Below are 275,993 nucleotides of genomic sequence, written 5' to 3'. Positions count from 1 at the left end.
GACTTTGTTTTATGGGACTTTTTTCAGTATTCCTGGTTTTAATTGGTTTCCTGTGTTTGGAGAATAAAGTTTGTAACCCCCTGAATCTGCGTCCTGGAGGTACTTGATACAGGATACTGAGCAGTGCCCAGCTGAAGTCTGATTTGTTCAAGGCATGTAGTTTGAGCCAGCTAGTTAAGTGGCTCTCTATATGAGAGTGGGACCAACACATATTTTATTATTTCTGTTTTAACTTTATTACCCTAGGTCAGGGGTAGGCAACCTACGGCACTAGTGCCATGCACGGCACTCGAGGTGTCTTTACACGGCACTCAAGGCTGCTACAGCCAAACAGGCTCTGGCCTATCAGGAGTCCCAGTGAAACTGCAGATATCTGCTAATACGAAAAGGTGGTGAAGGACAATCCTCAAGTTATGCATTGCAGCACATAGAGGAAGTGAATGGGAATCCACACTGTAGTAGAGCAACCTGCAGCTGCTGTCCTTGACCTGTACCTGGCCAGCCTGGTTCCCACTGGAACCTAGGGAAGCCACCCACACTGCTAGATTTACTCATACAAATAATACGAACAGCCCACAAACAAACATACATACAATCCGCACAAACGTAACCCGCTAACAATCCACATACATGCACACAACCCCAAACAGCCCCAACACATACACACACTACCAAACACACAATGTGGCATTTCCATCCACACACACAATTCCACAAGCAGCCCCCATACACAGCCCACATTCATATGTATCTTACACGATACCACAAACTACTCCTGAACATATACAATATAATAGCTCATATACGCACAAATACAACGATACAAAGCATTTACAGTATAAATAACACAAGCAGAATACGGCAACATACACACCTCAATTTAAAAAAATAGGACCGGCACGCCACGGGACATCACAATCCTATATCGGCACAGTGCTGCTAAAAAGGTTGCCTACCCCTGCCCTAGGTCTTTCTTCTTTGATTTATTTCAGAGAAAAATGTGACTGCAATTGTGGTGATATTAATTCTACTTTCTGGAGTGCTCTCACCATCTTTTGTTTTATTGTCTGTTGCTATTTTCTTGGTGGTTATTGTGGCCCACCTAGGTGATTGTAGCACCACTATCTTTCTATTGTGGGAATTTTTCACTATTGTATTTCTATTAAGACTCTTTGCAGGATGACCACCCCGTGATGCCTAGACAGCTCGAGTGTGCCTTGCATCTGCAGATAAACAATGCATTAATTTATACAGACTCATATCCATCAGCACCATTATAGGCACCCAGACCACTTCAGCTCAATGAAGTGGTCTGGGTGCCAGGTCCATCTAGAATTAACCCTGCAGTTGAATGCCATGTTTCACTGAAGGTTAATCCCGCCTCTAGTGGCTGACTCATCGACCGCCGCTAGAGGCGATTCTCACTGAGAAAAATCACAGTGAGAAGATGCTGACGTCCATAGGAAAGCATGGAGTAATGCTTTCCTATGGGCGGTTTGCATGTGCGCGCGGCTCTTGTCACACATGTGGATCTGACGTCAGCAGGGGGTGGAGAGTTCCCCAGCACAGAGGGAGCCCAGCGCTGGAGAAAGGTAAGTGGCTTCAGCCCTGCGGGAGGGGGGGGGGGGGCATAATCACCCTATAGTGCCAGGAAAACAAGTTTGTTTTCCTGGCACTATAGTGCTCATTTAAAGTAATTTTAAAGTCACTCAATTAAAAAAAAAAAAAATATATATATATATATATATATATATATATATATATATAAATAAATAAGTATTTAGCACAACCCATTAATCTCAAGTTATCTATGGAGTTGCAAAAAAAGCAGACCTAAACAGTTTAGCGTTCCGTTCCACTTTAAGGGTGTGTTGCCATTTGGACAAAACATGCAACTTGTATATATTTCACTCCAGTACATGTCTCACTGCAGAGTTAATGCTTAAACTCGTATGGCAGTTTTGGTAGGAAAATAAAATTACAAATCTAAAAGAAAAGACAAGTTACTTTAAAAGTGTGTGCCGGGGTGGGGGTCAGACTACGCAGAGGACCATAATGCCTCGTTTCCACTGAGCGGATCGGTTCGGTTCAGTTCGGTACGGTTCGCTATTTTGGGTGTTTCCATTATGAAAGTGGTCCATACAAGCGAACCGTACCGATCCATTCAGGGCCCTGCTTCAGATGTAGGGCCATAGAAAATGGAACGGTTCGGTTAGGGCGGATCTACTATACAATTCATTGATTGGTGGACAGGAAGAGCATTTTTTCTAAACCCTGCATGGCCCTGAAGGTCTGACTTGCAGTGGAAACGCTCACCAGAATGGGCTGGTCCATTCTAAACCTTCCAAACTGTACCAACCCGAACCGATCCGCTCAGTGGAAACGAGGCATTAGGCGAAAGCTAGATCTACTCAGGTCTGGGGTTGGAGATATGGGAAAAGTGCAGTTGAATAGACGAGAAGGTAGGAAATTTATTTTACTGCCAGAGAATGTTGTACTGATGCAACAGAACAGATTGACATGGATGTACTGTGCACAACAATGTAATTCTGCCCCCACCCCCAAACACAACATACTTGTTATACTATGTGATCAATGTACTATTTTCTACATGTATTAAAATAAAAACCAAATAAAATAAAAAAAAAAATAAAAAAAATTTAAAGTTTGTTTTAACATGCTTCATATTCTCCATAATTCAGGCAAGAATTAAAATTATTAAATTCCATTTAATTGCTCCACAAATAGCATGCTAATTAAAATACAGCTTTTGAGAATAAGTGCAGGGTTGAGTGTAAATAGGCCCCTGGCTAAAGCTTTGCAGCTAGCCATGACTGTCCATCATTGCCATGTGCGCCTCGTTACATCACAGCACCCGTTTGCATCCAGTTTCCATGACGTGCCCCCTTATTTGTCATCCAACCCCCCCTTACACTACGGCTGCAAACAATCTTCCATGATGCTTTGCAGCCTGGACAGGATTGAGAGCAAGAGTTGAGTAAATCCCCCTTGTTCTGGAGTTATATCCGGTCTGTGAATGTCTGCCAGAAAAACAGAGCGAGAGGGGGCCCCGAGATCCGGAGCACGGGCTACAGAATATTAAACAGATCCCCTCCCTGCTTACAGCAACTGGCTATTTCTATGGAATGAATATTGTTTAACACTTTCCCTGCAACAAGGAAGCCAAGCTGCATTCCAAAACTAGAGGACAGATGCTGACCATGGGGGCCATAAAATGGACCAGGTGTTAAAGTGCAACACCCACAGGGTGAGACAGCCATGCTGGCTCGCAGCTTTTCAAGCGAGCGCCACAGAGAAACCAAAATACTCATTAAATAACTATTGTAATCAGCCAAATAACAGGTCTACATCTAGGAAACCACCACAAGATATGTCCCATGGTGTGAGAAGTTCTGGACTCAAATAAGCCACGGAGCACCGCTATAGTCAGTTACATTTAGCTGGAAATCCGTGACCTCGAGGACCCATGCAGGGCAAAGAGGCAGTTTCCTATACCTCCATCCAGAAGTTATGCCTACCTAGACTGAGAGCCACCAAGAGGTCATACCCTTTGCTCTTCCCACATGAAAGGAAGGTAAAAAAATATACATAACAGATTAAAGCACCCAACGTTACTCTCCAGAAGGGGATGAATGACATTGTCAATGGCGATTATGTGTCAGGTCTGTCATGATTGCTGGGAACCAACCAGAGATGCTAGTGAGATTGCCTATGCCTTATCCAATCTGGATTTTTCTTTTTAGGATTTGTATATCTACACTGGTTTCCATGTCATCGCATACTAGATACATACCACATGTTAAAACCATAAAGTACAAAAAAAATATCCATTTAGCCCAATGAACCCTGCAGTAGCCATCACCTTGACTTTCAACAGGAAGCCAATAGCTAAAGGTAAAGTGTTGTATTTGTCGGTGCCGATATGTACAGTAGGCCAGAGCACACCTCATCTGTGTGCGTTCTCACATGTGATACATTAAAGTGTAAGAACAAGAATGGTCTCAAATATGCTTGCGACTTCCTGATTGCCAAATCGGTAGGATTGCCTACATACTGGAATTTATACAAACATTTTTCTATAAGCATGTGACTTTCCCCATTTTAAAAATGCTAAGAGTACAGTATCTTTATTTTCCCCTCGGTGTCACTGTCACATAAATTTTAAAAAAATGTTTTGGCTCTAACCGTTGACTGTTCAGAGGAATTTTTAACATTCCAACATGTAAATTTTATTTAAGTTTGTGACCGTGATCTGCTGTGCAGGATAATCCAGAAATTTGGTCCAAATCCTTGCATTTTGAGACTTGCATGTCTGAGGAGTTGCCCCCCAGACATTAGTAACAGCAGCAAACATGTGCTATCCAACTACTAGGTGTTACAGTGAATCCCACCACCAAAAACCACCCACTTAGATGGAGGAGAGTGTCATTACTCTCAAATTATCAATGCTAGAGCTGAAAATGTCTTGTAAGAATGCAAATAAGGGAGGTGGTTTCTGGTTTTGTTGGAGAAAAAACAAAAACAAAAAAAACCAATAATTTCATACAGCTCTTAAATTATGCATTTTGATACAAATTATTGGTTTAATGGAAGACCTATGACTTTAAAACTTCACTATAAGGATACTATACTCACCGGAACATCTACAGTTTATTGTATAGGTTATGTTGAGTAGAATTATTCCCTTCAGACTCAGTCTTTTCAGAGAAAATGCAGTGTTTACATTACATCCTAGTGATAACGTCTCCAGCCACTCCTTAGATGGCTGTTCGAGGTGCTTCCTGGGGCAGTGCTGCACAGTGTGACCGACATTCAGTCTCTCCACCCACTGCATGCAGACACTGAACTTTCCTCAGAGATGCATTGATACAATATATCTGAGGAGATGCTGATTGGCCAGGGCTGTGTTTGGCTTGCGCTGTCCTTGATTTCCATTGTGAAATCATTGAGATTGGCTCAGAACACCACTTCTGATGAGGTCAGCCAAGGAGGCAGATCAAGGGCAGAGTCAGCACCAGGAGACTGGAATAAAAAGTTAAGATTTTACTGTATTCAGGGGGGCTAGATTTTGGTTTTAACACTATAGAGTCAGGAATACTTGCGTGTCCTTGACCCTATAGTGTTCAAGTCTACTTAGTCTTTTTAAATAAAAAATAAAAAAAAACTACACAGACACCAAAACACAAGAGGACAGTAATTTAGTAATGTATTAAAAACCCTCAACTTCCACTTATGAGTGACGAATCCATAAGACTCAAGTAGACCGTGGCATTCCTTTATTTAGGTTTTAAAGAGTCAGATCACATGACTTAGTGGGTGAGACAAAAATAACCTTTATTATTAATTTTACATTTGTCAGCTGTCTTATACAGACTCTTCAAAGATGGCTTACATAAAATTATGTTACATACCCTCTGAAAACTTTACAAAGACAGTCAGAAATCATGTAAAACCTGGTTTCTGGCTAGCTTTATGCCGATTAAGAAGTTAAGGAAACACTGGTTTCATAGCAAGTGCTGTACATACCACACTTTGCCCTCTTCACCAATACATCATTATTATTATTTTTTTAATTCTATTAAAAATAATTAGTCTAAATGTGGGTATGCAAAAAAATAAATAAATACACCTCTGCCCTGTAATTTAATTAAAATACAGTTACCAGAAACACCGATTAGTGAAGCCAAGAGTGCGGGTGTCAGTCTGTATCCTCCATCAATTGGGGAGGGGGTCAAATAATTCAAACTTCTAGTGTTAGCGTCTCAGAAAAGGGACACTACAAGCAACTGACGTGGTTCTGGACCATATTGTCTGTCCCTGCAAGCTGACCAGTGTAAACCGCTTTTTCTGAGAAAGGGAAGGGACTGTGCTTCCTGGGTCGAGTCCTGAAAAGAATCAGATTGGTGCAGCACAGATATTTACATGCACTAGCCTCCCTTATACTTCCATATGGGGAAGCATTGGATTGACGGATCATAAAAGATTAATAAACAGACGTACAAAGTAAAATTATTAATTTTTTTTTTTTTTTTTTTGAAGCTCACGGAGCACAACATCAAAATATTTATTAGGATTACATATTATGTATTCCGAATGCTGTAGTGTTCCTTTAAATAAGGCTCCCTATTCTGGAGACCAGAACACTCATACCTGGATGTAAAGAATGAAAGACAAGTTTCTACACAGGAGGGATAGCAGAGTATTTCCGTAAATACTAGATTAATAAGTGAATCTTGTGAAAACAGCAATGTCTTTGCAACAAAGCACAAACAGCAGTCCCTGACCTTGTTCAGGATTTACAGGGCAATAAACCCTGCAAACAAAATGTAACAAGTAACATATTGAATTCAAAAGCTGTAAACCGAGTGCAGCTCCATCAATACACTGTATAAACAGACTGTTTACAAACTCATTAGGATTTTAGGAGAGAGTGTGCACAGGATGCTCACAGAGCACCTTTCATGCCAATACAATATGGGGGTTACTGCCTAAACAGTGACTTGATCAGACTTGAAAAATTCGGGCTAAAATAGTCAATCTCTGACTACAGCTGAGATTTCTATCAGATCGGCAATGTCTGTAACAAGATCTAACCAGGAATGTAGAGGGGCCCAACACTCACTCAGCACTGCAACATATAATGTATGTCAGATAACAGTTTGTGTAAAAAAAAATAATAAAAAAAAATAATAGAATTTGTAACAATATATGGCACAACAAACTAGGGGAGCCCACAATCAGCCAGACGAGCTACCCACTTCATCATAGTGGTTTTAGGCTCCCCTAAACAATATATTTTGTGTTTCAAATTTCTTTACAATAAATAAAAATATATAAAAAAAAATAAATAAAAGATAGAATATATATATATATATATATATATATATATATATATATATATATATACACATACACACACACACACACACACACACTGCAATTTGCTTTGTAGGGAATACCATTTAATAAAAATTAAATTCCAGGCACACCTTTGGTTTCTTCTAAAAGGCAATCTTTATTTGAAACAAGAAACTGGAGACAACGATTTAGCTCCTAAATGGCAGAGAATTGTGCAGGGAGACTGCAGGGTATGATCTATACACCAAAACTGCTTCATTAAGCCAAAGTTGGTTTAATTTTTTTATGCTTTTAACATGTTGTATGAAATGCATGGCAGTTGGCATTTGAAGATCGGTTTGCTTTCACAGTGCTAACTGCAGCATGCGGCAATGTAAAGTGTGTCACATGTATAGCAAACTTTGCAGATACTACGCTCCGCAATGTACATTTTATAGGCTGTATTGCCCAAGCAAATATTACTGGCACGACTAGTGCAGCAGAGTCCACTATACCAGACTTCAATCCGCAGCTCTTTCATGTTGGGGCAACGGTAGTGTCATGGTGCCCCCAGGCTCGCGCTTGCTCAGATATCTGCAGAAAAACAGACTTTCTCTATAGAGAGACATGCACCGTGGGGTTTAAGTTAAGTAACATGTGATACTCTGGCACCCATACAACTTGCACAGTAGCCATTTTGTAACAGTCATCTTGCACCATTATTTTACTGAATGATTATACAATGGAATGCGGTGATACCTTAGGGGAGGACAGACATTCCATCATAAGATGACAAAGCGAAATCCATGAAAGGAACAGTTATGAATCAAGTTTGATTCAAAGTAACGTATCCAGCAGACACAACTGGAAACATGGAGTGGCTTTATACACATGACAGTTTTCTGCACAGATGGGTTAACATGTGATTTATCAGGTACTGTGTCCACCAAAACAAAACGGACGTGGGTAGGGCGTCAGTGGGGAGGAGGAGAACACAGGAAAAGTTTCCTTGAGACATTGCAACATAATATAAAATTAACGCAAACCATTTTTAAGTCCCAACTACCTGATGATACGATAGATCTACGCAGAATCTGCCATTAAGGAATGTGAATACTTCTTCTGACAAAGTAAAACGCCAAGCACCGCAACAACTGCAGCTCATGGTGGTTATGGTGTCAGGAGGGCTCTGGCGTTGTACCAGAGTAAGCAGCCAAACAGTTTTAGTGCAGTTAGACTACTTACCCGTGTCCTGCAGCCCACGCTTCTTAGAACTTTAGCTTCATTATTGGTTTGCAATATCAGAGCACTAAAGCGGTATGATTAGCCACAACGCACCATTATGAGTGAAGGGAAGATTCGAATGGATAAACAGACTTGCAACTAAACATTTCCTGCAAAGAGCATTGAATTTGATGCATATTATGGCATTTAAATTGCAACAATTGCATATTCCACAGCACTACAGGTAAACAAGACAGACTAAATTCTAACAAAACAGGTCATACTGGGACAGTAGTTTAAGAGAACCCTGCCCAAATTATTTATATTTCCCATGATTCCTTGCCCACTTCCATTCTGAACAAGAAATTAGGAAAAACACAATGAGCCATACACAATATCATTAGAAGGTGATGTCAATTGTGTCCAAGGGCACAGCAGTTTCGGAACAATTTAAGCGACTTTGTGACATTCTTGGCACAATAAGCAGCATTTTAATGACATTAGCACACCATAACCACTTCAATAACATTCAGCTACTACTATGCATTCCAGCTACTTTACATGTGTTCTTTATCTTAAAAGATTTGAAATAGAAAGTATATCAACATTACCTTTAATTAAACCAAAAGTGTGTCGGATTGATACAGTTTATGTATTCAGACAATCTGGGTCATCTACTATAGTACCCAGAAAGTGGCAATACGTGATTGTTTTTATAGAGAATAATCTAGAAAACATTGAACGTTAATGGAAAACAAAAGCCACGAACCAGAACAGATTTAGCCTTGCTCTGCTGGACTTGTGCATTCAGTAATTCTAGAATCTATTAACACAAACCGTTCTATGGAATGATGGGCTCAATTTATTGGCTAAATCACAACTGGTTTGATCAAAAACGACAGTTCTAGCGAAAGACATCAGAAGGGAAAAAAGAAAAAAAATTCTCATTAAACTCCCATTTGCTGATGTAGACATCCGTATCGCATTGTATGCTTTGTAATGTTATTGATGTAATAACCATGGGTTTACTTACTGTATAGAAACTGAGGTAAGCAGAGGAAAATATATTTAAAAAAAATAATTAGATAGAGCAAATACAGTTAAGCTACATCTCCCATGACGCTCAGCTTGACGGTCCCTGACAAGTTATTGGAAGAGGATTAAGGGTGATGAGTCAACAGTTTAAGACCTATCCACAGGTTAGATTAAAAATATATACCGTATATACTCGAGTATAAGCCGACCCGAATATAAGCCGAGGCCCCTAATTTTACCCCAAAAAACTGGGAAAACTTATTGACTCGAGTATCAGACTAGGGTGGGAAATGCAGCAGCTACTGGTAAATTTCTAAATAAAATTAGATCCTAAAAAAATTATGTTAATTGAATATTTATTTACAGTGTATGTATATAATGAATGCAGTGTGTGTGTGCAGTGTGTGTGTGTTGGAGTGCAGTGTGTGTGAGTGCGTGTATATGGGTGCAGTGTGTGTGATTCAGAGTGTGATGCAGAGCCTTGGTGGGGGGTGGGCATTTTTATTATTTTTTTTTAATTATTATAATATTTTTTTGTTATATTAATTTTTTTATTATTATTATTAATATTATTATATTATTTTCAATATTTTATTTTATTTTTTTTCGTCCCCCCTCCCTGCTTGATACATGGCAGGGAGGGGGCTCTCACTCCCTGGTGGTCCAGTGGCATTGGCAGTTCAGTGGGGCAGGGGGGCTGTCGGAGAGCACTTACCGCTCCTGTCAGCTCCCTTCTCCTCCGCGCCGGTCCGTTCAGCACCTCTGCCAGCTCACACTGTAAGTCTCGCGAGAGCCGCACTATGACCCCACTGGGAGCTGACCGAGGTGCTGAACGGTCCGGCGTGGAGGAGAAGGGAGCTGCAGGAGAGGTAAGTAAACGCTCTGCAGCCCCCAGTCTGTATTATGGCAATGTAAATTAATACAGACAATTAGACCATAATACAGACAATTGCCTCGAGTATAAGCCGAGTTGGGGTTTTTCAGCACAAAAAGTGTGCTGAAAAACTCGGCTTATACTCGAGTATATACGGTATATCATCCCTGAGCCTTTCAACCCAAGTTGGAAATCACATCCAAACATGGAACACACTTGACAAAGTTCAATTGCTTCCAAACACTGTCCATTCCAGTTCTACAGAGCTTCCGGTTGATTGTCACATACAATGTTGCAGGTTCATATTCTGAATGATGAGAGACTGCCCAGAAGCAGGAATTATGCAATTTGTGATATCAAGGTAATTTAGCCGTGGTTCTACACTGACCAGGCTTTAAAAAGTTACTTGGCACTGCGAGTGAGGGGTCCATATCACACTGACACTGAGTGCTACTACTTGCCAGAGATTCATGGTTACTTGCTATGACTAACGGCAAGTGGGAGACTTAACCGACGATTTATCTTACACTTTGACGTCGACAAGTTATTAGAATACATCATTGTGGTATTAGTTTCCAGACTGATTAACCATTTTACAGGCACTGAGTATTGCCGGTGTAATGCCAGCTATTCTAATGTCATACACCCAAAGCCTAGCAGTGGTAACGGCTGAGGGCATGACAATATTCAACTCATTAATATTCCAGTGCTTGACAAAAGGTTAAGACAAAGAAGTCCCTTAAAGTTGCGTTGGTATATCTTTTGACAAAGTTGGAATTTCAGTGAAATTAAGGACCATTTAATCCCCAAAACAACTTTAGCTTAATGAAGCAGTTTTGGTGTATAGATCATAGAAAATCCAAATTGAAGAGCGGAGGCCAAAAAAATACACAAGCAATCTCCATATACTGCTTTGCTATCCTTAACATAAAACTGGCACAAACAGTATGGAAGTAGTCTTCACGACCATTGTAACTGCTGTATTAAGATGTTCTGAAGTCAGGATTTAATTTCCTGAACATCCTTCGGTTCACTTAATGATAACAGTAGCAGATACAGAATTCTAACACAGACCTGGAAATATTGACTTAAAGGACCACTCTAGGCACCCAGACCACTTCAGCTTAATGAAGTGGTCTGGGTGCCAGGTCCAGCTAGGGTTAACCCATTTTTTTAAAAACATAGCAGTTTCAGAGAAACTGCTATGTTTATAAATGGGTTAATCCAGCCTCCAAATCCTCTAGTGGCTGTCTCACTGACAGCCGCTAGAGGCGCTTGCGTGATTCTCACAGACCGGCTGAATGCGCGCGCAGCTCTTGCACCCTCAGGGCACTATAGGCCAGGAAAAGGAGTATGTTTTCCTGGCACTATAGTGGTCCTTTAAATAAAAATAGATCTATATGAAAAAAAGAAAAAAAAAAAAACACACACACACACACACAACTCATGACGCGGTTGGACTTTCAGTCATTAGATACTTTCTAATTAGGAATATTTCCCGACACGTCTAAAAGTGTCAATCCCTCCCTCCCCCAAGACATCAGTGACAGCGGCAGGGAATTGGCTCTATGGATGATCCTGTGGTCTTGCGGGATCCTCCATATACCTTAATGCTGTACTCTAACCTACCGCTCCAGCAACTGAAGAAAATCCACCGGAAGATGATGGCACCATGAAGGACAAGTTCAGGCATGTAGAACTCACCTTTGCCTGCCCCACCAGGCCACTGGACCCCCAGCGGCAATGTTACAGCCGAGGGTCTTTGCAAGTTTTGGTTCCGACAGTGCCACTTTACATTTGAGATTCCCTTTGAATTCTCACTTTAGTGAATAAGTCCATGAAACAACTTTAACTTAACACGTTAAATGCTAGAGTGATGACCAAGTTACTACAAAAGTCCAGATACACAGACAGAACGTAGGCAACCACAGATGTTTATTTTAAAAGCAATAGGAGACAGTTCCTACAGACCAATTAATGGACATCCTGCAATAACCAAAATAGAGAGCCACCCCAACCCCTGCAGATGGTTGTGAACTACAGGATCTCTGAGCAGACCTCGAAATGAAAAGGAACACTCCAAACCCCATAACTATGAAATCCTCATAAATTAGAGATAACCGTCTGGAAACCAAGACTGCTGGCTTGACACTGCTCCAAGGAGCGTCAATCTCACCGAGGCCACCATAGGCAGGTTAGACGTTAGTTACACCAACCTGACCAATAACTTTTAAAGCTATACACATTTTAGGGTAGCACATTCTCTACAATGTCTTATCCCCTTAAGGACACAACTTTTGAAAAAAATGGAATCATGACGGAATATTTCCTTCATGTGTCCTTAAGGGGTTAAAAAGGTTTAACAGCCAGGAGTTTTAAAAGGAGAAAATAACAAATGCCATAACCCACACTAGCACTGATCTTATAAAGTGTGGCGTTACCCTAAAGCCAAGACACTTGATATCACCGCTTCCAACCATTTAACCATGCCACAGACTGCAATCAGCCTCCATGAGTTATGAGTTGGGGAGCTCTGGCACCCCCGTTCCAGCCCCATCACCCTTTTACTCCATGATCGTCACAGGATACATCGTAAGGGGGTGTGTGAGCTGGATAGAAATACTAAAGGGGGTATTTGTAACAGGTTTCCCCAAGTTGCCCCACCCCTTTCTGGGGAAACGAATAGAATCCTGTCAATTTTCTAATTACTTCACCCCAGCACCAAAATGTAACCCTTCTAAAGGCCAGCGGCACCTGGCATGGAGCCACATGTATTTTAGAGTAGATTATAAATCCAGAGCCCATATCATACCAGGGTAATATACTACCCAAACTGAGGGGCGCACAGTAACAAAATATTAAATGGCTAACTTACTACAATTACCCAGGATTCCCTGAGCAGAGCTACACACATTAATAAATCATGCACAGTGTGGGGAGGGCATGAGTTAAGCACGCAGTGTGTGCACAAGCGATCAGTAAGGCATACAGTGGGGAAAGGGGCATTAGACATGCACTGTACAAGGGATTTAAAAAATAAATACATGCAGTGTAGGGGCAGAGGAGTAGTAAGACATGCAGTGTAGGGGCAGAGAAGTAGTAAGACATGCAGTGTGGGGGCAGAGAAGTAGTAAGACATGCAGTGTGGGGAGGAGTGGGGGGTAGTAAGACATGCAAAGTGGGGGGAGTGGGGGGTTGTAAGACATGCAGAGATGGGGGGGTAGTAAGACATGCAGAGTAGGGGGGGTAGTAAGACATGCAGAGTAGGGGGGAGTGGTGGGGTAGTAAGACATGCAGAGTAGGGGGGGGGGCGGGAGTGGTGGGGTAGTAGGACAAGCAGTGAAGGAGGGGCACTAATAAGCATTGGGGAGGGAGAACATAAACATGTCACTGTGTCCATGTGCAGGTTGGGTCCCCAGGATGGGGGCAGAGGAGAGACACCCCTACCCCCCCATCCCCTGTTACTCCCCCTCCACCCCTTGTTGTCCCCTCACCTTTCTCTTGCACATCCTCTCGGCTGACCTGGGTGAATATGGACGGATTGTCCATCACACTCCTCCTCCTGCCAGCACTCACCCTCACTCCTTCCTGCCTCGGCTTGGGGGTGAGATGGAGAGAAAGAGGAATAAAAGGGGGGGAAGGGAGAAGATGGGGGGCATGGGAGGCTGAGGGGGGGAGGAGAGGAAATCGGGAGGGAAAAGGGGGAAAACAAAAAAATTAAATAAAAAAAAAGGGGAGAAACTGGAAACTTTGTTACAACATGGAGTTTCCTCTCAATCTGATCCAAACATGGAGCCCAGGGGCGGTTTCAAGGGGCCCCGTTAAAGCGGCAATACCTCCAGCTACCTCTGGGGGCCGCTCACTGCCCGGCACACTCACACTCCGCTCACTGCCCGGCACACAGTGCACTCACACTCCGCTCACTGACCGGCACACAGTGCACTCACACTCCGCTCACTGACCGGCACACAGTGCATTCACACTCCGCTCACTGACCGGCGCAGGCTGCACTCACACTCCGCTCACTGTACTCCGAGTCCAGCACTGACTGCACTCACACTCTGCTCACAGACGGCACAAGCTGCACTCACAGACGGCACTCACACTCCGCTCACTGACCGGCACACAGTGCACTCACACTCCGCTCACTGTACTCCGAGTCCAGCACTGACAGCACTCACACTCCGGCACTCGGAGTCACTCAGATTTATGTTTCATTGTGACCTATCCTGGCATTGTCTGTCCTGAGTGACTGACCTCCCTCCTATAGGGGAGATATTGGGGTCTCTAATTCAGATTATAGGGGGTTTAATATAAACTAAACAGGGAATTGAAAGCCAGGTAGCCAAATTCAGTCCAAGATAACCTTAATATTGTGTGACATGTTATTAGTACAGCGCTGAGCACATTGCTAGCCTCCCCCCCCCACCCCCCCCAGGGTTGGGGACAGGGTGACACATCTGCCCAAATACGTGACTTTAACAAACTTCTCGATATTGTCAGGATGGATAGATTAGGCATATACTGATCCACAGATTATCGGTTAGATAGATAGACGCATTATTGCAATAATTTTTTTTTTATATATATATATATATATATATATAAAAAATCAAAAAATTACCGGCACTCATGGGCTTCTTTCATCCAATTTATTAATAGGTGAAGATAGTCAGGTCAACGTTTCAGCTCCCGATCGGAGCTTTCATCAGGACACCAAAGGCACATTACATGGTATAAAACAAACATATATAGGACAAATAAATCACATTTAACCAATAGACACTGACCTTATCAGCTGTGCTCCATTAGCTCAGATGCTCGGCGTTCACTCAATCCCACTGCGCATGTCTAGCGTTGGTGTGGACTTCCGCATCACGTGATCGGGAGATCGGAACTCTGATCCGATAGCGTCATAGTAACCAAGCAACCGCTGGTTTAACCAGCAAGGATGCTACTATGTTTACAGCCATCGTTAGGAGTATTCTCCCTACGAGTACAGAGCCAGTCTCTCAGTGATTACGGACTATTTGGATCCAGCCTTGGTGCTCGCCGAGCATTCCAATGGATTCACACTGTTATTATTGCTATTCATCTTTAGATGTACATTATTCATATTCAAGAAGTAAATTATATTACTCACATTCTGTTAGCAAGTTGTTTAAAACTAAAGAAAAAAGAAAAAATATATGCTTGCTCAAAAAATCTATACAAGTGAAAAACATGTGTCAATTTATCTATAAACACAAGTGAATATATATCATCAGTAAGGTATAAGTACACTATCATAAATGTGTCATATGAACAAAATTTGTTCTAGTGATTTGCTTATTAAGTATGAAATCCTTAGTGAATATACTATATTATATTACAAATGTTTGAGACAGTGTGTGTGCCTCGATATACTTATATGTGCGTATCATACGTGCTAAAATATTAATAATCTGTCTCTGACTAGTGGTGAAGTAAGGAAAGAAAAACAAAAAAATATAAGGCGCATTTTCTATATTATAAGTTTCTTCAGGCTAGAATATTTATGTAAGTAATTTTTGGTCAGTGTCTTTGGTTACAATCTAAACATTAATAAGTACATTTTAAAATTCCAGTTAGACCAGAGTAATTCTCCCTCTAGGGGATGTCTTCAATAAAAATAATATATATCATATATAATTAACACATGGAACTTATCCTGTAGCTTACTCCCCAGGGTAGCTTTCAGAATTGTTCCAAATCCATACATTTCAGTGGAGAGGGCATGGGCACATATTTCAACCGTAAGTCTTGTTAAACAAACACCTAAGGACCGGTTAAAGAAAAGGAAAGAATGAACATTTTTCATTGAGACCTCTAGGGGAGATCGTATCGAATTCTATTATCCAGTAAGTTTCTCTTTGTAGGAGAAGTCTCCCTCTATCCCCACCTCTAGCCGCTACTGGCACATGGTCAAATGCCACGCAGCGCAAGGCAGAGAGTGGGTGTTGTTTTTCCAGGAAATGTCGGGCCACAGGTTTGTCCGACTTGCCATCACGATAGGCAAGGCGGATACTTGATCTGTGGCCCCTAATTCTCTCGCACAGTGCTGTTTCTGTCTTTCCTATATAACTCAGCCCACAAGGGCATGTGAGTTTATATATGACAAATTCCGTGCGACAGTGTATCCTGTGGGCTATTTTGTAGACTTTACCACTATGGGGGTGGGTAACTACCCTGGAAGGAATTATATGCCCACAGGTCACACACCCTAAGCATCTGACACAACCATTATTCATAGTTCCTTTTTTTGTGATGTTATAACAATGAATGGGATCTGTTTTAACTAACAGGTCTCTCAAGTTTTTATTCTTCTTATAGCAGAACATGGGCTTATTCGTCAGTTCCTTCGGCAGTGTTGTATCTTGTCGCAAGATGTTCCAGTTGCGAGTGACAATTTCAGAGATTTCCTGGCTTGCAGTGTGTAACATTACTGGAAAGATTATTCGATTGTTAGGTTCCTTTTTTACATTATTTCCTTTCTGATATTGGTCTCCTGCTTGTGTCAATGCTTTTTCAAGAATCGGTCGTTTGTATCCCCTCTTTTTAAATTTAGAATACATCATCTTCAATTGTTCTTTGCGTTGTTCCTCCTGAGAATTGTTTCTATAGACCCTCAGGAACTGAGACAGTGGCAGGGCTTTCTTCAGATGTTGGGGGTGAAAACTATCATAGTGTAGAATGGTGTTCCTGTCAGTGGGTTTTGTATATAACTTATACTCCAACTGATGATTGATGACTGATATTTCCAGGTCAAGGAATTGGACATTGTTGTGATCAATGTGTGAGGTCACTCTTATTGGCGTAGGCAGGTCATTGATATGTTGTACGAATCTCCTCGCTTCCTCATCTGTGCCCCTCCAGAGAATTAAAATATCGTCAATGAAGCGATAGTATCTGACTATTTGCTCTCGATATTGTGTCAATATATGTTTTTGTTCAAAGTCGAACATAAATGTATTAGCATACATTGGGGCCATCGCGGCCCCCATGGAAGTACCAGAGACTTGTAAGAACCATTGCTTTTCAAACCTAAAATAATTATTATACAACGCCAAGGATAATAATTCCAAAGTAAATTCAATTGGTGGACCATAGTATTGTGTAGACGTAGATAGTAGTTGTCTCATCGCCTCAATACCCTCCTGGTGCGGTATCACTGTATATAAATTGTTGACATCCATTGTTATTAATACCCCATCAAATTCTTTGATTCCTTTGAGGTCCGCTATCAAAGTATTAGTATCTTTGATACATGTAGGTATGGCGGTAACCGGTAATTTGAATAGATGGTCAAGATATTTAGCTATAGGCTCTATAACACCATCTATGGCAGACACGATGGGTCTTCCTGGGGGGGTATTTGGGTTTTTGTGGATTTTAGGCAACGTGTATAATATAGGTGTACGTGGCGCTTTCTTTTGTAGGTATCCAAAAAGGTCTAATTCAATAAAGCCCGCTCTCAGTCCAAATGATAGAACCTCTTCAATCTTTTGAGTTATAATACTCGTTGGGTCTTTATCTAAGAGTTGGTAAGTTGTTTGTACAGACAGTTGTTGTTTGATTTCTTTTGCATAATCAGAATAGTTTAAGACCACTATCCCTCCTCCCTTATCCGCTGGGCGAATAACTATCGATGGATCTGATGCTAGACGACGTACTAATTTATGTTGTTCTTTTGTGAAATTCCAATACTGTGGCTTATGTTCTTTTAAGACACTCTTTGTTTCATTCGCAACAGTAGACAAAAACGTCTTAATCGTAGGTTGAGTTGGTAAGGGATCGAATTGACTCGGTTTTCGAAAAGATTGTATTCTTGGTTCCAAAGTTTGGTCACTTGGGGTTTTCTGTTGTTTATTAAAATGGTCTTTAAGTCTCAATGTACGGCCAAATTTGTATAATTCGACATTCCACTGGAAGTGGTTAGGAGCCTGAGTTGGTATAAAAGATAGTCCTTTACTTAGGATGTCCAGTTCTTTGTTATCAAGGGGTCTGTCCGATAGATTGAAGACTGGGATTACCTCCGCATCGGCGGTTTCCCTTTGGGTCCAGTGTATCCCACCCTTTTGTCCTCGTCTTGTGGCTGATCTCTTTCGCTTTTGCTTCTTGTCGCAATCCTCTGTGGGGGTTGTTCCTCCTGGAGTTCCTCTCGATCTAAAAAATTGGCCGGTTCGTTTGGGCGTATTCCTTCATTGTCAGATGCTGATTCCCCTGATGTGACATCAATCGTCCTGATGTTGGGTTTGACGATCCTCTTACGAAATCGTCTGGGGCGATTCTTATGTTCGCCTGAAAGCCATCTGTACACTGAATGTTCAGTATAATCTTGCTGCACCCTCTCCATTTTCTGTCTTTTAAACTTTATCAACTGATTTTTATATTTTATCAGTTCCTCATTGAGTTTAAGCTGCATTTTCATTCCATCCTGTGAATTCAATAAGACTGCATATTCATTTTCAAGTTGTTGGATTTTTTTACGGATTTCCATAAGGTCTTCTTTTACATCCTGGATTGTAATTAACATTAAATCCAATGCACATTTATTCAGGACTGAGGTCCAATCTTTACATACCTTGGATTTCGTTCTTCCGATTGTCGGTATGTTGTGGACTCTAAAGCCCCTTGGTATCTGCTTGGCCCTATGATAGTCAGATAAAAACAGGCCATGTAGGTCCAGATCCGTTTCTTTTTTCTTCAATCTCAACAATTTAAAGTATATATCCCTTATAGTAGTTGTAGTTGGTAAAGATAGACTCGTAGAGTCCCACAGGATTTGTTCAGCCTGTTCCTCTGAAAATTGGAGGGTGTCAGCTTGTGTTGCATAAGCCCCTGATTCTTGGAAAAAAGTATCCATATTGCCCAACTGTCTCTTTAAGACAGGGTTTATCAGGTTTTATTACAAAGGTTCTGTCCCAGTCCTCTCTAAGTAGTATGGAGTATGAAATTATAAAAATAGTTATCCTCTTATAGAATAAAACTCAATCTTTTACTGGTATGCATTAAAAATGAAAAAAGAAGTGATAACTATGGATTCAAAACAATACAGCGAACTGTACAAAAAAATGTCCCAATGTTTGAAAATCCTTACATTCCAGAGGATAAATATTATGAAATCAGTGGGTGCATAGGGAAGGGTCCCTGGAAGGATCCAATATACAAACAAATGAAAAAACCCCTGCACTCCAACTTTTCCTAGTGTTACTGCCAGGTGCCAAGTCCCAAATTTATAAAAAATCAAAAAATTACCGGCACTCATGGGCTTCTTTCATCCAATTTATTAATAGGTGAAGATAGTCAGGTCAACGTTTCAGCTCCCGATCGGAGCTTTCATCAGGACACCAAAGGCACATTACATGGTATAAAACAAACATATATAGGACAAATAAATCACATTTAACCAATAGACACTGACCTTATCAGCTGTGCTCCATTAGCTCAGATGCTCGGCGTTCACTCAATCCCACTGCGCATGTCTAGCGTTGGTGTGGACTTCCGCATCACGTGATCGGGAGATCGGAACTCTGATCCGATAGCGTCATAGTAACCAAGCAACCGCTTTTAAACAACTTGCTAACAGAATGTGAGTAATATAATTTACTTCTTGAATATGAATAATGTACATCTAAAGATGAATAGCAATAATAACAGTGTGAATCCATTGGAATGCTCGGCGAGCACCAAGGCTGGATCCAAATAGTCCGTAATCACTGAGAGACTGGCTCTGTACTCGTAGGGAGAATACTCCTAACGATGGCTGTAAACATAGTAGCATCCTTGCTGGTTAAACCAGCGGTTGCTTGGTTACTATGACGCTATCGGATCAGAGTTCCGATCTCCCGATCACGTGATGCGGAAGTCCACACCAACGCTAGACATGCGCAGTGGGATTGAGTGAACGCCGAGCATCTGAGCTAATGGAGCACAGCTGATAAGGTCAGTGTCTATTGGTTAAATGTGATTTATTTGTCCTATATATGTTTGTTTTATACCATGTAATGTGCCTTTGGTGTCCTGATGAAAGCTCCGATCGGGAGCTGAAACGTTGACCTGACTATCTTCACCTATTAATAAATTGGATGAAAGAAGCCCATGAGTGCCGGTAATTTTTTGATTTTTTATAAATTTGGGACTTGGCACCTGGCAGTAACACTAGGAAAAGTTGGAGTGCAGGGGTTTTTTCATTTGTTTATATATATATATATATATATATATATATATATATATATATATATATATAATTTTTTTTTTTTTTTTAAATCGGTATCGGTTTACAGTGTTGCTTTTATTAATAGGACAGGGCCCAGCAGACGCCATCTTTAGTTTCCGGCAGCCCCGCTCTCCAACTCTTGCCAGCTCCATACAGTCATAGCATTCCCGCAGGTTACCACGGCAACATTCCAAGTGCCATACCATGACGAGCTGCCGGAAACTTAAGATGGCATGAAAAAAAAATGTTGGCCCACCAGTGAGTGTAATGTCCCCCTCCGTAGCCACAGGTAAGAGGCAGAGAGGAAATCGTGAAGCATTTTTGGTTTTAAAATTAAAAAATAATTTTAAATTGCCCACAGAATGCAGCCCCTATCCCACCCCACATTTACACAAAATATCCAAAATTCTGATACCAATTTTATATGTACACACAGTAGTTAAAGGAAAACTATAGGCTAGGAATACACACGCAGCACAAAGTGTGGAGAAAAACATTTGTCACTTACCTGAATCCAGCCATTTTGTCACTTACCTGAATCGGCACTGGGTCAGGCTCCGCCTCTCGTCCCCGACATCAGGGACCTAATGCGCATGCACAGAGAGTGCCACACTCGCATTAGAACTACCCCATAGGAAAGCATTTAATATCACAGAGTGTGATGACGTCCAGCGTCGTCAGCTGACCAGAAGTCACCCAACGACACAGATGTGCCATGAGTGGTGCTAATCCTGTAATGTAATTAATCAATAAACTAATTACATTGCAGGGTTAAACTGAGAGGGACAGTGCACCCAGACCACTTCAATGAGCTGAAGTGATCTGGGTGCCTGTATAGTGTCCCTTTACTAAATGGGGTAAATCAGATTTTTCAAGGAGAAATTGGATTCCTATTTTGAAGTCAAGAAGGAATGGTGTCCCCGTTCTGTGGCAAATGTATCGACATTCTTTTGGATCAATGGCAGAAACAATTGTGTGGAAGACTGAGATGGATAGTCTTAAAGGGACACTCCAGGCACCCAGACCACTTCTGCCCATTGGAGTGGTCTTGGTGCCAACTCCCACTACTCCTAACCCTGCAAGTGTAATTATTGCAGTTTTCTATAAACTGCAATAATTACCTTGCAGGGTTAACGCCACCTCTAGTGGCTGTCTACTAGACAGCCACTAGAGGGCACTTCCTGGTTCCTAGCACAGGAAACCTGTGCTAGAGCGTCGCTGGACGTCCTCACGCTGTGTGAGGACCTCCAGCGTCGCTCATTTCCCCATACGAAAGCATTTAAATTATTTTTCAATGCTCTCCTATGGGAAAACGTAATGCGCATGCGCAGCATTGCCGCGCATGCGCATTAGGTCTCCTCAGCCGGTGGGTGGGATCAGTCTCGCCCACCGGCCGACGCAATACAGAGGAGGAGCGGCAAGGGACATCACCGCTGCCTCAGGTAAGTGACTGAAGGGGTTTTCACCCTTCAGCAACTGGGGATTGGGAGGGAGAGGGACCCTCCAGTGCCAGGAAAACAGATCATTTTCCTGGCACTGGAGTTTCCCTTTAAGCCTATTCTGCAAGTGGGGCAAAACAAAGTCTCACTGCCCAATTCTCTGCCATTTAAGAGTTAAATTACTTTTGTTTCTGTCCCTCCCCTAGCTGTGACTGACACAGCCTGCATGAAAACAAAATGGTTTTGCTAACTTGCCTTAGAAGTTTTAATCTCCTGCTCTGTAAATTGAACTTTGATCAGAGCAGGAGATTACAAATTCTATGTTCGACCATGCAATAAAGGAAGTATAAACATTAGATCACTCTTTACAGGAAGTGTATATGAAGGCTATGCAAGTCACATGCAGGGAGGAGTGACTAGGGCTATATAAACAAAGTGATTTAACTCCTAAATTACAAAGAATTGAGATACACCAGAACTGCTTCTTTAACCCCTTAACGACACATGACATGTGAGACATGGCATGATTCCCTTTTATTCCAGAAGTTTGGTCCTTAAGGGATTAAGTTATTTTGGTGACTATGGTGTCCCTTTAAGCAATTGTCTAGCACTATCCAGTTTAATCCAGGCAAAGCGAGGGTGCACATTGCATTGGAGGATGGAAGACTGAAATAGTGAGGGAGAGTCATCATTCCCAGACAGGTGTGCTTTTTTTTTAAGCACAATTAAACATGCAGTGTTGTATCCGCTGTTCCTCTCGTGCTCTAGCATTTTTGAAATTATGGCATTTTTTCAGTAACAATAGATTATCAATCTCTGTCACTTTTACTGCCAGAAAAGTGTTTTAATCTAAATTTGGTGTCATTTCCTGGAATTGACTTTTCTGCAAAATAAATTGCAGAATTCAGGCAGAGAGCAGACAATGTTTAATACAACACATTTTATTTTGAATAGATCTCTAGATAAGAGACTGACACTTTAGGTTATTTTGCTCCTCCACCTCCCTGTGTGTTTTGTATGCTGATTGCCAGGTGCAAAGTGCAGAGTTTTTAACAATGATTGACAGGAGGCCAAGATTGAATCTCAGAACCGACACATCTGTGAATAATCACACTACTGAATAAAAATCTTTCTAGACCCCCCTTGCAATAAAACCTTCCCTATATCTTAATAGTGAGAAAGGGGAGAAGTAACTTAATCAATTAAAAAAATAAGCTTCATAGTTACCTGGTGAAAGTCTTTCTTCTAACATCTTTATTAAAAATAAAAAAAGACCCAAATCACAAAACAAAACGACATGAAAAGGAAAAACCCCGCAAAGAAAAATAAAAGAAGAAAAATAGGAGCCATCTTCACCCAAGTTGGGCTCTTCTAAAACAGGAACGTTCTTTATAAAGGCCTTCCTAGACGAAATTGAAGTCAGAGCACTCTGATTGGTTGATGTGGAAGCCAGTGACAAGTAAGTCTTGTCTCTTTTTTTTAAAACTTTTTAATGTTGTGGCTGGCTAGCCAGTGCATCGCCAATGCCCAGATATTAAAGGGTCACTGTATGCACCCATACCACTTCAGCTCATTGAATTGATCTGGGTACAAACACCCATCACCCTTTACCCTGAGCACTGGAAATATTCTCCCATTTAGCTGTGCTTTCAGTTCGGTGACTTTGGCCTTGAATTTTAAACTCACTTTGAATTCCGTGCAATTCTCACCTTAGTAAATAACCCTGTTATATTTCTGGCGCGTGACAGTTCCCATTTCGTAAATTCCCTGACTCTTGGAATATCTCAGGGTGTTGTGCTTACACCCTACCACCATTCTCTAAGCGGATGACGGAGTGTCAGAATATCAACTAACTCTTACAAAGCAGGGGACAGTTATACAAATCTATCTAAAGGTTTCCTGTTATTAGCGATGGAAGACGACCTGCCGAAGACTAGGCAAGATTTAGAATACCAAAAAAAAAATCTCCACTTCATTTGCTTATTGACTGGTCAGCAAACACATATTATTGAAAGTTTTTGCATAGATCACAAATCAATTATTCTGCGGGAAAGAATTGGGAACTAGCCCTGAAGCAAGAATGAAATTACAGGGATGTTCACCAAAGTGTAAATTCAAAGTAGAGTTCAGTTTTAAGGCCAAAGTAGACGAACTGGAATCTGGAGTTACAGATTTTTCTTTAAATTCTCTCTACAGCGAATAACCCTGTACGTGTTGGGGAGTTGTGATTTCTGTCGTAGTTAGCACACTTCCCAACATTTCAAATGGATGTGGCCAGGGGCGGGGCTATTCGGAGAAATTATAGGAAACTTACTAATAAAAAATAATTTTACTAAGATGTAATTTATAACAAGAACAATGTATCTTATTTACACAGACTGATTTCTAAACACATTTATTGTAGTTTAAGACACATTACTGGGAGTATTATTGCTGTGGAGCTCTGTTATACACTCGGACACATTACTGGGAGTATTATTGCTGTGGAGGTTTGTTATACACTCAGACACAGTACTGGGAGTATTATTGGTGCAGAGCTCTGTTATACACTCAGACACATTACTGGGAGTATTATTGCTGTGGAGCTCTGTTATACACTCAGACACATTACTGGGAGTATTATTGCTGTGGAGGTTTGTTATACACTCAGACACAGTACTGGGAGTATTATTGGTGCAGAGCTCTGTTATACACTCAGACACATTACTGGGAGTATTATTGCTGTGGAGGTTTGTTATACACTCAGACACAGTACTGGGAGTATTATTGGTGCAGAGCTCTGTTATACACTCAGACACATTACTGGGAGTATTATTGCTGTGGAGCTCTGTTATACACTCGGACACATTACTGGGAGTATTATTGCTGTGGAGGTTTGTTATACACTCAGACACAGTACTGGGAGTATTATTGGTGCAGAGCTCTGTTATACACTCAGACACATTACTGGGAGTATTATTGCTGTGGAGCTCTGTTATACACTCAGACACATTACTGGGAGTATTATTACCGTGGAGCTCTGTTCTACACTCAGATTCATTACTGGGAGTATTATTGCTGTGGAGCTCTGTTATACACTCAGACACATTACTGGGAGTATTATTGCTGTGGAGCTCCGTTATACACTCAGACACATTACTGGGAGTATTATTGCTGTGGAGCTCCGTTATACACGCAGACACATTACTGAGAGTATTATTGCTTTGGGGCTCCGTTATACACTCAGACACATTACTGGGAGCATTATTGCTGTGGGGCTCTGTTATACACTCAGACACATTACTGGGAGTATTATTGCTGTGGAGCTCTGTTATACACTCAGACACATTACTGGGAGTATTATTGCTGTGGAGATCTGTTATACACTCAGACACATTACTGGGAGTATTATTGCTGTGGAACTCTGTTATACACTCAGACACATTACTGGGAGTATTATTGCTGTGGACAGTGGCGTACATACCGGGGTCGCAGGGGTCGCGGCTGCGACCGGGCCCGGCCACCAGGGGGCCCGGCCGCCCTGCGACCCAGGTATGTACACACAGGGCCGGCCTCTTCTGCTGGGGGGCCCAAGAGCCAGCCACCTCCGGGCCCCCCGAGGCTGGCCCTGCTGTCACCCGGCAGGCGGGCGCACGAGGGAGCACTGTCCCCTGAGTGCTCCCTCTTCAGCTCCCTCGCGCACCGCACTGAAACCGGAGCCGGAAGATGACGTCATCTTCCGGCTCCGGCATCAGTACGCGGCGCGCGAAGGAGCTGAAGAGGGAGCACCCAGGAGACAGTGCTCCCTCGCGCGCCCGCCAGCCGGGTGACAGCAGGGCCAGCAACACCACTGGACCCCAGGAAATCCCCCCAGCTCTCCCACAGGTAAGTGGGTGAGTGTGTTAGTGTGAGTGAGTGAGTTAGTGTGAGTGAGTGAGTTAGTGTGAGTGAGTGTGTTAGTGTGAGTGAGTGTGTTAGTGTGAGTGAGTGTGTTAGTGAGTGTGTTAGTGAGTGAGTGTTTTAGTGAGTGTGTTAGTGTGAGTGATTGTGTTAGTGATTGTGTCAATGAGACAGCCACTAGAGGCTGGATTAACCCTCTGAAACTGCTATGTTTTCAGCTGCAGGGTTAAAACTAGAGAGACCTGTCACCCAGACCACTTCATTAAGCTGATTTGATCTGGGTGTCTGTAGTGGTCCTTTAAGTGTATGTGTTTATGCATGCACTGGCGTACATACCGCGGTCGCACGGTTCGCAGCCCTGCGACCAGGTGCCCGCCGCCATGTGTTGCGGCCCCAGCCCGCGCAGAGTAAGCGCGGGGGGGGCCCACGGATCAGTTTTCGCACCGGGGCCCCATGGGTTGTGTGTACGCCACTGGCTGTGGAGCTCTGTTATACACTCAGACACACAATGTGGAGCCTAGAAAATGAGGGACAGAGGTGTAAGGACTGTCTCTCCTAAATAGGGAAACGTGGGAGGTATGGTTAGTGTTACTACTGTATTGACCAATGTAGCATCATGGCACATGTGGGATTTACTGTTTTGTAACTGTGCTTTAAAATATGCAGAAATATGTTGAGTTTAACTATTGCATACACATTTATAGACATTTCTTCTCAGATGTGTTTTCTTGTGGGTTTGTTTGATTGTTTGATTGTTTGTTTTAATTTGCCAGGATATTCATCAAAGAAAGAATTGTTGAAAATTCAAAGTGAATTTACTGAAATTAAAATTTAAGGCCAAGTTAGTTGAGCTGGAAAAAAATCTCCAAATCGGCTTCTTTTGGATTTAATTAGGAAATTCCCAACAATTCTCCCTCCCTATGAATCTGGTGCTGCTGAAAACGTTCTGATCTGGAAAACGTGTTCAAGAATTCTGGGATTCGTCTCTCTGGTGGTTTGTTTTTCTGAGATATGGGGGAAAAAAGTCACACAAAAATTGGGAAGTGAGCAATCCAACCATGCACAGCTATTTACAAACATGAGAATTCAAAGTGAATTTCACATTTAAGGACAAAGTAGCCGATTTGGAAGCAAACCTAAATTAGAGAATTTTTCCAGTTTGGCTATTTTGGCCTTAAATTTGAAATTCACTTTAAATTCTCACTTGAGAGAATGACCCGGATAGAAAACGTATACCTGGTAAATTATCAAAATTGTCAAAACATTTACTGTGCAAATTCTAAAAGGCATAATGGATCACAAATCTAACGGGTTTATTCAGTAAGCTCCAAATTGTAGCGATTTCAAATCTGGCAAAATATAGACTAAAAATTCTCACATTTTCCCATAGCAACAGGTTGGCTATTTTTACCTCACTTTGGCCATTTGTATTCAATTCAGATCAGGGGTGTTCAGCTAGGCCTGAATGCGCGCCAGGATAGCTGCCAATCACTGAAGTCCAGTAAGGGTCGACCATGCAGGGATCGCTGCCAAAGCGCTCTCTACATGGTGATGGTTCTTGTGCTCTAAGTAGCGTCTGATGATAAGCTTGTGCTACGCTTTGTGGGGAAAAAGCTTTGAAAAAGCGATGGGGGCGGCGGGATGGGGCGGCAGGACAGGACTCTAAAATAGGGACCGTTCCTCCCCAAGGAGGCATGCAATCTTTGAATGAATATTTAGAAACACCACACATACTGTATTAACCCTCTCCACCCATTGTGTATTTATGTTTAATTTACTATATTCCCCCCCTGTCCAAAGTTGCTAATTGAGGGCTAATTATAAAGATTTATCAGAAACAGCCGACTTATATATAATCAGATCAGCGTCACTAATTAGTACAGAATAATTAGTTGGACGATCCTGGACTAAGATCGTATTGCACACTGCTAGCAGTTAAATGGCTAATTATGATGGAGATTGGATAATTGACGTTTTAAAATTGTGAGATGCTCCATAGAGATTTACACTAGTACATGTGAATTGCCTCACTGGGATTTGGACTGAGTCTCAGCGCGGCAACTTTATCCAATAGGCAAAGCGGGCAATTGCACAAAAGCATGTGCATTGTACAGCTCCGCAGAATAGGTTGGCGATTTAAAAGTAAAAGTAAGAATGCCCTCAAGACAGACAAGGAAGACACGCTGAAATTTGGCAATGAAATGAAGTGACTGAAAACAGAATGGTAGATTTTATGCTAAAAAGAAACAAGATGTAACTTTTACTAAATTTGAGAATTCTCTCAGATCGGCTATTGTTGCCTAATTTTGCTTTGTTTTTGTTTTTTTTAAATTCACTACAAACCAGTATTAGTGACTAAGCCCCGATGTCTTTGCACACCAGCAAGATGAAGGTGCTGTGTACTGTAAGATTGTTTGTTTGTTTTTTCACTAAAATTCTACAATACCATAAAACAGATTAGGGACTACATTTTGTTATGTGTGATACAATTTGTAGCTCAATGCGGGTAAAGGAAAAAATTCAGAAAGCTTGCACCCGCCACGTTTTGCCATTTCCTTCGAGTGTCAGTAGATGGGATCAGGTATATTCTAGAATAATGCACAACAGATGTCTATGGGTTCTCCATGGAGGTTCCTGCTTTCATGTTGGATCTCTTAGAGGTTCACATTTTGTACGGTAGGGCATGCGTGACAGCAGACCAGTAACACTAAAATAATTACATGAAATCACTTGGGTCGTTAGTCACTAATTTTTCAATTAATTATGAGGTCCCTGTTGTACAGAGGAGATTTAAAAAAAATCTCCTGCGGCTGCTCCCACCTGCAGCAAGGTATCGGGTAGTCTCAAGGTGTCTCAAGGTAGTCTCAGTTGTTAAGGCATCTTTCCCAGCTTCTCTGGCACTCCTGCATGGCATCGCGACTGACGGAAAGGATGTAACGAAAGCTGTCTCTGATGCATCACGCAGAGACAGCACACTCACCTACTGACAGTAGTGCTGCAGGGATAGAATAAGGAAAATAATTACATTTGGTGTGTGTCTATGAATGAAAGTGTATGTAATCATGTATGGAACATACATCCTGTTTTTGGTTGGACAGTTCTGAATGTGACCTCTGGTGCTGTTCTGCTTTTAGTACCTGTTTTCCTGCTTGGGGGACATCAGAGACCGCGTCCTCAGAAAGCTGGAGCACATCATTAGACATGCTTGACCTAGCAAATTGTGCTCAGATCATTCAAACCATAGGTAGTGCAATTCCACAGCACTCTGCGCATGGACTGTGTTGAGTGGGCCTGACATTTCATGCTGAGTGGACCTGGCATTTTGTGTTGAGTGGGCCTGACATTTCGTGTTGAGGGCCTGGCATTTCGTGTTGAGTGGGCCTGGCATGTCGTGTTGCGTGGGCCTGGCATTTTGCGTTGAGTGGGCCTGACATTTCGTGCTGAGTGGGCCTGGCATTTCATGTTGAGGGCTTGACAGTTCGTGTTGAGTGGGCCTGGCATTTAATGTTGAGGGCCTGACAGTTCGTGTTGAGTGGGCCTGGCATTTCGTGTTGAGTGGGCCTGGCATTCCGTGTTGAGTGGGCCTGGCATTTCGTGATGGGGCGTCGCTTTCCCCTTGTCCTTGCAGGCTCGCCCATATGGCTTCATCATTGGTGCTCACACTCCTACCCCCCTCCTAGACCACCCACACTGTTCCAATTTCATTCCTTCAAATGTTGGGAAGTATTTGAATATGTGTGTTGGTGTGCCTAATTGGTTAGTTAGGTATGCGTTTGTATGTCTGTATGAAGGTATGTACGTGTGCTAGTTGTGTATGTGGGTGAGTGACTGGCTAACGGTGCATGTCTGCGTATGAACACGAAGGTTGCAATCCACAGGTGCTAACATGCCGCTGGGGGTCTTTTTAAAAAAAATATTTACTAAAGACGCACATCTCTAACCAGTGTAGCCAATGCACACGGACTCATACTATAAACCTTGAGGAAACCCTACGTCAATGCTCGTAAAATATCGGCTAGAGTACGTTTCAGCTCCAGGGAATTGATAGCTCCACGTTCATTCACTCCCGTAAACACTCAGGAGTGCGTGCTCGGACATCTAATGGAGAAATTTCACGAGATGTGCCCTCGTAATATTCTCAACTCATTTACATAATTTACCAGCAAAGTATGTAAGTAAAATATAAATATATAGAAATAAAAACTGCAAATCCAATTGCTAACATTTTTATTTAGCTTCAGGTTGTGCTTGAATCAGCACGGTGACGACAGTCGCTCTATAAATTAATGGGGGGGTAGGGGAGAGGGGGTGTCACTGTTTCCAATATGAAAGACACATCTGTAGCCACATTGTATCAGCCATTAATGCTGGCATGTGGCTGGCTAAGCGTGGTTGGCGTTGTAGTGGTAACGTGCCAGTAGTTGCCATTTTTGTGTGGTTGTTATTAAAGGCACATCCCACATTAAGCAGTGCAGCCCATACACTGTGTGGGAGCTCACACATTGCCCTTTTAAGAATTCTGACATTCTCACACAAACAAGCTGTGTGAGGGAGGGGGCTCCTGCACTCCTCAGGGCTTCCTTGCAGTGCCCATGGGTGGCCAGACCCCCCCTCCTGGCTCCTTCTCAGGGGTCCTATAACAGGGGGTCTGGAGGGGGCCCCAGGAACTCAGGGCTCCCCCAAGGGAAAGGCTTTAGCTTTCTTCTAAGAGGTTGGCAGTGGGGAGCCTGGAAACCGCCGAGGGAGCGTCTGCAAAGTGCTGCTGTCGGTCCCAGGCGCAGAGGCGGGAGTAGAGCAGCAGCACTGGGACAGGCAATGTGATGTGTCCCAGGGAGAGGCTGGGCCTCTGAATACCAAACAGCACAGCTCACAAAGCAGGGAGCGTCTACAAAGTGCAAGCTCTGCTAACCCTGCAGCTCAGCCCAGAGACTGCAAACACTCAGTCTGGGGGGAATTACTGGGATTGCTGCCCTGGGGCTCCCTAGTTATAGTATGGGGGTACTGCCACTGGGGCTCCCCAGTAATAATATAGGGGTACTGCCACTGGAGCTCCCCAGTAATAATATGGGGGTACTGCCACAGGGGCTCCCCAGTCATAGTATGGGGATACTGCCTCTGCGGCTCCCCAGTAATAATATAGGGGTACTGCCACTGGGGCCCCACAGTCATTGTATGGGGGTACTGCCACTGGGGCTCCCCAGTCATAGTATGGGGGTACTGCCACTGGGGCTCCCCAGTCATAGTATGGGGGTACTGCCACTGGGGCTCCCCAGTCATAGTATGGGGGTACTGCCTCTGGGGCTCCCCAGTAATAATATAGGGGTACTGCCACTGGAGCCCCACAGTCATTGTATGGGGGTACTGCCACTGGGGCTCCCCAGTCATAGTATGGGGGTACTGCCACTGGGGCTCCCCAGTCATATTATGGGGGTACTGCCTCTGGGGCTCCCCAGTAATAATATAGGGGTACTGCCACTGGAGCCCCACAGTCATTGTATGGGGGTACTGCCTCTGGGGCTCCCTAGTAATAATATAGGGGTACTGCGGCTCCACAGTCATTGTATGGGGATACTGCCACTGGGGCTCCCCAGTCATAGTATGGGGGTACTGCCACTAGGGCTCCCCAGTCATAGTATGGGGGTACTGCCACTGGGGCTCCCCAGTCATAGTATGGGGGTACTGCCTCTGGTGCTCCCTAGTAATAATATAGGGGTACTGCCTCTGGGACTCCCTAGTAATAATATGGGGGTACTGCCACTGGGGCTCCACAGTCATTGTATGGGGTTACTGCCACTGGGGCTCCCCAGTCATAGTATGGGGGTACTGCCACTGGGGCTCCCCTGTCATAGTATGGGGGCACTGCCTCTGGTGCTCCCTAGTAATAATATAGGGGTACTGCCTCTGGGACTCCCTAGTAATAATATGGGGGTACTGCCTCTGGGGCTCCCTAGTAATAATATGGGGGTACTTCCACTGGGACTCCCTAGTAATAATATGGGGGTACTGCCACTGGGGCTCCCCAATAATAGTATAGAGTGCTTCCACTAGGGCTTCCCAATAATAGTATGGGGTGCTGCCAGTAGGGCTTCCCAATAATAGTATGGGGTGCTGCCAGTAGGGCTCCCCAATAATAGTATGGAGTGCTGCCAGTAGGGCTCCCCAATGATAGTATGGGGTGCTGCCAGTAGGGCTCCCCAATAATAGTATGGAGTGCTGCCAGTAGGGCTCCCCAATAATAGTATGGGGTGCTGCCAGTAGGGCTCCCCAATAATAGTATGGAGTGCTGCCAGTAGGGCTCCCCAATGATAGTATGGGGTGCTGCCAGTAGGGCTCCCCAATAATAGTATGGGGTGCTGCCAGTAGGGCTCCCCAGTAATAGTATGGGGTGCTGCCAGTAGGGCTCCCCAATAATAGTATGGGGTGCTGCCAGTAGGGCTCCCCAATAATAGTATGGGGTGCTGCCAGTAGGGCTCCCCAGTAATAGTATGGGGTGCTGCCAGTAGGGCTCCCCAATAATAGTATGGGGTGCTGCCAGTAGGGCTCCCCAATAATAGTATGGGGTACTGCCACAAAGGCTCCCTAGTATTAATATGGGGGTACTTCCACTGGGGCTCCCGAGTCATTTTATGGGGGTACTGCCTCTGGGGCTCCATAGTAATAATATGGGGGTACTGCCACTGGGGCTCCCGAGTCATAGTATGGGGGTACTGCCTCTGGGGCTCACCAGTCATTGTATGGGGGTACTGCCACTGGTGCTCCCTAGTAATAATATAGGGGTACTGCCTCTGGGACTCCCTAGTAATAATATGGGGGTACTGCCACTGGGGCTCCCCAGTCATAGTATGGGGGTACTGCCTCTGGTGCTCCCTAGTAATAATATAGGGGTACTGCCTCTGGGACTCCCTAGTAATAATATGGGGGTACTGCCACTGGGGCTCCACAGTCATTGTATGGGGTTACTGCCACTGGGGCTCCCCAGTCATAGTATGGGGGTACTGCCACTGGGGCTCCCCAGTCATAGTATGGGGGTACTGCCTCTGGTGCTCCCTAGTAATAATATAGGGGTACTGCCTCTGGGGCTCCCTAGTAATAATATGGGGGTACTTCCACTGGGACTCCCTAGTAATAATATGGGGGTACTGCCACTGGGGCTCCCTAGTTATATTATGGAGGTACTGCCTCTGGGGCTCCCCAATAATAGTATAGAGTGCTTCCACTAGGGCTTCCCAATAATAGTATGGGGTGCTGCCAGTAGGGCTCCCCAATAATAGTATGGAGTGCTGCCAGTAGGGCTCCCCAATAATAGTATAGAGTGCTTCCACTAGGGCTTCCCAATAATAGTATAGAGTGCTTCCACTAGGGCTTCCCAATAATAGTATAGAGTGCTTCCACTAGGGCTTCCCAATAATAGTATGGGGTGCTGCCAGTAGGGCTCTCCTATAATAGTATAGAGTGCTTCCACTAGGACTTCCCAATAATAGTATGGGGTGCTGCCAGTAGGGCTCTCCAATAATAGTATAGAGTGCTGCCAGTAGGGCTTCCCAATAATAGTATGGGGTGCTGCCAGTAGGGCTTCCCAATAATAGTATGGGGTGCTGCCAGTAGGGCTTCCCAATAATAGTATGGGGTGCTGCCAGTAGGGCTTCCCAATAATAGTATGGAGTGCTGCCAGTAGGGCTCCCCAATAATAGTATGGGGTGCTGCCAGTAGGGCTCCCCAATAACAGTATGGGGTGCTGCCAGTAGGGCTCCCCAGTAATAGTATGTGCAAGAATGGGGGTGCTCCCCTCCCCAACACAGAGTAGTATTAAGCGTATCCAGGGTTTAGTCAGGGGCATTTTGCGTAAATTTTCTAGTTCACTACAAGCCTATTTATAAATGTTATTGATAAATGTCCCGGAATCCTGCAATATTTGGTCCTAGAATAAAAGGTACAAATAAAATAATTTTAAAAGGATAAATTAAGTAAAATTATATTTTGATACGTTTTAATATAGATATTTTCCACACTTCCAGCCAGGCAGTATATGAGATTTAACGTTCCCCTGTGATGATCGGGTAACACAATGTCAATACAATATCTCAGCCTTTTCGCATAGCTTGGTTATTTATCCTCAGTTTTACTAATGGATTATTCCAGCTGGGGACACGTGAAAATTAACAGAAAAACACAGCGTTTCGAAGGTTGGCCGGTAGTCTTTGTAGTCTTAAAAAAAAAATACAAACCTGACTTTTGTAAGTTCACTGACTTCCTTTTGCATATTTTGGCTGGATAGGGAAAAGATCTCCAGTTGAATTATAACATTTATTTAAGGGCCACTAAATTATTCACAACATTTAAACGCGAGCAGCAGCCACGTACACTTACATACCAGCCTCACTTTATCACATATTTCTAAAAGAGATCCCCTGCTGTATCCCCTGCTGTATGCCTCCGTGGTTTGGAATGCCGCCCCCCTTGTGCACAATTCTGTAAACTGACAGGGGCCCACTTGAAAGTTTGGGTAATACTTATATTGCAAGAAGTAATATTGTGCTTCTGTCGCAAAATGAAATCTGTACAGATAAACAGATGTAATATACAGTGCGTTAGCCCATTCAATATACAATATATAACCATGAAAATCATCATAATGTGATAGATAACAAGTTTGTTTAAAGGTTACGTGAAGCACCATAACCACTACAGTGATTTGAAGTGGTCATGGTGCCTGGAGTTTTTATTCGCAGTATTTCACTATGAAACGCTGCACATGCGGAGTGTAACCCTCTGTTGCCATGGGTTTTATTCCACCTCGAGCAGCGTCATTGGGGCGCCTTTGGCCAGCCTAGAACAAGGCAAGATAATATCAATTCTGTGCATTTTAGATGTCTGACGTCAGCATGCTGGCGACACAGAGGTCCAATGGCAGCACGGCTGTCTTCCCCTCAGGCTGTCTTCCCCCTAAATACCTCCTCCGGTTAGATGGGGTAACCCCAGCAGAGGAGCATCAGGCTAAGGAGAGAACTTGGCCTTGGCGCTGGAACAGGAGTCTATGTTTTAGTCTTTATTCAATCTTTTTATTTTGCATTAAACGCAAGGACAAAAATCAACAACCAATACAGAAAGTGTTAGTGACAATCAATTTGGTTTGAAGAATTGCACATCATAAGTTTTTGCCCATTGGACAGACACACTCAGAGTAATAAAAAACAAAAGGCACTTGTAAGGTTGGGTATAATTGTGATGTTGTGATAGATGAACTAGCTGGAAAGGGGGCGGGGGGAGTGGGGGCATTGGAAGGATTACTCTAACCATAAGCCAATGTTTTCTTAAAACACTGTTTTGTTTTTTTGGTTGGAGAAACCCTTTAACATGCAACCTTTAGCACATACATCCTGATTGTGTTATGTATACAGCTTACATGTTAACAATTGTGCTGAGTATTCCCAGCTGTGTGTTAACCTGTAAGAACTCTACAGTATATTTTTACCAAATGACATGATTAAAATCATTATGTTATTTTACAGCCATTTTACTGTTTTACAGAATTTTAAACACACCACAGGTCCTGCTATCCGAGTTCATTGTTCGATTCTCCACAAATCTATCCAACGTCCAGTTATCATCAATAAGTACAGATTGGTGGATATTGTTTTTTTTTTTTTTTTTTTTTTTAATTCTTTATTTTTTGTTGTGCAAGATATAACAATAGGCTTACTTAGCCATGGTAGCAGTCGTAAGCGGCAATATACAATAATCACAAACATGGCATATGTATAGACGGCACAATTTTTTGGGTTTTGTTGAGAAAAAAAAAAAACGTAGACAGTAGATTTACATAGCAATTCACAGGTGAGTTTTCCCGTCTGACATGCACAACATTAAGGGATTATTATAACAAGAGTTAACCGTTGCTAGGGTTACGTTAAAATTATCCTTGCAAGCTAGGTACACGCTATAGCTACCGCTAGCATAGTGAATTGCCTAAGTAAGTAGTGACAGTCGCTTAAAGTTAATATACATTGTTATGTTAGATATCATCGCTTACTCATCTATATCTTTCCGCTTTATTTAAACGTTGCTGTGTAATACTAAGGCTTATGTATTGTTGCTTTTACGGCACCAAACCTCTCACCTAGGCGTTCACACAGATGGTATAATACTACCTAAGAATGTTATCGCGTTACAAAAGTCAAATTTAGCTTTAAATATAGTTTTATCACAAGACGGTCGCAGCAGAGGCCACGGCAGGACCTGTTCATTTAACTATAGTGCTGGTGTAGTATCCCTTCACTCTTTCTTTGCAGACATAGTAGGTAGTGGTAGTGGATAGTGATGCATTGAACAGAATATGCTTAACTGTCTATGCAACTCTTTGGGCGTAGTCCGCTGGGTAAACTGGGCAGACGTTTATCGTGAGGTCCAGGAGCATGCTTGGTATGGATAAGTGAGTCCATTGATGCTGTTTGACGGTTATTGTGGGGTCAAGCTAGAGCTGGCTTAGGTCCAGGCTGGCAGGGTAGGTTATTGCTGGATGGGTACAGGGTGGGTGGCTTGATGTTCCGGTCCCCGTGGGGCAGGTTATGCCAAGGTCTGCTCACACCTGTGGGATTGCTTGTCATAGTGTCCTCCATAGGATCTCTTCATCCTATTGCCTCCCTGCGTGGTGCCCCTGGCCTGTACCTTCATTTGCTCAGTGTAGTCTGCCAGCATAGCCCTGGGGCAGTCTGTCATGGTTGTTGCGCCGGCTGTTCGTGCACATGGCTGTCGTGCGGCGGCCATCTTGAGAAGCGCCATGCGGTGGTCACCTCGCGCCCGGGTGGATTCTTGAGCCTGGTTTGGCGAGCTGTTCAGCACCCTTATGGACCGGGATGACCCCCCCGGTCCAGGGGGGGGGGGGGGCGCCGGACACCGGCCGGAGACCCGGGAGAGCGGCCGTCTCGTCCCGGCTCAAGCTCCTCACGCCTCGGGCCAGCTTCGGGTAACGGATCGCTTCGTGAAGGGTATCCCCTCGTACCTCAGGATCTGGGGATCCGGGTGAGTGTCGTTGCGGGCTATTGTGACGATTTTTTCCTCCATTTTGTGCCGTTTTCCCGGTCCCAAGGCGGGAGCTCAGACAAAGCGTGTCTGATCCCGTCGGCGGTCCGGCCCCGCCCCCCTGGTGGATATTGTTAACTCTTATTATATCTCCCTACATTTTGATAATGTACTGTATGGTTATACCTGATACATTATTTCTCAGTTATTCTAGTTAAACCTACACTTTGATTTTAGAATAGAGGAGATTTTTTTATTTATTTATTGATGAGTTAATCTAAGATGCCAATAGAGAGCAATTCATTTAGGATTTAGCACAATAAAAACAATAGATAATGTTTGAAAGTCTACTGGGATCTATGCGCCCCTATGTACATATTCTCCTGGTGCAATAGACATCATGGCCTGCAATTATTAAAATGGACACAAGGTGGAGCTATTTTTGTGCTCCAGGTGATTGGCTGAATAGTAGATCTATACATATATTGTTTTCTATGTTTGAGTATTTACGTATTGTAAATACTATGCATTATCTCCATATCCCAAGGCAGCTTGTAGAAAAGAATATTAAATTAAGCACAGAAACCATTCTGCATTGTCCCATTAGAAAGGAACTGTACAGTGCGTGTCTGGTTTTTGATGTCTTTAAATCCTAACTTTAGAAAAGTAACGTAAAAGCTAAAACATAAGTCATTTCTAAGAGAACTGACGGAATTTGTTACATTGAAAAAGTAAGTCATGTCAGTGTTTATTTGCAAATTGCTGTCGTCTTATTTTGGATCACGAATCCGGAAACTACGAAAATATATGAAAGGCTAAACGTGATGGTTTATTTTCAATCTATTTTACTACATAATGAAAATTTCATTTTAAGTTAAAAAGTTTAATACAAAGTATCAGCAGCCCTAAAAGTGCTCTGTTATGGTGCGTAGAAAAAGCACTGATGTCTAATTAATGTTACTCACTCTGGGTTATTAACCGAAGTGAGAATTCAAAGTGATATTTCACATTTACGGCCTAAAATTTTAAATCTACTTTGAATTCAAACTTTAGTCAATAAATCCAACAGTCTTTATTTGTGTTACAGTATTAAATCTATATTGTCTTATTGCTCACATGCCCTGTAATTACATTATTCCTAGAACAAGTGAAATAAATAATATACCGTATATACTCGAGTATAAGCCGACCCGAAAATAAGCCGAGGCCCCTAATTTTACCCCCAAAAACTGTGAAAACGTATTGACTCGAGTATCAGACTAGGGTGGGAAATGCAGCAGCTACTGGTAAATTTCTAAATAAAATTAGATCCTAAAAAAATTGTGTTAATTTAATATTTATTTACAGTGTGTGTATATAATGAATGCAGTGTGTGTGTATGAGTGCAGTGTGTGTGTGCAGTGTGTTGGAGTGCAGTGTGTGTGTGTGTGTGTGTGTGTGTTGGAGTGCAGTGTGTGTGTGTGTGTTGGAGTGCAGTGTGTGTGATGCAGAGCCTTGGTGAGGGGGTGGGCATTTTTATTATTATTTTTAATAATGACCCTTGCGAGACTTACACTGGGAGCTGACAGAGGTGCTGAACGGACCGGCGCGGAGGAGGAGGGAGCTGACAGGAGCTGCAAGAGAGGTAAGCGCTCGCTGCCAGCCCCCACAGCCCCCAGTCTGTATTATGGCAATGTAAATGTAAATTGCCATAATACAGACAATTGACTCGAGTATAAGCCGAGTTGGGGTTTTTCAGCTCAAAAAATGTGCTGAAAAACTCGGCTTATACTCAAGTATATACGGTAAATGTTTTTAAAACAGAATCTCCAAATGATCAGTTGACAATAAAGAAGTTGATATGGTGGTTTATCTTCCGCGGAGACATTTCTGTTTGCCTGTCTGTCTCTGGGTTATTGTAATTAGTGTTTATTGATGGCTTGTATGTTGATTGAAGAAGTAAATGTTGGCTTTGATTAATAAAATGAAAACTGTACAGGATTGTATGCACTGACACGGTAACAAATGGCAGGTTCCTGTGCTTTTTTATGGTTACAATAATTGGGAGATTTAGTGAGAAATAGGGTGGAAAAATCTCCCCGGCCTAGGGCTGACAATACACAAGTGCTAGCCCAAAGAGGGTACTGTACTGCTCTACGGCTGGTGGGCAGAGGAGAGATCTCTCTCACTGGCGATGCATGCTAATGCAGGGGGTCCAACAGGGGCAGACACGTTGTATTGCTCATTTGATAGTATTAGAGCATTGCTCTAATCCTTTCATTAACAACAGAAAATGTGTTTGTGAAAATACTAAACAATTGCAGGGGATTTCTCCATGTGAGAGCTTTTCAGTTGGGTCCGCATCTGGACTTCTCTGAACGCACACTGTCCTGACATGCTCTTTTTGGCATGCTTTTTGATAACACAATATGCCCCCTTTATGACCCGGCGCCCCCATATTTGATATCTCTGTCTTTAAATGCCCAGCCCTGGCAGGAAGCAGCTTATTTGACTTTTTTTTTATATATACATTGTTTCACATTTCATAGGAAGCTCTTAGAGATTTCGGGAGATGAGTCTGCCGTGGATACCACAAGCCTGTGGCAGCAGAGCTGACTCTCCATGAAAGTGCTTAATGTAGCTATGTTAGCCACACCCACTTCCACGCACATTGTATTTCCATCATGTGGGAGATTCACTGCACTCGTCCCTCCCCGCTGTAGGTCTCGTCTTCCTCGGGGAGTCCGTATGAGAATTGAGTGTGCCTCCCGCCGGACAGGAAGCCGAGTCCATGTGCTAGACAGCACGTCCAAAGCTACAATAAATGAAACGATGTATTAATGTATCCGCACAGATCATCTCATTAGAATCTCAGTGTCGAAATTTACATTCCTGGAACAGGGACTGACTAGAGTGAATTATTACCATAATACGAATAAAGAGCCCGACCTAGACAGAACCATAAAGGGAATCTCAGTCATATATTTAGCTCAGTTGGAGAATTTTTTATATCGGTCATTTTGGAATAAAAGTTACAGTTATCTTGTCAATTCTCCACAATTCCATATTTCTTAATTAAAAGATAATCCCTTCCTGTGTTATTGTTTTATTGCATTGACCTATTTATATATTGGGGCCCTGTCTTGGGGGGTCAGCACAGATACAAACTGATAACTGATTCTGACTTTTATCGGGTTACTCACTAAAGTGAGAACTGTGAAGAGTTCAAAGAGAATGGCAAACCTTAGACCAAAATAGCCAAAGTGGAATTTTTCCAGTCCAATTAATTTGGCCTTAAGTTTGAAATTGACTTAATTCCTCACAAACCTCCTTTAGTGAATAAAATGGACAGTCTCCTAATTCTTACAGTTCTGTCATCATTTGAAATCCCTGCTTGAACACAGGTGAAAACTAGGGATATGTTCTGTGGGGAATACGGTCATGGAAACATTATTGCTAAGCAAGTTTTTTGTTTTTCTTTTAATTGTATTTTAAAAGCTCAGGAGCAGGATTTGAAATGATTGAAGCCACATGGATGTCCATGGGGTAGTTGCTCCGCTGTTTTGGAAGCCTTGAATCTAATAAAGCACAATGGGCGTCATAATTGTCCCACAGCTGGAGGTCTGTTTTGACCCTGCCAGGTATTCAAGACCGAAAGGATGGGCCTGGGTTAGTCCAACCCTGAGGACAACTTAAAGGGACACTATAGGCACCCAGACCATTTTTCTTGTGTCCCTGTCAGTTGAACCCTGCAAAGAAACTGCAATAATTACCTTGCAGGGTTAACTCTATCTCTACCAGACAGCTACTAGAGGCGCCTCTGGGTCGTTAGGCGACTTTTGGTTGCATAATTGACGCTGGACGTCCTCACTCTCTGCACGAGGACATCCTGCATCAGCTAAAACCACATAGGAAAGCATTGATACAATGCTCTACTACGGGGTAGTCCTAATGCGAACGTGGCAAGCGCCGCGGATTGAGTTGGAAAGACGGAGCCTGCTCAGCACCAAGGGACATCGTCACTGGATTCAGGCAAGTGACAAAAACTTTTCTAGCCTAAATTTTCCCTTTGAAGCAACATCAAATAGAGCACTCCCCACCCGTGGCGTGTACACACAGACAGCAATAAAAGGTTCTTGCTAACTGAGCATTTAATAATATATAAAATGGCAATAGACGGAGCACATACAGTTGCAAGAAAAAGTATGTGAACCCTTTGGAATGATATGGATTTCTGCACAAATTGGTCATAAAATGTGATCTGATCATCATCTAATTACGCAAAGTAGATGGTGGGAACCGCACTCAATCCCAGCGGCCAAGGGTGCTCCGGATCAGGACCAGCAATCCCAGAATTATACACGAAAGAAGAAAGGACCACAGGCACTCCAAATTGAAACCGTATGCAGATTTATTAGGAAAAAATGCAACGCCAAGCAACGTTTCGACCAACAAAAAAGACCTTTGTTGGTCGAAACGTTGCTTGGCGTTGCATTTTTTCCTAATAAATCTGCATACGGTTTCAATTTGGAGTGCCTGTGGTCCTTTCTTCTTTCCTGATCATCATCTAAGTCACAACAATAGACAACCACAGTCTGCTTAAACTAATAACACACAAATAATGAAATGTTGCCATGTTTTTATTGAACACACCATGTAAACATTCACAGTGCAGGTGGAAAAAAGTATGTGAACCCCCAGACTAATGACATCTCCAAGAGCTAATTGGAGTGAGATGTCAGCCAACTGGAGTCCAATCAATGAGATGAGATTGGAGGTGTTCGTTACAGCTGCCCTATAAAAAACACACCAGTTCTGGGTTTGCTTTTCACAAGAAGCATTGCCTGATGTGAATGATGCCTCGCACAAAAGAGCTCTCAGAAGACCTAGATTAAGAATTGTTGACTTGCATAAAGCTGGAAAGGGTTATAAAAGTATCTCCAAAAGCCTTGCTGTTTATCAGTCCACGGTAAGACAAATTGTCTATAAATGGAGAAAGTTCAGCACTGCTGCTACTCTCCCTAGGAGTGGCCGTCCTGTAAAGATGACTGCAAGAGCACAGCGCAGACTGCTCAATGAGGTGAAGAAGAATCCTAGACTGTCAGCTAAAGACTTACAAAAGTCACTGGCAAATGCTAACATCCCTGTTAGCGAATCTACAATACGTAAAACACTAAACAAGAATGGATTTCATGGGAGGATACCATAGAGGAAGCCACTGCCGTCCAAACAAAACATTGCTGCACGTTTACAGTTTGCACAAGAGCACTTGGATGTTCCACAGCAGTACTGGCAAAATATTCTGTGGACAGATGAAACCAAAGTTGAGTTGTGTGGAAGAAACACACAACACTATGTGTGGCGAAAAAGAGGCACAGCACACCAACATCAAAACCTCATCCCAACTGTGAAGTATGGCTGTGGGGGCATCATGGTTTGGGGCTGCTTTGCTGCGTCAGGGCCTGGACGGATTGCTATCATCGAAGGAAAAATTAATTCCCAAGTTTATCAAGACATTTTGCAGGAGAACTTAAGGCCATCTGTCTACCAGCTGAAGCTCAACAGAAGATGGGTGTTGCAACAGGAATATGACCCAAAGCATAGAAGTAAATCAACAGAATGGCTTAAACAGCAGAAAATACGCCTTCTGAAGTGGCCCAGTCAGAGTCCTGACCTCAACCCGATTGAGATGCTGTGGCATGACCTCAAGAAAGCGATTCACACCAGACATCCCAAGAATATTGCTGAACTGAAACAGTTCTGTAAATGGTCAAGAATTACTCCTGACCATTGTGCAAGTCTGATCTGCAACTACAGGAAACGTTTGGTTGAAGTTATTGCTGCCAAAGGAGGTTCAACCAGTTATTAAATCCAAGGGTTCACATACTTTTTCCACCTGCACTGTGAATGTTTACATGGTGTGTTCAATAAAAACATGGCAACATTTCATTCTTTGTGTGTTATTAGTTTAAGCAGACTGTGATTGTCTATTGTTGTGACTTAGATGATGATCAGATCACATTTTATGACCAATTTGTGCAGAAATCCATATCATTCCAAAGGGTTCACATACTTTTTCTTGCAGCTGTACATGAGCTGGACATTGAAATAACATAATTGTACTCTCACTCCCCCTGCTGGTCACTTATAGAACTGCACGTTCCACATACAAATTATGGCTAGTGGCTAAGGCTGTTTCGCTAACCTCTATGCCAGCATGGCCTTGCCTGCCCAAGTGAAGGGTGTACATGTAATTTACTTACCAGGTAGAGCGTGAACACTGCATACAGTAAAAGAATGATCCCTATAACAACGTAAAGGGCAATGTTGTCCAGGGATGGGATGTACACAACCACAAAATACAGATTAATGGCAAGGATTAGTACTATCAGTACGATGGCGACCACCTTCCCAATACTGTGGGGGGGAAAGAAATATGGTGGTTACTGCACACAGGCTCACAGCTATCTATCATATTACACAGCTATCTATCACTGCATACAGCTATCTTTCATATCACACAGCTATCTATCACTACACACAGCTATCTATCTTATCACACAGCTATCTCTCACTACGCACAGCTATCTATCATATCACATAGCTATCTGTCACTGTGCACAGATATCTGATACTATAGTGCATGTGGTTATCTGTCACTGCACACATCTATCTGATTCTGTAATGCATGTGGCTATCTGTCACTGAGCACAGCTATCTGATACTGTAATGCCTGTGGCTATCTGTCACTGCACACAGCTATCTGATACTGTAATGCATGTGGCTATCTGTCACTGAGCACAGCTATCTGATACTGTAATGCCTGTGGCTATCTGTCACTGCACACAGCTATCTGATACTGTAATGCCTGTGGCTATCTGTCACTGCACACAGCTATCTGATACTGTAATGCATGTGGCTATCTGTCACTGAGCACAGCTATCTGATACTGTAATGCCTGTGGCTATCTGTCACTGCACACAGCTATCTGATACTGTAATGCATGTGGCTATCTGTCACTGAGCACAGCTATCTGATACTGTAATGCCTGTGGCTATCTGTCACTGCACACAGCTATCTGATACTGTAATGCATGTGGCTATCTGTCACTGAGCACAGCTATCTGATACTGTAATGCCTGTGGCTATCTGTCACTGCACACAGCTATCTGATACTGTAATGCCTGTGGCTATCTGTCACTGCACACAGCTATCTGATACTGTAATGCATGTGGCTATCTGTCACTGAGCACAGCTATCTGATACTGTAATGCCTGTGGCTATCTGTCACAGCACACAGCTATCTGATACTGTAATGCATGTGGCTATCTGTCACTGAGCACAGCTATCTGATACTATAATGCCTGTGCATATCTGTCACTGCACACAGCTATCTGATACTATAATGCATGTGGCTATCTGTCACTAAGCACAGCTATCTGATACTATAATGCCTGTGGCTATCTGTCACTGAGCACAGCTATCTGATACTGTAATGCCTGTGGCTATCTGTCACTGCACACAGCTATCTGATACTGTAATGCATGTGGCTATCTGTCACTGAGCACAGCTATCTGATACTATAATGCCTGTGGCTATCTGTCACTGCACACAACTATCTGATACTGTAATGCATGTGGCTATCTGTCACTGAGCACAGCTATCTGATACTATAATGCCTGTGCATATCTGTCACTGCACACAGCTATCTGATACTATAATGCATGTGGCTATCTGTCTCTAAGCACAGCTATCTGATACTATAATGCATGTGGCTATCTGTCACTGCACACAGCTATCTGATACTATAATGCATGTGGCTATCTGTCACTAAGCACAGCTATCTGATACTGTAATGCATGTGGCTGTCACTGAGCACATATTGTTGCCATGTTTACTGTGCTGTCCTATAAAGCATGTTCTGTTAACACTTATCACATTATAAAGGGCTATTCCCCAGACAATGAATTAAGCAATATCTGCCCTCTCCCTATACATTCCTTCACAGGACATAGATTGAGTTACTACGTTGCTGGATGGACTTACACGCCATTGACGAAATCCTGCATCAGTGGGCGCATGCTGGTAAATGTCAGCACTGGCAACAAAGCAAAGGGCAGCTGGAAGGCAAACAGTGACAATCAGAGCCCAGAAAGGTGAGACGCACACCATGCTTTTATATAAAAGAAAAATATATAACTGCTCAGCCTGGCCCTTCTACTCATACGGAGCACTCCCGGTATAGTGGGTGTATATATCTGCTGTTCTGGTAGTTTCCTTCATGAAAATAGATGAATGAAGCAACTGCAAAAACTAATACAGGCTACTGTTCCAGACAAACGGCTTCATTCATGTTATTTCATGAATATAGCTGGTTGTTGTTGAAGAACAAAGTGTCAGGGAATGCCTTACACCAAAACCTCTGCTTTAAACGTGGTGAATATTTTATTGTAAGTATCTCTTTGTTTAAAAAAATGATATGATCTAACAGTACAGTAGGCTTATATCAAACCTTTATCAAACCGCACATTGATGTATTACTCCTTGGTTGTGAGAAAAGATTAAAGGGGAATCAGACCTTCCAAGATGTTTAATGTTATGTTTACTAACATCCTATATTTAACAGATGTGTTTTTGTGAGGAATGAAAAGCAAAAGTAAATTTAAAAATTCCCACAGTTCTATTTACTTGTATCTTCAAATGGAACGCCTACATCTCCCAGTCAACTGTTTGCCATTTCCTGTCATTGCACATAGTATGTAAATCGGGAGAACCCGAAAAAATGCACTGTGTGCCCTAGCTGGGCTGGGACTGACTGCATTATATCAATTGCAAAAGCTTTCATTTACATTTAAAAGTAAAAAAACGAGCATCACATGATAAAAAAAAAACACGTGGCAATTGTCAATGCTGTATTCAATTTTGTAATTTATCTTCAGGCACCTCCTAAAAATATGAGTATCCCTTTAAAAGTGGTTATGGTTCTATCTTACATTTGTGAAACCCCTTTTGGGATATTGGAGATGAATAGAGAACACGTCCCAAAGGAGAGATAAATACCGGTAAGTAGGATTAACTAAATCTATAATACTAGAAACGCAATGGGCTGCTATCACATATTGATGAATTTTGGTTTTGTAGTAAATTGACATTTAGGTATAGTTTTATTTAGGAAGGCTGGAGTGATAACATGTTAGCTCTACCAAAGAAGGACGTGTAAATCTATCAGCAGGCTATGTGATTATTTTACAGATTAACTACCAGTATGCTTTGTAGAACATTCAGAAAATCGTTCATTCCCGACAGATGCTCTACGTCTTTAAAAGCGGCCACAAATACGGTGGGAATAATGGCGAAGGATCTGGTGAAGAGCACACGGTAGAACCTGGACCATTTTAGGTTTAAGAAGCCCTGAAAGAAAGACTGAGGTTAGGGTCGAGAAGACCATGAGTCTGTTAGGCTGCAGGGGATCTGAGAATAATACATTTCTGTAGCAGAGACTACATCTCCCAGAATGCTTGGAAGTTTAAAAGCTTAGCTCAGTTGGTTAATAAACCAAATGTGGAACATGTTCCTAGTGAAGCGCAAATACCCATTGATATTTCTGAGGTTGATTAAACGAACCGCATTGAGTTGAGTAATAACAAGCGCTGGACAAGCATGAATACTAAAGAATTTCTTAAACGTTATTCCTTTCATAAAACACTTGTATTGGTTAGAGTAACCTTTGGTGTCCTAATACACTCCCCAAAATAAAAAAAAATAAAGTTAAAATTCACCTCCATCCTGCACCAGCGTTTCATAGTAAATTGTCGCACATACAGACTCTGCGCACCATGACCATTTTGAATCATTGAAGTGATCGTAGTGCTCGGACTAACCCTTTGATTATTTTTGTTACATGTAGAGAATTAACAATTAATTAGGGTGTAATGTAGTTTACATCCAATTTGTGGTGGTGCTACCTGCTAGTAAACCGCAATATAAAGAGAACAAACGCTTTGTTATTTATTATTACTTAAATATCCTTGAGGTTCTGTTATTTATTTATTTATTTTGCTGGGGAAAAAACTCAACATACATACACATAAATAGTTATACATTAAAGGCAATTCCAAAACATATTTTATACAATCCTATACAAAAATCCTAATCACCGTATTTACATATAAATTTTGTATTTTAGAAACATTGCATCTTTCGCATAGCATTAGACAGTCAGACACAGTTAACAAAATGTTAAAGCGGCTCTGTCACCCCCTCTTCCAAAACGAGTATTTCATAGAGATAGAATATTTATGAAATACTCACATTACTGTTAAAATTTCACCGAAATTCCAACCCACTCAAAATATATACTGAGACAAAGTAGGAACATCGTGTTTTTCCTTTGCTTAACATGCTTGCCATTTCCCCCACTTGTCACCAGTGGAAAAAAAAGCTCTTTATTTTGAGGATCTCGCGGGATCTTCCATAGACCTCAATGCTGTAATCTCGCACATACCTGAGAGTACAGCGCTGACGTTGGCTCCATGCAGCTGAACAGGACAGTGTGAAAGAGTATGGCAATTCCCCCCCGAGGGGCAGGCTCAGTAAGTAAAACCTACCTGCTCCTGCCACCTATGGCCACCGGACCCCTATATGTCACCATTGGGAGTCTTAGCAAATTATATAAAGACCCCAGACTGTGATACAGCAGCTTTAATTGGTAAAACTAACTTGGAGACGATCAGTCAATCAGCCACTAGAGGGAGCATTCACACCATAAACCAGATTTGTTCAATTAGTGTTTTTCCAGCTACACACAGACTGCAAAAAACACAATTATTCCCTTTAATCAGCCTCCCAGTGTAATAAATGCGGCATACACAGAGTTAAACCCCTTTGCTGCCGGGGTGTAATGTCACGTCATTGGGGCGTCTGTATCCAGCCCGGAACAAGAGTCATCTAGACTGACTAATGTGAATTCTGTGCAAGTATATCTAACAGCAGCTCAGACAGCCAGTGGCGGCATGGTCCCCTCTCCGTGCCACCCATGTTCTCCCCTCGTCAGTCTCCTGGTAACTAGTGATGTTAGTGTATAAGGATCGGGCTGATGGGAGAACTTGGAATCGGCACTGGACTGAAGGTTTGTTTACGTTCCTTTTTATTTTAAAGCTTTGATTGGGGAAGACCAGCACAGCGAGGGTTACTCTATCCAAAACCAGAGATGGGTTAAACATTGTATTTTGGTTGGGGTTGCCCACTGTGCCCTATCGGCAGTGTGAGCCTAGTTCTCAGTGTGTCAGAGCCCTAATTCTCTGTTTTATCAGTTTGTGTAGTTGTTACTAAATGGGATTATGGGAACTGAACAGCTAGTTTTACCGGATATAACGCTATCTGCTCTCCATGTTTACAGAAAGTAAAACGTGCTCAGTAGGTAATGAGAAAGTGGAATGGTGACTATAATGAGGAGGTGAGATAATAATATGATAAGACCTGGGCTGGCTGTGAATTGCCATCTGTGGAACACAAGCTTTAACACCCTTAGCCTTAGGCCTGGACTTCACATAAGCAGAACTAGCAGCTTAGTAACGCTCCATATTTCTCAGGAGGAGTGAGACACATACCTTCCAAGTGTCCCTATTTAGGAGAGACAGTCCCTACAGATACATTGTTCTTGTTCTAAATTACATTTTACTTCTATAAATTGTTATTAGTCAGAAAAGCCCTGGCCACTCCCCCACTCACTCAGAAAAGCCTTGGCTATTCCCCCACTCACACCCCTAAAATTAAACTGTCCCCCTCTGTCCATGTGAAATGTTTGAAGGCATGAGAGGCCGGCTAAAGGTTATCCATTAAAACCCCTTGCCCATTACAGTATCTCCACCTGGTGGAGGCTTAAAATAAAAACCAAATTTGGGGATGATTAGTAGTGATGAGAGTTATGTGTTATACCAATCCTAATAAAATAGGGTTACACCTGTGTTCACTTACCTCCATCACAAACTGCCCTGCGTAGGTCCCTGTCATTGTAGAGCTCTGACCGGCTGCCAGAATTCCCACCGCCCAGATGTAGAGAGCCGCAGGTCCGAAGAAGCAGCCCAGGATGACCCCCTGTGTGGACAGACACGGTGTAATAATGGCACAATTTAAATCCCGCCCACAGTGCATGTCACTGCTAGGAACCCAAAGATAACGCCTGTCTGGCTAAGGCTCGCAGGTATTATTGTCAGGAATTCAAATTAGCCGAACTGGACAAACTCTCCAGGTCAACAATGTCTCCAGTTCACCTATTGCAGCTTATAATTTGAAAAATCACTTGCAGGACTATTCATTAAAGTGAGAACTGCCAGAAGTTCAAACAGAGTTATCTAGTTAACCACTAGATCAGTGATGCCCTAAAGGTAGACCCCCAGATGTTGTAGAACTACAACTCCCATGATGCATTAAAACATCTGGGGATCTACCTTTAGGAGATCCATGCATTAGATCATCGTAATCTCTGTTCCACCACCATAATGGCTGGCTGTGCATCATGGGTTATGTAGTACACAAGCATGCCAAGGTTATCCATCACTAACCAATATCAAGGAAAAAATAGGAAACTGAAAAAGCACTGTAGCTTTAAGTAGAACACAGAAATTAGCAGATATAAATGTTTTCTAAACAGATAGACAGACAAAACTATTCAAGTTTTAACCCACTGCAAACACAGATACTGATACATTATAACGAAAAGAATGCAAACCGGAACTGAAACGCAATATTTTATTTGAAAACACTGAGATAGCAGTAATACGAGGGCTTACATGCTTTCTGTCTCAATGTGGGAAAATCCCAGGAGGTCCTGCACGAGGAACCCATTTCTGTACATTGTGAGTATGTGCAATTTCAAACAATAAAAGTACATACTGCTTTTCTGGACGTGGAGAACAAATAACATTGGGTTTGTTCACTAAAAAGGTCATTAAAAATAAATAAATTGCAAAATGAATATTTTTTTTTTGATTCACCATATTCTTGTTTAGTAACCAAAACATTGTTTTCTTTTTTTTGGCTGTCAATCAGAAAATGCATCCTGTTACTTCCTGGTTTGGTTAACTCAGTGGAGATAAACTCAAGTGGCAGCAATTGCCCAGAGCACCTTCCTTGCAAAGACTTCCCATTGAGCTGCATTGGGAAGTCTGTGATTGGACAGATACAGAAAGTGTGGGCTGGGTTAGAAGGGGAGGGTTTGCAAAGGCTGCAGAAAAAAATTCTGCAGGTTTTGCAATTTGATTTTAGATATAACCCCCAAAAAATGCATACTGAAATGCATGCATTTAGGGTATATCTGCTAAACAGGCATTTTAAAAAACTATTTTGGTAGTGGAGTGTTTCTTTAAGTCATACAAACCCCGTTGTAGATGTCGACAGATAAAGTTTCGTTGTTATCAGGAAATACTCCAGTGTGCGGGCTGCTGCTGTTTAGGCAAACTTCGTGCTGAAACACAAAAAAAGGAGATGTTACACTGTGAGGAGGTGAGAGTGTGAGCCAGTGAGGGACGGGCTTGTGAGATACTGAGTGTCAGACAGTGAGTGTGTCAGACAGTGAGTGTGTGAGTCGGTGAGTGTGTGAGTTGGTGATTATGTGATGGGTAAATGTGTCCTCAGTGAGCATGCGGGCAACTCAGTAGAATGGAGTTTGTCATTAAATTTCCATTAAGGTGAAACGAGCAAGACGTTTTTTTTACGCTTATTTATTAAATTAAACGTTTGAAAGCTATGAAAATATAGAATATTGCCTACATTTTGTGATATGGTGATATTTCTTAGATGCACTCTATTGGTGATATTTCTTAGATGCAAAACCCAACACCCAGAATATCCAGTAATGGCATTGGCGGTTGGTCATTTAACATCACTGAATTCGTGACACTGGTTTGAAGTTTGGAACAAGGATAAGACATCTGTTTTTTATATCTGATTGCATTATATTTTCATGCGACATACTGAAGAATTCTATATATATGACCCAAGGCAAGCCATTTTTTATCTACATAGGTAGAATTTATTTTACAGAAAAGAATTAAATAGAATTTCTGATGAATTTTTAGAATGACTGTAAAATTGTGTAGCTGTGCAATACAGCAGGATGCAATACAGCAGGATGACGACATAGAACAAATAAACAACATACACACACAAAATATACAAAACACAGCCTTAAAGGAACACTATAGGGTTATAAACACAAACAGGTATTCCTGACCCTATAGTTTTAAAACCACCATTTAGCCCACCCTGGCCCCCACCCTTGCCCCCTTCCTCCCTAAATATTGTAAAATCTTACTAGTATTTTAGTCTGCAGCTGCTGCTGCCCCTGATCTGCCTGATTGTCTGACATCATCAGAAGTGATTCTCTGAGCCAATCACAATGCTCCCCCATAGGATTGGTTGAGATTGTAAACGAGGCAGAGCCAGCATAAGTCAAACAGCGTCTCCACTGAATTAATGTATATCTGAGGAAAGTTCAGTGTCCGCATGCAGAGGGTGGAGACACTGAATGGCAGTCACACTGTGCAGCACTGCCACAGGAAGCACCTCTAACAGCCATCTAAGGAGTGGCCAGTGAAGTTATCACTAGGCTATAATGTAAACACTGCATTTTCTCTGAAAAGACAGTGTTTACTGCAAAAAGCCTGAAGTGAATGATTCTACTCACCAGAAACAAATACAATAAGCTGTAGTTGTTCTGGTGACTAAAGTGTCCCTCTAATGTTAAAATTTCAAATCTACCTTGAAATTAATTCCTGACAGTTCACAGTTTAGTAAATAACTCTATTTTGTAATAAACTAAACTAGGAATTTGTGGTTAAAGGCATTTTTAGAGTGGAACAGCAGAGCTTTAACATTGGCTGAGTTGAAGAATTTGTTTTGATTTTTTTTGTTCCCAGCTGGCCCGTTTCCCAGTTCAGTGAATAGCCACAACCGTTTAGTGTATAAATATAAAATTATGACACAGTGAACTCAAGATGTTATATTAATGTTTTTTTTATAAATATAAAATTATATAAATTATTAAAAATAATTCACAATGTGTTTATGATTGGTGCTATTAGTAATAGCAACACAAATGTTCCTGTAATAATTACTTTAGAATAAATATGTTCATTTTCGGAATTTGAAGACCTTTCTAAATCATGTTACACAACTCATATTCCAAACCGGTGTCATCTCACTGAGCTTTAGAGTGTCTACGAGAAATCTCCTGAATTATTGTAAGAGAAAAACTGATTGATCCTCAGCACAGGAGCTGAAAGTATATACATATATATATATATAGATCCACCCATTTATGATATTTACAAAAAACTCACAACTAGTAAATCACTACTCTTGTAAAATGCTTTATATATTTATATATTACATTTATATTTGCTTTATTTATATAAACTACAACACACCAAATGTTAATTTTCAAGATAGATCCTCTTTAATATACACAGTGATAATTCCTTGGCCAATGAGCTGACACTCTCCATGGCATGTTTATGTATAAAGTACTATTTATATGGTGCATCTAGGTAGGAATAAGAATTATTACAATGGGTGCAATGTCCCAGAAAGTCACGGTTACTTACTGCGTCGTGATTGGTCTTGTTGTAAAATGCCTCTGCAAACACAGCCATAACGAAGAGATTAATAAGGAAGGAGACAAAGAGTGCTATCGTTGCTTCGATAATGAAATACATGTTGGCTTCGCTCACCTCCTGCTTCTTTGAGCGATCCACGACTCTAGACTGAGGATATAAGAAGACATTATCTCAACATTCCAAACCTGTCCTCCAATTCAAAATGGCTGCCATCAAACAGTCACTTGGTTAAATAGTTACTGCATTGTAAGATGAGCAGGAAGAAGAATTTCCATAAATCTTATGGTGATCTTCAGCTGGTCAATCCACTCCCCCCCCCCCCCCCCCCCAAAAGAGAGGTTATTAATTAATCTAATTATGAATCAAAGAGGGCATCACGTGATTTTCATGCATTTGATTGCATAAAACAAGTTAAAACCAGCTCTTCAAATTAACATAGAAATCTTACAAACAAATACATGGGTTCTGACTATAGTAAAACCTTTTGGTTAAAACAAACAACAACAACAAAAACATTTTACGAAACTGTGAGTTTTTACAGAAAACTGGGTGTTGATGAAGGAATTCCAGATTTGTAACCCAAAACAGCTCATAATTGCTATTTACTGAGCACATTTACATTCCTTTTTTTGGCTTCCTTTTTTGACGGTCAGAGCACAAATAATGAAAACTGGATGGCATGTTTGTTATTGGGATGTTTTGTGCACAATATTCATATTTGCCAATGATTCAGCATTTATATCTGAAGTAGCACATTTCCCCTTTTATTTCCTATTACTGAATTTGACATCATCACACATAGCGTACATAACTGTATCTTCAGAGCAGGGCCAGACTGGCCCACTGGGATACCGGGAGTTTTCCCGGTGGGCCGCAGCACCTGGGGCTGGCAGGAAGCCCTAATGTTTTATTTAAATAATTTTTCCCTCAGACCGTGAGAGCATCTGTCCGTCCGAGGGAATTCAGGAGGCAGGGGCTGGGGCCTGGTGCTGCCGCATTAAGGCTGCTGACGCCAGGAGGGAGCACTGAGTCTCCCTTCCTAATTACTAGCACCTTCCTCAGCACGTGTGCCCTGGCCCAGCATGTAAGCTCTGCCCCACATGTAAGCTCCACCCCTGTACGGAAGCACCGCCCCCCACATAAGCCCGGCCTCTCGCACTCAAGCAGCGGACCTTGCTGCAGGAAGAGGCCTAAAAATGGCCTCCTAGAGAAAACGTCATCTCCCACATCCTCCAGTGCCGGGTAGGGTTTAAATACTGTGTCTGTAGTGAGTGTGTGTTTGTGTCAGTAAATGTGTGTGTGTATGTGTGTGTGTGTGCCAGTGAGCTTGTGTATAGTGAGCATGTGTGTTTTAATGATCTTATATGTTAGTGAGCTTGTGAGTGTTGTGTCACTGAGCTTGTTTGTAGTGAGCATGTATGTGTGTGTGTCAGTGGACTTGTCTGTAGTATGTATGTGTGTGCGTGTGTGTGTGTGTGTGCCAGGGAGCTTGGGTGTACTGAATGTGTGTGTCAGTGAGACTGTCTGTGCCTGCATTTGAGTATACTTACTGTATAATATTTTTTTCCCTGAAAGGACCAATTTATTGAATTAAAAAAGAAACATACCGGTGCCTGACTGGATAGCGGAGCAGGAGGGCTGTCTGTAGTGCTGATCGGGCAGCTCCGTGCGGCTCCTGATAGAGGAAATTACATCATGTGTCAAAAGGTCAGGGGGCCGTGGGGAGCTGCCTGGTCTGTGTTGGAGGCAGCACTTCAGTGAGAGACAGCATGCTCCAGGGAGAAACAGCATGCTCCAGTGCTGCTGGGAGAAGGATTAACCCCTCTGGCCAAAGGAGACAATCGTCCATGAGATCTCCATCTACACCATTGCCAAATGGAGAAACTGCATGTTTTCGACAAGAGAAGAAAGAGCCAATCTCAACTTCAGAAAATGGCTTATCCAGTACAAAGCAAGCACATTGTAACTCACAGGCTACTTTATTTTGGGGGGAAAGCCACGAGAAATTAAATGAAACGATAATCTCAGAACCAATTCCTGGATGGGAAGGTCAGAATATCCAAACATACGGCAGTATTGCCATTCTTCCTTGGCAGTCATGCAGATGAACCAAACTCAGGAGTTTGAATGCTTTTTGGTTCTGTTTCCTTTTCACTTGCTGATCTTGACGATGGATCATCAAGAAAGGAGATTTGTTTACCAGGGACTTCTGCCTCTTTCTGGAATGAGAGTGATTTGCGCTAACACAAGTGCAGGCCACACCTTGCAAATCAGTGGGCCGATGATAGAACCTCGTCAAGTTTCTTGTCTCACTGCCAATGAGAGGAATAGCTGGATATCTTCACTACGGCACCACATCCATGAAGCCAATTTCTATTATCCTGCTATTTTTTCCCTCCATCAGCATATTGCCTTATGTGGTGCCATGTGACAATGTGTGGAAGAAGAGAAAACTGATTAAATATTTGACATGTTGCCCTATTCAGAAATGGGAAGGCAAAGCAATTCAGCACTTGGGCAATACCATTTTTCTCTTCATGGTTCGAGTGGCTCACACTATAGATTCGGACTTTAAAGATCGCCTTTTAGTATTGTTCCCAGATTACTTGGTATTCCTTTCTGTAGACACAGAGAAAACAACTGTAACGCACCAGGGTACTCTTCCACTTAATGCAATTCATGTCAAGGAAGGTCTAACCTGGAACGGAAGATTGGAGTTCCAAATCGCAGGTGATCTTATGGAGCCAATCTTAGTGTTTTGTTTTACTTCCCATGATTACAATAAATGGATTTTCCATCTACAAAAGCCAGAACAAGAAAGCGGTGGTATTAGTCTGCATCCACCACCATCCGTTCCTTTTAAATACAGAAAACGATAAGAACAAACAGATTTTTCTGGACGGATTTACAGTTTTTTACTGAAAACATTCAGAAACCGACAGTCTCCTGTGCAAAACTATAAGGTGGGATATTGAAACTCAATCTGAAAAACGTCCAAATGTCTTGTCAATCCTTCAGTGTTTGGATAAGCGTAAACTTTCATGAACTGAGTGAGCGTGTCATGGGTTATCTTTTACTACTCAAAAGGAAGCGGAGGGCCGTCATATTTTTAATGTCAGACCGAAAGAGAAGTGAGTCTTTTAATATGTGAAATCTTGAAGAGGACCTGCAGTGCATTAATCGACCCCTTTTGCTCTTCAAACTTTAAAACATGTTAAAGGGCTGATCATCCAGTTTTATTCAACGCAATCCTTTTTCAAAATGAACTACACTGTTTGCTTGAGAATGGTTTTACGTGTTTTATCAATGGTCAGACATAAGCTATTAAAACAAAAAATGTCTATGTGTATGCTGTAAAAACTACCTTCAGAAACAGTTTGCTGTGTATGAGTTATTAGCTGTAGACTATGGTATGTGTGGAAGGTTCTGCTTTGTGCTTTCTTGTGTCCTGCCCTACAGAATCTACTTAAATTGTGCAATTATTTATGTACCTGTTCTAAAGATACTGATCGGCTCGGATTGCATATACTCTGTAGGGTGGGAATAGAGAGAAATGTCCAGATACATTGTATCTATTTACACATTTCAGAAATGTATTTTCATTGAGACATTGTAAGCTCAAACAGTGTTTACCAGAATAAAGTTATAAACCATGTAAAAGTGTGTTCTAATAAACGAAGTAAAAAAAAAAAAACACATACCAATAATAGATTTTATTTATATATAATTTATTATTTTTATGTTTCTTTTTTAATTCAGTGATAATGTTACTGATTGATTCAGTTATAGTAATTGAATTTAGTACTTTATAAACATAGTGTGTGTGTGTATATATACAAACAAATCCAAAAGGTAGTCTGAACTCGAGGATTTCATTTAAAACTGAGCATTTATTTCTACACATAATAAAATAACATTTACATAAAGTGTTAGACGTGCATAAATGGCCAACGTTTCAGTCCCAGTCTGGGAGTTTTGTTGTACTGAGGAAACTCCCAGACTGGGACTGAAACGTCGGCCATTTATGCACATCTAACACTTTATGTAAATGTTATTTTTTTATGTGTAGAAATAAATGCTCAGTTTTAAAAGAAATCCTCGAGTGCAGACTACCTTTTGGATTTGTTTGTATGGACTTGTGATCACATAGTCTAGCACTCGGTATTAAGTGATTATATTAAAGCAGGAGTGCAAGGCAAGATTGAACTGTATATGTATGTATGTGTGTAGTACACATATATAGACACATATACATTACGTGGCACAAGGACTTATGGGGCTGGCATACATTTTTTTTCCAGGGCTGCTTTGAATTCCCAGTCTTGCCCTGCTTCAGAGACTGTGTGTATTTAACTGCTCTCAATAAAAATGTGCACTACTAATATCACCAGCACAATATAATGTGCTACGTGATAATTAGTGTTAAGAACACATAACCATGTATTTTTAATGACAGATCATTTGTGACTATATTTGCACAGTAATTACATTTACTGAGGCCTTGCTAACTGATTATTGAACTACTAGTGTTAAATGCATCTTAAAGGGACACTATAGTCACCAGAACAACTACAGCTTATTGGATTTGTTCTGATGCGTAGAATCATTATCTTCAAGCTTTTTGCTGTAAACACTGTCTTTTCAGAGAAAATGCAGTGTTTACATTACAGCCTACTGATAACTTCACTGGCCACTCCTCAGATGGCTGTTAGTGATCCTTCCTGGCTCATGGCTGCCTAAAATGCATCCAAACATTCCGTGTCTCCTCCCTCTGCATGCAGACACTGAACTTTCCTCATAGAGATTCATTGATTCAATGCATCTCTATGAGGAGATGCTGATTGGCCAGGGCTGTGTTTGAATCATGCTGGCTCTGCCCTTGATCTGCCTCTTTTTCAGTCTCAGCCAATCCTATGGGGAAGCATTATGATTGGATCAGACTACCACTTTTGACGATGTCAGCAGACTGCTTGTTTTTTGAGGCAAACAGCATGCAGAGTTCCAGCTTCTGGCTTGAATACAGTATGATTTTGCTATATTTATGGAGGCATGAGGGGCCCAGGGGGGCTAGATGGTGGTTTTAACACTATAGGGTCAGGAATACATGTTTGTGTTCCTGACCCTATAGTGATCCTTTAAGTAGCAATTATTTTTTTACATTTTTTTTTTTTTGCGTAATTTTTAGTACATACAGTATCACGCAATCAAACAGTCCATCTCAATTATTGTTGAACTACACGTTCATCTTAGCGGTAGATTTAGTATTAGTGGCGATTTCACTACTAACTTGCATAATTTAGGGCAAAATAGTAGATTTGAAAAATATCTCCAATAGTTAGTAAGTTTTATTTCCAAACTGGATATTTGGCCTAAAATGTACAAGTTTCTCTTTTTAGTGAATAATTACTTTCAGTCGCCGGAAGGGAACCATTTGAAAGTCTGATGCTGGATTTACTAAAAGAATTTAAATATAAACTCTGAGATAGCTTGGTTGATAGAGTTCCAGCTGTGGATGAATTTTTTTAATATCTAGACTAACTGTATGTGTCTTTAATGATTAAATACATTGATAAAATGATATGTCATATGATGAAGTTAATGTATAAGATGATGAACATGTTCCATTGAGTAACAAAGTAGTTATTGTGTTTTTATCACGCCTGTCTCATATCACGTAACTGCACAATACCGGTTGGGTTAGAACGTGATGTGTGTCAATGTTCTATGAGCTGTGGCTGCATCTAAATGTACATCTTTATATATTTAGTCACTACACTGGGATTTAGGGAAAATTTAGAAGATACTTGCACCTTTTAGGCCAAATGAACAGAAGATGCTGAGTTATAGAATGTGTTTACTCTTTTTGCAATTCCATTTCTCATCCCTCCAAAATCCCTGGGTTTTAATAAAACATAAAGTGTATCAAATAAATTGCGTTTTTCAGACCTACCTTAACCAGAGAAGAATGCAGGTATATGTTGTGTGGCATGATGATTGCGCCAATGATGCCCACAGCTTGAAGGAGTTCAGGGGAGCCGCAGCCAGAGCAATAGGGGTAAAACATTCCCTTGATCACCTCTACTTGGTCCGGTGCTACTACTACGTACTGGGAGACAAAAAACACAGAGCACGTGAGATACTTTACATAGTTTACCTCTTGTATTAAAGGCACTTGGCACCACACATTTTAGCTTAATGAAGCAGTTTCAGTGTATAGATCGTGCCCCTGCTCAATTCTCATTAATTAGTTAAATTATTTTTGTTTATGTAGCCCTAGCCACACCTCCCCTGGCTGTGACTTACACAGCCTCCATGGAAAATTGGCTTAATTTCCAATCTTTTCTTACAGTATAGTGTGTTTACTTTAGAGGTTCTAATGTCCTGCTCTGTTAATTACATATTAGTTACACTTGTGACTCCTGCAGGCTCTAGCAAGCTATGAACAGAGCAGGAGATAAGATTTGTTAAAGATAAACACACTCAAAAGGTAAAACATGTTACATCTTTTTCAGGAAGGGTGTAGGAAGGCTGGTGAGTCTCAGCCAGGGGAGGTGTGGCTAGGGTGGCATAAACAAAGGGATTTAACTCTGAAAATGGCACAGAATTGAGCAGTAATACTGCAGGGGCATGTTCTATACACCAAAACAAGTAATGCATAATGTAGGGGTATAATTCTCACTATATATAGTTTTACAGAAATAAATCCTGTCAGAGGGAAAACACTGTCTAACCACAAAACAACAATGTCTTAAGCGGACTATTTGCTATATGTTACTGAAAGGGTTGATAGGATGACTGGACAGCATTCTCTGTGTATTAAGACAAGTTCAGAGGATAAATTATCTAAAAAAATGTTACCTAAATATAAGTAACTAAGAAGCAGAAAATAGAAATAGCCTTAAAAACACGAGCTAACAATTAGTATTAGCATACTAGCATTAGTATTTCTGCTGACAGAGTTAATTCTCTACATACTGAGTGGTTGAGAAACTCCTCGTAGTTCATAGATTTTATCTCCAAATAATTCTCATTGGAAATGTGAATTGAGGCTGAATGAAGGTGAATTGAATCCAACCCTCCTTACAACTTGGATTCATATTTCAGTATATTTTGCATTCTTCCCGGTAGGGCTCTGCTGAGCATCTAAGATTGACCCCAGCGCATTTTACCGAAGGTTTAGTTTGATAATAAAATGTTTGTTTCAACGCTACGCCATGTAAAACCCAGCTCACAACTTAAAATATACAAAGAGCAAAAGGAAAATAAATTTTTTTTCTCAGCCTCTAATTTAACTAAAGCTGCTAGTAACACTCACCCAGTTGCACAATCAGAAAGGAAACAGACGTAAACCGGGGAATATCACTCCTTTAGCTATTTAGTATCATGAATTAGTATTTAGTATTTTATTTAGTACAATGTGTACCGTCCCTTTAACATTTAAGTCTCATGACCTAAAATCATGTGAAGAAACCTAGATATCGAACCTTTACCCTCATCAGTCATCAGAATGTTACACAGCTTTAAAGAGGAAGTCCCACTGCATTTAATTATTGTTACATCTTCAGAAACCACTGTTGGATAATAGTTTATTAGAAATATGGAAATGTGATTTTTATTACTTTCTAGCCCAGCCAATCTTCCCCTTCTTTCCTGTTATCCTTTATAAAGGAACACTCCAAGCACCATAACCACCGCAGTAAGTAGTAAAGCCGTTTGGTATGGTTTGAGCCGGGGTCCACCTCGTGCCGATCCCCACCTCTCTGCAGTGAGAGCTCCTCCTAGGATCTTCTGTTAACTATCCCGAGCTAAGCTCTGCATGCGGGGCCAGCTCATTGGCTGAAAGTGTCAGTTTGGGCGCTTGCTATGTGCGCTCAGATTCACACCTGCTCTCGTTATGGTATACTTGATCTTTATATTATACTACAAAGAGAGTCTTACATTCCCCTCCTTGTAATATTCATCTGCACTTGTAAATTATGCTCCCACCAGTAAGTGCAAATATAGCGCAGGGCCCAATCTAACATAAATCAGGAACGAGTAAACGAATATTCTGTATTTTTGTTACCAAATAATATCTTTAAAACAAATAATGATTTTTTAAAAATGTAATTTGAATGAACTTTACATGTGAATTAAAAAAGTCAACTCAAAAAGTTGCATTCAGCCAACGGCAGCCTTTTTTCTATATTTCAAGGCAATCTGTATCCTTTTAGTGGATAATGCAGTGGACTCAAAATCATGCCATCGAGTTACATAGTTACATAGTTACATAGTTACATAGAGTTGCACAATCTAATCTGCTTTTAGGAACTTGCTGGTCCGCGTGACAGTGTTGCAATATGTGTTTAGTAACTTTTTACATGGGTGATGCAGTTGGTATGATGTATTCAAAATCTAACATTTTATCTCTGTGGTATTTTTTATTTTTTTTATCCTTCCCTAAATTACACTTTCGAGCCTTTTCAATGAGTCATGTAAAGTCAATACCATAAGAACATTGAGATAAAGCCTTTTATATCTCACCTTCCTCTTCCTATTATAAGAGAATACTGAAAGAAAAAACAGCCACTGATCACTTCTTAACATCACAACCTATTTACTCCAGCGGACCAGTGAATAAGAGGATAGGTATATCCCACCTCACATTATATCCCCCAATTAAATGGTGTATAAGTGGAAAGCAAGTTTAAATGTGAAACAAATAAAAATACAGCAAGTGCAAAAATGGTCCTGGACTCCTGGAGGCCACAGAAATTGTTGCCCCTACTAATACTGAGGGCCCTACCATCACGTCGCAACTACCCAGATCCACAATGAGCGATCAGAGTCTTGCAGTTGTTACAGCATCCTGTGAGTGCCTCCCAACATTCCTGTCTAACTGGACAGTTACCTACACATGGGCCTATGATCATTTGACTTCCCACTACTGAGCATGTTCTACCTTTGATGGGATCCATCCATGGCCAAGTCTGAATCTCAGACATCCCACCGCTGGACTCTATCTCCACTGGGACACACACCAGCAGCCATGTCATTCAGATTCGCTTATGGTTTGTGTTGTTTTATTCACTTTGTCTCAATCCCATTCAATGTTAACGTCTGTACTCGTAACTAGTGTACTGACTGCTGAAAGTTCATTACGTGTTACATTCCACTACTTGTGTTTCCTGCCTTTAGCTATCTTACTCATAAAATTAGATATTTTCTATGTGCTAGCTCAGCCTCGACCAATTACGACATATACTTTTTATTGATATGCGGATTCCTGCTGTTGCCATTATTCATTCATTACATAAGTTATTATAATCTCAATAAAATATATGTATATATAAAAAAGAGATGGATAGAATAGAGCACAAAAACGAACAGATAGGAAGAAAAAAATCACAAAGAGAGAGAGAGAGTGTGTGTGTGTTACAATAAATACATAGAATGGAGAACAAATGAGGAAAAGAAAAATGGGGGAGGTGAGCAACTTTGAATAGAAAGTTTTAAAAAGTACAACAAGGAGTTATTAGATAGGGTTAAACTGCGGCTAGCACAGAAGAGGGGCTGAGGTAACTAAAATGGGACCTGCTTACCTCATATCCAAATGTAACGGCCATTATAGTGATTAAAAGGCCAAAAAAGGCTTCCAACTTTCTGAGACCTGCCAAGGACAAACACAGATCAGCCAGGGTGCAGGCTACCAAGGACAAACACAGATCAGCCAGGGTGCGGGCTACCAAGGACAAACACAGATCAGCCAGGGTGCAGGCTACCAAGGGCAAACACAGATCAGCCAGGGTGAGGGCTGCCAAGGACAAACACAGATCAGCCAGGATGCGGCTACCAAGGACAAACACAGATCAGCCAGGGTGCGGGCTACCAAGGACAAACACAGATCAGCCAGGGTGCAGGCTACCAAGGACAAACACAGATCAGCCAGGGTGAGGGCTACCAAGGACAAACACAGATCAGCCAGGGTGCAGGCTACCAAGGACAAACACAGATCAGCCAGGGTGCAGGCTACCAAGGACAAACACAGATCAGCCAGGGTGCAGGCTACCAAGGACAAACACAGATCAGCCAGGGTGAGGGCTACCAAGGACAAACACAGATCAGCCAGGGTGCGGGCTACCAAGGACAAACACAGATCAGCCAGGGTGCAGGCTACCAAGGACAAACACAGATCAGCCAGGGTGAGGGCTACCAAGGGCAAACACAGATCAGCCAGGGTGCGGGCTACCAAGGACAAACACAGATCAGCCAGGGTGCGGGCTACCAAGGACAAACACAGATGAGCCAGGGTGCGGGCTACCAATGACAAACACAGATCAGCCAGGGTGCAGGCTACCAAGGACAAACACAGATCAGCCAGGGTGCAGGCTACCAAGGACAAACACAGATCAGCCAGGGTGCGGGCTACCAAAGACAAACACAGATCAGCCAGGGTGCGGGCTACAAAGGACAAACACAGATCAGCCAGGGTGCAGGCTACCAATGACAAACACAGATCAGCCAGGATGCGGGCTACCAAGGACAAACACAGATCAGCCAGGGTGCGGGCTACCAAAGACAAACACAGATCAGCCAGGGTGCAGGCTACCAAGGACAAACACAGATCAGCCAGGGTGCGGACTACCAAGGACAAACACAGATCAGCCAGGGTGCGGGCTACCAAAGACAAACACAGATCAGCCAGGGTGCAGGCTACCAAGGACAAACACAGATCAGCCAGGGTGCGGACTACCAAGGACAAACACAGATCAGCCAGGGTGCAGGTTACCAAGGACAAACACAGATCAGCCAGGGTGTAGGCTACCAAGGACAAACACCGATCAGCCAGGATGCGGGCTACCAAGGACAAACACAGATAAGCCAGGGTACAGGCTAACAAGGACAAACACCGATCAGCCAGGGTGCGGGCTACCAAGGACAAACACAGATCAGCCAGGGTGTGGGCTCTAGAGAAAATTAATTATCAGTAAATCTAGATTAATAACTGATTAGGTCTGAGATCCCGTTTATAGATGTCGGTTAAGACTGAGAGAGGGTTTGTGGCAGGAATACATAAAATCTTGGTCACCGGTTATATGATAACTGCTCCCTTAGTATTTGTATTTACCACTAATGTACCATTAACGGGATTCTGTAAGCACGATAACAACCTGTCAATAAAGTGGACTTTTGTATTTCCACCTACTGTTACTCATTTATGGGATTCTCCTGAATTATATTACTATATATCTTAGTGATTGTGGCGCCCTGTAGTCTGAAGTAGTGTTCAGACATTGTGTTTATTCCATAACAACCTGTGCTGATTAGTTTGTGATGCAAAGATGGTCCCTGTCGCTGTGTCCCTGCGCACAATGGCTTATAAACCTGTGCTTTCTCTCTTGGATGCTTAGAATAATTTAAAATGTAGGACAGAGTTGACATAGATAATGTTGCTGAGCTGTAGATCCTTCAGGCTAATTATGGGGTAAATACATAGAAAAACATGTTTTGGAAGTTATGCTCGTTATGTGCCCTTTTAATGCACATATTTTTCATTGTGCAGCACATAAATCCTACACAATGTTGGGTAGCACTTTTCATTAATGCTCCATCAGCACATCGAAATAGCATATTTCTGGGGGGAAAGAGGTTAATCTAGCAAAACACTAGATTGGGGGATGCCAGTAGCATTATACTGTTTAGTAATAGCTTTTTATACTTATCTAATTCATAACAGGGAATAATCATTGTAAATTCTCATCGCCAGCCGAGGGAAGAACATATTATGTGATCATAGTGATCAAACTGGTAATTAAAATAATAACTCACCATATTTATCAAGGAATAAAAACACCAGCGTGTCTGCAATGGTAATAAGAACGCCTCCCCAGAGTGGAATCCTGGAAAGCAGTATATTTATACTGATATTAACCCAAAGTGCTTTGCAATCGCAAATAAAATATCAATTCTGAAACACACCACAACATTTAACTTGCGGTGACACAACTAAACAATGTATAAAATATAATAGAATATGGTAACACAACCCACCCCCTCCCCCCAAAAAATATTACTCCTCAACAGGGTGGGGGGAGCACGATTAAATAAAACTTAGCAAACTGAATGCAAATTCCATGATATGCAGATATATGCAAATACATACACATGCAAATTCTAACCTACAGAATAACCTACAGATATTGCACACAACATTCACACAACAATAGAAGCCGAGGTGGGCTTGAAAGACAGTGATATAGATTTTTTTTTTTTTCTAGAATTCAAACTACTTGGCAAAGAGGTTTGTTGCCCAGGGGGTCATTTAAGGGAACCATCAAACTCCTATACTCTCTTCTAATTTCAGCACATTTGTTTTACATCAATTGACATTTTTTGAAAGGAAAAGAAAGCGAGCAGATCAGGAAGAGGATGTTGCAGGAAGGATAATAATAGTCTGTGATGGAGTCCTGCAATGTACTCTGCAGTTTGGAGAATAGAGATGCCTTACCGTCCAGAGGATAGAAGACTGAATGCAATTGCAGTACCAATGACTTCCTGCATATCTGATCCTATAATAGCCAACTCCACCAGAACCCAGAGAATCCATCGGGGCGCCTTGAACAGAGAATGAAGATCTGACACATTCATCATCGTTAGGAACAGAGATTGACAGACTGACAACAAATGATGTGTCAATTAGGAGGAGAAGGGACGGACAATAGACACAGAGGGTCAGGGTCCATTATTCTATAAAAGGTACAGCAATGGGCTCCAGTATGTAATATGGAACAACAGCACCTTGGGGACTGACAATAGACACCAGTTCCATTATTCTATAAAAGGTACTGCCATGGGCTCCAGTTTGTAATATGGAACAACAGCACCTTGGGGACTGACAATAGACACCTGTTCCATTATTCTATAAAAGGTACTGCCATGGGCTCCAGTTTGTAACATGGAACTACAGGAACTCTCTGATTGATTCCCATACTTCAAATTGGATTGACATGTGCAGAGACTTATAGACATCTATTGGGGTAAAACACCAGGAAATATATCTTTTAACAGAGGGAGAGAGTCTAACAGACTGACTTGCAACGTTTATCATGAAGGGGAGAAGCTGATGAACTAACAGACATATCTATGACAAAGAGGGACAAGACTGACAAACACTGACACTAGCAAAGAGAGGTAGATAACATGGCTGGACTATACCTTGGGATAGTACGAATGGCAGATTTGAGCCAAGTCTTTTCCTGTCACCACTCCCAGCCGCACAGCCAGTCTTTGGCACACAAGACCCAATATGGTGGCTCCGAGCAATACCCATAGGAGCTGACAATCAAAGAACCAATTTTAGCATGTGTATAACAGGCAATTATATCATATTCATTCTATCTCCGGGCTTAGATTTTATGAAAGTAGATTAATTCCTAATTGCGTTATGTTGATCTTTATTCATCTGTTGGCTATTCATTTTCCATTTTTTAGAAATAAATAGAGCATTTTAAATTAGGTCAAACCAGTAATTTTGTAAAGAGATTTAATAAATAATCTTACTCAATACAAATGGGCACTTTGTTACTTTCTGCTGCAGTTTTTCTGCTGTCTATGTGCCTTTTGCTCAATGGGAGTTTTCTTACAAAGCTGCAATTTATTACTAAACTAAGACTTGTGGACGATTTACCAGGGAATTGGGAATTTTAGGTGAAAATATTCTAGCAAGAGAATATCTTGATTGGAGAATTTTTCGATTTCAGCTATCTTGTTCTAAAATGTAATTCTCCACAATTTCTGGTAAAGTACATAAACTCAATGGAAAGAATTAAAAAAAAACTTTTCCTTCTGCCTTGATGTATTATTTTTGGATATTTTTTTCAAAATATTAAAATATAAAATATATATATATTCTATCTTAAAGTATATTGATATACCAAAAAATATCGAAATATCAAATTTTTTTAAATATTTTTCATAATGTTAAATCCTTTCAAAAGTTTATCCAAAAATATTGAATCATTTGAAAACCTTATCCAAACATAATAAATCAAGTTCTTGGTCCGAGTTATAAAGCTAATTACTATTTTGTTCGCCCCATGTTCACCTTGAATCCAGCGATCGCCCCACATTGCAGATCAGACTCTATGTTCCCCGGATCCAGGTAGGCAATGCTCATGAGAAATCCAGGTCCAGTGAAAGCCCAGAGCTTTCGGAAACTGAATCCAGGCTGTGAGATGAATGTGACAAAATAATGAGAATGGCAACAAAATTATACCAAAAAGCCATCATGTAGAACTGGCCTCAACATCAAGTAAAAAAACATCAAGATCATTATGGGGAACAAGGTGGTACTCCACTCTATACCAGCATGAGTGAGGGTCTGGTACTTCTCTATACCAGGGTGAGTGAGGTTCTGGTACTCTCCTATACCAGGGTGAGTGAGGTTCTGGTACGCCCCTATACCAGGGTGAGAGGTTCTGGTACTCTCCTATACCAGGGTGAGTGAGGTTCTGGTACTTTCCTATACCAGGGTGAGTGAGGTTCTGGTACTCTCCTATACCAGGGTGAGTGAGGTTCTGGTACTCTCCTATACCAGGGTGAGTGAGGTTCTGGTACTCTCCTATACCAGGGTGAGTGAGGTTCTGGTACGCTCCTATACCAGGGTGAGTGAGGTTCTGGTACTCTCCTATACCAGGGTGAGTGAGGTTCTTGTACTCTCCTATACCAGGGTGAGTGAGGTTCTGGTACTCTCCTATACCAGGGTGAGTGAGGGTCTGGTACGCCCCTATAACAGGGTGAGAGGTTCTGATACTCTCCTATACCAGGGTGAGTGAGGTTCTGGTACTCTCCTATACCAGGGTGAGTGAGGGTCTGGTACGCCCCTATATCAGGGTGAGTGAGGTTCTTGTACTCTCCTATACCAGGGTGAGTGAGGTTCTGGTACTCTCCTATACCAGGGTGAGTGAGGTTCTTGTACTCTCCTATACCAGGGTGAGTGAGGTTCTGGTACACTCCTATACCAGGGTGAGTGAGGGTCTGGTACGCCCCTATAACAGGGTGAGAGGTTCTGATACTCTCCTATACCAGGGTGAGTGAGGTTCTGGTACTCTCCTATACCAGGGTGAGTGAGGGTCTGGTACGCCCCTATATCAGGGTGAGTGAGGTTCTTGTACTCTCCTATACCAGGGTGAGTGAGGTTCTGGTACTCTCCTATACCAGGGTGAGTGAGGTTCTTGTACTCTCCTATACCAGGGTGAGTGAGGTTCTGGTACTCTCCTATACCAGGGTGAGTGAGGTTATTGTACTCTCCTATACTAGGGTGAGTGAGGGTCTGGTACTTCTCTATACCAGGGTGAGTGAGGTTCTGGTACTCTCCTATACCAGGGTGAGTGAGGGTCTGCTACTCTCCTTTACCAGGGTGAGTGAGGTTCTGGTACTCTCCTATACCAGGGTGAGTGAGGGTCTGGTACACCCCTATACCAGGGTGAGTGAGGTTCTTGTACTCTCCTATACCAGGGTGAGTGAGGTTCTGGTACTCTCCTATACCAGGGTGAGTGAGGTTCTGGTACTCTCCTTTACCAGGGTGAGTGAGGTTCTTGTACTCTCCTATATCAGGGTGAGTGAGGTTCTGGTACTCTCCTTTACCAGGGTGAGTGAGGTTCTTGTACTCTCCTATATCAGGGTGAGTGAGGTTCTGGTATGCCCCTATACCAGGGTGAGAGAGTCTGGTACTCTCCTATACCAGGGTGAGTGAGGTTCTGGTACTCTCCTATACCAGGGTGAGTGAGGTTCTGGTACTCTCCTATACCAGGGTGAGTGAGGTTCTGTTACGCCCCTATACCAGGGTGAGTGAGGTTCTGGTACTCTCCTATACCAGGGTGAGTGAGGTTCTGGTACACTCCTATACCAGGGTGAGTGAGGTTCTGGTACTCTCCTATACCAGGGTGAGTGAGGTTCTGGTACTCTCCTATACCAGGGTGAATGAGGTTCTTGTACTCTCCTATACCAGGGTGAGTGAGGTTCTTGTACTCTCCTATACCAGGGTTAGTGAGGTTCTGGTACGCTCCTATACCAGGGTTAGTGAGGTTCTGGTACTCTCATATACCAGGGTGAGTGAGGTTCTGGTGCTCTTCTATACCAGGGTGAGAGGTTCTGATACTCTCCTATACCAGGGTGAGTTCTCACCTATACCAGGTGAGTGAAGTTTTAGTATTCTCTTATACTAGGAGAGTATTTTGCAAAAAGTGCAGATTTCAAAGGAAAATTTACACTTTTATAATTTAACCTAGTTATACCCCCTTGGCTTTCAGTCATACAACTGGTCCTGTTACTTCCTGGTCAATGCAACTAAACTCAGGAGACAGCAATTGCCCAGAGCACCTGTCTTGCAAAGACTTCTCATTGAGATGCATTGGGCAGTCAGTGATTGGACAGCTACAAAATCTGTGTGGGGTTAGAAGGGGAGGGCTTGCAAAGACAGCAGGCAAGAGATTTGCAGCTGTTGCAAGTGGTTTTTAGATTAACCCCCGATGAAAAAAAGGCATAATGAATGCATGCAAGTTTTCATTTGGGGGATATCTACTAAAGATTGATTTTTGTTTATTTTGTATTTGGGCAGTGGAGTGTCCCTTTAAGAATCATGGTTATATTAAGTTCAGGGCATCACATTGCCCTCAGCTTTTTTCCCCCCAAACTTAGTAAAACAATATCTCCAGGACATAAAACCCATTTTTATAACATAACCACGAGGAACAGCATCATATGAGGCAATGTCAGCTCAGCCACATACATGGGTTACACGGGGCCACAGGAACCGCAGCATTCCCAGCAGGGGTTATAAAGCCACCTGGAACGTGTATTAATATATTAACAGGTATGTGGGCATGCCACACCTACTCACACACTCATTATCTGTGTCACATACACACTACCAGCCTTATTCACTAACGTGAAAATTCAAAGTGATGCTTTCAGTTCTGTTACACATACTCACACTTTGTCAGCCACTCACCCTCAGCAGATCCCTTACTTACACCTCCTTGGTGGGACTATCCTGAATTTGGCTCCTTACCACTGTTGCTCTTTTGGTCTCTGGTGAAAGGGGACTCATTAGATTTGCTGACATTGTGCAAAGTGCACTCAGCTCGTAACATATCTCCTCAAAAGTACAATAGCAGCCCTGGCCCCTGAGTGGAGCTAATAGCCAGCCTGACGTACATGCTTCAAAATCCATACCTTCCAACAATGAAAGGTACATTACACATACACACTCTTTATGTCACACACTCCCGCAAAGTGTGAATCACTCCTGCACTATTGTGTTACACACTCCCTCTCCCTCTGTGTCACAAACTCCCTCCCCCTCTGTGTTGCACACTCCCTCCCCTCTGTGTCGCACACTCCCTCCCCCTCTGTGTCGCACACTCCCTCCCCTCTGTGTCACACACTCAGTCCCTCTCTGTGTCACACACTCCCTCCCCCTCTGTGTCACACACTCCCTCCCCCTCTGTGTCGCACACTCCCTCCCCCTCTGTATTGCACACTCCCCCCCTCTGTGTCACACACTCCCTCCCCGTCTGTGTCACACATTCCCTTCCCCCTCTGTGTCGCACACTCCCTCCCCTCTGTGTCACAAACTCCCTCCCCTTCTGTGTCACACATTCCCTCCCCCTCTGTGTTGCACACTCCCTCCCCCTCTGTGTCACAAACTCCCTCCCCCTCTGTGTCACACATTCCCTCCCTCTCTGTGTCGCACACTCCCTCCCCCTCTGTGTCACACACTCCCTCCCCCTCTGTGTCACAAACTCCCTCCCCCTCTGTGTCACACATCCCCTCCCCCTCTGTGTCACACACTCCCTCCCCCTCTGTGTCGCACACTCCCTCCCCCTCTGTGTCGCACACTCCCTCCCCTCTGTGTCACAAACTCCCTCCCCCGCTGTGTCTCACATTCCCTCCCCCTCTGTGTCGCACACTCCTTCCCCCTCTGTGTCGCGCACACCCTCACCCTCTGTGTCGCACACTCCCTCCCCTCTGTGTCACAAACTCCCTCCCCCGCTGTGTCTCACATTCCCTCCCCCTCTGTGTCGCACACTCCTTCCCCCTCTGTGTCGCACACTCCCTCCCCCTCTGTGTCACAAACTCCCTCCCCCTCTGTGTCACACATTCCCTCCCCCTATGTGTTGCACACTCCTTCCCCCTCTGTGTCGCACACTCCCTCACCCTCTGTGTCACACACTCCCTCCCCCTCTGTGGCGCACACTCACCCTGTTTGTGGTAGGTATGGCAATTTTTTCATCCAGGTAAGTTTGATCTTTTTCCTCCTTTGGTTCTGGTGCTGAGACGGCCCCATAGTTTCTCTTTCTGTGTAAATCTTCTAAAATCAAAATACACATTGCTGATAATTAATAACGTCACACAAAGAGACCATAGCGTGTGAAACACACAGTTATGTTTGCTATAACGTAGAACATTTAAAAAATCCCACAGCTCTAAATCTCAGTGTTTCATCTCCCCCAATGTGTGCTTCTTACACCCCACCATAGACTGACAGACATAACTAGCTGTCACTGAGGAAAATCCAGAAATATAAGGCAAAACACGGCGAGCAGCCGGCAAGATGGAGGAACTCGTGGAAGCATGTCTTGTAGGCTCGGATATTATTTGCCTTTTCACCGTATTTAAAACCAGCCAGTCACCTTTAAAAGCCCTGTGTTTTTGCCCCTATTCTAAGCCGCAGTCCTTTCTTGGTGCACAGATTATGCAATAGTGATAATCCGTATATACGGCGATCCTGACACTCTAACCTCGTTACTTTCTAAGAAGAAGTCCGTAAACAGAGAGATGAGGAAGTTGCAGTAAATGTATCCAGATTTTGCTAAAAGTATCTCATGCAGTTCACTATGAGAGATTACCGCGTAATAAAAACAATTTATGCATTTAGGAGAAATCACTTGGATTTAGGCCTCTACCAGTTACTTGTTACCAAAATAAAAATGTATCTAGTCTGCTTCACCACAGCTCCCTGTACCTGAATCTCTCTGTGTTTTATTCCGGAGCGCTTTAATTTTAATAACGTACATAAAAAGAATAACGTACATAAAAAGGAGAGCTGGTAAAGTTGACAAAACTTGACAGTGGGTGGAGCTTAAACCAAGGTTCTGTTTCAATTGCCAATTACATTTACCCACAATCCATCAGTAAACCGTAAAAGGCAAATAGCAGACGTCATGCACAGAGTAGAACAAAATGGCTGCCCCCAGGTCTTGGGATCTCGCACATGGAATCACAGATAATAAATATAAATAAAGGAAAGCAGCAAGGGAGAGTCTAGTCACTAAGACATAGGGGGAAACTTAATGGAAAGAAGCCATAGTTGGGATTTATTTACTTAATTGTTTTCTAAATATTTTGGTTTAAATGATTCATGGTTTAGTGAAAAAAAGAACATTTTGTGTCATCTTGAAGGAGTCCAAACTAAGCATTGGGCAAGTGATGGCTAACTTTGACATTCTAGATGTTTGTAAGGTGCTGTTTCCATGAGTTGTGATGAGAGGATATTTAAATATTTAACCCTAAGCTGCTTTATATACCAACTCATGAGTGTTTTACACTTTGTTATCCTTACCAAGAGCCCCACATTTGTTGGAATAGCCCCCCTAAGAGACCCTTTTCTAGAAAAAAATTATCCTACATTTTATTGGTAAGCATGAGTATATTTTACCGAGCCACACAGCAATACAACTCAATGAATCTTTTAACTACATATTATTAAATACATGAAATACATATTTATACATTAAACTATGTAAAAAAGATACTGAGAGCTTGCTCTAAACTGGATGAGCCACATTTCTCCCAAAATTTCCAATGGACAAAGAGGGGAATACTTTAATTTTAGTGGTGTTGGTAAGGGTGCAGCTGTTCTGATGAATTTTAGGTGACTTACTAATAACAATTTATTTAACTACAATGTAATGTAGAACAAGAACAATGTATCTCATTTACACAGACTGATTTCTAAACATATTTATTGTAGTTTAAAGACCCATTACTGGGAGTAATATTGCTGTGGAGCTCTATTATACACCCAGTGACATTACTGGGAGTATTATTGCTGTGGAGCTCTGTTATACTCTCAGACACATTACTGGGAGTATGATTGCTGTGGAGCTCTGTTATACACTCAGACACATTACTGGGAGTATTATTGCTGTGGAGCTCTGTTATACTCTCAGACACATTACTGGGAGTATTATTGCTGTGGAGTTCTGTTATACACTCAGACACATTACTGGGAGTATTATCGCTGTGGAGCTCTGTTATACACTCAGACACATTACTGGGAGTATTATTGCTGTGGAGTTCTGTTATACAGTCAGACACATTACTGGGAGTATTATTGCTGTGGAGCTCTGTTATACACTCAGACACATTACTGGGATTATTATTGCGGTGGAGCTCTGTTCTACACTCAGATTCATTACTGGGAGTATTATTGCTGTGGAACTCTGTTATACACTCAGACACATTACTGGGAGTATTATTGCTGTGGAGCTCTGTTATACACTCAGACACATTACTGGGATTATTATTGTGGTGGAGCTCTGTTCTACACTCAGACACATTACTGGGAGTATTATTGCCGTGGGGCTCTGTTATACACTCAGACACATTACTGGGAGTATTATTGCTGTGGAACTCTGTTATACACTCAGACACATTACTGGGAGTATTATTGCTGTGGAGCTCCGTTATACACTCAGACACATTACTGGGAGTATTATTGCTGTGGAGCTCTGTTATACACTCAGACACATTACTGGGAGTATTATTGCTGTGGAGCTCTGTTATACACTCAGACACATTACTGGGAGTAATATTGCTGTGGTGTTCTGTTATACACTCAGACACATTACTGGGAGTATTATTGCTGTGGAGCTCTGTTATACACTCAGACACATTACTGGGAGTAATATTGCTGTGGAGTTCTGTTATACACTTAGACACATTACTGGGAGTATTATTGAAGTGGAGCTCGGTTATACACTCAGACACATTACTGGGAGTATTATTATGGAACTCCTAAAAAGGGCCCAAAACAGGAACTTCCCTTCCTAAATAGGGACACTTCGAAGATATAAAACGTAGCTCATGAGGTCCCCTAAACTTTCCTTGATCAGCTCTGCTCCTGGACACATTCCTGGTACATATCCATGACATTTGAATGTATGATATTATTATTACAAGATATGCAGGATTATTTACTAAAATGAGAATTTAGCGTGAATTTCTAATTAAGGCCAAAGTAGCATATAGTGACCCATACAAACATACTGACACACACAGTGACCCATGCAAACACTGGCACACAGTGACTCTGACTCATACAACATACTGACACACACAGTGACCCATAAAAACAGTGACACACACAGTGACCCATACAACCATACTGACACACACTGTGACCCATACAAACATACTGACACACACAGTTATCCATACACACTCACTGACACACACAGTGACCCATACAAACACACTGACTCATACAAACATACTGACACACAGAGTGACCAATACAAACACTGACACACACAGTGACCCATAGAAACATGCTGGCACACACAGTGACCCATGCAAAAACACTCACACACACAGTGACCCATACAAACATACTGACACACACAGTGATCCATACACACTCACTGACGCACACAGTGACCCATACAAACACACTGACTCATACAAACATGCTGACACACAGAGTGACCGATACAAACATACTGACACACACAGTGACCCATACAAACACTGACACACACAGTGACCCATAGAAACATACTGACACACACAGTGACCCATACAAACACTGACACACACAGTGACCCATAGAAACACGCTGACACACAGAGTGACCCATACACAAACACTGACATGCAGTGACTCACACAAACATACTGACACACACAGTGACCCATAAAAACACTGACACACATCACACTCTCATTAAGTTCTTGCTTACCAGATGCTACCTGGAAGCTTCACTTTTTGCCAGGAAACATCTATCTATACATATCCTCCATTCCCCCAGCCTGTCGCAGGGTATTGGCCACCAGAATATGATGTCATTATGTATTCCAATGGCCTTTACCTGCCTAAATTATTGCGGGGAGCAACCTCCCGATCACTCTTCCAGGGTGGGGAGGACAATATTTAAAACTAAAAATCGCTGGCAGCCGTGGTAAGCCCACCGGGAAAGTTCCCTCAATGCAGACCTCCTGATCTCCCTGACACTCATCTAGCCATAGCCAATACTGGTGGGTGTATTAGGGTGTGTCTGGGCGCACCCGGCCCATGCCTGTGGTTAGAAATACATGTTTGTATTCCTAACGAGATTTCAGTGAGTAGACCCAGTGATATAAAGATGTCACATTTAAGGAAGTGAAAGAGCATAGTTTTTTCAGTTTCAGCTGTTTCCATAGGTCGAGTATCAGCAGACGTTTGCAGTAATAATTTAACTTTAGTTTCCTTCCTTTGTAAAACTATTTTAAGACATGAAAAAAATCATCATCATCCTAGGTTATTAATAAACATTATTTTATGAATATCCACAAAGTGTCCAAATGATATCAGGCAGAGAGCTTGTCCATATAATTAGACATAATTATACATATTATATAATTAGACATAATAGATATATTAAAGGACAGTAAAGTCAACCAGACTACTTCATCTCAATGCTTGCAATGGCCATATCATTTTTAGCCTTAAATGTTAAACACTGTTTTCTATAACCTGTAATGTTTAAATTGAAGGGTTAAATACCCCTCTTCCTAACAGCCACTAGAGGCGCTTCATCAAACTCTGTCCTGCAACCAGGTGCTGCACATAGTAGGATTTGATTTGAGGTGTGGAATGTTTGGCCGCGCATGCATATCGTGTCCATTAATGTTTCTCTATTAGAAGCATTGGACTGGATGAGATCCATGCTGCCATCTTCAGAGGTGGAACAGCAGAGGAGTCTCAGAGCTGGAAATTAGACGAGTAAACTAAGTAAGCATTTGTGGACCTCTGTGTGTGTATAAGTGAATGTGTGTCAATGTATCTGTGCATGTATGACGAGCTGTGTGTGTGTATCTCATGGAGTGTATCTGTGTATGTATGTGTCTATGGACACCTGTATTGTATGTGTGTTTCTGTGCGTGACAACACCTGTATGTGCGTGGCAATGTAGGTGTGTTTATGTGCATGGTAGTGAACACCTGTATGTGTGTGCTAATGTATGTGTATTTGTGAATGCATGCCTGCATGCAGTCACCATTACACAAACTACACCCCTGCATGCAAGCCCCAACACTGTACACAAAAACAGTCCTGCATTCAAACAACACTATAAAGAGACACACCCCTACATACAAACGCCAACACTACAGACACACACTTGCATTCAAACACCAACACTACACAAAATCACATCCCTACATACAAACACCAACACTACACACAATCACACCCCTACATTCAAACACCAACACTACACACAATCACACTCCTACATGCAAACACCAAAACTACACACAATTACACCCATACATGCAAACACCAAATCTACACACAATTACACTCCTACATCAAATGCCAACACTACATAAAATCACACTCCTACATACACATACTAACACTACACACAATTGCACCCCTGCATTGAAACACCAACACTACACACAATTACACCCCTACATTCAAACACCAACACTACACACAATCACATCCCTACATTTAAACACCAACACTACACACAATCACATCCCTACATTCAAACACCAACACTACACACAATTATATCCCTGCATTGAAAAATCAACACTACACACAATTACACCCCTGCATTTAACCCTCAGCATTATACACAAATACACAAACATTCACACAAATATACTTGTGTTGCATAACGTGTCCAAGAGATCCCCAGTTCAAATGAACGCTCCAAAAACCATAACTATTACAGCAAAATCTCCTTTAGGAATGGTTTGGCATGAACCAGGGCTCTTCCAGTAATATTGAGACTGCTCCTTCCTTATTTGCATTGATAGTCTGCAGAAGTAACACTGCTGATAGTGGTTTTGACAGTGAGCGGTAGTTGTTGTGGGGCTTATGTTCCTTTAACCCCTCAAGGACACATGAGATGTGTGACATGTCATGATTTCCTTTTATTCCAGAAGTTTGGTCCTTAAGGGGTTAAGAAGAGGAAGCTGAGATGTGCGTGTGGTCCTCAATTCTGAATGACTGAAGACTGGAAACCACTGAGCCTCTGACCAATCTTGATTATATTGCAACATGCAGCAAGCGGGAGCAGAATCCATTGTGCGCTGTGTTAAAGGTACAGGCTGCTGCCGGCAGTGTCAGATTCAAGAAACGCTTTCATGGAACACAGTATTTATTTATCATCGTCTGCCTCCCTTTATTGCCAGGCGAGCAAGCTTCACATTAATAAACCCTGCAGGAGAATCGGCTGCATCACAAACATTATCTCCAGGAACGCCAAATTGTTTATTCCAATGGCTGTATAGATACAAGAACAACTTCCTGCATAATGCCCAGATTATGTATACGCTTTTCTTAAACAGTGCTAACAGGTGTACTCAGCACTTTACATTACAGTGCTGTATGTGTATTTTATTTCTATAGCGCTAACAGGTGTACTCAGCACTTTACAGGTTACATTACAGTAGAAGGAGGTACAGTAAGTGCAGTAGGTATACAGTGTATGTATATTATATTTATATAGCGCTAACAGGTGTACTCAGCACTTTACAGGTTACATTACAGTAGAGGGAGGTACAGTAAGTGCAGTAGGTATACAGTGTATGTATATTTTATTTATATAGCGCTAACAGGTGTACTCAGCACTTTACAGGTTACATTACAGTAGAGGGAGGTACAGTAAGTGCAGTAGGTATACAGTGTATGTATATTATATTTCTATAGCGCTAACAGGTGTACTCAGCACTTTACATTACAGTGGTGTATGTGTATTTTATTTATATAGCGCTAACAGGTGTACTCAGCACTTTACAGGTTACATTACAGTAGAAGGAGGTACAGTAAGTGCAGTAGGTATACAGTGTATGCCTATTTTATTTATATAGCGCTAACAGGTGTACTCAGCACTTTACAGGTTACATTACAGTAGAGGGAGGTACAGTAAGTGCAGTAGGTATACAGTGTATGTATATTTTATTTATATAGCGCTAACAGGTGTACTCAGCACTTTACAGGTTACATTACAGTAGAGGGAGGTACAGTAAGTGCAGTAGATAAACAGTGTATGTATATTATATTTATATAGCGCTAACAGGTGTACTTAGCACTTTACAGGTTACATTACAGTAGAAGGAGGTACAAAAAAGTGCAGTAGGTATACAGTGTATGTATATTTTATTTATATAGCGCTAACAGGTGTACTCAGCACTTTACAGGTTACATTACAGTAGAAGGAGGTACAGTAAGTGCAGTAGGTATACAGTGTATGTATGTTATATTTATATAGCGCTAACAGGTGTACTCAGCACTTTACAGGTTACATTACAGTAGAGGGAGGTACAGTAAGTGCAGTAGGTATACAGTGTATGTATATTTTATTTATATAGCGCTAACAGGTGTACTCAGCACCTTACAGGGTACATTGCAGTAGAGGGGGGTACAGTAAGTGCAGTAGGTATACAGTGTAAGTATATTATAGTTATATAGCACTAACAGGTGTACTTAGCACTTTACAGGTTACATTACAGTAGAAGGAGGTACAGTAAGTGCAGTAGGTATACAGTGCATGTATATTTTATTTATATAGCGCTAACAGGTGTACTCAGCACTTTACAGGTTACATTACAGTAGAAGGAGGTACAGTAAGTGCAGTAGGTATACAGTGTATGTATATTATATTTATATAGCGCTAACAGGTGTACTCAGCACTTTACAGGTTACATTACAGTAGAGGGAGGTACAGTAAGTGCAGTAGGTATACAGTGTATGTATATTTTATTTATATAGCGCTAACAGGTGTACTCAGCACCTTACAGGGTACATTGCAGTAGAGGGGGGTACAGTAAGTGCAGTAGGTATACAGTGTAAGTATATTATAGTTATATAGCACTAACAGGTGTACTTAGCACTTTACAGGTTACATTACAGTAGAAGGAGGTACAGTAAGTGCAGTAGGTATACAGTGTATGTATATTATTTATATAGCGCTAACAGGTGTACTCAGCACTTTACAGGTTACATTACAGTAGAGGGAGGTACAGTAAGTGCAGTAGGTATACAGTGTATGCATATTTTATTTATATAGTGCTAACAGGTGTACTCAGCACTTTACAGGGTACATTGCAGTAGAGGGGGGTACAGTAAGTGCAGTAGGTATACAGTGTATGTCTATTTTATATATATAGTGCTAACAGGTGTACTCAGCACTTTACAGGTTACATTACAGTAGAGGGAGGAACAGTAAGTGCAGTGGGTATACAGTGTATGTATATTTTATTTATATAGTGCTAACAGGTGTACTCAGCACTTTACAGGGTACATTGCAGTAGAGGGGGGTACAGTAAGTGCAGTAGGTATACAGTGTATGTATATTATATTTATATAGCGCTAACAGGTGTACTCAGCACTTTACAGGTTACATTACAGTAGAGGGAGGTACAGTAAGTGCAGTAGGTATACAGTGTATGTATATTGTTTATATAGCGCTAACAGGTGTACTCAGCGCTTTACAGGTTACATTACAGTAGAGGGAGGTACAGTAAGTGCAGTAGGTATACAGTGTATGTATATTATATTTATATAGCGCTAACAGGTGTACTCAGCACTTTACAGGTTACATTACAGTAGAGGGAGGTACAGTAAGTGCAGTAGGTATACAGTGTATGTATATTTTATTTATATAGCGCTGACAGGTGTACTCAGCACTTTTACAGGGTACATTGCAGTAGAGGGGGGTACAGTAAGTGCAGTAGGTATACAGTGTATGTATATTATATTTATATAGCGCTAACAGGTGTACTCAGCACTTTACAGGTTACATTACAGTAGAGGGAGGTACAGTAAGTACAGTAGGTATACAGTGTATGTATATTATATTTATATAGTGCTAACAGGTGTACTCAGCACTTTACAGGTTACATTACAGTAGAGGGAGGTACAGTAAGTGCAGTAGGTATACAGTGTATGTATATTGTATTTATATAGCACTAACAGGTGTACTCAGCACTTTACAGGTTACATTACAGTAGAGGGAGGTACAGTAAGTGCAGTAGGTATACAGTGTATGTATATTATATTTATATAGCGCTAACAGGTGTACTCAGCACTTTACAGGTTACATTACAGTAGAGGGAGGTACAGTAAGTGCAGTAGGTATACAGTGTATGTATATTTTATTTATATAGCACTAACAGGTGTACTCAGCGCTTTACAGGTTACATTACAGTAGAGGGAGGTACAGTAAGTGCAGTAGGTATACAGTGTATGTATATTTTATTTATATAGCGCTGACAGGTGTACTCAGCACTTTACAGGGTACATTGCAGTAGAGGGGGGTACAGTAAGTGCAGTGGGTATACAGTGTATGTATATTATATTTATATAGCGCTAACAGGTGTACTCAGCACTTTACAGGTTACATTACAGTAGATGGAGGTACAGTAAGTGCAGTAGATATACAGTGTATGTATATTATATGTATATAGCACTGACAGGTGTACTCAGCACTTTACAGGGTACATTGCAGTAGAGGGGGGTACAGTAAGTGCAGTAGGTATACAGTGTATGTATATTATATTTATATAGCGCTAACAGGTGTACTCAGCACTTTACAGGTTACATTACAGTAGAGGGAGGTACAGTAAGTGCAGTAGGTATACAGTGTATGTATATTATATCTATATAGCGCTAACAGGTGTACTCAGCACTTTACAGATTAGTAAAATAGAGAATGGGGGTGAGAGCACTCAAAATGAAAGACAGATAAAAAATCAGATAATATGTTTATGATGTTTATCTGTCTTTCATTTTGAGTGCTCTCACCCCCATTCTCTATTTTACTAATCGTGTTCTTTCTAGTGGTTTATTGTGGCCCACTAGGGTGATTGTAGCACCAGAGTGCAGATTATTTTTTCACCGTATACTTTTGTATTTTGTCTACTTTACAGATTACATTACAGTAGAGGGAGGTACAGTAAGTGCAGTAGGTATACAGTGTATGTATATTATATCTATATAGCGCTAACAGGTGTACTCAGCACTTTACAGGTTACATTACAGTAGAGGGAGGTACAGTAAGTGCAGTAGGTATACAGTGTATGTATATTATATTTATATAGCACTAGCTGTTGTACTCAGAACTTTACAGGTTACATTACAGTAGAGGGAGGTACAGTAAGTGCAGTTGGTATACAGTGTATGTTTATTTTATTTATATAGCGCTAACAGGTGTACTCAGCACATTACAGGGTACATTACAGTAGAGGGAGGTACAGTAAGTGCAGTAGGTATACAGTGTATGTATATTATATTTAGCACTTCACAGGTTACATAACATTACAGTAGAGGTAGCACTGACAGGTGTACCTAGCACTGGTTACATTTCAGTAACAAAAGGCACAGTTTGTAGTTTGTACTGTGTCCGTAGATTAGTGTTTTCATATAACAGTAAATAAATGAATCACACTGATTGAGTGACAGGAGATACCACTGAGAGTATAGCACAGACGATGAACTTTATATCTTTCTGTGCGACATACTAACTACACTGGGTTTTATGTGACACTGCTGCTAACATACCTGAACGGGGGTCCTGTCCTGTGTGGTCTATTCTGCTCAGCCTGTGTTATCTTATCACGTGTTACATTAACTCAATGAATGTCAGCAGAGAAGCTGTACTCTATCTACACTCCATACCTGAATCTTGGAATGATCCCATCGATTGGTCACACAGAAACTGAAATGGGGTGAAGCCCAGGGAGGCGGCGGGTCAGATGCCAGACTTTCTAGCACTGAACGAAAACCTTGAGTCTTCAAACTTATATGAGTTTTTCTTCAGTGAGGAAATTCCCAGTCTGTGTTCTGAGTCAGAGCCAAGGGTGCATTTGCTTCCTCTTTCACTGCAGCAGTCAGTAGGGACACAAAACCAGTAATCCTCTGAGAAGTAAAGGGAGGGGCGAGGGTGACTGTGTGCGGGGAAAGGGTTAATGTGTCACACTAGGGGAGGAACGAGTGAGTGCGAACACTGCCTGGAGTCCCTTAAATCCTAAATCTGATCATTTCTCCAAAGATGCAATAAACTGTGACATTTTGTAACGTAACAGAACACGAATTCTCCTAGCAGAACACAAATCTAGTATTATTCAATAAAGTGGGAATTGTTGGGAATTGAAAATTAATTTTATAATTTCAGCCAGAATTTCCGAACTGAAAGCATAGCTGACATTTTGAGCTAAGGCTCGAAATTGACTTTGAATTGCTGACAATTCACACGTTAGTGAATAAGGTCTACTTTGCTTATGGTGGCTTGTGGCATCGATGCTGGAATACAATGAGTACAGCTCACTTTGCATTAGCTGCATGTTTGGATGCATTGCGTGCCTCTGAAGGAAACCATTTAGACTGCACTTTGTTAATCAGAAGTAACTCAGCCTTATCTCCAAACTGTTGTGGGTTTTTTCTCTATTCTCCTGTTTCTCTGGACGTCTAAGTAAAATACTTAAAATAAGAATTTTTTCTTATCTCATGGAATATTTTTTTCTGCCTGTTTTTGATATAATGTACTTCATCTTGTACCTCTGGCTGCAGTAGTTCTCTGTACACGCATCATGTATTATAAATGTTTCTTTTGTATTTCGAACACTGTGTTCTTTCATTTGTAAAAAAAAGAAAAAAATTTAATTATAAAAAAAATACTAATGCAAAATACAACCCCCCATAAAAGTGTAGTATTTTATTAAACAGTGTTGCAGCTGCGCAAGTCCAATGCGAGGTATTTCTGTTCGTGCCTTAAGACAGGAAAACACCATCCGGGCTTTTCACTAAAGTGAGAATTCACAGTGAGTTTCAAATTTAAGGCTATAGTAGCCTGAAATGAAAGCATAGCCGACTTAAAGGGACAGTATAGTCACCAGAAAAACTACAGCTTAATGTATTTGTTCTGGTGAATATAGTCAGTCCCTGCAGGCTTTTTAATGTAAACACTGCCTTTTCAGAGAAAACGCAGTGTTTACATTACAGCCTAGGAACACTTTGGGCCCACTTCTCAGACAGTCACTAGAGGTGTTTCCTGGCGCAGTGCTGCATACCTTCAGCGTCTCCTGAACTTTCCCCATAGGGTTGCATTGATGCAAAGATGCTGATTAGCCACCCCCCTTTTTTCCATAGGAAAGCATTGTGATTGGCTGAGATCATCACTTCTAATGATGTCAGTCAAGGTGGCGGATTGTGCAGCAACCAGATGCCAGTAGCCCTGCGCGTACATATCACCTTTCTAACCCGAGATAAGGAGGAGCCATCAACCTAAATGGGGGTTATAGAACTATAGTGTCAGAAATACATGTTTGTGTACCTGACAGTATAGTGCGCCTTTAAAGATTTTATTGTTTTTCCATTTTGGCTATTTTAAGCTTAGATTTGAAATTCCCTTTTGAATTCTCACTTTGGTGAATAATCCTGCATGGCAGTTGCTGGCCTTAAAAGGGACACTCCGCTGCCAAAATACAAAAGGAAAAATCACTATTTAATAAATAAACCCCCAGTGCCTCCATGTAATTCGGCATTTTTTTTAATCAGAGGTAAATCTAAAAAAAAGTCTGCTGCCTTTGCAAACCCCCCCCCCCCCTTCTAACCCCACCCAGACTTTCTGTATCTGTCCAATCATAGATTTCCCAATGCAGCTCAATGAGAAGTCTTTGCAAGGCAGGTGCTCTGGGCAATTGCTGCCTCTTAAATTTATCTCCACTGAGCTAACCAAACCATAAACAACCCAGGAAGTAACAGGATCTGTTGTCTGCTAGAAAAGCCAGGAGGTTTTAATTTATAAATATTATGAAAGTGTCAATTTCCAAAAAAAAAAAAAAAAAAAAAGTACACACCCTTCACATTTAAAGCTTTTCAGCAAGCTAAAGTGCTTTAGGTGTCTGGAGTGTCCCTTTAACTAATGGAGAAGTTAGCGCTCTCGTTAGCTGTCTGCTTATGGTGCTCACAAAGAATGTGAATTCAATATACAGCCTGGCAGCACTTTTCATTTATTGCCCATCAGAATAAAATGTCCGCATCCTCTTCTCTCTCAAGTTCTTTTTTGTAGTTTCAATTACCTGTCAGTGAAGGGGTTAATTTGGGAACCCCAGCCTGGCTGTTTAATCACTAAAGTGAGAACTGTTGGGTATTTAAATGGAATTTCAAATGTAAGGCTCTAATACCCAAACTGGAAGATTTGTAGAATTTTTCCAGTTCACCTACTTTGGTCTTACATTTTAAATTCACTTCGAATTCACATTTTATCCCTATGTCATACTTGTGTATGCTTCTACAGTTTGACTACTTTGGCCTTGAATTAGAAATTCATTTTGAATTCCCAACAATTCTCACTGTAGTGAATGACTATTTTGGGGATTGGCAGAATAGAGAATGGATTTACACAATGACATGATTTGGGGAAATAGCTGTGTTAGAGAAGGTTGCGTATTTGACTACTCAGGCCTAACATGGGGGTCTATTTACTAAACGTTAAAACAAGCAATGTATCCATGGGTATAAGGTTAACACAGCCAGGTGATCCTACTTGCAATCACTAGGTCTATAAATTACACCTCTCTGGGCTGGAAGGGGTATCTGTGTTGAGAACCTGTTAGAGCGATAGATTAGTACAAGGTCAGTTGTGGTTTGTGCTGTGTGAACGCTTCTTGTTTTACTTTTTAACTTGTTATTATAGAGGCTTTCACGTTCTGTGTTTATTTTGTTATTCAGTTACTGCTCCTGTTTGCTTTCCTTCATGTAATCTGAATGAGAAATATCCCAATATTACAGGAAAAACCTTTAACATGGGCTTACTATACCCATTCAATGTAACTTGTCTAACTAGTGATCATTTTAATCTTGTATTACTTGCTGTCAAGGATTACCCCTTAACCAGTCCAGAGTTTAATATAACTATTTCTCACTGTTTAACCCCTTAAGGACCAAACTTCCGGAATAAAAGGGAATCATGACATGTCACACGTCGTGTCCTTAAGGGGTTAAAGTGCTCTAATGGTGAATATTCCCAAATCTCAGCATACTCAGAACTAGTGTGTTTTTGGTTTTTTTTATTATTTTTTTTATTTTTTTTGGATGGGGGTTTAAGAACCAGTGATGTGGCTACCCTACTCCTGGTAACATTTAAACTTGGATGAATTGCACAAACTTTAATTTTCTGTATTGGGAGCTCACTGGGTATGTGACCTGACCTCATTCTGTCTGTCAGGCTGTGGTGATTGTACCTGCCGGGAGAAATAGTTTGTTAAACTCACTAAGTGGTTGGAATCCTTAAGGTGTTTGTAAGGACATGGCTAATAGTGAGTTCAAAGTGTACTTTTATTTTTTGGGGGGGTCAAAATGGCCAAATGAGAACTACTTTGCGTTGGTTACGTTTCCAGTTTGGTTATTTTTGCCTAAAACTCTGAAATTGACTTTGTTCTCTGCAGTTATCCGCTTAGTGACTACTCTGTAACTGCTGCAATGCAATGGTCCATCCTAAGGACCAATGCTGTAATACGGGCTCAGTTAGTCATTATAGTGACCCTTTTAAGTGAATTTAAAGTTAAAATGGCCAAAAAGGGAAAAACTCCCTGCTAGGTTTACAGGCTTCCTCCTTAACGTTCACTTTGCGTTCTCTCTTTAGTAAATGACTCTCTGAGCCCCTGGAGCTGTATTGATCACAAGCCTAACGCTTTAACACATGGCTGCAATGACTCTATAGAATGGCAGTAATCACAAACAAAATGGTCATTCTGAAATGAATGGCTGGTTTGTTTAAAAACACATTTATATATTTTTTTCCCTCCATGAACAAAGATGTAAACCAATCTGGAACAACCTCTCAAATATCCCTTTTCATGAGGAATGTGACAAAGCTGGCCTTGTGAGGTTATTTAAGGATGAGAAATGGCTTCTAAAGATTAATATTACAGCAATGCATCCAGGTATCTACAGCACGATGACCTGAACTAGTCTGTCAAAATCCATAACAGGAAAAGCCCACCACAAATCGTGTTGCTTTTATATTGTCTCCTTCAGGGGTTCAATGGATTCTTGTGCTAGGCTAGGCACCCCTAATTTTAATAACTCCTGCACTAATGTGATTTCACTCTCAGATTCCACAATGAAATACTCGGCTAAACCAGTGAAGACAAATGAGCCAACAAAGGTTAGAAGACAGAGTCTGATTGAACTAAGAAAAAGTAAAATCCAGGCGTTTCGACTGTTTCTTCACACTCTAAGGATGAGACGGGTAAGTCACACAGGGTTCCATACTGGGTACCCCTAACTAAACCTTCCTGTGCAATCAACGCTTCCTGTCAGATGGAGGCTTTCGCTGCACTATTTGCTCAGATTATAGGTGGAGGTATCTAATGGGACAACTTGGCACAGAGGATGGTGATGGAAAAATGTACCAACTGTATATTGTCTCAACAAAACAAACTAGGATGTCACTCGCAACATCTGATGGTTCAAATTGTAGGCTACTACATTCTAGGCCCAGAATAGTGTGTGCGTGGATAGCCCTTGACTTGATGTCTGGACTGGAACCACACATGATCAGCAAGTTCCTCATGGGTGGGGATAGAGCATACCAATAGGGAGTTGGCTCCTGCCTCTTATAAATGTAGGGGATCCTTGGTAGCTGCATATAGTGAGCAAACACTGTAACATATGGCAATCATTAATACTGTAGTAATGTCCTTTGACAATATCTTTAATTTTCCCCCAATCCCTGGTCCTTGCATCCTCGCCATATTCTAAAAAGTTAAAGAACCGAAACATTGATTCTTTCTGGGAGAATGTGGAAACTGAAGGGTTAATATAACTTCCTCGGCACAGAGCTGAAACACATTTTATTGCTTTAAACCAGGATGTAAGAATGCTGGACTGGGCCGTACCACACAATGAGTGACTCTCAAATATTGGCACAATTTACCATGAATAGCCTACACCTTGTATCTGTGGGACTCTTGGAGGAATTGGCAGAGCCACAAGCGCTTGCTCTTTGCTTAATGACATTAAAGATATTTAATCCAAAGACCTCATTCTTGCAGCAGTTCCCACAGTTCAAAGACCAGGGCCAGGCTTTCACTGCTCAATTATTGGCATTAATTGCTCAGATTCCCTCCCTGAATCTCATGAGGTGACAGATTTAAAGATCTGACTTCTGCCCTTTAATCAGCCAGTTACCAAGCTATCGGCTTGGTTTGAACTCGGTGTGTTATTCAGGTCCCTGGCTAAAAATAGTTTTATTTTGTTTAAAACTGAATTACTGTCTGAACTATGACTGCCAGATTAAATGTTATTTTGCTCACTTCTTTCTCCTCTTTAATATGCTTTATTTTGTTTCCAGTCATCTCAAAGGTCGTTCATCTGAGCAATATGATCCGTTGTGACATCCCTGATGGTAAAATGAGAAGATTCCTGGAAATTCGAGCCCCTTTAGTCTATTAAGACCATGCACTTCAATTAAAACAGATTTTCTTTTTATTTAAATAAATGTTTAGAATTTTATACTTTTGTGGGTTTTATTTCCTGTTTGTCATCAACAGAAAATAAGAAATATTTTGCCCAGTGCCTTCTTTGTAATTTGTTATAATAAAATTTAAACTGTAACCTCACCAATACACCGTAGCAATATTTTATACATTGTGGGAGAAGAGAGATGCTAGACTACGATGTTTCTAATATATGAGATAATACTCGGCCTACTGTAAAAGCTAGACTGTCTCATAGAATCTCCTGGGAGATGTGCCTAGTGAGTCCCAACAACCTAATGTAGTAAAGCGGTTAAAAGGGGGGTGGGTGTGTGTGTGTGTGTGTGTGTTTTTTTTTTTTTTTTTTACCCCAAATAGCTTTGACAAAAAACTAAAATTTTCAGTCTTAGTCTGGTATAGTGACTGAACTTCATAGAAAATAACTTGCACTTAGCAAAGTGTAGAAAGTTCACGCCAATCTAATAGAAAGTTCCATAGTTCTAGAATCTCTTACCGTCTGATGGCCTGAGCTACTCTGCAGTAAAGTAACCTAAAATGAGCAATTGATTCATTGGATCGTAAAAACTTCATCTGGCAAAAAATTGTCTTAAAATGGTGGGGGGAGGAGAGAGAATGACTTGTAGATAAACTCTTATGGCCTTCTAAATTTTTAGAGGTTGGTCTTCTCCTGGGGTTACTAACTGGTCTGCGTCGTCAAGTGGTAGGGGAAGCTGTTAAAACCAGTTTCCATCTTTCACTTTAGGCTGGGCGAGCTGTGATCTTGAGGAAACAGATCCTTACTAGCAAGCTGGGAAAACCTGATTCTGTCTTTCTAAATGTGTGGTTTTTTTTTTGCTTCTTTAGACTTTTTTTTTAAATTTATTTATATATATATATATATATATATATATATATACACACATTTACATTTTTGTTTTAATCTAACAAAACACTGTTAACTAGCTATTTTATTTCTAACAAAGTATGAATTAGCCCAACAGCTACCTGTCAAGGATCATATAGCTCCGTGGAATGTGTTGGCACTCTATAAATATTGTGAGGATATTTTATGGGGTAATAAATATTTCATAAATTAAAAATTATTTTAATTTTATATCAAAATTGATATCTTGGTGGTCCCTGAATAATGATTAATATAAAGCTGAGAATTACCCACAATTTTATTCTTAGGTCCTAGAGGATCATAAATTCATTAGAGGATTTTTACTTCACACAGTAATCACAAATTAATTATAAAACTTATTGTGACAATAATAAAATATGTAACATGCATGACAGTGAAGAATTAGTATAACCTAATTCTACAATATGGCAGTAGTTTCAACACCATACAGACCGCTAAAAGCAACCAGTTGTCAACAATTTTAAGATTTACAACAGGACACTGTTTAGAAATGAACTTCACACAGAAAGCAGAACTTAACAGCGCAGCGTATAGCAAACTTTGGCTGTTGGTCAAATCACACTAAACTAACCCTTCCACTGCTGGCTACAATCATCATAGGCAAGATATCCTATTATATTGCAACTTTACAATTAAAGTTATGTTCATGCCAGATCATTTGACCATTCCTAGGACCATCCAATAAAAAGTTCTACCAGATTTTATGTTTGCTGAATTTTAACTTTCCTAAATAAGATTCATTATCTTATATCAGAACAAGTCTATACATCTGGATACAATTTGGTATGCCAACATCTGGTAATTTAGTTATCTATTCCACCTGCAGGAATGGAATTTTTATAACCATATATTCCTTAGCTAATTATGATTTCTAATTGAAATCTGACCAATATTTATCCAGATATATATTCCTGCTATTAGTAAAAAATTAATTTAAATTCAATTAAATAAAACCAGCATAATTACCAGTCAGGTTGTAGATTCTCTCAGATGTGTAGCTATGTCCCATTAATTTTTAATGCAAGTATGATGTATTTGTATGGAATACTTCTGAAATTTTGTTAGTTGGGAAAGTTAATAGTGAGAATTAGGTGTCCCAGAGTTTTCTTGAGTACAGTCCAAGTCAGAATGTTTCAAAGAGTGTATGAATGTCCCAAGAGCTGAATCTTTGAATCTCCCTCTCTTCCCTTTGTCCTTACTTTTTAAAGGGAAAAACTCTCTGCACGTCACTAGTTGATAGGACCAATAGAGAACTGTAGATGTGTCTTCCCTACAGATTATCATCTAGTTTTTGGTCAGTAGGTTGCGCAATTAAATCATCAAAAATTCTTGTCAGGGGGTCCATTTGTGTTTTTGCATAATGGATTAACTGTAATTGGTGATGCTTTTTACGTCATTTTCAGTTATCTTTATGGCTACTATAAATCTAGATTCCTGCCAATTTCAAAGGCTTTTTCACTTATACCAGACAGTGTCGGCAATCTCGATCGTAATTTTAGAATTGATACCTAACCTTAATTTCACCTCTTGCTTACAATGGAACTAGTAAGATTCAGTTTCTTGTTTTTTAAGTAAAATTACTTGGTGTTATCTGTCATTGATGTCTGGTTTTCTTGTGTGAAACCGTGTTTGAGATTATTTATACTCCACTAACATTAGTAAAGAAATTTCTTCATTGTTATTTATTCATGAATAGTCTATATTATTGATTACTATAATAGTAAATTATAAGTGGATAGTGTGTTTATGTATAAATTTGTCTCTGGGTTGTTGTATTTCATCCCACTTTTGCTGTTAGACATCACGCATTATCACAGGTTTTATCTCTAATGTTTACATTAGTGCATTCCTTAGCTCAGACTTGAATGAATAGAATTATAGAAAGGAATCTTGTGTCTGTCTTAGCCTTGATAAACAAAATCGAGTCACCTCTGTTCTGAGAGTGACTGGCAGTATACACTTTTAATTTCAGTCTTAACACAAAATGTCTGCCGATGTAAATATATTGACAATATTAACTATCAGAGAGGGTTTGCAGTTGCTCTACAATGTTAAAACAGACCTATTTATAATGTCACTAAGCAGTAAAGCACCCATGTGGTGGATATTAAAGGTAGATATCAATCAAATGACCCATCCAGTGTTATGACTTTACAATCCAAAGCTTAGTGTTATAACTGGGGTTCGATTTTAGGGATGGACTTAAAGTTGGAAGATTCAGTTAGGGCTAGAATTGGATAACACTGGTTGATACAATAACTACAATGCAGGTTTCCTTATTAAGGAGTCACTGTAATAGCGAGAGAAGTCAGGTTAAAAATATTTAAATGTAATTTCACCAATAGACATTCATAGCACTCGACCTGCTTGATAACTGTCAGCCAGGCCTGGAGAGGCAATTGGGTAACTGGACAAAAACTGCAGTTCATCTTATTGTCATGGGCTAGTTTGGGAGATCACGGTATTGAAGGACTTGTCCTCCTGGCCTTCTATCAGTGGATTATAGGTACCAATGTGGCTTCCTGCAACAGCCTCTAATCCTTCACACTGTCCCACATATCGCACCCAAAAGCGTGAAGGAGGCCAGCAGGGTAAAACCAGAGGAGCAGGTTGGCCAAGATTAGAGACAATGGCCCAGACTAAAATGTGCCCCAGCTGAATTTTAGTCTAGTTTGGTCATATTCTCGGTTACACTCCATTTCTGTGACAGACAGGGGAGCAATTCACCTTGCTGCCACATATACAAGCCTTCAGTGGGGTTTATTTACTGACGCTAAACTCCAGTGAATTGAAAAACAAATTGCTAAATTCGGTAGCAACGCGCCAATTTTGCTATGGTCGCAGCTTGGATGTGTCTGCGCACAGTTTGCCAATCACTTTTCAGATCACAACTGGATGTTTAGGGAACACGTATTTCCCAAAGTGTAGCTCCCACATCTCACCCTGCAAGTATGTTGCACGCATGTGATTTCACAAAACACCGTTTGACACCACGTTGAGTGACGGCTGAGCATTGCAAAAATATTGCTGTCCTGGCTGGAATAAAATCAATCAACATGGTAATTGAATGTTTGGCAGATTGTTTATTGATGGCACACAGTTAATAAAATCATCTAGCACAAAACAATGGGGTTCTCTATAATGGGTCATTCTTGAGCAATCACCATGGAAACCAATTTTTAGAATATTGCCCCAGAATTATTCTTTAGAACCACATTGTTCTTGAAATCTTAAATCACTTTCCCAAGGTGGTCAGAACAACAAACATTTCAGCCCGTGTACCCTGCAGCCGCTTGACATCTTGGATGGATATATCAGCTTGGAAGAACAGAGAATAGAAGATGGTTTCCTCAGGTGTCTTTTTTTTTATAGAATAATTTTTTTTTCCTTTTTCATTAAAATGTAATGGCACATGGGAGACGAGACGTGACTATTGCTGGCAGATGCATCATGATTCATTATTCAACATAAAATAACCTCTATGTGCTAATATATCCTGAATATTGTGGCCCTGTAGCATTAGAAAGGGTGGGAGTTTAGGTCTGAAGTGGTTAAAGGGCTAGATAAGGGCATGAACCAATAATTTATTAAAGTAGATTTAGAGAGGAATCCCTGACCAAACAAGATGATGAAATATTAATACAATGTCTAAAACTTAACTTTTATGTAAAAAAAAAAAAAGGGGGGGGTGGGGGGGAGATGTATATCAATAATTAGTATAAATCATGGCCACAATTAGGTATGTTCAAAATATTGTCCTAGGGAGACCAGAAAAGAAGAAAGTATAGATCAATCTGTGTATAGGTACAGATAATACAATGAACAATGTGGAAAAAGTGTGAAAAAATAAATGAAGAAATAAAGTGTTCATTAACAATGAAAGGGGATATTTACAAAGAATGAGGTGCAGAGATCGGTTCCTACAAACAGATAAGGGGATTAGCTCTATATTGCTTGATTACACTGATCTTTAAACCACACTTTTTCCAAATTGTTTGTTGTAAATATCTGTACCTATACATAGATTGATCTGCACTTTCTTCTTTTCTTGTCACACTAGGACAATATTTTAAACATACCTAATTGTGTCCATTTATACTAATTATTGAAATACTTTCCCCCTTGTGACGGAACGCTGGCACTGCGACTGAGTTCCTCCGCCAATCGATGCTCCTAGTGCTCGCTGAGGACTCCAAGCACTCCAATCGACACCATCAGCACTGCAGACCCCACTTCCAGCGATACAGCTGCGCCGGGGTCTCGCCGTCTCCACCCACCCTGGATCCACGACCAGGATCCAGCTCTCAGTGGGTGACCCTCTCCTAAATTCAGAGAGCGTAGCAGGAACAAATCAAGCTCTTGCAAGAGCTGACTCTGGGGAGTATGTGATTATAGCAATCCCCAGAGTGTAGTTATCCCATCCCCCAAGCATGAGCCAAGGCTTCAAGAAAGGTTCAAGATGATCTCACTTTAATTTTATGTCAAGACACGGAGGCTCATATTGCTTAACCCTTTCTTTACTGTCCACCAATAGCAGCAAAGTATATTAACAGTAAGAAAGAACAGTAACCATAGAGATAGGACACTCCCATATCCAGTCCCAGTATAATAGGCAGCACCTCCTCCTCCAATTCCTCTTTCTTTGCTGCTACCAGACAGATAAGTACCTCACAAATTATTTTTCTCTGCTGACATTTTGTACTATTCACTGGTTAATGTATGATTGTATTTTGTATTTATTTGACCTTCTGTTGTATACCTTGTTTGAGCCCAGGGTCCCAGACCTTCCCTGTCCGGCTTTATCCTGCTCTACCTTCTCTGATTCCCTTGGTATCGCTCTAAACTTTTCCTCCATTACTCTGCCGGTCTGCCTGTCTTCTCTCCTATTGCTGCATTCAAATTTTCTATGCGAACGCCTGACTGCATTCACCTGTTTGATGTGAACCAGTCTGCCTGCTTATTCTCCTATTGCTGCATTCGAATTTTTCATTCGAATGCTGGATTCACCTGTTTGATGTGAACCAGTCTGCCTGCCTATTCTCCTATTGCTGCATTCGAATTTTTCATTCGAATGCTGGATTCACCTGTTTTATGTGTTCCCCCCGGCGGCCATTTTCTATCAGTCACTTTGGCGCTCTTTTTCCCTCCGTTCTCCTTATCTGCCGGTCTGGACCCTGGTGAGCTCCCTCCTTTTTCCTCTGTTTACACTGCCTAGCCTGGGGTGATTAACTCCTGCTAGTTGCATCCTCCACATATTTAGCAGCTCTATTTTCTATTCACTACTCAGTATATATTTTGGTTGTCTCCCTATATATTATACTGCATATTCCCTGCATATATATATATATATATATATATATATATATATATATATATATTATTTGGACCTGACCTTAGCCTCAGTTAATATTATTATGCCTAAACCTAAAGGGTCTGTATCCCCTCTTTCCCCTGAGGATAGGGATGTACCCCAAGCGCTGGCTGACCCTATCTCTGCCAGCTCTGGCCCCCCTTCTTCTGCGGGCGACCCTATGTCGGTGCCGGATGATGCCCAGGCCTTAGCACTGCAACGTTCAGTCACAGACGCCATTATGGCTGCCATGGGCTCAATGTCCGCAACCCTGTCTCAGACTATTTCTCAGGCTTTGTTGGCACAACCTGTACCCGCAGAAGCGTCTGCCATACCTACACGCTTAGCGCATCCCTCTGTAAACCTCCCAGGGGGCGACTCTAGAAAGGCTAAGGCCAAATCTAAACACCTGATCCCTCCCGCCTCCAGAACCACCAAGACTGGTGTGAAAATAGCCATCCAAGATAGCGTGCCTGTGTCACGCAAAAGAGCCTTTCCGCGCCAGGCAGAATGGGCGCGGCACTGGAAATGTGCCAGAGCACTTACAGAGAGCGACTCCGACTCAGAAATCGGGTCTTGTGAGGAGGCTATTGATGAGTCCGGGGATGACTCTAAGAACGAGTCGGACGGGCAGGACACTGACCCATTTGCCCCTACCCTACCGCGGGTTCGACTCTCATGGACCCGGCTGGAGAACCTATGTTTGACCCAGATGCTCTCCATCACCCGAGGTCGGCAGAATGGCTCCCAGCCGACCATGTAGCAAAATATCTTGAGAACTGGGTTAGGCGCCCTCTTAGCAAGACGGCGCGCAACAAGCTCAGGGCAGAATGCCCTAGACCCCTTATCCCTAATAAAGTCTGCGAGACACCTATTGTAGACCCTAAAATGACGCAGTTTCTTGCAAAGATGGGTTGGAATCCCCGTAAGGGTCTGGAATCTAACACCTGGACATTTTTGGTCCCTTAGCAAAATTATCTGACCTGGCCGAGATGGCCAGAACTGAGAACAGACAGGTTGACCCGGAAGAACTCCGTGGTTGGGTGCAGAGGGCAATCTGCATAGCCGGTAGTGTGAACACTTCCCTGTCTATAGAACGGCGTAAAGCCATCCTCTTTAAAATCGAGCCCAAACTGGCCAACCTCGCCCTCACTGAGGCGGGCAAAGACGCTCAGGGCCAGCTGTTCGGAGACTCCTTTATCAAGGATCTGGGGCGCTTTGTAGGTGCTTTCACAGCCTTAGACAAGGCCCAGTCCTCCATGAGGAGAGTATTTCAGGGACGAGTCTCTTCCAGGGCCGGCAGATTCAGGAGCCGTCTGTCCGGCCGATCTAATTTTAACTCCCGAGGATCGGGACGAGGCTCTTATAACCAGAGGCCACCTTATCAGGACACGAGACACCAGTCTCCCTTCTTCCCATCTCATGGAAGACCATGGCGCTTCAGAGGGAACCCCGGTTCCAGACGCCCTTACGGTAAGACCACACCTAATTTATGCTTTTTCCAATATCTGTGTAGGGGGCAGACTCCGTCATTTTTTACATGCCTGGTTAGAGATCACCTCAGATGCCTGGGTTGTGAACACGGTAAAGGGGTTCCACATAGAATTGGTAGACTCCCCGGGTCGCATTCCTCCCCCTCACCCTATGGTAATGTCAAAGGCAAACCGCGCCTTAATAGACAAGGAACTATTGTCACTCCACATGAAAGGAGCGATAGAACGGGCACCACTGAACCATGCTGGGGTTATCAGCAACATTTTCCTGGTGGAAAAGAAAGGCGGCCAGATGCGCCCAGTTACAAACCTTCGGGCCCTAAACTCCATAGTGCGCTACCGACACTTCAAAATAGAGGGAATCCACCTCCTTCGGGACTTACTCCTACGTGGAGACTGGATGGCAAAGTTAGACCTCAAAGATGCCTACCTAACGGTCCCGGTGACCGAGTCATCCAGGGACCTACTGAGGTTCCTCTGGAAAGGCGGAACATGGCGATTCACATGCCTCCCGTTCGGACTCTCGTCTGCTCCGTGGTGCTTCACCAAATTGATGCGACTGGCCATGGCTTGGCTGCGCAGTCGCGGGGTAAGGCCGATAGTCGCCTAGGTTTCTTGCTCAACGGGGAGAAGTCCTGCCTATCCCTGACCCGACACATGGAGTTCCTGGGGTTCACGGTCGACTCGGAAGCGGAGTCTCTCAGTCTCCCTCCAACCAAAATACGCTTAATCCGCAAGGAACTACGACGTGCCCTCACGAGACACCAGCTGTCGTTGCGACACCTGGCATGACTCATTGGACTACTGACCTCGTCCATCCAGGCGGTGTTCCCGGCTCCGCTCCACTATCGAGCTCTTCAACGCCTGAAGATAGCACACCTTCGCAAAGGGGCCTCGTATGCAGATTTGGTCCCCCTGGACTCGGAATCCCGAGACGAGATGACCTGGTGGATCCACAACCTATCCGCCTGGAATGGCAAGGCCATCTTCGGCTCTCAGCCAGAGTTCACGGTGGACTCAGATGCGAGTCTCCATGGCTGGGGCACACACTGCAACGGGGTGACCACTGGGGGTCGAGGGACAGACGCAGAGTCCCGACTCCACATCAATGCCCTAGAACTATTGGCTGGTTCCTTCGCGATCAAGAGCTTTGCGAACGGCACGGCCAGTGCATGCATCAGATTGCGTATGGACAACATCTCAGCGGTCCGGTATGTCAACCACCTGGGCAGCACACGCTCAGCGATGTTGGCCCACTTAGCGAAAGATTTCTGGACCTATTGTCTAGCCAGGAACCTGACGGTCCAGGCGGAATACCTTCCTGGCCTTCACAATACCCATGCGGATTGGAGCTCACGCTATCTCGCAGACACCAGCGATTGGAAATTGGATACAGAGGTGTTCTCCACTATCTCGTCCCTTTGGGGGCCTTTCTCTATAGACCTCTTCGCTTCCAGACTCAACGCCCAACTACCCAGGTTCTACAGCTGGCGCCCGGACCCGGCCGCGGAGGCAGTGGGCGCGTTCCTACAGGAATGGCCCGACTCACGCCTTTACGCTTTCCCGCCATTTGCCATTCTTCCCCGAGTGCTACTCCAGGTACGGCACCAGATGGCGGATATGGTCCTGCTAACCCCATTCTGGGGTACCCAGTCGTGGTTCCCTCAACTCCTGGAACTGGCAATAGACGTTCCCGCTCTTCTGCCGCCCAACCGGGACCTTCTGCTGAACCCGATGGGCCAACAACACCCCCTCCTACTGGACAGATCATTACGGTTACTGGCATGGAGAATTTCAGGGGACCCTGGGAAGTCCCAGGAGTTTCGGACACAACTCGACGCCTCTTGGCTGACGCATGGGCTCCCGGCACTAGACGCTCATATGGGACAGCTTGGAGAGCTAGGGCTGGTTGGTGCCTGGCTAGGGACCTGGATCCCGTGGCGGCTCCTGTGACGGCGATACTACTCGGACCTCACCTTGCAACAACTCTCTGCCAAATTGGTATGCCTGTTCTGCCTCATTTCATGTAAACGAGTCTCGGAGGTACGTGCCCTGGACCATGCTGCGAGATCCTTCACCCCGGATGGGGTGACATTCAATATCTCCAGAAGGATGAAGACGGCCATACGCTCAGTCTCGTACCCGAGTTTTCCGTCTAACCCACTGTTGTGCCCAGTGACCTGTTTGAAGGAATACGAACTTCGAACGAAGGCCCATAGGTCGGACCCAACGCCTCAACTTTTCCTCGCTACCCGTCGACCATTCACCCCTGTATCCAGCACGACTCTGGCTCGTTGGGTGAAGTGGATTATGTCGCAAGTGGGGGTGGATATATCCGTCTTTAGCGCCCACTCCACACGTGGGGCGTCAGCCACGTCCATGGCCTCTTCGGGGGCACGCCTGAAAGACCTTATGAGGATGGCGGACTGGTCCAGAGAATCCACTTTCAGGGAATTCTACTTCCGACCTCAGCCACACGTTTTCTCGTCGGTCATTGCTCAGCTTTAAACTAGCAATATGAGCCTCCGTGTCTTGACATAAAATTACATGATTTTGCTATTTCATGACGAAAAGTCATGATTTTATAAAAGACACGGAGGCGAGTATTGCCCCTCCCTATTACTTATTTATATAATTTCCCCCCCTGTCATTTCTCGCTTCGGGCGGTAAGTATAACATTGCCTTCCATGAATGTATGACTTATATGTACATCTGACTCATGACACTTCACATACATGGGGACTCTTGACTCAGGTACGAATGGGGGTACACTAACGGGTGGCTTGGTTTCCAATGTATCGTATCTTGACATGGGCAAATAGTGTTAGTACCGATTTAACCTTTGGGCTCCTGTCATTATGTCTTCACAGGTTGATCCACTTCTAAGCGCATCGCATGAAGGACGTCTCTATGCTCAGGACTTCCACAAGTTAGCTGAAGTTCAAGAGTTGACAAAGAGATGGACTCCCTATGGTTAAAGTTTCACCATTCATTCCCGGTTTTGCCTATGTTCGAGGGCATCCGCTGTTCCTGTATCAACAAGGACTCTGGGCCGTGGCCCTTCTAGTGCTTGACTGTTTCCTGACTTCCGGTTACTGTTGGCGGGTAGCATCTCCAAAGAAAGAGGAATTGGAGGAGGAGGTGCTGCCTATTATACTGGGACTGGATATGGGAGTGTCCTATCTCTATGGTTACTGTTCTTTCTTACTGTTAATATACTTTGCTGCTATTGGTGGACAGTAAAGAAAGGGTTAAGCAATACTCGCCTCCGTGTCTTTTATAAAATCATGACTTTTCGTCATGAAATAGCAAAATCATGTAATTAACACACACAGACTTTTATGCAAGTCCCCATGCAAGGGGACATCCCACAGGGAGGGACAACATGTAACCAATCCCGTACAGTAAAACAGAAGGCACACCCAGCACAAACACATAAAATCCTCCCCTCTGCCTGTGATATAATTACTGAACACAATGGGTTAATGTAATTTATCACAGGCAGGAAAAATATACTTTTTACAGCATATTTATAACTTCTAAAAATATACATCACATTCACATAAAAATTATATATTCACAATCAATCCATTCAGGGAAACAACATATCAAAAAATGGCATGAATCAGACCAGGGGTTCAGAAGTTAGTAAAGTATCTTTTGGGGCCTGGCTGGCAGCATGGCTATCTGGCCCAAACCGGTTTTACAGAGCTCTCTATCCTGGAGACAATGGGGAAAATAATCCAATTATATCCAGGGATAGAGGCAGACTCCATTGAGCACATGTTACCAGTAAAACACAAATGGATACAAAAATACATAACTCCTATCATACTGAATTGAACGGGCCAAATCTCCCAGGGTCCATAGTCACAGGGCAAGAGGCGGACAAGCAGTCCTCTCCAGGCCCAAGTGGCGAAGGACACTTCGTCACACCCCTCCCTCCCTTTTTTAACAACATAACAATAAAAGTGAATGTTACGGTTGCCTCCAGGCTGGCTGGAAGTTGGACCGTAGAAAGGATGCTCCTAGCGCTCACCAAAGGATCATCAGCACTGTAGACACCATAACTACTGCGTAGCCACCATAAGTACTGCAGACTCTACGAACCACCGCTGCTGGCCGTCTGCTCTGCGCCCTGGACCTACAACCAGGCTCCAGTAGGTGAACCTCTTCCTTCTGTAGAGCAAAGCAGGATCAGGAACAAGAGCTCTTACAAGAGCTCAGTAGCTAAGGGAGTATGAAGAGCATAGCAATCCCTGTAGTGATTATAGCTGTCCCCTACAAACATGAGTCAAGGCTGCAAGTTAGAGGGTCAGAAGAGGTCTGAGGTGCTGGAACACCCAGCCTGGTTTTTATTACGGTTGTGCACATACAGAACACACCCAGGGGGAGGTATAAAATAAACAATCAAATAACAGTACAACCCACACATCCCCTCCCCTCAGATAACAGAAGCAGTTAACATAATTATTACATACAGTAAAAATACAGTTTTTACACATCCTCTGTAACTTTAAAACCATACATTCAAACCATATATTTAGACTCAGCATACATCAAACATAAACACTTCCAAAAATCACACAAATCCCTCCAGCGGATCAAAAGTTAAGTGGAAGTCCTTTATGACCGACCCCAAGCACAATTTCCTGCCCAAAACAGTTCCATAGATTTGGGCTGTGCGGTCGGTCAATTTCATGCAGAAAAAACGACTAAGTCCCATCTTCGAACGGGACTTAGTCTCTGGAGCTGCAAGTTCCGTATGGGAGAAGGTAAGGGTCAGCGGTGTTCGTGTATTTGCGCATCCGATTCTAGTTCCACAGAATCTTTAGCATACACCGCTGACCGCGTTCGAATGAACAAAGATGGCCGCCGCCACGTGTTCGATTGTCGAATAGCGGCCATCCAGCGGTCGGCAATTAAGCTGCAGTAACCTCACAGCCTCGGAGGTAAATTGCCTGCACACTTTAGCTTCCGGGTGGTCCGCCTGTGTGGTACTTGGTTCAGTAAGCCCTATTTACTGAACCAAGATGGAGAAAGCCAGGGACAAGTTATTTTACAGGTCTGGGGACATAGTCTTAAAGGAGCATTGTTCACCAAAGTCTCAATATGTCCCCAGACGGTTCTTAAAGGGCCATACACACCCAATAAAAGTTAATACGTTTTCAGGGGCACAATCTTCCAGGGGCCTTAGTCATGAGGAAGGAGGCTGTCAAATAGGCTTCTCCACAATCCAGGGAAGCAGGGCAATTTTCAATTTAAAGGGCCAGTTACAAATAGCAGTTTGTAACAGTGAAGTTTTAGACGTATTAATATTTCATCATCATCTTTGGTCAGGGATATTCCTCTCTAAATTTGCAGCCCTGTATGTAGCAGTCATATACTGTAGAAAGAATGGATCACCAGCTCTAATTGGCTTGATTTGTGAGCTGATTTCCTTTCTGAAGCACTTTTCATGCTCTGCCCATCAGCGGGAACATTTTATTTTTTTTGTAACTTTCTTTTTATTATTTAAAATAAAACGATTACTACACGATTGGTATCACAGTGTAATGCGCAGGTTCCATGCATTGCAAACACATGATTCTTGCATCACAGCATAACAAGATTATATAGCATCATAAATATCTCTGGTGGTCTCAATTCTGTGCTGCATGTTTAGTAAAATGAGGTAGGGTATCAAGCTGTCCAAAAGTACAAAATAAACAATTTAACAAACTAAAACTCACGAGTCTCAGGCTCCCCACCAAGCCCAGGGCACCCTCCAGAATCCCAACCTCTAAAAACTCTATGGTGTGGGCGCAGAGCCCCTCCTGACCAGCCGCGGATCCCCGGGCCCCCCTCTTTCCGGGATTCTCTCTGCAACATCCCCCCTCTCCGTGGCACCCCTCCATCCTCCAGGTAACGGTCCCGGAAGTGGTTAAAGGGACACTCCAGGCACCCAGACCACTTCTGCCCATTGGAGTGGTCTTGGTGCCAACTCCCACTATCCTTAACCCTGCAATTGTAATTATTGCAGTTTTCATAAACTGCAATAATTACCTTGCGGGCTTAACTCCTCCTCTAGAGGCTGTCTACTAGACAGCCACTAGAGGGCACTTCCTGTTTCATAGCACAGGTCTGTGCTAGAGCGTCGCTGGACGTCCTCACGCTGACCTAATGCGCATGCAAGGCAATGCTGCGCATGCGCATTAGAGCTTTCCTATGGGGAATTGAGCGACGCTGGAGGTCCTCACGCTGTGTGAGGACCTCCAGCGTCGCTCAATTCCCCATAGGAAAGCTCTAATGCGCATGCGCAGCATTGCCTTGCATGCGCATTAGGTCTCCCCCGCCGGCTGACGTAATGAAGAGAAGGAGCGGCGGCGACCCAAAACCACCGCCGATGGACATCGGCGGGTGTCTCAGGTAAGTAACTGAAGGGGTTTTCACACCTTCAGCAAGCGGGGATGGGAGGTGGGAGGAAGAGGGGACCTGCAGTGCCAGGAAAACTGATTGTTTTCCTAGCACTGGAGAGTCCCTTTAAGTTAGTCCAGGAAATCATGATGAATATGGCAACATTGGTGAATTTTACATTATATAGCTATAAATTTACAGCCCCGCTCCCATGTTTTTCCTGGATCTGTATTATATTGAAGCCTTGCAGTAAGTAGAATTCATACGCGGCAGGAGGGAATCCAGTTAAGTATTTCCAATGGAACACTGGTTCCCTTCGGCGGCATATTAATTCTGCAGCACTTTTCATGTCTTCCCTATTTAATTAAGGAAGGAAGTTACATCTAGGAAAATAGAAGACGTGCGTAGAAATCACTGAATCAATCGGTCTGGGGTTTACGTGACTGATCGATTTGTTCAGTGCGAATAGAGTGTATCTGATGACGTTACACAACGTTCTATTCACTTAACAACGAAATGGGATGGCTTAGAGCAAGCTTCACCAAACTCTGGCCCTTAAGATGTTGCTGAACTACAACTCCCATGATTCTCAGCCTATCTATTTCATTCATAGAATCATGGGAGTTGTAGTTCAGCAACATCTAGAGGGCCGGAGTTTGGAAAGCCTGGCTTAGAGCAACGCCCGGCTGGAATTACATACAAACATTGATAAAATTAGGGGCTTTCATTCCAGTCCTGCTATTTGTGGTCTCAATTTTGCAAATTAGTTGCCAAGACGACATAACTGCCCTTGATGTCTGTTAATTGGGATAATTGAGTCCCAGCTGTGCATAGTGATCCAATGATTAATGGGTGGTCCCAGCTTGGGTGGGTATAAAGTCTGAGCACTGAAGATAGGTAATTTACAGCCTGGTTCTTGTTGTTTTGGTGAGTCAGTGACTGTTGGATGGGTGCTTTCCGTAATTTAGTGGTGTTGTTATCCTTGGGTTTATATTGTTATATAGTCAGCAGATGCTTGGGTTGTTTTTGTTTGTATAATTTTGCTATTCTGCAATAATCAGTGTGCGTTGGAGGAAACTCTAACCTTATCACGTGGCCATGAACTGTCAAGATAACTCATCTTTACATATTGATTTGTGTCCTATAGACCATGGCTTGAGGTGTGCATTATATGGGGATATCTAGACCTCTCTGTAAGGCATCCTGGAATAAGTACTATGTGTCTTATTAAAGCCACTATGTGCTGTCACTGTGTCTAATCCATGCAGTGGATAATGGGCAAGGAGTCACTAGTTCTCTAGAATTAACTCCTGTATTAGCTAAAACACTTTACAATACAATTTTTTTTTGTATTGAGCGCTATCATGGGGAACTCTGTGAGTTACTGGCAAGACTAGAGAAGCTAAGCTTTCTTAAACTGCATATTGGTCACAATTCATGGAATGCACTATGTATTCCACATGCTTTGCCAGCATTCTGGGAGATGTAGTTCACAATATCTGGAATGCTGAAGGTTGTCTACCCCTGGCCCAGTGGGTGTAGTCTCATGCTGAGAATTGGTAGGCCTGGCTTGGCAGTCTGTCTGTCTGTATGTGCTGAGCAAACACTGCCTTGGTGGGATTTTAAATGATGTTCACTTGTCAGGTACCCAGAATCTCCAGGGACAGGCCCTCTTTACCAATCGTACACACTTGGGATGATGGCCTTGCTCCCCCTCTTCCTGTATTGTGATATAGATTTGTGTGATCTGTCTTCTAGATCTTTATAGCTGAGATGAAACCTGTTGTAGCAAAGAAGTCAGCAGCAGCCGCCTGTGGAAGGATGCAAGCCTTACCAGTAATGGTGAAACCCAAAAAGAGCTACTCCAAACATCTCTACAGGATTGTAAAGCAGGTAGGTAGTCCTATTCAACTGTACCCTAAGGTATAAATTCTTTATCCACTGCAGGGCCTTGCAATATGACCCTGGGATGCCATTAATGAGGATTATGGAGTACAATCAGTATTGCAAAGAACTGAAGCTCTATGCCAGAATGGTGAAGTTAGGATTATTAGACTTGGCTGATGAAAGCTGTCAGGTTGTAGTTGGCTCACATTACAGGAGAATATGTGTATACAAATTAAGCCTGTGGAATTCTTGGCCTTTATTACTGCAGATGCATGAAAAGTGGTACCCTATAGGATATAGCCTTCCTACAGTGATGGCTAATCCACTTAAATAACCTGTCCCATTAACTGACTTATCCTTTTATTGTTAGCTTTAATAGCTGTTAAGATAATGCCCCATCTGGGGTAGCTGGTTCTGTTTGGGGGCATTCTCCCAAGCATCGTACTACCTTCAAAGATGCCAACATGCTGATGTCACACACAGAACCTCTCAGAACAGTGATGGATCACACATCCTCTGGCCTTTAATGGCTCTGGAGTCTGACTCCATGTATCATGTTGGCTTAACATGTCTCATTTGATCGTTGTCCTAGGTCCTTCCAGAAGCCACCCAGTCTCAGACGGCGTTGGATTGCCTGAATAAAGACATGTTAGACCGTGACAGACTGCATGATATTGCTGCAGAAGCTGCCAGGCTGTCTCTTTACAACATGAGACATGCTATAACCTGCCAGGAGGTCAACTGTGCCCTGAGACTCGTCTCCAGGACACCCATGGCAGGGGACTCCAAGTAACATCTAAAGTGCCTCCATTGTATTGATGGCATCAGGCCTAATATGCTTGAATAGACGTTTTATTTTAATATAAATCTTCAGGAATGATGTAAACTAAACTGTCATTTGCACTTATAAATGTTTGTTTTCTGTTAATATGAATATGTATTAAAGGGACATTTTAACTTAAAGATCTCTTTATATGGGGAAGAGGGAGAAGCAACAGGATATCTAGCATTAAAACCAAACCTTTTGATATGTTGGAAGCCCTGCCAAAAATGGTGGGTTTGTGATGAGCTTATTTTAATTCCTGTTACGCTAAGCCAGATCATATCAGTTGTCCAGGACTTACACGATGGCTTGATTACATTGTATGTAAAAAAACTTTAATTTGGCAAAGAGGTTTGTGCAGTCAATTTTGACCCATGCCATTTAGGAGACCTCTATAGAGGCTAACTAGCATTCTCTGCTGTAGATCTGTGTAAATGTATTGGTGCTACAGCACTGACCTGGACACACTGAGGGATTTCAGCAACTGCAGAGCTGAACCTGACCCCAACATATGGGTTATGTATAAAGAACATTGCTGGAGGAAGGGGAGCCATTGGAAACAATGGAATGTTCCTTATTGCTCCACCAGTCTATACAGAACCAGCTATGTGTAATGACTCATGTAGCCAGATTTAGTAACAGTATCCCCTAAAATGGAATAGGGCTACAAAGTCACTGGCCCTGGGCTGGCCTTGTGAAAGGTAGAGCATGTTTACTGCAGGAGCGAAACCATCAGAGCCAGTGATGGGCTCCTTTCCTGTATAGCTGGGGTCCATGTGGGATCAGTAACTTGGAATGGAAGATTGGCTTTTATCACATGCTGAGTATTGGTAGCTACCTCCCTGTATTGTGTGGGGCAGAGGCAATGCTGGCTCCCTGGGCTCGGTCCATCCTGCAGGGGGTCCCTTGGGCTCTGCTATATATGAGTAATGGAAGGCTCTTGGGTATTTCCTAAACCCAGCGCTGCTAAGGGGCCAGTTAGGTGGAGATATCCTCACTGAGCTGCTAAATACCAAGCATTGCGTGATGGCAGCCTCTGGGCAACTGCTTCAATTCTCCCTCCTCCCCCCTGAAACCGAACATGGTATAGCCCGCTGTCCCTTTAACTAGCAGTGCTGCCGAGTGTCCAGCAGAGTGCGCTGTGCTGCACGTGGGAATGGCTGCCCGGTGGTCGATCAGCTTCCTCCATACAGGATGGGGGTTCAGGGACCCGGTAGTTGCTGCAGGTACCGATCCGATATACCGAGCTCCAGCCGGGGGCCGGATACACTGCTCCCTCCCTGAATGATCGGAAACAGACTCCATGTGGGCCCTGGAGGCAGCATGCTGTACCTGCTCCATAGGAAGCCATGAATAAGGTAAGCTACACTGAATAACCTCTCCTGTCCCTTTAACTGACTGGCTGTGTCCCTGTTACACTCCTGTCCCTGTTACTATCTGTAAAATAATGGTTAAATGGGCCTAGTACTGCTACCTCCTGCTACACTTCCAAACTTCTCTTGTATTTCTGTCCTCACTAAATCTGGGTTAGTGCTGCTGGGAATGATGACAGAAAAGGCCGAATTGCAGTTCTCTCTGTAGAGCAGGACAATGACAAATCCCCTTGAAGCGAAAACTGAACTGACCTCTGCAGCTTTTCTCTAGTTTAAATAAAAGCTTCTCATTTGATCTATGTTTTAGGTATCTTTGCTGCTGGATTCTATTACTCCTGTGTAAGATGTTACACTACACTTATTTCTCCATACAGGTATACTGTGGATGACTCGCTGGTCCCAATGGCAAAGCCTGCTTTATGGAGTCCATGCAAGATGATTAGTGCGTAGAGCTGACAATTGGTGTGTAAGTACAAATTCTAGTCTGATCTATGACTTGGTTGAATGTATTGATTAAGGCAACACCTTTCATTGCCTGGCATATTAAAGTTCTGCTTCTGGGATTAAAGCCCCTGGTGCAGCAATGTTCCATAGGCTTCTTGATGTCGGGGCATGAGACATGTTTCTGAGGGATGATGACATGAAAGGCCGAATTACAGAGCCTCTCCAAGCAGTTCTCTCTCTGTGGAAGAGGCTCGATGACAAAACTCCTTGAAGCGAACTCAAAACTGACCTCAATCAAACATGTCTTAAACCCTTACGGAGTAACCGATAACTGTGTGAATGCCACTAATATAGAACCCTTAATGCTGGCTTACCACTGGCACTTGGCTCTCCTGGACTATAACGGGTAACATGATGCAGAGCAAGTGCCTGGTGTGACATCACTGCTTTAGGTGTTCTGAGGCCAACCTGCAGGGCTTCCTTCAACATAGCTGAGACTAGCTGTAGCTGTATGTTTTTTTTTTTTTTTTTTTCTTAAAAAAAAAACCTGAGAACATGGAAACTGAAGGGTTAATATAACATACTCGGCACAGACTTGAAACACATTTTATTGCTTTAAACTGGGATGTAAGAATGCTGGCTGGGTCGTACCACACAATGAGTGACTCTCAAATATTGGCACAATTTACCATGAATAGCCTACACCTTGTATCTGTGGGATTCTTGGAGGAATTGGCAGAGCCACAAGCGCTTGCTCTTTGCTTAATGACATTAAAGATATTTAATCCAAAGACCTCATTCTTGCAGAAGTTCCCACAGTTCAAAGACCAGGGCCAGGCTTTCACTGCTCAATTATTGGCATTAATTGCTCAGATTCCCTCCCTGAATCTCATGAGGTGACAGATTTAAAGATCTGACTTCTGCCCTTTAATCAGCCAGTTACCAAGCTATCGGCTTGGTTTGAACTCGGTGTGTTATTCAGGTCCCTGGCTAAAAATAGTTTTATTTTGTTTAAAACTGAATTACTGTCTGAACTATGACTGCCAGATTAAATGTTATTTTGCTCACTTCTTTCTCCTCTTTAATATGCTTTATTTTGTTTCCAGTCATCTCAAAGGTCGTTCATCTGAGCAATATGATCCGTTGTGACATCCCTGATGGTAAAATGAGAAGATTCCTGGAAATTCGAGCCCCTTTAGTCTATTAAGACCATGCACTTCAATTTAAAAAGATTTCTTTTTATTTAAATACATGTTTAGAATTTTATACTTTTGTGGGTTTTATTTCCTGTTTGTCATCAACTGAAAACAACTGCTTTGCCCAGTGCCTTTGTAATTTTTTGTAATAAAATTTAAACTGTAACCTCACAAATACAGCATAGCAATATTTTATATACATTGTGGGAGAAGAGATGCTAGAACGGGATATCATTCTAATGAGACAATATTCGGCCTATTATAAAAGCTGGACTGTCTCATAGAATCTCCTGGGAGATGTGCCTAGTGAGTCCCAACAACCTAATGTAGTAAAGGTTATTTATTTTGGTTCCCCCCACCCACCCCAAATAGCTTTGACAAAATACAATTTCCAGTCTTGGTCTGGTGTAGTGACTTAACTTTATAGAAAATAACTTGCACCTAACAAAGTGTAGGAAGCTCTTACTGTCTGATGTCCTGAGCTACACTCTGCAGTGAAGTAAGCTAAAATAAGCAGTTGATTCATTGGATCGTAAGAAATTAATTGGGCAAAAATTCGTCTTAAAATTGCTAATTGGGGGGGGTAGAATGACTTGTAGTTAACCCATTAAGGACCAAACTTCTGGAATAAAAGGGAATCATGTCATGTGTTCTTTTGGGGTTAAACTCTTACGGCTTCTTAAATTTATAACTTTTAGAGATCTATCTTCTCCTGGGGTTACTAACTGGTCTGAATCGTCAAGTGGTAGGGGAAGCTGGTAAAACCAGTTTCCATCTTTCACTTTAGGATGGGTGAGGTGTGATCTTGGGGAAACAGATCCTTACTAGCAAGCTGGAAAACCTGATTCTGTCTTTCTAAATGTTGTGGGTTTTTTTTTTTATTATTATAAACTGTTTAATTAGAATTATTGGCCATGCTTAGACATGACAGCCCAGACTAAAATATGCCCCGGCTGAATTTTAGTCTAGTTTGGCTGTATTCTCGGTTACACTCCATTTCTGTGCAGATGGACAGGGGAGCAATTCACCTTGCTGCCACGTATACAAGCCTTCCGTAGGGTTTATTTACTGATGCTAAACTCCAGTGAATTGGAAAAACAAATTGCTAAATACAGTAGAATTTTCATCAATTCTGCTACGGTCACAGGATGTTTCTGCGCACAGTTTGCCAATCACTTTTCAGATCACAACTGGATGTTTAGGGAACAAGTATCTTCCAAAGTGTAGCTCTCACATCTCACTCTGCAAGTATGTTGCACACGTGATTTCACAAGACACCGTGTTGAGTTGGTGGTCAGAACAACAAACATTTCATCCAGTGTCCCCCGCAGCCACTTGCCATCCTCGATGGATATATCAGCTGGGAAGAAAAGAGAATAGATGGTTTCCTCAGGTTTTTAAAATATATATTATACACAGAATTTCATTAAAATGTAATGGCACAGGGGAGAAGAGACGCGACTATTGCTGGCAGATGCATCATGATTCATTATTCAACATAAAATAACCTCTATGTGCTAATATATCCTGAATATTGTGGCCCTGTAGCATTAGAAAGGGTGGGAGTTTAGGTCTGAAGTGGTTAAAGGGCTAGATAAGGGCATGAACCCAGAATTTATTAAAGTAGATTTAGAGAGGAATCCCTGACCAAACAAGATGATGAAATATTAATACCATGTCTAAAACTTCACTTTTTTGTGTTGTAAAAAAATATTAAAGGATTACTATAGGGTCAGAAACAAACATATATTCCTGACCCTATAGTGTTAAAACCATCTAGCCCCCTTGAGCCCCTCATGCCTCTATAAACATAGTAAAAATCTTACTGTATTCAAGCCTGAAGCTGTAAATCTGCATGCTGTTAGACTCAGAAAAACAAGCAGTCTGCTGATGTGGTAGCCTGATCCAATCACAGTGCTTCGCAATAGGATTGGCTGAGACTGACAAAGAGGCAGATCAGGGGCAGAGCCAGCATGATTCAAACACAGCCCTGGCCAATCAGCATCTCCTCCTAGAAATGAATCTCTATGAGGAAAGTTAGTTCAGTGTCTGCATGCAGAGGGAGGAGACACAGTGCTGCCCTGTGCTCTGCTGATAGCAGATCTGAGTGGATGGAGGCATATTATGCCTCCAACTCCGAAGTCCCTCTGGTTCACTCTGAGTGACTGCAACTGGAGGTGTTCCTAGCTTTCAATGTAAACACTTTTCTCAGAAAATAGTGTTTACATGAGAAAGACTGCAGGGAGCTATAGTTCTCACCTGAACAACCTCATTAAGCTGAAGTTGTTCAGGTGACTATAGTGTCCTTTTAATTCGTATAAATTAAGGACACAATGAGGTATGTTCAAAATATTGTCCTAGTGAGACCAGAAAAGAAGTATAGATCAATCTATGTATAGGTACAGATAATACAATGAACAATGTGGAAAAAGTGTGAAAAAATAAATGAAGAAATAAAGTGTTCATTAACAATGAAAGGGAATATTTACAAAGAATGAGGTTCAGAGATCGGTTCCTACGAAACAGATAAGGGGATTAGCTCTATATTGCTTGATTACACTGATCTCTAAACCACACTATTTTGGTCAGCGATTTCTCTCTAAATTTGCAGCCCTGTATGTAGCAGTCATATACTGTAGAAAGAATGGATCGCCAGCTCTAATTGGCTTCATTTGTGAACTGATTTCCTTTCTGAAGCACTTTTCATGCTCTGCAGATCCGCAGGAACATTTTATTTTTTTTGTAACTTTCTTTTTATTATTTAAAATAAAACGATTACTACACGATTGGTATCACAGTGTAATGCGCAGGTTCCTTGCATTGCAAACACATGAATCTTGCATCACAGTATAACAAGATTATATAGCATCATAAATATCTCTGGTGGTCTCAATTCTGTGCTGCATGTTTAGTAAAATGAGGTAGGGTATCAAGCTGTCCAAAAGTACAAAATAAACAATTTAACAAACTAAAACTTACGAGTCTCAAGCTCTCCACCAAGCCCAGGGTACCCTCCCCCCTCCAGAATCCTGACCTAAAAAAACTCTATGGTGTGGACGCAGAGCCCCTCCCGACCAGCCGCGGATCCCTGGGCCCACCTCCTCCCGGGATCCTATCTGCAACATCCCCCCTCTCCGTGGCACCCATCCATCCTCCAGGTAACGGTCCCGGAAGAAAGTGGTTAAAGGGACACTCCAGGCACCCAGACCACTTCTGCCCATTGGAGTGGTCTGGGTGCCAACTCCCACTATCCTTAACCCTGCAATGTAATTATTGCAGTTTTCATAAACAGCAAAAATTACCTTGCGGGGTTAACTCCTCCTTTAGTGGCTGTCTACTAGACAGCCACTAGAGGGCACTTCCTGCTTCATAGCACATGTTTTCTGTGCTAGAGCGCCGCTGGACATCCTCACGCTGTGTGAGGACCTCCAGCGTCGCTAAATTCCCCATAGAAAAGCATTTTCAATGCTTTCCTATGGAGAGCTCTAATGCGCATGCGCGGCATTGCCGAGCATGCACATTAGGTCTCCTCAGCCGGTGGGTGGGATCAGTCTTCCCTGCCGACTGACGTAATGAAGAGGAGGAGCGGTGGCGACCCGAAACCACCACTGAGGGACATCGGCGGGGGTCTCAGGTAAGTCACTGAAGGGGTTTTCACCCCTTCAGCAACCGGGGTTGGAAGGTGGGAGGGAGAGGGGACCTGCAGTGCCAGGAAAACTGATTGTTTTCTTAGCAGTGGAGAGTCCCTTTAAGTTAGTCCAGGAAATGATGAATATGGCAACATTGGTGAATTTTACATTATATAGCTATAAATTTACAGCCCCGCTCCCATGTTTTTCCTGGATCCGTGTTATATTGAAGCCTTGCAGTATGTAGAATTCATACGCGGCAGGAGGGAATCCAGTTAAGTATTTCCAATGGAACACTGGTTCCCTTCTGCGGCATATTAATTCTGCAGGCCAGCACTTTTCATGTCTTACCTATTTAATAAAGGAAGGTAATTACATCTAGGAAAATAGTATATGTGCTTAGAAATCACTGAATCAATCGGTCTGGGGTTTACGTGACTGATCGATTTTTTCAGTGCGAATAGAGTGTATCTGATGACGTTACACAACGTTCTATTCACTTAACAACAAAATGGGATGGCTTAGAGCAGGCTTCACCAAACTCTGGCCCTTAAGATGTTGCTGAACTACAACTCCCATGATTCTCAGCCTATCTATTTCATTCATAGAATCATGGGAGTTGTAGTTCAGCAACATCTAGAGGGCCGGAGTTTGGAAAGCCCGGCTGGAATTACTTACAAACATTGATAAAATTAGGCGCTTTCATTCCAGTCCTGCTATTTGTGGCCTCAATTTTGCAAATTAGTTGCCAAGACGACATAACTGCCCTTGATGTCTGTTAATTGGGATAATTGAGTCCCAGCTGTGCATAGTGATCCAATGATTAATGGGTGGTCCCAGCTTGGGTGGGTATAAAGTCTGAGCACTGAAGGTAGGTAAGTTACAGCCTGGTTCTTGTTGTTTTTGGTGAGTCAGTGACTGTTGGATGGGTGCTCTCAGTTTCCAGTAATTTAGTGCTGTTGAAATCCTTTGGTTTATGTTGTGTTATAGTCAGCAGATGCTCAGTTTTTTGGTCGTTGTTTGCATAATTTTGTCATTCTGCAATAATCAGTCGGGAATGAGTACCATGTGTCTTATTAAAACCAACTGTTTTGTCTAATCCATGCAGTAGATAATGGGCAAGGAGTCACTAGTTTTCTAGACCTGCTAACTCCTGTATTGGCTAAAACACTTTTTCTCTTACAATGCAATAGAACTCTCTATCCTATAAAACTTTGTATTGAGCGCTATCATGGGGAACTCAGTGAGTTACTGGCAAGACTAGAGAAGCTAAGCTTTCTTAAACTGCATATTGGTCATAATTGTTTATGGAATGAACTACATGTTCCACATGCTTTGCCAGCATTCTGGGAGATGTAGTCCACAATATCTGGAATGCTGAAGGTTGTCTACCCCTGGCCCAGTGGGTGTAGTCTCAAGCTGGGAATTGGTAGGCCTGGCTTGGCAGTCTGTCTCTGTATGTATGTGCGGAGCAAACCCTGCCTTGGTGGGATTTTAAATGTTCACTTGTCAGGTACCCAGAATCTCCAGGGACATGCCCTCTTTACCAATAGTACACACTTGGGATGATGGCCTTGCTCCCCCCCCTCTCCCTGAATTGTGATCTAGATTGGTGTGATCTGTCTTCTAGATCTTTATAGCCGAGATGAAACCTGTTGTAGCAAAGAAGTCGGCAGCAGCTGCCTGTGGAAGGATGCAAGCCTTACCAGTAATGGTGAAACCCAAAAAGAGCTACTCCAAACATCTCTACAGGATTGTAAAGCAGGTAGGTAGTCCTATTCAACTGTACCATAAGGTATAAATTCTCTATCCACTGCAGGGCCTTGCAATATGACCCTGGGATGCCATTAATGAGGATTATGGAGTACAATCAGTATTGCAAAGAACTGAAGCTCTATGCCAGAATGGTGAAGTTAGGATTATTAGACTTGGCTGATGAAAGCTGTCAGGTTGTAGTTGGCTCACATTACAGGAGAATGTGTATAAAAATTAAGCCTGTGGAATTCTTGGCCTTTATTACTGCAGATGGGCAGAGCATGAAAAGTGGTACCCTATAGCCTTCCTACAGTGATGGCTAATCAATTTAAATAACCTGTCCCTTTCCCATTAACTGACTTATCCTTGTATTGGTAGCTTTAATAGCTGTTAAGATAATGCCCCATCTGGGGTAGCTGGTTCTATTTGGGGGCACTCTCCCAAGCATCGTACTACCTTCAAAGATGCCAACATGCTGATGTCACACACAGAACCTCTCAGAACAATGATGGATCACACATCCTCTGGCCTTTAATGGCTCTGGAGTCTGACTCCATGTATCATGTTGGCTTAACATGTCTCATTTGATCGTTGTCCTAGGTCCTTCCAGAAGCCACCCAGTCTCAGACGGCGTTGGATTGTCTGAATAAAGACATGTTAGACCGTGACAGACTGCATGATATTGCTGCAGAAGCTGCCAGGCTGTCTCTTTACACCATGAGACATGCTATAACCTGCCAGGAGGTCAACTGTGCCCTGAGACTCGTCTCCAGGACACCCATGGCAGGGGACTCCAAGTAACATCTAATGTAACTCCATTGTATTGATGGCATCAGGCCTAATATGCTTGAATAGACGTTTTATTTTAATATAAATCTTCAGGAATGATGTAAACTAAACTGTCATTTGCACTTATAAATGTTTGTTTTCTGTTAATATGAATATGTATTAAAGGGACATTTTAACTTAAAGATCTCTTGATATGGGGAAGAGGGAGAAGCAACGGGATATCTAGCATTAAAAGCAAACCTTTTGATATGTTGGAAGCCCTGCCAAAAATGGTGGGTTTGTGATGAGCTTATTTTAATTCCTGTTACGCTAAGCCAGATCATATCAGTTGTCCAGGACTTACACGATGGCTTGATTACATTGTATGTAAAAAAACTTTAATTTGGCAAAGAGGTTTGTGCAGTCAATTTTGACCCATGCCGTTTAGGAGACCTCTATAGAGGCTAACTAGCATTCTCTGCTGTAGATCTGTGTAAATGTCTTAATGAGGGTGTTCAGTCTTGGTGCTACAGCACTGACCTGGACACACTGAGGGATTTCAACAACTGCAGAGCTGAACCTGACCCCAACATATGGGTTACGTATAAAGAACATTGCTGGAGGAAGGGGAGCCATTGGAAACAATGGAATGTTCCTTATTGCTCCACCAGTCTATACAGAACCAGCTATATGTGTAATGACTCATGTAGCCAGATTTAGTAACAGTATCCCCTAAAATGGAATAGGGCTACAAAGTCGCTGGCCTTGTGAAAGGTAGAGCATGTTTACTGCAGGAGTGAAACCCATCAGAGCCAGTGATGGGCTCCTTTCCTGTATAGCTGGGGTCCATGTGGGATCAGTAACTTTGAATGGAAGATTGGCTTTTATCACATGCTGAGTATTGATAGCTACCTCCCTGTATTGTGTGGGGCAGAGGCAATGCTGGCTCCCTGGGCTCGGTCCATCCTGCAGGGGTCCCTGGGGTTCTCCAATATAGGAGTAATGGAAGGCTCTTGGGTATTTCCTAAACCCAGCGCTGCTAAGGGGCCAGTTAGGTGGAGATATCCTCCCTGAGCTGCTAAATACCAAGCATTGCGTGATGGCAGCCTCTGGGCAACTGCTTCAATTCTCCCTCCTCCCCCCTGAAACCGAACATGGTATAGCCCGCTGTCCCTTTAACCAGCAGTGCTGCCGAGTGTCCAGCAGAGTGCGCTGTGCTGCTTGTGCTATACACGTGGGAATGGCTGCCCGGTGGTCGATCAGCTTCCTCCATACAGGATGGGGGTTCAGGGACCCGGTAGCTGCTGGAGGTACCGATCCGATATACCGAGCTCCAGCCGGGGGCCGGATACACTGCTCCCTCCCTGAATGATCGGAAACAGACTCCATGTGGGCCCTGGAGGCAGCATGCTGTACCGGTTCCATAGGAAGCCATGAATAAGGTAAGCTACACTGAATAACCTCTCCTGTCCCTTTAACTGACTGGCTGTGTCCCTGTTACACTCCTGTCCCTGTTACTATCTGTAAAATAATGGTTAAATGTGCCTAGTACTGCTTTATATAACTAGCTTGCACATACCTCCTGCTACACTTCCAAACTTCTCTTGTATTTCTGTCCTCACTAAATCTGGGTTAGTGCTGCTGGGAATGATGACAGAAAAGGCCGAATTGCAGTTCTCTCTGTAGAGCAGGACAATGACAAATCCCCTTGAAGCGAAAACTGAACTGACCTCTGCAGCTTCTCATTTGATCCATGGTCTAGGTATCTTTGCTGCTGGATTCTATTACTCCTGTGTAAGATGTAACAATACACTTATTTCTCCATACAGGTATACTGTGGATGTTGACTCGCTGGTCTCAATGGCAAAGCTTGCTTTATGAAGTCCATGCAAGATGACTAATGTGTAGAGCTGACAATTGGTGTGTAAGTACAAATTCTAGTCTGATCTATGACTTGGTTTAATGTAATGCCCTTCCTTACCTGGCATATTAAAGTTCTGCTTCTGGGGTTAAAGCCCCTGGTGCAGCCACATTCTATAGGCTTCTTGATGTCTGGGCATGAGACATGTTTCTGAGGGATGATGACATGAAAGGCCGAATTACAGAGCCTCTCCAAGCAGTTCTCTCTCTGTGGAAGAGGCTCGATGACAAAACTCCTTGAAGCGAACTCAAAACTGACCTCAATCAAACATGTCTTAAACCCTTACGGAGTAACCAAAAACTGTGTGAATGCCACTAATATAGAACCCTTAATGCTGGCTTACCACTGGCACTTGGCTCTCCTGGACTATAACGGGTAACATGATGCAGAGCAAGTGCCTGGTGCAACATCACGGCCTCAGGACACCTGAAGCAAACTCGCAAGACTTTCTTCAAAATAGCTGAGACTAGCTGCAGTTGTCTCTTATTTTTGTGGCTTTTAGTTGTATAACTTTTTTTTTTTTTTTTCCCCTATATTTTAGGAAGTCAAAGATCTTCTATGGGGAACCTCCCCCAATATGCTGTGAAACTGCCATAACCAAGTCAACCTCTGCTTCATTTGAACCTGGAAATGCATTTGCCAGAAGAAAGTAAATTTCATGGCTGGACTCTTAATCTACATTGTTCATATTGAGTGTTTCTGGTGATGTGCCACCTCTTTTATATTATTATAATAAAGATTACTTCACAAATTCTTTGAAGGACTTGGTAGTATTGCTCCTTTCTGCACTCACACATCTCCTCCAATCTTCTGAATGCAGAAGGTTCTCATGCCCCTGACTTCCTGTAGAAGGCTGATGCAGATATTTCTAAATGTTGTGAAAGGACACACCATCCTTGCTAAGGTTATTGTACAGGCCTTCTGAATGTCTTAATTCAGATCATTTATGTTAATGGCAATCACTGCAGCTCTAGTATCGGGGCGCTCTGTCCTGACTAGAACTTTGTCGAACTCATCCAAGGGACTGACTTAACAAGTATCCCTTGACGAAAAGGTCCCTGAACTCCAATGCTTTATAGGCAGTTATTGGGACCACTGACATCCCGACCTCTAAGAGGGTCTCTGTCAAGGCTACTTCACATCAAGCAATTCAAACTTTTTTATAGGTGGGGGAGGAGGGAGTGCAATATTACAATTGGTGTGTAAAAGTAGCATTTGGCACTTGCCATATGTCAATACAGCATAATTATTCCTTGGTGCAATTATTAATAAAGTGATCAAGCTCAACTAGGTATGAGCCCAGTATTGCAAAAATAAATGGGGAACAGGATAAACTTTAAAGTGACACTGTAGGCACCCAGACCACTTCAGCTAATTGAAGTGGTCTGGATGCTGTCACTTTTGCACTTAGTACTGCAATGTTTACATTGCAGCTCTAAGTCTGCTCTGTGGGCAGAGCATCAACCCAGTGCTGAGGGACATCAGCACTGACTTTTTTTATATATACATACACTTTACCGGGCAGCAGTAGTGCCAGAAATACAGCTTTTTTTTTTTTTTTATTCCTGGTTCTACAGTATCCCTATAGAAAGCAAAAACTAAAACAGATTCTAGATAATCCACTTTCTGGAATGAAAGAGGACTGCCCTTGCACATGCGATGTATGACATCATGATGCAGTCAAGAGGTGCAGGTACAAGTACTAAGGCCATCTGTCTCCAGATATCAGGTGTGACGAAGTGCCCTTTGCCACTTGGGCCTGGAGAGGACTGCTTGCCAGCCTCTTGGAATGTGATTATGGTCCCTGGGAGGTTTGGCCCTTTAATAACAAGATTTGGGCACAATGGATTTTTGTTGTGCTGCTGCTAGCCCTTTAATTTCCAGAGGAAGGATTTGTACTTTTAAATTGGCACTTCGGATGCAGTCGAAGTCGCCGCCATTTGACAAACGAACACGTGGTGGCGGCCATTTTAACTTATTCGAACGCGGTCAGCGGTGTGTGCAGCCAAATCTATGGAACTGTTTGCGGCTATCCAATTGCATGAACACCGCTGACCCGTACCTACTTCGACACTGCGGCTGGAGACTAAGTCCCATTCGAAGATTTGAACGCTCGTTTGAATGGGACTTAGTCGTTTTCTTGGTGTAAAATAGATCGACCGCACAGCCCAAATCCATGGAACTGTTTTGGGCATGAAAATGTGCCTGCGGTCAAAAGTGACTTATACCTATCTCCTGAACGGATTCGTATGATTTTGGGGTATGTTTGTATTTGGAATGTGCTGATTAATATGTAACTTATTAATATTGGTTGTATGGTTTTAGTTATGAATGTTAGGTAAAAAGTGTGTTTTAAACTGTACATATAATTGGGTTACTTCTCAGGCTAAGGGGAGGGAATCTGTGGGATGTAACCATTGTGTGATTGGGTAATTCATAATTGTCTGTGGGCATCTCTCTTGCATGGGAGAATTGCATAAAAGCAGAGTGTCATGTTCCAGCATTAAGCTTTGGCTCATGTGTGGATTATTTGGCGTTACCAGCGATTTATTACTCTGTGGATTACTTGGTGATTTTATTTTACGGGAAGAAGGGAATGCTTGACGTAGTAAAGGATTGTACTGTCACATCAGGCATACATGAATGGGGCAGAACCCAAAAAAAAAAACAAGGCAATAGATGGGCTGCCATGATACAATAACACTATGAGAACATGCCAACCATAAAATGGAAGCATAAAAAAACTAAAGCCAATTATTCCCGCCTTGTGGGTGTGTTTTTTTTTTTTATATTATATGAAGGGCTTGAATTGTGCTGTATTGACATATGGTGAACATATGAAGTACTTAATTATCTTACTCCCTAATTGTATTACCCTTATTTTCCATTGAAAATAAAATGGCATTTCTTGGTGGGAAGTAGCTTGGCAAAGACCCTCTTTGAATAAGATCCGGGTATGGTAGCTGGTACTACACAAACCAGAGTCTAATGCCGTATCTAGGTATAGGTCAGAGAAGCAGCACCTTCTAGGTGTCTTCAAACTTGTATGGTGGTGAGTCAGTATGGAAAATATAAGGACAAAAAAGCTGTGTAGTGTATTCTATATGTGGTGAGGTAAAATAAGACCATGGGAAAGGGGGGGGGAGAGGCTGTAAGAATTAAATGAAAAAGAAATAGGAGGGATAAGATATACTAAAAGGTAGATTAGTTACATTAACTTGGGTAAGAAATTCAAGAGGGAGATTAAGGGACACACAGGTGAAGATGCATTTTGCAGAGGGGGCGGGCAAAATGCATGTAGCCAACAAATACTTGCACCTGCCTTGGTTCCAATAAATGTGCCTATAAAACATTGGAGTGCATAGACCTTTTTTTTTTAACTGTCCCCTATATTCTGTCTGGCGCTGGCCCATGGTCTAGTTAAGCATCATCTTGGCTGATGTGGATTAAGTGCAGTTCCTATTGTCTCTCTGTAAACGTACCACTGTCACAAACCGTGCTTTGTATCAGAGGGGCTCTGGGAGTACAGATAAGGCTGGCAGTCGTCTAATCTGACTAGAAAAATGTAAAACTGAGTTATTTCAACTTTGGACCCTTCCCTTATACAGGGCCGGCGCTACCATAAGGCGGCCCAGGCGGCCGCCTTAGGGCGCACCGGCCCTGGGGGCGCAAAATCAGGCTGACCGGAAGGAGGGAAGCGCACTGCGCTCCCCTCCAACCGACGACCTGTTGTAGCGTGGCCGAGCGCCCAGTTCTGCGGGCACGCGAGGGAGCACTCTCCCATGTGTGCTTCCTCTTCAGCTCCCTCGCGCGCCGCATACTGATACCGGAGCCGTGATGACGTCATCTTCCGGCGCCGGCATCCCTACGCGGTGCGCGAGGGAGCTGAAGAGGAAGCACACATGGGAGAGTGCTCCCTCGCGCCCGCCCGGGAGCCAGCCAGCCAGCCAGCCAGGGAGGGAGGGAGCCAGCCAGCCAGGGAGGGAGCCAGCCAGCCAAGGAGCCCAGGAGCCCAGCAGCACCACTGGACCCCAGGGAATCCCTTCAGCACTCCAAAAAGGTAAGGAGGCTGAGGGATTAAATGAAAAAAAAAAAAACATGTGTTAGTGTGAGTGTTAGTGTGTGTGTGTGTCTGCTAGTGAGTGTCAGTGTGTGTGTCTGCTAGTGAGTGTCAGTGAGTGACAGTGTGTGTGTCTGCTAGTGAGTGTCAGTGTGTGTGTCTGCTAGTGAGTGTCAGTGTGTGTGTTTGCTAGTGAGTGTCAGTGAGTGTGTCTGCTAGTGTCAGTGAGTGTGTCTGCTAGTGTCAGTGAGTGTGTCTGCTAGTGTCAGTGTGTGTGTCTGCTAGTGTCAGTGAGTGTGTCTGCTAGTGTCAGTGAGTGTGTCTGCTAGTGTCAGTGAGTGTGTCTGCTAGTTTCTGTTAGTGTCAGTGAGTGTGTCTGCTAGTGTCAGTGTGTGTGTCTGCTAGTGTCAGTGAGTGTGTCTGCTAGTGTCAGTGTGTGTGTTTGCTAGTGAGTGTCAGTGAGTGTGTCTGCTAGTGAGTGTCAGTGAGTGTGTCTGCTAGTGAGTGTCAGTAAGTGTGTTACTGTGTGTCTCTTACTGAGTGTGTTTGTGTGTGTATTAGTGAGTCTGTTTGATGTCTGTTAGTGAGTGTGTGTTTGTCAGTGAGAGTGTATGTTTTGTAAGTGAGTGTGTATGTATGTCTGTCGCTGAGTGTGTCTGTCAGTAAATGTGTGTGTCTGTTAGCTGGTGTGTATGCATCTGTTCGTGAGAGTGTGTGTGTGTCTTCAGCACTTACCTTTCTCTAGCGCCGGACTCCCTTGGCGCTGGGGATCCCTCCGCCTCTCAGCTCCGAATGCTCTTGCCGCGCACGCATTCAAACCGCCCATAGGAAAGCATTACTCAATGCTTTCCTATGGACGTTAAGTGTTTTAGAATAGCGGAAGCTCCTCTAGCCGCTGTCAGTGAGACATCCACTAGAGGCTGGATTAACCCTCGGTGAAACATAGCAGTTCTCTGAAACTGCTATGTTTTCAGCTGCAGGGTTAAAACTAGAGGGACCTGACACCCAGACCACTTCATTGAGCTGATGTGATCTGGGTGTCTGTAGTGGTCCTTTAATTGTGTGTGCATCTGCATGCACTGGCGTACATACCGCGGTCGCAGGGGTCACAGCCCTGCAACCCCTGCGACCAGGTGCCCGCCGCTATGTGTTGGAGGGGGCGAGGATATGAATGACATCATATCCCTGCTCCCTGTGTACCACACAGCGCGGCTGGCGCCCTGTGATGGGGCTGGGCTGCAGGACAGGACTCCAAGGAGCCAGACAGCATGCATCCAGGGGACAAGATTGAACTAGTATGTAATTGTGTATGTCTCTGTATGTGTGTATGTCTCTGTATGTATGTATGTATGTATGTAGGTCTCTGTATGCCTGTATGTCTTTGTATGTATGTTTCTGTATGCATGTATGTGTCTGTATGTTTCTGTATGCCTGTATGTCTCTGTATGTACAAATGTATGTGTCCGTATGCCTGTATGTCTCTGTATGTACAAATGTATGTGTCTGTATGCCTGTATGTCTTTGTACGTATGTGTCTGTATGCCTGTATGTCTCTGTATACCTGTATATATGTATGTGTCTGTATGACGGTATGTCTCTGTATGCGTGTATGTCTTTGTATGCCTGTATGTATGTATGTGTCTGTATGCCTGGATGTCTCTGTATGTATGTTTCTGTATGTCTGTCTATGTATGTATGTATGTGTCTGTATGACGGTATGCCTCTGTATGTATGTCTATATGCCTGCATGTATGTCTCTGTCTGTGTCTGTATGTCTCTGTATGATTATTTCTGTGTTTGTATGAACCATATTTTAAACGAGGGTGGGGGGCACCAAAATGCATCTTCGCCTGTGTAACTAAAAATCCTAGCACCGGTCCTGCCCTTATAATAACCTGTGTATAATGTAAACCTCTTACACAAATCCTCATTGGATTCCCTTCTTCCCATCCCAATCCAGACTTGGCTGAACTTTAACTAGATTGGCTCAAGCATGCTACCAGACACTGGACATCCAGAGAATTCATAGTTACATAGCTGAAAAAAGACTTGCGTCCATCAAGTTCAGCCTTCCTCACATATTTTTGCTGTTGATCCAAAAGAAGGCAAAAAAACTAGTCTGAAGCGCTTCCAATTTTGCAACAAACTAGGAAAAAAAATCCTTCTTGACCCCAAAATAGCAGTCAGATGTCTCCTTGGATCAAGCAGCTATTACCCCACTAATTAGAAAGTATATCCCAGTATGTTGTGTTTTTGCAAGTATTTATTCAATTGCAGTTTAAACATCTGTATAGACTCTGATAAAACCACCTCTTCAGGCAGAGAATTCCATATCCTTATTGCTCTACTGTAAAAAAAAACTTTTCTTTGCCTTAGATAAAATCTCCTTTCTTCCAGCCTAAATGTGTGACCTTGTGTCCTATGTATAGCCCTGTTTATGAATAGAGGAATTCAATTCCTAAACTACATCGACGTTTAACATTTTGTCTTAAAAGCTTTTCCAGGCACCTAGAGCCTTTTGCTGAAGATCTTCCACTCTGATGTATCACGTCACTTAAATTTTTCTAAGTAGTGACTTTATTAAAAAACATTCCTTAATATAACTTAGATATGAGATTCCTGGTGTCTTTGTTCAAGCAGAGGAGACAATCCTTTCAATTACAGTACAGAGTAGGGTTTAATTATCTTTAATGACCTGGAAAGGGTTTGGGATTGTAGAAGACCTAAATGTGTCACCACGTTTCTGAGCTGTTGAAAATGGTCCAAAGAATTCTGCAGCAAATGTTATGACATCCTCAGGCTTTCTAAGGAGTAGAAACTGCATGAAATCTGCCAGGAGTATCTTCATTTCCGGATGCCGGCGGAGGTAGGTTTCATGGCCTGCGATAAGTTCTGCCTGAAATGGAAACATGAGCTTTGACTGGTTCAGCTGACCATTACGAGTGAATCTGATTTATGAAAATAGTGTGCGTATTTTTGTAGCCATTTTTCTACTTGTCTGTCAGGAGTGTATTCTGTAACATGGGGGATCAGGAAAATATATTTAATCATTTGAATGCCAGCTGTACTTGTGTACTATAAAACACACCAGGGGTATCTCTCAGGGTTCTATCTATATAATTTTCTCATTATTTAAAACATGGTTTTAGGGTTTCACCATGAGACTCGTAGCTGTGGAGTGGTAAAGGCAGAGCTTATTCGCTAAACAGTTCTAGTTGAAATATGACTATAGCCAAACAATTGGCCTAAAATTGGCTTTTCTGCTTTCAGTTCAGTTAATAGTGAGTGAATACACCGTGATACTAAAGACTTTAACGAGGCAGGATATACACGCACCTTTCTGTCCAGATAATTGGAATATAACTGCACATCCTCTTGCCAAATCAAAGTTTTTTTTCCAAACACAGGTTTGGGGTCTTGTTCATCTAAAACAAATAAAATACATGACATCATAGTTCACATTTTACACATCCAGAGGTCTCGAGTCAGAGACCAATGCAGCCCAACCAGCAAGTCACAATCTGACACCCATGTAGTGTGCGCACTACGAAGCACCACTCTGGGCAAACACTATGTAACTGCTGTATTTTAAGACAGACACCACAAACAATGACTTCATCCTTTTCTGAACAACATTTAATTGAATTTTGAGCTCCAGCTGTTGTGGACTACATCTCCCAACATGCTATGCCATTGTTTCAAATAATGTGCAATTATCATATGTTCTGAAGAGTCGTGGTCCACAGACTTCAATAGAGGAATGCTCTCATTGCTTATAGAAGCTGTCGTCTTTGCCGCTGTTTGCATTAGATTCCTGAAGTTCTAAAAATGTGTCTTACCTGGTTCAGACAATATGGGCATCCGGGAAAGTCTTATGATAACCGGTGATCCAATCTGGACTCTGCAAGCCAAGTGCCTGGGAGGTAAGAGTAGTATTAAAATAGTAAAATAATTTTATAATGAAAACAAAAATTAATTGTGTCAGCTGAGTGCAGTGTATTTATTACACTTTTAAATAACACACTTAATGCCTATGATCTAAGTGTAACATGAATTATCTCCAAAAAGCATTCATTTTACGATGTATGGTGATGGAGGAGGGATTGATATCAACACATACCCATCTGAAAGAAAGTAACAGTGCCACGTAATGGGAACATCGTCTGAATGGATCATTCGCTCTATGCCGTAAACCTCCACAGTGTCCCTTCCAATAACTTGGCTCTGGAATCCCAGCTCAGTCTGATATGAAAAGAGCAAAGATGAGAGAGGATAACTGTACATAGATTACAGTATCTTTCACTCAGTCGCACAGGGTAATTGAATCTATCATAGCTTAATCAGCACTGTCCTTCATATCAAGTTTCCCATCAATGAACTCAAGGTTGTTTTGGTGCAATAGATAACAGTAAGTAAAAGATTTACACTTTAATTTTGTATTAATGCCAGCACAATATGTAGGTTTAATTAATGATTTTAAAAAAAAAAATATTGATGTCTTCTTAAAGTTGTAAATGTTGCTTTATTACAACTGCTAAGGAGTAATCTAACTAGGTACCTCTTAGTTAGATGTTCTGAACCAGATACAGCAATCTTGTATGCCAGGAAGCCATATTTAAATTATACCACAGTAAGAAAATTAACGAGGAAGAATACGTTTTCAAGTTAAATGACTAAATATGTTAAATCACACTGAGTCATATTATAGCTGCTCTATAACCTCAGATAAAGTTGTTTTTGTCCTGTTATCTTGTACTCATCTGCCACAACTTCGACTACAGTGCCTGATAATATCAAGGCTTAAGTTTAGTCATAAATAAATTATAAGAATAAACTGCCAATTAAGTGGTATTTCATAGATGCCATTATCATAGATATATCTAAAGATAAAGCAGAATGTTTGCAGTGCAGTGTGGTACATTTGCAGTGAGAAAATAATAAACATATGAAAGTATGAAGAGTTTGTTTGGTGATCAGCAATTGAAGGGACACTCCAGACCCCTAAAACACTTTAGGTTGCGGAACTGTATGTGTAAAGTGTACGTCTCTTTTTTTCCATTTTGAAAAAGTGCAGATTTTAGCAGAAATTGACTTGGCTTTCAAGCAGACAGCAGTTTCTAATACTTCCTGGTTGTCTAGCTCGAGGTGGCTAAAATTGTCCAGAGTACCTGCCTTACCAACACTTCTCATTAATCTGCATTGGAAAGTCTGTGATTGGACAGCCACAGAAAGTCTGGGCGGGTTAAGAATGGGAGGGCTTTGCAAAGGCTTCAGAACAGAGAACTGCAGCTTTTGCAAACTGATTTGAAATATACCCCCAATAAAGAAATGCATAATTAAATGTGTGCATGTTTTCATTTGGGGTATATCTATTAAAGGACCACTCTAGTGCCAGGAAAGCATACTCGTTTTCCTGGCACTAGAGTGCCCTGAGGGTGCCCCCACCCTCAGGGACCCACTCCCGCCCGGCTCTGGAAAGGGTAAAGGGGTAAAAACTTACCTTTTTCCAGCGCTGGGCGGGGAGCTCTCCTCCTCCTCTCCGCCTCCGTTCCTCCCCGTCGGCTGAATGCGCACGCGCGGCAAGAGCTGCGCGCGCATTCAGCCAGTCACATAGGAAAGCATTCATAATGCTTTCCTATGGACGCTTGCGTGCTCTCACTGTGATTTTCACAGTGAGAATCACGCAAGCGCCTCTAGCGGCTGTCAGTGAGACAGCCGCTAGAGAATTAGGGGGAAGGCTTAACTAATTGATAAACATAGCAGTTTCTCTGAAACTGCTATGTTTATAAAACAATTAGTTAACCCTAGCTGGACCTGGCACCCAGACCACTTCATTAAGCTGAAGTGGTCTGGGTGCCTAGAGTGGTCCTTTAAACATTGATTTTTATTTATTTTGCATTTGGCAGTGGAGTGTCCCTTTAAGGGATTAAGCATTATTCAACATCCATAATTTGGCAAAAATAACATATTGTATAATTCAGAACTTTGGTGGAAGTTGAAAGATAGCCTACTAACCAATGAATTGTTAGTATTATTTTGATTCTGTGCCACTCATAGAGATCTATCGAAACTATACCTTCATAAACACTGTGCTTTTATCAATAAATTGACAAACTGTCAAATTGCACCAGAAACTCTGTTTGTCAATTTGATTATTCTTCTCAACCAGTTGGATCCACGAAGGACTGCCCATAAATTGCTCAATTCTCCAGGTAAAGAGATGGTTTGCCAACCACAAGAGAGCCCTGGTCAGGAAAGAACCCTAACACCCTTGATGGCTGTAATAAAAGTATATTTGCAAATTTAAGAAGGCTTTAATATTTATTTCATAGTTGTCTGAGAGGCGATATCTCGAAGTTCTCTGTTTGTTGTCTGTGCCACTTTTGACAAGATCAGTTTATCATGGAGCTCTAGTGTACCTGTGGGAGAGCTGTTGCTGGCGTCGCAGGTCTAAGATCCCTCTTAGTACATAGTGTTCTTGTGGCCAATGGGACAGGCATTATGTCTGATAGGCAGCAGGGATTAGAATGCTAGGGGGACAGTCACCAGGTTTGTCCGACAGGCAGCAGGGATTAGAATGCTAGGGTAACAGTCACCAGGTTTGCCCGACAGGCAGCAGGGATTAGAATGCTAGGGTGACAGTCACCAGGTTTGCCCGACAGGCAGCAGGGATTAGAATGCTAGGGTGACAGTCACCAGGTTTGCCCGACAGGCAGCAGGGATTAGAATGCTAGGGGGACAGTCACCAGGTTTGCCCGACAGGCAGCAGGGATTAGAATGCTAGGGTGACAGTCACCAGGTTTGCCCGACAGGCAGCATTGATTAGAATGCTAGGGTGACAGTCACCAGGTTTGCCCGACAGGCAGCAGGGATTAGAATGCTAGGGTGACAGTCACCAGGTTTGCCCAACAGGCAGCATTGATTAGAATGCTAGGGTGACAGTCACCAGGTTTGCCCGACAGGCAGCAGGGATTAGAATGCTAGGGTGACAGTCACCAGGTTTGCCCGACAGGCAGCAGGGATTAGAATGCTAGGGTGACAGTCACCAGGTTTGCCCGACAGGCAGCATGGATTAGAATGCTAGGGTGACAGTCACCAGGTTTGCCCGACAGGCAGCATCGATTAGAATGCTAGGGTGACAGTCACCAGGTTTGCCCGACAGGCAGCAGGGATTAGAATGCTAGGGTGACAGTTACCAGGTTTGCCCGACAGGCAGCATCGATTAGAATGCTAGGGTGACAGTCACCATGTTTGCCCGACAGGCAGCAGGAATTAGAATGCTAGGGTGACAGTCACCATGTTTACCCGACAGGCAGCATGGATTAGAATGCTAGGGTGACAGTCACCAGGTTTGCCCGACAGGCAGCATCGATTAGAATGCTAGGGTGACAGTCACCAGGTTTGCCCGACAGGCAGCAGGGATTAGAATGCTAGGGTGACAGTTACCAGGTTTGCCCGACAGGCAGCATCGATTAGAATGCTAGGGTGACAGTCACCATGTTTGCCCGACAGGCAGCAGGAATTAGAATGCTAGGGTGACAGTCACCATGTTTACCCGACAGGCAGCATGGATTAGAATGCTAGGGTGACAGTCACCAGGTTTGCCCGACAGGCAGCATCGATTAGAATGCTAGGGTGACAGTCACCAGGTTTGCCCGACAGGCAGCAGGGATTAGAATGCTAGGGTGACAGTCACCAGGTTTGCCCGACAGGCAGCAGGGATTAGAATGCTAGGGTGACAGTCACCAGGTTTGCCCGACAGGCAGCAGGGATTAGAATGCTAGGGTGACAGTCACCAGGTTTCCCATATCTAATATCCTGATGTCCTCACTCCTGAAGACAAGCAACAGAGAAGAGATGGGTGGGATATCAGCAGTGATGGAGGACCAGGATTTTTTAAGCACACCACATACGCTTTCCAACACACATATTGTGTAACTGGGGAGTGTGATGTTGTGTGTCTGGTTGCGTGCAAACTCACGTAGTTTGAAGTACACAGGTTAGTCTCTGCATCGAAACACAGAAAGACCATGTCTTGTGATAACTTCCTCCGGGCCATAAGGCGCATAATCAGCAGGTTTGATGCTTCTGTAACCAGCCCTGACAGCAGGTTTAATGGGTGAGAAGTCGTTTCCTGGCGCACTTTCTAAACAAAATGAAATGGAAAATTATCCAATGGACACTTTTTCTGCGTCCAATAAAAGTTTTAGACCAGCAAATACATCAAGAATAAATAGTTATTGTACAGAAAGAATTGACAAACCACATAGAACATCAACATATATATCTACTAAGTGTATGCTTAAAAGAGATTACCCTACCTCATCCTCTGTACTAACCGTATTACTTTATCTACACACATTGTATATTATGATCTATTCTTGGGCTAAGCAACCTTCCGCACTCCAGATGTTGTAGACAACAACTCCCTTCATATTTTGCCAGGATTATGGGAGATGTAGTCCACAACATCTGGAGTGCCGATAGTTACCTACCCCTGATATTCAGTGTATGTGTAAGAGATATTGTCTTACCTCGCCCTGGGTAATAATGGTGTTAATAACCAGCTGGTCTCCTTGTCTCCGTATATGGGTCTTCTTATCCACAGAGTTGGCTTTCATCTGTAACATGCAATAACCATGAAAAGAGATTAAGGAAAGGAACAGCCAGCCAAAACGCCAGGTTTGCATACAGGGCACCATTTACCCACTCCACCTCCAATCCACAATAAAGAGCTAGCAGTAGAGATGGAGGATAAGTCGTAACTTTGTGAGAGTAACACATAGCCGTGCCCATTCTCAATACAAGCCAACTATGTCTACTGAAGGTGTTTACTCCCTGAACTGTGAATTGTGGAGAATTGGGAAGGAAACTGAACATTTTAGGTCAAAACAGAGAAACTGGAAAAAAGTTATAGAGTTTAGATTTTGTCCAGATGAGCTACTTTGGCCTAAAATTAAAATAGTCTTGCTTTACTGAATACATGTTGTCCATTCTTCCTTGATATTGCCATATTGCCCAGTACAGATGCCAGTTCCAGTAAAGTTGAAGGTAGCTGACTTTAGTTAAATTGTGAAGTTTATTGAAATGGAATCCAAATAGTGAGATTTACGCTAAAGGAGTATCTGTTCATTAAGGTCAAATTGGCTCAAGATACACACAGAGTGTAAGCTCTCGGATACATATATCACAATTGTGTATTGTATAGCATGTTATTAAGCATCCCAGAAGGTGCATTGTGCAGCTATAATGTGTGGTTACAAAGTATAAACCTCTGTCTAAGCATCCTAAAAGGTGTAGTGTGCAGTTATATTGCACAATTACAGACTATACGCCTATGATTAACCCCTTAAGGACCAAACTTCTAGAATAAAAGGGAATCATGACATGTCACACATGTCATGTGTCCTTAAGGGGTTAAAGGAACACTATAGTCACCTAAATGACTTTAGCTAAATAAAGCAGTTTTAGTGTATAGATCATTCCCCTGCAATTTCACTGCTCAATTCACTGCCATTTAGGAGTTAAATCACTTTGTTTCTGTTTATGCAGCCCTAGCCACACCTCCCCTGGCTATGATTGACAGAGCCTGCATGAAAAAAAAAAAACTGGTTTCACTTTCAAACAGATTTCATTTACCTTAAATAATTGCATCTCAATCTCTAAATTGAACTTTAATCACATACAGGAGGCTCTTTCAGGGTCTAGCAAGCTATTAACATAGCAGGGGATAAGAAAATCTTAATTAAACAGAACTTGCAATAAAGAAAGCTTAAATAAGGCTCTCTTTACAGGAAGTGTTTATGGAAGGCTGTGCAAGTCACATGCAGGGAGGTGTGACTAGGGTTCATAAACAAATGGATTTAACTCCTAAATGGCAGAGGATTGAGCAGTAAGGCTGCATGGGGCATGTTCTATACACCAAAACTGATTCATTAAGCTAGAGTTGTTCAGGTGACTATAGTGTCCCTTTAAGCATTTCGAAAGGTAAAGAATGCGGTGGTTATAGTGATGTTCTGAATAATCCAGTTTGTACCTTTATATACTCGTGATGATGCTGCTCCAGTGTTTCTAACTTTGGTGAAATGTAAGCTGAAAGAGAACACAATATAAATGGGAAGAAAAGGAAATATGTTTGGACAGGGTTATACAATGTCTAAAGCGGGACTGTAACTCTCCAGGACGTTTGCTCCGTTTTATAGAATAAGCGAAGATAAATCGTTAATAATGATTTCTCACAAGTTGTATAGTTCATTAGGTAATTTATAAAACATTGTAACCTACCAGAGCCTACATAGGTCTGAAGGCAGAGATGTCACATACTGACTTCCAAGCAATGCTTTACGGTAAAGAAATAGCATATTATCCCAGTATAATGTTATTTTATTAACAAATACAGACATTCTCACCAACTATTGAGCTGCCTGTTGGAATATTATCAATGATGCTTTGGGTAGAGGCATGAACCAGAAAGCATTTCTCTTCTTCCAGTCCTTCTAGCTGGTGGTAAGTGGGCTGCACGCTGACTGTGAAAGAACCTGACTCATCTCCAGACTCCGAAACGGTGTTAAAGGACTCACTAAACAAGCACAGACACAGCTCATCCAACCCTGGAAAGACAGGACCAACACATATCACTTTCATAATTAGGATATTAATTTCAGGTAACCGAGAAATGATTTTATCAACAACAGTGCCATCTTCAGGTTGGACTGCAGCTGCTTAACCTGAAAATCCTGAGATGTCTACAATATGACAGAACATGACTGGCTTGAACTGTCCCTAATATGTTGTATCATCATTCAGAGAAATCATATAATTGTTGCATTTCTTCCGACACTCTTCTTGTAGTCAACCAAGAATGGAAGATCCTCAGAATTGCACCAATGAACAGGTAGTATTGCTTTTTGCTTGTATACATGTTGACGAAGTGTAGCACATACTATATTTTTTTAAACCTTGTATATCTCATACAGTTGTAATGTTTCTGTTAGAAGCCAGTGTCTCTGGTTGCTATTGAACCAAAGCTGCAAACCAGAACACTTAGGTGGGCTTTTTTGTATTTGGTGAGTCAGCCAGAAGATGGCGCTCTTGCATAATAAAGTTCACCTTTAACAGATCTCTTCTTTGATTGATCCGATTGGGACCACAGTAAAACCGTTGGCAGGTTTGACTTGTGTTAATTTCCAATTTTCTGAACGTTCTACCTGCTGGAAGGAGATTAAGTAATCACTTACTTATATTGGACATAAATTCAATCGCCTCTGGACTGGCCATGGGGACACTGTGTGGCAAGGAACCATCATTTTCTAAATAAAGAAAATTACTATAAATCAGTCAACCCATATTAAACCTTATCACACACGTTTTATAAAGAGAAGTTACTGATGTAATAACCGTTAACATTTAAACCTACTCAGGGGGAGAATGAGTAATCAGCACTTACCCACATTGAATACAACTTCTGAGGCCCCGGGCACAATGGCCACTGCAGGTATTGGGTTTTCTAGATACAAAGTATACAATATTAATGTTAGGCTCAGTTACCTTACAACTAGGCCAAGTAGACCCCAAGACTCATTCCACTATGATAAAGCTGGGTGATGGCATGTTTTGGAAGTGTGTTTTCTTGTACAGCCCAGCTTGAAAATCCCAGATATACAGGGTTAGTATAGAGCCGTATCCCAGATATACAGGGTTAGTATAGAGCCGTATCCCAGATATCCAGGGTTAGTATAGAGCTATATGCCAGATATACAGGGTTAGTATAGAGCCGTATCCCAGATATACAGGGTTAGTATAGAGCCGTATCCCAGATATACAGGGTTCGTATAGAGCCGTATCCCAGATATACAGGGTTCGTATAGAGCCGTATCCCAGATATACAGGGTTAGTATAGAGCCGTATCCCAGATATACAGGGTTAGTATAGAGCCGTATCCCAGATATACAGGGTTAGTATAGAGCCGTATCCCAGATATACGGGGTTAGTATAGAGCCGTATCCCAGATATCCAGGGTTAGTATAGAGCCGTATCCCAGATATCCAGGGTTAGTATAGAGCCGTATCCCAGATATCCAGGGTTAGTATAGAGCCGTATCCCAGATATCCAGGGTTAGTATAGAGCCGTATCCCAGATATACAGGGTTAGTATAGAGCCGTATCCCAGATATACAGGGTTAGTATAGAGCCGTATCCCAGATATCCAGGGTTAGTATAGAGCCGTATCCCAGATATACGGGGTTAGTATAGAGCCGTATCCCAGATATCCAGGGTTAGTATAGAGCCGTCTCCCAGATATCCAGGGTTAGTATAGAGCTATATGCCAGATATACAGGGTTAGTATAGAGCCGTATCCCAGATATCCAGGGTTAGTATAGAGCCGTATCCCAGATATCCAGGGTTAGTATAGAGCCGTATCCCAGATATACAGGGTTAGTATAGAGCCGTATCCCAGATATCCAGGGTTAGTATAGAGCCGTATCCCAGATATACAGGGTTAGTATAGAGCCGTATCCCAGATATCCAGGGTTAGTATAGAGCCGTCTCCCAGATATCCAGGGTTAGTATAGAGCCGTATCCCAGATATCCAGGGTTAGTATAGAGCCGTATCCCAGATATACAGGGTTAGTATAGAGCCGTATCCCAGATATCCAGGGTTAGTATAGAGCCGTATCCCAGATATACAGGGTTAGTATAGAGCCGTATCCCAGATATCCAGGGTTAGTATAGAGCCGTATCCCAGATATCCAGGGTTAGTATAGAGCCGTATCCCAGATATCCAGGGTTAGTATAGAGCCGTATCCCAGATATACAGGGTTAGTATAGAGCCGTATCCCAGATATACAGGGTTAGTATAGAGCCGTATCCCAGATATACAGGGTTAGTATAGAGCCGTATCCCAGATATACAGGGTTAGTATAGAGCCGTATCCCAGATATACAGGGTTAGTATAGAGCCGTATCCCAGATATACAGGGTTCGTATAGAGCCGTATCCCAGATATACAGGGTTCGTATAGAGCCATATCCCAGATATACAGGGTTAGTATAGAGCCGTATCCCAGATATACAGGGTTATTATAGAGCCGTATCCCAGATATACAGGGTTAGTATAGAGCCGTATCCCAGATATACAGGGTTAGTATAGAGCCGTATCCCAGATATACAGGGTTAGTATAGAGCCTAACCCAGATATACAGGGTTAGTAAATAGCTATATCCCAGATATACAGGGTTAGTAAAGAGCTATATCCCAGATATACAGGGTTAGTAAAGAGCTATATCCCAGATATACAGGGTTAGTAAAGAGCTATATCCAAGATATACAGGGTTAGTAAATAGCTATATCCCAGATATACAGGGTTAGTAAATAGCTGTATCCCAGATATACAGGGTTAGTAAATAGCTGTATCCCAGATATACAGGGTTAGTAAATAGCTGTATCCCAGATATACAGGGTTAGTAAATAGCTGTATCCCAGATATACAGGGTTAGTATAGAGCTATATCCCAGATATACAGGGTTAGTATAGAGCTATATCCAAGATATACAGGGTTAGTAAAGAGCTATATCCCAGATATACAGGGTTAGTAAATAGCTGTATCCCAGATATACAGGGTTAGTAAAGAGCTGTATCCCAGATATACAGGGTTAGTAAAGAGCTATATCCCAGATATACAGGGTTAGTAAATAGCTATATCCCAGATATACAGGGTTAGTAAATAGCCAAGCTGTATCCCAGATATACAGGGTTAGTAAAGAGCTATATCCCAGATATACAGGGTTAGTAAATAGCTATATCCCAGATATACAGGGTTAGTAAATAGCTGTATCCCAGATATACAGGGTTAGTAAATAGCTGTATCCCAGATATACAGGGTTAGTATAGAGCTATATCCCAGATATACAGGGTTAGTATAGAGCTATATCCAAGATATACAGGGTTAGTAAAGAGCTATATCCCAGATATACAGGGATAGTAAATAGCTATATCCCAGATATACAGGGTTAGTAAATAGCTGTATCCCAGATATACAGGGTTAGTAAAGAGCTGTATCCCAGATATACAGGGTTAGTAAAGAGCTATATCCCAGATATACAGGGTTAGTAAATAGCTATATCCCAGATATACAGGGTTAGTAAATAGCTGTATCCCAGATATACAGGGTTAGTAAAGAGCTGTATCCCAGATATACAGGGTTAGTAAAGAGCTATATCCCAGATATACAGGGTTAGTAAATAGCTGTATCCCAGATATACAGGGTTAGTAAAGAGCTGTATCCCAGATATACAGGGATAGTAAATAGCTATATCCCAGATATACAGGGTTAGTAAAGAGCTGTATCCCAGATATACAGGGTTAGTAAAGAGCTATATCCCAGATATACAGGGTTAGTAAATAGCTATATCCCAGATATACAGGGTTAGTAAATAGCTATATCCCAGATATACAGGGTTAGTAAATAGCCAAGCTGTATCCCAGATATACAGGGTTAGTAAAGAGCTATATCCCAGATATACAGGGTTAGTAAATAGCTATATCCCAGATATACAGGGTTAGTAAATAGCTGTATCCCAGATATACAGGGTTAGTAAAGAGCTATATCCCAGATATACAGGGTTAGTAAATCGCTATATCTCAGATATACAGGGTTAGTAAATAGCTATATCCCAGATATACAGGGATAGTAAATAGCTGTATCCCAGATATACAGGGATAGTAAATAGCTGTATCCCAGATATACAGGGATAGTAAATAGCTGTATCCCAGATATACAGGGTTAGTAAAGAGCTATATCCCAGATATACAGGGTTAGTAAATAGCTATATCCCAGATATACAGGGTTAGTAAATCGCTATATCTCAGATATACAGGGTTAGTAAATAGCTATATCCCAGATATACAGGGATAGTAAATAGCTGTATCCCAGATATACAGGGTTAGTAAATCGCTATATCTCAGATATACAGGGTTAGTAAATAGCTATATCCCAGATATACAGGGATAGTAAATAGCTGTATCCCAGATATACAGGGTTAGTAAAGAGCCGTATCCCAGATATACAGGGTTAGTATAGAGCCGTATCCCAGATATACAGGGTTAGTAAATAGCTGTATCCCAGATATACAGGGTTAGTAAATAGTTATATACCAGATATACAGGGTTAGTAAAGAGCTGTATCCAAGATATACAGGGTTAGTAAATAGCTGTATCCCAGATATACAGGGTTAGTAAAGAGCTGGGGTATTTTATGTTAATTAATTTTGACCTCTAAAGGAGTATTCACTCACCTACGCTAGATGGATCACTTGTGGACTCTTGGACTGTGTTGGAGATATCTGGAGGTGTTGGTCTCTCGTTATCTAAAAAAATTATATACAATTAATGAATTATTCTATGATGAACAAAGTGTTAATATGGGCACCAAGCCAGTGACAAGTCACGTGTTATACACCAGCAAGGAATGAGCAGCAACCAATCACTCACCTACAATGGGTTCAATTGGCAAGGCTTCTGGATTAGAACCGAGGACATCTGTGGGATAGAATAAAGGTTAGCAATACTTCATGTTGGTGTTTATTTACTGGACTTAACATTCTGGATAACTGATAAAGGAGTTACTAATTTTAGGGAAACGGCTGCTCAGCTGGAAAAAAAGAATAATTTTGGCCTAAAATACCCTTGGTCAGGTTTATTAATTCCTAAATTAGTGAATTAACCCACGGTCATTAAAAAGGTGCAGATATAAATTGTATTTTAGCTGCAAACCTTAGGTGGGCTATATTTTGTATTTGGTGTGTTACCATAAAAATAATTAGTTTGCTATTCAGTAAGCTAGGCTATGTGCAGCCTGACGAGGAACTCATGCCAAGATAATGTGCAGGGGCATGCTTAGATTGTCATTGCTCAGTCCCCTGTTTTAATGTCAAACTTGGACTCTAATGCGGAATTACCCCTGCCACCTTATTAATGTCAACTTTATCCAAACTTAATGCCATTGATTGGGTTATCCTGCCACCTTTACCCAGAGACAATTAGGGAGATCCATGTTGGATGAAATGGACAGGCAATGCAGTGGTTATGTAGTTTAGAGTATTCTTGAAATACTTTGATATGATTACCAGTTGATACCCCAATGCCATTCTATCCTAAACACAGGCACATGTATTGGTTTCTTGACTAGAATGAGGGTACGGACTGTGTCGGGGTGCCTAACCCATACACATCGCCAGTGATTAATCACTCACCTGTGCGGGATACAGTATCAAGGGACTCTGCGTCAATGTTTGGAGATTCTGTCGGTGGTGATGGTTCAAAATCCTGAACAATGTTTGTGTCCATCTATTATGAAAATGAAAGGTTACGGTTACTCTGGTGTTACAGGTTTAGTGAGCTTTAATGACCGGTGCTGCCAACAGGCTTAAAGAAGCAATATCAGGATAGGACTCACCTTTTACTATAAATGCCCATTTAAAAACATCAATACATCATTTTACCTTCCGAATGATTTAACTTCTTTAGAACTCATAGGGTGACTCTCCCAGTTTTTATAAAAAATCTGTTAAAATATATATATTTTTAAATATATAATTTGCAGAAGGTGCATGAAATTAAATAAAGGGGCGGGTTTATATAGTCCACATCATATCAGATAAAAAAAATATGAAGAAATAAATCATGCATTGCTAGCTTTGGGAAGCTTTGGGTTAACCCAGAATCTTATCAGCCCAATGCAAGCAAGGGGCTCCAAAGGGCTTATCATTCTCACTTGTGTCCTGGAAAACCCATTATATAAAATACATCCCGACCAGCTAAAAGCTTTAATAACGGCGATAACGGCATGTATTAACTATCTGCAAAATATTAGACATTTAAATGATTTTTGTAAAATATATGTTATATAATCAGATTGTCAGCGTGGTGATTTTTCTAACCCCAAAACGACCAAATATGGGACAACTAATTTGTACAACTCTGCGGAATATGTTGGTGCTTCAGTAATAATAATAATACACATAATAATAATAATAATACACAGACTAATAATAATAATAATAATAATAAATGGAATAATAATAATACATTAACTAATAATAATACACAGACTAATAATAAATTAACTAATAATAATAATACACAGAATAATAATTATAATAATAAATGGAATAATAATAATACATTAACTAATAATAATAATAATAATAATAAGAATAATACACAGACTAATAATAATAATAATAATAACAATAACAATAACAATAATAATACTAGGGATACTATCAATGTATTGCAGAGTCTGATAGAACATTAGTAAATGTGACCATCACCCATCCACGTGACGTCACCCTGCCTCATGACGTCATCAGTGAGAGGCAGCCTGCAGCTCTCCAGCTGTCACTGAACTACAAATCCCATGGTGCACTGCAGGCCTGTGCCCCTCCTGCCCTGCCTGGGCCTCTGCTCACACGGACAGGGGGGAGGCACAGGGAAGCCATGTTTACCTCGGTATAGCGCTCTGTCCGACTCCACTACCAGGTCTGCAGCTAGGCCGCGTCTTCACCATGGTAACTGTAACAGTATCCATAGCAACAGAGGGGAGGGCGTACAACGCGGTGAGGTTCTCCATCTAGCGGCCGGTCTGGGTACTGCACGGTGAATGGGATACAACACTGAGGTTCTCGGTGCCATCTAGCGGCCTGCCTGGGTACTGCACAGTGAATGGGCTGCAACGCTGTGAGGTTCTCCATCTAGCGGCCGGTCTGGGTACTGCACAGTGAATGGGCTGCAACGCTGTGAGGTTCTCGGTGCCATCTAGCGGCCGGTCTGGGTACTGCACGGTGAATGGGCTGCAACGCTGTGAGGTTCTCGGTGCCATCTAGCGGCCGGTCTGGGTACTGCACGGTGAATGGGCTGCAACGCTGTGAGGTTCTCCATCTAGCGGCCGGTCTGGGTACTGCACGTGAATGGGCTGCAACGCTGTGAGGTTCTCGGTGCCATCTAGCTGCCTCTCTGGGTACTGCACGGTGAATGGGCTGCAACGCTGTGAGGTTCTTGGTGCCATCTAGCGGCCTCTCTGGGTACTGCACGGTGAATGGGCTGCAACGCTGTGAGGTTCTCCATCTAGCGGCCGGTCTGGGTACTGCACGTGAATGGGCTGCAACGCTGTGAGGTTCTCGGTGCCATCTAGCTGCCTCTCTGGGTACTGCATGGTGAATGGGCTGCAATGCTGTGAGGTTCTCGATGCCATCTAGCGGCCGGTCTGGGTACTGCATGGTGAATGGGCTACAATGATGTGAGGTTCTTGGTGCCATCTAGCGGCCTGTCTGGGTACGGGCTGCTGCTGCATTATCACTCATATTTATAGCAGCTATAATGAAGACTATTTAAATTTAATTATACTACAAATCTCATCATACTTTGGAGCCTGGAGGGCAATTTTATGATGTCCAGCATAGAACTCAAAGCTCCATCAGCTGTTTCATGGCCATTTGAAACAGGTAGCCTTCTGGAAGACTGACATTTCATTATATTTCTACATACCCTGTTAATCTTGTTGTATGTGTATGTTTTTATATTTAGTGACTATTATTTAGTTTTATTATTTTCAATGTATACATTTTCATGTCTTTGTAACTATAGCCTGTGCTAATCATGCAAAGTATTTTATCACCTTTGTCTTTGTCCATCATGTTAAAAGTTAGTTTAACCAGCTCAGGCCCATATATCTTTCCTGTTCCTTGTTTAATGGTTTTATTTCCCTACTTAAATACCTCTGTCTTATCTCTGTAATTCTCAATCTTAGCTTTTGTTTTTCCTTAAATGACCTTAAATCAAATGTCCAATCTATGCTCCTCCCCCCCCCCCCCAGTCCAAGGCCCAATATTTCTATGACAATCTGAACAATAACATCTCAAACCCTAGAAACTTTTGGAAAGTCATAAATAAACTACAAACTCCCCCAATCCACTCCCAACCCTCCACTGTCAAAGTGGATAACCAAACCCTGCAACTTCCCTTAGATGTAGCAAATGCCTCTAACAATTATTTTGTCAGATGCTCTACTGCCACGATTGCCAAGCTAATAAATGACACACATGCTGAAACTACAAATGTGGATCAGGTCCCACTAAATTCGCAAAGTCCCAATATAGACAAGTTAATTTTTAGACCTGTACCTGTTAGTGTCATTGAAAAACATCTTAATAATCTAAAAATGAAAAACCAGTCCGGACCTGACCAAATCCCAGCAATGCTGTTGAAGCTCAGTGCGCCGGCAATTGCTAAACCCGTCGCAACTCTAATTAACGAATCCTTGGTGTCTGGATACATACCCAAACTTTGGAAGACTGCGAGAGTAGTGCCTATCCATAAAAGCAGAGGCGGCTCTCTAATTAGGCGGTTTAGGCGGCCGCCTAAGGCCTCGCGCTGGCGGGGGCCTCGCGGCCGCCTAAACCGCCTGTTGGCAGAGTGTGTCAGGTCCTCGGTCAGTGACCGAGGACCTGACACCAGGAGGGGGCCCGGCGGCTTGCCGGTATGCCGCCGGGTGCGAGGCCCCTCCTGGCTGCCCGGCCACCATCGCAGACACTGGTCTGCAGCTCCGCAGTGAGCAGAGCTGCAGAGCATGTGACTCGCGAGAATTGGCCAATCAGAGCGTTGCCGTGGGTTACCACGGCAACGCTCTGAAATCTCGCAAGATTACACGGTCTGCAGCTCTGCGGAGCTGCAGACCGGAAGCAGTGGCCACCGGACCACCAGGGAGCCCACTGGACCACCAGGGAAAGGTAGGCTCTCCCTCCCCATCACCCCCCACCACCCTCAGGCTCACCCCCAGCTTCACCCCCACCAGCATCACCCCTCCCCACCCTCACCATCACCCACCACCATCACCCCCCACCACCCTCAGCCTCACCCCCCACCACCCTCAGCCCCACCACCCTCAGCCCCACCACCTCAGCCTCACCCCCCACCACCATCACCCCCACCACCCTCAGCCCCACCACCCTCAGCCTCACCCCCCACCACCATCACCCCCCACCACCCTCACCATCACCCCCACCACCCTCACCCCCACCACCCTCAGCCTCACCCCCCACCATTACCCCTCACCCCCACCACCCTCAGCCTCACCCCCCACCACCCTCAGCCTCACCCCCCACCACCCTCACCATCACCCCCACCACTCTCAGCCTCACCCCCCTTCACGCTCAGCCTCACCCCCACCACACTCAGCCTCACCCCCACCACCCTCCCCATTACCCCCCACCACCCTCAGCCTCACCTCCCACCACCCTCAGCCTTACCCCCACCACCCTCACCATCACCCCCCACCACCCTCAGCCTCACCATCCTCCATAACCCCCCACCATCACCCACCACCACCATCACCCCCCACCACCCTTAGCCTCACCCCCCACCACCCTCACCATCACCCACCACCATTACCCCCCACCACCCTCAGCCTCACTACCCCCCACCACCCTCAGCCTCACCCCCACCACCCTCACCATTACCCCCCACCACCGTCAGCCTCACCATCCCCATAACCCCCACCACCCTCAGCCTCACCTCCCACCACCCTCACCATTACCCCCTCACCACCCTCAGCCTCACCATCCCCCATAACCCCCACCACCCTCAGACTCACCTCCCACCACCCTCAGCATCACCCCTCACCACCCTCAGCTTCACCACCCACCACCACCCTCAGCTTCACCCCCATACCACCCTCAGCATCACCACCCTCAGAATCACTCCCCCCACCACCCTCAGCATTAACCCCTCACCACCCTCAGCCTCACCCCCACCACCCTCAGCATCACCACCCTCAGCATTACCTCCCACCACCCTCAGCATAACCCTCCGTCACCACCCTCAGCCTCACCCCACTCACCATCACCCCCTCCTTCTCACATCACCCCCTCTCACTCTCACATTCCCCCCCTCACTCTCACATTACCCCCTCTCACATTACCCCCTCTCACTCTCACATTACCCCCCCACTCTCACATTACCCCCCCACTCTCACATTACCCCCCCACTCTCACGTTACCCCCCCCCCACTCTCACATTACCCGCCCACTTTCACATTACCCCCTCTTTCTCTCACATTACCCCCCTCTCTCTCACATTACCCCCTCTCACTCTCACATTACCCCCTCTCACTCTCACATTACCCCCTCTCACTCTCACATTACCCCCTCTCACTCTCACATTATCCCCCCTCACTCTCACATTATCCCCCCTCACTCTCACATTACCCCCCCTCACTCTCACATTACCCCCTCTCACTCTCACATTATCCCCCCTCACTCTCACATTATCCCCCCTCACTCTCACATTACCCCCCCTCACTCTCACATTACCCCCTCTCACTCTCACATTATCCCCCCTCACTCTCACATTACCCCCCCCTCACTCTCACATTACCCCCCCCTCACTCTCACATTACCCCCCCACTCTCACATTACCCCCGCTCCCTCTCAAATTACCATCACCCCCCGCTCCCTCTCACCATCAACCCCCCGCTCCCTCTCACCATCAACCCCCCGCTCCCTTTCACCATCACACACCCCGCTCCCTCTCACCATCACACACCCCGCTCCCTCTCACCATCACACACCCCACTCCCTCTCACCATCACACACCCCACTCCCTCTCACCATCAGCTACCCCATACACATAGGGTCTCAGACAAAAACGCAAACATGCTCACAGAGACATACATTCACACACACAAGGATACTCTCTGTTAGACACACTCTCAGGCACATACACAGGTAGACAGTGCATCAATGTGTATATGTGACACTTTTTTGTTAGTGGGGCCTCATGTTTGCGTTTTGCCTAAGGCCTCATAAAGTCTAGAGCCGCCTCTGCATAAAAGGGGTGACACTACTTTGGTTTCTAACTATCGGCCTATATCATTGCTCCCGGTATTGTCAAAAATCTTAGAAAAATGTGTCCATACGCAACTATGTGAGTACTACCAACGATCAAACTATCTGACCCCTGATCAATCGGGCTTTTGCCAGAATCACTCCACTACAACCGCCCTCTTAAAAGTTTGCAATGACATCCAAACTGGCATGGAACAAGGAGACCTAACTGGAGCTATTTTCCTTAACTTTGCAAAGGCCTTTGACACAGTAGACCACGACATTCTACTGCACAAACTCAAAAACTCAGGTATCGGTGATCATTCGCTAAACTGGTTTCGATCGTATGTATCGGAACGCTCGCAATATGTGTCCATTTCTGACAGTGACTCCCTCCCTCTCCCAGTCACGTGTGGTGTTCCCCAAGGTTCCATTCTCGGCCCCCTACTATTTACATTATTTATAAATGATCTGCCTAATGTCTGCAAATCCTCAAATGTACACATGTACGCAGATGACACGGTAATCTATGCGAGCAATTCCGATCTACCGCAGCTTGAGGCTGTGCTCCAAGACCAGTTTACAGAGGTAGAAAAGTGGATCGCAAAAAACAAACTGTTCCTGAACACTGACAAAACTGTCACAATGATCTTTGGAACAGTACCTAAATTACACAAATTACACAATTCCCACCTATCCATCAAAACTATTTCAAATGGCACACTGACCGCAGTCCACTCTTTCAAATACTTGGGTATGATGTTAGACCCCAATCTATCTTTTGGCCTGCACATAGAAAAGCTTGCATCTAAACTTTATCCAAAACTAGGTGCCCTGTACAGAAACAAATCCTGCCTAAGCCCTACAGTAAAGGAAAAGATTGTACAGCAAATGCTGATGCCAATCATTGATTATGGGGATGTAGTATATGCATCTGCATCGCAATCCCACATTAATAAACTCAACACATTGTATAACTCGTTCTGCCGATTTGTGTTACAATGTAGTTACAGGACCCACCATTGTGACATGCTAAAAAAACTAAACTGGCTGTCGCTGGAATCCAGACGCACCATTCAACTTTCCAGCCTTGTGTTTAAGAGCTTTTCGGGGAAACTCCCACCCTACCTGAACACAATGCTTTCCCCGGCTGTTCCCACTTCCTATAACCTCCGATCCAGCACCAACACTTTACTTCAGTCTACCTCAATACAAAAAGAAAGCAGCCCGATCCTCCTTCTCCTACAGAGCACTGCAATTATGGAACGACCTCCCGCACAAATTAAAATCTTCCCTAAGCCTAAAGTCCTTTAAGAGATCCCTCTCTACATACCTCAAAACAGAATGCACCTGTCATGGTTGATTATATATTGCCTACCTGTTCTATGTTAAATTTTGTATTTATTGTGTATTAATATTGTTTTTGTATTTTATTGTACCCTAATTGTAACAATGCAATGATATGTTGACCCAGGACATACTTGAAAACGAGAGAAATGTCAATGTATCTTTCCTGGTAAAATATTTTATAAATAAATAAAATAATGAATTAGCAGAATAATTCTATATATATCCAAATAGCTCTGCACTCCAGCTTTATACATAAGTATATGTTACCCAGTGCTGTATAAATGTCCATAGCATACTGACAATATTGTATTGTCATTGGCAGTAATTCTGTGGATGCAATCGCTTTGATTGATTGTTTTGTTTAAAATATTTTTTTTTCCAATTTTTAAATAACTATAAAATATAACTTACACAATTATATACTGGCTTCTCTAGAAATCAATATTCTGCAAATTATATTCAGAAGGTGTAATATACTTTATTATTTTCAATAGGGAATTTAGTTTATTGATTTCCAATACCCAAATGATTCCGTAATAAAATAAAAAGGGGATTTTGATGCATATATATATATATAAATATATATATATAAAGGGTACGGGGTCAAATGTCTATGTTCCCGAAGTCCTCATATGTTTGGGATATCTGGCCAGCTCCGACTCTTATTCATGTAATATAATCGTGGAACTCCCAATATAAATTAAAGTAAAATTATTGGAGACCTGCCCTGACACCCATTTGTTGGGGAGCCAGGACAGTTCATAAGGAAAGGGAAAGGGGGAGGGTTAATAGAAAAATAGTTGTCCAAGTGTTCTTCAGATTCTCGAGGACCTGGAGAGGGAAAAACAGAGTACAGTTTAATAAAATGTGCCGTTATACCATATCTCAGAAATCAAAGTAATCCCAGGCCACAAACACCATATAGGAAAACCAGTTATTGAAGTGTCTCTGTATAAAGATGAGGTTGGTTTTGCAGGAGGTTTGGTTAAAATACTGAAGCGGAGCAGGGCAGGGCTCCGATAGAATGTGAGGTATTAAAACACTTTGGCAGGATTCCATTTTGAATCCTCTGAATAAGGTGAGGGTGGAGGGTACTGATATAATGCTGTTGTAATAATCTCTGGTATCTACTCTGAATGTGTTGGAGGACTAGCTGCTGCCGATAACATTTCTCTGGCCTCTCTAGTCTCTATGGTGCTGGAGAGGAAGGACCTACCCATCTTTCCTCACTTCCGCGCTCTCTCTTGCTATGCTGCCATATGGTCATTGAGATTTTTAGATGTGTGCCACCTTGACTTCTATATGAGGCTGCTGTGCGAATACAACTTTGCTACATTTCGACAGATAGAATGTGGAAGGATTTTAAAATAATGATAAAAATAAAATAACATGAGTAGAACATGGTGGTTGACAAAGTACTTATAGGATCTTATAGGGTATTGACTTTAGTTAGCCTGAGTATCCTCTGAACCCAATATGGTCCAAACATTTTCCATGGGTTTGTGTCTTTAATAGACTCTGAGGTCAATATCTGTTTGTTACAATCTGTTTAAAAATATATATCCTCTGGTTTACTAGAGCTCCTGTGATTTCAGCCTACACAGAACCTACACCTGAGTTACATCATGGCAGGTACCAGTGTTCCCAAAATTGCTTTACAGCCTGATATATATCTGAAAAGGTTATATGAAAAATATCCAGTCTTTGGAACTATTATCTATAATAGACCAGTAATAAACCCAATAAATAGTGCATTAAAAGCACAAAAAACCCAGGGAGCGTGCGATCAGCACTGAAATCTATCTGAAGAAGATGGACGTTGGACGTGTTTACAAATCAAAGTTTGAAAACGTGTCCTGGAATCTCTGTGCTTCTGTTCTACAGCTTTGAGAACAAAGCCAACTTGGATGCATTAACTTGCAGACACCTGTCTGTGAAACCTACCTGGATACATCCTTGGAGTCTGTTTATTCTTCAGTGCTAGAAAAGATATAAGGAGAAGAAGTCAATTTGCAGCTCCTAAACATTCCTTTCTGCCCCCAGAAACCCACCTCTCCAGAAGATGTCTTGTTTATTGCACAGCTGCGTAGTGGAAGATGGTCAACTATGCATTCACGCCAAGTAGCCAGACACATGTTATGGTCTTCTTACATTTAAAGGGGCTCCATCACCATAACCAAAATATATTTATTTAACAGTTCCAAATAATTTCAAGTGTTTTATCTGTTTTATTAGAACTTTTGACGTGTGCTCTTTGTATGTATATGTAAATCATCTGACACTCAGTCAGTATGGAGGGTTGAGCTGGCAAGGCTCCTGATTAATGTCACACAATGATGTCACTAACTTAATGTCACACAATGATGTCACTAACTTAAACACAACTCGCAATGTGTATTGACAGACAGTTATTGAAGGGAATGCTAGCAGAATGGCTGCTGGAGAACTTGAATTAGTTGCATTAACTTTCATTTAATTTTGTGATTTTCTGTCCAAGTCTTGTTCTACCCCCCATATAACCAAATTGGTAGTGCTTCTGCTTTTTTTTTAATACAATTCTGTAAGGTGATTATAAATGTCACTCTTAAAGGAGCGCTCTCACTGAAAGCAAACACTTCAGCTATACACAAAGATATGGAAGGGCTGCGCCAAATAAGGGTAGATAGTCCAGTAAAGTATTGCCAGGGTGCCAATAGATGGTCTAGGATACTTGATAGAGTTCCTCTGTGGATGCGTCTAGTGTAGACCGTTCCGTATATGTAAATTCAAGAGAGGTAGAGGCGACTAATGGTATAGTAGGAAAGTTTAGGGTGTGATAGGTAATAAAATGTAGAGAACTCACATTCAAGAGAGCTATGGCCAGCTCTGGTGTGGTTTGCGTACAGCGGTATAATCCCCGCTTATGGGATATGTAGGGAGGGGGTCTCCGTCAACACTGTCTGGTAGTCCAGAACTCGGAAAAGAAAGACAGAAAGCGACAATAGTGCTCTAAATTTTGATGTGGTTCAGTGTGCAGATAAGTAGAGGTAAAAAACTCACATATGAGGGAGCTATGGCCAGCTCTGGTGTGGATAGCATACAGCGGTATAATCCCTGCTTATAGGATATGTAGCGGTGATACGTCCGTCAGCACCGTCTGGTGATCCAAGGCTCCAATATAGAAGAATAAAAAGCAGCAATAGTGCTCTCAATTGTGATAGGTTAAGAGAGTAGTAGAGGAAATAAAATAATACTCACAAAGATAGAGCAGAGGTACTGCTCTATGGATAGGCGCTGGTGGTATGATCCCCACCTAGGATTTCTTGGAGTACTGGAACTTTAAAATTGCCAGTGGAAGTAAATGTAACCAGGAGAGGTTAAAATGCCAGGAATAGGTAAAAAAAAACATTTATCCCATTCTGAAGCAGCCAATTATGGTGAAACGCGTTTATGGTTATTAATTCTGTATTTTATTGTGTATTTTAGATCAATAAAAGTTTTTTGGCTACTTTATTGTACCAATCCTCTTTTAATTGCACTCTCTATGCACTTTAAACTTTTTTTTTTTACCTATTCCTGGCATTTTAACCTTTCCTGGTTACTTTTACTTCCACTGGCAATTTTAAAGTTCCAGTACTCCAAGAAATCCTAGGTGGGGATCATACCACCAGCGCCTATCCATAGAGCAGTACCTCTGCTCTATCTTTGTGAGTATTATTTTATTTCCTCTACTACTCTCTTAACCTATCACAATTGAGAGCACTATTGCTGCTTTTTATTCTTCTATATTGGAGCCTTGGATCACCAGACGGTGCTGACGGACGTATCGCCGCTACATATCCTATAAGCTGGGATTATGCCGCTGTACGCTATCCACACCAGAGCTGGTCATAGCTCCCTCAAATGTGAGTTTTTTACCTCTACTTATCTGCACACTGAACCACATGAAAATTGAGAGCGCTATTGTCGCTTTCTGTCTTTCTTTTCCGAGTTCTGGACTACCAGATGGTGTTGACGGAGACCCCCTCCCTACATATCCCATAAGCGGGGATTATACCGCTGTACGCAAACCACACCAAAGCTGGCCATAGCTCTCTTGAATGTGAGTTCTCTACATTTTATTACCTATCACAGCCTGAACTTTCCTACTATACCATTAATCGCCTCTACCTCTCTTGTATTTACATATACGGAACGGTCTACACCAGACGCATCCACAGAGGAACTCTATCAAGTATCCTAGACCATCTATTGGCACCCTAGCAATACTTTACTGGACTATCTACCCTTATTTGGCGCAGCCCTTCCATATCGTTTTATATCTATCCACCGAAGGACCCGAGGGGTTTTCCTTCATTTGGGTTGCTGCCTACCTTGACTAATTTTGTGATTACTAGCGCTGAATTCTTTTTGTGTTTAACTTCAGCTATACAAACCTGAGCATCTCAACATCTTCAATCGAGTTTTCAAGTCTGAAAAAAAAGATATACAAAATGAGAAAAAGAATTTAAAGATGTATCGTAAAACCTTCACTAATTCTCTAATAGCAATGATCAACCCTTGAGTTGTGTGGTTATCTATGAAATAAGAGAATATGGATAAAGTGTCACTAGACTTAAATGGAAATACTAAGTAAAGTGTAAGACTGGGGTTCAAGACAACCCAGATCTAAAAGCTAGAATGTGTGCATATTAGGATACCCCCACCAGCACGATCAGCCAATAAATGTCAACGAAATGTGGCTTAAATTGATATTGGTAATGCATGGTAAATTCTGCATTAGAAATAGTTGACTCTTAGGACTCTCAAATGGAACCAGGAAAGGCTGTCCCCTCTCCCCCTTATTGTTTGCCTTTTCATTGGACTTGCTTCTACACCTTATCCGGGATGAAACCTCTGCTCAGGGCTTTAAGATCTCTCAGGACAGTTACAAACTCGCTCTTATACAGATGATGTTTTACTTAACCCCTGTCCTCTCCCCAACCATTTTCTATGCAATACTTGTGCTATTCCCCCCCCCCCCCCAAAAAAAAAATCTAACCTAATTTTTAGTTTGTATGCTTTAATTATACAATTTTGTTAAGTTAATATAAATCTTCTGAAACGAGTGCTCTCACTAAAAGTAAACACTGCTGCTATACCCACCTGAGCATCTCAACATCTTCTACTGAGTTTTCAATTCTGGGGGAAAATTTAAAATAGGAAATAGAAATTCATTAGGTATCGTAAAATCTTCTTTAATTTTCTAATAGCAATGACCAACCCTCCAGTTGTGTGGTTAGAATATGGATCGTGATTGAAAACCCTTTCCACCTGAAGTCTGTGGATAGTTAATAGAGTGTTAAAGACAAATCTGCACACCATATATATATATACCCCTAATGCACACTCTGAAGCAGGAACGTAAAACTCAGGGTTCTAAACCGATCTTGTGGATGGGTAGAATCCATTGCATTAAAGGACCACTATAGGCACTCAGTTCACTTCAGTGTTCCACAATGTGGAGGCGTACATAAAGAAAAAGAAAAATTAACTAAACATGAAGAATACGAACAGAGCAAAAACTTAAGGCGATCATGGGACCTTAGTGACGGTTTAGTATCTTAAATGAAGATTTAAAAAAAATAAAATAAAAAGAAAAGGGTCGAGCAGGTGGTCACGCCACAGGTAGGTTGGTCAAACTGCACAAAAATAGTTTGATCCAGAACTGAAGGACAGGGCTGCAGTTTACAGCACCATAACCACTACGGCATCGCGTAGTGATGCCGCTGGGACTGATCCTTTAAATAAATAGAACAAACCAGGAGAGTAAGAAAAGGCTCACATGAGAGTAAGAAAGTAGAAAATATAGATATAGATAGATAATATAGTGAAACGAAAACCACACACAGCAAAAGAACCCCAAACAGCCTTGATCACAAGATACAGAATATCGGAAAGAGTTCAGTCACTATTGGAATAAACACAAATAATAATAATCCAAAACCTTTAAAATACTGATACAGTGTTTAAACTCACTCTATTTAAAAAAAAAAAAAAATCTGTAAAATTCTGGTGAAACTTACGAATTGATTTCCATTGACTCAGTTCGACTCGAAGTACTGGAAATGCTATAAGAGACAGAAATAAGTTACAGTTATTATAAAAACTGCGTGTCTAGCAAGTACCTGGCATGCTTCGTCTCATAAGGACACGAAGCTAGCTCTGCACGCCCGCCATGTAACCAGGGCCAGGTAACAAAACATTTTACCCATCCCATCTTAACGAGAAACTCTCACTTTTCAAAAAGTTCCCCCTTCCCTACCCCAGTAAGTTGTGCTGCAGTGTTTACTGGGGTGAGGAGTGCAGTGCATGCAGCTTTATATAACACTTACATGTCCTGGTGCATCGTCCGTGTCCTCGCGCCATCTTCCCCTAAGGCTCGGCACACAGGCATGCTTGCTCAGCCACCATCTTCCACAATGCCGTACAAGCAGGTGACATGTTCTTGCAGAGGCAGACTCAACCCGGGTCAGGGTGAAGCTGGCAGCATGGATTTTGGTGTATTTCTTAATAACCTATTTTTCATCAGGTCACTATCTCAGGGCCAGCGTTTGCAGTCAGACATATATCACGGGATGCGACTGCTATGTACCCATCCACGATCTACACACTGGTGGGGGGGCCCAACGTTTCGGGATGATGAATTGTCTGTCAGAGGCCACTGCAACGTCACGTCATGTGCTGTAACGTCTTCCTTCTGGAGTTTGAAGGTTTCTCGTAGGAGTGCGTACCGTCAGGCCTGGAAACCTTGGAGACTGACCAGGTCCAAAACAAATGCAAACCGAGCTACATGGGGTGAGCTTGGGACGTCTAATTGAGAGACTTAAATGAAGGGATGGGGAAGAAAGGAGGATGTCGGGAGAGGGACATTTCTAAACGAGAGAGATCAATGCATTACTGGTACAAATGCATGTGTGCCTGGGCATGGCTTTCATGTCGACGTACATCTGTATGCGCCCCTTATTGAGCGTGTACGGCATGGGTTAAACCCCCGACAGCCTGGCACAGCATGCATCTCTAAACAATATATACTTTTTTAGAATTAAGACAAAGCATACTAAGTTTAACGTACCTGAGCATCTCTACATCGTCTATATAATCTGTTTTCCTGAAAAAGATACAGAATGGTTAGAAGTTACCCCACTTCCTCCTTGGCTTCCATAGAGCAGTCCGGTTATCTACGTGTACGGTTGAAATAATTGAACTTTGAATAATTAGCACTAAACACACAATGACTTCTCATGATCACTTGCAAGCCCCTCCTCCATCACATGACACAAAGTTATCAAAAAAATAGTTTTTAAGGTAACAGTAAGTATGTAAACATAAAGACAAGAATGACAATTTTGTCCTAAAAAAACAAAGCAGAACATCGATCTATAGTTACAAAAATCATACAGGACACTAATAAGTCTATTGCAAATCTGTAATTAAGGGAGAGCAGTTTGTACAGCCAGGGATCGTCAAGTATATCGGATATTAAACGAGTCTCCATGTACATGGTTTATTTTTTTCTAATCTATGATGACAAGACAAACCAAAGACTAAGTCCATCTACAGTTGTACTCAAAATTATTCAACCCCTATTGAAAATCAGGTTTATTGTCAACGTTTACAGACTTTTAACTGTTTGCAATGAACAAATCATACAAAAGCAATTGAAATAGCTCAACACAACGAATGGTTCAAGCGGTTTCCCCAAATTCAACTTACCCAGCATACTCAACCTAACGTTGCTCTCAGGATGGACAGAACTGAGCTCGATAACGTGGAACTGTAAATTCCACACAATCAATGTGTCTGAGGAGAGGGAGGTATCGCTGGGTATGGTTCTCAAATCACTTCCAAATACTTTGAGACTATTTGCACCATAACCACTACACTGAGCTGTAATAACACAATTAGCTGTAATAATACACTGATCTATAATAATAGACAGTGATGTAATAATACTCTGAGCTATAATAATAGACAGTGCTGTAATAATGTACAGAGCTATAATAATACACAGAGCTGTAATAATACTCTGAGCTATAATAATAGACAGTGTTGTAATAATACACAGAGCTATAATAATACACTGAGCTATAATAATACTCTGAGCTATAATAATAGACAGTGCTGTAATAATACTCTGAGCTATAATAATAGACAATGCTGTAATAATACACAGAGTTTAATAATACACTGAGCTATAATAATACTCTGAGCTATAATAATAGACAGTGCTGTAATAATACTCTGAGCTGTAATAATAGACAGTGCTGTAATAATACACAGAGCTATAATAATACACTGAGCTATAATAATACCCTGAGCTATAATAATAGACAGTTTGGGTAATAATACAATGAGCTGTAATAATACTCTGAGCTATAATAATACACAGAGCTGTAATAATACACTGAGCTATAATAATACACAGAGCTATAATAATACTCTGAGCTATAATAATAGACAATGCTGTAATAATACACAGAGCTATAATAATACACTGAGCTATAATAATACTCTGAGCTATAATAATAAACAGTTTGTGGAATAATACAATGAGCTGTAATAATACACAGAGCTATAATAATAAACTGAGCTATAATAATACACAGAGCTATAATAATACACAGAGCTATAATAATACACAGCTATAATAATAGACAATGCTGTAATAACATAATGAGCTGTAATAACACTGAGCAATGATAATAGTGCTGTAATAATACACTGAGCTATAATAATAGACAGTGCTGTAATAATACTCTGAGTTATAATAATAGACAGTGCTGTAATAATACAATGAGCTGTAATAATACTCCGAGCTATAATAATACACAGAACTGTAATAATACACAGAGCTATAATAATACACTGAGCTATAATAATACACAGAGTTATAATAATACACTGGGCTATAATAATACACAGAGCTATAATAATACACAGAGCTGTAATAATACACAGAGCTATAATAATACACAGAGCTATAATAATACACTGGGCTATAATAATACACAGAGCTATAATAATACACAGAGCTGTAATAATACACAAAGCTATAATAATACACAGCTATAATAATATACAGTGCTGTAATAATACACAGAGTTATTATAATAATAGACAATGCTGTAATGATACTCTGAGCAATAATAATAGTGCTGTAATAACACACTGAGCTATATTAATAGACAGTGCTGTAATAATACTCTGAGTTATAATAATAGACAGTGCTGTAATAATACAATGAGCTGTAATAATACTCCGAGCTATAATAATACACAGAACTGTAATAATACATAGAGCTATAATAAAACACTGAGCTATCATAAAAGACAGTGCTGTAATAATACACTGAGTTATAATAATAGACAGTGGTGTAATAACACAATGAACTGTAATAATAGACAGTATCCATTTAGTGAGTATGTACAGAGTACACAGGGTACAGAGCGAGTTTATCCATTTAGTGAGTATGTATAGTATATAGAATACAGAGTAACTTTATCCAACTAGTCAAATCAAAGAATTTGTTAAAAAAAACAAACCAAGCTATTTCCATCTCCTCAACGTCCGAATATTTCCTGAAAAGACAGAAGAAGTGGCTGTTATTTTGCGGTTATTACACATTATTCTGGATTAGTGATGTGTATTGATAACACTGACTGGCTGTGTGTGCGCATGGAAACCGGAATACACTACAATCATTCACAGTATACTTTTATATCACCCTCTTGATGAGCCTAAACGTCTAGTACATTATTGCAGATATAGACGAGAACTTAAAGAAAAGGGTCACTTTGAGCAATCTAATAACTATGATCATTGTAAATGTTTCTGCAAAAGGTCCCATATCACTGTTTCTTTGTACACACAGTCTTATGAATGTAGAAACTTGTAAACGTTTGTGCACAGATAATTCACATGGAGGGCACCCAGCTACATTCAAACATCTAGAATGTCAGGTCATCTGAGCAGGGACTACCTATGGACTACAACGGAGGACATCAGTCTATAATCGAACATATAGAATGCCACTTCATATGAGCAGGGACTACTTATGGACTACAACAGTGGGCATCAGTCTATAATCGAACATATAGAATATCAGGTCATCTGAGCAGGGACTACCTATGGACTACAACGGAGGGCATTAGTCTATAATCGAACATATAGAATGTCACTTCATCTGAGCAGGGATCAACTATGGACTACAACAGAGGGCATCAGTCTGTAATCGAACATATAGACTGTTAGGTAATCTGAGCAGGGACTACCTATGGACTACAGCACAGGGCATCAGTCTACAATAGAACATCTAGAATGTCTCTTCATCTGAGCAGAGACTACCTATGGACTACAATGGAGGGCATCAGTCTATAATCGAACATCTAGAACGTCAGGTCATCTGAGCAGGGACTACCTATGGACTACAATGGAGGACATCAGTCTATAATCGAACATATAGAATGTCAGGTCATCTGAGCAGGGACTACTTATGGACTACAACAGAGGGCATCAGTCTATAATCGAACATCTAGAACGTCAGGTCATCTGAGCAGGGACTACTTATGGACTACAACAGAGGGCATCAGTCTATAATCGAACATCTAGAACGTCAGGTCATCTGAGCAGGGACTACCTATGGACTACAAATGAGGACATCATTTGAGGACATAATCGAGGACATAATCGAGCATATAGAATGTCAGATAATCTAAGCAGGAACTACCTATGGACTACAGCACAGGGCATCAATCTGTAATCCAACATATAGAATGTCACTTCATCTGAACAGGGACTACTTATGGACTACAACAGAGGGCATCAGTCTATAATCGAACATCTAGAACATCAGGTCATCTGAGCAGGGACTACTTATGGACTACAACAGAGGGCATCAGTCTATAATCGAACATCTAGAACGTCAGGTCATCTGAGCAGGGACTACCTATGGACTACAAAGGAGGACATCAGTCTATAATCGAGCATATAGAATGTCAGGTAATCTAAGCAGGAACTAGCTATGGACTACAGCACAGGGCATCAATCTGTAATCCAACATATAGAATGTCACTTCATCTGAACAGGGACTACTTATGGAGTACAACAGAGGGCATCAGTCTATAATCGAACATCTAGAACGTCAGGTCATCTGAGCAGGGACTACCTATGGACTACAAAGGAGGACATCAGTCTATAATCGAGCATTAAGAATGTCAGGTAATCTAAGCAGGAACTACCTATGAACTACAGCACAGGGCATCAATCTGTAATCCAGCATATAGAATGTCACTTCATCTGAACAGGGACTACTTATGGACTACAACAGAGGGCATCAGTCTATAATCGAACATATAAAATGTCACTTCATCTGAGCAGGTACTACTTATGGACTATAACGGAGGGTGTCAATATATAATCGATCATCTAGAATGTCAGGTCATCTGAGCAGGGACTACCTATGGACTATAACGGAGGGCATCAGTCTATAATTGAACATCTAGAATGTCACTTCATCTGAGCAGGGACTACCTATGGACTACAATAGAGGGCATCAATCTGTAATCGAACATCTAGAATGTCACTTCATCTGAGCAGGAACTACCTGTGGTCTACAATGGAGGGCATCAGTCTATAATCGAACATAAAGAATGTCAGGTAATCTGAGCAGGGACTACTTATGGACTACAACAGAGGACATCAGTCTATAATCAAACACATAATGTCACTTCATCTGAGCAGGGACTACTTATGGACTACAATAGAGGGCATCAATCTGTAATCAAACATCTAGAATGTCACTTCATCTGAGCAGGGACTACCTGTGGTCTACAATGGAGGGCATTAGTCTATAATCGAACATCTAGATCAGGGGTAGGCAACCTACGGCACTAGTGCCATGCACGGCACTCGAGGTGTATTTGCACGGCACTCAAGGCTGCTAGAGCCAAACAGGCTCTGTCCCAGTAAAACTTCAGATATCTGCTAATCCGAAAAGGTGGTGAAGGACAATCCTTAATTTATGCATTGCAGCACGTAGAGGTAGTGATCTCAGATCACTTCCTCCCAGCACTTGTGAATAGGAATCCACACTGTAGTAGAGCAGATTGCAGTTGCTGTTGCAGCTCCTGTCCTTGACATGTACCTGGCTGGCCTGGTCCCTACTGGAAGCCACCCACACTGCTCGATATACACAGAAATGCAGAATAACCCTCCCCTGATACAAATAATACGGACAGCCCACACACAAACATGCACACAATCCGCACAAATGAAACACCACTAACAATCCACATACATGCACACAACCCCACATGCAATACCCCAAACAGCCCCCACACACTACCAAACACACACTGTGACATATCCATCCACACACACAATTCCACAAGCAGCCCCCATACACAGCCCACATTCATATGTATCATACACAATACCATAAACTACTCAGGTAATCCGCACACTAAGGAGGCCCACCGGGTGGCCCATGCACAAAGGACCACCCGGTGGGCTTCTGTCAGCAGGGACCCGGTCGCACGCTGAGGCGCTTTAACAGCGCGAGCGGGCCCCTTGCTTTTCGGCAGCAGGCTGGGAGGAAGTGACGGCCACGCATCACTTCCTCCCACAAAGAGAGGAGCGCGCGGGTAAGAAGAGAAGGCAGATTGGAGGGGGGCTGGTCGAGAGCGCTAGACCCCAACTTTCAACACCTTTAGGCCACCAGCAAGAAAGGTAGGAAACTGGAGGGTGGGTTTTAAAGTGTATGTCTGTCAGTCTGTGTGTGTCAGTATGTTTGTGTGTCAGTATGTCTTTGTGTGTCACTATATCTGTGTGTGTCAGCATGTCTGTATTTCAGTATGTGTCAGTATATCTTTGTGTACGTCAGTATGTGTGTCAGTATGTCTGTGTGTGTGTGTCAGTATGTTTGTATGTCAGCATGTCTGTGTGTGTCAGTATATCTGTGTGTGTGTGCGTCAGTATGTCTGTGTGTGTGTGTGTGTGTATGTGCATACATCTCAGCATTCACACACTAACACTACACACAAATACACCCCTGCATTCAAATTTCAACACTACGTACAAACACATGTCTGTGTTACACATCAAAATTATATGTAAATACACCTCTGCATTCAAAAACCAACACTACACAAATACATGCTTGCAATCACGCCAACACCACATACAAACATATTCCATACAAAAACCTGTTTACATTTAAACACACAAAAAATGCTTAGTGCTAAATACAGACCTGCAAACATGGGTAAATGGTAGAGCCCCAGCTGTCAATGCATTCTGGAGTTGCACGACAGATCCCCACCTTTTAATCACCCGTGCAACAGGGAGACCCCCAAAAATTCTTGCACCTCTCTACTTTAGGTCCGACACTGCGTTGAGGTGGAGGACGTGATTGCATGCCTGGGGAGGGGGGACAGGTTCCAGGGGGCCCCAAGCAAATGCTTTGCCCAGGGTCCAGTCACTATTAAAGACGGCCCTGCATATACGCACAAATACAACGATACAAAGCAATTACAGTAAAAATAACACAAGCAGAATACGGCAGCATACACACCTCGATTAAAAAAAAAAAAAAAAAATAGGACCGGCACGCTACGGGACATCACAATCCTATATCGGCACAGTGCTGCTAAAAGGTTGCCTACCCCTGATCTAGAATGTCAGGTCATCTGAGCAGGGACTACCTGTGGACTACAACGGAGGGCATCAGTCTGTAATCGAACACCTAGAACGTCAGGTTATCTCAGCAGAGCTGTTCTTGTACACTGTAATTTATTTGATGTGGTGAAAAACGATAACGATAATGAATTGCATTGACTTTACTCAGTTGGAGATGTGGTACTATTCTCTAAATTGGGATCTCCTGTGGAGTTTCTAATAGACATTCAATAAATGTGAATGGTCAGCAGTTGCCATGGAATTGCAAATGTAACAGACAAGTGTCATAACATTTTTATTTCTCAGTTGTTTTTATTGTTATTATATTTCAATGATACTTAGTGATTTTTTTAAAAATGATGTACGTGGATTTCTTTGAGAACATTTTACTTTGTATCTGGTGGAGCAACCATGTTGGGTCAGACTCCGCTGTTATCTGACTGGCTGCTGATGTGATTACTCTGTGTGAACCTACAGCAGCAGGTAAGTTAGGTTGAGCAGACCACTTCTTCTCAATGAAGTGACCTGGGTGTCAAGTACCCGTCGGTTTAACATTGCAAGTGAAAACATTGCCATTCTGCAGGAACACAATGCGTTCATTGCAGGGTTTAAATGCCTCTTGTGGCTGTCTAGAGGCAATTTCATAAACATAGCCACGTAAAGCTAGAAAATGGCAATAACTGGGATATCATATCTTAGATACACACAGCTGATCATTCACTGGGTCTCCCCTCTCTTACCTGGCCGCAAACATCTGGGAGAGTGATACCCCAGGCTGTGCAGCAAAGGAGAATGCGCTAGGGTCAGGCATAGGCAACCTTTGGCACTCCAGATGTTTTGGACTACACCTACCATGATGCTTTGCCAGCATTATGGGTGTAAGAGCATTATGGGGGATGTAGTCCACAACATCTGGAGTGCCGAAGGTTGCCTATCCCTGCGCTAGGTACTGCCACTGCCGAGGGCTCTTTGTTGCACCTCTGCATGTGGTGCTGGGCTGCAACCTGTGATTGAGTCACTTTCTCCATATTTACTAACAAGCCTAGTGAAATGTGAGCAACAAGGCCTAGGTTTGAATAACTCCGCAGAGTGTATACTAACAAGCACCTTCACTCAGGACTAGTGAAATGTGAGCAAAGAGGCCATGATTCTAACAAGTGAACAGAGAAATTACATCACAATCAACTCCTGCTGACATCACGCGTTGATGTCATAAGTAACTGTAAATTTTAAACTATCATTTTACAGAAATGTGGAGTAATTTCAGATTCAGCATTTAGTTATAACTTATTATATTCCATGAATGTAAATAGAACATGAATTGTTAGTAGTTTATTTAGTTTATTGTGACACATATTTTAAAGGATTTATAAATTAATAATTTGTTTAAATTTAAATATTAGGTTGTCATGTAGGTTCACGTTTAATTGAATACTACTCTTCCTGAAATTACAATATTTCCCAGAATCCTGAGAAGTTCAATTAAAAACGAAAAGGCAACATTAAATTAATTCCAAAAAAATAAATCAGGATTCATGAACATTGAGTTTCGACTTCTTTAACCCCTTAAGGACCAAACTTCTGGAATAAAAGGGAATCATGACGTGTCACACACGTCATGTGTCCTTAAGGGGTTAAAATAAAAAATAAAAAAAATTAAAAAGATTCATAATTTAGTCATATCTAGATTATCCATGGGAAAGCAGTACTTGTTTATTTCCCCAAATAAAATATTTTTATATCAGACCATGTAACCTCTGTTTAATGTTGTTGATGGAGTTTTTAGATGGTCTTTTGAAGTTCCTTTATCTCTATATGTAGGTCATGATCAGGACTTTATTTATTTTACAATCTGGCCTGTTGGTATTTGCCGTATTATTGTGTTTTATGCATTTGCTATTTTTGTTTGAGATTTTTATTTTTATTTTAGCCAACAATAATATTGTGATTATTTACGCTTTCTTTGCGTATCACTTTATATTGGTGGATTTGTTTGTTTAATGACACAGATCTCGTTCTTGATTTATGAGAAATATTAATTTCAGGATATGTTATAGGAGATACACACAGCTGGTCATCTCTTACCTGGACGCAAACAACTGGGAGAGTGATACCCCAGGCTGTGCAGCAAGGGGGAATCCGCTAGGTACTGCCACTGGCGAGGGTTCTTTGTTCCACCTCTGCAAGTGGTGCTGAGCTGCAACCTGTGTTTGAGTCAATTTCTCCATATTTACTAACTAACAAGCGCCTTCTCACAAACTTGGTGAAATGTGAGCAACCTGGGTTCTAACTGAGCAGAGTGTATACTAACAAGTGCCTTCACTCAACTCTAGTGAATTGTGAGCAAAGAGGCCTGGATTCTAACAGCTTAGCAGAGAAGTGACATCATAGTAAACTCATGCTGACATCACACAGTGATGTCATAAGTAACTGTACATTTGAAACCATAATTTTCCAGCAGTTCTATGTGCAGTAATTTCAGATTCAGGATTTAGTTATTGTGAAGAAATCACTCTCTATGTATAATATTTCTTCCATATTCATTCAGTAGATCTAACTACCGAACAAAGACCACCCCCCCGGCTCATTAAACCTCAAAAAATGCTTCAATTGAACCCTCTATGTGTGCGGCCAGCGTTCGTACTACTGAACGCCACATGGCTGAGAAAACGGCGGCCATCTTTTTTCAGGCGAACAAAGGCAGCGGGACTTGGTCGTCGAGTGTCTGGAACTAAAATCGGACACTCGACTTCCCGAACACCAGTCTCAAACAAGCGAACACTGGATCTCTATTTCCCGAATAGCTAGAAGAGCGCTACTCGGTACTTTTATGCATTCGAATGAGGGGAACAATCGCTGCTAAGAGCCAGGGGAATCCATTCGTGGAATTATTTGGTTTTTACCCCTTTACTGAATAGACCAGCAAAACTACCCAAACTCCTGGAACTATTTTGGGCAGCCAACTCGCGGTTAGCCGGTCATAAAGGACTTCCGCACTTTTTGAGAACCCTGCGTCTGTGGTTCCAGCTTGCAGGTAGAAGAAAATAGGGGAAAAGTCCTGGTAAGGACAGAGAGCCTCCAGGGCTGAGTGTTGTCTGAACCTGGGAACAGGACACTAGGAACAGGTCCCGCTACAGTATCCATCTCTCTCTCCCAGTGTCACTGTATCCATCTCTCTCTTTCTAATGTTACAAATTCAATTTTCTCTCTCTGCAGTGTCACTATAATTTGTGACAAGTAAAACAATAAATATAATAAAGCAATTAGAAAGTACTTTTTCTCCTTTTATTGAAATACTGTAAGTTAAACAAACATTTACGGCAATTGGAACATACAGTATTTTAGTCTTGTTTTTCCCTGGGAATCTCTGTGATACACTTGTAGACATCAACCATACTGAAATAGAGAAACCAGGGAAGGAAGAACAGATAATTCGAGTCTGCGTCTAGGGTATAACTGCCCAACGACCACAACTAAAGGCTAAAACTATACATATGTACAACAGTGAATTGGGATAAAATGTGAATAAAGAACATATTAACTAAACATACTCTGTAACAGCAAATAAACATGCACACATAATGGATAACTTAATTCCATTTTAACAATTCAATTAAGGTTTTTTAATTACTGGTAGAAGCACTAAAGGTTGTGGACAGCCCTTTCTAGGCAGGGTCAGTCGATTGTCAGATGAGCTTACAATCTAGTGTTAATGCCTACAAGATACAGATGCAGGAGTCAACATGTCTTTGCAGCTTTGTTGCAGAATACAGTTTCATCAGTCCAAACCAGGTGACTCCGGAGGTCGCTGTTAACTCTACCATATACTGCTGAGTTCAAACATCACTTGGTAAGGAGTTGCTGAGTTTGCAGTAAGTGTAACCAAATGTACCTGTAGCAGGGGTGTCAACCGTCCCCTGACTATTAAAGGAGGAAAAGTACCATAATGCTCAGCTACAAGAAAGAAGGGAACTATGAATGTTGCAGTTAGATCTTCAAACGAAGGCAAAAACAATACATTTGTGGAATTCTTCGATTTTATTTTCACAACACAAAACAACAGAGGCAGCTACAAACCACACGTGGGCCGTGGATTTCGGCTGAAAGTGCAATGCTTCAGTGTTGCTGACATGTAGCAGCAGTGAGAGACCACTTTAGTGGGAAGTGCCACGTCCACACACAGCAAAAGGACAAGCTGTGATTTGGCAATACAACAAAAACGGAATAAACATGTTAGTGTTACTATCGTCTCTATATATTGCATCTCAGCATATCCAGATAGATCATTATCCAAATTCGTTTTTTTAAAGTGATCCTGTCCATTTTATTTTTCATAATCAACGTTTCTACTGGCTATATGTTGTGTTTTGTATTTTCCCCCATATGGAAGCTATAAGAGCCATAGGGAGATACACTGGATTTACCCAAATGTTCAGATTTTTAGAATGTGTTCTACATCCTAGCTCAATCCAATGTGGGAGTACAACTCCTAGTAACATCTAATGGCTCTGGCTGGCGGTGGATGATGTGAGCATCAATCATCAACCCAAAAAAAAGGAACAAAAAGGTTACCTTCACTAATCCTCTTTCACACAATGGGTTAATCAAAAACAAAACTCGGAAAATTGGGATTAAACTTTGTTTTGTTTTGGCACATTGGATGTTTAGAGCGAGAATCTCACTGATGAGGTAGAGGATTGTGTGTTTGTGTATTCAGCATTAAGAATACAGTGATTTGTAACCAATACATTACACTGCAGGGATTTTATCCCCTGTATTAACACTGGGATTGACTGGGAAATATCTTTGTACCCGGCGTAAACCCATAATACGTACCAAGCGATACCGAGATAAAAGGCAGGAAGCACATAATTCTAAAATAATGATATATTATTAGTCCAACCGCAGCCTTTATCAGATCTCTGTTAAAAAAAGACCCCCCACCACACACAAAAAAAAACAAACAAAAAAAAAAACCTCAAAGTATTTTTCATATATGACAGCTCTTTAAAAGTTCTCGGTTCTTGTGATACTATGTGAGACACAAATGCATTCTTTAACCCCTTAAGGACCAAACTTCTGGAATAAAAGGGAATCATGACATCTTCTTATGCATTATGTATTTATGCATTAAAACAAGTGACTGTCAACTATAGCCTAGAGCAGGCATAGGCAACCTTCGGCACTCCAGATGTTTTGAACTACACCTTCCATGATGCTTTGCCAGCATTATGTGTATAAGAGCATTGTGGGGGATGTAGTCCACAACATTTGGAGTGCCAAAGGTTGCCTATCCCTGGCCTAGAGTGTTCTTTTAAATCCCCTAGAAAACAAATAATTAAATGTATAAAAATTCCAGTTTGTCCTTCAGTTTCTCTTCCAGTACATCATCAGATACAGCTTATTAGGAGACACAGCACATTTAAAGGGATTGCTTTCACATTTGTAGGGCACTATGATATGTATAGAATCCAATGATTGACCCTTAGATCGGTTTACAATACCACAAGCCAACTTTGCCGGCTGTGCTCTTCAATGTACCTGTCACCTAGCAGTATTTAACAATATGACAAGCAGAAAAAAAACTTGATCTTTATATCGTGCCTAAATAATTGCAAGAAAATGTATAGATCAAGCACTGATGTTGTTTTAAATGTAGGAGCTTTACCTCTATATGGAAGCACTATGTAGTCCCCATATACAAACTGATGAGCACAGAGAATTGCATGCTGATGTAATAAATGCAGCTGACATCAATTCTCTTTTTTTCTTGAATTATACATTTGCTTTCAGTTCTGCCAGCGCAATGTAAAGAGCGGCGTCAGTTTACCATAAAGAACCTTTTTTCACATGTAAGAAGTCTGAATGTGTTGTTTCTTTGATCCCACCAATAAAAAAAAACCAAAAAAAAACCCCCAACCACTAAAAAACAAACAAAAAAAACACGCAGTATCTGTAGAGACCAGCAAGGGGCCCATAGGCACAAGCTATTCCATAACAAAATGACCTCACTAGGGTTATTTCCACCAACCCATTAAGTGTAAGATCTCGGTGCCAAACAAAGATAAATGTGGGAGTTAATCGGGCTCCCAATGTAACTAACCAGTGCTTTGTTCAGCAGTATGATAAAATCCAGTTTACTTAAATAATAAAATTTCAAATTCTGGACTCAAAGATGCTGCTTCACGATGCAAAGCATTGGACCCACTTAATTACATGCTTTGTCTCAGAGCCAGCTTGTTTTCGATCTTAATGTACAGATTGATATACGTGCAACAGTCTTCATTCAACCAAAGCAGTTCAACCAAAATGTAGCGTAAAAAGGATCAGGATTTTAAACCTGAATGGTGCCGGTTAATGTCTTGGTTATGATTAATCGAAACCCGTATGATTGAACATTGTCCTATAAAGTCTAAACTCTCCCACAAAATCCAGCTTATCCAGATTTTTCAGGTTTAACATTGTCCTATAATGTCAGAACTGTCCGACAGCAATCCAGATTATCCATCATTTTTCCAACTCATACAGTTGTAAAATCCAGAACAGGAAGCATTAAAACAGAACATGATTGTGGAATGATGGTTGGGATGAAGAACATGACAAGTTAGGAGACTTGGATAACGTTTGCCCCTCTACAAATATTGAATATCAAAGCGACACATCAGTAGCTAACTGCTAAGGGGTATTTACTAAAAACATATATCCAAATCTTCTTTATGCAAGATACTGCAGGGTACGGCATTCCTTAGAAGAGGACTATCTCCCTTTGAAGAGGTCTTTTCTCCTCCTGACCTCCTCCAAGATTCTGGCACGAAAGTGACTCCATTCTTCATCCTCTCCTCGCTGGAGGTCAAGGGCCAGGTGTAGATCTTGGCAGTGAGTCCGTAGAAATGGGTTATACTCTTTCTCTTCCCCAAGGGTGGAGGGACACTGGCAGGAGGACAATAAACAGAGTTTAAAATTTAAATAGAAAAAAATTGTAAACAGAAAAAGCACAAAATAACCCCAGGCCTAATATGCCAAGATGGCTCTATATTTGTCTGCTCATACTTTTGTTTTAGCAGACTACAGCTACAGTTGCTTCCATAGCAGATAACAACCAATTATACTTTCACCGCACTCAGAACATTTAGAAAGATCCCAGATACTGTATACATGTTAGACGTAGTGACTGTATCATGCTCACACTAATTGTCTCTGAGAATCTTAGGGCTCTGCACTGTATTTAGGTTCCACCTGCTGCCTCCCAGCTCGCCCCCCATTCTCACCGTGCATTTTTTCTCTAGTCTGTGCTGTAAAACCCATTGAAACTTCCGATCTCGCACAGTATTCTCTGGTTCCACTACTGCTGCAAATGTTAGGTTGTCTGCCGCATACTCATGGCCTGGAAAGTCGAAAGACAGCAGTTAGCGCATGGCGTGCAGATATACGTAGCTTGTGTTTTAAATGCATTGCTAGGAAAACCTATTTCATCACAGCATTTGATGTAAAAAAATAAAATAAAAAATAAAATAGTGCATGCAGATTAACTGGGACTGGTTTTATATAAACCTTTATCAAAAACAGAATTTACAAACTGTATAATGGAATAATAGGTGTCATTTGCTTAAAATAATTAGGCATAGCAAAAATATCTAAATATTGCTAAAAACAAAAAACAAAAAAACAAAACACCTAGGCATTTAGTAGCACTACTAGATTTTAATTAGACTAAACAGGCACTAATAGATTGCTGAGATCTCCTGGCATTATGCAGAACTCCCATACATTGCTTAGAACCTCTAGGATTTATACAGATACCTAGACATTTCTTCATCAGCATCCCATCTAACCCCCTTGAATGACTGATTCTACACTATATTCTAATGTGGGTCACGTCACCAATGACAGTCAGGGGATTATGGGAAATGTCACCTATTATAGTGGAGAGCCAATACGAGACACTCTGAATATTTTTTTTTTATATTTCAAATTTTAAGCCATATTTTTGATGCCATATGTTTAACCCCTTAAGGACACATGACATGTGTGATATGTCATGATTCCCTTTTATTCCAGAAGCTTGGTCCTTACGGGGTTAAACCCAAATGAAAATTCAAATAAATAGCACAAGTCTTATAGAGAAAGATAATGGTCACTTTATTAGGATTCATTTCAGTCTGTTCCAACCTGCTCTCCCACTGAGGCTCCTTACGCTATAAATCTTAAAAATCCCCCAGGGGCTAAAATATTTAATTACAACGTCTAATATCCATAGAGTGGATTAATCACATCATTTATTTTAATTACTTGATAGAACGCAATGTATAATGGTTTTAAAATTAATTTAAAAAAACATGTGTTATTTATCACACAATAAAATACATGAATCAGATATAAATCTGTGATAAACACATGCAAACACAATGTTATTGTAGAAACATAAGTCATTCATTGGTGTCTAAGAGATGTATAAATGTGATGCACACCTGCCGTGAGCTGGTGTCTGTATATGTAATGACAATTTATCGATACATTGTGACAGCCACATCACTAACAAGTACAAATGCATAATTAAGATGTTGTTCCATTTGCATGGTGTGTACATTCTGTGTTTCATCAGACATAAAAATAAATACTAAAAAAAATCACATCAACTAATACATAAAGTATGATATCTTTTTTTATACAAACCCCTAAATCTCAATAATAGAAAAGCTTGAGACTGGAGTGGTCTCCAATGCTTCTATATGAGAAGCATTGTATTATACAATAACCATCAATAATAAGGAAGTAAATACTGGGTGGGGGGAGGGGGGTACCTTCTCTCGCTGCACATCCAGTTTGACGGCTAATAAAAAGCTAAGTTTTAGGGCATGGGAATGTTTATGCAAATTTTAGCAAATTCTTATTTTTGCAGCAAATAATTATACGCATAAAAACCATAGGCATTTTTTTGGAGTTACCCTTTTAATACTATGCATATATTATTATTATTGTTAATATTATTATTATTATAATAACACATTTTACTTTCCTGCTGAAGATTCCTATGAGATGTTGCCTCTCACAGCTAAATCTAGCCGACATCTTTCAGCCAATCCAGCGCTTACATTATTTTATATGAGAGGCTCTGCATATCGAGTAAACATGTAAAAAACTAACAAACTGCAGCACAAAAACATAGAATTAATTGTTTCTTCTCTAATAACTTCCTCCATGAACTGGGTTAGATTTCGGTTTTAAAATATAGTTACTGCAACACATGTTTCCTATTTAGTTTCCAAGTAAAGAGGGAATGTTACTTTCCATTTTCCAGTGTCTGAGATTTGTCAGTGTTTGTGCATGTTCTGTTTGTGCAGGCGATCATGCAGCGCAAGGAGTCTGTAGGGGCTGAGCTCTTTCTGTGTCCTCTGTGGGATTATCACAGTATTAATTCCGTTTACCAAGGACAGACCCTAATATCACCGCTGCAGTTTTATACTTAGTGGAATATTCCTCTTAGTAATTGTCGTTTTGGCGTTTATTATAGCTATGGGATTTCCAAAGCTGCTGCTAAAGGCCTCGATTTGATATTGTTGGGTACGCTTTCCAAATGATGTGATATATTTGGATAAACGTTTAAAATTAATTTATCAACATAAAATATAAAAACAAATCATAGACAAAAAAACAAACCTCTATTTAGATTACAAAAAATATCAAAATAATACTGCAGTCATTGACACAGGCAGAACCAAAAAGGTGGCATAGTGGACCCAAACTGGGTCTTTCCTGCTGAATATATGCGGTTAGTTAGGGCGTATGTATGGGGAGTAATTTGTTAATGAATTTGTTTGGAGAAAATGCCAGCTATAATAAGAGCACATAGCAATAAGCATTCATTCTGAATTTCTGAATGTATTTCTAACCTTATCAAATTAATAAATGCGTTGTTTGGTTTATAAATATATGTAATGGTGCTAAATGCATAAAAAGTAGTAATTTTGTGACGCAGTGTTTTGCCTCATTGTCTGTGTCTCTGACTGATCACATGACCAGAGTCAATAATAAGATGTTCTCTGTTGCCTTAGAGACGGTATGAGTGATACCCAGGTTTATCACGCTGAGAACACTGGCAATGATGGAGCTCTATGACTGATGACAGATTTCCATTTTCTCATAGATCTGAACGGCAGATGTCTAATCTGGCAGAAAATACTCTGAATTTATTGGAAATGTTAGATGAACACAATGCTGCTTTACTGAACACAATTTTACAGGAAATGCCACAAACTATACGTACATCTACCAATATCTATATATTCTATACATAACTCCCATTCACATGCTTTCCTGCCGTTGGTAGGATTAAAACAGACAACAGAAATTCAAGAACATAATGACAGGCATGTGATGCAGAGGGTAGAACGCCTTGTGTGCCAAAGCGGTAGAAAGGGTTAAATCCCTCTGCGTGTAATATAGAGTGTTTGCTTATAAAATAGTGATTTGATGCCATTATGTAATTCTATTTGGTTTCCAGACAGAGAGGGATGAGCTCCAGCAGGTTCTGATAGAGCCCCCCCCCCCCTCCCCAGTGTTTACTATATTTAGAAAATGCAGTATTCCGAGTACATGAAAATTTGTGATAATCTGCAACACAGGTGCACTGACATGTTCACGGTACTAAAGGAAAAAAACAAAAATTCTCACAGTCTATTCCTCTTCAAAGGTCAGTCTAGTTTTATTAATCAAAATATCGCTTTTTTTTTTTTTTTTTTTTTAAATGGAGCGGTATGGAAAATATGGATAACACAAGTAATCATGGTTTTATGTCTTTTGATTCAAAAATACTCAAGTCAAATGTGTTCTACTTGAACAGTTTGCTGACTCACCACTAGGAGGCGGTAGAGTTACATTGTTTCTCTAGGACTCAGCAAGCACACACACACAATATTTATTTATTTTTATCTGATTTTTGATACATACCGGGCCAAAGAAGAGCATTATCACTGAGAGAAGCCACCGTATCTAGTGACGCCAGCATGGTTTGTGCTGATCCCTCAAACATCCTCCCTGCAGACAGAAGAGACAATACATTCTCAGCACATGCAGTGGAAATAAACTAGACAGGGTGGCTAAGGAGCCCATTGCAATGTAGATGGCGCAGCGTAACAATAGCCGGGTCAGTGCGATTCAGGATGGATCAGCGGTAGCCATGGCAACTGAGCTAAATACACTTCTCTGTGCCACAGTATGGCTCTGTGTATTGTGATAAAGGAAAAGATTTAATGTTAATCGGTAGCCACTGTGATAGGATGGAGTAACCTTCCGCTCACTGTGGCTGCCTGAGGATGATAGGAAATAAAGTCATCCAGAGGCTGTCAGAAAAAGCCACCCATGGGTGAGAGGCACATCTAGGGAACTCCTTTTATGTAGAGCCATGGAGCCGTACGCCATCACCATCTGTACGCTTTGTTTAATTGTTTTTAATACATGCAAGAGAATAAAAAAAATATTTAATACATTGTTCATTTTATTATTATGCAAGTGATCTGTTTGTTTTTTTACGGTTAGTTAAACAATTACCAAATTATTATTTTTTTGTTAAATTGCTATCTACAGATACTGACAGGAAGCATAAATATAATTCATTATTCCATAGCCAAGAAAATACCCACACGGGGTCTTGTGGTCATTTGTTTTGCAAAGAACTTGAAAGTTTGTCCAGTTGGTTACAGCAGCCATCAAAATATATATTTCCACGTAAAAAAAAAAAAAAAAAACACACAAATCCAATATTGATTTCTTTAAAAAAAAAAAAATAGAATACAGATTGTATAAAACAGACACTCCGAGACATAAGGAAGGAATGTATGTGAAATTTCGCATTCCAAACCAGCATGTAGAAATATCTCAGTTACAGTGAGGAGAAAGTTATTAAAGGGGCACAAATTAAAACGTCCCAGGTCCTTATGTGAGCAGCTTAACACATAACTTTTTCTAAATACTTTCATTAGTCCCTGGCCTTATCTTATAGTTAGGATAGCCTTATGCCTATCCCACGCATGCTTAAACTCCTTTACTGTGTTAACCTCTACCACTTCAGCTGGAAGGCTATTCCATGCATCCACTACCCTCTCAGTAAAGTAATACTTCCTGATATTATTTTTAAACCTTTGTCCCTCTAATTTAAGACTATGTTGTCTTGTTGTGGGAGTTTTTCTTCTTTTAAATATAGTCTCCTCCTTTACTGTGTTGATTCCCTTTATGTATTTAAATGTTTCTATCATTTCCCCCCTGTCTCGTCTTTCCTCCAATCTTTCAGTGTAGCATGCTCTGGTCCCTTTTTGTATGCTTGTGGACAAAAATAATTTGATGTATTGAGTAAGAGATGGGGGGTGTCTATTTGAGGGAATAGAGCCAGCTTGTGGAAGAGGGTAAATGCCCTGGAGACCAAATCTACACGTCAGTCGGGTTACCCAGATGTTGCAATGTAAGTTCTGAGCATTCACTGCCACGTGAAAAATGTGCAGAGGTATACCGCCTTCATCTGTCCTTTACCTCTCATTCACACTCCATCTAAAATGTGAGTCTCCAATTTAATGTCAAAAACAAAATAATAATTCCACACTGTACTAGGTATCATTACTTTAGGCTCATCATTCTGATTGACAAGAGCCAAACAGTATCTCTTACTAACCCTATATAGCTAATTAATTATCATACATTCATTTACACACTGTCCATAAACATGCATTCACACAAAGATTATATCACATATATGTCTTACCTTAGTCCAAGGTTTTAATTTGTCCCTTGTCCCTACACATGGACGATCTAGTTTTATTTATGTATATATTTATTTACTTCTACTCTTTCCTGTATACAAATATTAAAATGTTTGGATACTCTGGGTGCAATTTGGATTTAGGAATTCTGGAGAATTGACAATGGTCTGCAAATTTTAAGCAAACATTTTCTAATTAAATCTCCTACTCGGCTATTTTTCCAGCTTCAATATATGTCCTAAAATCAATATTTTGATTGTTAATTCATCACAATTTCAGAGTATGTAAAAAAAAAAAACAATACAAACATTCAGAAAATGGATAAAATCCTACTACAGCCCTCACTCCCCTCTCCCAGACAGCCCTCCAAACATCAAGACATCACATCTTATTAAGGTCTCAGTCAGAGACTTGGGATCAGACTCTAAGCCCCAATTTAATGCTCATTATTCCTGGCAGCAGCAGCCCCAGCTCTGTAGGAGGGTCAGATGCATTCTAAAAGAAAGATTTGATGGAGAGAATGGCTTCCAGTCCTCTGAGCATTGCTAGCTATTTGTGTATAAAGAAAGCCTCAATGACAGATTGCTGCATTCTGTGATGTGAGGTGGGGGTGGGCACATTGATATAGACACAGTTCCAGCAAACCGTGATTGGCATTCTAAGCCATTCAATCTGATGAGCACCAACTCCTGACCAGGGCTAACAAAGAGACTTTTTGTAATGTAGCATTTTAGGGAAAAACAGTCCAGGCTGAAAATGTACTAAATTGGAGAATTATTTTCTCTAGTTGTTCTGGCCTACAGTTTGAAATTTCATTTTCAGTTTTCCCCAAATTCCTGTTCGATTAAAATGCTAAACAGAAAAAAAACAAAAAAAAAACAACAACTCTTTTTGCATTTATTAGCAGCACAAGACCCAAATCAGGACTGCACCACCAGATCCGGGACACTTGACAGGGAACCACAGCTATCACGAAGGATAGGAAAGATTCCGTGTGCAGCGTATAGTGTACAAACCTGTATTTTATTCTTCCAAGTGTGTCTATTATATATATTTTATTTGTTTTTCATAATTCTTAAATTTTTGGGTTAATATTGTAGGTTTTGTTTAAGATTACTTTACCTTATAGATTTATCTTCCAAGAAACACATAGTAAAATCTAATTAGTGCTAGCTGGATTCTATGCTTAAGCTCTTTTTTTCCACGACTGACTGAGTAACTGGACTGCTGGTTAACATCAATTATAAGCAATTCTTTTATTTATTTATTTTAACTCCCCTCTAATACATCTAATAGCCCCCCTGGTCGCCCCCAAAGCCCCTAAGGTCCTGGGCGCCAACATCTTTGTGTGGGTAAATGAATTCCCTATGGGACACGTCATCTGCCCACAGTAGATAGCGCTGTGAATTTCCCACGCATGCCCAGTTAAACACTTGGGCATGGGAACGGGAATTTCATCTATTCATTTATTTGTCAGAAAGACGAATGAATGAATAGAAATTTAAAACGAACAAAGACCGAATGCCAGTGTTCGCTTGTTGGTTCATTTATTAGAAGGAGGGAGCTGTCGGCTTGCATCTCCCTCCTTGTAATTTGTAAAAAGAAGCATCAGGGAGCTGTGCTCCATGCTACTTCGTAACTCCCCACATGTCCTCCCTCACTATTTACCTATCAGAGTGCTCTTATTTGGTTGGCTTAAACCAACCAATCAAAGCCCTCTGAGTCAAATTGCAGGGCGTAGAAAGGCTTTGTAAGCCTTTATCTGCCCTGTGAAGCTCAGTTCGCTGGGTGAACATTGATTTTTTATTTTTTTTAGTGTTGGGGTTTTTCTAGTGTGTTGCTTTTGGGGCACTTGGGTCTTTTTTTATTTTATAAATTCAGTGGGCTTTATGGATTTTAATTTGGCCTTTTTTGGGGCCGAAAAAAAAAAGACTTCAAATGGCAGTATTTATTTTTATTTACAGGGAAATTTATTCCCCTCCCCCAGGGCCCATAGTCACCCCTCTCCCCCCCCAGGTTTTTTATTTTTAAATTTAGAGCCCCCACCCACCGCAAATGGGTGGGGGCCGGGACAATAGGTCCCCCCCCCGTTTTATCTTGGGGGCCCCACCCTCTGCAAAGGGGTGGGGTCCAGGGGGAGGACAATAGGTCCTCCCCCCATTATCATTTAGGGCCCCCACCTGCCGCTAATGGGTGGGGGCTAGAGGACGGTACAATAGGTCTCCCTCCCCCGCCCCCCCCATTTTATCATAGGGTGGTGCACGAGTGGTGGCTCGGGGGGGGCGGGGAGAGACACTAATTGTTATAGGTGGGCGCTTTATTAGAGGTGTGAGGGGGTCTTTTTTACAACAGTGAGCAGCTACTGGCTGCTCACTGTTTAGTAGACATGCCCCTACTCGCAGCAAGCGAGTAGGGGCAGATTAATTACTAATACCAAGTAATTCTTACTTCTTATTAGTAAAGTTGGCTGAAAGACCAGTTTAGGTCTTTCAGCCTTTTGGTAGATAGCTCCCTAATACCGTGGGAATTAGGGAGCTATTTACTAAGCGGCTGCAAAATGCAGCTGCGGCACGAATAGGTTCGGAGTTTCATTCATTCGAATGAAATTCCGATACGAAAAGAAACAAACTGGTCATTCTGTTAGGACGGAATTCGGTAGTTTCGCCGGCCTCCCATCTATATGACAGGAAGCTGGGGAATAGTTAAAAGAAGCATCGTTAGATCAGGTGAGAATTGTGAGGAAATTTCTTTGACCGCGAGAAGTGGGTTAAAGCTGGTCAAGTGTAGGAAACCTCCATAAAGACAAAGTAGTACCTACTTTGTCTTATGTTTTAAAGAAAACTAGAGCAGACAGGAAGAAATGAAGAACATATCCTGAGAGAGGGAGATAAGAGGTAGCGATTAAGGAAAGGTAAGTTTGGCATGACAGTGCCGCATTAAAGTACAACAACTCATGATTTACATATTAAAGAAACACTCCAACCACATCAGCTTGCTTGGTCAATGAGCTAAACCCGGCACCACTAGGCTTAGCTCAGACAAATAGCTCGCCCTCCCACTCTCCATAGGAAGTAGTAGCGGCAGGGAGCAGCAGCAGTCTCCAGGTAAGAAGTCTCCTTACAATGGGAAGGAGGCATCAGGCAACTCCTGGTTCCAAAACCACTACATCACACAGTTATCGTCTTTGGAGTACTCCTCTAATAATTTGCAAACAGGTCACCCTAGAAAGTATCCAGAAACCAGTTAATTTATTTAAATATCTCACACTTACCACAGCCAGCCAGGAAAAGCAGATCTCCAGAAAAGAGGCAGTCCGGTCCATCTCCTGACTTGCCATCCAGCAGATAAATCATGTGACCAACTGTATGACCCGGGGTAAAAAATGCCTGGAATTGCAGCCTTCCAACGGTTATCTGTTCTCTGTCTGTTAGAGGACTGTAACAAGACAAATTATCACAATTATTAGAGAAACTGGCCCTCAAAAACATACTTTTACACATAAAGTAACACAAGATAAGGAGAACCCTACTCATAGGAGCTTACAGTCTAGTCTGGGTGGGTAGATGTATGATCAATTCTGAATAATAAATAATATACATATATGGTATATATAAATAATTGGGTATTCAGAACAGAAAAAAAGATGAATACTGTGCTAACAAATGCTAAAAGGAACAGCTGTACTCATAGATCTCAGATTATGGATCCACGCCAGCTAATTATCCTCTGAATGGTGTCAGAAAGTAATCGGGTACAGGGAAATCAGAATAGGATATTGTGGCCTCCACAGTGCAAGAGAATGAAGACCATCAGACATTATGAGGAAGAGCATGCCAGCCACTTAGAATGCAACTTCAATCACTGTCTGCCATAAACGACTCACTAAAGGTAGTGTTTTATTTTCTCCCACATTAGAGTGCCTTCTTTTTGTCCTTATTCATACTTCATTTACTCCCGATCTCCTTTTCCCAATAAATCTGACAGACATACTCCTATAGAATTGTTTCAAATGAATTAAACACAGCTAGAATCTACGATGGAACCGCCCCCACGACGAGCGTCTCCATAATTATGATAGCTTGATATTAACTTTCTACATACTTCAAATTCTTTCCGAGTCCAGCACATCCAGATTGAATTTAGAAGGGGTTCTGTGATATTTCAGTTTCAGAACTGACATGTAAACTAATCTACTTTTTTTTTTTATTAAGCAGCAAAATTATAAAACTGATAACAAAATACCAGTTTTAATCCAACAGGGCAAATTTTGGACCCATCTATGAAACTAATAGTCCCAGATTAATATAAACATTAGGAACCATAAGTCGAATTTTACAGTTGGTGGCTATCTAAGTCCTGGAATATGTCTGTGGCCAGAATAATGCTTTAGACCGTTCACAAAGATAATTCAAAGCCAAGAGGAAAAAAAAAAAATCTGTATAGATTATTTTGCAGTTCCCTTCTTAACAATTCCTACTTTGGTGAATACAGCACTTGTTAGAGAATATAATTATTCAGTCACAGATCCTTAAAGGGGAACTGTTACTTCGGAGGAATTTAGACCATTGAGTAAACCAATGGAAATCACCTGTAATATTTTCATAAAATGTTCTCTTTTCTCTTAGAATTGTAGCAAGTTACCTAGTACAGTTCAGATAGGGAAAACTTTGCAGATGAGCAAGATTTTTAAAAACATTGTTTTATTTCTCCTCCTCTCTGTATGCTCTCTCTATTCTGACTGCTAGGTACAAATTACGGAGTTTATAATAATGATTGACAGGGAGCCAAGATGGAGGCGCCCAGTGGCAAGATAAAGAGGTGAGGACTTATACATTTAATTTTCTTTTTCACACCTCAAAAATCCCCGTTTGTTAAACATAGGAATAAGTTGACCTTTACTCCTTTGGGTCTTCCAAATACCCACAATGCCCCTCTTCAGTTTGTAAAAAATGCTGCGGTGAAGCTCATCTTCCTGACTGACCACTACTCCCAAAACTCCCCTATTTACCAATCCTTAAATTGGTTTCCTGTAGCCTTAATGCCTTATGCAAACAGAACTACTTTCAAATAAACTTTAATTATCCCTACTCGCAACCAGAACTGGTAGTGAAACCAAAACACAGTTGTCGGCAATGTCTTCTGAAAGAACACCACAGGAATCCATTCGCCACTCGAAAGAAAAACAACTTGATTCAGATCTAAGGAACCTTTGATATCATTATAGAACACATCAAATGGATCCCAAAACCCACATTCAACTTATCTTTGAAATAAAAACAATGTTTTCATGATTTGAAACCATATCCCTCAATTGCTGTCTGTCCAGCTGACAATCTAGAATAAATATCAGAATTATAACCGAGTCATACGGTATAGATTCCAGTTTTGATAAAGAAGTGTTTAAATTCATTTTTTCATATTAATAAACCGTAACAATTCGATTTTTTTTTAAAATACACAGTATGGTAAATTTATATTATTAGATCAGTGTGATAAGATGACACAGTACTGCGAGATGTAATATTGCCTCGAATCGTATTGATCAGACTAGAATCATGCTTACAAAGCAGAGCCTCAAAAGCAATACAAATAAAGGATTATTATTTCATAAAGGGAGATTGAGATTGTTTGCTGTCAAAGCTGAATGTATATATTATTACAGAACATTTTACTGGGGGCGAGGACATGTGAACAGAGAGCGGGACAGAAGATACAGAGAGACATTGCCACACGCGAGGACATGTGAAGAGAGAGACGGGGCAGCGGAAACTACGTCCTTATATTTGTAACCAACGGATATACATATATACATCCATTCCTTCACGGCTCATGCATCGTCTTTAAAACGGTATATTGTTTGCTGGTTTGTACCTCCTAGATTGGAAACTCGTTTGAGCAGGGACTTCTACACCTCTTCTCTCTGTCAACATTATTTTTGATTGTCATTTACATTTGGTTAAATCTCCCCATTGTATATTGGTAAATGTGTGGTATTAATGCTATTAATAATAATTTGACCTATTATTACATTCTACCTGCTATCTCTCTTTAACTCTGTATCTCACAGGACTCCTCGTTCACCTATCTCCAGACACCCAAGACAGATTGCCAAGACTAAATTCCATTTTCAGCACAAGAATGTCAATAGTAAAAAAAAAAAAAAAAAATTACAGGGCGTGAAAAAATGTGAACCCTCGTGAGAAAATAAATCTACGAATGGGACCTAAATAGTTCTCACACACCCTCAGCTCCTTCTTTTGTTGGTCATAAAGGGCAAGTTAAATTAGGCTGGACCTATTCACCATAGTACAATGAGCAGAATCATTTTTTTTTTTTTTTTTAAATCTGTATAATAGGACGCCCTTATATTTATACATGAACGTAAGCAAAGTATTATTTTCTTTTGTAAGTGGTAGAGGATTGAGAATGAGAATTGTAGTCCTGCTGAATGTCCTTGGGTGGATCCTTTTGGATGATATCAGTTATTGCCTTTGTATAGAAACAATGTTTTCAAAACTCAAGCTGAACATATTTATCTTGACATGATATGACAAAGTTCACCACAGATAAAACCACAAGTAAACAAAAAACATGCACTTACAGTAACATTTATTCTTAAAACTATCCAGCATCTGTTTCTTGCTTTATAGATAAGGCTGCAATTTTTCCCAGAATAAAGCGTTTTTTATCACTGATTTTTATTTTCCATTAATTGCCTTTTTACCTTTGAAACATTCTTTCATCTAACTGACCTGCTACACTCAACCTCTCTATTACTCTCCAACCCAAGAGAGAAATGTTGGTTCAGAAATGAGCAATTAAGAGCTGTAATTAGTGCTTCCTCTGGATTTAGCCAGGTTAGTAGAATAGAAAGTATTAATCTTTTCAAATTAGAAAAAGCCACAGTGACAGGAATATAATTGATGTGGCAAAAATAACTGCCTGTATTTTAGTTTAAAAATGGGACATATAGTTACAACAATTTGTCTACTCCTCCCATCGCCACGGAAACTGGCATTAGGAATGTAGCAATCTCTTTGTTCTTTTAAAGGAAAAAAGTAATGAAAGAGATTGCGAATTCTACAGGATTTTGTCCTGCCTACATTGTGTCATTCTAGATTTACCCATTGTCTCACTATTGTTTTATATAAAAACTGGTTCATTCCTCCCCATAAGACATTTGGTCCTTTCATTAGCACAACGAGTGCAATTTTGGGCACCTGTTCTAAAGAAGGATATTATGGCACTAGAAAAAGTGCAGAGGCGAGCTACAAAATTAATAAAAGGAATGGAACATATCAGCTATGAAGAAAGGTTAACAAATTTAAACCTATTTAGTTTACAAAAACGTCGCCTGAGAGGGGATATGATAACATTATACAAATATATTCGAGGCCAATACAAACCATTGTGTGGAAATCTATTCACAAACCGGACTTTACATAGGACACGAGGTCATGCATTTAGACTAGAAGAAAGAAGATTTCGTCTAAGGCAAAGGAAAGGTTTTTTTACTGTAAGAACAATCAGGATGTGGAATTCTCTGCCTGAAGAAGTGGTGTTATCAGAGTCCATACAGATGTTCAAACAGCTACCAGATGCATACTTGCAAAAACAGAATATTCAAGGAAATAATCTTTCAATGTAGGGTAATAACTGCTTGATCCAAGGATAAATCTGACTGCCATTCTGGGGTCAAGAAGGATTTTTTTTCCTAGCTTGTTGCAAAATTGGAAGTGCTTCAAACTGGGTTTTTTGCCTTGTTTTGGATCACAGCAAAAAACATATGTGAGGAAGGCTGAACTTGATGGACGCAAGTCTCTTTTCAGCTATGTAACTTTGTAACTATGTAACTATGAGTAAGAAAGATTTGTCTTCCGTGAAATGAAAACTTCTGGTGATTATAGGGAGAGAGACTGGAAACAATGTGGAGGTGGGAAATATAATGGGGTGGGTGAGCGGGTGTACCGGATCATGGCTGGGCAGGTCTCTGCACCCAGAATGTGGCATTTTAGAATGTCAACTGAGGTACCCGATCAGGCCTGGGCAAGTCTCTGCACCCAGAATGTGGCATTTTAGAATGTCAACTGAGGTACCCGATCAGGCCTGGGCAAGTCTCTGCACCCAGAATGTGGCATTTTAGAATGTCAACTGAGGTACCCGATCATGGCTGGGCAGGTCTCTGCACCCAGAATGTGGCATTTTAGAATCTCAACTAAGTGTTCATGAAAAAGTGACAAAAATAGACCAACTTTATTAAAAAAAAAATGTTTTTAAATCATTCTTAAATAAAGGGATAGTTCATTGGTCCACAACGATGCTACATTTGTTGGACACAACTGATCAATGAATGGCCAACAGAGGTCAATACCCCCAAAGCTTAATTATTTTACTCCACATACATAAAGAGAGATATAGATGGATGAAATAATAAATTAGGCAGATTATGAAAGCATATTAATATAACAGAGGGAGCCGGTGGCCCAGAACAATCCTGATCACCTTTTAAATTTTGCTTTTTTTTTTTTTATCTGTGTATTCATTTTCCTCTTTTTCTGTATTTTTTTGATAAGCAGGAGTACATTGTGGTGCTGTATTATTTATGCATAAACATATTCTTAAATTACTGACTTATCACTCATATTTATATTTTCCCAATATGATGGGACACGGGTCAAGTCACAACTTTTGTGAGACTGGGGGTAAAAGGTCACAGAAGAAACAGAAGGTAGGTAGGTAGATGGAGCAGAACTGAAGATGAATAAGTTCGGTTGAGCAGGGTCCTCATTAACCTGTTCTTAAAATAGTTTGTAATTGTCCCCTTTATGGTTTAAATTTCCCTTCTTATAATATTGTAAAGCACTGCGAGATATTTGGCGCTATATAAAACACTAATAATAATGAAGTAAAATCAGATGGATAGAGTGTAGTGTTCAAATAATTGTTACAAAGTTTCAGTATGTATCAATCTACGTTTTCTTAATATTCAGTTTGTCCAGTAACTGGCACTCACTTCGTCAGCTGTGGAATGTCGTCATTGGAACTTCCATAAACACGGCAGGACTTATACTGTCTCTTTAACGCCTTATTGCCTCCACTATGGTCCCTGTGGGGAAAGAAGATATTTTATGTTTAATGAATTTGTGCATGCCCGAGTGAAGCCATGACAGCTCTCCAAGGTAACTGGTTTAATAGTACCTCAGTCTACAAACATTGTGCAAACTAATTCCTCTTAATTTTTCTCTAAACAGGTTTCGATCTGAAACAGGTAAAGCTAGGAGTCAGCATGATTGGCGATCGTAAATGTACAAAGCTAGTTAGTTAGAGTGACACAGTTTAGGAGTAATTTGGTTTAGAGAATCCCCCCCCAAAAAAATGGTTTTATGTTAAACTCAAGATGATAAAAGCAATGCCAAGTGGGTCCATTATGCAGACAAGCCAAGCTGACTGATTCCAACTCATTTTAACAGCAATTATTCTGTTGGCATTGACAAGTGATATCACATTTTGCGTCTGTATCTATATTGTAGAAGGACCCCTTCAATATGAATATCCTGTTCATGTCGGCTTTGGAACACCGTGTATGTTAGCGGGTACAGTACTAGAAAAGATTCCAAGGTACAGATTGTTTCATCATTGACGTGACATTAAAATGGAGCCTCTGTTATGTGGCAGAAACAAAAGTTGAATTCATGTTTCTGTGAGAGTATGGTAAATTATGACCAGATGATGGAGCAAGTGGTGGGCCCCCGGTGAGACACGAGATGTGTAGTGAAGTTATCTAACAGGTACTGAGAAATTGCCGTTTAGTTCTGGCTAAAAAGTAGCAACTCTGTATCCATGGTAGACACATTTTATTTTTATTATTATTAAAGATAAAAACACACTTGTTTTCATTGTTCGAGGTTCTGGAGAGCTGCCCATTTAGTGTGAATCACCAGAATGAGGTTTGTTTTTTGCAACTGCATTGTGAGTAAGGGATTTAATATTTAACCAAAGCACAATGCAACGAAAGAGGAAGGAATATTTGCACACATTAAACAACCAACACTTAACATTAACCCAAAATGCTGTACTAGCTAAAGTCTGGATGACAAAGCAAAATCACTTAAAGGGACACTATAGTCACTATAACAACTTTATCATAGAGAAGCAGTTTGTGTATATATCATGTGCTTGCAGTTTCACTGCTCAATTCTCTGCCATTTAGGAGTTAAATCCCCCTTTGTTTCTGTTTATGCAGCTCTAGTCACACCTTCCCTGGCTGCGACTGATACAGCCTGCATGAAAACAAAATGGTTTATATGTTATATTCTTTAAAAGTGTTATCTCCTGCTCTGTAAATTAACTTTAATTACATACAAGAGGCTTCAGTAAGGTCTAGCAAGCTGTTAACAAAGCAGGAGCTAAGAAATTCTAAATTAAATGTTTGTAATAAAGGAAGTATAAACATTAGATCACTCTTTACAGGAAGTGTTTAGGAAGTTTGTGCAAGTCACGTGCAGGGAGGTGTGTGCAAAAACAAAGTGATTTAACTTCTAAATGGCAAAGAATTGAGCAGTGAGACTGCAGGGGCATGATCTATACACCAAAACTACTTCATTAAGCATTGTGTTGGTGACTATAGCGACCCTTTAAAGTAATACTGTTAGGGGTGCACAGAGTATAGAAATAATGTATAGTTTGTGCTAGTGACAACTAAGGGGGTACTCTTAGCATAGCTACTACAACTCAATGTAGTGGTTATGGTGCAAAGCTATGAGTGGCAAACATTTTTTGTCAAACTGTTTGGGAGTTTTCCACAGCATTCATAACTCGCCCATTCTCTAGCAGCATTGCTAAGGTTGAATTTGGACTGTTTGGGCTTAAACATTCTTTTAAGACGAAATGCAAGGATGTTTGCTCTACACTGGAAAAGAAAAAAACCTAAACAATTCTGTACTTCCATTTGGATATTGACATCATTTTTTATCTCAGCCAAATTTCATCACAGGCTGAGCATCATATGTCAGTGTAAGCTGAACTACAAGACATTCCGGTTGTAAAGACATGATAAGACTCGGCTTATACAGTGCACAATAATAATAATAATTAGTAACAGACACAGCACACAAAGAACATATAAAGCAGATTGGAATGATAATGCTTCAATGTCTCTATGGAGTGAAGTATGAGGTGTACATTTCTAAATAAAGTATTCTCTGCTACTTTGTACTTTTGGCAAGACATAAGTTCAACCTAATAGTCCTGTATGAAGCAAACCCTTTCAGAATGTCACTTTCCAATATGTCTCTAGGTTAGTACTGGTTTGGTACTTCCCCGATTGGTGTATACAACAATACAATATTCTAAACATGGCTTTCCCGATTAAACCTGAAACCAGAGAAATTCAGGTAACCAATACTTGGGGTTGGTCAAACCAAACTTGCACCTAAAATTTTTTGGAGGTACCCAAGAATAGGACGTGGAGTCTCCATCAGCTGCGTGTTCAGCTAACTCCTGTAAATTCTTGAGACTCTTCGTTTTTACTGTACACATTGTTTAGTACGGTTTGTTAGATCAAATTAAGTTTTATTAAGTAATAAACATTGCTTCCTTTTCAGATCAGACCATTGTTTGCGTGTCCTTACTCTATGTTGAGCATATTCTACATGACTAGCTGAAATACCTTTTAAATACCAGTATGTGTCGTCATAACTAAATCATTTATTACAACACAAGTCACCATATTATGTTTTTTATAAACGTAAAAATCTTATATACAATTTTTTTTTTTAAATAAAGCATAACACTATGTCATTGCTGTATGTTTTCACATTTAATACACAGGCCACTGGTCCACAACAGATTAATTATTGTTCTTAATATGTAGCATTATTATTACTGGTGGGCCATTAGCCTGGAGTTATCTTTCTTTATCAATGTTTGTATGAATGCGTGCCAGTGTTTGTGAGAGCGCTTACCAGTGTTTGTTTGTGAGAGCGCTTACCAGTGTTTGTTTGTGAGAGCGCTTACCAGTGTTTGTTTGTGAGAGCGCTTACCAGTGTTTGTGCGTGCACAGAATGGCTTCCAGAGTCAATCCTTCCCGTTCCAGGTATGTCTATAGGGAAACAAATAAAACCTACCATAACCATCAGCTGCATTACAAATTATCAGACACCAACCTATACAGACATCAACATTGTATATTTATATTTTTTTGAATTCCTGAAATAATGAAATGCACAGTATGCTTCAAGTACAGGGGAGAAGGTAGAGTTGCCAGATTTTTAAAAATGTCCATGAGGAAAATTGACGGAATTTAAGGTTTTTCCATTTTCCTTACTGCCAATAGGGAGGTGTAGTAAAGGTGTTCCCTATAGTCCCATATTAATCCCTACCATATATTTCCCATTTCATTTCCCTAATATTCATCTAATATCCTTCCATTTCTAATATCTTTCTTCTCAACTCATTTTCCCTTCTGCTTATCAAATATCCCACATTTTATTTCCCCTTTTCCATCAAATATCATCAATTTGACATACCCTTTCTCCAAATCTCATATCCCCAATTTCACTTCCTTGCCTTCCCAGCTGTGTGGTGGGAGCTTTGTGATGACGAGCTGGGAGCTCTGTGGCAAGGTGCATTGTGGAGACAGGCTGCAAGCTGTGTGATGTGTAGCTATATTGTAGGAGCCATGTTGTGAGCAGCCATGTTGCGGGAGACATGTGGTGCCCCTCCTAATACTTTCTTCCGCTCAAAGAGGAAAGGTGCACAAGAAGAATGCAGGTCTCAGATTGCATTCATCTTTTGCTATCCATTAAAAACAGCTGAGCATCATGGGAAATGTAGTTCAAAAACATCTGTAGTACCAATGTCAGACATTACCAGCCTATATCCTTTAAAGACCCTGTGTAGGCTACCTAGACCCTAAAGTTTAATTAATTTATAAAACGTTATATACTAAAGGATGAAGTCTCGGGAATTCAATCTGAATTCACAGTCAATTTAAAATTTTAGGCCAAAATATTCAGATTGGAAAGATTCTCCACGTCCAGCTTGGCTATTTTATTGTAAGTTGTGAAATTTATTTTGAATTCCCAACAAATTCACACTTTATTGATTAACCCTACATAAAGCGTGTTCTCTCCGTAAACTCCCCACCATTAACCAGCAAAGCCTTCTGCCCCGTTCTTTCACCGAAATGCAAAAATACACCATTCCAGATAAATCCCATTACATAGCCGGTAAAGAATTTCCTTTCAGACTAGTAACTCTTTCTCTTGGCTAATAAACCAGCATGATGTATTTCAGGGCCTGTGTCTGTCCCATGGCTCTATCCTGTCACAGCTGAGATCGCCACAAACTTGCAAAGAGAGTTTAACGTTGGGGCATCTTACTTTTTTTAAAAGAGGTACTTTCTTCTCTGATTAGTGGTTTGGAAATGACCCAGAAATAATTGAATATAAACATTATTTATGTGCCGGTTATGACCGAACGTTTCTCTGTGCTGCCTGTCTGATGGCCTCTTCCAGGCATTTTTAATAATATTAATTAGGAATTGGCTAGGGTCACTACGTCAGTTTGATCGCTCTAGGTATAATTTATCTTTATACTCAAGGTTTTCAGAAGAGCCATTCGTATTCTCAGTGATGTAGAATTATTGCACTATATAGTAAATTATCCTTTTTACTCCAGTGACAGGATTTTGGAAGAAGAGGCTTTCAGTAGCTGTAGATAACAGGCAGATTTAGTCTAATGAAAGCAGTTTTACAAGATTCTGAAATACTCTGTTACTTTTCAACCATTGCCATTCGTTACATGTAATCTTTCTATCATCACCATGTCATTCCCCATCTCCCCACCACCCCAATAATTCATTTATGTCCACCTCCCCTTTCATGTGCTGCCTTTCCTGCTGCAGCTGTCTGGAGCTTTGTGTGTATACTGATTAAACTCCTTGAATAAAGATAACAAATGTTGAGAGGGGAGACAGCCCTGCATCATGTCCTATCCAAAAATAACAGAGATACAGAGGGCCATAGAGATGGGGTGTCACTCAGCCAAAACTGAGATCAGAGGACAGGAACTGTGGAGATCCGATTAAATGTCACAACTTCCTTATTCACCCACAATTACAGAGCGTCCCAGAGGTCGAGACAAAAAAATAATAATGTAATGCTAATGTAAAAGACTTTCAATAGCTTAACTTTCCATCCAATCGTTTGAAGATAGGGGAGTGGGAAAGTAAGCCAGGCCAGCTCTCACAATGCACCTTCCTGCACAGTCACATTAACCCATTCCAAGGCAGGGAAATGGTGATGGCCAAGAATTATTCCTACAGTCTCTCTGGTGGGATACGGCGAGAACTGACATTGTTCTATGTGCACATATTGTAAAGTGCTCTGGATAACAGCCTCATATAATACATTTTAAATAAATATTCAATATAAATTATTCCGCGCGCTGTGGGTAGGCATTTATCTGCAAGACCAAGCTGGGAAATATGCACATCTGCCCCAAGTTTGTTCTGGCTGCTGGTACTGGTTTTAATCTCTGGATTTAGAAAGAATATAAACAGTCCAAAGGTCTATGGAATAGAGGTTACTTACTTTTTATCTATTCAGAAAGAAAAAAAAAAAAACACACACTAAACTATGTGATGCTTAAAACACAGAGGGTTCACGTCTTGTGTGAACAGGCAAATTCTCAGACTAAATGGGCAGATTCTCAGGGTCTAAGACAGAATGGACAGATTCTTCATGTAAATAGGCAGATTTTGAGACAGAAGGGACAGATTCTCCAGATTCTAGGAATGAAGCATCAGATTCTGAGAATCTCACAGCCTGGTCTCCTTCACATTGGCACAGGAGTCTCCAAAATTATGTTTAATTTAGTAGTATATCATGGTAAGTATCCTTACTTGAATTCAGGTGGTTTGATTAGGACATAGTCTAACATTAAGTTACCTCAATTCACAAGTTGATGATTGGATACAAAGGGTTAACATTTTGTGCTCTGAGTGGCACACTATTTAGGAAGTTCTAAAGTATGTTGACAAATTAATCTCCCAAAATATGGACACTCCATAAAATTCTATGGTCAACCCCGGAAATCTGAACACTGGCTATTCACGCTAATTATTAAAATGTTCCATGTTGAAAAGGTTAACACATTATCCGTCAGCAGAATATATCAAACAAACCAGCTCACTTTCCCTTTTTTCACGCTGTGTTGAATTTTCCAAGCTCCGAGCTTTGAACTCTATTGTTTTCCCGGCCCCTAAAGACTGCGGTTTAAGTCATATATCAGAGAGATACGTTTCTTGGATCAGACCCAGCTCAGGCAGCGCACCAGACTCTGGCCATCATTCAGCCACACATTACTCCGAGCCGGTCGATCTAATCAGCTGCCACATTAAGGGGAGTGCAGTACCACACTCGCATACAGCAATGGAATCCACCAAGTCAGCATTTTTATCACATCCCCTCAAATCGAAATGTACATACAACCCTACGGGGAGAGGACAGATTTCCTAAAGGGCAGCCAAGAATAACTGAAATCAAACACAGAAATGTAAAGGGAATTTTCTAGTGAAAAATTAAGACATTTAAATCTGCAAAGGGAATTTAAAGGCCAGTATTAGTACTAGTGAAAAAGCTGCATTTAATGATAAGTAAATGATAACATTAAATATGGAAAAAGTTTCCTAAATTATTTTAAATTGTTACTTTTCACAGTGGCTTCTCTGCATCAATTAGAATCTGACAACCACCAGTACAGGTAGCGTGAAATAACAGAATTATTCCAGAGAGAAAACTCCTGTTTCCTTACCATGACTACTGCACAAGCAGAACCGTATTGAGAGTGTGAAAGGTAATTAAACAGGGTTAATTCTCAGGGACATTCTGTGTAGATAATGAATAAATAGGATTTACTTTTTGCTCATTGAAAGTCTCCTAAGGATACCAATTGAGCTGTGCTATATCACAAAAATCACATTATTCTATTATTGTACTTAAACTCATTAAGACATAATTTAAAGTAACACTATGGGGTCAGGAAGACAAACATGTATTCCTGACCCTATAATGTTAAAACCACCATCTATCACCCCTGTCTCCCCTTCTTGCCTCCTTTAATATAGTAAAATCTTACTTATAATAAAGTCTGAAGCTGCTTCCTCTGCCCCTGAACTGCCTCTGTCTGCTGACATCATCAGAAGTGGTGGTCTGAGGCAATCACAATGCTTCCGCATAGGATTGTCTGAGACTGACAAGGATGCAGATCAGGGGCAGAGCCAACACAAGTCAAACACAGCCCTGGCCAATCAGCATCTCCTCATAGAGATAAATTGAATCAATGCATCTCTATGAGGAACATTCAGTGTCTCCATGCAGTGGAGACACTGAATGTCAATCACACTGTGCAGCACTGCCCCAGGAAGCACCTCTTGTAGCCATCTAAGGAGTGACCATAGGCTGAAAAGACAGTGTTTACTGCAAAAAGCCTGAAGGGAATGATTATACTCACCAGAACAAATACAATACGCTGTAGTTGTTCTGGTGACTATAGTGTCCCTTTAAGGTTATATACAGCTGTAAGGAGATCTGGGGTTGGCTAGATAATGGGTTTAGGTATGTGCTGATTCAGAATGGGTTATTAACCCACTACTTAGAGATTTATAATTTGTTACAAGATTTAAATACTGTATTTTTATTTCAACAGTATTTCTAAAAGCATTCAAAGCCAACAATAAAAACCCACACATTTTTACTGCTAAAAGAACACGGTTTATGAACTAGTTCAGCGATTTAGCTGTAAGGTAGACAAAGCTCTACTTGTATTTTGTGGTAGGTGTGTAAACTTACAAATAGCACAGATTAACAGGTTTCCACCTGATTATTTCCATCGGATTTAAATATCCAAAATGTTAACCTGCTAAAACTAGGTCATTGCAAAATCTGAGCCAACCAACTTCACCAAAGCCCCCCCCCCCCCCCCCCCTCGAGAATCATTAGAACACGTTATAAAGAAAATATGGCAATGTTGCTACACGTCTAGTTAGCTGGGAGTTAGCGGAGAGGGTTTTTTTAGAAGGGCTGGTGAAATAAGATTTTACACACACAGAAAATATTATTCTAGAAATATACCATAATTAACAAACAGCCCGAGAAAAATGTACAGAATAAAATACAAAAGCCCAGTTAAACAATAAAATATGATCTATACAATCATGGCGTGTGGTTGGTTTCCAACACAGTACAATAATTCCCAATTGCTCTGAGAGGTAAATGATTACATTTACAGGCTGAGGAGATACGACTTGGAAACTCCAGCACATGTCGGATTTTGTTCTAAGAGCATGCCAGTTACAAAGTATTATCCCACGACACTGCATCCTGCTTTAATGATACATTTACGGATAGTCTGCCTTTAAACTCACAAATGGAAATTGGTTTCTTAATCGCTGTAAATTCTAACAGAAGATTATGCATAATTCTGAATACAGGCGGTGTTTGTACCCACTTCAAATCCCCCGTCTAAAACCTTATTCATCAACAGAACCAAATTTATGGCCTAAATCTATGCACGCAAATTACACGTCATCACTTAACGATGACAAGTAAAGAGTAAGCTCCAGGGCTTAGTGTAGATCTCCCGCTCTCTATGCTATAAATACATGATTTTTTTTAATATTTCTGATCAGGGACCCAATAAACTCAATCACCATTTTTTCACATGATATATTACAAACTTTAAAATAACTAGCAGTTAATGAGCAGGTTCATTTCTTATAATGTTCGTCATCATAAATCATCCCTGTTCACACCTTATATAAAACTAACATATGGAATTGTGACGTACACAGCCCGCAGTCAGTGTCAGCACGGTGAATGAGATATTCTGAGCAGCACGGACTCTCATGACAGAGACAACACGTTGTGGGCAGCTGTATGCAGGTAGGGCATGATAATGAAATCCGAAAGACCGAACATTCAGTACACTGAAGCTGTTTTTAAAGACTGTGTGCAACAGAGCAGATAAGTAGGAATGTAAATAATATGAAAGGGAGCTATTGTAAGTTTTAATAAACTTAATCCCCTTTAACTACTTCACAACCAAGGGTTAGAAAAATTTATTTATTTCATGCGTGTCATGAAAGAGCCTTTAAGAGTAAGACAAACCAATATAATCTGTGAATTATATTAAAAGGTTTCTCCAACCACCAGGGATTTGTGATTCTGCTTGATACACTGCACATACAGAGTTAATTTAAATGTTGTGCCAGGGGCGAATTGCACCCCCAGAACCCATGATCTAATGTCCTATCTGTGCTTATCATGTCTGTCCACATCGTACGTAGCGCACTGGTGACAGAAATGATAATATTCCCTCTTGCAGGCAGAGCGCCTTCAAGGGGAAGATAGTTGTCCCCTTTCTCCCACCGTCTGGATGCTCCCTCCGCTACCTGTATCGCTTTCCTTATTATTCCCCCTCACATTGCCTGCATGTGACTGGCAAAATGGTCCAATCACAGGCAAGTAAAATACAGGTTATTCTGCAGATGAGTGGAGGGGGTTGACACCTAAGAAACCTAATTCAGAGTGTTCAATAGGACATTTTACACAGAATAGAGAACACCCCACCCCTTCAACGGGTTGGAGTAATCCTTTAATCAGAACCAGCCCAGCAAAATATTAAGGTGGGAGAAAAGTTTATTCAATAGACCAGAAATTGCCAAAACCTGGCATGGTCAGTGCAAATTATAGGCCAATACAACTGATCTATAAAAATAGCTGCGGTTGGAGAAATCTTTCCATTCCACCAACGTTATACTAAAATGTGGAATTCCTTTGCCAATACTACACACTCTCTGGTTTAATGAATAAACGTAACCAATCCAGATGTATTCTAGTGTCAATTTTCTTAATGCATCACAACTGGAATCACTTTCACTAGTAGCTGAGACATTGAATTTCTCAAGTTCCTCAAAATGTTATGCAGATTATTATTCATGTTTCCGTATTCCAACAGTTTCCTAAAGAAAAGGAAGACGTATCTGTACACAACGATAAATAAAAACTACAAAGGGGCTCTGTCACCTTCTGGGGGCTTTCATATTGTGTAAAGTCCCCCTATGGTGCCAGGGATGCTTGGGGTCCAGCAATGTGACTTGTACTTGATGCTGTCCCCTGCAGGTGCCGCCATCTTTGATCTTCAGCACCTGGCGCTAGATCTGCCAGGAGCCCACATTAGTGTATACACTGAATCGGACATGCGTGAGAATACAACACTGATGTGTATGAAGGATCCCCTGAGACTGTGGGAGCCTCCATAGAGCTTTGTTTCCACAGCCCAACGGCTGAGGGAAACTATGAATCTTGATGGCAGTATCCCTGCCTTTTAGTTACGTTTTGCCAGCTTGAGGATTTACCATGGATTTGCCACTGCAATTTCAGTTCCTTTTGTCACACTTTAAGTGCAGTGATGAATTAGGCTCTTGGTACAAATCCTTTGTCATTGTAACCATTCATCTTAATTTTCATACAGCAAATATCTGCAAACACTGGATGGAACCATGTGCCAAACTCATCAGTGGGGTCATGTAGTAACCATACTACACAAATCAAAAGTAATTATCGATTAAGGTAAATAGCAGATAAACAGGGAAAATATATTGTATCGTGTGTGTTGTAGCTTTCTGTGTGAGATCAGCTGTGATAATGCAAGACTGCAAGTAGTTTCATTTCTAAAAAGTAAATAAAAAATATGAATGAAGCTACTGGGCAGACTTAGTAGATGCTCTACTGTGACTTCCACTGGCTTGTTAAATCACTTCATTCATGTCTTTTCATACAGGAATCTACTTGTGTTAGTAGAATGATGTACCATTGGGAATCCCATTAAAATAAGGTGGGTAGCACTTTTCATGTGCTTTCCATCAACATGCATAAAAGATTCCAGGAACACAGGATGCATCTGGCAATCTCCGATTCTGTTTGTAAATGTGTGTGCTCACTAGTTCTATTCCCCCCCAAAAAATCAATCTACCCTCCCCGGTAACCGGTACCTTTCCAATCTCTCTTACCTGGACAGCAATAGGGTCGGAAGGATCCACAGCCACAGCTAGGCTGGACGCAGTGTCAATAATCAGGTAACTGTAGTTATCAGAAAGCACAGGAATTGGCACCACTTTAACCCCTTGAAAGCAGAGGAAGAAAAAAATAAATTTATTTTAAAACAATATCTGCAGAGGCTTTAAAATTGTTATGTACTCACAACACCCTCAGCTGGCTGGGGTTCATTGGAGTTGCAGTCCTACAACTGCTGGGTAATCTCTGATTGGCTAAACCACTTTCCACACAAGCAAACTGCCAAAAGTAATCACAATGTAATCACATTACATTCTAACAACTGCAAATGTCAAGAGCACACAGTGATTAAAGAGAGACTCCACACACATAGAACTTCAGCCTGCTGAGTGTTTACGTTTATAAAAGTGCTGATTTCGATTTGAAAGCGGCACTTTTATAAGGAATTACGGAAACACCTTCCTGGTTGTTAATCAGAAGGCGGTTATCTTCAAGATTCCGGCTCTGCTACAGCTTGCGTGCCTTCTCCCCCAAGTCACAGTGAGCCTGTGAGCACACGTCCACAGAGCTCAGTTTACCACTGTGTCCCTGCTCACTGCAGCTCCTTGGCTCAGAGCGAGTGCGCACACATCTGGCGCCGAGCGAGTGCGCACACATCTGCCTGCAGCTCAATATCAGAGGCTTCTCAAAGAGAATTGGACATTTCCCTGGTTGGGGAAAAGAGGAGGGGCTTGCAGAGGCTGCAGATAAGAGATCTTATTATATCTATATACCCCCAATTTAAAAATTCACTGTGAATAAATCCCTCTCTATGTATAATATTTCTTACATATTCATTCAGTATAACTACCAAACAGAGACCACCCCCTGGCTCGTTAAACATCGAAGAATGCTTCAATTGAACTCTCTATCTGTGCGGCCAGCGTTCGTACTACCGAACGCCATGTGGCTGAGAAAACGGCGGCTATCTTTTTTCAGGCGAACAAAGGCAGCGGGACTTGGTCATTGTTTTGGAACTAAAAATCGGACACTCTACTTCCCGAACACCGGTCTCAACAAGCGAACGCTGAATCTCTATTTCCCGAATAGCTAGAAGAGCGCTATTCGGTACTTTTGTGTATTAGAACGAGGGGAACAATAGCTGCTAAGAGCCAGGGGAATCCATTCGTGGAATTATTCGCTTTTCACCCCTTTACTGAATAGACCGGCAAAACCACCCAAACTCCTGGAACTATTTTGGGCAGCCAGCTCGCAGTTAGTCGGTCACAAAGGACTTCCACACTTTTTGAGAACCCCTGAACCGATCTGGGTGAAATTTGAATATGTTGGTCACCCAGATCGGGGCTATATTATTTGTTGGGATACCCCATGTATAAAGGGGTGTTCTGAATATTGTGATTTTTCTGCCTGGAGATAATCAAGTTATTACTTTATCAGACTTGATTATCTCCAGGACTAGGGGAGGGAATTGTATGTTTGTGCTGGGTGTGTTTTACGGTTTTACTGTAACTGATTGGTTATACTGTGTCCCTCCTTGCATGGGGACTTGCATAAGAGCCTGTGTGTGGTCATTAAACGCCAGTTCTGTTGTACCCTTCTTCTTGACTTCGGCTGATGTTTGGGGATTCATATGCTTTATTAAGGGAATTATCTTAGAAAGCTATTTGGATTCGTATGGATTTCGTCCAGAGCTATACTCACTGATGCTCTGGCGGTTCGGGAGGAAACTACCGAATGAGGATTGAATATACTAGGTTTCCTTACATTCACCTATTCTTTCATGGAGATATATCTACTGATGCACCATGCTATATCATGAGTGAATTACAGGGACAGTATTCTAACCAGCTCGGTGTAAAATTGCTGCTCAGAGAATTAAATAGGAATATACATTGCCTCAATGTTTACTGCCATCACATGCCTTTATATAGATATTCAAAACTCAAACCTATAGTTAAGCAAATCAAATAATATTTAAAATATTACAACGTACTGTACATTACAGCTTACTGTGCTCTGGTTATGGTGTAAGACGCCTCTGGGTGGAGTAACTATCAGGGTTTTTTTTTACTAATGTGAGAACTGTGGGGAATGCAAAGTGAATTTCAAAATTAAGGTCAAAGTAAGCGACCTGGAAAAATTCTCAAAGTCAGCTACACTTCCAGTTCGGCTACTTTGGCCTTAAATGTAAAATTCCTGAATTACCTGTTTCTCACTTTCATTTGCATCTTTTATGAGTATGTGAACTAACCCCTGGGGGTTCATTCTTTAAACGGGGAATTCTAGTAAACTGACAACTAAACTGTATACAGGCAGATGGGAACATTCTCAGCGCTCAGGTCTTGACCTACATTTTGTAAAACTGATCTGCCGTTCACTATAATTACAACACCCTCCTCATCCCTCCCCCTCTCCCCCACCAAAAAAAGCTTTATGAAATACTCAGAATTTCAACTGAAATTACAACGCAGTTCAAAGATATCGTAAGACAGAACAGGGACTCCCTACACCTAACAAAACTTGGTAAAAGGCAGAGCAACCGTCGTGAAGTTTGGTCATTTTGTGAACTGAAAATTCTATGCCAAGATTTTAGAATGTCTCCAAGTGCAGCTATTATTACATCTGGATTATTTTGCCTAATAATTACCTATTCATGTCTGGAGAATTCCTAGCTCACCGAATGACCCCAATATTCAGGTGCCTGGTTACCAGTGAGCTGTTGGAACTGTTTTTACAAGTGTGTTTTTGTTGACCGTAATAACGTTTTTAATATACGTGTCAGTAATATAAATGCTAATAAGCTGTTTCTACAAGAACTATAATTATATGAATCTACTCTGACTGGGGAAGTGAATTCCAATTGCATAATCTCAAATCCACAACAAGTGCTGAAATGTGAAAGTTTGTAAGTTTACATTAGATAAAATCTTTTTTTCACCTGCACTTCCTTGTACTTTGTCTTAGCTGTAATCTTTAGTGTCCTCGCGGGCTGTATAAACAGGTCTGAATGATGAGGCTTGGTATTAGAATTAAGCTTCCAAGGCCATATTTGTACATTGAACCAGTGAACAGCCATTGGGAACTTAATTTCCACAATGTATTTTATCAATAGGCAAAAAGCGGTCATTTATAAGGGACACTCTAGGCACCATAACCACTACAGCTTACTGTACTAATACAGCATATTTTTATGGAAAAGTCACATGGGTATCTGGGAACACTAGGTTTGCACTAATCTCTGAGAAGATTTGACACAATAACTTGCTAGCACCATAACTACCACAGAAGCTGTAGCTGTTATAATGTTGAATGTGTCCCTTTAACAAGTTTTGGTTATTTAGCTTGAACATGCTTATATTTTTGGTAGAAAAGTGGAAATTGTAAAATAGCTGAGAAACAATGAGAGTCATTTAATGCCTATAACAAAAGAGATATTCACAAAAATATTAATTTCTAGTGAGTTCACTATAAATTGTGTAAACATTCAAAAATTAGAAGGACTTTCATGTGATGGCTGATCGGATATTAAAACGTCATGGAAAAATATTTTTAATTTTTTACATACTATTCAATGCGAGTGAGGTTTACTGTGCGTGGTATTAACCATAATTTATCTGGGTGGCCCATTTTCACTCCATGTGCTGATTTTTGACAGCCAAAAATGCAAATAAGTAATATTATAAAGAATGTTCACTATTTTCTTTATTCACATACCCGTCATTTTTACAATGATGTTTATTTGTTCATTGTTAGTACAAGCCCCCCAATATGTTCTAATAAATGTATAATGATACAGTAAACACGCTATAATAAGATCCAAGACCGTGCTGAACCAACTTCCATGGGAAGCACCTGTCTGGGTTTAAAGACATCGAGGACCTCCCGCAGCTCTGTGCCTGTACAGCAGGAAGAAAAACAATAACACACAGACTAGTTCCACGTGCGTTCGTACATGCAGAGGGAAGAGGCACGCAGAGCGCAGAGTCATGCGCAGTCACTTACCACTGAAAACGATGGCCTGAGTGGACGAGTGGCCATGAGGGTACCTCTCCCGCGCTTTCTTCAGTTGACGCTTGTAGAATAAGTATCCCAGCCGCGTCTTGGTGTACAGGCTGTAACTGCAAAGGGGAGAGGAGAACGGAAGGATAGCAACATTAATAACAATAAAATGAAGGTTTTTATTTTATACATTTATAGAAACTTAAAACATAATATTTGAAACATTACTAAAGTAAACGACGACTTCGATCTATCCTATTTATTAATTTTTTTTGCTGCTGTTACAATCTTACTGTGTTTCTCATTTTCAAAATGTAACGCGATCACTGGGTTATTTACCAACGTGAGAAATGTTATTTGAATTTAGCAGCCAAACTAAAAGAACAGGAGATTTTTTACCAGTTTGACCATTTTAACCTTAAAGGACCACTATAGTGCCGGGCTGAAGGGGGAGGAAGGGGGTTAAACACTCACCTTTCTCCAGCGCCGGGCTCCCTCGGCGCTGGGGACTCTCCTCCTCCTCCTTTGGCAGTCATCGGCTGAATGCGCATGCGCAGCAAGAGCCGCGCGTGCATTCAGCCAGTTCATAGGAAAGCATTGCTTTTCCTATGGACACTGGCGTCTTCTCACTGTGAAAATCACAGTGAGAAGCGCGGAAGCGCCTCTAGCGGCTGTCAATGAGACAGCCACTCGAGGCTGGATTAACCCATATAAAACTGCTATGTTTACAGCAGAAAGGGTTAAACCTAGATGGACCTGGCACCCAGACCACTTCATTAAGCCTATAGTGGTCCTTTAACCCCTTAAGGACCAAACTTTTGGAATAAAAGGGAATCATGACGTGTCACACACGTCATGTGTCCTTAAGGGGTTAAATTTGAAATTGACTTTGAATTCTCACTTTGGATAAAAGCTCTGTCAGATTTATATACTAAAGGAAGCAATTAAGGCAAATTAAAAGCGAATTTCACATTTAAGGCCAGAGTAGTTGCATGGAAAGCACAGCTGACTATTTTCTCCGTTTTACTACTTTGACCTTAAATTTAAAATTCACTTTGCGTTTACCCTGAATTTTTACTTCAGTAAATAACCCTGTCCATGTCTTATACGTGCTAAAACGAGGTTGTGCATTCTACCTGTTTTCATCTGTTTCTTTAAAAGCACCATTAAATGAAAAGTGTCAGTGATGGGAGTTGTAGTGCAATTATTACGTTGCATATATGGCAGGGCCATGGTGGTTTTAGTTATTGTCTGTTTGGGATGCATTTGCTTTTGTGTGAAATAAACTTGGCAGCTTTTTTTTCACATTCCCTGGAAAACAAAATGTATTGAAATGTTCCCCACATACCTCTCAGCACCTGGTCACAATATATCTGTCGTCCTGCCTATCACACCATTCAGGAGTCTGTAACTGCAAGTCGGCATTTCAACTAACTGGACTGTCACGGTCTTTGTGCCGAAACCAGCTGTCCAAATGCCATAGTCTGCCATCAATATGCTGGCAGTGCCACCCTGATCCAGGATAGATTTGCGATTTTCTACATTGAATATTATTATTTGTTGGACCTTGCAAAACCATGTGTGCTAAATAAAAAGATAAAAAATGTAAAGAATATTCAAATGGAATAAAAAAATACAAACTATAGAAATAACGGAGCAAAATAGTGTTCTCTTTTTCTAAATTCCCCTATTCGGACCAAAAATTTGCAATTGATCTGCCTATCCCCGCAACCTCCAGTTTAAGGAATAAATACTATTCTGGGTTATTCACTAAACAGTGAGCTGTCAGGAAGTCACCTGAGAATTTCACATTTTAGGCCAAAATAGTACAATATTCTCATTAATGTTGGTTTCAATCTCCATTCCTGGCATTTCACAGCTTAGTAAATATGGTGTTTAGCACCACCACAGCATTACAAATCACTGACTTGCCCAAATCACTCTCTAGAGGAGACAATCTGAGCTGCTACGAAGGAAGAATAATCCCAATATTGTACAATACTGCCTTCCAAGCTGCCCAATTCAGTGGAGAATGTTTTTTTAAGGATCTAAAAGCTGCGATTTAATGTCATTGTATAGGATTCGAGTTTGTTTTTCTTGAAACCTCTAGGGGAACAGTTCGAAAGACTCAGACGGATTAACATCCCGACATGGTACAATGTTTCATTGTGAGCTGGGATGTGATGTATTATATAAGCAAGCGTTCTATTGTTTGACCCAACGAAGGAGAATAGCGAGCAGGGCTAGCCCTTTCCAACACAGTCGTACACAATGAGACGTTTTCTGGAAACCTGCGCACACATTTATCGAGCATAAACCCCATCGCCTGTTTTCCTGTTAACCCAGCGAGTTACCCATTGTACTGGCACCTAACTGGCAAAACCCAAACTGTATAAAATCGTAGGAAGCATTGGCTGCGTAGTAAACCTCCTAATCAATTATCTTGCTGTTTGCAATACTTGCTTTGTGTGTGCCCCAAGATGACGCGCCCCTTTCCGGATGATGCTTTGAATCCCTGACGTGCCCCCACTCCCAGATTCTGTGCATGCCAATGTCGAGGAGAGTGAATATACATATCAGCATTTAGACTGTAAAATATTTGCCTACTGTTACCTTATGTTAAACATGTTTTGCTAGAATTGTTTGATTTGTTTTACCGGTTGTACAGCACTAAAGAATATGTTGGCGCTATATAAATAATTATAATTAAATGTATCGGTATACTCATCAATAATTCTCTATGAATACACAGCACAAAGATATCTTTTTATGTAATTATACCTCAATTAACCCTTTAAGGACCAAACTTCTGGAATAAAAGGGAATCATGACATGTCACACATGTCATGTGTCCGTAAGGGGTTAAAGCTCTGATTGGCTGATGGTAATATGGGTTGCGTGTCCAAACAGCCCAAAAAAGTGAGATTACTGTGCGTGCACTGTGCATTCTAACCCATGGGTGCTTGTTTAATAATGTATTATTGCATCAGTCTGACACAATAAACCTTACTTATGTAATTTTAACCCACTCTAGTCTGCACGCCTGTTTGAGTGGGGATGCTCTGTTGCCAACTTGTTTTATTTTTACCTGTTCCTTGTATGTTCTGGTCACCTATAGTACAACGCCATGGACTATGTTGGCACTTTATAAATAATAATAATAATAATAATGGTACAACATCAAGAGGAAAGATTGTCTTGTGGGAATTGAAACATTAAGGCAAAATTAAACAGACTGTGACTGTAGCCGATTTAGGCAAAATTTCAAATCAACTTCTTTTGCCGAAATGTTGCAGTGCAGGGACTATAAAGCTTTCTACAGAAAAAAAAAAATCATGTCTTAATTTTACTTTACGTTGAACAAAATTGTGCATTAAAGTCACAGCAACAAATATATCCAAGAAATAATGCACATTTGTTACATTTACGACAGAATTCTTATGTAACTGAGAAGCAAAATCAGTTCTCTATTTCAAGCCTGCTGCAGCACCTGTTTTTTAATGTTATTTTACATGTATGAGATAATGTCAATTTTGTTACAAGAATAAACATTTTTTGATGATTTCTGAGTGTATTGGTTGAGTCTTTGTGGGTAAACTGATGACCTGCACACAGGAAATAATCCGTGGGCTGTTGAGACCTTTGAGATCAGAGAAAATATTTTAAGTAACTTGGCCGATGATCAGTCCTGCAATGCTTTAGTCGTTTAGAGACATAATGTGGCAGATAATTAACATTGGTTATAAACCAAGTAATTAATTTGATATGAGAGAGAGAGCGAGCAAGAGCGAGAGCGAGAGAGCGAGAGAGAGACATTTATTTACTGATCTCAGAATTATAGTGGAGTGAGAACCGAACTGCAAAATCTATTCTAAAGTAACCAAGCTGGGACCGTACCTGAGAAGTTCAAATTAACTGTACCAGATACTGTTGGAGTTGATTCTACCTTTAAGCAGCCGTTTCAGGGACACAATTATCTAGCAGACTTCCACTAGAACAGGGGTAGGCAACCTTTGGCATTCCACATGTTATGGACTACATCTCCCATAATGTCCTTGCAGTCATAATGCTGACAAAGCCTCAGGGGAGATGTAGTCCCCATTTCCTACCCCTACACTAGAAGATACAAGATAAACATTCAGAATTATTATTGGCTCTTTTATATCGCCAACTTATTCAGCGCTTTACAATTTTAAAAAGGGGATTTAACAAACTATTATCAATGTTGACAGGGAGAACGGGTTACAGAGGACAGTAGTCCAACAGGCTTGCAATCTAAGCAAGTGCAGCTAAGTGTTATTACAACCCCAAATTGTATTTGATTGTAACCCCTACAACCTAGAGCCATTGCTGTACTTCCTTGTGCTCTGCAGTTAGGGCTAATTTCAAACGAAGGGTGGCATTGAGGCTCAGTCCAAACGCTAGTAAGAAATGATTGGTTAAAAGGACACTTTAAGAGATCTCTATGAACCTATAGCTTTTTTTTTTTAAAATAATCAAGGTGCAAGAGGTTTTTGGCTCCCATCCTTCTAATTGTTGTCATATTGTTTCTAAGTGGTTTTACAAAAATCACACTAGCCCAGCCCCTCGGCTGCCACGATGTTGCAGAAGTTTTCCTTTTACTTTATCATTCTAAAAAATCCTAAACTTCCCCCCGTCCAAAATCTGGAGAGACTGCATCCAAATACGATTTGCACCATAACCACTACAATAAGCCGTGATGACAAGTTTTTAAAGCTCCAATAATTTTCTAACATTGTCCCTATATGTAAAGTATTTAGAATGTTCATATTATCAATGGTTAAGATGGCAATATATTAATTAGTGAAATACAATGCATGATTATTTTCCCTTTAAAATAAAAGTTACGGATAGGTTCAGCTTTTTTATTTTGCGCCCCAGGCTACTCTTGTATAACATCACTTTGTATGTTTGCCAGCAGAGTATTGAGTTTAGCATGTGTTTTGTTTTTTTTGGTTATGTTTAGATTGAAACGAGAGTTCTCTGGCACAATCTGAGCTAGTACACATTTATATCCTAAATTCAGAGCTTGTTTGAGTGGATATTGAATTTAATGTGTCAGATTGTATTACATGCTCCTGTGACTTCGCATGTGGTTTCCAATTAACAAATAAAGTTCAATATTAAGGTTCAGAAATTGGATTGTGGGTAGTCCATACACAGTCCGTGCTCAGTTTTGATAAAATAAATATCTAGAACCAGCATGTGAAACTCGCGCCCCACAATGAATATCTTTGCGGCCCAGCGAGCCATGAGTTTGCCATGCTTACTAAGGCAGAGTAGGCACCTGCTCTCCCCACATTGCAGGTGCCTACTCTGCTAAAATTTACCCGGCCGGGGTAGGGGGAAGACGCTAGCAGTAACGAGGGAGCTCAGTCTTCCAGCTCCTCACACGCACCCTCTGTAATGAAGCCGGGTGCCGGAATAGGACGTCATTCTGGCCCGGCATCACTGAACTGCGTGCGTGAGGGAGCAGTGAGGAGCAGGAAGACTGAGCTCCTGAGAGAAGATCCCCACTGGACCCCTGGGAGATGCCCCACACTAGCTCCCAAAAGGTAGGGAACAATAAATAAAATGTGAGTGTGCAAGAATGGTGTAAATATGTGTGTGTGTTTGTGTCTGTCTGTCAGAGATTGTGTGTGTGTGTTTTTATTTTGTTCTTAATGTTAACACTTCAGATTACAATTCATTATAACTCAGTGTATAAAACCCCTATGCATGCTTAATGTGCTTTTCTGGCCCACTAGCACATATTTACCATATCTGTACTGACTGAAATTTAGGCCCTAAATTCATATCCTGCCTAAGAGTTAATGCAGCAGTGATTTCCCAGCAGACAGCTCTCTATCTTTCATTTACCTTTTCTCCATCTTGGTTCCCCCTAGGATATAATTAACATCTACATTTTAATTAGTATTTTGTAACTATACCCTAGCAGGAGGCTAACCGGCAGTGCCCAGGGAAGGACTGAGGGCGGCCCTGGAATGAAACACCAAAAAAATATCACAGTACAAAGGCACTCGCTTTTGGCGATCATTCCGCTGCTGTAACGCAAAAAGATTAACTCTATGACCGCCAGAGCGGCAAAGCAAACGTTCCAAGTACGGCACCTCATACATGTAGGTCAGACATAGAGCAGCAGAGATTACTCTCCAGATGTTGTGGACCACAACTCCCATCATGCTTCGCTGACCGTCTTTAAAGCACATCAGAAAATGTTTCAATGTAGATAACACGTCTAGGTAACGTATTATTATTGCCATTTATATAGCGCCAACAGATTCTGTAGCGCTTTACAATATTATGAGAGGGGGGGATGTAACTATAAATAGGACAATTACAAGAAAACTTACAGGAACGATAGGTTGAAGAGGGCCCTGTTCAAACGAGCTTACAGTATATAGGAGGTGGGGTATAAGACACATTAGGACAGGAAATATCAGTGTTAGCACTGCAGATAATGAGTGAGCAATACATTTTGCTGAATTCGCAGGCTGAGCCAACGTGAGAATGCAGTCCACAAGAACTGGAGTCCCGGCCCGGGGTTGGCCATTGCAGCTCTAAACCTGTAACGTAGACGTAGTTCTCCCATTAATACGTTTTAGCGGAGATTCAGACTAATGGAGACGTACTGCTCGCTGTAATCGTTTTTAGTATAAACATGCGCTGTATCAGTGTGACAGCACCAGCAAACGCCTGCAACAAATTTGAAAGGTCAGCGTCCAAGCTGTGAATGATGGAAGCGGACAGATAAATCTTTATCAGGCAGAACCATGCCTCCTTCAATGACCAGACACATGACAGCTCTGTGTAAGAGGCTTTCTCACAGGCAGTTCCCCTTCCCCCACGTGTATCTCCTGCAGCACATTGAGTGTGATCATGCATTGCAACATTAACACAACTCAAGACTCACAGACATTCTACTATATGAAGAGCTATATTTACAGCGTCAGGCAATATTCTAATTCTAGTACAGGGACAGCTTAACTTGGCACCTCAGATATTTGTCAATAAAGGTTTAATGATGCTCAGCTATTAATTATATAATTATTTTACATTTAATTGCTTTGCATATATTTTTAATAAATACATTTGTCTACTCATGAAATGTCCCTGTAAAATGGTTCGACCGGTTTAAGAACATGTAGACACAAGATGACATCTAATGATTTATGTCAAGCTGTTTTTAGACAAGATTTTGATGAGATTCATCTAAAATGTTTACAAACGTTTTATCTTCCCCATCAAACAGTAATTCGTGTGTCATGAGGTTTCCAGCAATTGTTGATTTATTTTGTTTACTGTAACCTTGTGACAATTTGTTTCTAAAATTGAAAAGACAACATTCAGGGGGAAAATTGAATGGGGAGCTGGACGGTTTACAACACGTATAGTACAAGATCTGTGTGCTTTACAAAACAAATCAATGTATTCAGCAATTATGTGTGTAACATGAAAGACAGGAAGATTGAGGAGCCACTGAAGTGTTTATTAAGGGAAAATAATGTCATCGATGGTTCTGAAGACTTCAATAAACCACGTCACCACAAATTACTCCAGAATTAGTTTCCCAGAATACATAATTTATGTTTCGCTGTTACACATATTTTAAATACATTCATGCATATTTTATATTGCATTATTTTTTTAGAATTTAGGACTAGAGTTATTTTAATCTTAATGGAGGCACAAGGAAATACACGCCACAGTCTGATCGAGATTGGTGGGATTTTAAATCCCACCCCAGCACCTGCTGTGTCTCGGTCTTCCCAGCTCCTCTCCCAGCATATCTGTAGAGCTGGTAAATCAACAGTGACAGATGCAAACACTGCTCCAGGGAGTGTCACTCCCACTAATCTCCGGGAATGAAATGAGGAGCAACTGAACTGCTTGGAGTCAGTCATACCTTGGATTACGAGTTACAATGTCATCTACAGTGTACTACAGGACATAAAGGGACACTATAGGCACCAAAAGAACTTTAGCTTAATGTAGCAGTTTTTGTGTATAGATCAAACCCTTGCAGTCTCATTACTCAATTCTCTGCCATTTAGTGAATCACTTATGTTTCTGTTTATGCAGCCCTAGCCACACCTCCCTTGGCTGTGACGGACACTGCCTGCATTTACAAAAAAATGGTTTGATTTCAATTACATGTAACTTGTAATTTTAGAACTTTGTTTTTCCTGCTCTGTAAATTTACCTTTAATATACATACATACATAAAGGAGGCTCCTGCAGGATCTAACCAACTATTAAAAGAGCAGGAGATAAAAAATTCAAAATTAAACAGAATGTACGATAAATGAAGTGTAAACATTAGATAATTCTTTTCAGGAAGTATTTAGGAAGGCTGTGTATGTCAGGGAGGTGTGACTAGGGCTGTATAAACAAAGTAATTTAACTCTTAAATGGCAAAGAATTGAGCAGTGAGACTGCATGGACTCCTCAAGGTCAACTCAGCCTTTCATTCTTCCCATGTGAATTAAAAAAGAACCATTGAACTGGGTAATATTTACATCTACACCTCCGGTTGTACTTGAAAACTACCAACAAGTGAAATACCTTAATATTATTATGGATATTATGATGTGCATACACACACACACGCACACATGCTTGGACTTGTCCTTGTGTCAGAGAGGCAATGCTAGTAAACGTTTGATTGCTCTGGGGTTAAAGTTCAAATTCTTTTTAGTAAGCACTCGATAGGTCGTTTTCTAACCATGGCCCGCTGCTTTGTATCCAAGCACTTCCACTGCTTATAAGAGAGGCACAGCTTGCACACTCACAAAAGTTTAATCTTGAAAAATAATTAAACTTCCTGTGTCATTAGTGGCTGGCAATACCTGTAGATTTTCCAGGACTGCGATTGTGTTGCTGGTCATGGGTTTTATTTAAAGGGGAGCCGTCACCCCAGTATCAATCAGTACAGCAAACACTGTACACAAGTTTTAAACACACTGACAAAAGTTGCAGTTTAGCTTTTGGGGAGACCAATCAGGAGAGGGTTACAGTAATCCATGCGGGAAATTACTAGAGCATGGACAAGCTTCTTTGTAGCATCTTGTTTAAGAAAGGGGCGGATGCGGGCTATGTTTTTAAGTTGGAACCTATAGGATTTGGCAACAAACTGGATGTGAGGCTCAAAGGTGAGACCAGAGTCAAGAATGACGCCATATTATATTATATATATATTTTTTTTTTTTCTGTGCACAAGTGTACACAAAATATTTATGTAAAGCTTAGACTCTTGTTATAAAAACCCAAAGGAAAACACTTCAGAGGCGTTCTGTGACTGCAACACAGGTTAGTTCCTTCTAAAGGCTACGATCAAATATTGTGGTTTTAGAGATCTTTCCTAGCTTCTCATTGAAAAAAAAAAATTTAATAATCTTGTATCCTCGTCTCTTGGGGAAAAAGAAATACTGTTTATTTTCATTGGCATTCACACTGTACTAATCTTTGTGGCCCTTATTGTTTTGCAACTTCTGGTAAAGATGATCTCATTGCAAATAATCCTAAAATAACAAGGAGATTAATTAAAGGAGATTAGGATTTCCATCATGTTTCCAGAACCCTTAATGAAGTCACAGTAGCCCTAAGATACCGGTAGCAATGAGCAAATATTACACTCCCATGTCCCGTAATGACCTGCCATCTCTGGTATAATAGAGCATTATATAATAAGGGAGAAAGCTTATTGATTGAAGGATGTAAATGGGGGTATTCCTAATCGATTGAGAACGTTTATTAGCTCATTAACTATCAACTTCGTGTTGATGATTTCCAAGCAGAACCCCTTCCCCAAACCATGAATAAATAATCAATACCCCACGCCCCACCACGCTTTGTGATGCTGCGCCTGTGCTGGTCCTCATTTGATCAAGAAATGAGTTTCCCTGTAAGAGCTCTGGTCAATCAAAGCAAGATCAGCCACAAAAGGTGATAAACCAGACCTATTAGCGCAGATCCCAGTTTATTGAAGGGCAAGGTTTGAATACAAACATTTCGGGTGACGGACCTTTTTTCAATGTACTATGCGCTCGAGCCTGGCCAGTCTGTCTCACTAACAGAGAGATGGGATTATGTGACTTCACATTCCCTCCCACTGCGCAATGTACACAGCTCTATGATTACAGCCAGAAAGGAGAGGGAATGGGGAGGCAGACAAGATCTTATATACAATGTCTTTTAAAATATAAATACCTGGTTTCAGCCATTATTATTCACCTCTGGAAATACGGTTTGTATTCAGTTGCTATATTGGGATATTGTGTTCCTATAAATACTTCACACATATCCATTGATATGACCCATGGTATAGGATCTAATGAGTAGATTTCATTTTTGGCTCTCCTACAAAGGTCTTTATACAAAAAAACTTTTTTATTTTCCTATGTTTGTGTGCCAGCTACGCACACCGACCATAATCACAGCAAAGCACCTTTGTTTTCCCAGGTTGGTACAACTTGGCACAGCCCTTCCACAATGTATTTATTTTAGAGCGATTAATCTTGTAAATGTGTGCAAATAAAGTAATTCTATCAGAACTCTGATTAGGAAATTCTATTTTGAGAATTGAACAGTTGGTTACAAAAGGTAAATAAACAGCAATCCAGTCATTATTCTAAGTCAAATATACTGACAACTCAGCTGATGTCAATGAAAATTCATAATCAATGTATATATATATGTACACACACACATATAGACATACACATACGTTTATTTTTTTTAATATTCTTTCTAAAAACCACAAAAACAAATTCCCTTCTTCCTCGCCAAAAAAAATATCCCAAAACAACAAAAATATTCTAAAACAAGTTCACTGCCACTTTAACCCCTTAAGGACCAAACTTCTGGAATAAAAGGGAATCATGACATGTCACACATGTCATGTGTCCTTAAGGGGTTAAACACCTGGAACCTATTTAAAGGGACACTATAGTCACCCAGACCACTTCAGCTCAATGAAGTGGTGTGGGTGCCAGGTCCCTCAAGTTTTAACCCTTCAGATGCAAACATAGCAGTGTCTGAGAAACTGCTAGGTTTACATTTGGGGTTAAGCCCGCCTCTAGTGGCTGTCTTCTGGCATGCTGGAGGCATATTATGCCTCAATCGCGCAGAGCGTTACATAGTTACATAGCTGAAAAGAGACTTGCGTCCATCAAGTTCAGCCTTCCTCACATATACCAGTTTGAAGCACAATTTTTCAACAAGCTAGGAAATAAATTCCTTCTTGACCCCAGAATGGCAGTCAGATTTATCCTTGGATCAAGCAGTTATTACCCTACATTGAAAGATTATATCCTTGAAAATTCTGTTTTTGCAAGTATGCAGCCAGTAGTTGCTTCCTATTAACAGCTTGAATGAGCGCGCAGCACTTGGCGCGCATGCGCATTCGGCTCCACTGACGTCGGCAGAAGGAGCTGACGTTGGCGAGGGAGCCCGGCGCTGGATTAAGGTAAGTGGCTGAAGGGGTTTTAACCATGCGTGCCAGGTGAGCCTCTAGGGGTTTTAATCCCTTCAGCGCCACGCGAGGAGGACCCTGAGGGTGCCCACACCCTCAGGGCACTATAGTGTCAGGAAAACCGCTATGTTTTCCTGACACTATAGTGATCCTTTAAGAAAAAAGACAATGTAAATGAAAACAAAACAAACAAATAGTAAAAATGGTGAAGGCGGAAACAGTTTGGCTGTATTACAGGATTTAAGGCCACCTTTGCTCCCAGCTGCCCTGATAATGACTGGGTTGTTTCAGACAGGAAAAACATGTCATTTAGCCCAGCTGCGACCGAAGGATTGCGTTCCCTGTTATATAACAATAGCAACAGGTTCACAGCGTTCTAGAAACACTGACTTTCACAACAGTCACTTACCCGTTTGGCCAACTCATATCTTTATATACAATCTCAAAACGATAAAATAAATGGCCAATGAAAACGGTCACTGTGCCTCTCTCTGGGGTATAACAAACATCTAATAAGCTTTTTAACTGATTTAGGACCAGCAGGAGGTCCGTACTGCTACGATACCAAGGAATTTGCCAAACCCTGGTATTTCCATTGTTAAAGGAACATTACAGTCACCCACTCGTGTTAGAAGCAACGTGTAGGTTTAGGTTACATTACTGTTGACATTTTAAGAATCTGCATTACACAAAATGCCATCAGATTTCTTAGAAATACCCATAATATGGGTAAACGACCATTTTTATGTTAATCACAACCACTGTGAGAGTACAATTATTACCATTATCTTATTAAAACCTGCACATATTATCTGAAATATTTCCAGAGCTCCTGAGCTGCTATTCATCACCGCACATTGTAAACTTTAACCCCTTAAGGACACGACATGTGTGACATGTCATGATTCCCTTTTATTCCAGAAGTTTGGTCCTTAAGGGGTTCTATAGTCAGCTTAATTTATAGTATACAGCTTAAAGGGACACTTCAGGCACCCAGACCACTTCTGCCCATTGGAGTGGTCTGGGTGCCAACTCCCACCACCCTAAACCCTGCAAGTGTAATTATTGCAGGTTTTATAAACTGCAATAATTACCTTGCAGGGTAAAGTCCTCCTCTAGTGGCTGTCTATCAGACAGCCACTAGAGGGACTTCCGGCTTCTTAGAACACGAAAAGTGTTTTAAACGACGCTGGACGTCCTCACGCTATGCATGAGGACCTACAGCGTCGCCGAAATCCCCATAGGAAAGCATTGAATAATGCTTTCCTATGGGGAGGTCTAATGCGCGCGTGGCCATTTCAGCACATGCGCATTAGGTCTCCCCCGCATGCTGACGTCGGCGGGGGAGGAGCATCGGCGGTGGATTCAGGTAAGTCACTAAGGGGTTTTAACTGTTTTTTAAATGTTTTCCTGGCACTGGAGAGTCCCTTTAATGTATTTGTTCTGGTGAGCATAATCATTCCTTTCAGTATTTTCATTGGCATTCACACTGTAGAGAAAATGCAGTGTTTACATTACAGTCTAGAGATACCTCCACTGGCCACTCATCAGATGGTTGCTAAAGGTGCTTCCTGGGTCAGTGCTGCACAGTGTGACTGCCATTCAGTGTCTCCACCCTCAGCATGCAGACACTGTAGCCCCATGTAGCCAAAGCGCAGCTTAAGCGGAACAGGGCCTTGACAGGGGTTAGGAGGCGGGCCCAGGAGGAACAGACAGGACAGGTGGGTTATGGGATATGTGGGTTTGGCTATTTAAGGGAGGAGCCATTTTGTAAGGTTCACTTCTAATTTCCTACCCGGTTCAGTTTGTGTGCATCCCGGTGCTCTCTATACTTTCTGGGTAGGGTTTCTCTTTTGTCTCCTCTGCAGGGCCATGGATATCGTGGAGAAGCTTCTGGAGGGGATCAGGACAGCGGCGCGGCAACAAGGAGCGGATTGGGTGCAGGCCCAGCTGGGCCCGGTCCTTGCTGCGGCGGCAGGACAGGAGGCCGGAGACTCACGCCCGGCGAGGGCCAGGAGGCCCCCGAGGCGTTTGAGCCCGGGAGGAGAACCGGAGGTCGGTGGCACGGGAGTGCAGGAGACAGCCAGTGGAAGTCGTAGCAGGCCCAGGAGCTGCCTGGTTGAGGCTCTGCCTCCCAGTGTGCGGCCGGGGCTTCGGCGTGGTGAGTCGAGACGGGCGGCTGCCCTGGACATCGATGCACCAACCCCTAACACGGATGGGGCCGTGCGCGGAGCAGGATCCAAGATGGCGGCCGGACGGCCTAGTGCGGGGCCTGGCGGGGCGGGGTCTCGGCCCAGGAGGGCACCCCCATCGGTCTTGGCGGTGGACTGCAGCACGCGGACTGGGACGGTCCACGACGGGCCCAACGTACAGCAGGCAAGTGCAGGGGCCCCTTCCGGGGGTCCCCTTGGCGTGGTGGGCAGGCGGGGAGTGAGGCCCGATTCCAGGGAGCGGGCGGACGGGGGGGCGGGTAGGCGAGCGGCCCAAGGGGAGCAGGGGTCGGGCGGAAGGCCCCTGGGGGGGGTGCGGGATGCTGCGAAGGGGTCCCGCGGAGTGCAGACTGGGCGGGCTTCCGTGGGAGAGGATGGGGGGTCCCTCGGTAGTTCTCTTGCGGGGCGGAAGGTAGTGCCTGCGGGTTCGATGGATGTTAGGAGGGTGGTAGAGGGTAAGGGGAAAGGAAAGGCTCCGAGGTCCGGTCGGTCGGGGATAACTGTCTCGGGGAGCGGGGTGTCACCATCCGCGTCCGTGGAGGGCCCCGGGGGAGGTGCCCCTGGTCCGGGTTCCGTAGGTGTAGTGGTAGGTCGGGCTGCAGCGGGGTTGGGGCGCGGGGCGGGAAGCGGGGAGGGTGGGCCTAGTTCGGAGTCGGGTAGTGCTAGCCCCTCGCCGGTTAGGGCCCCCAGGACACGCAGACGGAGGCCCCGGCGCAGGCGCGCAATGTCAGGGAGTTCTGCAGGGTCCGGGTCCCCCAGGTTGCCTCAACGGGGGTTGGCATCCAAAGGCGATGGTAGGAGTCGTAGTCCACGTGGCAGGGCTCTCAGGGCCTTTGGGGCGCGACGGCGGGAGGATACCCGGCGGGAGGCTTTGGCGGTTAGCAGGCGCTCCCCGGTTCGGGACGGGAAGGTGGTGGGGGAACAGTACGCCTTGCCCAGGACTTCTTCTCCTCTTTCCAGGTCCCGGAGTCGCTCCTCATCTGAATTTTCCAGGCACCGGGTGGGATCCCTGGTTGGCGGGACATCGGCGGATGGCGTTCATCCTGGACGAGCAGTGACGGACTGCGCAGCCCCGGGTGTCATCGGCCCCAGGGGCTTGGCCGGTGAGTCTATTGAATCGCTACAGTCCAGTGCACTAGTACAAACACTGCAGTCACTACTCCACTCACTGGGGGCGGGGGGTGGCACACAAGGTAGCGTAGGGCAGGTGTGGACGCAAGGGGGAGGGGAGGCGGGGCCCGGTCTAGGGACCCCGGCGGCAGTTGCGGGCGGGGAAGCTGTGTCGGCTTCCAGCGTGGGCGAGGCGGGAAGCGAACGGGCGGAGTTGACGGGGGGGGTGACGGAAGCAGCGAGGCAACATGCGTATGTGTCCTTCGCGGGCCCGCTGGGGGTGCACCTCAAGCAGGAGGTGAAAGATAAAATCTGGAAGGGGGAATTTTGCGAGATCTTCTCGCTTCTTCCCTTGGAGGACTTTCTTGACCTCAAGGAGGAGGACAAAAAGGACGAAAAGAAAGAGGAGGAGGAGAAACGGCGGAGGTATCGCAAGATACCGAAGTCTTTTGGTAACTGGCTAAGGGCATTCTGTATCCTAGCCAGCGTGATCGGGGAAAAATCGCCGGGCTCCTGCTCGTCCCTGTTTTGCTACTTGGACGGCATATGGGAGGCATACCGCACCTATGGCGGATTGGCATGGTGGCGGTATGATGAGCAGTTCCGGCAGCGGCTGGCGGCGAATCCGGGCATGCGGTGGGACCAGATGGACCTGCCTCTCTGGATGAAGCTCATGATGGCGCAGAAGGCGCAGCCCTTTCAGCACGCGGCTGGCGCTAAGGGTCAGTCCTCCTCGTCGGCCGCCTCGCAGAAGGGCTTATGCTGGCTCTTTAATGAGGGCCAGTGCAAGTGGGGCGCAGCCTGCCGCTTCAAGCACGAGTGCTCGGGCTGCGGTGGGGCTCATGGGCTCCAACGTTGTTTCAAGAAAGGGAAGTCCGGGGGGACGGGAGCCTCTGCCGCGGTTGGCGGCGGAGGGTCTCCCACTACCTCGGGGGCTAACCCCAGTGAAATTAGACGCGATGGAGCCCTGGCTAAACCGCTACGGTAACAGGGCAGACGCGGAGCTGCTTAGAGCGGGGTTTGGGCAAGGGTTTGTCATTCCGTTTCGGGAGAGGGGTGGCACTGCTTGCCCTCATAATCTCAAGTCCGTGGTGGAGTTCCCAGAGGTGGTTCGGGAGAAGTTGGACAAGGAGGTGCGGTTGGGTAGGATGGCGGGGCCTTTTGTGGCCCCGCCACTGGAGGGCCTTCGGGTCTCTCCCCTCGGGGTGGTCCCCAAGAAAGAAACAGGGAAGTTTCGGCTCATTCACCATCTTTCCTATCCTAAAGGGGAGTCGGTGAACGACGACATTGACAGGGACCTATGCTCGGTCTCTTACGCATCATTTGACCAGGCGGTCGAGCTGGTGAAGAGAGCCGGGCGTGGTGCGTTGATGGCCAAGGTGGACATCGAGGCTGCTTTTAGGTTGCTTCCGGTGCACCCGGCGTGTCACCACCTGTTAGGGTGCTTCTTTGAGGGGGGCTACTTTGTGGATTTGTGCCTTCCCATGGGGTGCTCCATTTCGTGCTCTTACTTTGAGAAGTTTAGTTCATTTCTCGAGTGGGTGGTGCGGACGGAAGCGGGAGATAAAGCGGTGGTGCACTATCTGGATGATTTCCTGTGTGTGGGGCCGGCCGGATCTCCCGCGTGCCAGCACTTGTTAGGTACCATTCAATGGGTGGCGGGCTGCTTTGGGGTGCCGCTGGCGGCGGATAAAACTGAGGGCCCGACTGAGTGCCTTAGTTTCCTGGGTCTGGAGATAGATTCAGTGCGGGGGGAATGTCGGCTGCCGCTGGCAAAGCTGGAAGGTTTGCGCGGCGTGGTGGCAGAGGTGCGTCGGGCACGGAAAGTGACCCTGCGCCGACTGCAGTCATTGGTCGGAATGCTCAATTTCGCCTGTAGGGTGATACCCATGGGTAGGGTGTTTAGCCGCAGCTTATCGGCGGCTACCGCGGGGATTAGGTCCCCTCACCATTTCATCCGGGTATCTTCGTCCATGCGGGCGGACTTGGGGGTGTGGGATACCTTCCTCAGGGACTTTAACGGGACGGTGTTCTTTCGGCAAGGGGGCGTGTCGACAGCTGAGCTGGAGCTGTACACCGACGCGTCGGGTAGCGTGGGTTTTGGGGCCTACTTCAGCGGGAGCTGGTGTGCAGAAAAATGGCCGGAGGCATGGGGGCAGAGCCCCCTCATGCGTAACCTGGCGTTTCTGGAGCTGTTCCCACTGGTGGTGGCGCTGGCGCTGTGGGGGGACCGGTTGAGGGACAGGAAAGTGGTTTTCTTCTCGGACAACATGTCCGTGGTGCACGCGGTTAATAATCAGTCTGCAGCATCGAGGCCGGTGGTAACTCTGCTGCGGCGCTTTGTTTTGTTGTGCATGTCCCTGAATGTGGTTTTTCGTGCGCGCCATGTGCCTGGGTACTTGAACGAGGTGGCTGACGCTCTGTCTCGTTTTCAGTGGTCCCGGTTTCGAACGATGGCCCCGGAGGCCCAGGACAGGGGTCAGCCGTGCCCGATCGAGATGTGGCAGCTAGGAGCGTCCTGCTTGGCGGACTCGTGAAGGCTTCGCTGGCACCGGCCACATGGGCCGCATACAGTAAGGTCTGGAGTTCATGGGAACGTTCCTGGGGCGGGCTGGGCCGAGGGGTACGAGGGGAGCCGCCTCTGGATGCCTTCTTGTGGTTTACCTTTCAATTACTGGCGGGGGGCGCCTCCCCGGCGGTGATTGACAGGAATATGGCTGCAATGGCGTTCTGGTTCAAGCTCCATGGTGGAGCGGATCTTACCAAGGCGTTTATTGTCCGGCAAGCACTCAAAGGGTATCGGAGGGCTCGGAGGGCCCCCGACGCTAGGCGCCCGGTGTCGGTGCATGTGCTGGGAGGGCTTGTTCAGGCGCTGCCCTCCATTTGTTTCAATGCATTTGAGGTGTCGCTATTCCGTGTGGCATTTCTTTTGGCTTTCTTTGGGGCGTTCCGCGTCGGGGAGTTGGTGAGCAACACCCGGGCGGCCACGGGGGGCCTACAGGTGTCTGGGGTACGTATACTGGATGGGAAGCTGGTGGTACACTTGGCTAGGTCCAAGACGGATGTGGAAGGTAAGGGCCGGGACGTTACGCTGGGGGCCCTGCCGGGCTCGGCATTGTGCCCAGTAGCTGCGGTGTCGGAGTATTTGGGTCAGAGGCCCGCGGTTGGCGGGTCCCTGTTGGTCCATGCGGATGGCTCGTCGCTCTCTCGCTTCCAATTTCAGAAAGTTTTCAGTCTGGGTCTGGGTCGGATGGGACTGGATGCCGGCACATACGGCACCCACTCCTTTCGTATTGGGGCGGCCACGGAGGCCACACGTCTAGGTTTGGGGGATGAGGTAGTCAAGCGGATTGGGAGATGGGAATCTGTTAGGTTCCGCTCATATGTACGCTTGGGTTTGTTGGAACACTAAGGGACATTGGGGCGGCCTGGGGGGTACGGGTGGTTTTATCCTGTGTTTTCTTTCTTCCCCAGGCCGGGTCGCTTGGATCGTGGGTCATTCCTTCATTTTCTGGGCCGGACGGAGGGCTGCAGCTCGAGCTCAAGGCCAGCAGCTGGGCTTTCCGGAGGACCAGCTCGTAGTGCGCTGGTGGGGGTATCGGGGCTTCTGCTGGGGGGACGTCTGCAGGGCAATATTTGGTATGGTCGCAGGCGGGGCGCGGCCGGATATGCTAGTTTTACATGCAGGCGGTAATGACCTGGGCCTCACCCCGCAGCGGAGGCTGGTAAAATGGATGAAGCAGGATCTTAACCGGTTGGTTGATCTGCTTCCCGGGGTGATGCTGGTATGGTCGGAGATTGTTCCGAGGCAGCGGTGGCGTTACGCTCGGGACCCGGTAGCCATTGATAGATGCAGGGGTAAGGTGAACAGCCTGATGGCAAGTTTTGTCAGGAAACTGGGGGGAGTGGTGGTAAGGCACCAGGAACTGGAGGAGGGGTTGGATGGGTATTACCGCTCGGACGGTGTACACCTTTCGGCAGTGGGTTACGACCTGCTGAACTTGGGTCTGCAGGAAGGGATGCGGAGGGCGTTCCTTCTTCGGGGTGGCGGAGCTCAGACAGCTTAAGGGGTCAAGGTCTGAGCTTGTGGCGGGATAGGGAGCTGAGAGAGAGGACATAGGCTCCCTATGAGGAACGTGAGGAACATGGAAAAAAGTGGAATTATGGTCAATGGTGGTTTCGAGTCCTGGAGGTGGCTCAGAACCTGGTGGGGCAGGGGTATCCGGGTATACCCCTGCCATGGTTACTTATGGTTGGCACTTGTTCGGTTCAAGTTGGCGAGGTTGGAAAATGTCGTTACATATTTGTATTTGTTATGTTGGGGGTCATTGCCCTCTATTAAAAAGAAGGATACGGATGAGAGGGGCGGAAGGTGGGGGCAATGACCCATGTTTATATGTTAACTTATTTAAAGCAATATTATCGTTATATATATTATAAATTATTTAATAAAGCTGTGGACAAATTTTCCCATATACCAGGTGTCAGTGTGTTATTGGGTTAGGTATGTGGGGGGTTTTTGTCCAAGGTTCCGCCAGCCCATATGGCGACTATACACCGGTCATGTAGCCCCATGTAGCCAAAGCGCAGCTTAAGCGGAACAGGGCCTTGACAGGGGTTAGGAGGCGGGCCCAGGAGGAACAGACAGGACAGGTGGGTTATGGGATATGTGGGTTTGGCTATTTAAGGGAGGAGCCATTTTGTAAGGTTCACTTCTAATTTCCTACCCGGTTCAGTTTGTCCCGCCCACCCTCCCTATATATTTATGTTTAGATATGGGTTTCCCGTTTTTTCACAGCGGCGGGATAGGGAGCTGAGAGAGAGGACATAGGCTCCCTATGAGGAACGTGAGGAACATGGAAAAAAGTGGAATTATGGTCAATGGTGGTTTCGAGTCCTGGAGGTGGCTCAGAACCTGGTGGGGCAGGGGTATCCGGGTATACCCCTGCCATGGTTACTTATGGTTGGCACTTGTTCGGTTCAAGTTGGCGAGGTTGGAAAATGTCGTTACATATTTGTATTTGTTATGTTGGGGGTCATTGCCCTCTATTAAAAAGAAGGATACGGATGAGAGGGGCGGAAGGTGGGGGCAATGACCCATGTTTATATGTTAACTTATTTAAAGCAATATTATCGTTATATATATTATAAATTATTTAATAAAGCTGTGGACAAATTTTCCCATATACCAGGTGTCAGTGTGTTATTGGGTTAGGTATGTGGGGGGTTTTTGTCCAAGGTTCCGCCAGCCCATATGGCGACTATACACCGGTCATGAACTTTCCTCGTAGAGATGCATTGATTCAATGATTGGCTAGGGTGGTATTTTACAGTACATGTGCAATAGCCTCCAAATTTGGAGATCTGAGCCAGGGCGGTGGGGACAGCCGTGAGGAGACCTGGTGGCGCTGAGATAAAGGTGAGTAGATCACCTTTGAACTGCAGGGAGAGTGGGGCCAGCCACCTATAGGCACTATTGGGGCTATAGTGTCAGCAGTATGTTTAAGTGTTCTAAAAGCCACATTTCTAAATGCAGCGCTACAGAATATGTTGGTTCTCTATACATTTTGATAATAATTTGGCAGTAACAGAAAGTAACATTTTTCCTCGCTATTATCCTTATAGTGATAGAAAATACGTTTCTTTTTGGGCAGTAATACCTAATTCGGTTTCAGTGCTAAAAAAATGCAACCTTTCCATAGATGAATCCTGTGACCAACCTACTACACGAAAGCCTCATTATTCCCCGAATAACCATTTTCCCTACATCCTCTTTCTCTAGAACATGCAGATTGATCATCAGATAAATCACATGATTTCTATTATTTGTCTATTCACAGTGACAACAAACCATTCAGCAACGGAGGACTACAAATGCATGAGTCTCAGTCAGCCCTTTAAGGTACATTACAGCAGCAGCACAGCTCATTTGCCTAATATGGCTTCTGTATTTTTCTCATGTCTGTGTGTCTGTATGTAGCTTCCATGTATGCTTGTCTGCACTGTGCCTTTTGGAAATTAAAGATGTGCATGCCATTCAGAATGTATTTTAAACATTAAAGGGGTGCTGTCACAAATTATTTAGCTGGTGTTATTACAGGGGGACTCGGCTACAAATGAAGGTGCCAGAATTAGACCTGGAGATTTTCAGGATCCCACTTGGGGCTCAAGCCCTGGTCGTCCCTCCCAAACAACACCCGTGTGTTAAGATCACAGCTCCCTGCACAGCCTCAGAAATCCCAGAAGTAGCGGCGCTCAAAAAGAATCACGTTAACTGGGTCTCAAAATGGAGACTGGTTCCAAAACTGAAACTACTTAAGATCTTAATATGAAATGAAGGATTCAGCAGCCAGTCTGAAGACAAGAAAAAAATATGTATTTACAATTCACATTTTTATAAAAATAGCAACTGAACTGTACAGTATATGAATCTTGTACATATTACGCCTGGAGGATTTCTTTGAACGACAGAATGTAAAGTACCGGAATTTTAACTTACTGAAAATTTAAAGAGACATTCCAAGCACCATAACAACTTGTGGCAAGGACATGGTGCAAGTTGGGGCATGCTGGTTCCCTGTCCGTATCTCGGTTTCCAAATATCTTTATGGCTTAAAGCCCAACTCAACATTACATATAAAAACAGGAAAAACAACCCCCACCCTCTCCCCCTCCAGCTATACATGCCCCAACTCCTCTGAATTGCTTCATCAAAGCTTTCTGAGAAGGGCTGGAGTGTATGCAGTCACCCATAAATGAATGTAAGAGTTCTAGAGGTTATCAGCAGGGAAAACGGTTTCATTCATTTTTCAGAGGTTTAAAACTGCCACCAGGTGCTACATATTCCATAAATCTCTGCTCAGATCCAGTTTGTGGGATCTGATTTCCTTGAACTATAAACCATGCAAAGGGCATACATGGCTTCAGTGTTTGGAGTGTCTCTTTAAGAGACACTCTTAAAAGAAAGACTTCAAGAAACCGGTCAGTTAGCATAGTCTTATTTCCTCAATCTAAATAAGGTGATTTCCACCCTCAAAAACCGTAACTGTGACAGTCGAAGCAAGAAGTGTCACACGGTCTGTGACTGTCTAGGACAGGGGTAGGCAACCTTCGGCTCTACAGATGTTTTGGACTACATCTCCCATAATGCTTTTACAGCCATATTGCTGGCAAAGCATCAAGGGAGATGTAGTCCACAACATCTGTAGAGCCGAAGGTTGCCTACCCCTGGTCTAGGAGCTCTCTCTGCCTGTCGAAAATCACAAACACCCACGTTGACCCCAATAAACACAGGGAGAAAGGATGGTGAACTCTGGCACTTCACGTTATTAAATTGAAAATCATGGGGCCAACTAAGCACCAAGGGAAATATAGTATCACATGGGTTAGCCATCACTGTGCAGTGTTACAGTATCCCAATTAATACCCTGTAAATCCCACCTGCTGTATTCTCAGTGGATATCCACAATGCATCATACAGGATCTGTATACAGACAAAATACAACCTTCTAAAAAAAAAGCACATCCTTAAATTGTTCACACACACACACAGCAAACTCCAGATGTGTTTCTGTGTCTGTCCTTCCTGGATTGCGTCTGCTAATCGATCGGTTCTCTTAGCATTAAGCGTTTCCTTTGAGGAAAAAGAAGTGACTTTACTGATTTCTCTCCAGCACTGTATTAATGCTATATTCTGCAGACCAGCACTTTTCAGTTACTGTCCATCAGAGTAAATAAGTTATTATGTTTCCAGAATGTTAAGGTTAATCACTGGTCACATAGTTAACAACTGGTCATAGTCCTTTGTCTAATGCACAGCACCGGACGACAGACAAGTGTAATTGAAATTGTCCTGCTAAAACCTAGTCTTTCAAAAATTGACACAGGAGAGATACAGGTGTGTGTGGGGAGAAATAGGGGGCTGTTATATTTATTTTATATATATATATATATATATATATATATATATATATATATTAGTTTTTAAGGGGCACTCTAAGCACCATAATAATTACAGTTCAGTGGTTATGCTGATAGTCTAAGGGTGCCGTTACGGATTTGCCGTCCAGGTTGGAGTGTAGCTTTCTCACTAACAACCTGGCTGAAATAAAGTAATTCACTGGGTGCTGCCAAAGTACTGTTTTCGTCAAACCACTCCTAGAGTTTGGAAGATACCCGGTACAGTGAGCTGTAAGGATGCAGTGAGTTTGGAAGACACCCGGTACAGTGAGCCGTAAGGATGCAGTGAGTTTGGAAGATACCCGGTACAGTGAGCCGTAAGGATGCAGTGAGTTTGGAAGATACCCGGTACAGTGAGCCGTGAGGATGCAGCGAGTTTGGAAGATACCCGGTACAGGGAGCCGTAAGGATGCAGTGAGTTTGGAAGATACCCGGTACAGTGAGCCGTAAGGATGCAGTGAGTTTGGAAGATACCCGGTACAGTGAGCCGTAAGGATGCAGTGAGTTTGGAAGATACCCGGTACAGTGAGCCGTGAGGATGCAGCGAGTTTGGAAGATACCCGGTACAGTGAGCCGTAAGGATGCAGTGAGTTTGGAAGATACCCGGTACAGGGAGCCGTGAGGATGCAGTGAGTTTGGAAGATACCCAGTACAGTGAGCTGTGAGGATGCAGCGAGTTTGGAAGATACCCGGTACAGTGAGCCGTGAGGATGCAGCGAGTTTGGAAGATACCCGGTACAGTGAGCTGTAAGGATGCAGTGAGTTTGGAAGACACCCGGTACAGTGAGTGGTAAGGGTGCAGTGAGTTTGGAAGATACCCGGTACAGTGAGCCGTAAGGATGCAGTGAGTTTGGAAGATACCCGGTACAGTGAGCCGTGAGGATGCAGTGAGTTTGGAAGATACCCGGTACAGTGAGCTGTAAGGATGCAGTGAGTTTGGAAGACACCCGGTACAGTGAGCCGTAAGGATGCAGTGAGTTTGGAAGATACCCGGTACAGTGAGCCGTAAGGATGCAGTGAGTTTGGAAGATACCCGGTACAGTGAGCCGTGAGGATGCAGCGAGTTTGGAAGATACCCGGTACAGGGAGCCGTAAGGATGCAGTGAGTTTGGAAGATACCCGGTACAGTGAGCCGTAAGGATGCAGTGAGTTTGGAAGATACCCGGTACAGTGAGCCGTAAGGATGCAGTGAGTTTGGAAGATACCCGGTACAGTGAGCCGTGAGGATGCAGCGAGTTTGGAAGATACCCGGTACAGTGAGCCGTAAGGATGCAGTGAGTTTGGAAGATACCCGGTACAGGGAGCCGTGAGGATGCAGCGAGTTTGGAAGATACCCGGTACAGTGAGCGGTAAGGATGCATTAAGTAGTTTTGTTGCTACATGGCTCCTTTAACTTCTATCTAATGTAACGTTCTGTGCACAAACTAAGCCAGTGTTTCAATGGATGTATTTGCATTTTCTATGAAACACACAACACACATTATATAAAAGTATTCAGGTAAAATTCCTCACTCGACTAAACGAAACGCAGAAAAGATACTCTATGATTTACCTTTACAATGTATACAAAGCAAAGTCACAAACTGTCAATCTAAAATCTTGAAATACAGGAACTAAATGGTCAGCAGCATTTCTACATGGATTGCAACATGCCGGCTAATCTTCCTGCCTGCAACACGCCAGCCAGTAGGAGAAACTGCCATGCTTCCAGTTTGCAATAAACCTCTCTGCAGTGTAGACTTTCTGTAAGGAAAAAAGTTAGTTTGAAGAAAACTCAAGAGGCAGCAATTGCCCAGCGCACCTGACTTGTAAAGACTACTCTTCGAGCTGCATTGGGAAGTTTGTGATTGGACAGCCACAGAAAGTCTGGCCTGCAAGCAGTATTTATACCAAAACAAATTTTGTGCAGATTTTTTGAGGCATATCTACTAAATGGTTCACATTAATTTTTTTCTCCATATTTCCTATGTAATGAAAAACCTTTCTTGAAAAACTAGCTGCAAATTTAAGGAATTTGCATCTTATTTATAATCACAATATGGCTCTTAGGACAACCTGTACTAGTTACAGAACAGTACATTCATTCTACGCTGTAACTCATTCACAAACATTTCTTCACCTATAATCACCTGTTTCAGCAAACTATGAAAACACATTCTATTTCCCTTTTAACATATAATCCTCATTGTATATATTGTGCAGATTGTATTTGCACTTCTGTGAATCATTAATCCAAACAGCCCTGTTAACCCCTGCAGTCCCACACTGCCAGATAAGATTATTTGTATTCGCAGTCAGTTTAGTTTTATTCGCCATTTAGCTAAAATGAGTACAACTTCTAAACTGAAAAATATTTAGCTCTTTGGCTACCAAAATGAACATAGCATAAAAATAATAAATTTACAAAAAATTATTCTGAATTGACCGTATGTTTTGAAGGCTTACAGTTTCTGTAGAAGAAAAACATTGTACTATGGCTTAAAAACGACCCTAACGGCCTATATCAAAAGGCAAAATCTGACGCTCTGAAGTTAGTGAGTGGGTGGGTGAAGGCTTTATATTTTTTTCCCTCATTTATTTAATTTTACATTATTTTTCCACAGAAGTGTGAAGATACCTCCTTTCAGCAGAACTGGTTGAGAAATAAGTAGGCGTTTTCTACGACAACGACACTATGTGTGTGTGTGTGTGTGTATATATATATATATATATATATATATATCTCCAGAGCACTCACTCAATTTCAGGGCTTTTTATTAAATTGCAAAGCAACAATGTTTTGTTTTTTTAAAAACCTGTATTGAAAAAGTCAGGCTAAAATAGCTAAGCTGGAAAAATTCACCAACTCCCCTATAGTCAGTTTGGCTAGATTAGCCTATTTTTTTTTCCAGATTTTAATTTGCAGCAATTTCGATTTAGTGGATGAGCAGAGGTGAATGATCAGAGTAAGCACATCAGTAGATACAGTTGCATGGAGTAGGATACTAATGGCATTCAGCCCAAGGACAGAGACCTTCAATGACGCGTTGGGCACATTCAGTCTGGCGTGCGTGCATTCCAGGCCTATACGCCACTTGTTCAGATGAGACTGTGCCCTTTGCTGGTTTCATACACCCTATGGCATGGAGGTATTCTAGTAGTTATGTCCTGTTTCCATGGTGGTATGTTTCATACAGAGCCCCCATAGAACCGGTCTCCTTTTTGTCTCTGTCCCAGAGCTCCCTACGCTTCCTTTATGCTGACTGGAAGGTGTAAAGGACAGAGCTTATAACAATTACTGACAGGGAGCCAAGATGGAGGCATCCAGTCCCAGTACAGAGTTAAAGGAACAACTTATTGAAGTTGTTATAGTGCCTTCATTCTCCCCCCCTCCCCCCCCCAAAACCTTTGCTTTAATAACTAAAAGTCATGGAGTCTAGGCTTCAAGCCACTCCTCCAAGCAGTCTTTGTATGGGAGTCAGGAATATCACTTCCTGGCTCTCATACCATAATGTGAGGCTCGCATGCACAGTGCGGTTACTTTCTGCCATAGAGAACCATTGTATTCAATGATTCTCTATGGCAGGATAATGGGTGCCTTGCATGCGCTTATTGTCCCCAATACTCCACTATGGCACATGTCCTGGATGACATCAGCCAAGGAGGCGGCCACGGCAACGCCAAATAACAATGGAGTCAACACTGGAGAAAAGAGGGGTATTTTGTTTTATTTCAGGGGCCATAATCTAGCTAGGGACGTCAGGACAGGTATGCATGGCTAACATAGTGTAAATAGAGCACGGGGGATTTCTACATCTCATTATATATTTCCAACTTCACAAAACACATTTGTTAACCATAGGGATAATTAAGCATAATAAATCAGAATAAAAATCCTGGGATTAAATGGACTAAATGGATTAAATGGACAATGAAAAGTCAGATTATGGACTGGGATGGACGTAGAAAGAATTATCAAAATTCGGAACTAGAAAATGAAGTGACTTTTTAGAAACACTAATCTGGTCATTGTGCGGTAAATAAAAGGCTAATAATCCTTTGCGGCACTATTCATGTTTCACGCTGGGCATTCCCCTTACTCACAGCAATGATTAATAGAGTAACACATGACACAGCAGCAATCAGAACGTTACACAATGAAACCATTTGCTGCAATTTCTTATAATTACAGTAAGTTAGCAGAACCCTCGACTTTCATTTTCTGTTCATATTTAATATTCATTCATATTCATGTCAAACTAACTTGATTGCGTTCTACGAAGAAGTAAGTAGAAGTATAGATCAGGGTGTTGCAGTGGATGTGATCTATTTGGATTTTGCCAAGGCATTTGATACAGTTCCACACAAAAGATTAGTGTTCAAACTCAAGGAAATCGGTCTCGATGAAAATGCTTGTTCTTGGGTAGAACATTGGCTTAAAAACAGAATACAAAGAGTTGTCGTTAATGGTAAATTTTCAAGCTGGACAGAGGTGGCAAGTGGTGTCCCTCAGGGGTCTGTTCTGGGACCCCTTCTATTTAACATTTTTATAAATGATCTTGAAGACAGCATTGAAAGTCATGTTTCAGTGTTTGCAGATGACACAAAACTTTGTAAAATAATACAATGTGAGCAAGATATTACTTTGCTGCAGAGGGATTTAGACTGGAGGACTGGGCACTCAAATGGCAGATGAAATTTAATGTTGAAAAATGCAAAGTTATGCACTTCGGCGTAAAGAATACACAAGCAACATATACCCTTAATGGAAGTGAATTAGGGATAACAACACACGAAAAGGACTTGGGAATTGTTATAGACAACAAACTATGCAACAATGTGCAATGTCAATCAGCAGTGGCCAAGGCCAGTAAGGTATTGTCATGCATGAAAAAGGGCATTCATTCTCGGGACGAGAATATCATTTTGCCTCTCTATAAATCACTGGTAAGACCACATATTGAATATGCTGTGCAATTTTGGGCACCTGTTCTAAAGAAGGATATCATGGCACTAGAAAAAGTGCAGAGGCGGGCTACAAAATTAATAAAAGGAATGGAACATATCAGCTATGAAGAAAGGTTAACAAATTTAAACCTATTTAGTTTAGAAAAACGTCGCCTGAGAGGGGATATGTGTCAGGGTCTTACCTGAGTTGGGAGTCTGTAGCGCAGATATGTCGCTCACCCTTGCAGATAGCCACAGGCCGAGGTGGTCAGGTAAGAATTCACCTGGCCTGTGGGTCTGTGCACGGGGGCTGTGCAGGATGCAGTACCAAATTCGCAGGACAGGCAAGGGCAGAACCAGCAGGATAGTCGAGGGATAGCCGAGGTCAAAGGATGCCAGAGGTTAGAATAAACGTAGTCACAAGCCGAGGTCAAATATACGAAGCAGAATAAACAGGAACACTGGTACGACACAGGAACAAAGATCAAAGACTTGACAATGAGTGCAGGGCGAGGCTGGGTTTAAATACCCTGCTGATGAAGATCAGAGTCAGGTGAGAAGCAGACAAGTCAAGGTGCAGCCCCCGGTGTAGTAGCCAAGCCAGGGTGAACAAGACCGGAATCAGAAGTCTCTGGTAAAGCTGCTGTGGCTCAGAGGTAGAGAGCAGGACTGGGATAGATAAGTACCCCGGTTCAAGTCCCCTGTTGGGAATTCCAGGAGCGACCACGTCTGGCCGTCTGTCTCACAGGTGAGTACCCTGACAGTACCTCCCCCTTCAAAAACGACCTCTGGGCGTAGGTAGGCTCCTCATTGAAATAATCCGTCTCTCCAGAGTCACTCTCAGAATCCGTCGAGTCCCCATAGTGAAAGTCCTCAGTATGGGATCCCTGATTAGCTCGGGATTTCCCAGTACCAGCTTCTGGTACAGCTGACGATCGGTCTAGGTTCTGGGTAGGGGTGACAAAAACTTCCACAACCTCGGGAGGGACAGTGCTCGCAGCTAGCAGTGCTTTTTCGAACACTTCCAGGTCTTTTTTACAGACCGTAGTGCCATTAGAAGCAATGACACAATCCTTAGGTAAATCCTTTTCAAGTGGGCAGGAAGTAGTGGTGGTAATACAGGAAGCAACTTTGGTAGTAAAGGCAGACGACTCTGGAGCAGGAGGTCTAGGAGGGCGAACAGGACAAAGCGTGATGAAGTGTCCACCTTCTCCGCAGTAAAAACACAGACCATGGCTTCTCCTTCGGTCCCTCTCTCCCGGTGTGACTTTGCAGTGGACACGTCCAATTTGCATAGGTTCCTCAGGATCAAGTTGAACACAGGATACCTCTGGAGTTCTCCTGGGAACTGGATCATAAGAGGGTATCACTGGGGTGTGGTGACGTAGACTCCGCGATTTTTTAGTAGTTGGAGCTGGCTTGGGCTTAGTGATCCTGCACTGTGAGTCCAAAGCAATAATAAAGGACTCCCAGCTGACAAGGACAGGACTCTTCCTCTGCAACATTTGGTAAGACCAAGCTTTAATGCGTCCAGACAACAGGTTGATAGCCGCTCTGACCCTGATGAAATCCGTGGCGTAAGTTCGAGGCTTTAAAGAGAACAATACCTCGCAATCCATCCTGAATGACTGGAAGGACGTGTAGTTACCATCAAATCTGTCGGGCATGATGACAAAGGGTTCCGGAGCTGGATGTACTGCGCCTTTAAGAGATAAAAGTTCCTGCTGCAACTCCGAAACAATCTGGGCCAGGCTGGACACTTGCTGGAGTGAGGGTGAGCACATTTCTGCGGACTCCATATTGGTCAAGTCTTTTGTCAGGGTCTTACCTGAGTTGGGAGTCTGTAGCGCAGATATGTCGCTCACCCTTGCAGATAGCCACAGGCCGAGGTGGTCAGGTAAGAATTCACCTGGCCTGTGGGTCTGTGCACGGGGGCTGTGCAGGATGCAGTACCAAATTCGCAGGACAGGCAAGGGCAGAACCAGCAGGATAGTCGAGGGATAGCCGAGGTCAAAGGATGCCAGAGGTTAGAATAAACGTAGTCACAAGCCGAGGTCAAATATACGAAGCAGAATAAACAGGAACACTGGTACGACACAGGAACAAAGATCAAAGACTTGACAATGAGTGCAGGGCGAGGCTGGGTTTAAATACCCTGCTGATGAAGATCAGAGTCAGGTGAGAAGCAGACAAGTCAAGGTGCAGCCCCCGGTGTAGTAGCCAAGCCAGGGTGAACAAGACCGGAATCAGAAGTCTCTGGTAAAGCTGCTGTGGCTCAGAGGTAGAGAGCAGGACTGGGATAGATAAGTACCCCGGTTCAAGTCCCCTGTTGGGAATTCCAGGAGCGACCACGTCTGGCCGTCTGTCTCACAGGTGAGTACAATATGATAACATTATACAAATATATTCGGGGCCAATACAAACCATTGTGTGGAAATCTATTCACAAACCGGACTTTACATAGGACACGAGGCCATGCGTTTAGACTGGAAGAAAGAAGATTTTGTCTAAGGCAAAGGAAAGGTTTTTTTACTGTAAGAACAATCAGGATGTGGAATTCTCTGCCTGAAGAAGTGGTTTTATCAGAGTCCATACAGATGTTCAAACAGCTACTAGATGCATACTTGCAAAGACAGAATATTCAAGGATATAATCTTTCAATGTAGGGTAATAACTGCTTGATTCAAGGATAAATCTGACTGCCATTCTGGGGTCAAGAAGGAATTTTTTGTCCTAGCTTGTTGCAAAATTGTGCTTCAAACTGGGTTTTTTTTGTTTGTTTTTTTCTTTTGGATCAACAGCAAAAAACAGGTGTGAGGAAGGCTGAACTTGATGGACGCAAGTCTCTTTTCAGCTATCTAACTATGTAACTATGTAACCATTTCAGTTGCCAACACACGATTAATAAAAATAAATGAATACCAATTTAAAAAAATATATATATTTAGAAGACAGATACAATATTAATATATTATTAACAAACTTAGTGCTAATTACAATATCCCTGTGCCTGCGGACTCTGAATCCTATCATTCTCAGGCAGGAAAATCTGCCCGTTGGTCAGTTTGTGGTCATCGTCCATTACAAGCCCACAATAACTGCGTGTCATGCTCCCACATCCTTAAAGCAGACAGCATAATGGGAGACTAGCAGGGCTGTCACAGGCAAATCAGGACAGTTGGTAACTATGCTTAAATGGGTACATTATAGAATGCCTCAATTTCTTACTACAAAAGGTTACCTGGTTCCTAAACTGACAATACCCAGAAGAATCTCACCCAGCTGGACCATAAAGTATTATATTCATTCCCAAAGCTAGGAGCCTTCATTTGCTATTCTTTGACAGTGAAATACAGGTAGGATTCACGTGAGGAAATATCTTAAGGCACAATCAAACAGATGGAGTGGACACTCATTCTATAGAGATTAAAGGATACAAAATCTCTCTGATTAAACTGTACGCACACAAAGAGAATGCTTTATAGTTTGTACTTTTTTTAAATAAAATGCCAACATATACTGTGGCGCTGAAACATACAAGTAAATCCACTCAAATGAGTTTCCAATTTTAAGCGGTTTTATTAGACAATGCATTATTGTACAATGCATTCTATGAACAGGGAAGATTGACTTCTGGGAACAATATGCCATTAATAGACCGACCATGGCTAAAACAAATTAAATTCAAAATGCTTAAACAAAAACGGGCAGTGTATTTAATTAAGCTGTTCCGGAATGCGTCCTCTATGATCAGAATTTTAGGTTGATGATGGGAGCGATAATTTAATAAATGCGAGAAAAATTCTTGAAATGGTTTATAACCTAAAATGTTGGCATTTAGATTGCATGTTCGTTCAGGCAGGCGATCTAATTACACAGTCTGCTCATAATTGCATCCATTAAATCCGTGCACTCAGAATGATGTAGTTTATAAACTAACAAATAATACCGGTAATAAAAATAATAAAAATGTGTCATATAACAGAGCTTAGTCACAGGAGGTGAGAACAGAGACTAGGAGCTTGTGTTAAAACCCCACGTCTTCACACATGTGAACTGAGAGTTCGGATGGCATATTGTATCACCTCTCACAGTGACGGTTTATCATTCAGTAACCTAGTCACGAGGTCTGCTCAGAAACTCATCGCAGGAGTCTGACTAGCGAAGGGTTAAGGACGACACAGAAGAAATTTTCTGACCTTGCAGCGTAACTGAATCAGCACAACACAAAAACTTTATTAGATTAAAGGGGTTATCCTGGGGGGAAATAACATATCAGGTGGCCATTCGCACTGCCTCAGATGGAATTAATGAAAGAGAACGTGTCTGCGCATGTGAGAAAGGAGTCTGTGAATAACAGGACATTGCAGACAGCTGATTGAGGTTATTTTTTTTTTTTACACTTTAACTCCCTAAACAGAAAATGAAAAACTGAATTGGCAGACATGCCAAGTACCATAACCACATTACTGTTTATTGTATCAGAACAGCTTATTGCAGTTGTATGGTGTAAGACGTCTTTGGGTGCAGTCCCTTTGGATTTTGTCCAGCCATTCTCAAGCAGTTTGACAAAACCTTGGCTCCTTTAGCACCCATAGCCCAGTCCCTTTTCTAATAGTGGGGCAATCAGTAGGGACATTCCATGGGTTTCCACGATGACTGCTCTGCTTCCAAGGCTTTGTTAAATACATTTCATAAGAAGGATTAAATATGTGCAGAAAGATTGTTTTCTGCTAATCACATAATATTTTTTGTAAGTAAGGACAATAAGGAAATGCAGACATGTTCCTCACTGAGAGGCGTTTTATTGGTGGATTGTGGCGATAGCCTCTCACGCGTATAAGTAGTATTTGATTTGGCGTTGGAATAAAAATAAGTTTTAACTGCTATTTATTTTAATTTTTTTTACTTTTTAGTAAAAAGATGCCTATATTTTCTAATGGATAAAACATAGGGACTGAAAAAAATATTGTCTTTTTACATAGATGAGCACTCACTGGAAAACAAGCAGGCCAGTGTTGGTCTTCCATCCTTTTTCCTGGCTGAGAATGACAGGAGTCACCATCCAAACATTGTTGATAGCCATGAGAGCAATGATATTGTTAGTTTTTTTATTCTGTTTTGTTGTATTCAGATCCCCTACCCCTCCTTTACCAGTTTAGCCTTTCTGCGGTTTACAGTTATCATATTGTTTTATGTAAGTGAGGTCATGACAATGTGCCAGCAATCTGGGTCCCATGCCAGTGACCTTCGCCAACTCACTGGATAATTACCATATCACATACTGCCTGCTATATCTTCAGTATCATGCCGGCCGGCATTAGCTATCGACCTCCCTCTTAATCCTTTCAGTTCAAACCAGAAGATTTACACAAACGAAAATACTTCAACATGCTGCTAGGCATTGCTTCTGGCCCAGTGAGCTTACAGTCTGCCATCTCACATTACATGAAATAGGGCATATGTGTTATTGTGAGGATCTCAGTCAGTTTCAGCAGCACTAGTCTCATTTATCCAGACTTATTCATTCTGTTCTCATGGACTGACTGCAATGGTACTACATATATACAGCACTCCCTATCACAGATTGGACATTAACCCGTCACAGCAAGCTCAGCCACTAATTGCAATATGGACCATCACAGCAATCAGTCACCGGTCACAGAATGAACATCATAGCAGTCAGTCACCGGTCACAATATGGACCACCACAGCAATCAGTCACCGGTCACAATATGGACCACCACAGCAATCAGTCACCGGTCACTGAATGAACCATCATAGCAATCAGTCACAATATGGACCATTATAGAAAACAGTCACTGGTCACAAAATGGACCATCATAGCAATCAGTCACTGGTCACAATACGGACCATCATAGCAATCAGTCACTGGTCACAATATGGACCATCATAGCAATCAGTCACTGATCACAATATGGACCATCATAGCAATCAGTCACTGGTCACAGAATGAACATCATAGCAGTCAGTCACCGGTCACAATATGGACCACAACAGCAATCAGTCACCGGTCACAATATGGACCATCATAGCAATCAGTCACTGGTCACAATATGGACCATCATAGCAATCAGTCACTGGTCACAATATGGACCACCATTTCAGTCACTGGTCACAATATGGACCACCATTTCAGTCACTGGTCACAATATGGACCATCATAGCAATCAGTCACCGGTCACAATATGGACCACCACAGCAATCAGTCACCGGTCACTGAATGAACCATCATAGCAATCAGTCACAATATGGACCATTATAGAAAACAGTCACTGTTCACAAAATGGACCATCATAGCAATCAGTCACTGGTCACAATATGGACCATCATAGCAATCAGTCACTGGTCACAATACGGACCATCATAGCAATCAGTCACTGGTCACAATATGGACCATCATAGCAATCAGTCACTGATCACAATATGGACCATCATAGCAATCAGTCACTGGTCACAGAATGAACATCATAGCAGTCAGTCACCGGTCACAATATGGACCACAACAGCAATCAGTCACCGGTCACAATATGGACCACCACAGCAATCAGTCACCGGTCACAATATGGACCATCATAGCAATCAGTCACTGGTCACAATATGGACCATCATAGCAATCAGTCACTGGTCACAATATGGACCACCATTTCAGTCACTGGTCACAATATGGACCATCATAGCAAACAGTCACCAGTCACAATATAGACCATTATAACAGACAGTCACTGGTCACATAATTGAGCTATTATAACAGATAGTCAATGGTCACAGGATGGATGATCATATCAGATAGTGAGCTATCATAGCAAATGGTCACAGAATGGTCCATCATATTATGTGACTGGTCACAGAATGGATCATTATACCAGATTGTCACTGGTCACAGAATGGGCTATCATAGCAAATAGTCACTGGTCACAGAATGGGCTATCATAGCAAATAGTCACTGGTCACAGAATGGATCATCATATCAGATAGTCACTGGATGAGTTGTCCCAATAAAATACAATGTAATTACGGTTTGTTCTCTCATTTCTCGCACAGTATAATATTCCTTATGTTATAAACACAGCATTCAGCCTTTTGTTATCTTTTACTATAAACTTACACAGATGTATGTACAGGGTGCAAAGCAATACATCTTCCAAATTCTTCCAATCTAGCAATTGTAGCCTGACATTTATTTAGTGAATAAGTCCCACCAGTAGTGAGTATTTTTGGATGTCTATAAATGTAGTTTATGGAGACCACGCCATGAATGCTTCCACAAGAACAAGCTCACAGACTGCATCTATCTCCATGTCTTGTCTGCCTTGAAGGATGCTCCTAACTACAACTCCCAACTGCTGGCTGGCTGAGCATGATAGCAACTGAAGTCCACAAATGTGATTGGGAGAACAGACATCCCAGTTACATATCCATGTCTTTACCACGGCATAGGATGACCATAACTAAACCCAGCCACCCAACAAAGATTGCCACAAGTAGAAATCACCCTGCACAGATTCTAATGCAGGCTACTGGAACAACGTCACCCACCTATCCACTTTCTTTACAGGCTGCCCACACCACCTACACCAGACATCAGTGAGGGCAGAAAGTAACCCGTGCCACCTACCTAGAGCTCAGTGAGGGCAGTAGAACCCATGCAACCCTACCTAGATCTCATCAAGGGTTCCATAACACACAAATGTCATTGCAGTTTGCACTAATACCACTCTGCCCAAATGTCAATACAGACTGCAGAACCCATTCCACACAGAACAGAGCACATTGCAGGTTGCATATATTTCATGCCATCCTACCCAGATCACAGGCAGCTACACAGAAACCAGCTAGACATGATCCATGCCACTTATCCATGAAAACCATCCACCCAAGACCCATGCCACCTTGCAACATGTCCTATGTCAGCCTGCACACTGAGCCCATGACACCCAACTAGCCCCCATGCCAGGGTCATTCTATGCCAGAACACCGAGTGTAAAGGATTTCCCTGTATTTACCTGTATCCATTCGGTTATTTCCTCTCCCTGCTATTTAAGTGACTTTGAAGTATTCGTTTTATTTCTGTGTTCGGGACATTAATTCGTTCTACCGAACGGAGACCATCCTGGGTAGCAATCAGAACTTAGAACACCAAGTAACCACACGAAAACCACAAAGTAATTGAGTGCTCCTAGGTGGCCACCATTCGGCATACGAACACGTGGCGAGAACAAAGGATGGCGGCCATCTTAAATCTCCCGAACGCGGCCAGCGGGACTTACTCGTCGATTGCCTGGAACCGTTTTCGGCATGGCAATCACACGAACACCCGGTCTTTATGGAAGTACCGTCTGACCTATTTCCACTCACAGTATCAGACAGGCGTTCGGAAGTTCCAATCAACCGAACGAGGGGAGCATTCTCATGTAACCAGATGCAGTATAACTATGGTGGTTTTCGTGTAATTCTGCACGAACGGAGACCGGCTCTTGCTACCAATTTCATGGAACTCTAAATCGGATACAACCACATGGCGAGCCGGTCAAACATCCACACAATGCGACACGGAAACTACCGAACGGATTTTCGTGCAACTTGGGTATGTTACTCCCAGTATCTTCAGCTACCCAGGGATGTGGTTTTTATATGCATGTGTCATGTAGAAAGTATATTTCCAAAAATTTTGAAAATTGTTAATGTTTCTGGCCAGCAGATAATGGAGTTTAGTATGTTGCTGAAACTCAATTATCTAGCCTGGCCCAGAGGAGGAGCTTGTACTGTATAAATTGAATGCCTGTTGCTTCCAGTAAATCAGTCGCTTTGGTTCATTTGTGGATTATTTGGCGATACCAGCGTTTTTTTACCCTGTGGATTATTGTTGTTATTCTGCTATTGGGAAAAAGGGAATACTAGACGGTAATAGAAATCACCATCATCACACTGAACAAATGCCATCCTATAACCTATACAAGCACACTAAGGACATGCCATCCTATACCATCACAATGAGCCCATGCCATTCTATACCAGGACACTGAGCCCATACCATACTATACCCTATACCAGCACACTGAGCCCCATACCATCCTATACCCTATACCAGCACACTAAGCCCATACTATCCTAAACCAGCACACTGAGCCCATACCATCCTATACCCTATACCAGCCCATTGAGCCCCATACCATCCTATACCAGCACACTGAGCCCATACCATCCTATACCCTATACCAGCACACTGAGCCCATACCATCCTATACCCTATACCAGCACACTGAGCCCCATACCATCCTATACCAGCACACTGAGCCCATACCATCCTATACCCTATACTAGCACACTGAGCCCATACCATCCTATACCCTATACCAACACACTGAGCCCATGCCATCCTATACCCTATACCAGCACACTGAGCCCCATACCATCCTATACCCTATACCAGCACACTGAGCCCATACCATCCTATACCAACACACTGAGCCCATACCATCCTATACCCTATACCAACACACTGAGCCCATACCATCCTATACCCTATACCAACACACTGAGCCCATACCATCCTATACCCTATACCAACACACTGAGCCCATACCATCCTATACCTTATACCAACACACTGAGCCCATACCATCCTATACCCTATACCAACACACTGAGCCCATACCATCCTATACCCTATACCAACAAACTGAGCCCATACCATCCTATACCAGCACACTGAGCCCCATACCATCCTATACCCTATACCAATACACTGAGCCCATACCATCCTATACCCTATACCAACACACTGAGCCCATACCATCCTATACCCTATACCAACACACTGAGCCCATACCATCCTATACCCTATACCAACACACTGAGCCCATACCATCCTATACCTTATACCAACACACTGAGCCCATACCATCCTATACCCTATACCAACACACTGAGCCCATACCATCCTATACCCTATACCAACAAACTGAGCCCATACCATCCTATACCAGCACACTGAGCCCCATACCATCCTATACCCTATACCAATACACTGAGCCCATACCATCCTATACCCTATACCAACACACTGAGCCCATACCATCCTATACCCTATACCAACACACTGAGCCCATACCATCCTATACCCTATACCAACACACTGAGCCCATACCATCCTATACCTTATACCAACACACTGAGCCCATACCATCCTATACCCTATACCAACACACTGAGCCCATACCATCCTATACCCTATACCAACAAACTGAGCCCATACCATCCTATACCAGCACACTGAGCCCCATACCATCCTATACCCTATACCAATACACTGAGCCCATACCATCCTATACCCTATACCAACACACTGAGCCCATACCATCCTATACCCTATACCAACACACTGAGCCCATACCATCCTATACCCTATACCAACACACTGAGCCCATACCATCCTATACCCTATACCAACACACTGAGCCCATACCATCCTATACCAGCACACTGAGCCCATACCATCGTATACCCTATACCAGCACACTGAGCCCATACCATCCTATACCCTATACCAACACACTGAGCCCATACCATCCTATACCCTGTACCAGCACACTGAGCCCATACCATCCTATACCCTATACCAGTACACTGAGCCCCATAACATCCTATACCCTGTACCAACACACTGAGCCCCATACCATCCTATACCCTATACCAACACACTGAGCCCCATACCATCCTATACCAGCACACTGAGCCAATACCATCCTATACCCTATACCAGCACACTGAGACCATACCATCCTATACCCTATACCAGCACACTGAGCCCATACCATCCTATACCCTATACCAACACACTGAGCCCATACCATATACTATACCAGCACACTGAGCCCATACCATCCTATACCCTATACCAGTACACTGAGCCCCATACCATCCTATACCCTGTACCAACACACTGAGCCCCATACCATCCTATACCCTATACCAACACACTGAGCCCCATACCATCCTATACCAGCCCACTGAGCCCATACCATCCTATACCCTATACCAGCACACTGAACCCATACCATCCTATACCCTATACCAGCACACTGAGCCCATACCATCCTATACCAACACACTGAGCCCATACCATCCTATACCAACACACTGAGCCCATACCATCCTATACCCTATACCAGCACACTGAGCCCATACCATCCTATACCAGCACATGAGCCCCATACCATCCTATACCAACACACTGAGCCCATACCATCCTATACCCTATACCAACACACTGAGCCCATACCATCCTATAACCTATACCAACACACTGAGCCCCTACCATCCTATACCAGCACATGAGCCCCATACCATCCTATACCCTATACCAACACACTGAGCCCATACCATCCTATACCCTATACCAACACACTGAGCCCATACCATCCTATGCCCTATACCAACACACTGAGCCCATACCATCCTATACCCTATACCAACACACTGAGCCCATACCATCCTATACCAGCACACTGAGCCCATACCATCGTATACCCTATACCAGCACACTGAGCCCATACCATCCTATACCCTATACCAACACACTGAGCCCATACCATCCTATACCCTGTACCAGCACACTGAGCCCATACCATCCTATACCCTATACCAGTACACTGAGCCCCATAACATCCTATACCCTGTACCAACACACTGAGCCCCATACCATCCTATACCCTATACCAACACACTGAGCCCCATACCATCCTATACCAGCACACTGAGCCAATACCATCCTATACCCTATACCAGCACACTGAGACCATACCATCCTATACCCTATACCAGCACACTGAGCCCATACCATCCTATACCCTATACCAACACACTGAGCCCATACCATCCTATACCCTATACCAGCACACTGAGCCCATACCATCCTATACCCTATACCAGTACACTGAGCCCCATACCATCCTATACCCTGTACCAACACACTGAGCCCCATACCATCCTATACCCTATACCAACACACTGAGCCCCATACCATCCTATACCAGCCCACTGAGCCCATACCATCCTATACCCTATACCAGCACACTGAACCCATACCATCCTATACCCTATACCAGCACACTGAGCCCATACCATCCTATACCAACACACTGAGCCCATACCATCCTATACCAACACACTGAGCCCATACCATCCTATACCCTATACCAGCACACTGAGCCCATACCATCCTATACCAGCACATGAGCCCCATACCATCCTATACCAACACACTGAGCCCATACCATCCTATACCAGCACGAGCCCCATACCATCCTATACCAACACACTGAGCCCATACCATCCTATAACCTATACCAACACACTGAGCCCATACCATCCTATTCCAACACACTGAGCCCATACCATCCTATACCAACACACTGAGCCCATACCATCCTATACCAACACACTGAGCCCTTACCATCCTATACCCTATACCAACACACTGAGCCCATACCATCCTATACCAACACACTGAGCCCATACCATCCTATAACCTATACCAACACACTGAGCCCCTACCATCCTATACCAGCACATGAGCCCCATACCATCCTATACCCTATACCAACACACTGAGCCCATACCATCCTATACCCTATACCAACACACTGAGCCCATACCATCCTATACCCTATACCAACACACTGAGCCCATACCATCCTATTCCAACACACTGAGCCCATACCATCCTATACCAACACACTGAGCCCATACCATCCTATACCCTATACCAGCACACTGAGCCCATACCATCCTATACCAACACACTGAGCCCATACCATCCTATACCAGCACACTGAGCCCATACCATCCTATACCAACACACTGAGCCCATACCATCCTATACCAACACACTGAGCCCCATACCAACCTATACCAACACACTGAGCCCCATACCATCCTATACCAACACACTGAGCCCATACCATCCTATACCAACACACTGAGCCCATACCATCCTATACCCTATACCAGCACACTGAGCCCATACCATCCTATACCAACACACTGAGCCCCATACCATCCTATACCCTATACCAACACACTGAGCCCATACCATCCTATACCAACACACTGAGCCCATACCATCCTATACCCTATACCAACACACTGAGCCCATACCATCCTATACCAACACACTGAGCCCATACCATCCTATACCCTATACCAGCACACTGAGCCCATACCATCCTATACCAACACACTGAGCCCCATACCATCCTATACCCTATACCAACACACTCAGCCCATACCATCCTATACCAACACACTGAGCCCATACCATCCTATACCCTATACCAGCACACTGAGCCCATACCATCCTATACCAACACACTGAGCCCATACCATCCTATACCCTATACCAGCACACTGAGCCCATACCATCCTATACCCTATACCAACACACTGAGCCCATACCATCCTATACCCTATACCAGCACACTGAGCCCATACCATCCTATACCCTATACCAGCACACTGAGCCCATACCATCCTATACCAACACACTGAGCCCATACCATCCTATACCCTATACCAGCACACTGAGCCCATACCATCCTATACCCTATACCAACACACTGAGCCCATACCATCCTATACCAGCACACTGAGCCCATACCATCCTATACCCTATACCAGCACACTGAGCCCATACCATCCTATACCAGCACACTGAGCCCATACCATCCTATACCAACACACTGAGCCCATACCATCCTATACCAACACACTGAGCCCATACCATCCTATACCAGCACACTGAGCCCATACCATCCTATACCAACACACTGAGCCCATACCATCCTATACCAACACACTGAGCCCATACCATCCTATACCCTATACCAGCACACTGAGCCCAGCGCTGCCCACACTCACGCGATCCTGAAGAAGGGTTTCTCGGTTCGGGCCATCACACAGTGAGGGAGCCGGCGTTGGACAAGCACCAGGAACCCCAGACAGCAGCACAGACAGCACAGAGCGAGCACCCCGAGAGAGACAGCGAACATGACCCCGCCCACAGGTAGCACACCACGCCCCTCTAGTGGGGTTATAAGAGGAATGAACGCGCCTCCAATGTATACCACGCCCCTCTACCGGGCAATGAAGGTACTGGCCACGCCTCCATGTACTATACACCACTCATAAACCACGCCCCGAGCTAACATACATTCACATCAGCCGGAGCGGACACCCTGTAGCCGCGCCCACTGCCCGCACACCCCACGGTCATCTGCATAAACCACGCCTCTCTCTTCAGCAGCCTCTCCAGCAGCCAGAGAAGCAGAAAGCTCGCCACCGTGCGCTCAGTTAGTGGAACTGCGCCACCGTGCGGTGAATATGGAGTACTGCAGATTCATTAACCAAAGTGGAAATTAATCTCATTATCCAGTCATGGGAGAAAGAAAGTACACCCCCTGTGAACTCTATGGTTTATCAGGATATAATAAACACATTATCCAGTCATGGGAGAAAGTACACCCCCTGTGAACTCTATGGTTTATCAGCATATAATAAACTCATTATCCAGTCATGGGAATAAGAAAGTACACCCCCTGTGAACTCTATGGTTTATCAGGATATAATAAACTCATTATCCAGTCATGGGAGAAAGAAAGTACACCCTCTGTGAACTCTATGGTTTATCAGGATATAATAAACTCATTATCCAGTCATGGGAGAAAGAAAGTACACCCCCTGTGAACTCTATGGATTATCAGGATATAATAAACTCATTATCCAGTCATGGGAGAAAGAAAGTACACCCTCTGTGAACTCCATGGTTTATCAGCATATAATAAACTCATTATCCAGTCATGGGAATAAGAAAGTACACCCCCTGTGAACTCTATGGTTTATCAGGATATAATAAACTCATTATCCAGTCATGGGAGAAAGAAAGTACACCCTCTGTGAACTCTATGGTTTATCAGGATATAATAAACTCATTATCCAGTCATGGGAGAAAGAAAGTACACCCCCTGTGAACTCTATGGATTATCAGGATATAATAAACTCATTATCCAGTCATGGGAGAAAGAAAGTACACCCCCTGTGAACTCTATGGTTTATCAGGATATAATAAACACATTATCCAGTCATGGGAGAAAGAAAGTACACCCCCTGTGAACTCTATGTTTATCAGGATATAATAAACTCATTATCCAGTCATGGGAGAAAGAAAGTACACCCTCTGTGAACTCTATGGTTTATCAGGATATAATAAACTCATTATCCAGTCATGGGAGAAAGAAAGTACACCCTCTGTGAACTCTATGGTTTATCAGGAAATAATAAACTCATTATCCAGTCATGGGAGAAAGAAAGTACACCCCCTGTGAACTCTATGGTTTATCAGGATATAATAAACTCATTATCCAGTCATGGGAGAAAGAAAGTACACCCCCTGTGAACTCTATGGTTTATCAGGATATAATAAACTCATTATACAGTCATGGGAGAAAGAAAGTACACCCCCTGTGAACTCTATGGTTTATCAGGATATAATAAACTCATTATCCTGTCATGGGAGAAAGAAAGTACACCCCCTGTGAACTCCATGGTTTATCAGGATATAATAAACTCATTATACAGTCATGGGAGAAAGAAAGTACACCCCCTGTGAACTCTATGTTTATCAGCATATAATAAACTCATTATCCAGTCATGGGAATAAGAAAGTACACCCCCTGTGAACTCTATGGTTTATCAGGATATAATAAACTCATTATCCAGTCATGGGAGAAAGAAAGTACACCCCCTGTGAACTCTATGGTTTATCAGCATATAATAAACTCATTATCCAGTCATGGGAGAAAGAAAGTACACCCCCTGTGAACTCTATGGTTTATCAGGATATAATAAACACATTATCCAGTCATGGGAGAAAGAAAGTACACCCCCTGTGAACTCTATGGTTTATCAGCATATAATAAACTCATTATCCAGTCATGGGAGAAAGAAAGTACACCCTCTGTGAACTATATGGTTTATCAGGATATAATAAACTCATTATCCAGTCATGGGAGAAAGAAAGTACACCCCCTGTGAACTCTATGGTTTATCAGGATATAATAAACTCATTATCCAGTCATGGGAGAAAGAAAGTACACCCCCTGTGAACTCTATGGTTTATCAGGATATAATAAACTCATTATCCAGTCATGGGAGAAAGAAAGTACACCCCCTGTGAACTCTATGGTTTATCAGGATATAATAAACTCATTATCCAGTCATGGGAATAAGAAAGTACACCCTCTGTGAACTCTATGGTTTATCAGGATATAATAAACTCATTATCCAGTCATGGGAGAAAGAAAGTACACCTCCTGTGAACTCTATGGTTTATCAGGATATAATAAATTCATTATCCTGTCATGGGAGAAAGAAAGTACACCCCCTGTGAACTCTATGGTTTATCAGGATATAATAAACTCATTATCCTGTCATGGGAGAAAGAAAGTACACCCCCTGTGAACTCTATGGGTTATCAGGATATAATAAACTCATTATCCAGTCATGGGAATAAGAAAGTACACCCCCTTTGAACTCTATGGTTTATCAGGATATAATAAACTCATTATCCTGTCATGGGAGAAAGAAAGTACACCCCCTGTGAACTCTATGTTTATCAGGATATAATAAACTCATTATCCAGTCATGGGAGAAAGAAAGTACACCCTCTGTGAACTCTATGGTTTATCAGGATATAATAAACACATTATCCAGTCATGGGAGAAAGTACACCCCCTGTGAACTCTATGGTTTATCAGGATATAATAAACTCATTATCCAGTCATGGGAGAAAGAAAGTACACCCTCTGTGAACTCCATGGTTTATCAGGATATAATAAACTCATTATCCAGTCATGGGAGAAAGAAAGTACACCCCCTGTGAACTCTATGGTTTATCAGGATATAATAAACACATTATCCAGTCATGGGAGAAAGAAAGTACACCCCCTGTGAACTCTATGTTTATCAGGATATAATAAACTCATTATCCAGTCATGGGAGAAAGAAAGTACACCCCCTGTGAACTCTATGGTTTATAAGGATATAATAAACTCATTATCCTGTCATGGGAGAAAGAAAGTACACCCCCTGTGAACTCCATGGTTTATCAGGATATAATAAACTCATTATCCTGTCATGGGAGAAAGAAAGTACACCCCCTGTGAACTCCATGGTTTATCAGGATATAATAAACTCATTATCCTGTCATGGGAGAAAGAAAGTACACCCCCTGTGAACTCCATGGTTTATCAGGATATAATAAACTCATTATACAGTCATGGGAGAAAGAAAGTACACCCCATGTGAACTCTATGTTTATCAGCATATAATAAACTCATTATCCAGTCATGGGAATAAGAAAGTACACCCCCTGTGAACTCTATGGTTTATCAGGATATAATAAACTCATTATCCAGTCATGGGAGAAAGAAAGTACACCCTCTGTGAACTCCATGGTTTATCAGGATATAATAAACTCATTATCCAGTCATGGGAGAAAGAAAGTACACCCCCTGTGAACTCTATGGTTTATCAGGATATAATAAACACATTATCCAGTCATGGGAGAAAGAAAGTACACCCCCTGTGAACTCTATGTTTATCAGGATATAATAAACTCATTATCCAGTCATGGGAGAAAGAAAGTACACCCCCTGTGAACTCTATGGTTTATCAGGATATAATAAACTCATTATACAGTCATGGGAGAAAGAAAGTACACCCCCTGTGAACTCTATGGTTTATAAGGATATAATAAACTCATTATCCTGTCATGGGAGAAAGAAAGTACACCCCCTGTGAACTCCATGGTTTATCAGGATATAATAAACTCATTATACAGTCATGGGAGAAAGAAAGTACACCCCCTGTGAACTCTATGTTTATCAGCATATAATAAACTCATTATCCAGTCATGGGAATAAGAAAGTACACCCCCTGTGAACTCTATGGTTTATCAGGATATAATAAACTCATTATCCAGTCATGGGAGAAAGAAAGTACACCCCCTGTGAACTCTATGGTTTATCAGCATATAATAAACTCATTATCCAGTCATGGGAGAAAGAAAGTACACCCCCTGTGAACTCTATGGTTTATCAGGATATAATAAACACATTATTCAGTCATGGGAGAAAGAAAGTACACCCCCTGTGAACTCTATGGTTTATCAGCATATAAGAAACTCATTATCCAGTCATGGGAGAAAGAAAGTACACCCTCTGTGAACTATATGGTTTATCAGGATATAATAAACTCATTATCCAGTCATGGGAGAAAGAAAGTACACCCCCTGTGAACTCTATGGTTTATCAGGATATAATAAACTCATTATCCAGTCATGGGAGAAAGAAAGTACACCCCCTGTGAACTCTATGGTTTATCAGGATATAATAAACTCATTATCCAGTCATGGGAGAAAGAAAGTACACCCCCTGTGAACTCTATGGTTTATCAGGATATAATAAACTCATTATCCAGTCATGGGAATAAGAAAGTACACCCTCTGTGAACTCTATGGTTTATCAGGATATAATAAACTCATTATCCAGTCATGGGAGAAAGAAAGTACACCTCCTGTGAACTCTATGGTTTATCAGGATATAATAAATTCATTATCCTGTCATGGGAGAAAGAAAGTACACCCCCTGTGAACTCTATGGTTTATCAGGATATAATAAACTCATTATCCTGTCATGGGAGAAAGAAAGTACACCCCCTGTGAACTCTATGGGTTATCAGGATATAATAAACTCATTATCCAGTCATGGGAATAAGAAAGTACACCCCCTTTGAACTCTATGGTTTATCAGGATATAATAAACTCATTATCCAGTCATGGGAGAAAGAAAGTACACCCCCTGTGAACTCTATGTTTATCAGGATATAATAAACTCATTATCCTGTCATGGGAGAAAGAAAGTACACCCTCTGTGAACTCTATGGTTAATCAGGATATAATAAACTCATTATCCAGTCATGGGAGAAAGAAAGTACACCCCCTGTGAACTCTATGTTTATCAGGATATAATAAACTCATTATCCAGTCATGGGAGAAAGAAAGTACACCCCCTGTGAACTCTATGTTTATCAGGATATAATAAACTCATTATCCAGTCATGGGAGAAAGAAAGAACACCCTCTGTGAACTCTATGGTTTATCAGGATATAATAAACTCATTATACAGTCATGGGAGAAAGAAAGTACACCCCCTGTGAACTCCATGGTTTATCAGGATATAATAAACTCATTATCCAGTCATGGGAATAAGAAAGTACACCCTCTGTGAACTCTATGGTTTATCAGGATATAATAAACTCATTATCCAGTCATGGGAGAAAGAAAGTACACCCCCTGTGAACTCTATGGTTTATCAGGATATAATAAACTCATTATCCTGTCATGGGAGAAAGAAAGTACACCCCCTGTGAACTCTATGGTTTATCAGGATATAATAAACTCATTATCCTGTCATGGGAGAAAGAAAGTACACCCCCTGTGAACTCTATGGGTTATCAGGATATAATAAACTCATTATCCAGTCATGGGAATAAGAAAGTACACCCCCTTTGAACTCTGTGGTTTATCAGGATATAATAAACTCATTATCCTGTCATGGGAGAAAGAAAGTACACCCCCTGTGAACTCTATGGGTTATCAGGATATAATAAACTCATTATCCTGTCATGGGAGAAAGAAAGTACACCCTCTGTGAACTCTATGGTTAATCAGGATATAATAAACTCATTATCCAGTCATGGGAGAAAGAAAGTACACCCCCTGTGAACTCTATGTTTATCAGGATATAATAAACTCATTATCCAGTCATGGGAGAAAGAAAGTACACCCCCTGTGAACTCTATGGTTTATCAGGATATAATAATCGTCTGTTCCTTAGCATGCCTTAACCCCTTAACACCGCAGCCAAATGTACAAGTTGTGAACGAAACAAAACGTAAACAAAACCTGGCATTTGCGCTATATGTCTGTCCAACCGTAATTCACCTCTTTCATATTAAATGCACCCCCCCTTATTATATATCATTTTATTCAGGGGAAACAGGGCTTTCATTTAATATCAAATATTTAGCTATGAAACATAATTTAATATGAAAAAAATGGGAGAAAATAAGATTTTTTTTGATTTTTTTCGTTCTTCATGACATTTTAACTGTCAATGTCATAATACTGTTTGCGTTTACTGCAATAAAATACACATATTTGTATTCAGCAAAGTCTCACGTGTAAAACAGTACCCCCTATGTACAGGTTTTATGGTGTTTTGGGAAGTTACAGGGTCAAATATAGCGTGTTACATTTGAAATTGAAATTCGCCAGATTGGTTACGTTGCCTTTGAGACTGTATAGTAGCCCAGGAAATAAATTTACACCCATAATGGCATACCATTTGCAATAGTAGACGACCCAAGGTATTGCAAATAAGCGATGTCCAGTCTTTTTTAGTAGCCATTTGGTCACAAACACTGGCCAAAGTTAGCGTTTGTATTTGTTTGTGTGTGAAAAATGCAAAAAACGCCAATTTTGGCCAGTGTTTGTGACTAAGTGGCTACTAAAAAAGACTGGACATACCCCATTTGCAATACCTTTGGTTGTCTACTATTGCAAATGGTATGCCATCATAGGGGTAATTTTCATTCTTGGGCTACCATAGGGTCATAAAGGCAACGTAAGCAATCTGGCGAATTTTAATGTGAAAAAAATTAAACACAAGCCTTATATTTGACGCTGTAATTTTTGAAAACACCATAAAACCTGTACATGAGGGGTACTGTTGTACTCAGGAGACTTCGCTGAACACAAATATTTGTGTTTCAAAACAGTAAAAAGTATTGCAGCAATAATATCGTCCCTGTAAGTGCTGTTTGTGCGTGAAAAATGCAAAAACCGTCACTTTTACTGGCGATATCATGGTTGTAATACATTTTACTGTTTTGAAACACTAATATTTGTGTTCAGCGAAGTCTCCCGAGTAAAACAGTAACCCCCATGTACAGGTTTTATGGTGTCTTGGAAAGTTATAGGGTTAAATATAGTGCTAGCAAATTAAATTCCCTATACTTTCGGCATGGGTGGTCAGGCAGGTCCCGCTAATTGTAATTAATTAGGATACCTAATTATGTAAAATTATTACATAAATATATGTGTAGAATTAATATATGTATATATATACATATGTGTATATATACGTATATATATATATATTTTTTTTAATATTTTTATTTATATATAGGTATATATAGTGATATATACGTATATATTTATGTATATAGATATATATTATTTCGTTATAAGTGTATTTTGATATAAATATATATATATATTAATATCAGAATACAGTTAGAACGAAATAAAACACATCTATATATTTAATATTTTATTTTTAATTATCTTTTTTATTTAATTTTTTTACGTATTTACATATTAATTTTTTTTATATTATTTATAAATATATATATATAACAATAATTATATATATATTTAATCAGTATCAGTCTACGTGTAATTTGATATTAATATATATATATAATTATATATATATTAATATTAAAATACACCTAGACGGTGTATGTGTATGTGTGTATATGTGTATATATATATACTTAGATCATATATATATAATATATATATATGATCTAAGTATATAATTTATTTATTTTTACACTGTTTTAACATTTTTTTATTTGATTTTCAGCCAGCAGGGGGACCAACTGTCATTACAGTTGGTCCCCCTGCTGGCAATGCAGCAGGCAGCTATACCGGCCATGTGATTGTGAGGTCCTCGCAAGGACCTCACTCTCACATGGCCGGGAGGGCTCCTGGAGGGCGGACGTGCCGCGGGGGGCTCCCTGGGAGTCCCCCGAACCGCGATCGCCGGCGTGGGACCGCCAGCGACCGGGTAAGTTACTAAAAACCGGAGGGCGTACTATTACGTCCGGCGGCGTTTAGAGCCGCTTTTAAAAGGACGTAATAGTACGCCCTCCGGTCTTAAGGGGTTAAAATTAGGTAAATACAACCTGAGATAAACAACATCACGTGACATATTACACTGTCATGATTTAACAAAAATAAATCCAACATGGAGATGCCGTTTGTGAAAATCTAAGTACACTATATGAATCAATAGCTTGTAAAACTACCTTTAGCAGCAATAGCATGAAGTAATCGTTTTCTCTATGACTTTATCGGTCTCTCACATCGATGTGGAGGAATTTTCGCCCACTCTTCTAGCAATAGGGCTTCAGTTCATTGAGGTTTGCTGGCATGTGTTAATGCAGAACTCTCTTAAAGGGAAACTATAGGTACAAAAACAACTTCAGCTTAACCCCTTAAGATCGCAGGGCGTTCTATGCCGTCCTTATTTATATGGCTCTAAACGCCGCAGGGCGGCATAGAACGCCCTGCAATCTTTTCTACTTACCCGGTCGCCGGCGATCCAACGCCGGCGATCGCGGTATGGGGACTTACCTGGGAGCCCAGGGAGTCCCCCTCCGTCCTCTTCAGCCTCCCTGGGCCATGGGATCGCGAGGTCCTTGCGAGGACCCCGCGATCACATGGACGGCATAGCCGTCCATGTTAATGCCAGCAGGGGGAGTGCCTGTAATGACAGGTACTCCCCCTGCTGCCTGAAAATAAAATAAAATACGGTAAGTTAACCCCTTAAGGACCGGCCTGTTTTTGCGATGTTTGTACGTTAAGGACCAGAGCAATTTTAACACTTTTGTGGTGTTTGTGTTTAGCTGTAATTTTCCACTCTCTCATTTACGGTTCCCATACAAGTTATATATTGTTTTTTTCACGACAAGAAGGGCTTTCTTTACATACCAGTATTTATATTATGTCATATATTGTATTTAAAAAAAATAATAAAATATGGTGAAAAATAAACGTTTTTGGACTTTTACTTGAAAAATCTTTTACTTATCTACAAAAGCTAATGAAAAAAACTGCTAAATAGATTCAAAATTTTGTCCCGAGTTTAAAAACACCCAGTGTTTACATGCTTTATTGCTTTTTTTCGCAAGTTATAGGCCTATAAATACAAGTAGGAAATTGCTGTTTCAATATATATATATTTTAAATGTATCAATAGTGACCTTGTAACACCGTTATCTGTCATAAATCCCCGAAACACACCTAACATGTACATATTTTTTAAAGTAGACAACCCAGGGTATTCAAAATGGGGTATGTCCAGTCTTTTTTAGTAGCCACCTAGTCACAAACACTGGCCAAAGTTAGCATTTATATTTGTTTGTGTGTTAAAAATGCAAAAAACGCTAACTTTGGCCGGTGTTTGTGACTAAGTGGCTACTAAAAAAGGCTGAACATACCCCATTTGCAATACCTAGGGTTGTCTTCTTTTGCAAATGGTATGCCATCATGGGGCTAATTCTCATTCCTTGGCTACCATACGCTCTCAAAGGCAACCTAACCAATCTGACAAATTTCAAAAAAAAAAAAAAAAGTAAAATCAAGCCTTATATTTGACCCTGTAACTTTCACAAACACTATAAAACCTCTACATGTGGGGTACTGTTATACTCAGGAGACTTCGCTGAACACAAATATTAGTGTATCAGAACAGTAAAATATATCACAGCAATAATATCCTCAGTGAAAGAGCTGTTTGTGTGTGAAAAATGCAAAAAACTTCACTTTCACTGACAATATCATCGCTGTGATATGTTTTACTGTTTTGAAACACTAATATTTGTGTTCAGCGAAGTCTCCCGAGTAAAACAGTACCCCCATGTACAGGATTTAGGGTGTCATAGAAAGTTACAGGGTTAAACACAGTGCTAGCAAATTAAATTATCTGGACTTTTGGCCTGGGTTGGCAGGCAGGTCCCTCAAATTGCAATAATTAAAATTACTTAATTAGGTAAAAATATTACATAAATATGCACGTAGAATTTTAATATATATACATATTTATGTATTTGACGTCTACGTGTATATTTATGAAATTATTTATGTAATTATGTATGTGGACATATGTATATTTTGTATTATTTTTATTTATTTATTTATACATAGATATATATATCATTACATTCTAAGTGTATTTTGATATAAATATATATATATCAATATCAAAATACTGTTAGAATAAAATTGAATATATATATATAATTTTTTTTAATTATTAAAAATTATTTTTATTTTTTGTTATTTATTTTTATTAACATATTATTTGTATTTTATAATAATATATATATACCATATATATAGTTATTATATATATTGTATATATTCGTGTGTAATTTAAATATAAGTGTATTTTTATATTAATATACGTATATATAAATATAAAAATAAACTTAGGTGACATTATATATATTATATATATACATATATTATATATAGGTATATATAGATATAATACATGTATATATATCATATATATATACACATATTATTTTTTTTTTTTACACTGATTTCTTTTTTTTTACACTTTATTTTATGATTTTTTTACTTGCAGGGAGACTGCCTATCAGCACAGACAGTCCCCCTGCAGGCAGATACACAGACCCCTATTGCGGTCATGTGATTGAGTGATCACATGGCCGTGGGGTCCTGATCTGCCGAGGGGGGACTGCCCGGGCAGACAGGCAGTCCCCCTGGACCGGGAGGAGAGCTGATCGCCGCCGTGGGACCGACGGCGATCAGGTAAGTTGCCCAAAACCGTTATGACGGTTCAGGACCGTCAGCGGTCCAAACGCACGTTTTACCGCTGACGGTCCTGAACCGTCAGCGGTCCTTAAGGGGTTAAATCAGTGTTAAAAATAAATAATATATACTTAGATCATATATATATTTATTATATATATGATCTAAGTATATATATATATATATACACATATACACACATACACATAAATATACATACACTGTCTACGTTTATTTTAATATTAATATATACATAAATATATATATATATTAATATCAAAATACACGTACAATGATATTGATTAAATATATATATATAATTTTCAAAAGTTACAGAGTTACAGCGTTTCAGTTTTTTCACATTAAAATTCGCCAGGTTGCCTTTGAGACCGTATGGTAGCCCAGGAATGAAAATTACCCCTATGATGGCATAAATAGGGTATGTTCAGTTTTTTTAGTAGCCACTTAGTCACAAACACTGGCCAAAATTTGCGTTCAAATAGTTTTTTGCATTTTCAAATATTAACACTAACCTTGGGTTGTCTACTTTTGCAAATGGTATGCCATAATGGGGGTAATTCTTATTCCTGGGCTACCATATGGTCTCAAAGGCAACGTAACCAATCTGGCGAATTTCAATGTGAAAAAACTGAAATATGTAACACGCTATATTTAACCCTGTACCTTCCCAAAACACCATAAAACCTGTACATAGGGGTACTGTTTTACACGTGAGACATCGCTGAATACAAATATGTGTATTGTATTACAGTAAAAGCAAACAGTATTTTGACATTCACAGTTAAAATGTCACGTAGAACTAAAACATTTTTTAAAATTCTTATTTTCTCCCATTTTTTTTATATTTTTTTCATATTCAATTATGTTGTTCCATACCTAAATATTTGATGTTAAACGAAAGCCCTGTTTCCCCTGAATAAAATGATATATAATAAGTGTGGGTGCATTTAATATGAAAGAGGTGTATTACGGTTGGACAGACATATAGCGCAAATGCCAGGTTTTGTTTACGTTTTGTTTTGATCACAACTTGTACATTTGGCTGCGGTCTTAAGGGGTTAATGAAGCAGTTTTGGTGTATAGATCATACCCTGCAGTCTCACTGCTCAATTCTCTGTCATTTAGGAGGTAATTCACTTTGTATATGTACCCTCGTCACACCTCCCTGCATGTGACTTGCACAGCCTTCCTAAACACTTACTGTAAAGAGTCATTTAGTGTTTCATTGCACAGTCTGTTTAATTTAGAATTTCTTATCACTTGCACTGTAAATAGCTTGCTAGACCCTGCATTAAGCTCCTGTGTGTAACTAAAGTTAATTTTACATAGCAGGAGATAACAACTTCTAAAGTAAGTTACATCTGATTGAAAATGAATCCATTTTTTTCATGCAGGCTGCGTCCGTCACAGTCAGGGAAGGGTGTGACTAGGGCTGTATAAACAGAAACAAACGTGATTTAACTCCTAAATGTCAGAGAATTGAGCTGTGAAACTTCAGAGACATGATCTATACACAAAAACTGATTCATTAAGCTAAAGTTGTTTTGGTTACTATCGTGTCACTTTAACCCCTTAAGGACACATGACATGTGTGACATGTCATGATTCCCTTTTATTCCAGAAGTTTGGTCCTTAAGGGGTTAATGTCCCACCACAGCATTTCAATCAGGTTGAGGTCTGGACTTTGACTGGGCCATTGCAACACATTGTTTATTTGTCTTTCAGCCATTCTGTTGTAGATTTGCTGGTGTGCTTGGGATCATTGTTCTGTTGCATGACTCAATTTTGGTCAAGCTTTAGCTGTCGGACATATAGCCTCACATTTGACTCTATAATACTTTGGTAAACAGAGGAAATTGTGGTCAATTCAATAACTGCACGGTTCCCAGGTCCTGTGGCTGCAAACCAGGCACAAATGATCAGCTCTCCACCATCGTGCTTGACAGTTGGTATGAGGTGTTTGTGCTGATATGCGGTGTTTGAGTTTTGCCAAATGTTGTGCTGTGCTTTATCTCCACTTGGTCCTCGTCTGTCTAAAGGACATTGTTCCAGAAGTCTTGAGCTTTGTTCAGATGCAACTTTGCAAACCTAAGCCGTGCTGCCATGCTCTTTTTATAGAGAAGAGGCTTTCGCCAGCAACCCTTCAATAAAACAAACCATACTTGTCCAGTCTTTTTCTAATTGTACTGTCACAAAGTCTGAGATTTAACTCTTGCAATTTCTCTGAGCGTTGGGGTGAATTTGCTGGGACATCCACTCCTGGGAAGATTGGCAACTGTCTTGAATGTTTTCCACTTTTAAAAAAATCTGTCTCACTGTATAATAATGGCCTTTACATTTTTTGGCAATGGCCTTATAACTCTTCCCAGTCTGATTGGCAGCAGCAATTGCTTCTCTAAGATCATTTCTGATGTCTTTCCTCCTTGGCATTGTGTTAACACACACCTGAATGAGTGGTTTTATTTTATTAAAGGGACACTCCATGCTCCCACATACATTATATGCACTGTGTTGGTTAGGTTATAGTTATACTGGGTGGGTTTATATTATTAAAGGGACACTCCAGGTTCCCACACACTTTAGATGCACTGTGTAGGTTAGGTTACAGTTAGTTATACTGGGTGGGTTTATATTATTAAAGGGACACTCCAGGCTCCCACACACGTTAGATGCACTGTGTAGGTTAGGTTACAGTTATACTGGGTGGGTTTATATTATTAAAGGGAAACTCCAGGCTCCCACACACGTTAGATGCACTGTGTAGGTTAGGTTACAGTTATACTGGGTGGGTTTATATTATTAAAGGGAAACTCCAGGCTCCCACACACGTTAGATGCACTGTGTAGGTTAGGTTACAGTTAGTTATACTGGGTGGGTTTATATAATTAAATGGACACTCCAGGCTCCCACACACGTTAGATGCACTGTGTAGGTTAGGTTACAGTTAGTTATACTGGGTGGGTTTATATTATTAAAGGGACACTCCAGGCTCCCACACACGTTAGGTGCACTGTGTAGGTTAGGTTACAGTTAGTTATACTGGGTGGGTTTATATTATTAAAGGGGCACTCCAGGCTCCCACACACGTTAGATGCACTGTGTAGGTTAGGTTACAGTTAGTTATACTGGGTGGGTTTATATTATTAAAGGGACACTCCAGGCTCCCACACACGTTAGATGCACTGTGTAGGTTAGGTTACAGTTAGTTATACTGGGTGGGTTTATATTATTAAAGGGACACTCCAGGCTCCCACACACGTTAGATGCACTGTGTAGGTTAGGTTACAGTTATACTGGGTGGTTTATATTATTAAAGGGACACTCCAGGCTCCCACACACGTTAGATGCACTGTGTAGGTTAGGTTACAGTTATACTGGGTGGTTTATATTATTAAAGGGACACTCCAGGCTCCCACACACGTTAGATGCACTGTGTAGGTTAGGTTACAGTTAGTTATACTGGGTGGGTTTATATTATTAAAGGGACACTCCAGGCTCCCACACACGTTAGATGCACTGTGTAGGTTAGGTTACAGTTAGTTACACTGGGTGGGTTTATATTATTAAAGGGACACTCCAGGCTCCCACACACATTAGGTGCACTGTGTAGGTTAGGTTACAGTTATACTGGGTGGGTTTATATTATTAAAGGGACACTCCAGGCTCCCACACGTTAGGTCCACTGTGTAGGTTAGGTTACAGTTATACTGGGTGGGTTTATATTATTAAAGGGACACTCCAGGTTCCCACACACGTTAGGTGCACTGTGTAGGTTAGGTTACAGTTATACTGGGTGGGTTTATATTATTAAAGGGACACTCCAGGCTCCCACACACATTAGGTGCACTGTGTAGGTTAGGTTACAGTTATACTGGGTGGGTTTATATTATTAAAGGGACACTCCAGGTTCCCACACACGTTAGGTGCACTGTGTAGGTTAGGTTACAGTTAGTTACACTGGGTGGGTTTATATTATTAAAGGGACACTCCAGGCTCCCACACACGTTAGATGCACTGTGTAGGTTAGGTTACAGTTAGTTATACTGGGTGGGTTTATATTATTAAAGGGACACTCCAGGTTCCCACACACGTTAGGTGCACTGTGTAGGTTAGGTTACAGTTAGTTACACTCGGTGGGTTTATATTATTAAAGGGACACTCCAGGCTCCCACACACGTTAGGTGCACTGTGTAGGTTAGGTTACAGTTAGTTATACTGGGTGGGTTTATATTATTAAAGGGGCACTCCAGGCTCCCACACACGTTAGATGCACTGTGTAGGTTAGGTTACAGTTAGTTATACTGGGTGGGTTTATATTATTAAAGGGACACTCCAGGCTCCCACACACGTTAGATGCACTGTGTAGGTTAGGTTACAGTTAGTTATACTGGGTGGGTTTATATTATTAAAGGGACACTCCAGGCTCCCACACACGTTAGATGCACTGTGTAGGTTAGGTTACAGTTATACTGGGTGGTTTATATTATTAAAGGGACACTCCAGGCTCCCACACACGTTAGATGCACTGTGTAGGTTAGGTTACAGTTATACTGGGTGGTTTATATTATTAAAGGGACACTCCAGGCTCCCACACACGTTAGATGCACTGTGTAGGTTAGGTTACAGTTAGTTATACTGGGTGGGTTTATATTATTAAAGGGACACTCCAGGCTCCCACACACGTTAGATGCACTGTGTAGGTTAGGTTACAGTTAGTTACACTGGGTGGGTTTATATTATTAAAGGGACACTCCAGGCTCCCACACACATTAGGTGCACTGTGTAGGTTAGGTTACAGTTATACTGGGTGGGTTTATATTATTAAAGGGACACTCCAGGCTCCCACACGTTAGGTCCACTGTGTAGGTTAGGTTACAGTTATACTGGGTGGGTTTATATTATTAAAGGGACACTCCAGGTTCCCACACACGTTAGGTGCACTGTGTAGGTTAGGTTACAGTTATACTGGGTGGGTTTATATTATTAAAGGGACACTCCAGGCTCCCACACACATTAGGTGCACTGTGTAGGTTAGGTTACAGTTATACTGGGTGGGTTTATATTATTAAAGGGACACTCCAGGTTCCCACACACGTTAGGTGCACTGTGTAGGTTAGGTTACAGTTAGTTACACTGGGTGGGTTTATATTATTAAAGGGACACTCCAGGCTCCCACACACGTTAGATGCACTGTGTAGGTTAGGTTACAGTTAGTTATACTGGGTGGGTTTATATTATTAAAGGGACACTCCAGGTTCCCACACACGTTAGGTGCACTGTGTAGGTTAGGTTACAGTTAGTTACACTCGGTGGGTTTATATTATTAAAGGGACACTCCAGGCTCCCACACACGTTAGATGCACTGTGTAGGTTAAGTTACAGTTATACCGGGTGGGTTTATATTATTAAAGGGACACTCCAGGCTCCCACACACGTTAGATGCACTGTGTAGGTTAGGTTACAGTTAGTTATACTGGGTGGGTTTATATTATTAAAGGGACACTCCAGGCTCCCACACACGTTAGATGCACTGTGTAGGTTAGGTTACAGTTAGTTATACTGGGTGGGTTTATATTATTAAAGGGACACTCCAGGCTCCCACACACATTAGGTGCACTGTGTAGGTTAGGTTACAGTTATACTGGGTGGGTTTATATTATTAAAGGGACACTCCAGGTTCCCACACACGTTAGGTGCACTGTGTAGGTTAGGTTACAGTTAGTTACACTGGGTGGGTTTATATTATTAAAGGGACACTCCAGGCTCCCACACACGTTAGATGCACTGTGTAGGTTAGGTTACAGTTAGTTATACTGGGTGGGTTTATATTATTAAAGGGACACTCCAGGCTCCCACACACATTAGGTGCACTGTGTAGGTTAGGTTACAGTTATACTGGGTGGGTTTATATTATTAAAGGGACACTCCAGGTTCCCACACACGTTAGGTGCACTGTGTAGGTTAGGTTACAGTTAGTTACACTGGGTGGGTTTATATTATTAAAGGGACACTCCAGGCTCCCACACATGTTAGATGCACTGTGTAGGTTAGGTTACAGTTAGTTATACTGGGTGGGTTTATATTATTAAAGGGACACTCCAGGCTCCCACACACATTAGGTGCACTGTGTAGGTTAGGTTACAGTTATACTGGGTGGGTTTATATTATTAAAGGGACACTCCAGGTTCCCACACACGTTAGGTGCACTGTGTAGGTTAGGTTACAGTTAGTTACACTGGGTGGGTTTATATTATTAAAGGGACACTCCAGGCTCCCACACACGTTAGATGCACTGTGTAGGTTAGGTTACAGTTAGTTATACTGGGTGGGTTTATATTATTAAAGGGACACTCCAGGTTCCCACACACGTTAGGTGCACTGTGTAGGTTAGGTTACAGTTAGTTACACTCGGTGGGTTTATATTATTAAAGGGACACTCCAGGCTCCCACACACGTTAGATGCACTGTGTAGGTTAGGTTACAGTTAGTTATACTGGGTGGGTTTATATTATTAAAGGGACACTCCAGGCTCCCACACACGTTAGATGCACTGTGTAGGTTAGGTTACAGTTAGTTATACTGGGTGGGTTTATATTATTAAAGGGACACTCCAGGCTCCCACACACGTTAGCTGCACTGTGTAGGTTAGGTTACAGTTAGTTATACTGGGTGGGTTTATATTATTAAAGGGACACTCCAGGCTCCCACACACGTTAGCTGCACTGTGTAGGTTAGGTTACAGTTAGTTATACTGGGTGGGTTTATATTATTAAAGGGACACTCCAGGCTCCCACACACGTTAGGTGCACTGTGTAGGTTAGGTTACAGTTAGTTATACTGGGTGAGTTTATATTATTAAAGGGACACTCCAGGCTCCCACACACGTTAGGTGCACTGTGTAGGTTAGGTTACAGTTAGTTATACTGGGTGGGTTTATATTATTAAAGGGACACTCCGGGCTCCCACACACATTAGGTGCACTGTGTAGGTTAGGTTACAGTTAGTTATACTGGGTGGGTTTATATTATTAAAGGGACACTCCAGGCTCCAACACACGTTAGATGCACTGTGTAGGTTAGGTTACAGTTAGTTATACTGGGTGGGTTTATATTATTAAAGGGACACTCCAGGCTCCCACACACATTAGGTGCACTGTGTAGGTTAGGTTACAGTTATACTGGGTGGGTTTATATTATTAAAGGGACACTCCAGGTTCCCACACACGTTAGGTGCACTGTGTAGGTTAGGTTACAGTTAGTTACACTGGGTGGGTTTATATTATTAAAGGGACACTCCAGGCTCCCACACACGTTAGATGCACTGTGTAGGTTAGGTTACAGTTAGTTATACTGGGTGGGTTTATATTATTAAAGGGACACTCCAGGTTCCCACACACGTTAGGTGCACTGTGTAGGTTAGGTTACAGTTAGTTACACTCGGTGGGTTTATATTATTAAAGGGACACTCCAGGTTCCCACACACGTTAGGTGCACTGTGTAGGTTAGGTTACAGTTAGTTACACTCGGTGGGTTTATATTATTAAAGGGACACTCCAGGCTCCCACACACGTTAGATGCACTGTGTAGGTTAGGTTACAGTTAGTTATACTGGGTGGGTTTATATTATTAAAGGGACACTCCAGGCTCCCACACACGTTAGATGCACTGTGTAGGTTAGGTTACAGTTAGTTATACTGGGTGGGTTTATATTATTAAAGGGACACTCCAGGCTCCCACACACGTTAGCTGCACTGTGTAGGTTAGGTTACAGTTAGTTATACTGGGTGGGTTTATATTATTAACGGGACACTCCAGGCTCCCACACACGTTAGCTGCACTGTGTAGGTTAGGTTACAGTTAGTTATACTGGGTGGGTTTATATTATTAAAGGGACACTCCAGGCTCCCACACACGTTAGGTGCACTGTGTAGGTTAGGTTACAGTTAGTTATACTGGGTGGGTTTATATTATTAAAGGGACACTCCAGGCTCCCACACACGTTAGGTGCACTGTGTAGGTTAGGTTACAGTTAGTTATACTGGGTGGGTTTATATTATTAAAGGGACACTCCGGGCTCCCACACACATTAGGTGCACTGTGTAGGTTAGGTTACAGTTAGTTATACTGGGTGGGTTTATATTATTAAAGGGACACTCCAGGCTCCCACACACGTTAGATGCACTGTGTAGGTTAGGTTACAGTTAGTTATACTGGGTGGGTTTATATTATTAAAGGGACACTCCAGGCTCCCACACACATTAGGTGCACTGTGTAGGTTAGGTTACAGTTATACTGGGTGGGTTTATATTATTAAAGGGACACTCCAGGTTCCCACACACGTTAGGTGCACTGTGTAGGTTAGGTTACAGTTAGTTACACTGGGTGGGTTTATATTATTAAAGGGACACTCCAGGCTCCCACACACGTTAGATGCACTGTGTAGGTTAGGTTACAGTTAGTTATACTGGGTGGGTTTATATTATTAAAGGGACACTCCAGGCTCCCACACACGTTAGATGCACTGTGTAGGTTAGGTTACAGTTAGTTATACTGGGTGGGTTTATATTATTAAAGGGACACTCCAGGCTCCCACACACGTTAGCTGCACTGTGTAGGTTAGGTTACAGTTAGTTATACTGGGTGGGTTTATATTATTAAAGGGACACTCCAGGCTCCCACACACGTTAGCTGCACTGTGTAGGTTAGGTTACAGTTAGTTATACTGGGTGGGTTTATATTATTAAAGGGACACTCCAGGCTCCCACACACGTTAGGTGCACTGTGTAGGTTAGGTTACAGTTAGTTATACTGGGTGGGTTTATATTATTAAAGGGACACTCCAGGCTCCCACACACGTTAGGTGCACTGTGTAGGTTAGGTTACAGTTAGTTATACTGGGTGGGTTTATATTATTAAAGGGACACTCCGGGCTCCCACACACATTAGGTGCACTGTGTAGGTTAGGTTACAGTTAGTTATACTGGGTGGGTTTATATTATTAAAGGGACACTCCAGGCTCCCACACACGTTAGATGCACTGTGTAGGTTAGGTTACAGTTAGTTATACTGGGTGGGTTTATATTATTAAAGGGACACTCCAGGCTCCCACACACATTAGGTGCACTGTGTAGGTTAGGTTACAGTTATACTGGGTGGGTTTATATTATTAAAGGGACACTCCAGGTTCCCACACACGTTAGGTGCACTGTGTAGGTTAGGTTACAGTTAGTTACACTCGGTGGGTTTATATTATTAAAGGGACACTCCAGGTTCCCACACACGTTAAGTGCACTGTGTAGGTTAGGTTACAGTTAGTTACACTCGGTGGGTTTATATTATTAAAGGGACACTCCAGGCTCCCACACACGTTAGATGCACTGTGTAGGTTAAGTTACAGTTATACCGGGTGGGTTTATATTATTAAAGGGACACTCCAGGCTCCCACACACGTTAGATGCACTGTGTAGGTTAGGTTACAGTTAGTTATACTGGGTGGGTTTATATTATTAAAGGGACACTCCAGGCTCCCACACACGTTAGCTGCACTGTGTAGGTTAGGTTACAGTTAGTTATACTGGGTGGGTTTATATTATTAAAGGGACACTCCAGGCTCCCACACACGTTAGGTGCACTGTGTAGGTTAGGTTACAGTTAGTTATACTGGGTGGGTTTATATTATTAAAGGGACACTCCAGGCTCCCACACACGTTAGGTGCACTGTGTAGGTTAGGTTACAGTTAGTTATACTGGGTGGGTTTATATTATTAAAGGGACACTCCGGGCTCCCACACACATTAGGTGCACTGTGTAGGTTAGGTTACAGTTAGTTATACTGGGTGGGTTTATATTATTAAAGGGACACTCCAGGCTCCCACACACGTTAGATGCACTGTGTAGGTTAGGTTACAGTTAGTTATACTGGGTGGGTTTATATTATTAAAGGGACACTCCAGGCTCCCACACACATTAGGTGCACTGTGTAGGTTAGGTTACAGTTATACTGGGTGGGTTTATATTATTAAAGGGACACTCCAGGTTCCCACACACGTTAGGTGCACTGTGTAGGTTAGGTTACAGTTAGTTACACTGGGTGGGTTTATATTATTAAAGGGACACTCCAGGCTCCCACACACGTTAGATGCACTGTGTAGGTTAGGTTACAGTTAGTTATACTGGGTGGGTTTATATTATTAAAGGGACACTCCAGGTTCCCACACACGTTAGGTGCACTGTGTAGGTTAGGTTACAGTTAGTTACACTCGGTGGGTTTATATTATTAAAGGGACACTCCAGGCTCCCACACACGTTAGATGCACTGTGTAGGTTAAGTTACAGTTATACCGGGTGGGTTTATATTATTAAAGGGACACTCCAGGCTCCCACACACGTTAGATGCACTGTGTAGGTTAGGTTACAGTTAGTTATACTGGGTGGGTTTATATTATTAAAGGGACACTCCAGGCTCCCACACACGTTAGATGCACTGTGTAGGTTAGGTTACAGTTAGTTATACTGGGTGGGTTTATATTATTAAAGGGACACTCCAGGCTCCCACACACATTAGGTGCACTGTGTAGGTTAGGTTACAGTTATACTGGGTGGGTTTATATTATTAAAGGGACACTCCAGGTTCCCACACACGTTAGGTGCACTGTGTAGGTTAGGTTACAGTTAGTTACACTGGGTGGGTTTATATTATTAAAGGGACACTCCAGGCTCCCACACACGTTAGATGCACTGTGTAGGTTAGGTTACAGTTAGTTATACTGGGTGGGTTTATATTATTAAAGGGACACTCCAGGCTCCCACACACTTTAGGTGCACTGTGTAGGTTAGGTTACAGTTATACTGGGTGGGTTTATATTATTAAAGGGACACTCCAGGTTCCCACACACGTTAGGTGCACTGTGTAGGTTAGGTTACAGTTAGTTACACTGGGTGGGTTTATATTATTAAAGGGACACTCCAGGCTCCCACACATGTTAGATGCACTGTGTAGGTTAGGTTACAGTTAGTTATACTGGGTGGGTTTATATTATTAAAGGGACACTCCAGGCTCCCACACACATTAGGTGCACTGTGTAGGTTAGGTTACAGTTATACTGGGTGGGTTTATATTATTAAAGGGACACTCCAGGTTCCCACACACGTTAGGTGCTCTGTGTAGGTTAGGTTACAGTTAGTTACACTGGGTGGGTTTATATTATTAAAGGGACACTCCAGGCTCCCACACACGTTAGATGCACTGTGTAGGTTAGGTTACAGTTAGTTATACTGGGTGGGTTTATATTATTAAAGGGACACTCCAGGTTCCCACACACGTTAGGTGCACTGTGTAGGTTAGGTTACAGTTAGTTACACTCGGTGGGTTTATATTATTAAAGGGACACTCCAGGCTCCCACACACGTTAGATGCACTGTGTAGGTTAGGTTACAGTTAGTTATACTGGGTGGGTTTATATTATTAAAGGGACACTCCAGGCTCCCACACACGTTAGATGCACTGTGTAGGTTAGGTTACAGTTAGTTATACTGGGTGGGTTTATATTATTAAAGGGACACTCCAGGCTCCCACACACGTTAGGTGCACTGTGTAGGTTAGGTTACAGTTAGTTATACTGGGTGGGTTTATATTATTAAAGGGACACTCCAGGCTCCCACACACGTTAGATGCACTGTGTAGGTTAGGTTACAGTTAGTTATACTGGGTGGGTTTATATTATTAAAGGGACACTCCAGGCTCCCACACACGTTAGATGCACTGTGTAGGTTAGGTTACAGTTAGTTATACTGGGTGGGTTTATATTATTAATGGGACACTCCAGGCTCCCACACACGTTAGATGCACTGTGTAGGTTAGGTTACAGTTAGTTATACTGGGTGGGTTTATATTATTAAAGGGACACTCCAGGCTTTCACACACGTTAGATGCACTGTGTAGGTTAGGTTACAGTTATACTGGGAGGGTTTATATTATTAAAGGGACACTCCAGGCTCCCACACACGTTAGATGCACTGTGTAGGTTAGGTTACAGTTAGTTATACTGGGTGGGTTTATATTATTAAAGGGACTCTCCAGGCTCCCACACACGTTAGATGCACTGTGTAGGTTAGGTTACAGTTATACTGGGAGGGTTTATATTATTAAAGGGACACTCCAAGCTCCCACACACGTTAGATGCACTGTGTAGGTTAGGTTACAGTTAGTTATACTGGGTGGGTTTATATTATTAATGGGACACTCCAGGCTCCCACACACGTTAGATGCACTGTGTAGGTTAGGTTACAGTTATACTGGGTGGGTTTATATTTTTAATGGGAGTCTCCAGGCTCCCACACACGTTAGATGCACTGTGTAGGTTAGGTTACAGTTAGTTATACTGGGTGGGTTTATATTTTTAATGGGACACTCCAGGCTCCCACACACGTTAGATGCACTGTGTAGGTTAGGTTACAGTTAGTTATACTGGGTGGGTTTATATTATTAAAGGGACACTCCAGGCTCCCACACACGTTAGATGCACTGTGTAGGTTAGGTTACAGTTAGTTATACTGGGTGGGTTTATATTATTAAAGGGACACTCCAGGCTCCCACACACGTTAGATGCACTGTGTAGGTTAGTTTACAGTTAGTTATACTGGGTGGGTTTATATTATTAATGGGACACTCCAGGCTCCCACACACGTTAGATGCACTGTGTAGGTTAGGTTACAGTTAGTTATACTGGGAGGGTTTATATTATTAAAGGGACACTCCAGGCTCCCACACACGTTAGATGCACTGTGTAGGTTAGGTTACAGTTAGTTATACTGGGTGGGTTTATATTATTAAAGGGACACTCCAGGCTCCCACACACGTTAGATGCACTGTGTAGGTTAGGTTACAGTTATACTGGGAGGGTTTATATTATTAAAGGGACACTCCAGGCTCTCACACACGTTAGATGCACTGTGTAGGTTAGGTTACAGTTATACTGGGAGGGTTTATATTATTAAAGGGACACTCCAGGCTCCCACACACGTTAGATGCACTGTGTAGGTTAGGTTACAGTTAGTTATACTGGGAGGGTTTATATTATTAAAGAGACACTCCAGGCTCCCACACACGTTAGGTGCACTGTGTAGGTTAGGTTACAGTTAGTTATACTGGGTGGGTTTATATTATTAAAGGGATACTCCAGGCTCCCACACACGTTAGATGCACTGTGTAGGTTAGGTTACAGTTAGTTATACTGGGTGGGTTTATATTATTAAAGGGACACTCCAGGCTCCCACACACATTAGGTGCACTGTGTAGGTTAGGTTACAGTTAGTTATACTGGGTGGGTTTATATTATTAAAGGGACACTCCAGGCTCCCACACACGTTAGATGCACTGTGTAGGTTAGGTTACAGTTAGTTATACTGGGTGGGTTTATATTATTAATGGGACACTCCAGGCTCCCACACACGTTAGATGCACTGTGTAGGTTAGGTTACAGTTAGTTATACTGGGTGGGTTTATATTATTAATGGGACACTCCAGGCTCCCACACACGTTAGATGCACTGTGTAGGTTAGGTTACAGTTAGTTATACTGGGTGGGTTTATATTATTAAAGGGACACTCCAGGCTCCCACACACGTTAGATGCACTGTGTAGGTTAGGTTACAGTTATACTGGGAGGGTTTATATTATTAAAGGGACACTCCAGGCTCCCACACACGTTAGATGCACTGTGTAGGTTAGGTTACAGTTAGTTATACTGGGTGGGTTTATATTATTAAAGGGACACTCCAGGCTCCCACACACGTTAGATGCACTGTGTAGGTTAGGTTACAGTTATACTGGGAGGGTTTATATTATTAAAGGGACACTCCAGGCTCCCACACACGTTAGATGCACTGTGTAGGTTAGGTTACAGTTAGTTATACTGGGTGGGTTTATATTATTAATGGGACACTCCAGGCTCCCACACACGTTAGATGCACTGTGTAGGTTATGTTACAGTTATACTGGGTGGGTTTATATTTTTAATGGGACACTCCAGGCTCCCACACACGTTAGATGCACTGTGTAGGTTAGGTTACAGTTAGTTATACTGGGTGGGTTTATATTTTTAATGGGACACTCCAGGCTCCCACACACGTTAGATGCACTGTGTAGGTTAGGTTACAGTTAGTTATACTGGGTGGGTTTATATTATTAAAGGGACACTCCAGGCTCCCACACACGTTAGATGCACTGTGTAGGTTAGGTTACAGTTAGTTATACTGGGTGGGTTTATATTATTAAAGGGACACTCCAGGCTCCCACACACGTTAGATGCACTGTGTAGGTTAGGTTACAGTTAGTTATACTGGGTGGGTTTATATTATTAATGGGACACTCCAGGCTCCCACACACGTTAGATACACTGTGTAGGTTAGGTTACAGTTATACTGGGAGGGTTTATATTATTAAAGGGACACTCCAGGCTCCCACACACGTTAGATGCACTGTGTAGGTTAGGTTACAGTTAGTTATACTGGGTGGGTTTATATTATTAAAGGGACACTCCAGGCTCCCACACACATTAGGTGCACTGTGTAGGTTAGGTTACAGTTATACTGGGTGGGTTTATATTATTAAAGGGACACTCCAGGTTCCCACACACGTTAGGTGCACTGTGTAGGTTAGGTTACAGTTAGTTACACTGGGTGGGTTTATATTATTAAAGGGACACTCCAGGCTCCCACACACGTTAGATGCACTGTGTAGGTTAGGTTACAGTTAGTTATACTAGGTGGGTTTATATTATTAAAGGGACACTCCAGGCTCCCACACACATTAGGTGCACTGTGTAGGTTAGGTTACAGTTATACTGGGTGGGTTTATATTATTAAAGGGACACTCCAGGTTCCCACACACGTTAGGTGCACTGTGTAGGTTAGGTTACAGTTAGTTACACTGGGTGGGTTTATATTATTAAAGGGACACTCCAGGCTCCCACACACGTTAGATGCACTGTGTAGGTTAGGTTACAGTTAGTTATACTGGGTGGGTTTATATTATTAAAGGGACACTCCAGGCTCCCACACACTTTAGGTGCACTGTGTAGGTTAGGTTACAGTTATACTGGGTGGGTTTATATTATTAAAGGGACACTCCAGGTTCCCACACACGTTAGGTGCACTGTGTAGGTTAGGTTACAGTTAGTTACACTGGGTGGGTTTATATTATTAAAGGGACACTCCAGGCTCCCACACATGTTAGATGCACTGTGTAGGTTAGGTTACAGTTAGTTATACTGGGTGGGTTTATATTATTAAAGGGACACTCCAGGCTCCCACACACATTAGGTGCACTGTGTAGGTTAGGTTACAGTTATACTGGGTGGGTTTATATTATTAAAGGGACACTCCAGGTGTTATGGTACTTTTTGAAAGTAAACCAAAATGTTCAAATGTCTATCTGTTCCTGTCCAAATCAATAAAATTAAATTGCGTATATACGCTGAAGTAATTAAGTCTGACACACGAGGTTCAGGTTAAAATAACTTCGAGAAAGTTTATTGGCAAGTGAAGAAAAAGCGGGCGCGCAGGCCCTTTTAAGAGGCATTTTGCGTCATCATTGATTATTAGAATATCAGCAAATAAACACCATCAATTGGATTAATTGTTAAGTGTCGGTGTTAGTGTCTTACCTATTGGTTTAAAAAATAAAAAGGTTAGTCCCGTGCCCACCCATCAGAGGTGGGATTATTCTGGACACGGGTGGGGATAAGGGGGTCCTAAACGTCATTTTACACGGTCAATGATATCAGGCTTCATGTCCAGGTGCAAGGTCTCTTATGAATAGAACATTTCATTACTACTGTGTTCTGTGGCCTTCAAACTATACTATCTTACAAATTCTAAGGAGTAGCCGGCAAGTCTTAAGGAGTAACCAGCACCTCCTGGTATTTGTCCTTGCAGGAAAACACAGTCTTTGTCTACTGTACTAATTGGGTTGAGAAGTTCAGTCACGTAATGTAGTTTTAAAATGAACAAGTTAAGTCATGAGGACAAAATGGAGGATTTGAAGAAGTCAGGTTAGGGGGACAAAATGGAGGAGGAAGTCACAGTATAAGGTTAAAATGGAGTTAGTACAATAATTCAATACAAGTACAATAGTAATTTTTAATAATTCCACATCAGTCCCCCCTATGAAATGTTAGATTCTAAGAGATAAAAACTTTATTATGTTAGTATCAGAAGACGTGTTAACCCAAAGGCACAGAAACCCCATGGCCGCTAGCTAGGTGTTAATGCAAAGTGCAAGTCTGTCCCTAGATCTGACCCTGATAGGCTAACTCATCCGTCAGTATGGCTCTCGAACACTTCACACCCATGGGTATCCCATGGCAGCTAATCCACCACTTCTCCAACACGGGGCCTTTACCATTCACTGACAGATGCTGTCCCTAAGCTAGTCCCTTCCTAGAATTCCTGCACTTTATCAACAAAGGGGAATGTTTGCAGCGGCAGACAGGGTGAATTGATGTCTTGGGATTCTTGGTCATCAACTTCGAGATGGGTGAAAGTGGGTGCCGCTTGGTCAACAGTCTTCATGAGGGATTTTCTCAGACATGGGAGGACACAACAAAAGAGAAGAGCAAAAATAAAAAGAAAAATTAGTATAGCCATACCAATCTGCATTAAAGCCTTTTGCCATCCTGTCATCCAACCAAACCATCTTTCCCAAGGATCTTTTATCCCAGAATTCCTTTTTAACTCTTCAGACAGATCATTTAATTTTTCTATGGCTAATGTAACTTTACCATTAGGGCCTGTGTTTTCTGGGATGTAGGTACAACATGTCATGGTGTCGGGCAAGATTTTACAAACCCCTCCTTTTTCGGCTAAGATCATATCTAGGGCCATTCTATTCTGGAAAGTCATTTGGGATGTGGCCTGCAACTGTTCGGCCAACCCCTGGAGGGCGTCTCTGGTGTAATTAACAAAACGCTGTTGGTTATAATAAATGTAATTTATCCAATTTAAATTCTTGTTTGCGGTAACTATGGTAAAAATTGACTCAAATCCTGCAGCAACCTCATCTCTTGCTTTAAACTCATTGGGTACCCCCCTAGGCACCCCAATGGCATCAATGTAAATGTGAGGGTCAAAACTTCCTTTTACTGGGGCTTCACGTTTAACCTTAGTGTGGCTGGGCCCATGGGTGTTGAGGTGTGTGTCAGAGATAATGTGTATAGGCATAATGGCTTTAGTCAACGTACACTCCCCCCACCACGCCGTGTCCATTCTGGATCTTAACTGTAAATCCCCACACAACCAGTAAATATCTCCTAATGACCTAGTGTGATGCTGCAGTAAACGTACAGGGACAGTTCTGTATGTAGCACAATAACCTTTGGAAAAGTTACCTACAAATTTACCAATACCATCGTACATGGCATAGCAAGTGTAATTACCTTTATATACGGTAATACCATCAGGGGGTTTGACATCCTGGGTTAGGAGAGGATACTCCTTTGTCCATGCAATACATATGGACCTGTTAAAATTATAGTGATAGGCAAAAAGGCTTAAAACACATTCTTCTATATCTACGGGTAGGATTAAAGGTACGGTACCCAGGTGAGGCCGGGCACCGCCACACACATAACATGCAGTTCTATTATGCTTATTAGCATTATATTTCATCCATTCTAACCATAAATTTACATCATTAAAACCTGTTTCAGCGGCCATGGTATCTTCAAAAGTGGGGTTAGCAATGGCCATCATGTCTTGAAAGGTCTGGATATGAGGTTTTAATGGGTTAGGGACCATATGGGTGGCCCCTTGCCACTCAGAAGAGTTGCACATATCTTTGAGATAGAAATGCCCTAACTTTTTATAGGAACCCTTTTTCCAATACATTCCCATCACATACTGGTCTGCATCTGTTGGGCTTGGATGCTCAATGTTAAGGATTAGTTTCATTGGTGTACTCCCCCCGGGCTTTCTCAAAGTCATTCTCTGGAGGAGGGATCTACCATGATCATCTACTTTAGATACGGCACTTTTTGGTTTGTAACCCCAGGCAGGCCCGGCATTCCATCCCGCCGCCCCCCAATGGTCACAATTGTGCCCCCATTGTCTGTCAACTACACAAACATATGGGTCTTTCGAATGAGGGATATCTCTATAGATGCTCTGGATTTGTGGTGTGGGAAATGGGCATTCTACAATATCACAGTAGTCAAAGGTATAGGTAGCCACCTGGGTGCACGATGAATTATACCAGAAAGTGTACCCACTAGTGTCTTTGGTAATGGCTACTTGCTGGGCCTTCATAAGGCTAATTAAGGAGGAGATGTACCAGAGATACATGTTTGTGCGATATTCGCTTCCTCTGGGGCAGGAGATTTCTTGCAGTGGGAAGCGTGGACCCAATTTGGCCTACCGGCCAATTTGACGGAGGTTGCGGTAATCAGGAGAACTTGGAATGGACCGTCAAATCTTGGTTCTAGGGTATTTTTCCGCACAAACTTCTTGACCAGGACTCAATCTCCGGGAAGTAGGTTATGGGAACCTGTATCCAATTCGGGATCTGGAATTGAAGAGAAAACTTGGGCATGTATTTTGTTTAGGACACTTGCAAGTTCAGTTACATAGTCTACTAAAACATCTGATTGGAGTTGCAACTGCTGCGGATAATAACAACCTAGCCTGGGTGCTGTCCCAAATAGAACCTCATATGGGGACAGTGAATGCTTCCCTCTAGGTGTGTGCCTAACACTAAATAAAGCTATTGGTAGGCTTTCTGGCCAGGGCATCTTTGTTTCTTGTGACATTTTTAACATTCTGGTTTTTAGAGTGCCATTCATGCGCTCCACTTTACCACTACTTTGTGGGTGGTAAGGGGTATGGAAGGCTAGAGTCACCCCCAGGGCAGTCCAAATTTCTTTAGTCACAGTTGCTGTAAAGGCTGGGCCTTGATCACTCTCAATGACTTCTGGGAGTCCGAATCTACATACAATATCTGTAAGTAGGCGTCTTGCGGTTGTTTTTGCAGTGATATTGGCCACTGGGTAGGCTTCTGGCCAGCCTGAGAACATGTCCACTATTACTAGTGCATATTCATGGGGCCCACTCTTGGGCATTTGGATGTGGTCAATTTGAATCCGCTGGAAGGGGTACATGGGCTTTGCCAGGTGTTTCGCAGGTACTTTAACTGGTCTTCCTGGATTGCATTTTGCACAAATGACACAGGCCTTGCAGAAGCTATTGATCAATGTTGTGATTCCAGGTGCTTCATAATACTTCTGTATGAGGGCGGCCATCAATTCTTTTGACAGGTGTGCAGGCCCATGTGCCCATTGGACAACTGCTGGATACAAATTTCTGGGAAGACAAAATTTGAAGTTGTTGTAATATATTCCGTCCTTTTGGACAGCTCCTTTCTTTTTCCATTTCTGGATTTCTTCAGGAGTGACTGCAGCTTGCTGTTCTTGTAAAATTCGCAAATCAGTAGGAAGAGTTTGCAGAGCAAAAATAGGGACTTCTTCTTGTTCTTGTCTGGACACTTCTTCATCCACTTCCTGCAGATCCCTGGCCGCTAACTTAGCAGCCTGATCAGCCAAATGGTTGCCCTTTGCTTCATCTGTATCCAATTTCCCATGGGCCTTAACTTTCAAAACGGCCACTTCTTCGGGAAGTAGGAGGGCATCCATTAGCTCCTTAATTGCAGTGCTGTGTTTGACTGGTGTACCGGCGGTGGTAAGAAATCCTCTTGTCTTCCAGATTAGGCCGAAGTCATGTGCCACACCCAGAGCATATCTTGAATCTGTATAGATGTTGGCACGTTTTCCTTCGGAAATTTTGCATGCTGAAGTCAGAGCCTGTAATTCAGCTTCTTGTGCAGACATTGCTGGCGGTAAGGATGATGATTTGATGACTTCGTCTGTTGTGGTTACGGCATATCCTGTGTGGTATGTTCCTCCTTCATCGGCATATCTTGATCCATCCACAAACAGGGTAAAATCCGGATCTGGTAATGGATTCTCATGCACAGTTGGTAAGTGCACTGTTTCCATTTTCATCTGTTCAAAACAGTCATGAGGTGTTTCTGGGTCATAATCATTCTTTATGACCAGGTCTCGAAATTCCTTTTCCAGGAAATGGCGTGGCCATGCTTCCAGAAGGTCAGTTGTTGGGTATTTGGCAATACCATTTTCCTGTAGCTGTTCTTCATTCATGGTGGCCCATAGTTTTGCCATGGGCCCAAGATCATTCCATGACCTTGTCTTCAACTTGGTAACAGGAATATGTGGGATAGCGGTATCCCAATGGCGGTAGAGGTAGTTAAGTTGTTGAGGTAGCTGGACCAAGACCATGCTATTACCTTCAGAGTCACAATAAAAGTCTTGTGCAGTGAGCTTTACATCGGTCCAGTGGTAAAGCTCATCTTCATAGCAAGGTTCGGGAGTAATATTTGGCTTGTACCACATGGTACAGAAGGCGTAATCCGGGCCTTCACAAAGAGGTGTCTCATCTTCATGAAATGACAAATGTGGATGCATGACTTTCTTGATACATCCACAGAGCAGGTAGATGTAGGTTTCATCTGTGATAAATCCATAATAGATACCCCCCTCAGGGAGTGGAAGAAGAGTGGACGGATTAAGCACTTGACATCTTTGGATGGAAATGTTGTCAGGCAAAAGAAGATGACACTGTAGGCGCAGGTGTCTGGCTGGAGACACGTGCTTGAGCTGGACTTGGTTGATAATAGCAGAAATGTCATGAGGGGCCAAAACAACCAGAGGGTGGCCAAGGACCAGGTCTGAGGTTCTTTCAATGAGCTCTCTTGCGGCAAAAACAGCCCTGAGACAGGAAGGAGTCCCTCTGGCCACAATGTCTAGTTGACATGAGAAATATCCAATAGGCCTCTGGCGGCCTCTTAAGTCGTTCGTTTGGGTGAGAACTCCTGTTGCGTGGCCTTGTCTTTCAGAGACAAATAATTTAAAGGGTTTGGAGTAGTCAGGTAGGCCCAAGGCAGGAGCAGAAGCAATGGCACGTTTTAAAGCATCGAAATTGGCCAGGGCTTCATTGGTCAGACAGAACGGGTCAGACTTAAGAGCATCATAGAGAGGTTGCATAAGCAGAGAGGCTTCTGGGATCCATGCTCTGCAGTAGGAAATGAGGCCTAGGAAGGCATGAAGAGACTTTGAAGTCCTTGGAGGTGGAATGTCCAGAACAGCCCTTACCCGGTCCCGAGTAAGATGTCTGGTACCTTGAGATAGGCAATGTCCAAGGAAGATCACCGAAGATTGACAGAATTGTAGCTTGATGAGTGAAGCTTTGCATCCCTGTTCTGCCAAATAGGAAAGAAGGCTGATTGAACACCTTTCAGTAGTGGGAGAATCATCTCCACACAGCAGTAGATCATCCACATACTGAAGCAGGACAACTTCTGGGTGCTCAGTTTGCCATGGGTCAAGGATGGTACCCATGGCCTTTGCAAATTGACTTGGAGAATTTTGTGCCCCTTGGGGCATGACAGTCCAGGTATACTGTTGCATCTCATGGGTGAAGGCAAACAGGTATTGGCAGGATGGGTCCAGTGGAACACTGAAAAAGGCATTGGCCAGGTCAATAACTGTGAAGAATTTGGCAGATGGTGGGACTCCGGAGAGCAGAGTATGGGGATTTGGTACAAGAGGGGTGTCCAGGACGGTAGCTTCATTGACAGCACGGAGATCCTGAACCATCCTGTACTTCTCTGGCTCACCCTTTGGAGTTTTCTTTTTCACAGGAAACAATGGGGTGTTGCATTCAGATTTACATTTCACCAGGGCACCCTTCTCCAAGAGTGCCTTGATGTGGACAGAAATAGCAGCAGACTGGGCTGGTTTCAACGGATATTGTGGTTTTCTTGGTAACTTAGCTCCTGGAATAAGCTTTACCACCACAGGGGGAACATTTAGGTGACCTATGTCCTCTGGGCCTGAGGACCATAACTTGGCGGGCACCTGTGTTTTTAATTCCTCTGGGAAATTGGACCTTAATTCTGCCGCTTCCTCACGGGGCTTATCTAAATGCAGCATCAGAGGCAAGGAGCACAAGGCTGAGGTGTCTGGTTCAGATAGGGGTGTAGTCATTTCTATTTGCCCATCTGGGGTGAAGGTGATGGATGCCTGCAGGCGGGAGAGAACATCAGCACCTAACAGGTTAATTGGGCAAGTGGAGGATACCACAAAACGAGCAAGCAGGCTAGAGCCAACTCGTAGTGGAGTTGTTAAAGGGCTGTGTCTTGGCTGACCATCCACTCCAACACAAGAGACATCAATATTGGACAGGAAAGATGGGTCTGGCAGGTCTTGTTCTCTTAGAACGCTACGGGCTGCACCTGTGTCAACAAGAAATGTGGTAGGGTGGCCTTCAATAGGCAGAGTTACAGTAGCAAGTGGCCCCCCCTTATCCCCTGTAGACACTGCCATAACAGGGGTTAATGACACAGGCTTGCCAGTTTCCTAGTCATCTGGTTCCTCAATTATTGGAACCTCCTTCTCAGCCTTAGGGGCCGGGGCAGGCCTGTGTGGCTTTCTTGGCTCTCTCTTGGGTTCCGGGCAATCACTTTTAAAATGCCCTTTGACCTTGCAATTAAAACAAACACCTTCCTCTGGTCTGGTACCCTTGGGAATAGGGGTAGTGCGTGCCACCATGAGGGGAGCAGAATTTGGCCTTCTAAGGGTCTGGGCAGACTCTAGGCCCCTAGCAACTAGGAGTAAAGTATCTAGGGGAACAACCTTATATTCGGGGCGTGCAGCAATGATTCCCTTGCGTATTGGGTCTTTAACACCTTGGACAAACGCACCGGACAACATTTGTGAATGAATCTTGTCAGTGAGATCAAACCCCAAATCTGTGAACATTTGGTACAGTCTTGCATGAAACCTTTCCACTGATTCTCCTTTTTCTTGAATAACATCAGTAAGGCCAGCAGCCTGATCCGCAAGTTTGTCCTTAGCCCATTCTCTTAGTTGAGTGCAAAAAGTTACTCCAGAGGGGTAATCAACATCACTGCTGAGTAGATCAGTACTGAGGTGTCGGGCCATGCTCGGCCAATATGCATCCCCTGCTTTAATAGCACAAATACTCAGTAGATCACGCCATGCGGCGGAATAAGTCTTTTGAATTTGAACTACCCCTCGGTAGAAGGGCATGGGCTGTTTTTCTGGGTCGGGGAGTGATTTCATTAGAGCACTAGCTTGAGTGGGATTGAAAGCAACATATTTAGGAGGGGCCTGTTCTCCCCGACCCTTGTGGCCAAAGGGGTCATCGATAGAACGATGAGTTGGGGCTCCCGCGGCAAGCTCCGATGAGACATGGGACACCCTGTCCATCTCGTCATCATCGAATTCTATGATATTGGCTCTTTTGCGTGGTGCAGGGCCTGAATGAGGTGAAAGGATCGGTGGTTGGGAACGAGCCCCAGATGCAGGGGTGGCTAGCGAGTCATAACCTGGGGATAGGTAGTCACCGGGAATTACCGGCATCAGGGCCGAACTGGGGGCCGCCATATTGGTGGCCGGAGAAGGTACTACATTAGGGTTAAGGGAAGAAGTGGCGGCCATGTTGGAAGAGGGCACATCCGGGGCAGACTGTGCCGGACTGGGCATGACCGGAACCTGGGGAGTGGCTTGGGGAGTGGGGAGTGGATATCCGGGATAGGGCAGGGCCATGGGATATGGGAAGGGGTAGGGCCAGGCTGGGGAGGGGAAGGAGGTGGGGTATTGAGCTGGGGTGGAGATGGGAGGGAACGGAGAGGGATTGGTAGGGGTGGGTGTAGAGGGAGGAGCCGGGGCAAGGGCGGAGGAGGTGGTTAGTTGGGCGGAGGAAGAGGGGAGGGGATCATTAACGGAGAGAGAGTGTAGGGAAGGAATGGCAGGTGAAATTTTAGGGGGAGGTGCAGCAGGTAACGTAGGGATGGATGAGGATGATGGGAATGCTAGAGACGGGGAGGGGGAAAAGAAAGATCCATCAGAATTCAGGACCGGGCAGACAGGGGAGGTGACGGGATGGGTGTTAGGAGGATTGGGAGTGGGGAACATAGTCAGCTGGCTATCACCTACTGCTGATTGAACCTTGGGGATAGACGTCCCCTGGGCGCCACTTTGGGGCGCTGGCTGAGGGTAAACTCCAGTAACACAGTTATTATGATACACAAACAATTTCACACCTTTGTGATTTATCTCTTCCTCAACCCAACCTTCTAGCTGAATAGCCTTCGCTACTCTGTACCATGCTTCAGCAGTCTTTAATAAACCATTATCTGTAAGCTTGCCTTTCTTTTCTGTCAGTAACCTACGCCAACTTTCTGGTTGCAATCTTCCACATGTCGGTACAGCAATTCTACATACTTTCGCAATCTTTTCAACACCTCTAACCATGTCCTCACCTTCTCTGTCTTCAACTAAATCACATGCTAACCAGCCCTTACTGGGCTTGCTTAAATCCTGTCCCATAATCCCTTTACCCCTATACCAGCGTCCTAGATATAGGGAGAGAGAAGGAAAACGGAACAAGAACGTCTACAATGCTCGACTGCCACCCGAGAACCGTAGGACTTTCTCAGGTACGTCTTCCCAAAACGTAGACCAGTCACTGAATCCGCCTACCCGGGGTGGTAGACACGGATTGGAGCGAGGTGAGAAGTGTGTGACCAATCACTTCTCTTTCAAGAGAAATGGGAGTGGATAGTATAATAATATAGGAAGTTTAGAAAAGATGAAAGGCAAGGAAAAAAATCCTTAGAGACAGACACAGGAGTTCATGAGACTCCTAATTAGACAAACAAGACAACAATACAATTGAAATACAGTGCATGCATCACAGTTCAAATGAAATCAACAGTAATCCCTTTCCTTTACTCGTGTGCTTACTCCAAAGTCACCTCCCTCAACCCCGTAGTGTCTCCGCTCGGAGAACGACTTTCGTAAGTCTCACTACCAGCGGCCACGGAAACCAACTGACACCGGTCCGAGTTCCGTCAGCCTCTCTCTACTCTGCAGCCCACGAGAATGTGGCCACGTCTATCCTCACTCCCGTAGTGCCCCTATAAAACCCACTTTATAAGTCTCACTACCACGTGATGCGGAAAACAAGCAATGCCTACTTGAATCCCCCCCAGGAAACAGAGTCCCCCTCACAAATAAAACAGAAAACTGGAATTCCACAAGCCCCAGCACTCAGGGTTGTGGTTACCAAAGAAAACCGGACTCCCCCCAGCCGAAGCTGTGGGTTACCAAAACCGGACTCCCCTCAGCCAAAGCTGTGGGTTACCAAAACCGGACTCCCCTCAGCCAAAGCTGTGGGTTACCAAAACCGGACTCCCCTCAGCCAAAGCTGTGGGTTACCAAAACCGGACTCCCCTCAGCCGAAGCTGTGGGTTACCAAAACCGGACTCCCCTCAGCCAAAGCTGTGGGTTACCAAAACCGGACTCCCCTCAGCCGAAGCTGTGGGTTACCAAAACCGGACTCCCCTCAGCCAAAGCTGTGGGTTACCAAAACCGGACTCCCCTCAGCCGAAGCTGTGGGTTACCAAAACGCTAGCTAGACTGTAAAACAGGCAACAGAAGACCCCTAGGAACACATCCACAGGTCCACCCCCCCTTTATCCCAAAAAGGGGCAAAATACGAACAGATAAGCAGACAAACCGAAGACCTAGGCAAATCCCCTCAGGTCCACCCCCCTTTATCCCAAAAAAAAAGGGGAAAACAAGCAAGACAGAACCCCAGGCAAATCCCCTGCAGGTCCACCCCCCCTTTATCTCAAAATGGGGAAACAGGCAAACAATTCAAACACAATTCAAACACACCCAGGCAACAGATAGACTAAAATGCAGGTAAACAAGTGAGTAACGGGACACCGGGCAAGATATTACCTGTCTTTGATGTCCTCCCGGGAAGCAGTCACAGACACGTGGACGGGTCAATCAAAGGGGCCGGAACATACCGGTGGCTCTGCAGAAGTCTCTACCGTGTACCTGGAGGTGATCAGTCTCCCTTCCTTCCCCCCGGATTCCTCCGTCCACCCTTGTCTTCCTTAGGACGGCTCACCGGCCGGACATAGCCCGATGCCCCACGTTGGGCGCCAAGTTGTTATGGTACTTTTTGAAAGTAAACCAAAATGTTCAAATGTCTATCTGTTCCTGTCCAAATCAATAAAATTAAATTGCGTATATACGCTGAAGTAATTAAGTCTGACACACGAGGTTCAGGTTAAAATAACTTCGAGAAAGTTTATTGGCAAGTGAAGAAAAAGCGGGCGCGCAGGCCCTTTTAAGAGGCATTTTGCGTCATCATTGATTATTAGAATATCAGCAAATAAACACCATCAATTGGATTAATTGTTAAGTGTCGGTGTTAGTGTCTTACCTATTGGTTTAAAAAATAAAAAGGTTAGTCCCGTGCCCACCCATCAGAGGTGGGATTATTCTGGACACGGGTGGGGATAAGGGGGTCCTAAACGTCATTTTACACGGTCAATGATATCAGGCTTCATGTCCAGGTGCAAGGTCTCTTATGAATAGAACATTTCATTACTACTGTGTTCTGTGGCCTTCAAACTATACTATCTTACAAATTCTAAGGAGTAGCCGGCAAGTCTTAAGGAGTAACCAGCACCTCCTGGTATTTGTCCTTGCAGGAAAACACAGTCTTTGTCTACTGTACTAATTGGGTTGAGAAGTTCAGTCACGTAATGTAGTTTTAAAATGAACAAGTTAAGTCATGAGGACAAAATGGAGGATTTGAAGAAGTCAGGTTAGGGGGACAAAATGGAGGAGGAAGTCACAGTATAAGGTTAAAATGGAGTTAGTACAATAATTCAATACAAGTACAATAGTAATTTTTAATAATTCCACATCACAGGTTCCCACACACGTTAGGTGCACTGTGTAGGTTAGGTTACAGTTAGTTACACTGGGTGGGTTTATATTATTAAAGGGACACTCCAGGCTCCCACACACGTTAGATGCACTGTGTAGGTTAGGTTACAGTTAGTTATACTGGGTGGGTTTATATTATTAAAGGGACACTCCAGGTTCCCACACACGTTAGGTGCACTGTGTAGGTTAGGTTACAGTTAGTTACACTCGGTGGGTTTATATTATTAAAGGGACACTCCAGGCTCCCACACACGTTAGATGCACTGTGTAGGTTAGGTTACAGTTAGTTATACTGGGTGGGTTTATATTATTAAAGGGACACTCCAGGCTCCCACACACGTTAGATGCACTGTGTAGGTTAGGTTACAGTTAGTTATACTGGGTGGGTTTATATTATTAAAGGGACACTCCAGGCTCCCACACACGTTAGGTGCACTGTGTAGGTTAGGTTACAGTTAGTTATACTGGGTGGGTTTATATTATTAAAGGGACACTCCAGGCTCCCACACACGTTAGATGCACTGTGTAGGTTAGGTTACAGTTAGTTATACTGGGTGGGTTTATATTATTAAAGGGACACTCCAGGCTCCCACACACGTTAGATGCACTGTGTAGGTTAGGTTACAGTTAGTTATACTGGGTGGGTTTATATTATTAATGGGACACTCCAGGCTCCCACACACGTTAGATGCACTGTGTAGGTTAGGTTACAGTTAGTTATACTGGGTGGGTTTATATTATTAAAGGGACACTCCAGGCTTTCACACACGTTAGATGCACTGTGTAGGTTAGGTTACAGTTATACTGGGAGGGTTTATATTATTAAAGGGACACTCCAGGCTCCCACACACGTTAGATGCACTGTGTAGGTTAGGTTACAGTTAGTTATACTGGGTGGGTTTATATTATTAAAGGGACTCTCCAGGCTCCCACACACGTTAGATGCACTGTGTAGGTTAGGTTACAGTTATACTGGGAGGGTTTATATTATTAAAGGGACACTCCAAGCTCCCACACACGTTAGATGCACTGTGTAGGTTAGGTTACAGTTAGTTATACTGGGTGGGTTTATATTATTAATGGGACACTCCAGGCTCCCACACACGTTAGATGCACTGTGTAGGTTAGGTTACAGTTATACTGGGTGGGTTTATATTTTTAATGGGAGTCTCCAGGCTCCCACACACGTTAGATGCACTGTGTAGGTTAGGTTACAGTTAGTTATACTGGGTGGGTTTATATTTTTAATGGGACACTCCAGGCTCCCACACACGTTAGATGCACTGTGTAGGTTAGGTTACAGTTAGTTATACTGGGTGGGTTTATATTATTAAAGGGACACTCCAGGCTCCCACACACGTTAGATGCACTGTGTAGGTTAGGTTACAGTTAGTTATACTGGGTGGGTTTATATTATTAAAGGGACACTCCAGGCTCCCACACACGTTAGATGCACTGTGTAGGTTAGGTTACAGTTAGTTATACTGGGTGGGTTTATATTATTAATGGGACACTCCAGGCTCCCACACACGTCAGATGCACTGTGTAGGTTAGGTTACAGTTAGTTATACTGGGAGGGTTTATATTATTAAAGGGACACTCCAGGCTCCCACACACGTTAGATGCACTGTGTAGGTTAGGTTACAGTTAGTTATACTGGGTGGGTTTATATTATTAAAGGGACACTCCAGGCTCCCACACACGTTAGATGCACTGTGTAGGTTAGGTTACAGTTATACTGGGAGGGTTTATATTATTAAAGGGACACTCCAGGCTCTCACACACGTTAGATGCACTGTGTAGGTTAGGTTACAGTTATACTGGGAGGGTTTATATTATTAAAGGGACACTCCAGGCTCCCACACACGTTAGATGCACTGTGTAGGTTAGGTTACAGTTAGTTATACTGGGAGGGTTTATATTATTAAAGAGACACTCCAGGCTCCCACACACGTTAGGTGCACTGTGTAGGTTAGGTTACAGTTAGTTATACTGGGTGGGTTTATATTATTAAAGGGATACTCCAGGCTCCCACACACGTTAGATGCACTGTGTAGGTTAGGTTACAGTTAGTTATACTGGGTGGGTTTATATTATTAAAGGGACACTCCAGGCTCCCACACACATTAGGTGCACTGTGTAGGTTAGGTTACAGTTAGTTATACTGGGTGGGTTTATATTATTAAAGGGACACTCCAGGCTCCCACACACGTTAGATGCACTGTGTAGGTTAGGTTACAGTTAGTTATACTGGGTGGGTTTATATTATTAATGGGACACTCCAGGCTCCCACACACGTTAGATGCACTGTGTAGGTTAGGTTACAGTTAGTTATACTGGGTGGGTTTATATTATTAATGGGACACTCCAGGCTCCCACACACGTTAGATGCACTGTGTAGGTTAGGTTACAGTTAGTTATACTGGGTGGGTTTATATTATTAAAGGGACACTCCAGGCTCCCACACACGTTAGATGCACTGTGTAGGTTAGGTTACAGTTATACTGGGAGGGTTTATATTATTAAAGGGACACTCCAGGCTCCCACACACGTTAGATGCACTGTGTAGGTTAGGTTACAGTTAGTTATACTGGGTGGGTTTATATTATTAAAGGGACACTCCAGGCTCCCACACACGTTAGATGCACTGTGTAGGTTAGGTTACAGTTATACTGGGAGGGTTTATATTATTAAAGGGACACTCCAGGCTCCCACACACGTTAGATGCACTGTGTAGGTTAGGTTACAGTTAGTTATACTGGGTGGGTTTATATTATTAATGGGACACTCCAGGCTCCCACACACGTTAGATGCACTGTGTAGGTTAGGTTACAGTTATACTGGGTGGGTTTATATTTTTAATGGGACACTCCAGGCTCCCACACACGTTAGATGCACTTTGTAGGTTAGGTTACAGTTAGTTATACTGGGTGGGTTTATATTTTTAATGGGACACTCCAGGCTCCCACACACGTTAGATGCACTGTGTAGGTTAGGTTACAGTTAGTTATACTGGGTGGGTTTATATTATTAAAGGGACACTCCAGGCTCCCACACACGTTAGATGCACTGTGTAGGTTAGGTTACAGTTAGTTATACTGGGTGGGTTTATATTATTAAAGGGACACTCCAGGCTCCCACACACGTTAGATGCACTGTGTAGGTTAGGTTACAGTTAGTTATACTGGGTGGGTTTATATTATTAATGGGACACTCCAGGCTCCCACACACGTTAGATGCACTGTGTAGGTTAGGTTACAGTTAGTTATACTGGGTGGGTTTATATTATTAAAGGGACACTCCAGGCTCCCACACACGTTAGATGCACTGTGTAGGTTAGGTTACAGTTATACTGGGAGGGTTTATATTATTAAAGGGACACTCCAGGCTCTCACACACGTTAGATGCACTGTGTAGGTTAGGTTACAGTTATACTGGGAGGGTTTATATTATTAAAGGGACACTCCAGGCTCCCACACACGTTAGATGCACTGTGTAGGTTAGGTTACAGTTAGTTATACTGGGAGGGTTTATATTATTAAAGAGACACTCCAGGCTCTCACACACGTTAGATGCACTGTGTAGGTTAGGTTACAGTTATACTGGGAGGGTTTATATTATTAAAGGGACACTCCAGGCTCCCACACACGTTAGATGCACTGTGTAGGTTAGGTTACAGTTAGTTATACTGGGAGGGTTTATATTATTAAAGAGACACTCCAGGCTCCCACACACGTTAGGTGCACTGTGTAGGTTAGGTTACAGTTAGTTATACTGGGTGGGTTTATATTATTAAAGGGATACTCCAGGCTCCCACACATGTTAGATGCACTGTGTAGGTTAGGTTACAGTTAGTTATACTGGGTGGGTTTATATTATTAAAGGGACACTCCAGGCTCCCACACACGTTAGATGCACTGTGTAGGTTAGGTTAC

At 42.3% G+C, this 275,993-nt stretch overlaps 5 protein-coding genes, 3 long non-coding RNA genes and 4 other non-coding genes across 13 annotated transcripts in view; 7 read left to right on the top strand and 5 right to left on the bottom strand.

Annotated features, from left to right (window-relative positions):
• CTDSP1 (CTD small phosphatase 1) overlaps positions 1-13,756 on the bottom strand; it is a 44,649-nt gene extending 30,893 nt beyond the window's left edge. The window contains exon 1 of the mRNA XM_063429265.1: positions 13,486-13,756. Coding sequence (XP_063285335.1) covers positions 13,486-13,540 — 55 coding nt within the window. The 5' untranslated portion in view covers positions 13,541-13,756. The remainder of the gene's footprint in view (positions 1-13,485) is intronic.
• Positions 13,757-38,412: 24,656 nt separating this feature from the next.
• On the bottom strand, positions 38,413-81,313 carry SLC11A1 (solute carrier family 11 member 1). Its single transcript, XM_063429264.1, has 15 exons — positions 81,099-81,313; positions 70,403-70,512; positions 66,244-66,366; positions 65,355-65,474; positions 64,648-64,754; positions 63,969-64,039; positions 61,742-61,809; positions 58,111-58,266; positions 52,149-52,307; positions 49,922-50,008; positions 48,520-48,639; positions 45,805-45,954; positions 44,590-44,663; positions 42,808-42,961; positions 38,413-39,359 (listed from the first exon to the last, which is right to left on the bottom strand). The coding sequence occupies exons 1-15, from the start codon at positions 81,118-81,120 to the stop codon at positions 39,240-39,242; spliced, it is 1,641 nt and encodes a 546-aa protein (XP_063285334.1). The 5' UTR covers positions 81,121-81,313; the 3' UTR covers positions 38,413-39,239.
• A 2,653-nt stretch (positions 81,314-83,966) lies between these two features.
• Positions 83,967-86,939, top strand: LOC134571146 (uncharacterized). The gene is made up of 3 exons (XR_010085190.1): positions 83,967-84,056; positions 85,538-85,674; positions 86,779-86,939. It is a non-coding gene; the product is annotated as an uncharacterized LOC134571146 (long non-coding RNA).
• Positions 86,940-101,952: 15,013 nt separating this feature from the next.
• On the top strand, positions 101,953-103,919 carry LOC134570624 (histone H2B.1, sperm-like). Its single transcript, XM_063428551.1, has 3 exons — positions 101,953-101,993; positions 102,825-102,959; positions 103,546-103,919. Exons 2-3 carry the CDS (start codon positions 102,840-102,842, stop codon positions 103,744-103,746), a joined length of 321 nt encoding a protein of 106 aa, XP_063284621.1. The 5' UTR covers positions 101,953-101,993; positions 102,825-102,839; the 3' UTR covers positions 103,747-103,919.
• Positions 103,920-105,092: 1,173 nt separating this feature from the next.
• LOC134570623 (uncharacterized) lies at positions 105,093-106,811 on the top strand. The gene is made up of 3 exons (XR_010085160.1): positions 105,093-105,134; positions 105,524-105,613; positions 106,700-106,811. It is a non-coding gene; the product is annotated as an uncharacterized LOC134570623 (long non-coding RNA).
• Positions 105,312-105,407, top strand: LOC134572143 (small nucleolar RNA SNORD89). The gene has a single exon (XR_010085253.1). It is a non-coding gene; the product is annotated as a small nucleolar RNA SNORD89 (small nucleolar RNA).
• Positions 105,774-105,888, top strand: LOC134572141 (small nucleolar RNA SNORD89). The gene has a single exon (XR_010085251.1). It is a non-coding gene; the product is annotated as a small nucleolar RNA SNORD89 (small nucleolar RNA).
• A 7,770-nt stretch (positions 106,812-114,581) lies between the features above and the next one.
• On the top strand, positions 114,582-114,677 carry LOC134572142 (small nucleolar RNA SNORD89). The gene has a single exon (XR_010085252.1). It is a non-coding gene; the product is annotated as a small nucleolar RNA SNORD89 (small nucleolar RNA).
• Positions 114,678-115,011: 334 nt separating this feature from the next.
• LOC134572140 (small nucleolar RNA SNORD89) lies at positions 115,012-115,126 on the top strand. The gene has a single exon (XR_010085250.1). It is a non-coding gene; the product is annotated as a small nucleolar RNA SNORD89 (small nucleolar RNA).
• A 6,460-nt stretch (positions 115,127-121,586) lies between these two features.
• Positions 121,587-136,475, bottom strand: CATIP (ciliogenesis associated TTC17 interacting protein). 2 transcript variants are annotated; one of them, XM_063429261.1, is made up of 14 exons: positions 136,424-136,475; positions 135,170-135,263; positions 134,409-134,456; positions 134,213-134,284; positions 130,369-130,428; positions 130,160-130,231; positions 129,332-129,532; positions 128,959-129,014; positions 127,457-127,543; positions 126,904-127,068; positions 123,043-123,164; positions 122,762-122,838; positions 122,259-122,347; positions 121,587-121,818 (listed from the first exon to the last, which is right to left on the bottom strand). In XM_063429261.1, the coding sequence occupies exons 2-14, from the start codon at positions 135,261-135,263 to the stop codon at positions 121,600-121,602; spliced, it is 1,362 nt and encodes a 453-aa protein (XP_063285331.1). In that variant the 5' UTR covers positions 136,424-136,475; the 3' UTR covers positions 121,587-121,599. The 2 variants fall into 2 exon arrangements, with proteins under 2 accessions (XP_063285331.1, XP_063285332.1); XM_063429262.1 differs by lacking the exon at positions 136,424-136,475 and adding an exon at positions 136,250-136,294.
• A 6,276-nt stretch (positions 136,476-142,751) lies between these two features.
• LOC134570622 (uncharacterized) lies at positions 142,752-148,277 on the bottom strand. The gene is made up of 5 exons (XR_010085159.1): positions 148,192-148,277; positions 147,272-147,307; positions 146,563-146,598; positions 144,092-144,127; positions 142,752-142,978 (listed from the first exon to the last, which is right to left on the bottom strand). It is a non-coding gene; the product is annotated as an uncharacterized LOC134570622 (long non-coding RNA).
• A 13,495-nt stretch (positions 148,278-161,772) lies between these two features.
• On the bottom strand, positions 161,773-234,443 carry PNKD (PNKD metallo-beta-lactamase domain containing). Its single transcript, XM_063429263.1, has 9 exons — positions 234,309-234,443; positions 192,672-192,787; positions 188,666-188,778; positions 180,633-180,691; positions 177,605-177,697; positions 171,863-172,026; positions 166,790-166,876; positions 163,111-163,226; positions 161,773-162,772 (listed from the first exon to the last, which is right to left on the bottom strand). The coding sequence occupies exons 1-9, from the start codon at positions 234,437-234,439 to the stop codon at positions 162,599-162,601; spliced, it is 1,053 nt and encodes a 350-aa protein (XP_063285333.1). The 5' UTR covers positions 234,440-234,443; the 3' UTR covers positions 161,773-162,598.
• Positions 234,444-275,993: the final 41,550 nt, after the last annotated feature.

The sequence above is a fragment of the Pelobates fuscus genome, chromosome 8, assembly GCF_036172605.1.
Source record: "Pelobates fuscus isolate aPelFus1 chromosome 8, aPelFus1.pri, whole genome shotgun sequence".
NCBI lineage: Eukaryota > Metazoa > Chordata > Amphibia > Anura > Pelobatidae > Pelobates > Pelobates fuscus.
This window is presented reverse-complemented; position numbering and strand designations above follow the sequence as displayed.

Bases quoted from the DNA above. Each gene is read 5' to 3' on its own strand.
- SLC11A1 (XM_063429264.1), bottom strand. From the start codon at position 81,120: ATGGGATCATTCCAAGATTCAG. The intron at 70,513-81,098 runs GTATGGAGTGTA...TTTTGATTTTAG, and splicing joins GGGATCATTCCAAGATTCAG to AAGATTTACACAGAAAGAGA. The intron at 44,664-45,804 runs GTAGTTAATCTG...TTTGCCTTCCAG, and splicing joins ATGTTCTACAAAGCATACTG to CTGCCCTTTGCTTTGTTGCC.
- CATIP (XM_063429261.1), bottom strand. From the start codon at position 135,263: ATGGACACAAACATTGTTCAGGATTTTGAACCATCACCACCGACAGAA. The intron at 127,544-128,958 runs GTACAAACTGGA...TGCATGTTACAG, and splicing joins ATCATCACGAGTATATAAAG to ATGAAAGCCAACTCTGTGGA. The intron at 122,839-123,042 runs GTATGTGTTGAT...CTTACCTCCCAG, and splicing joins TGTTACTTTCTTTCAGATGG to GCACTTGGCTTGCAGAGTCC.
- PNKD (XM_063429263.1), bottom strand. From the start codon at position 234,439: ATGTTCGCTGTCTCTCTCGGGGTGCTCGCTCTGTGCTGTCTGTGCTGC. The intron at 192,788-234,308 runs GTGAGTGTGGGC...TCCCCTTTGCAG, and splicing joins AAACCCTTCTTCAGGATCGC to TTACAGCCTGTACACCAAGA. The intron at 188,779-192,671 runs GTAAGTGACTGC...TCTGCTTTCAAG, and splicing joins TCAGGCCATCGTTTTCAGTG to GGGTTAAAGTGGTGCCAATT.
- LOC134570624 (XM_063428551.1), top strand. From the start codon at position 102,840: ATGAAACCTGTTGTAGCAAAGAAGTCAGCAGCAGCCGCCTGTGGAAGG. The intron at 102,960-103,545 runs GTAGGTAGTCCT...TCGTTGTCCTAG, and splicing joins TCTACAGGATTGTAAAGCAG to GTCCTTCCAGAAGCCACCCA.